The sequence below is a fragment of the Ornithorhynchus anatinus genome, chromosome 2 (genome assembly GCF_004115215.2).
Source record: "Ornithorhynchus anatinus isolate Pmale09 chromosome 2, mOrnAna1.pri.v4, whole genome shotgun sequence".
In the NCBI taxonomy this organism is placed as follows: domain Eukaryota; kingdom Metazoa; phylum Chordata; class Mammalia; order Monotremata; family Ornithorhynchidae; genus Ornithorhynchus; species Ornithorhynchus anatinus.
The window spans coordinates 20,362,709-20,608,499 of NC_041729.1; the positions used below are offsets into that span (position 1 = coordinate 20,362,709).

The window sequence follows — 245,791 nt, forward strand, 5'->3', positions numbered from 1 at the left end:
TGCCCTCCCTCCTCACCTCCGTCAAACTAACTCTCTTCCCCTCTTTAAAACCCTACTACTGAGAGCTCACCTCCTCCAGGAGGCCTTTCCAGACTGGATCCCACTCTTTCCCTCCACCCCTCCTTTCCTCCCCATCGCCCCGACACCCTCCCTCTGCTCTACCCCCATCCCCTCCTCACAGCACTCATGCATATTTGTATATATTATTTATTCCTCTATTTTATTAATGATGTGTCCATATCTATGATTCTATTTATCTATTTTGATAGTAGTGATGCCTGCCTACTTGTTTTGTTTTGCTGTCATCTCCTTTTAGACTGAGTCCGTTGTTGGGTAGGGATTCTTTCTATCCGTGGCCGAACTGTACATTCCAAGCACTTAGTCCAGTGCACAGAGTAAGCGCTCAAGAAATCCGATTGAATAAATGAACGATTGAGGCCCGTGAGTCCCATGTGGGACAGGGACTGTGTCTGAACTGATTAGCTTAGCAGGAAGAGCCCGGGCTTGGGAGTCAGAAGTCATGGGTTCGAATCCCGACTCTGCCACTTGTCAGCTGGGTGACGATGGGCAAGTCACTTAACTTCTCTGTGCCTCAGTGTGACCTCATCTGTAAAATGGAGATGAAGACTGTGAGTCTCACGTGGGACAAACTGATTACCCTGTATCTACCCCAGTGCTTAGAACAGTGCTCTGCACATAGTTAGTGCTTAACAAATACCAACATTATTATTATTACTTTGTATGTAACCTTGAGGTTGGAACAGGGCTTGGCACATTAGTAAGTGCTTAAGAAATATTTTGATAATAATAACAATGTTGGTATTTGTTAAGCACTTACTATGGGCAGAGCACTGTTATAAGCCCTGGGGTAGATACAGGGTCATCAGGTTTTCCCAGGTGAGGCTCACAGTTAATCCCCATTTTACAGATGAGGTCACTGAGGCCCAGAGAAGTGACTTGCCCACAGTCCCACAGCTGCCAAGTGGCAGAGGCAGGATTCGAACCCATGACCTCGGACTGCCAAGCCCGGGCTCTTTCCATTGAGCCACGCTGCTGCCCCTGATGATCCTCATGTGGGACAATAATAATAATAATGATAATGTTGGTATTTGTTAAGCGCTTACTATGTGCCGAGCACTGTTCTAAGCGCTGGGGTAGATACAGGGTCATCAGGTTATCCCACGTGAGGCTCACAGTTAATCCCCATTTTACAGGTGAGGTCACTGAGGCACAGAGCAGTTAAGTGACTTGCCCACAGTCACACAGCTGCCAAGTGACAATCTGATGACCCTGTATCTCCCCCAGCGCTTAGAACAGCGCTCTGTACATAATCAGCTATTAACACATACCAACATTATGATGATCACTTATCGGCTGTGTGACTATGGGCAAGTCCCTTAACTTCTCTGTGCCTCACTTCCCTCATCTGTAAAATGGGGATGAAGACTGGGAGCCTCACGTGGGACAAGCTGATGACCCTGTATCTCCCCCAGCGCTCAGAACAGTGCTCTGCACATAGGCAGCGCTTAACAAATACCAACCTGATGATGATGATGATGTCTAGGTAGCGTAGAGTGTGGCCGGCACGGCAGCGGGGAGGCCCTGGGGGCAGCAGGCGGAGCTCTGCGGGGAAAGGCGGCTTCCTCGGGAGGCTGCGGGAGCCATGGCAACGCGGGGGCGGGCCCGAGGGGCTTGGGGAGTGGCAGCGCCATCCACCAATGGGGACGGGGCGGGGGCGGCGGCGCAGCCAATGGGCGCCGGCCGGAAGCGCCGCCCGCGCGCCGAGGGCCGTCGTCGGAGACGGGGCTGAGGGGGGCGGACGCTCGCCGCCGCTGAGGAGAATCGCCGCCGACACATATTGGAGGTGAGGAGTCCGGCCTCCGGGCCGGGGGCGAGGGAATCGCGACCCCCTTCCCACCCGTCGGGACGGGCCGCGGGGGTTGGGCGCGGGGAGCGGCCCCGAGACCCCTCCCGGGGGGGGGGGGTTTCCGTTGCCGGAGCCCTCGCCGGCCCGTTGCCATGGCGACCGGAGCCCCCCCGGGGCCCCTCTCTGCTCCAGGCCGGGAGCCTTGGGGCTCAAACTGGTCATTCCGCGCCCGAATTCCACGTTCCGAGCGCTTAGCACCCTGCGCCCAGAAAGCGCTCGATAAATAATAATAAGGGTAGTATTAAGCGCTGACTGTGTGCCGAGCACTGTTCTAAGCGCTGAGGGAGATCCGGGGTCATCAGGTTGTCCCTCGTGAGGCTCCCGGTCTTCATCCCCATTTTGCAGATGAGGCCCAGAGAAGTTAATAGTAATAATGTTGGTATTTGTTAAACGCTGACTATGTGCAGAGCACTGTTCTAAGCGCTGAGGGAGATCCGGGGTCATCAGGTTGTCCCTCGTGAGACTCCCGGTCTTCATCCCCATTTTGCAGATGAGGGAACTGAGGCAAAGAGAAGTTAATAATAATGTTGGTTTTTGTTAGGCACTGACTGTGTGCAGAGCGCTGTTCTAAGCGCTGAGGGAGATCCAGGGTCATCAGGTTGTCCCTCGTGAGGCTCCCAGTCTTCATCCCCATTTTACAGATGAGATCACTGAGGCACAGAGAAGTTAATAATAATAATGTTGGTATTTGTTAAGCGCAGACTATGTGCGGAGCACTGTTCTAAGCGCTGGGGTGAGATACAGGGTCTTCAGGTTGTTCCTCTGAGGCTCCCGGTCTTCATCCCCATTTTACAGATGAGGCCCAGAGAAGTTAATAGTAATAATGTTGGTATTTGTTAAACGCTATGTGCAGAGACTGTTCTAAGCGCTGGGGGAGATGCAGGGTCATCAGGTTGGCCCACCTGGGGCTGGAGTCTTCACCCCCATTTTACAGATGAGGGAGCTGAGGCGCAGAGAAGTGAAGTGACTTGTCCACAGTCACACAGCCGATGAGAGCTCACCTCCTCCAGGAGGCCTTCCCAGACAGAGCCCTTCCCTTTCCCTCTGCCCCTCCTCCCTCTCCTACCTTCTCCTTCCCACAGCATTTGTGCATATCTGTATATTTTATTCCTCTTTATTAATGATGTGTATATATCTATGATTCAATAATAATTAAATAAATCCATCATTAGTAAAACAGAGGAATAAATAATATGTACAAATATGCACAAGTGCTGTGGGGAGAGGAAGGGGGTAGAGCAGAGGGAGGGAATCAGGAGGATGGGGAGGGGAGGAGGAGCAGAGGGAAAGGGAGGGGCTCAATCTGGGAAGGCCTCCTGGAGGAGGTGAGCTCTCAGTAGGGCTTCAAATATATTCCTCTTTATTTTATTGATGATGTCTGTGTATCTATGATTCTATTTATCTTGATGGTACTGACGCCGACTTGTTCTGGTTTGCTGTCAGTCTCCCCCGTTTAGATCGCGAACCCATCGTTGGGCAGGGATGGTCTCTCTCTGTTGCCCAATTGTCCATTCCAAGCGCTTAATCCAGTGCTCTGCACATAGTAAGTGCTTGATAAATACGATCGATCAATCGACTGATTGATGAATAGCATCGGCCTCGATTCTAGTGACTTCACAGGAGCTCTCATTTTTCCCCCCCGGGGCTCAAGACCAGGGCCAGGATTGTGCCCTGGGGGAGCGATCTGCACAATATGGCTCCTGCAGGTATCATTCCGCCCTCGTTTCCCAGGAGGAATGATGTCGGGGGGAAAAGAGGTGCCCACAAAGGGAGTTGGCACACACAGCATCACTGTGGAAGTACCATTTCAGGACTCCGGAATCTCCATCTGGCATAAATCACCTGACTTCCCCACCACCACCCCCTGACAGTCAGGGGTGGGTTCAAAATAGACCTCAAGCTCTTAGAAAGAAGAAATGGCACCCTTTAGTTATAGATATGCATTTTATTTGCGAGTGAAAATCTGTCAGTGGTATTTATTGCACGCTTACTGTATGCAGAGCACTGTATTAAGCGCCTAGGCGAATCCAACAGAATTGGTAGACACGTTTCTTGCCCACAGCAAGCTTCTTTGTCACTGCGGTAGCCAACCAGGTGGATTTTAGGAATCCAGCAGTTAATTTTGTACAGATGGGATGCCCCAAGAGTTGAAGAATCAAGTGAGTAATTTGATCATAGCTGCCAATTTCCATCACATCATCTGGCTAGCATTTAATATCTGACCCATCCAGGTAATGGCTTTAGCATCATGTTTCCCTGACAGGTGTTTTGGGAAGAGACGGTAACTCTGGTAATGCACACTATTAAAGAGACCTTGATTCTGATCAGGGGAAATGAGAATTTGGAACACAGTCCTTTGGTTCAAACATCACAGGGCCATATGTTTGCTCAGTAAAATGAACTCTTCTGTTGGGCTTTTATTTTCTTTATGGAACAATGCCATAAATATGAAATGCCCCCAGATATGCCGAATTGTACATCTTCATTTTTCAAAATGGGATGTTGAACACTAAAAAGGCAGTGGTCTTTTTATGTGTGAGAGTGGGGTGGAGAAGCCTGTGTATTTTCTGCTCAGTGCTATTATCCTGAAGACCAGGTTTTTCAACATTGCTTGTCATCTTGGGAGAAACGAAACTGAAAGTGCAAACTATTTTTCCCTCCATGCAGAATTCAACTGAAACTAACCATGGCTGAAGTCGGAGAGCAAGAGACCCAGCTGTGCGACAACTGGTGAGAAGTTTACTTTTCCGAATTAATTGTATGCTACAGCAAATTCAAACGTGGTATAAATTTGCATTGTTAATAAATTAAAGTGAAATCATGGGTATATGTGAATAACAGAATTATCGGAGAAGCAAGATAATAGAGTAAACTGTTCATCCTAAAATTATTACTTTTAGATTGGCTTCTGGCATGGGTACTCAGACTTCTTCATAATGCAACTCTATATCCCTTCTCACCTTTGCGCCTCAAAAACAAAATCGGTAGAATCTCCATGCTCTGGAGAAAAGGAGAGAGATATTCTGGTCACATCTTCCCATTTTCTTTTCTTTTTAAATGGAATGCATTAATCACTTCAGTGCTGAGGACTGGGGCAGATCTACAGGATAGTCAGATTGGAACCGTAGCTGCTGCTGTTATTATTGTTATCTATGTTATATTTAAGAGCTTACTCTGTGTCAAATATTGTTCTGAGTGCTGGGGCAGATCATAAGTTAATCAGGTTGGACACACAGCCCCTGATTCAAATGGGTATTGAATCCCCATTTTAGAGTTGAGGAAACTGAGGCCCAGTGGGGTTAAATGACTTGCCCAAGGTACTTTAGTTCCAGAAGTCTCAGTTACAGCCATGTTGATGATCTTCTCAGTGTTCTTGAAGTTGGGAAGGCTTCACCCTGCCCGTGATTGAGTCTTTTCTGGGGTTGATGAGAGTCTCTGTGTCCTGGGGGAGGGGCTGCAGCCTTCTTATGCATTAGGCCCCGGGGATCAGAAGAAAGGGCAGCAGTGGATGGAGGAGGGGTCTACAGGGGAGCTGGAAGAAAGAAGGGCAGTGAGCAGTGGTGAAAAGACATGGATTAGAAAAAATGTGAAAGTGCAACTCTTACTGTCACTGATCCGTTTGAATGACAGTAGATGCCACTCCAAGATTCACCTGTTAATTTGGGATGTGGTTAATTGTCAGGAGGTTACTGAAAGATATTTTTTCAGTATTTCTGTGATGCCAAATATACAGACGTAAAAATCAGGATAAAACTGAAAGAAGAATTTCCCATGTGCCTACTTTACCAAGTCCTGGGAGACATGCCAGAGCAAAGATTTGGAAGGTCTTGAACTTGGATTGATGAAAGTCTCTGGAAAAAGATGGACTTTGCCTTTTTTGATGCACACTTACCATTTTCTTTTTGTTGAGAAGGCGCTGTACAAGGCTTAATATCCTGTCTGCATGAAATCTTGATTTTCAAATTTTTTTAACCCACTAGGTAAGGGATGTTTTTTGATGAAGTCAGCAGTTAACATCCTCAAGTGGAAATGATAGATTTTATATTTGAAATTTCTTACGTAAATTATTTTCCTCCATTTCATGAGGTTACTTGATTATGCTTTTAGAATTTGTGGAACACTTAATGAGGAAGTGTGATTTTTTTTTTTGGAGGGGGTAGGGAAAACCTCATATCAGGTTCAGTATTAAAATATTTTCAGTGATTCGTTTCATTTTGAAGAGGCCTTTAAAAAGAACAACAAAGAACCCACAAAAACCATCACTACCCCAGTAAACATTTCTTAAACCATCACAGAGTATAAATAGCAGTCAGAACAAGCCCGTGTTGCTATCATTCCGTCGAACCAATGAAAACAAAGTAATTCAGAGTTAAAGCAATTTATTTAAAGCAAAAGTATTATGGAGGGCTGAAAAGCCAGAGTGTATAGCCCTCTCCAAACACAGGAATTATTTTAAATTCATGCTCTCTCTTCCCTCTCTCACCCTTCTCCTACCATCTGTCTCTCTCCTTTTCTCTCTTGCTACCATTCCCTCCATTTTTTGTTAGGTACAAAAATGTTATGTAAAAAATGCTGTATTTTTAAAAATTCTTGAGAATGAAAGCTGCAGTCAGGCTTGGGGCTCGATCATAGAGAACTGTGTTTATTATGATTTGATAATGAACATGTACACATTTAGCCTCTCTATTTTCCTAGCCTCGTGGTATTTGTCAGGGGAAAAAAATGAAATAGGCTAAGTTCTTATTTTAGAAAGCTTAAGTATTTTTCTTTTTAATTTCGCAAATAGACATTAATTTGGAACCTGATTTTGGTGGGTGCAGTGGTAAGGGTAGGGATTTGGTCACTTATTTGTCATCCTTGGATTGACCTTCAATTTTTTTTGCAGTGGAAAGTCTTCTTTCCTTGCCAGCCATCCTCAGCTCGTGCCTTAGGTATTGCACTGCGTTCTGGAAATCTTAGTGCATCACTTGCTTGCCTTGTAGCTGTGCTACTTGTTGGGATAGAAAAAGCAGTTTCGCATTGCTCATCAAACCTGACTTCTCAGTAGAGTGTTTGAGGTGGGGAAGATGGAAGGGGGAGGAGTGTTTTGTCTTTCAAAAAATATTTCATTTTAACTCAGACAACTGTATTGTTTCAATGTACTGGATTCACTCCTACCAACATCCTTCTCAGATTTAAACGCCATCTAAATTTATCCCACCATAACTTCCCCCTCCATCTTTCCCCTCAGGACTTGAAAATAAAAATGTGCATTGTCCACTTGGGTTAATGCTGGGTTTTCAGTTGATTTAAAAATTGGTCATGATCTACAACGATGATTGAAGATCAGAGGAATAAAAAAAAAAATTCCTTTTTTTTTTTTTTCTTGGTCATCACCTGGAATGGTGGAATTTCCCAAGTCCTGAGTTCCACATGTAGCATTTCCTTTGGAAAACAAAAGGCTTGAATAAGTCGGCCAGGTCACTGCTGGCCAAGACCCATTGCGGTGTCCCATCCCATAAATGGACACTTGATCCCAGTTTACATACTGAAAAGGGCCCAGCCTTGAGAATGGTATTCCAGGTTAAATACTTGGAGAAAATGCATCTGTTGCTCTTTCCAAACCAACAACATAACCAAAACAGAGCTGCCCCTTCTAAGTTGGGAATTCAGATTTTTTTTACTGGACGGCAAATGGTTCACTCTGTCCTGAAACATATTTCTAGTCTATGTGTGTGGAGAGGAACAATGGAGAAGAATGAATGTGGAGAATGAGTTGATCTGTGTTGGGCAGCCACCTGGTATTCCGGAATTTTCTGCGATGTCTGTCAGGCAAAATGGACTAATAAAGATACGTTCAAAAGGCAGCTGTAACTGTATTTTTCTTCTCCTCGTGAAGGTCATTTTACTGTAGACTAACGTTTTTCAAGAACTTTGCACCTTTTACACCTGAATCAGTGTACACCAAAAACTGTAAAATACTAGTCTCTACTAAGATTTTTTCCGAGGCCACAGCCAGGTGTGTGACATTGCCTGGTCTCTAAATTTACAACCAATTTATGCTAATATAGTTTCTTCATAGGCAGTTTTCAAAGAAAAATGTACTTAACTGTCACTTCGTGATTCTCTCATCTGCCTTTCTTGGCCACTTTCATTGGTCCAATCCCCCTCATAGACGTCTGTTGAGGTTTCTCTCAACAGACAAATGGGGGAAAACCCAAAGTGCCAGGGAAGGAGTAAAGTGATGAGATTTGTTTGGATCGTTAAGTCTCAGCTCTAAAGGATGCTGCTGTGAAGTTAAACACATTCTTAAAGGCAGGATTCAGGATTCCTGGCATTAAACCAAACTAGAACATTAACGATTCCCTCAGCTCATCTAATTCCTCGAATGGCACATGGTGGTTGCTGGGGCACCAGCTAAGCTTCATATCCTCTACACTGGAAGCCAGTTAAAACTGGGACCTTTGAGTGGAGTAGGGAGGAAGCGACATGCATTGGACAGCTGTGTTCTGCAGTCGGGGCTGCTTTGCGTTGGGTCCAGCCTTTCATAATAATAATAATAATGATGATGGTATTTGTTAAGTGCGTACTATATGCTAAGTGCTGTTCTAAGCGCTGGGGAAGATACAGGGTAATCCGGTTTTCCCGTGTGGGGCTCACACTTTTAATCCCATTTTCCAGTTGAGGTAACTGAGGCACAGAGAAGTTAAGTGACTTGCCCAAGGTCACCCAACAGGCAAGTGGCAGAGGCAGGAGTAGAACCCACGTCCTCTGCTTCTCAAGCCCGTACTCTTTTCCACTGAGCCACACTGCTTCTCTGGTGTAGTTGGGGGCGGGGAGGGACACAAAATACTGAAGACAAAGTAAATTAGTAGGTTGGCAATTCTTGTTTTCAGGTGTGTCATTTTGCTGAAGGACAAGCCTATGCTTGGCAAAAGAGGTGCAGATTTCTTGAACTGCAAATTATCAGTGTGTGATTGACTGTGGAATGAGATGGTGCCTGTTTTGGGTTGGGAAGAGGAGAGGCGTTACTGTGTGAATGTGGCATATGCATCACTAGTGAATTTTTATTTAAATGCCCCTTTCTGGAGAAATGGTTGAATCACTAATTAATTATACTCTAAATTCTTTATCAATCCGTGGTATTTATTGAGTGCTTACCGAGTACTTGTCCACAAAGAGGTTACAGTCTATGGGGGAAACGGGCATTAAAATAAATTAACTATAGGGGAAATAGAGTATAAAGATATGTACGTAAGTGGGATGGGATTGGGGTGAGAACCCAAGAGTGTAAGGGGTACAGATCCAACTGCAGAGTCGTTGCAGAGGGGAGGGTGGAAAGAGGAAATCGGGGCTTAGTCACGGAGGACCCCTTGGAGCAGATACGATTTTAAGAGGGTTTTGAAGGTGGAAAGAGTGGTGGTATATGAAGGGGCAGGGAGTCTCAGGCCCGAGGGGGGACATAGGCAAGGCGTCAGGGGTGGGCTATATGCGATTGAGATACAACCAGGAGGTTGGCGTTAGGGGAGCGCTGTGTGTGGATTGGGTTATAGAAGGATATCAGCCAGATAAGATAGGAGGGAGAGAGCCGATTGAGCCTTAAAGCCAGTGGTAAGGAGTTTCCATTTGATGCGGAGGTGGATGGGCAACCAATAGAGGAGGTTTTCGAGTGGGGAGCTAGGGATTGAATGGTTTTTTTGAAAAATGATCCAGGCAGAAGAGTGAATTTTGGATTGGAGAGGAGAGGGAAAGAAGCGCGATACAGATGTTTAGTAGACTTTTCCAGTAAGTCTGGTAATAATAATAATGTTGGTATTTGTTAAGCGCTTACTATGTGCACAGCACTGTTCTGAGCGCTGGGGTAGATACAGGGTAATCAGGTTGTCCCATGTGAGGCTCACAGTTAATCCCTATTTTACAGATGAGGGAACTGAGGCACAGAGAAGTTAAGTGATTTGCCCACAGTCACACAGCTGACAAGTGGCAGAGCCGGGATTCGAACCCAGGTCCTCAGACTCCCAAGCCTGGGCTCTTTCCACTGAGCCACGCTGCTTCTCTGGTACCATTTTGAAGGCAGTTATTGTGTTGCCACCTGAAGGCATTTTGGAAAAGCATGCGTGGCATTTAGGAAATGAGGTCTAAGCCTCTTCGAAACCGCTTTTCTGGCACCTTTAAACCCCCAAGATTTTTTTTTTCCGTTGGGATTTCATAACTGATTAATAGCCTTCTGTAGTGTTTTGATCTCTAAGAATTTAATGTTGTACAGAAAAGTAAGTTTACAATTCAAAAAAATCACAGACTATTAGAGGGAAGGGTGTAGGAGGGAAGGGATTGGGCAGAAGGAGCCTGTGGAGTCTCCAGGTCCCCGCAGCACAACTCCATAATATGGAAAGAAGGTTTGGTATCACTAACGAGGGGTAACTTTTCCTTTTGTTCCTTTCTATAGCAAAAGAGAGATTCCGGTGCCAAACTTTACCATTCATGAGATCCACTGTCGAAGAAACCTCGGCATCTGTCATATCTGCAAGGAACCAATCCCCAAATCTGAAATGAAGAACCACATGGAGTTGGAACACACGCAGGTGGATAAACTCACACCTTCACTCTCAGACTCACAAAGGGACATTCATGTATGAAATCCATTTAACAATTCTTCATTTTCATCCTAGGTGACCTGTAAATGTAACATGAAGTTGGAAAAATGGCAGCTAAAGAATCATGAGGTTGGTCTCTCTTGTACCAGAGTAAGAGTATGTGGACTTCTGGGAATGCTTATAGATGATGGATCTTTGGGTAAAGCAAGAATCAGATCTGTTATTTATTGGTTCAAACTCATGCTGAGCCTCCTCTGGTATCGTATGATTTGTTCTTTATTGGTTCAGTTAGCACTGCTGCTCTGCCAGATGGTCTTGACTCTGAGCTTCTCCCTTGAGATCTGAGCCTGTCGTTTGTCTAGTTGTCAGGGTGTTGACACTTTAGGTTTGCACTAAGCCAGGCTTGTGGTTGGAAATGTTGGGTGGCCTCCCTGGCATGAGCCCCGATTAACATCTTGTAACATCGTTCTGACTTCTTCTCTCCAGCCCTTGAATATGGGCCTTGTTGTGAGGCCTGGTCATTAGTTTTGCTAAAACAGAAACAAAACTGAAGGGAGTTAAAATGATCCAGCAGTTTCTATGAAACGTGGGCAGCCTGTTGTATAAAAATGTCTCCCAGCCTTCCTGAAATTCAGAATTCCTGAGGGACCTGCCCTTAGAAGATGCAGACTATAGAACTGAACCCTATGGGTTGGGGCTTTGAACCCCCTTTTACCTGAGGACTGTCTTAAGTCTTCAGGGCATGGAGAAGTTTTTTTAACTTATTTGAAAAGCTCAACCAGCTCAGTTGAGTTGAATGGGGGGACCCTCCCTCCCCAGGCCCTCTTTATAAGGTAAATCAGTAGTATTTTTAGATGACCGTTTCACTAATTAAGAAGTGTTAAAGCTAAAAAATGGAAATAATAGAGACTGGGTTTTGAATAGAAAGAAATCTTGGGTTTGATTGAGGAAGAAAATTTGTTTCTTTCAAAACATAATGGTGGGAAGACATAAAGCTCACCGAAATCTTAAGCTCTGAGTCAGGAGATGCAGAAGTTGTCATTGCAGCTTTTCTTAAAGCTTTAATTGGTTTATCGACATTTTTTATCTAAACAGGCAAGTCTAATGTGCCTCCAGTTTTGCCTGCCGTGTGTTCATTTTATTATGAGTACTTCATTTAGTATTTGCGTTTCCTGGTCTGCCTGGCTCAATTTACAGCCCCTGCTACGTAAGGCAGAGATTGTCAACTTTTTACTTTTGGCATGGGGGTGCACTTGGGGCTGGGTATCCCGAAATGGAGCACGGAGGGGGCAGGCTTTGAGGGAAGGGGGTGGCAGGGGGGAGAGAGAGAGGAGAAAAAGGAGGACCTGGACTCCCTCGGGTCTTTAGAAAAAGCTGGTGATTGCAGCTGAGGTTGGGAAATGGGCGGGAATGACCAGTTTGGGAGGAAAGTAGTGTGGGCATAGAAGGAGGCACATGTTTTTTCTTGCCCGTTGTACTGGAAAATGGCTCTGCCCCTTCACAACCTAGCTGTCCTGTGTTTGTAGGACCTGGAGTGCCCACTGCGTCTTGTTGTGTGCCAGCACTGTGAGCTGGAGCTGTCTTTTGTCAAAGTAAAGGATCATGAAGATTACTGTGGGGCCCGGACAGAGCTGTGCAGGGGGTGTGGCCGCAATGTCATGGTGAAAGATCTCAAGGCCCATCCGGAAGTGTGTGGGAAGGAGGAGGAAGAGAAGAGAGAGGCCAGATCCAGACCCCGCCCCAACTATGAAAACGAGGGAGCAGATGAGGCTTGGTTTGTGTCCCAAACCATCAAAAACCTGTTGGGACCCGAAGACCCCACGAGACCGCTCCGGAGGCTCCCTCGGCCCTTGGAGAATCGGTTCTGTAGCCATCTTTCAGTAGATGAATTCTTCAGGAGTGCAAACAGAAGAAATGTGTCAGCAGTACCGGTGGACCAAAATCTCGGTAAGTCAGGTTTGAGGGGAGGGAAATGTACTGCCAAGTCTTCAGTAAGCCTGCACGAATATGTTTAACAGATGGGATAATAATAATAATAATGTTGGTATTTGTTAAGCGCTTACTATGTGCCGAGCACTGTTCTAAGCGCTGGGGTAGACACAGGGGAATCAGGTTGTCCCACGTGGGGCTCACAGTCTTAATCCCCATTTTACAGATGAGGGAACTGAGGCACAGAGAAGTTAAGTGACTTGCCCAAAGTCACACAGCAGACAAGTGGCCGAGCCGGGATTCGAACCCATGAACTCTGACTCCAAAGCCCGTGCCCTTTCCACTGAGCCACGCTGCTTCTAAAGCAGAACTGAGAGTGGACAAAGTCTGTTGAAATACAGAGCTTCCTGAATCTTTTTTCCTGTGGCATTTGTGAAGTGCTTATTGTGTGCTGGGCACTGTACTAAACCCTGGGGTCGATACAAGGAAATTGGGTTGGACACGGTCCCCATCCCACACAGGGCTCAAAGTCTTAATGTCCATTTTACAGATGAGATAACTGAGGCCCAGAGAAGTTAAGTGACTTGCCCAAGGTCACACAGCAGACAAAAGGAAGAGCTGGATTAGAACCCAGGTCCTCTGACTCGCAGGCTTATGCTCTTTCCATGAGGCCATGGTGCTTCTCTAATAAAACATTTTGATGTAATATCTATTGCCTAGACTTGACCACAGAAGTGACACATGGTCTCAGTTGTGCAGGACATTTTTTCAGGCTCACTGGGGAGGTGATAGTTTGCTTGAATTAGAATTACTTAGGTGAATATTTGATCTTAAAGATAGACTTGAGCTGGTGGTGATTCTTGCACCCATGGATTTTTTTTTTCCAGGAATCGACCCATACAACAAAATAATTTGGATGTGTCTGTAGGGTTTTTTTGTGTTTTTTTCCCCTTTTGACTTTTGTCTTGGCATTCTTACCTCACCTGCTTACGAGATATGTTCTATGATCTAGGACTATGTCAGCTTTCACATTCTCTTTCTTTTTCTATTTAAGTTTGTTAAACCAACAACTGAAGGTGAGCCCTCTTGACTATGACTGTAGCTACATTTTGGGGCATTTTGCCATTAGGAAGTTGATTCACCCCTGTTGCAAAGCTTGAATAAGCCAGTGATGGTTTCTCTTTCCAAGAGAATTTTCCAGGTCGAGCCTCTCCATATAGACTGTTTGAACTCCAGATTTTAGGTAGTCATTGATGATTTTTTAAAATTCCCAATCTGAGGAGACGGAGTGGACGTGGTTTAGAGTAAGCAGATAGAACCTTCCCAACCAGGATTTTATAGCTGTGCTGGTGTGAGAGTGTTCTTTTCTGCCATCCAAGCTGACTCTAACTAGCCTTAAATCGCCATTTTTAAACAGAGCTTTTAATAATAATAATAATAATGTTGATATTTGTTAAGCGCTTACTATGTGCAGAGCACTAAGTGCTGGGGTAGACACAAGGGAATCAGGTTGTCCCACGTGGGGCTCACCGTCTTAATCCCCATTTTACAGATGAGGGAATTGAGGCACAGAGAAGTGAAGTGACTTGCCCAAAGTCACACAGCTGACAAGTGGCAGAGCCGGGATTTGAACCCATGATCTCTGACTCCAAAGCCCGTGCTCTTTCCACTGAGCCCCGCCGCTGTTCTTAGGACCAGCTTTTAGGACCTTCTTACAGGTGAACCAATCTGTTTTGACCAAAAGAATTAAAAATCCTATCTTGGCCCACTAGATTTTTCCCCTGGCTCTCCTGAATCACTGAGATGTCTGATAGCAGGGAGTATTGGTTCCAGGGCTAAGCTTTGAATTTTCCATTTATTAAGATGTTTTATTTTCCCACCCTCAATTTCTTTTTAATCTTAAGCCAGTGAATAGGGTTGGTATAATGGAGTTAGAAAAATGTGACTTCACTGCCTTGTTTCTGCTAGCCATAAAATTTGGTAAAATTCAACAACATTGAAGGTATGCTGGAAGGGGAATATACTTGTTTCCTAGCCAAAAATGTCCTTGGTGGGCAAGTTGGGGAACAGACTGTGGAATGCCATCCTGTTCAACCACCTTTGGCACTGTGCTCTGCTCTGTTCTTCTGGAAATGCTGTATCCTGGTTTCACCAACTAATTCTCTTCTAGTTTTCTCCCTGCCTCTGTCTAGCTGCTCTTCCACACCCTCACTACCTTAATTTTGGCTGTCCCTCCAGGCTCTGATCTGGGCCTCCTGTCTCCTCTCTCTATTTTCATTCCATCTGGTCCCTCAGCTCCAGCTACCACCTCTCTGCGGATGATTCCCAAATCTATTTCTCTTGATCCCTTGATCCTTCTGTCCATGAGCAATTTCACATTTCCTCTTGCCTGCACGATGGTTCCATGTGGATCACCTGCCAGCACCTCAAGTTCAATTTGTCGAAACTTGACTGTAGCTTCCCTTCCAGATCTTCTCTTCTACCTAACTCTCCCATGACAATAGACGAGAACACCCTCTGTTCTGTTTCCAAAGCCCTGAGCCTTGGCATATCCTTGGTTCTTTGTTCTCGTGCGGCTCTCCTGTACAGTCAGTTATGTAGTGTATTAAATCTTGTCAGTTATGTACTGTATTAAATCTTGTCAGTTTTGTCCTCTGTGACCTTTCCTGGATCTGCCCCTTCCTCTCCATCCTAATGGTTGGTGTGACTCCTGCATCACTCTGCATCTGTATCAGTCAGAAGGTCATGGGTTCTAATCACCGCTCTGCCACTTGTCTGCTGTGTGACCTCAGGCAAGTCACTTAACTCCTCTGGGCCTCAATTACATCATCTGTAAAGTGGGGATCGAGACTGTGAGCCTCATGTGGTACAGGGACTGTGTCCAACCCAATTTGCTTTTATCCACCCTAGCACTTAATACAGTGCTTGGCACATAGCTAAGCAGTTAAGTACTTAACAAATACCATAATAATAATATCGGTGACAGTTATCATTATGGCATAATAATATAATTACCAACAGTAATAATATTAAATTGATTAATATGATAAAAATCAATATATTATTATTACCAGCCTCCTCACTGATCTCTCTGTCTTTTCCCTCTCTAATCTGCACTTCACTCTGCTGCTTAGGTTGTCTTTTTGTTTTTTGGTATTGTTATTTTGGTATTAAGTGCTTACTATGTGCCAATCACTGTATTAAGCCCTAGGGCCTACCTAATCAGGGTGGACAAAGTCCAGTTCCCATATGGGGCTAACAGTCTTAATCCCCATTTTGCAGATGAGGTAACTGAAGCACAGAGCGCTGAGTGACTTGCCCAGGGTTTTACAGCAGACAAGAGGCAGAGCTGGGATTAGAACCCAGGTCCTCTGACTCCCAGCCCTTTGCTCTATCCACTAGGCTACACTGCTTCCCATCGTCTTTCAAAAACCTCATTCTGTACACGTCTCTCCCATGTTCGAAAGCTTCCAGTGGTTACTCATTTATTTTTGTGTCAAATAGAAGCTCCTGACCATTGGCTTTTAGACACTCCATTAGCTTTCTTCCTGTTACTGAACCTCTCTCTACTGTGCCCCAACTTGCACTCTCTGTTTATCTCACGGCTACTTTCCCACTGTGCCTTGTTCTTGACTCTCCTGTTTCTGACCACCAGCTTACTCCCCTTTCACGTGCTCCACAACACAGCTCAACCCATCTTCTGAGCTTTTCTGAAATCCCACCTCCTCCATGAGGTTTTCTCTGATTAATTTTTCTTCTCCCCAGGTTATAAAGTCTCAGTTATCACTTCAGCATTTTCGCTCATAACCTCTCATTGCACTTTCACATGATTTTCTTCATTTGAGCACCATATCATGTAAATTATTTTATGTCTGTCTCCTGCATTAGATCGTACGTATCTTGTAGGTAGGGATAGTATCTTCTACCTCTGTGGTACTGTCCTGAGCACGTAAGACAGCGCTCTGTTTGCAGCTTCTCTGTAAAGGTCGATTGATAGAATTTTTTTCTTCTAAGACTGTCTCGTAGATGTCCTCTGATGATCAATCGTACTCTTTCTTTTTAGCGGATGAGCAAGGGAGACTGGAAAGAAATAAAACCAACCTGCCATCCCCGATTTATGGTGATGAGAATTCACACTTGGACTACATGCTGGCCCTGAGCCTCCAGAACGAGAGCAGCCTCCACAGCAGCAGTCTCAATCCTGAGATCGAGAATTTCTGGACTGCCCTGTATCGCAAAGATTCCTCCCCTTCCCGGGGCTTCAGCCGGGCCCAAGATAAGGTTTACCCTTTTGACTCGGTTTTATCCGTGGACAGTCCAAATGAGATGAAGGGTAAGTTTTCACTTTAAGTTGCTTATGAGCTGGAGAGATATTTTAGAGTGAATCAGGCAGAATATCATCAATTCTGATTCTTTCCCCGTCCCCAATCGTCAGAGTTCCAGGGTCACCCGGGCAGACTTCCTCTGTTTGAGAACCAGACAGGTGACTGGGAAAGAAAGTAGAGTAATTCTTTTGCTCGGACTTAGCTTTGTCCAAACAATAAGGCAATGACAAGTGCTGCTGACCAATGAGTTCATCAGGAGCCAGGGAGTTTTTACCAAGTAGCATCCATTCTTCTCAATTCTATTCTTCCCTTTTTATTTGCTGCATGTCAGCAAAAATTTAATGCCAATAAGCATATTTTAAAAAAAATGCGATCCAAATTGTGAGACTGAAATCCAAACCCTCCTTTTGTGTGGTCTTAATTGTCAAGTCCCAGGTCTGCTATTTGTCTGCTGTTAATCTCTTTGGACCTCAATTTTGTCATCTACAAAATGGGTATGATATAAATTGTGAACTCCTTGTGGTGTTATTTGTTAAGCATTTACTACGTACCAAGTGCTGAACTAAGCACTGGGGTAGATTCAGGATAATTAGATCTGGGACAGTCTCCGTCTCTCACGGTCTGAGAGCGTGAGAGAGATAGAAAGTATTCGATCCCCATTTTGCAAGGGAACTGAGGCACAGAGAAGTTAAGTGACTTGCCCAAGATCACATAGCAGACAATTGGTGGAGCTGGATTAGAACCCAGGTTCCCTTACTCTGACTTCCATGCTTTTTTCACTAGGCCACATTACTTCTCCCTTACTGCCTATGTGGGACAGAGGGACTGTCCAGTATGAGAGCCGTGCATCTACTTCAGTGCTGAACATGTAGTAAGCACTTAATGAATGTCATTATAAATGGGCTTGAATACAATTTGCCCTCTTTCCCCCCCTTCTTTAACTCTTCTGAAAACATCCTTGGAAAGAGTAAAGAAGAGTCTTAATTCCTAACAAGAAGGTGAAATGAACTGAGTTGCGGGGATTTGTCGGTGACCTAATTGGAGTTGATTTGTTCCCTCTGATCCTGTGGGGCAGGATGGAGAAACTGGGGGATAGATCAGTGCTTAACAGGCCTCACCCCTTTCGTGGCCTCAGCTGCAGGGTGAATGGAAAGGAAAAAACAGTGGCTAGATACGTGGGCTGAGCAAATCTTCTTTAGGTAGCTTTGCTACACACTGAGCGGGGAATCGCTATGCTAGTAAGGTGATATCTCTGATCATCTAACCGTCATAACCTTGGAGGCACTAGGTTTTGGGTTAACCAGCTATTCTTCAGTAGATCATTGTGGACATGGTTCACTTGCCTTTTCCAAAGGCACTCAGTCAGCTCTCTCTCGTACTTGTCCACTCTCTTCTCCCACTACACCCCAGCTCCACAGATTTCATTCCTCCCAAGCTGACCTATCACTGTGGCTTGTTCTCTCTCCTGCCCCTGATGTCCTCTTGCCCACACTCCCCCCCCTTGTCTGGACTTCCTGCCCCTTCATATCTGGCAGACCACTGGTCATCAGACCTTTCTGAAATCTCCCCTGCTAGATTGTAAATTTCTTGAGGGCAGGGATCGTGCATACCTACTAACTCCTTTGTATTTCCCCACAGAATTCAGTAAGCACAGGCACTCAAATACTATTGATTGATTGGGAAGCTCTGATGAGGAAGCATCATCTTTTGATGAGGAAGCACGGGGAAGCAGCATGACATAGTGGAAAGAGCCCGGGCTTGGGAGTCAGAGTTCATGAGTTGTAATCCCGGCTCTGCCACTTGTCAGCTGTGTGACTTTGGGCAAGCCACTTAACTTCTCTCTGTCTCATTTACCTCATCTGTAAAATGGGGATTAAGACTGTGAGCCCCACCTGGGACAACCTGATTACCTCGTATCTACGCCAGCGTTTATACATTGCTTGGCACAGAGTAAGCGGTTAACGAACACCATCATTATTATTATTATGAGGGAGCTGGGAAGGAGTGATCTACGGTTTCATGTTGTTTTTGCAAACACTTGAAAGAGTAATTTTAAAGTCCCCAAGTTGTTTTTGTTCCAGTAACAATTCAGTTGGAAGAACCCAAGCAACCTCTCTTTCCCTTGAAGTCTTCTTTGCATTGGATTTCTTCTCATAGTGACCTTGTAGTCACACTTTTGTTGGCATAGTAATAATAATAATAATAATAATAATGTTGGTATTTGTTAAGTGCTTACTATGTGCCAAGCACTGTTCTAAGTGCTGGGGTAGGTACAAGGTAATCAGGTTGTCCCACGTAGGGCTCACACTCTTCATCCCCATTTTATAGATGAGGTAACTGAGGCCCAGAGAAGTGAAGTGACTTGCCCAAGGTCACACAGCTGACAAGCAGCGGAACTGGGATTAGAACCCCTGACCTCTGACTCCCAAGCCCGGGATCTTTTCACTAAGCCACGCTGCTTCTCGATAGATAGTGTCCCAAGGCCCCAGACCCCGAGACTGTACCGCCTAGAGCCATGAGCATCAGCTAGGCCAAGCCCAGGACTCCCTTACCACCAGACTCCCCAGGGTCTCCGTTCCTGCTCGGAAGGCCCCAGGGCAGCGAGGGTCTCGTTCCTCTTAGTTGAGGCCCTTGAAGGCCTTTGGAGTTCTTTCTCAGTTTGAACCTCACTTGGGTGCCGGGCTCTTGCCTCCAGAGGTAGTTGCGTGCCAACGTGGACTTCGGCCACCTGGCAAGTACATTGTGGGGCCGGGGCTCTGTTCCCACACCCCAGCTGCAGCTAGGCTGGACGCAGGACACAAGCAGGTACAGCTTGCCTTAGTATTTATGTGTCTGTTATTGATAATCTACGATGTCTGTGCTGTGAACTCTTTACTTCTGGGTATATGAAGATTCATGGACTTCTATCTGCCCATTAGACTCTAAGCTTCTCCAAGGCAGAGGACCATGCTTTTAACTCAATAAATGTTTCCAAGAACTTAATCCAGTGCTCTGCCAGTGGTTTGTGTTCAGTGAGTATCGTGGCTGCTACTGGTGTGGTGGTATTGTGTGCGTGTGTGTGTTCGAAATGGAGCCATTGTAGCGTTTAGAATTTTTGAAAAAGGAGGTGAACGCTTTTCTGAGTGTTTACTGGACAACCGCTTTGAGTCCACCACCGCTCCCCCAATCCAGCATGCAGCACTTCCGGGGGAAAGTCACTTTCTCCTGATTGGGTGTGTTCTGTTACTCTTAATGCAGATTACAAGACCATGCTGCCCTGTGAGTTTTGTGAGGAGCTCTATCCTGAGGAAGACTTGATCCTCCACCAGGTACGTTGGGTGTCTCTCCGAAGGGGGTGCAGGGGAGAAGCCGAGTGAATATCACCAGCGCCCAGTCTCCCCTGCAATTCTTGGAGGGCTATCGCGCGACCAGAAGCTCCGCGGTACTTGGGCCACCACCAATGTGTGAAGTGTAACAAGGTCAGGGGAAGGTGGGCTGGAGTGGTGGGAAGAGGGAGGCTGAGTTCTCTTCAATAGGGAGGGTTAAAGGTCTCAAGACATTTTCTCTAATGTACATATGAGGAGGGAAATTCCTTGGCCGGGCTAGCCGATGGGTGTTTGATATCACTGGCTTCGAGTTCAAGTTTCTACTCATGGGACTGACTACAGAACCCCTGAATTACAGACTGGCTGTAACCCGGCAAGTGTCCTGGCTTCATTCCGTAAAAGGAGCTCCTCCCCCAGTCCCCAGCGAGACCACGCGGGCCACTTCCGGAGTTTCTTGGAGTTGCCGGCCACCCGGGCCCCAGGTAGCAGGTATCGTTCGCTGTTGGAGCTGCCCGCTGGGCCCTCAGCAGAAGGGAGCATCATCATCCCCTGTGAATTCTGCGGTGTTCAGTTGGAAGAGGAGATACTCTTCCATCACCAGGTATCGGACCTCCTCCCCACTCAACCCCCTTACCCCCCTCCACCCCACTTGTCCCCACCGGGTCCTGGAAATGTCGTGCTCCTGCTTTCTGATGGCTTTTGTGGTCTTGAGTTCCCCCCAGCTGCTGTTTCTCTAGCGCCATCACCTCTGTCGTTCGTTTATCCGTTCAGTCGTATCTATTGAGCGCTTACTGTGGGCAGAGAGAGAACAACAAATAGATTCCCTGCCCACAATGAGTTTACGGTCTAGAGGAGTCGTCGCAGGGGTCGTCCTGAACTGACCGGGCGGCTGGTCCCTGCTAGTCTTTTCTGGTCTATAGGGGTCTGTGTTGACAGTTAAGTCCATGAGGTGTAAGCTCTGATGTCTCTTTGAGGGGTTAAACTGAAGACTTTGAGCTAGCCAAGGGAGGAGAAGGCGTTTGGTTTTGGTTAGAGGGTGTGCAGTGGGAGTTGAGACTTGCTTTCCCCAGCCAGTGTGACACAAAGTCTGCCTTCCCACACCCAGTCTGTCCTGGGAGTGAATCTCCCGGCGGCGGGGGGGAACCCGCCCTTCAAGCCCGATGACCACTTGTACTTACAAAAGGCTCGTTCTCACGTCCCAGTCTTTGGGATGAATAGGAAGTTAGGAGATTGCACACAGTCCCCCTCCCGCCTGAGGCTCACAGTCTGTCTTACCTCCATTTTACAGATGGAGAAGTGTGGCCCAGAGAGGTTGAGACCAGTTGTAGACCAGCGATGGAGCTGGGACTCAAACCCAGGTCTCCAGTTCTGGGCTTTTTCCCGTAGTCCGGGAGGAGTTTCATTCTCCTGCAGCGAGATGAGGTGGCCCAGGTTTGAGATTGCCCTCTCCTACTGGCAGAAAGTGATTTAAACCCTGCCAGGGAGTGAATGCATTTAACTGCCCGCCCCACCCACCGCACGCTCCAAAGTCTGGCGGGCTCTCCTGTCCTCAGATGCTAGATTTATGGGTCAGTACCTACGGTTGTCGGTGCAGGCTTTCCAACAGGAGGCAGTGGCCCATTCCAGGTCTTTCTGTCTTCTCGCCGTCCTTCCTCGGAGGTGGTCAGGCGGTTGCGATTGCATTCCACTGTCCTGAACCCCGAAGGGAGATTTCCGAGCACCGCATGTTGTCGTCTGTCTTCCCCTGACCGTGGGAGAGAGCCTGCTGTCTGGGAACTAACTGTCATTTCTCTTGGAAGGACCAATGTGACCTCCGCCCGGCCACTGGTACCCCAGCTGAGAGGCGGCCGCCCGCTGACCCTTGGCTTCCCAAGCAGGACAACTTGCAGAAGGACATGTCTCCAGAGCTGACCCGGCGGCGGCTCAGACACCAGGGTATTGACAGCTAGGGACACGCTCATCTCTGTGGGCTCTGGCCTCCGCGTGGAGTCTGATTTGGGGCCGCCCAGTCTCGGGCCTTCCTGCCCCCGGGAGCGGGGGCTGCCGATCCCAACTCTGAATCCCCCCGCCCTTAGGAGGCTGAAGGTTGGGTTCACTGTCCCTGCGTATTGCCCTCTGCGTTTGCCAGACAAAGTCTGGGCTACTTTTCCAGAAGTTCTTATCTCAGAAACGTTTGAACCTCAGTCTGGAATACAGAAAACTACAGTAAATAGCATTTTCACTACAGACGTTCTGGTTCCAAAGTGCTTACAATTTGTCAGTTAATGAGCCTTGAGGGCCCTCAAGTTTGTAGAGGAGACTCATTCCTCTCTGACAGATGATCTTTCCTTCCGGCTGAGCTTCGTGGGTTTCCTTGTTCTCTGGCTGTGACTCAGATTCTAACTGAGGTGCTGACTCTCTCCTCTCTGACTGACTGAATGACTGCCTGCCTGCCCGCCCACCTGTCTCTCTTTGCAGGGGACCTTCCGGCATGCTACTTAGATGACATCAAGCCGGAAGTGGCTAACAGGTCCTTGTATCCCTTGCCACCCAGCAGACCTGTGAGCAACCTCGCGGTCACACGAAACTACCTGCCAAAGCCTCCGGCTACCGGGGCCAGCGGGCCCTCGACGCCACCCCAAACCCTGAAGCCCAACAACCTGGAGGCCCAGGACTTGAGGGGCCGGAGTCGGAGCGCCCTCAGTCCAGGCTTGGGTCTCAACTCAGGGGTTCGCACCCCTCGCGGCTTCTACCCTGAAAACCTCACGTCCGGCTTCCCACGGCCACCTCCAGTGAGACATGGACCAAGGTGAGTGGCGGGGCGGGTCCGGGGGCTGGGAGAGAGCTCTCTTAGCCCGAGAGAGCTGCAACGATATTTACTTAACTCAGACTTGGAAAATGCCCCTCGTCTATTCGACAGAGGGCACGTAGTAAGTGGGATGCGAGCTCTCTCTGTGTTTCCGAACCAGCTAAGTGTGTGAACTAAGTTATTCCAAGGTTTAATTGACGGAATCGACCTGGCCCCGGCTGATTTACGTCATTGAATTCCTCCCATCGTGACATAGACGAGGAGAAGAACGCTAATGTTTATTTTAGAGGTAGATTTTCCGTACACGTTTGGGAGGATTTCTAGCCTCTCCGTAGCCCCGTCGCTCGCACGCTCAGGGCGGCGTCCGGCCCTCTTAGGTATCCCTCGTGTCCCAGTCCTCGGAGCCAGAGGTTGCGGCCTTTCAGTCTTGGCCCCTTTCAGGCATCTGGAGTTCAGTCCCGTATCCGGTCACGGCAGCGTGAAGAACGACGGAGGAAGGACTCCGCGCCTCACCCCTGCGACCGCCAGCTTCCGAAGCAGAACCACAAAGGTATTGTTGGCCGACTTGGGGGCCTCTACCCTGGGAGCTGCTCTCTGCCTGCCTGCCTGCCTCTCTAGGAGCTGGACGGCCATTCCTTCGTGCTTCCCTCAGGGGCTGTTGAGTTGTAAAGGGCTGCCCAGCTTGGGTTAGCGGGTTGTCAGAGAGTAGAGCGCGCACACTCATCGACGTTTCTCTTGCTTCGGGGACCAGCGTAGGCAGTGGGGAATCCAAGATGGCCATCGGTTCCGCTCATATTTAAATGGAGGATAAATTCCCTCCCTCTTGGGTCAGGGGGAAGGGATGCCACAGGGCCCCGCTCCCGGACCCCCTTGGTTAAACGGGGCTCGGAGTTGGGGGTGGCGGGGAGAAGAGGGGGACGGCCGAGGCGAGACCACTGGCTGTTACCGTCGTCCCCCTGCGTGGCTGGAGAGGCGGCGGCCGGGGTCCACCCAGCGTGTTCTATTCCGACAGGCAAAGCCCCAGAAGCCAGGGACCCGTGATTCGGAGCGAGAGGAGGAATAACGCTATGAAGCCGGGCCCCTCGGGCCGGTTTTTCTCTCTCACTATGCACAACAGCACTTGCCCTGGTGCGGATCCTGGCTCTTCACCCACTGGAGCAGCGACCCTTTCTGGATTTTAAATTTTCTAGGCAGGGGCGGCGTTTTTTAACTTTTTAAATCGTGATGTGGGGGGTGCGGGTTGGGGGTTGGGCGGGGGGGTGCAACTTTAGACTCAGTAGGGGCTGTGCAGAAACATGAACGCTTCAGCTTGTGGATTGATGTGTTGTAGAGATGTCCGGCTCCTGGGCTAGGGGCCTCCTTCCTGTCCGGGAGCCCCGTTGGCTCCAGCTCTTACACCGTTGCAGCGGCTTTTCTCTGGTGCTGTTTTCTTGGGGCGGGGAGGGTGGGTGGGGGCGGGGGGGGGGGGGGAAGAGGAGGTAGTGGGGAAGGGCTCTGATCAGCTGTGCTCTATGTGAACTCATTCCGCTATTGGCCGACAGGCCCGCTCTGACCACCTCTCCGAAGCCAGCTATCCCACTCCCGTCCCGACCCCCGACCCCCTCCGAAATCCACCTAGCATATGGAATGGCCGGGAGGGGCCTCGGCAGGAGGGAGGCTCACCTTAAGGGGCGCGGCCCCTCCTCGGGAAGCCGGCCACAGCGGCTCAGCCGAGGGGTCTCTTCCCCGGGGGTGTTGGGTTTTGAGGCGCCGGGCTCCGACCTCGGCTCTCCCCCTCCCCAGTCCGGTATTTCTGGCACGCGGGTGGGTAACTCCTCCACCTGGCTCCATGCGGCAGGGAAGAAAGAGGCTCCCGTACCAAGGGCGGGGGAGCCTAGGCCACAGTCATGCCGGCAGCCCCCAGTACACACTAAACCCAGATGTATTTGAGAGCGGAAGTGCTCCACTTAATCCAGGTTCTACTTGTTTAATGTTTTCGGTTTGAAGCAGGGTCAGGATCGGGTGGTCGGGGGCTGAACGACAGAGACTCCCAGTTCCATAGTTTGGCTTCGAAAGCCCAGTTTCCGAGCCTCTTTTTTAAGTTCCTTGTAATAAGAGAAATAAAGTTTGTACTCCTAGAAGAGCTGAACTGTGTGGTCTGTTTCAGTGCCCGAAGAGCCAGGGGCCAAGCCCTTAGCCGGGCACGAGAGCTGGGAGGAAAGGAACAGAAGAAAATGGGCAAGTCTTGGGGCCGAACGAGGCCGCCGATCGAGCCACAGCCGCCCGGACGTGAGAACGAATTCTAACTCCAGCTTTGACCGTTATCGGGGTCACGGGGGTGGGCGCTAGGATGGGGTTGCCTGAGAATACTGACCCTAGCAAGTCTTGCCTCCTGGGGCTCAGGGAGCCAGCTTAAAGGGCTGGCAAAGTCACAGCTTGTCCACGAGTTGCAGGGAGAGTCAGTTGTCTCCCCTCCCATCACGTCTATCCCATCTAGGAAACAACATTCACCGTTTAGCGTTGGTGATAGATGCATTCAGAAATGGTCCTACTTTCTGTAGGGGTGGAAAGAGTCAGTAGACGGGGAGTGAGCTGGGGGCAGCTAGACCGCAATTTAAGTTAAACTCGACTAAATTCTAGAGCCGGAGCACCATTATTGAAGCAGGTAAGGGGGGGAGAAGTTGCTGCCGTTTTACAGGAAAGAGAGGTAGGAAGCTGGACTCCTGGAAATCTGTTCGTTAGACGGTCTCTGCCCTGACTCTCGAGTGACTGATGTGCAATAGCCACCTGAGGCCTTGTCTTACCAAATAATGACATTTTAAGGACCCATCAGCCAGAAGAACTACTTAGGTTCAGGAGAAAGCCAGGACAAGGTATTAAAAGCAAGTGGCTCTGAGCCTGGAATCGCCCCCGCCTCCCGCCCTTTATTGGCAGGGCCAGCAGGGACCTGGGTGTCGCTCAGCTGGAAGCAAGAGCAAGTCCCATCACCCCAAGTGCTCCGTTGGCGTGAGAGGCCGAGCGGCCGAGGAAGACCACGTTTCTTTTCGAGAGTCGGGCCGGTCGCCTCGGTGACGGAGCTTACTTCCCCCACTTTGAACGAAATATATACAGGTCGGATTCTGATAAATACAGACGAGGAGCAGCTGGCCCCACAAAGTCTAATTTCCTCCCTAGCTGGCTGAGGGGTTGCGTGGTTGGGCCGCTCGAGAGGAAAGTTTAGCAGGGGGCAGATTGGGACTCAGCCATCTTCTGTCCGTGCGGTCGAAGGGAAGAGGGCTAAAACTTTTTTTTTTTTTTAAAAGATGTTTTTATAAATGCAGGCCTCGGGGTAGGAAAATCCAGTTTTGTGTGAAGCAACCATTTTTAGAAAGAGCGTCCCATTCGGGATAAGGTAAAGGGTTAATCAGTCAAAATCAGGAGGGCACGGTCTTCGTCAACAACAACAACAGATGACTCCACAACTCTTCAGATAAATCAAAATTAGATGAAGGTTATTTATTGTGACTTTCCTGTGGCACGCCTCCTTTACACAGCACGGGTGTAAACAGCATAGAATCAAAGAAAAAGATTATTAAATGCAACCATAAATAATCGTAATAAATATACAGCAAGTAACTTTACAGCATGTTTTCCGGGCCAAGGGATGGGTAGGTTTGGAGGAGAAACGGTAAGTTAGCAGCAGGTCTCTTACTCACGGCTGTCGTCCGACGAGGCGAAAGGGATCAGCCGAAGCTTCCCAGGCCCCTTCCGGGGAGGTAGCTGACGAACAAGGTTGCCGATCCACCCGAGGGACGGGGGGAAGAAGGGGAGAGGCGGAGGAATAAGAAAAAGGAAGCCGTTCCGGCCACCCGGGAGGGTTTCTGAAAGGGTCGGGAAGGAAACGAGAGAGACTCCTCGGATCCTCGACTTAAGTCCCGGGGTCCCCGTCCCAGTCCCCCGACTGCCACGGCCTCATCGCCGCCTCCGTTCCCGCCTGTGCTTGCCCTGGCTCTCAAGGAAGAGACCGCGGCTTCACCGACACCGCCTGCCAGAAAACGGATTGGGTTTCCTAAGTGAATATCAGGCCGAAGTTTACCTTTCTCTTAGCAGAAAAATATTTCATAAAACGGACATGAACACGGGCTTCCTAAGGACACGGGCTGGCGCCGTCCGCCGACGCCTCCGACGCTAAACACTCCCACGTACCCGCCCTTCACGCGCGCGCAGAGGGCCCCGGGCTCGGGGCTCTTCCTCTTTCCCGGTCTCGGCTCCCCCGGACCCAGCCTCCCAGTCACCGCACACTCGCAATGTCCGATATTCACAATAATATACAATAGATACAGTTCTTCGATTCCACGAGAAGCGGCAAGCCAGACGAGGAGGAGGAGGAGGAGGAGGTCCAACGAGGCAGTTTACTCGCTCTTGGATAAAGTACCATCGGAGCCCCGGGCGGGGCAGGGCGCTCCAGCTCAGCACTGGCACTTACGTGTGGAAGGGGACTGAAGCCCCAGGGCGGCGGGCCCGTCCGGTCTCTCGCGGCTGCTTCGGTCTGGTGGGGAACGCGTGGCGGAGGGGAGCCCGCGGCCCCCCGCGGGGGCGGTGGGCCGTGACGGGCGGGAGGCGGAAGCCTGGGTGGTCGACGGTCCGGTGGTGGGGAGTTAGGGGAGGGGAGGGGAGGGAGTCCCCGGGGCAGCGGTGACGGCCAGGCCGTCGCCTCCCGCGGAAGAGCTGCCGGGTCCGGGCGCCACCTCGTCAACGGGCCGTCGCGGGGCACGGAAAGGGAAGAGCCGGCGGGCCCGTGCTTACTGTCGGTAAGGCTCGGGAGGGGGCCCTCGAGGCCGAAGGCCAGCCTGCTTCGGACCCCGCCCACCTGAGGGGGCGCTTGGGGTTCTACCGACTGCTCCCGGAAATCTCCCCGGAGGGATGTCACTCAGCCTCGGCGACTCTCTCCCGCAGGAACGGACAGATGGTCCTATAATCTTAGGAAAACACCAAGAAGATTCTGAGGAGGAGGGGGCCGGGGGTCACCGGGTTAAGCGGTTCCAACGGACCGCCCGGCTCCCAGGCGTGTCGGCCCTCCCAGAACGGCCAGGGGACGACTGGGCCCCCCGCCCACGGAAGCAAGGTAGGGACGCCCCGCCGACCCCGTCGGGTGGTCCCGCAACCTGGCCGGGACGACTCCAGGACGGGACGAGAGCGGCGTAGGGGTCGTGTCTTCAGCACCGATGCCCCCCCGGGGTCACCCGAGAGCCCAGGGGCCCGGCCGCCCCGCGGGGAGCCGAGCGAGGGGCGAGGAGGACGGCGGCCGGAAAGCCGGACGCGGGTGGGGCCCGTTTCTGTCCCCACGGCCCTCGCCGGGGGCCGGTCGCCTCGGGGCGGCGGAGCGTGAGGGGCGACCGAATCCAAAATGACAAAATTAGAGGTGGGGGGGGAAGGATAAAGGGGCCGGGGGGAGGAGGGAGAGGGCGATGGTTTTGAAAATCAAATCATACACGTCAAACTTCGGTACTTAACTATCCTACAGATATTCCACAAACAAGGCAGCAAAAGAACCAATCCACCACAAAACCTACAAATACAAAAGGTTAAGTCTTCCAGTAAGTACTGTAACATGGACAGAAATCTCAACGTAGAAACGAATCTCCCAACTCCTCGCACGGTGGCCCAGGAGGGCTGTCCCGGGAAGGCCGGGCGGGCGGGCGGGCGGGCCTCCCGGACCGGCAGAGTGCTTCGTGTCACCCCCACGACCGGGGCTTGCTCCCCTCAGCCACTCAGTGGATCTTCCCGGTAGTGAATAGCAGAGCGGAGTTTCTCCAGCATCGTCTCCAGGGAGGAATACTGAGGAAGTTTGATCATGAACATGCAGGTTTCCACCCGGATGTACCGAGAGTCCGGGGAACCTGTGAAACGACCAAGCGGAGATCGCCGTTAGCTCGGCGGGGGCGGCCTTCCCCCTCCCGGGGCCCGGGGCCGTCTCGGGACCGGCCTCCTCCCGGTTCTCTCTGGGCGGGGCGGCAGAGCGTCCCGCCCCGGGGGCCGGGGACGTGGGGGTCCTCAGCTCTGACGCGCCACGGAGAGTAGCCCGTGGACCTCGGGGATGAGGCGCCCATCTCCCAGCCGCTAGCGGCCCCCCGGGGAGAGAAGCGAGCCCTTCGCTGGCCACCCCTCACCGGTCCTCCAGTGACTCTCTCCGGCTCTCCCGACGGGTGGGAGAACAAGGAGGCGCGTGCCCCTGCCGTCCGAGGTGATCCCTCGGGCCGGGCAAGCGGCTCGGGGCGAGACTGACAGAGGCCTCCCGATGGCCTCCCGGGACTCAGCTGGAGGGACACACCTGCAGCGCCATCCGGGGGGGCGATCTTCATGGGATAGGGGGGCACGTGAGCCGTATCCGGCCCCCCGTCTTTGCAGGGGCAGGTGAACGGGATCCGCTCCTGGTTGCAGGCGAACTTGATGAACTTGCAGAGCTCTTCCTGGGTGAACATCTCTAACGCACCCCAGAAGAATTCAATGTGCTGGTCCGTCTCCATCAGCCCCACCTGATACATGGTGTGTGCCTGAGGAGGAGGAGGAGGAGGAAGAGGAGGAGGAGGAGGAGAAGAAACCGTGAACCCGGGGGGGTCTTCACACCCCCACTCGGTCGCGTGGGGAAGGTCCCCAAACGGTCACATCCCAGCCGGCCCAGGCCGGCCCAGAGCCTACAGCCTTATGACTTTAGAATCGCAACTGCCCCCCGCTCTGGCTCCGGGCTCGGCTCGGTCTCGGACAGCGCCTGAATGCGGTGGAGGGGCTGGGCCCCTCGCACGGCCCAGCGAACCGCCGTCCGACTTCTCGAGGGGATTTCTGACCCCGGCGGCCAGGAGGAAGCGGCAAGGCCAGAGGCCGGGCGACAACGGGAGTGACGGGGCGGCAGCCTCCGGGGCGCCCGGGACGCGGGCGGCGGGCCGGCAGGCAGGCAGGCACCGACTGGCTCATCCACCTTCGGCCCTCCGGTCCTCCTGGCCGGGCACGGGGCAGGCCCTCTCTGCCGGGAGCTGCCTTCCCCCGGGGCCGTGCCGGGTCACGATTCCACAACCCAGCCCGCGGGCTTGGCTTCTCTGGTGCCGACCTTCCCGCTGTACCTCGATCTCTTCCGTCCCGCCGCCGACCGCTCGCCCGCGTCCCGCCTCCGGCCTGGAACGCCCTCCCTCTTCACACCCGACAGACGATCACTCTCCCTGCCTTCGGAGCCTTATCGGAGGCTCGTCTCCTCCAAGAGGCCTTCCCTGACTGATCCCTCCTTTCCTCCTCCTCCACTCCTCACTGTGACTCCTCGACTTGGACCCCTTATTCACCTCCCGCCCCCCAGCCCCACGACGCACGAACGTATCCGTATCTCATTTACGTATACAAACCGTCTCCCCGTCTAGACCTTCGGCTCGTTACGGGCGGGGACTGTGTCTGTTGCATTGTACTCTCCCAAGCACTTAGTAGTAGAGCGCTCGGCGCGCGGTAAGCGCTCGACAGATACTACTGGCCGACTGACACGATTCCCGGGGGATTCTGGAGCTTTGAGCTCCTCTCCTGTCACCCCTAACTCTTCCACCTCGCACCCTTCCTGGACCTCGGAGGGAGGGATCCCAAGCCAAAGCTGTGCCCCAGCGAAAGCTGTGCCATCCCCGCCGCCGGCCCACGGGACCAACGGTGGCCTCGGCTCAGACCCTCGCCGGGGGGTCCGCAGCCAAGGAGCCCCCCGAGCCCTTTCCCTCCTGAACCGGTCCGTCGCCCCGGCCGCCTCCGGGCTCGGACCGGGATCGTTTCGGGCGGGAGGGGGTTGCTGGTGCCGAATATCTGCCACCTCCCGGAGCCAGCCGGACAGACCGCGGTTCCGGGAACCCCGGATGAGCACCCCCTCCTCAACCGGCACTCGGGTCGGCTGCCCCGTCCGCTCGCCCGAGAGCTGGCTCCGCCCCGGCTCTCTAGGTGTGGGGGGCCTTCACCGGCTGCTGCTCCCGTCCGTCACCTTCCCCTCGGGCCGGCCCTCGTACCTTTAAGAACTCCAGGTTGATGTACGGGAGGCCGCAGGTGCGGAGCTCCATCTCCCGGGGAGTGAGCATGGTGAGCAGCTGCAGGGGGATGATGGAAGCCAGGCCCGCCCGGACGGCCGTCATGCAATCCTGGTTCTGCAGCTCCCTCAGCCTCAGGCTCCGGATGGCTGCGGCATACACATCCTTGTTCTCCCACCTGGCAGGCGAAACACAGAGAGTCATAAGAGGGCCAGTGAGGGGCGGCCGCTGTAGGTCCACGTGAGGCCACGGCGCGCTCTCGAACCTCCTCCTCCTCCTCCTCCTCCCTGCCCTCCCGGAACTCTCTTTCCCTAAGGAGGGGCTGCCGTCGCCGGCTCGAAGACAAGATAGCAGAGGTGCGGCCAGGACCTTCGACCCCTCCCCGGTCCGGCCAACGGGCGCCCAAAATGCCGGGTATTCCCGGGAGGGTCCTCCCGCCGGATCCTAGGGCCCAGAAGCCCGTCTTAGGTCCCGGAGAGGGGCCGCTTTCTCTTTCGGGACCGGTTCAGGATCACGGATTTCTTTTAGCTGGAGACCAACTGGTCCACCCCTGGGATTCCAGGAAAGCCTGGATGGATGATGATAATAATAATTACGGTATCCGTTAAACGCTTACTACGTGCCAGGCACTGTACTGAACGCTGGGGTGGAGAGAAGCAAATCGGGTCGGACACGATCCCCGTCCCACGTGGGGCTCACGATCTCAGTCCTCGTTTTACAGATGAGGAAACCGAGACGCAGCGAAGCGAAGTCACATTCCCGAGGTCACAGGGCAGACAAGCGGCAGAGCCGGCATTGGAACCCGTGACCTTCCGACTCTGAGACCCGGGCTCCATTCACCGTGCCGTGCCGCGTAACTCTGCCCCATTTTACAGCCCTTCAGAAGGAGCTGCCACATATCCCAAGCTGAGAAGCGGCACAGTCTACTGTAAAGAGCGCACGACTGAGGGTCAAAGGGACCCGGGTTCTAATCCCCGCCCCGCCACTTCTCTGCCGCGTGAACTTCGGTAAGTCGCTTCACTTCTCCGAACCGCAGTTACCTCATTGATAAAATGGGGATTATGACTGTGAACTGTAGGTGGGACAGGGACCGCGTCCAGCCTTACTATCTCGTATCCACCTCAGAATTTAGTTACACGAGATGCAGCACGGCGCAGCGAACAGAGCACAGGCCTGGGAGTCGGGAGGTCACATAATAAATGTTTAACAAATACCATTTAAAAAAAAAAATCCACGTCAGAGACTTGGGCTCCTCCTCCTACCTCTGGACCGTGCACACAATCAGGGAATACTCCTGACTGACGGTCTGAACTGGGTGCTCACACTGCAGTTCGAGGGGATTCTCGCCTTCCCAGAGCACCCCGGCGGCATCGACGAGCTGGATGGATACCCCTCATCCCTGGGCCCGTCGCCCAGAGCCCCTTCGCTTGCTTTCTTAGCTCCCTCCGGCCTAAGGTGCAAGGATTTCCAGAAGGCGCCGGAGCCCGGATGGGAAGGGGCTTGGCCGTCGGGCTCTTCTCCCCAGGACTGCGAAGGCCGGCCGGGGAGGAAGGGTAAAATGGTGGCTTTCCCCACTCGGCCCCCACGGGGGGGAGGCTGCCGGGGACTCACCCGACGGCGATGAGGCGGCCCCTGGAGCACAGTTCCACCTCTTCGCCCGTCACGGTCAGGTAGGTGAACTTGCAGCACGGCTTGTTGGGGCAATCGGGGCTCTCGGTCGCGAGGTGCTGGGAGGCGATCTCTGCGCAGAGAGCCTCCAGCTCCGTCTCGTCGTTTATCTGGGGGACGACACGCAGCAGAGACCCACACTCTGTCACCTGCGCCACTTGCGCCGGTCCAACAAGTGTAAAGGAGACTTACAGGGAGACAGTCTCTTAGGTCCGCGTTGAGGACAATCTTTGGCTTCCCTTCCTCTGCCCTGACATTTTATCCACTTCCCCTCTTAATACCGTTCACCTCAGTCAGGGGAAGAAGGCGTAGAAGATGTGGATATGGGCAAAACCTGACCTTTATGATCGCAGAAGGGTACAGAGAACTAGGGAGCAGTTGTTTTCACTTTCTGTCATCAAAAAAACTGAAACCTGGCACACTGCACCACCTGGCTGTGCAGAGGGGAAGCCTTCTCAGAATCTTAAGGGAAGGACGAGTGCTTAGAAGTCGTGAGCAGGATACTGAGGAGGAGCTGGTGGTCCCACAGGGGCTGATGGTCTTAGGTGGAAAGTACCCAGACCCTGCCCAGAGTGACGGAGGCCAACCCGGGGAGCCTTCAACTGGAGGTGGCGCGGCACGCTGTCGGAAAGGCCCCGGGCCGCTGGCCCGGGGCAAGATCAAAGGAACTCGAGCGCTTAGTACAGCACTTCACACACGGTAAGCACTCAATAAATACACTGAATGAATGAACTGGGTGCCAGGGTTCTGGTGGGGTCCCTCGGTCAGCGGGAGGCTGGGACACTGAGTGTGACCAGGAACACGCTGGGGATACCATCACGGGAGAGTGAGCTGAGTTGATCTGTAGTTTGGGGTTGGATTGAGATGTTTAAACTGCTGGAGAGAGCACGGGTCTGGGATCCAGAAGGTCATGGGTTCTAATCCCAGCTCTGCCACTCGTCTGCTGTGGGACCTTGGGCAAGTCACTTCACTTCTCTGGGCTTCGGGTACCTCTTCTGTACAATGGTTTGCCCATATCCACACTCTTCTAAAATGGAGATTGAGATTGTGAGCCCCACGTGGGGCAGGGACCGTGTCCAACCCGATACGCTTGTGACCCCCTGACGCTTAGTACAGTGCCTGGCACATAGTAAGCGCTTAACAAATACCATTGTTATTAGTGTTATTAAAAGGAGTTTTTTTAGCGGTCTGTCAATTTCAGTCCCATGTTTCCCTAGAAACCTATGGAGAGGGCAGAGGACAGCTGCTGAGGGAAGAGGAGTCCAATCTTACTTTCTGGCTCCCAGCAGCGTTATGTAAAGGAATCGTCAAAACCCCCGGCCCTTTCCAGTCTAGAGGTTTCCATGGTTACAGTTCCGCTCTCTTTGGGTGTAGCCCTCCCACAACAAGCAAGCTGGACTGACATAACTCCCGGTTACTCCTCTGCTGCCAAGGGCTTCACCGGACCCTGGACGCTGTGTTTCTGGGGGGCGGGGATGGTGGAGAGAGGGTAAGAGGTTCCCAGCCAGGTCGACTGCCGTTACAGATTCAGGACACCAGAGGAAATCCCACAGATTTCCCAACTGGTCTTAATGAAGGAGGGCAGCAAAATCGGCTTAGGGCAGGGATCGTGTCTACCAACTCTAATACCAACTCTGCACACGGTAAGTGCTGCATAAATACGACTGATCGAATGATTGATTGGAATACTTTTCACCCTCTTCTTCACCAAACTAGGTTTCTCCCCTTACCGAAAAATCCACCCCCTCTATGATGTCTTTCAAGATTAATTCACCCGGTTCTAAGCTCCCCAGTAACCTCTTTGTCACAGGGGCAAATGTGGAAGGGTAGGTGGTGGCCACTGTCCCCCCAGAATCTGGACCACGGGAGAGAGAGCTTTTATTTCACTCCTGCAGTTTTTTGGGTAGGGCACTCCTAGAGTTCGATGGAAGCTGGCCAGAGGCCAAGATATCAGAGCCACTTTCTGTTTGCCCTTTACCCGGCAGGTCCTGGATGCCCCACTCTAAATCTGGAGAAGACTCTAGGAGCAAACTGGGTAGGGGTGTTGGCCCACAGAGCCCCTGCCAGATTCAGGGGCTGAGCTAGATGCTGGTCTCCCCCTGACCGGCCCCTCAGCCTGCTGGGGACTCTTGGGGTCTGACTTGCTCCTTCTGCATTCCAGGGCCTTGCTTCTCCAGTAGACTCTATTACCGCCCGGAGCTTTCTCATTGGGCTCACTGTCGCCGGGGGTTGGGTCAAAGGCTTCTTCTACCCGGCCGGTGGGTCAAAGCTGGTCTCTGCTCGCCACTTCTGGGCTCTGACGGCTCTCAAAGCCCCACTCTAAGTTGGCCCCGACGCTCAAATTGAAAAGCAGGCCTCTTGCCTTTCTTCCCTCCGAAACTCTCTGGAAATTGAGCTCCCGGGGTTCCCGTCACTTACGTTTTCAAATTTTTTGACGTAGTTATAGGTGAGGATGTCGGCTTCCCGGAGGTCTCCGTCAGGATCCAGTGGCTCCCCGACCAAAGCCTTCCAGAAGGAGGATAAGAGGTCCAGAGGGAGAGGCACATCCGCTCGGATCGCAATTCCCAACAGCTGTCCGAAGAAATGAAGTAACTGCTCTTCTCCGTACGTGATGGGTCCGGGAGTCAGGATGTATTTCCCCTGCAGGCCAAATGCACAGGCGGGGTGATTAGTGGGGGAAGCCCCAGGGGGATGAGCCAGGGGTTCATCTGGGCTGCGCGAGGCAATCATGACCTAGACACCAAAGGAAACCAGATGGCAACTGACAATCGACCCGGTCTTGTGGACGCTCCCGGCGGCACTGCTTTAAAGACCTTCCGAATGGCCGATTTGTTTTCGGGGCCGGATTCGTCAGGAGCAGTTCCCCGGGCCCCGCATCAGGAGGGCCATGCAACTCTTCGGCAGCCCAGCTCCAGGAATCACAGAGGGGAAAACGGGACCCAGGGACGAGACAACAAAGGCAGCTTTATACTTCTTTCCTCCGATGGCGCACCTTATTCTTATTGACGGCAGAACTGGGACACAGCAAGAGGAGGGACAGAGAAGAGCTCTGGAGCTCCTTACACACCTGCCACAGGAAATGACGGAAAGAACCACCTGAAAAACACAGACGTAGAAGTTTCAACACACAGAAGATGTTTGGCAGGCCCTGAAACCCTCCCCATCAGCCTCTCTCCTGGGAGGCACCTGCTGGCTTCCAAGAGAGACTTTTGGGGGCCTTCTGCCCTCTTCTTTTCTGAAGGAAGTAGCCTGTCTATGGCAGCTGAGGAGATGGGGGAGGGAAAGAGGGAAAGAGGGAGGGAAAGGGAGGGAGGGAGAGAGAGAGAGAGAGAGAGAGAGAGAGGGAGAGAGGAGAAGAGGCAAGAGTAGGACAGTAGTGATCTCTTCCTGTCTGAAGTGTCACAGTTACTGCTTATTTGCGAGGCTTCGGTTTCTCACTGAAAAGGCAGACCTTTTCGCAGACTACCCTTGAGTTTAGAAGCCTGTGGCTGGAAACGTACAATACGCCCATGTATTCTGGCAGGCCATTCCACTGAAGGGTGAATTGTGCTCTGGTTCCCGACTTGGGATGCACACGACACAACTCCTCGGGGCAGCAAGAATTGTATCAGACCTTCAGATAATCCTTTCATGGGCCTCGCTGAAATGCCGTCAACGGGGTCTCCCTTCCAAATGCATGGGATGGCCAAGCCCCAGAGGGGCCACGCATGTAAATCACCACTATTCTGGGGTGTGTACAAGTACAAGCGATCTTTAGAGCTAGCTGTTTGGGTAGAACATTCTTATTTGGCTTAGTGACTTTCCACCCTACCGAAGTTCTCGCATTAAACTCGCCGGGGCAGAGCTTCCTGACCTTTTTCGGTCTGCGGCAGGACAGACACCCACCACCCTATATGCCAACATCTCCCCTCCGCCTCCCCCACCCTGAGCGTGCTTCTGCCCCTGTGCTTTCCCCTGCCACTGCGGCAAAGCTGGGAGCCACCGACAGCCATGCCTTCAGCCCGGCACTGACATAACTGGAGAGATTGACCCAAAAACAGAAAATGGCACACTAGGAGAAAACCGTGTTATCACGAAGGCTGAGCAACAAAGCTGACGCGGGGAAGGGCCGGAATCCACTGAAGCCTCAGACTTTAGTCTTTCTAAAAGAGGGTAAGAGGGTTTAATACCCAAGAACGTGGCCTTTTATCTTCAGTCTGGTGCTACTGGGTTTGCCACCCAAATGGTCTCCAGTAAGACCGGCGGGAGGGGAACAGGAAACCGGTATGAAACAGTTCAGGTTGAAGCAATTTGGCACATTGAACTGCATAAATGTCACGTAGTCATTGAGACCGAAAAACACTCAGCCCCGTGATCAAGTAGATCCTCGGTAACATAGGATGAAAATAATCCAATCTAATGAATAATTACGATGATGATATTATAAAAACTGTAGTGGAAGTTTTTCCGAAATACGGTTTATTATTAGTATAAACCTGCTCGGCGCTTTTATTTTCCAAAGCACTGATTTGATTTTCACCACAATCCTAAGATCAGGAATGAATATCCCCATTTTTTTGATGAGGAAACTGAGGCCCACAGAGGTTAAGTGAGCTGCCCGAAGTGACACTGGCAAAGCTGGGACTAGAAATTCCAGCCCCGTGCTCGTTCCACTAGATAAACTGGAGTTACTCTTCAATCCCACATCAGTGACATAAAAGGGCGAGTGTCTCGGTTTGGTTCGCTCGCACAATGACTCACTAGTCCCGTGGACCTCCTCTCCCGTGAAGCGGATGTTGAATGCGTATGTGGGGTCACCGCCGCTGGCCAATTTGACACAGAGCTGAGAAGACGGAACAGTGGCCAGCTGCCTGGCCGCTTGGCAGAAATAGGAATTTTCCGACGACCGGATCTCCCCTGGTGAAAAGAGAGAGGTGAGTTTCCTGAGGCGGCCTCACCACCAAAGCCCAGGGACCAGAACGGCCAGTCAGCTGAGCTTCTCTAGAAAATGCAAACTTAGGGCATGGGAAACAAAACCATTTGGGGAAATATACTCTGGTACCGCCAGAGCCTTTTATTTCTCACTTACAGCTCAAATAATATTTACAGGGACTTTTCAAACTCCCCACAACTTATCTGCCCCAAACCCTACTCCGGTCAGCCATTGTGTACCATCTCAGTACTTAAGAACTCATAACTTCCCCTGCCTCCTATCTGTAATTTACCTTGGTGTCTGTCTCCCTGTGAGACTATAATTTTCCAGAGAGCAGGGATCAGGGCTATTGATCCTATAAGAAGAATTACTCAACTCTTAGTAGAGTGCTCTGCACATCAGAGTGGCTTAATAAATACTATCGATTGATCCAACTGACATGAGATACACCAAGAGCTCTCTAAGGAAAACGAGCAGTCGATCAAAAGACATTTACTAAGCGCATAATGAGTGCCGAGGGTGGTGCTACGGACTTGGGGGGGTACAGTACAAATCTACCTCATCCTCCCTTGAGAGAGAGATGGTTAGAGGGGTTTACCTAAGAGGCTTGGACTGACTGGCTGTCTCGTGACACTGGGCGAAAAGCTCAGCACCACAGCATACCTCCCACTATCTCCAGGGGATCCAACGTGATTTCAGGTGCCGCATGGTCTGCTGTCCTTTGTACCGTTGCATTTAATATCCGATTCATCACAATCACCTTTGTGTCATAAAAGATTAAGCCTAAATGAAGCAAAGAGAGGATGGGTTTCATTTATGTCAGAAGAACTTTTCAGGCTGTCTCTTCCAAATACCCGTCCGTAACATGATAACATGAGCTCATCACTACTTTCGATTTCTGATCCTTGTTAGTGCTGACCCAAGGGAAGCCCCTGAATTGGAAGCTCAGGTCAGACATGCCTTGAGGTCGCCCATATTCCTGAACCCAAAGCTTCTCTCGGCACCAAACACTCCTTCATTCCAACTCTCGCCTCCTACGTCAGCAGCGAACACGTGTCGTGGCTACTTTGCTTTTCGCTGACCCGGTGGCGATGAGGCCGGCCTTTAGGATCACCTGCGGAGAGAAAGCGGGATCCCAACCTCGAATAAACCGACCTTTGGCTTCTTGCAACAGGGCGGCGATACTGTTGGCGTACATCTCGGTCTGCCGAAGTTCCACCAGCGGCAGGAAGAACGTCTCTAACGTGGTATTCAGAGACTGAAGCAGAGCGAAGCGCAGGCGTAAGCTTTCGATGGGAATGTCTAAGGCAGGAGAGAAAGGTGAGATGGAGATAAAAAAGGCGAGATCGCGAGTCGCCGTCGTGTTCTCCCTCTAAATTGAAACTGGTATGGTGAAATCTTGCCTTGACATCAGGGGCCTGATTTGTCAATGAGCAAAGAGGTACAATGCTAACTTCTTGGGAGCCTCCGGGCCCCAGGGAGACTGAAAAAGGCAACAGCTGTCTGGGGTCGAGTGGAAGAGGAAAGAGCCAGAGAAGATAACTTTTTCTCATTCTTTGGCTCTCAGGGTCAGGTGAGCGTGCTCTGAAGATACTCTCAGTGGGTGGCGAGGCTTGGCAGGACTGGGGCAGTGGCCCAGACCAGAGGCTCTGGGTCATTCACCCGTGCTCCGACCTGTCCCACTCCATTTGCTCTACGTAAACCTACATGTGATATGACGTTATCTGTACTTCCATCTTAAAACGACTTTGTTCCCTTCAATACGGCTTTTCAATGTTTGCTGATGGCCTCCCCAGCCCCGGGCCTGGGTTTATCTGAATATCCCTTTCATCTTTATCCTGAGACAGAATTCTTCTAAAGAACAGCACTACGGAGGTGCTCCTGAGAAACAGCTGGCAAACCTCCCCCGATGGCCTCCCACTCCTTGAACACATTCAGACCGGGGAGTACGATGGGCATAATCTGTTTGACTGGGAAAACTCAGTTCTACGGAGATCATGTCCCACCAAAAAGCAGGAGCCCCAGGGTCCACCTACTGAGGAGACAGGCGATTCTGGGGTCAGCGGTGTCCGCTGGATCCAAATACACTTCATGCGGGTGAAGCCGGGCTGGGGTGATGGCCAGGTGACGGCAAATTCGGTTGATGTACTGCACGAGCGCGACGTCCATCTCCAGAGTCCATTTCTTGGATGCTTTCTGGGCATGTCTGGCATCAATGCAGGCACATCTGAAGGGCAAAGGGGAAGATTAGTGTGATTCACTCATACTGCATCCTGGTTTGTTAATCTTGAAAAGTGGTTTCAGGGAGGCTCAAGAATCCTTTAGGGCATTCCCATTCCCAAAGCCATTTCTCATGACTCGATGTGCCGGCCCCCACTGAGGGTCCTTTCCTCTCGGGTCACATTTCTGCCTGCTGCTGCTGCTGCGACTCATAACTGTGGTATCTGTTAAGTGCTTACTGTGTGCCAAGCACTGTTCTAAGCACTGGGATAGATACAAGGGAATCAGGTCAGACATAGTCCCCGTGCCACACGGGGCTCACAGTCTCAGTCCCCATTTTACCGATGAGGGACCTGAGGCACAGAGAAGTTAAGTGACTTGCCCACGGTCACACGGCAGATAGGTGGTAGAGCCAAGATCAGAACCCACTTTCCTCTGACTTCCAGGCCCGTGCTCTTTCCTTTAGGCAACGGGCAGGTGCCCGGTTCCCAGTTTCAGATTTCCCGATATCCAGGTCTAGGTGCTGAACCACATGAACCCGAGCCCCGGCCCAGCGATGGCTTCAATCCCGTCGTCCAAACTTATTACCAGATCTGGCTGGTGTCCATCTCGATTTGTTTGCATACACCCCAGCGCTTAGTATAGTGCCTGGTACGTAGTAAGTGCTTAACAAACGCCACGATTATTATTATTGAAAAGTCTCTGTTCTTTCCCTGACATCCACACCCGACCAGATTCTGGATGTAGATCCCCATTTTGATACTGGGTATGCCCAGCCACTCTGAAGAACACACATCTCTTTGGGAGTACGAGCAGATTGAGGACCCAGAGGACACTTGCTGATTCCCACACAAACCTTCAATTGTGTCCAGTGGTTACATGTTCCCTAAAGGGACTGTAGGGGAAGACAGATCCATAGTGTTTAATCTGCTGGGAGGCCTTTTCCCCCCTTCAATTAGTAAGTTAAAAAGCTGTATTCGGGAGAGAAACACTCTCTCAACCAGGAAACACTTTTTAGATTTCAAGTCTGGCAGCAACTTTTCTCTACTCCAGCCCACTTACTCTGTGGTGCTGATGAATTTCTTCTGCTCCAGACAATGGCACCAGCCTGGCTGCAATTTGCTTTTGATTACAAAGGAAAGAGGCTTGTAAACAGCCCTGAGAATTTGATTAGTAATCTTGCCCCAGCAAGGGAGCGGGAAAAAAGGATCTTTAGAGAAAATCTGACCTAGGGAATGAAGCTCTTTGAAAAATGAAACATTAAGGAAGGCAACAGAAAATGGAGCTGAATTTTGTTTGTTTCAAATTTGGCATCCTCTTTAAGGAACAAATCTGAGATCTTTGGTGGTAATACAGAGAAGAAATTAATTCACAGAGCATTTCAATCTCCAGACTGTCCAAATGAAAGATATCCTTCAGAAATTCACAGAGGATGCTCTGTAGCGAGGGAAGACTCCATATATGCCAGAAGACTGCAACAAGGTAACTGTGACAAGATAACTGTGGGGTTAGCACAGTGCTTTTTAACTTTGTGTGTGTGCGTCTGGTGACTGCAAATGTCAACTCTATGAACTGACTGTACTGAGGTGGAACAGGGCCCATTTTCTGAACCAGATGACACCCTCTGGTAGACGGTGATTTAGAGTGAAGATCTAAAACAATATTTAAGGGGGTAACAGTACACAAGTGTATTCAAATACCTTGACTAAACTACTAAATCAGCTTCCTCCCTAGTCTTCCAGCTTCACCCGCTCCAGTCCACACTTGGCTCTGCTGCCTGGATCATTTTTCTACAACGTCATTCTTCGTGTGTCTCCCCATACCTCAAGAACCTTCAATGGCTACCTATTTTCCACACCAAACAGAAACTCCTGACCACTGGCTTAAAGGTATTCCTACAGCTTTCTTCCTCTTCTCTTTCCTCTCTCTTCTCCCACTACCTTGCATCCTACCCTACACTTTTCATTGCTCTCAAACTTACCTTCTCACAGTGCCTTTTCTCCATACGTTTTGTCAACCGTCTCTTCCTTATACCAGTTCTCCTGCCCGGGACTCCCTCCCCCTTCAAATCTGCCAGACCACAGATCTCCCCATCTTCAGTGTTCTTCTGAAATTCCCCCTCTTTTGAGAGGTTTTGCCTGTCTGACTTTCCTTCTATGGAGCTTATTATATCCTCTCAACTCGGCAGCTCTGCACTTGTTCACTCCTAACCTACTTACACTGTGAGCCCCAAATGGGACAAGGACTGCATCCGGACTGATTATCTCGCATCTATCCCAGCACTTAGTTCAGTGCTTGGCACATAGTAAGTGCTGAAAAAATACCACTATTTATAACAATAACTTCCTTGCATTCTGATTTACATACTCAACTATTTAAAAGAACCTCCTCAACCACAGAACACCTTTCCATTTTCTTCTTCCTACAGCTAATTCATTTTATGTCTGTTTCCCCTGTCCCTGAAGCTAGGGATCATGTCTTCTACTGTACTCTCCCAAGTGCTTAGTAATAGATATTATTGATAGAAGAGCTACCTCTCTACAGCCAAAAAGCAAATAAGTTAGTCTCAGTTTCCCTTAGATAAGCAAACAGTGGTGTGACTGAAGATATGTACAGTGCTGTGAAGAACGGTCTGACGTTTCAGTTGAAAAACACTGGGTTAGAAACAACCATTTACCTTTCAAAATGAAGGTCGTAGCCACAGGATAAAATAGCTCTCCAGACACTGCGGATGTCTTGTTTGGCTCGATCGACAACAAATTTGTGAAATCCTTCTAAGGTCAAATACTTTTCTTCGGGGACTGATGAGAGACAGAGTTGAGCTCGTTAAAAATCTGCTAGGGAAATGCACCCAAAAGATTCATTCAATAGTATTTATTGAGCGCTTACTATTTGCAGAGCACTGTACTAAGCGCTTGGAATATACAAATCGGCAACAGATACAGTCTCTGGCTGCCCGTCAGTACCCCCGTCCCCAAAATTCCAGTGGTCTTGGCTTTTTCTGCCTTCCAGGAGAGTATATCCACCTGTGAATTCTGATCTTTCCGAAGCTCAATTCCTGCTGTCCCAGAGCAGATGAAAGGGACCATGGGGCAGGAGAGCTAATTCTCTTTTCTTTGTCCAACTCTGGCTGAAATTCCCAACCTAAACCTCAAATTCAGATTTCCTGACAAGAGGAATCAGTTCCCTGTTAATCTGATACAAATTCCCCAACTGGGATAGTCCTTTTGGAGATCTCCACAGTCCAGGGCTAGATAGAGGCAGACACCCACCTTCTTGCTTTTTAGTGGGGGACTTTTCAGGATCCTTTTCATCGGGTTTGCTCTTCTCAGGAGACTTAGGTTTCACAATCGGTTTCTTCTCACTTAAGGCTGTCCTGCTAAAAAATTGGAATTTTTACATGAGCATCTATCTACTCCTGTCTCGTAGTACAACAAGAGATGCAACAGACTAGCTCACCACAGCTTCCCTTAATGAAACAAAATTCGGTACGTCTCATTAGGCTAAATAAAAATTTCCACTTCTGTAAAATAGAATGCCAATTACAATCACCCAGCTGAAGTAAAAAAAAGGGGTTTGATTTTGCCCTCTACTCTTAAAGGGGAAATTAAAAATACTCCCCTCCCCTCTCTCCAGCAAAACATATGAGACACACTGGTAAAAAAAAAAAAAAAAAAAGTACCACACTTTTGCCAGAAAATCAAGCTGTTTCATTACTGAGTAAGGGCTCTGGTGTCACTAACCTGACGCTATTGAGCACTGATTTTTCCTTTGCTGGAGGCTTGCTGATTGGCCGTTTGGTGCTCACTACTTTCATCGGGTGCTGTTCTTTCCCCGCTTTGCTGTACTTGCTCTTGTCAAACTTAGGCTTGGGCACACCGTATTTTCTCAAGATCTTGAAATCAAAACAGCGGTGTTTCAATTCGGAGTTTCAATTTTCACTCCCGAGCCAGTGCAGGCTGCAGTACGCGGGCAGGGAGATCTTACCTGAGTGAGCTGATCCTCTAGCACCTTCTTTGGTGGCCGGACATTCGTGAAGAACACGTGAAGGAGGTTTCCCGGTGTCTGAGAGTTGATCTGCTCTTTACTGAGGTAGATGTCAGAGACTTTAATTGGCTTAGCTGGAGTCAGGCTCAGCATCTGCTCCGAATGGGCACAACTTTTAAATATGTCGGTGAGCACCTCTCGAGCTCCCGGCACCAGCTTCTCACCTAACATCGAGGGAAGGGAACAACGTTCTATGAAGAGCAATATTTTAGCAGAAAAAGACTATGCGAAGTTAAACAATTCAATGAAGGTAGAGCACATGGGGACAAAAACTGAATGAATCTGATACAAGCAGCATGGAGTAGTGGATAGAGACCGGGCCTGGGGATCAGAAGGTCATGGGTTCTAATCCAGGCTCTGCCACCTGTCTGCTGAGTGGGCTTGGGTGAGTCATTTCACTTCTATGTGCCTCAGTTCCCTCATCTGTAAAATGGGGGTTAAGACTGTGAGCCCTATGCGGGTCAGGGATTATGTCTAACCCGAATGGCTTGAATCCACCCCAGTGCTCAGTACAGTGCGTGGCACATAGTAAACACTTAACAAATATCATTATTATTATTATTATACAAGTATCAAAAGGAAAGGGGAGGGCCAGGTGAGACGACTGGGAGGGGTCACAGAGGACTCTGAGTGGAATAACTCAGTTAATAGGGTGAAGTTATCCAAAATGGCAACAAGATTCTCTGCTGTAGCAGCAGAAAAATCACTATGAGGGGCCAGGAAAAATCCTTCTGCTTTATCCTTCTTGATATTTTGAGTCTAGTTTCGATCTCTGCATTATTATTAGAAGGATGATGAAAAGATGGAGTGGATACAGAGGAGAGAATAAAAATGCCCCTCTTTTCCATGCCACTAAAATTCTAGATACAGCTTTCTGCTACCCCTCCACCCACACCTCCCCACCCTTCTCCGTGCCCTGCAAATGCATGTTGCTTTTGCAGACTGTCCTATAATCTGTAAATTCCTTTACTGTATTGTATTGTGCTCTCCCAAGTGCTTGGTATACAGTCAGCCACTCAATAAATACCACTGAATAACTTGATTGAAAGTAGGACTGCTGAGGAAAAGTTATAGGAGCAATTTGAGTAGTTTTAGGGATGTGAAAGCTATGCGAAAGGATGCAGACTAGCCGATCTCCATTTGTTCTCCATCTTGGGGAGAACAAAAGGGAATGGGCTTCAGTTATATATCAGGAAGAATTCCTGAGTGGTGAGTGATTAAATACTAAAATGGCTTTGTGAGGCAGTTATAGAATCTCTGCCCTTAGAAATCTTAGACAATGGGATCAACAATCCTTTGTCTTAAATGGTGTAGGGATAATTCTGCTTGAAGGTAAAGGGATGGATCACATGGCCTCTTGAGAAGCAGTGTGGTCTAGTGGAAAGAGCATGGGCCTGAGAGTCGGGGGACCTGGCTAATTCCAGATCTGCCACCTGTCTGATGTGTGAACTGGGACAAGTCACTTAAACTGATCTGCGCTTCTCATTCCTCATCTGTAGACAGAGTTGAAATACCTGTTTTCCCTAATCTTTAAAACTGTGAGCCCCACGTTGGGGAGGAACTGTGTCCGACTTGCTTATCTCGTATCCACCCCGAGCTTAATACAGTGGTTGGCACATAGTAAGCCCTTAAATACCACGGTGCTCTGCACAGAGTAAGTAGTAAATAAAAACGATTGAATGAATGAATTATTATTGTTGAAGTCTTCGATATTCCAGGATTTAATCACTTTTCTTTTTAAAACCGTATGGAAGTCGACTAGTCCTTGAACTGTAAAGAACATTGGAACGGTCATTCAAATAATAATTTTATCGCACAGATGGATTTCATGCACCTGAATTTAATTTGCTAACTATAAGATCCGGTGTAACATTCAAAGTGAACAACGCACCTTTTATTGACTTGTCGTTGAAATAATCTTCTAGTCCTGGGCTGCCTTGTGTATCAAACAGGCTCTGGTTTACAGTAGATACAGTCAAAATCTCTTCAGTGGACATTTCCATTAATTCATCTTCACCATCCAGACTCGACAAGCCAATCAAATCATTATTGTTAAATAAACTGGCTCGGATTTTCTCTATTTTAGCTCTTGATCTTATCTGTGTGAATAACGGAAAGAGTCACAAGGAATGCTGGGCGTGCACTAGTCGCTAGACGCCACTGACATAAATCTTTTCCCTGCCTTCTTGTTCTTTACCCTCTAGTTGTTTTTTCTTGTTGCTGATCTCTTCTAAATATATACATATATTAACCCTGGGCTCTCCTAATTCAGGCAGATCAAGTCTTCCAGAATAATTTTTTTAAAAAGTGACCCTTTTTTCCTAACAAGGTTTTCTACTTGGACCATTCAACCCTGGTTTCAAAATCAGTTCCGTTAATCTACTTTAAATATGACACGCCCATAACTAACAGCCTGAGAGTCTTTTCAAGTCTCTTGCCAAAAATATACCAACTACTCTATTCAGTTTTACTGGATATTTTCTGTCATGCTTACAGGACCCCGCTGGGTCTCAGTGGGGTTATTTTTGGAGGTATTCACTGCTGCCCTTTGATGCAGAAGAAATAGAGACCTTGGCAATATTGGTTCTGAAGAGGGGGCCAAGACGGTCAAATATATCCCCGCAGAACCACCATCCATTTTCTTAAGGAGAAAAAGTTATATTTTTAAAATAGAAAATACCTGAATGCATGCCATGCTTTCCACTGTTTCCCTGCTGCAAGGAGAAGTGGCAATTTAACCCCTGATCTGAAGGCTAACTTCCCAGACTAAATCACGAAAACCCTAGGGATGGAATCAACGATATAGACACATTAGGAAAAGGAATGATTAAAAATGACAACGGTTTAACGCCTGCTCGTCCTTTGCTGTGGCTGTCAGGAGAGAACATATTCAGTTCTTTTTGTCCATTGCCTTTTTCCATTCACCTAGAGAACAAGCCTGTTCTCTCTGCCCCTCTAAATTCATGCTGTTCTGAGGGCCACACATAAATGTTACAAAGCAAGGAACGGGACATTTAGAACAAGATTTCTGAACCGACAGAAGCGGGAAATAAAATCAATTCATCTCAATGGGAAAATGATTCACACCCAAAATCAAAATGCAGGGAAGAGGGGAAGTGATGAAAGAAGAGGTTTCTGTTCTGTGAAGGGACTAGCCTGCGGAGAGAAAACTGCTATTCGCTGATTCTAAGGCAAAGTCAGAATGAAATCAATGTTTCCTTCAGGAATAATAATAATTAATAATCATGGTACTTGTTAAGTGCTTACTATGTGCCAAGCACCGTTCTAAGCACGGGGGTTGATAGAACTTAATCAAGTTCACACTCTTACCCCCATTTTACAGATGAGGGAACTGAGGCACAGAGAAGTGACCCGCCCAAGGTCACACAGCAGACTTGTGGCCGAGTCAGGATTAGAACCCAGGTCCTTCTGACTCCCAGGCCAGTGCTCTATCCACTAAGCCACGCTGCTTCAGCCCGGACATTTGCTTTACAGTGCTAATACTACATGACCTACAGATAGTAAATAATCAAGAGCTTTTGCTATCTTTGCCCACAATTCAGCCTCAAATGACACAAAAGTCTTTGGTGGAGGCCATGCAGGCAGAATTTGTTCCTGAAAGATTTCACCCTTTGGCATGCCTTCTGAGTGGCCCGGGGAAACCAGTATTAGTCTAGCGGAAAGCACCAGGGACTGGGAGTCAGGAGGCTTAGGTTTTAGTCCCACCTCTGCCCTTACTCTGCTTTGGGACCTTGGACAAGCCCCTTAACTTCTGGGCCTCCAATTCCTCATTTGTACAATAAGAATAAAAATACCTGCCTTTCCCTACCTCACAGGGATGTAGTCTGGATAAAATGGGATGACTGGTGTGAGAGTACTGGGGGAAAATGAGAGTGCTATAAAAAGCAAGTTATGATTGACAACGGCTGCCCTCGGGGGCTGGAGGCTCTGGCTGGCCTTCCCTTCACCCTTCTGCCAGACTGTTTAGATTTCAGGGTCTGTCCAGAGTCTCTCTAGAGAGGCAGCGGGGGGGTGGGGGCAGGTCTGGAGGTTAGAAAACGTTGTTAGCTATCCATCAGATGGCCTCAATGACACCTGGTTTAATTCTGAAGTCTGACTACTGGAACGTGGCTCCAAAAATATGCACCTTAGCCCATCCCACTGCGCTTCTATACATTTCCTTATAGTCTACCATCTTCCCTATTCATTTTAACGTCTGTCTCTCCCCTAGGTGGTAAGTGAACGGGGAGGGACTGTGCCCACCCCAACTCTACTGTATTATATTCTCCCAAGGGTTTAGTACACATAGTAAGCACTCAGTAAATACCACTGATTGACTCGTCGATTGAAATCAGGTCCGCTAAGGCATAAACCTGCTTGGAGGGGAGAATAAAGGAGACAGAAGGAGGGTCTCTCCTTCTTTGTAGCCACCAAGAGTGTAAGTGCACGGCTCTAGGGAGCTCAGCCTTCAATTTCTGTGTCATATCCCACGCTCCGCTGGCCCATCTACCATAAGGAATGATATGTTCGGGCTCTACGGGAGTTTACTAATATACGGCAACAGACTCTGCCAAGAGAAACCCTCTGATCTCTCTAGTATCCACACCGATGTCCCGAGGCAGCTAGCTTTCCCATTAAGAAACCTCACGGAAATAATCTCCGGTGGCCCTGGGGAGTTTAGGGTGGGGAGGCGCTCTGGCCTCAGTAATAGGCCGAGGCCCCAAAGCAGTTACCTCCACTACTGCAAAGCCTTTGATTGGCCGGGACATCAGGGGCTGGTTGTCCAGGGACGTGACCGTGTACATCGATCCCACGTCAGACCCGGAAGCTGTCTCGGCATTATCCAGCGGTTCCCCCAGGCTGCCCAGACTCCCCAGGCTCCCGGTGCTGCAGAGAGAAATGTCCAGACTCTCCTGGCTGGAGACGACGTGAGGTTCTAACAAGCTGGGGGGGATGGCTAACTCCAGCCCGGGGGGGAACTGGTCCACGGACATATCGCTGGCCGTCTGAGAGATTCCTTGGGAGCTGCAGACGGAGGCCTGGCTGGTGGAGGCCGACGCGCTGACGCTCATAGCCGGGGTGACGCTGCTCGAGCTGCTGACATCCAGACTGTCCGCCCCGCTGAAAACGACGGGTTTCTCCGAGTCCGTTTTACACTCGCCCCCTTCGGCTTTGTCCTTTGGCTTCTTGGGGTCTTCCTCCTGGAGGGGGATGTAGATTTCATCCTTGAAGACTCCGCCGTGCGCGTTGCAGGCCTTGCGGATGGCGTTTCTGACGATGCCCTCGTCCAGGTGGGTGGGGATGCCGGAGATCACGAGCAAGCGGCTGTGAGCCGTGGGGCCCACCAGGGCCTGGCAGGCATCGGCAATGGCATCGTTAGTCACCCCCAGGCCGTGGGGATCCTTCTTGGTCAGGTGCCTGAGGATGATGAGCAAGGTCAGGGCTCTGTGGAACCACAGCATGTCCTCGGGTTTGCTTCCCCCTATGCTGAGCACGGTGGCCTCCGAGTCTGTCGTTCGGGAGGAGGACCGTTTCCCCGAGGAGGAGGAGGAGGAGGCGGCCTTCTCTCGCTTCATTTTGACTTTCTTCCTCTTGGAGAGGAGACTTGGACTCTGAGGCGTCTGCCCCGGGGAAGACGAGGAAGAGGAGGAGGAGTCGCTGAGGTTCGGCGCGTTGGCCGAGGACATCACGCTAGCCGTCACGCTCATGTTGATGGGCAGCGTCACTTCGGCTACCGCCAGGCAGCCTTCCATCAGAGCGTGGAAGTAGGTGGAAAATCTGCCCTGGTCGGCCGCTGCGGTTCCGGAGCCACCGCAGGTGTTTCCCGTCACCCAGTTTTGGGTTTCTTCGTCGTACAGCTTGTGCAGCTCCGACTGGAGGGCCATCAGCATGGCCAAGCAAGGGTTCAGCTGAAGCGCGATGGAAGACGACAGCCCGGAAGGGTTCTTCCTCTGTTCCAAATCGTGCACCTTGCGCAACAGCTCGGCCAGGAGGTGGAAGATCAGCTCTTTCACGCAAGCTGCCATGTCAGTCGTCCAGAGAAAGTTTCCTGCGTATCACATAAGATGAGAAAACATCCTCAGTCGACCGATTCTACGGTTCTGTCCCGGGACATCTGGGTTACCGGCCTTCAGGCCGGTCAGCGGGGGGCCAAATACATCAACAGGCCTCCGAAAGGTGGGCCAATTTTCTAGCAGGGCATTCTGCTACGGAAATCCCATTTCCACCCAATTTCCCGGCCACTACTTAAAAGGGAATAAGGAAAGAAAAACTACACGGTGTAAGATACGGCCAATGCCAATGACATAACGGGCCCTCGATCTTTAACTAACGAGACAAAAAAGGAGGGCAAAATGCAGTTTGTTAAATCTGGGCAATGCAGACCATTTTTCATTTAAGGACTCTAACTATAACTGTTCGAGGGATGCGACTTTCACCTGCAGGAGAAGGCTGCTCCTATTATAAGATCTTTGGGCCCAATTCTCCCATAGCCTTTAGTTAACTTTTCCCTACCACGCGGCGAGCCGAAGAGCACTACAGGCTACGTACAACGCTCGAGGCAATGCTCTAAACAAGCCCTTGGTGGTACAAGCGAGTTAACGCTCTTCTCAAAATGTCAACAAAGCAACTTAGGCCCTGAAAAATATCTGTTTCCAACAAGCAACCGCGGAGTTGTCTGCCGTGTGTCCTTTTGTGTTCGTCTCACCCCGTCTGACTTTCCAGGAAGAGGGAATATTATCAACCAGATGACCGGCTTGAAGTGGCAGCTGGCAAACCTCTTTCTAAAAATGGGCTTACGTACGGATGGGGACCGGGCCCTTTTGACCACCACCCGATCCAACAGGCTTTGCGCCAGGAATCACTCTGATGCAACACCTCTACAAAGCCACTCAGTCAACTTCTTCCCAGATATCCTACTAATACCCCAGTCTCACCAAGGAGTTCCACTACTTGCAGAAGAACCGAAGCGGGGATGGTGTCAAGCCCGTCTTCTGATTTCCCTTCACCGTCTTCAGATTTCCAAGACAACAGCTGTTCTGTGAAAGCCATGGCCAGTGGGAATTCCAGGGGCAGAGAATGCAATACTAAAACCGCTCCAGGAGGAGGAGAAACTCCTAAAACAAAATCCCCAAGAGGGAACGTCATTGTTATTAGCCCCTGATTGCTGGCCATTTTCACATGATTACTGTCAAAACAAGGCTAGAGTGGACATTACACTCAAAAGCTCTACATCTGAGTATTTTCCAGCAAGACAGATGAATTACATTCAGTAATCCTTCTTTCTAAAGGGCAAATCAAAGATGTAGAAAGCGTCAAGTGGCATTTCTTTCTTGGCCAGATTGGAAAGCACCTTGCCTTTGAATGTATTATTGTGGTTTTAATAAAGTATGAAAATTCTCTCTCAATAAGAAAAAAGACTATCCTTTCATATTTTTGGTGCTACTAACACTAACGAACTTCTACATTTACAGATTTGCCTAGCTCAAAGCCCTACGGCTCATGGAATGGCCTCAGACTGCAGGAACCCAGGATCCTTTTACTCTATGTTAGGACCTGACGTCGACCTGATCCAAAGAGGCAAGTGGTGAAAGGGAGGGAGTGTAACCGGCTGACCTATCCACTCTCCTTTATTTGTTCTGATGATTCACATTCCAAACACTTGGCAGGTAAGCAGGAGCACAGCTAATGCTGAGGAAAGACAGGGGGTAGAGTGTGGCCAGACCTGAATTTCTGATTGAGTGGTTAATTAGGGACATTGAGAGAATCGTGTTTTTAATGCCTGTGTCCCCCTGTAGACTGCACACTCCTTGTGGGCAGGGAGCAAGTCTATCAACCCCGTTATACCGAACTCCCCCAAGCGCTTAAGTACAGTGTTCAGCACACAGTAAGTGCAAGCATGATAAATACCACTGATTGGCTGATATTGTGGCAAGAGTGTCACACTAGACATTGGAAAATAAACTGTCAATATTTTGGGGGAAGGTGGAGGGAGCCCTCTGGGTAACGAGCGGCCAGATTTCCTTTTTCTGTTGCTACCTGTCCCGCAACAGCATCAGCTGCTCTCTGTGCTTAAAGGAAACAGCATCACACTTTACAAAGGCTACTCTGTCATCTCAAATTGGAGCAAAATGCTGATACTTTTGGCAGCTTAAATACAGATGTCAGGAAAAACGAGACAAATTGTTCCCCCAAAGGGAAACCGCTGTGACTGCTGTTCGCCACACAAGTTATAGGGTACTTCTCTTGTTCTCTTTAGCTCCCATCCGCAGGGAACCCAAGTTATATACAAAGGAAGTGAATTATAATGAGTTCCTGAGAAACACAGTTTGGATTGTTATATGTAGCTGACCTAATTGCCCTGTTCAAATCTAACAAGAATGAGAGAGCATCCCAAAGCAGATTCATTCGTTCAATTCATTCAAGCGTATTACTGAGTGCCTACTGTGTGCAGAGCACTGTACTAAGTGCTTGGGAGAGTACAGTTTGGCAACAAATAGAGACAATCCCTGTCCACAACAGGCTCACAGTCTAAACCCACATTACGAATGGACAGTGCCACACTAAAAGTCATGAAGAGTTAAGGTGGGTTGTGTAAACTACAGTTTAGCGGTCAGTGTTATTTAATGAGCACCTTCCTACTGAGTTTAGAGCTTGGAAGAGGACAACAGAAGCAAAATGCACTATCCCTGCCCTCCAGGATCTTACAATCTGACCCAAATAATCCTAAGCATGAATATTCCTTCCCTAGGACAACTGGCACTTGGCAAAAATCCTAATCTCTAAAAAAAATGCAAAATCAGATGTACGACATCCAAGTTGTTCTACAGATTAATCGCGAGGCTTACCCAGTTTGATGTGGACCTTGTCAGTGGAGATGATAACAGAGGGGTACTGGTTGGTCGTGGGGGGTGGGGTAAGGCCCGTATTGGTTGGCGAGGCATCCCGGGGGTAGCAAACGGCTTCGATGAGGTTCAGTTGGCCGTTCCGCTTCACTTTATGACCAAGACCATACACCAGCACTCGCACCCACGGTGCTTTATAGAGGGAGGAACTGGGAAGGAAGACCACACAGTTACTTTCCCCTGCTAATAACAGCATCGAAGGGAAATGTGTGGGGAAAAACGCACTCCCTTTGCAAACAGATGTCCGTCAACTGGACCCATCTTAATTCTTCCTTCCCATCGCCCTCCGGCCGCCAAAGGGCAACTTACTCTTTGCGGAATCCAGACTGACTTTCTTTACAAGATACGACAACAAAAGCTGCCCCGGGGAAATTAACATCCATATTGACTTTAGACTCGGAAACCGGGAACTCTTCTGAAGGAAACTGTTCTGGAGCCGTCTGCAGAAAGATATTTAATAATGATAAGCACTGGTGACAAATTTTCATCTCCCATTCCGCACAAAAGTGAAACCCCGGAAGAATTTTTTGTAACGTGAGGTATGACAGAGAAATCTCAACATGAGGAGGAAAACGTACGAGTGGAAGTAATGACAAGTCACTCTGAAAAAGAGGAAAGCAAATCAATAGAAAAAGGGACTATGCTATTAGCAAAGCGATAAGAGTTTCAGTTTCAAAACTGCGACGATATTTCAGATATGTAAAAAGTGCTTGTTTGTACCTGCAGGAAGGAACAGATCTGTTTAGTCAGATCTAGAAGACTCTCTTCTCCTTGATGCAGGGTTCTAGTGATGGCTACGTTTAGCCATTCTCTGACCAGCTGGGAGTTACCCTGGTAGAAGAGATCTGTGGCCGAACAGTTCTGGGAATGGATGCAGTGTTGCAGAGACTGGGCCAAAAGAATAGAACTTGAACTGATGGTGCCATCTGTGAAGAGAACAAAACAAAATCACACTGGTCTTTTAGGAATTGGAGTCTCCAGAGTCCAGGAAACTACAGGTCAAAATATGCAGACCACCACCAAGAAAGTTCTGGCCAAAGTAGCTCAATCATTCAGCGATGTCAGGAACTATTTCAGTTATTACAAATGGACTTTTTTTGGAAAACACTCTTTAAAAGTTTATAATTATTCCAGTGATAACGTTCGATCCAGCGATAACGTTTCGAGACTTAAAAAAATAATGGAGAAAACCTCAGTCACTTCATCCTGAACAGTTGGCAAAGTAGAGGGTGGCATTTTTTAAGAGCCTTTATTTAGAACCATCATGTGCTAAATGAATCTCAACGGGATTTGCTTTATAATGACAAGGACATTTTATTCTGAAATCAGCCTCTCCCACACTAGTCATTAGTCTGTTGGTGGCACTAGTGTAGAGAGGCAAAGGTAAATAACCGTTTCTTAAAGCAATGCTTTTGATGATGATGATGAACCAGAAGTACGAAGTACATCCAATGAGTAACTAAATATACATACACATACACCTTAAGATTGAAGATAAAGAACTACTTGACAGTTGCTTCAATGGAATAAAATGAAGTTTCCCAACGGTAAAAAAAAGATTCTAATGCCTGAGGAACGTACTCCGGCTGACTACATTTTTTGATGTAGACTAAGAGTAACCAAAAAATATATGCTAAAAGCTGTGCGTTCTGGCAAATGGATAAAGAGAAAAGACTTGCAATTATCCTTCTATTTTAAGTAAGAATCAGTGGGACAGGTATTTGTTAATGGGTTCATTGGGTCACTAGGCACCGATCTGTTCATATACTGAAAGCAATGTTTTCTTTTACCAGGCAGAGGTGGTGCAAGCAGCTGATTGGATAGTAGCTGTAGATGCTCCAGGGTGATGTCCCGAATAGCAGGAATATGAAACAGACGAGTAAACAAATGAGGCAGTTTGGGGGCAAATATATTGAGTAGGGCCATGCGGCAGTATAAACGGGCTAGGGAGGCCTCACATCTCAGCAATTCTCTGAAAAGAAATAACACAGACAACATGTAAGGATCTTCTCACACCCCTTTCCTACGTCTCCATTAATTTGGGAGAAAACAGGCCACCTCGTCTGTCCATATCTTGACGCGAAGTGGGCACGTGAATGATTGACATCTTCAAAGGCCTGATGCATCTGTGGAGATGGACTGGTCTCAGCATCCCCCTTGGAAAATAACTCTTTAAAGAGTGTTCCGGACTACTCCAGGAACCGCATCTGACCCAAGTACCTAATATTTAGATGGTGCCTTGGGTAACAACTGGTCTCAGTGTGTCCTCAGAGCACAAGTTTTAAGAAATCTATCCTAGGCAAGGACCAATTTTTTTTTTTCATTTACCCCGAATCTTGTCTAAGAATAATTCGGATCCAAATATACTTCAGTGCGCAGCTCCTTTGAATCTGGGATTAGTATACAGTCTGATGAGTTGCTTCTAAGGGGGATTGCTTCTAAAATGGAATTCTGTCAGTCAGTCAATCATATTTATTGAGTGTTTACTATGTGCAGAGCACTGTACTAAGCACTGGGGAGGGTAAGCTATAGCAATATGACAGGCACATTCCCTGCAGCAAATAACGACTTTGCACAGGTTTCATCTGTTGAGAGATTATGGGATTGTCAATGGTTTAAAAAAAAATAACTGGAGACCAGCTGGTATCCAGGTACCATCTAAATGATAGCCACAAATGAAAGTTATGGAAGAAAAATTCTTTCATAAATGGAATTCTTACCGACGTACCTTCTCTCAATTACCCTCTATGTAGGATTTAGGAGCTAGTCCTCCTTGGAACATCTATTCACAAATAGTAACTGCACTGTATTCAGATGAAGTAGCAAAACATTACTGAAATCCAGATCAATTTCAGTGAAATCTCATATTGCCGACGAGTAATATTGGAACAAGGATGACAGAGTAACGGGGAAGGTATACACTGGAAATATTCTTTTTGGTTTCAACGTCTTCCCACAAAATCACATAAAATATTTTGGCCAGCAAAGCAAAGTCACAGAACATCATTCTTGGCATGATAAATACCATTTTACTCCCCATTACTTATAAAACAGTCTTTAAAATTTTATGGCTAATCCTGATTTAATATGGGCATGATGCTGGAATCATAAATTCACAAGAAGGAACACATCTGCAGGGCTTTTTTGTCCCTCCAGTCTCTTAGAATACTGTGATTCTGTTTTTGCCTACCTATGGTGAATTTTATCAATAAAGGAGCCAAAGTGACTTGAACAACTCTTTTCCCCTTTCACCCACACGAAGAACTTTTCAACATTTTAAACAGCATACTGAAATGTAAAGATATACTTGGGAATCATTTCTGTAATGAAGATCATAGTTTAGCAGTTGCTCAGCCATTTTATATAATGAAAAAACGCTGAATCTACTGGATAAATAGCATGAGAAATGGGATGGAAAACCGAGTTGGCTGGAGAAGTTGCTTTCCCAGAACACCATTTACAGTTAAGGGGGAGCCAGAGCTTGCATGTTTATATTTGGCCAGAACTTGGGGCACTAAATGGGGTAATATGCAGATGACACCCAAACCTACATCTCTTCCCCTGTTCTCTCCCCCTCCCTCCAGGCTCGTATCTCCTCCTGCCTTCAGGATGTGTCCACCTGGATGTCTGCCCGCCACCTAAAACTCAACTTGTCCAAGACTGAGCTCCTTATCTTCCCTCCCAAACCCTGTCCTCTCCCTGACTTTCCCATAACTGTGGACGGCAGGACCATCCTTCCCGCCTCACAGGCCCACAACCTTGGTGTCATCTTTGACTCTGCTCTCTCATTCACCCCACACATCCGATCCGTCACCAACGCCTGCCCGTCTCGCTTTTACAATATCGCCAAGATCTGCCCTTTCCTCTCCATCCAAACTGCTACCTCGCTGGTACGAGCTCTCGTAATATCCCGGCTGGATCATTGCGTCAGCCTCCTCTCTGATCTCCCTTCCTCCGGTCTCTCCCTGCTCCAGTCTATTCTTCATTCCGCTGCCCGGATTATCTTTCTACAGAAATGCTCTGAGCATGTCCCTCCCCTCCTCAAAAACCTCCAATAGTTGCCTATCAACCTTCGCATGAAACAAAAACTCTTCACTCCTGGCTTCAAAGCTCTCTATCCCCTGGCCCCCTCCTACCTCGCCTCCCTTCTCTCCTTCTCCAGCCTACCTTGTACACTCTGCTAGTCTGCTGCTAAGTTCCTCACGGTTCCTCGCTCGCACCTGTTCCACTACAGACCCCTGGCCCACGTCCTATCACTGACCTGGAACGCCCTCCTTCCTCACATCCGCCAAACTAACTCTCTTCTCCTCTTCAAAGCCCTACTGAGAGCTCACCTCCTTCAGGAGGCCTTACCAGACTGAGCCCTCCCTTTCCCTCTGCTCCTCCTCCCCATTTCCCGCTACGCCCTCCCTCTGCTCTTCCCCCTTCCCTTCCCCACAGCACTTGTGCATATTTGTATATATTATTTATTACTCTATTTATTGTTAATGATGTGTATATATCTACGATTCTATTATCTTGATGATACTGACGCCAGACTACTTGTTTTGTTGTCTGTCTCCCCCATTTAGACCGTGAGCCCGTTGTTGGGCAGGAATTGTCTCTATCTGTTGCCGAACTGTACAGTCCAAGCGCTTAGTACACTGCTCTGCACATAGTAGGCGCTCAATAAATATGACTGAATGAATGAATGAATAATACCAGTAATAATAACACTAATGATGATGGCACTAGTAACGCGCTTACTATGTGTCAAGCACTGTTCTAAATAATAGGTAGGACACGAATTGAATCCCCATTTCACAGCTGAGGAAACTGAGACCCAGAGAAACTGAGACCCAAGGTCACACAGCAGACTGGCGGCAGAGCTGGGATTGGCACCCAGGTACTCTGACTCCCAGGCCCACACTCTTTCCCCTAGGCCATGCTGCTTCCAATGGCAGCCTATTGGAAACATGGAATATGGGCTTCACTATTAATAATCGACTGAATGAGTTTCTCTTTATTTACCTGTGGATTTGAATGTTGGTGTTGTCCAGGGTAACCAGCCCATTGGTCGCAGTTCGCCTGTACCCAGCAGGAGGCCTTTCTAACATGTCAATAGGATACCAGTATCTCACCAACACTCCTTCACTCCTGAGGTAAGTTTCCACCTGCACCAACTCATTTACCTAAAAGAGCAATAAGAATAATTTTTCGAGATTCTGATTCCATTTTCCAAGTTTTAGAAAACACTTCTTTCCTTTAGGATCTCTGAATTCTGTACATGAAATGCAGTACTGGGACACTAACTGCTATCGAAAATAACTGATCTGATAAGAGAAAAACAACTTTTACGTTACATTTGTGAAAAATACCTCAGATAAGCTTAAATTGGATGTTTAGCCTTTCAGGGAGGAGGTAAAGTTTATGGATATACGTAATAGTAAGCTATATAAAATAATGCGTTTGAAAATTATAAAAGACTACAATAGCAATTATGGTTATCATTAATTAAAATACAATGAAGAACGCATGGGTCCTTGTAGCCAGACTTGACACAAGTATTAAAAGATAGGACAGATTCAAAATAATCCATGATAAAATTTAGTTTTTGAATGTCTAATTACAAATTACGACTTTTAATGGCAATACATTTAAAATGCTGAAAGCCGTTTAAAAAGTGTGAAGCAAGATTAATAAATACTAATAATACTACTATTGCTAATAATAATAATGGTATTTGTTAAGCACTTATTATGTGCCATACACTGTACTACACTCTGGGATAGCTACAGTCAGATCAGACACAGTCCCTTTCCCCCACAGTCTAAAGGGGAGGGAGAACAGGTATTTAATTCCCATTTTTGTTGTGATTAAGTTGTCTTGCTTTTGTCCGTCTGTCTCCCCCGATTAGATTGTGAGCCCGTCATTGGTCAGGGATTGTCTCTATTGTTGCCAAATTGTACATTCCAAGCGCTTAGTAAACTGCTCTGCACATAGTAAGCGCTCACGAAATACTACTGAATGAATGAATGAATTTTACAGAAGAGGAAACCGAGAACCTGAGAAGTTAAGGGACTTGCCCAAGGTCACACAGCAGGCACCTGGCAGGGCTCATATTAGAACCCAGGTCCCCTGACTTCCAGGAGCATTCTCTTTCCACCAGGCCATACTGTTTTTCTAAGATCACTTCTGTTCTAAGATCGTATTTGTTCGTCACTTACTGTACCCATATTTACCAAGACCAAGATCATTATGCTTTTCTTTATGCCACTGATGCTTCAAAAACAGTGAGCCTCCCAGGAACCTCCATTCTGTCTACACGGCTCAAATGTAATTTTTGAAGCTAACTTTATAGCAAATTCCCTTTTTGTTCAAATGGCAAATTCCCTTTTTGTTCAAATGAAGTATTAGTCGAGATAGCAATAGTATTTATTAGGCCCCTTATATTTGAAGAGCACTGTAATAAGCACTGGGAAAAAAAACAAAACATCGGTGAGAGTTAGACACAGACCCTGGAATATCAGGGGCTGGCTCACAATCTAAAAATACAGAGGGAAAGAATTTGGTGACGTAAAGATGAAATAATATAAAACCACATAAAAGTCATCTGCACAGAGCATATCTAACATTACATGCCCTTCTAAAATCATATCTCCTCCAAGAGGGCTTCTCTGACTAAACTCTCCCTTCCCTTTTTTGCACTCCCTTCTGTGTCGCGTTGTACTGTACTCCTCCCAGCACTCAGCACAGTGACCTTCACATATTAAACACTCAATACCACTGATTGATTGACTATGCACTTGGGTTTGAACCCCGAAAGCACTTGGATTTTTGTCCCATCCTTTCAGCACCGATACACATATACATCCATAATCTATTTTGATGCACATCTCCCCCTCTAGTCTGTCCGTTCCTTGTGGGAGAGATCGCGGCTATCACTTCTATCGCACTGTACATGCCCAAGTACTTAGGATAGTGCTTTGCATCCAGTAAGCGCTCGATAAATACCATTAAATGATTGAGCTTAATGCACAGGGCCAACATTTTTGTTCCCACATACTACTGGTCTCACCTTTGGGTCCCCCCCAGGAGACTTCAAATGAGCACTTCAATCGAGTGATAGAGCCTATTTTCACTTTTTCCATCTCCGCCCCATCTCTGCCCCTCTCTCCCCCTCCGCGCACCCCTTGTTATTTGCCTTTAGAGGCCTGGGTCAGCAGGGCTAGTCCAAGAAGGAGAGTCCAGGGCAAATGGCCACTTTGAAAAGGGCAAGAAGATGGGGAAAAGTTTAAAACACCGAACTCTGCTGCTGAAGGCTCAAGTAGCTGCAATTTTTCATCACTGTCTACTTTTGGATCAAGTCTGGGGGGCTTTGGTTCTAGGATCCAGCATCTCCCTGGGCAAAACTCTGAGCTGGGAATACGGTGTGAGATGCCCCCGCTCTTCCTACCGGCTGGGGACAGAGATCTTCTGGGGAACTCCAAGTTGCACTCTCTAAGGGCTTGGCTGAAATCCTCTCTTTTGGCAATAAAGGGAGGTAATGAATGATAATCCCCCATTTGGGAAGCAGCGTGGTCTAGACTTTCGGGCCTGAAGTTGGAGCACCAGCGTTCTAATCCCTGCTCTGGCACTTGCCTGTTGTGTGACCCTGGGCAAGTCACTCAATTTCTCTGGGCCTCACTTCTTTCCTCAACTGTAAAATGGGGATTCAATACTTGTTCTTCCTCCTACTTAGACTGTAAGCACAATATGGGGCAAGGGCTGTGACCACTGATTAATAGGTATCTAGCCCAGTACTTAGAATTTAGTGTAGTGCTTATCATATAGTAAGAGCTTAAACAGTGTCATAATAATAATAACTAAAATAAGTATAATATTGGGGATTCTTAAGCACTTACTATGTGCCAGGCACTACACTAACTATTGCGGTAGATACAAGAATCAATTCAGACAATACTCTGCTCCTTCCCCTACTTGTATTTTAATCCTCTAGACCGTAAGCTCGCTGTGGGCAGGGAATGTCACTGTTTATTATTGTATCGTACTTTCCCAAGCGCTTAGTAAAGTGCTCTGCACACGGTAAGCCCTCAATGAATATGATCGAAGGAATGAATCTTGGTCTCCCCTACTATACTGAAAGTTCCCTGAGAATGGGGATATCTACCAATTCTGTTGTACTGTATGCTCCCAAGCGCTTAGTACAGTGCTCTGCACAAGATAAATAGTGCCTACTGATTGACTCAACATAGTCCATGGGTGATTTGGGGCTCAGAGTCTTTGGGGGAGGAAGAGCAGACATTTTAGAAAATCAGCATGGCTTAGCGGAAAGAGCCCGGGCTTGGGACTCAGAAGGTCGTGGGTTCAAATCCTGGCTCTGCCACTTGTCAGCTATATGACCTTTGGCAAGTCACTTCACTTCTCTGGGCCTTGGTTCTCTCAACTGTAAAATGGGGATGAAGACCGTGAGCCCCAAGTGCGACAACCTAATGGCCTTGGATTTCCCCCAGCGCTTAGAACAGTGCTTGGCACATAGTAAGCGCTTAACAAACATCATTATTAATGATAATGTTGGTATTTGTTAAGCGCTTACTATGTGCAGAGCACTGTTCTAAGCGCTGGGGGAGATACAGGGTAATCAGGTCGTCCCACGTGAGGCTCACAGTTAATCCCCATTTTACAGATGAGGTAACTGAGGCACAGAGAAGTTAAGTGACTTGCCCACAGTCACACAGCTGACAAGTGACAGAGCCGGGAATCGAACCCATGACTTCTGACTCCGAAGCCCAGGCTCTTTCCACTGAGCCACGCTGCTTCCCCATTATTATTACTATTATTATTAATCCCCATTTTTCAGAGACACAGGGAAGTGAAATGACTTGCTCAGGTAATACAGCAGGTGAGTGGCAGAGCTGGAATTAGAACCCAGGTCTCCTGACTCCGAAGCCTATCCCAGCTCTGCCACTTGGCGGCTGTGTGACTGTGGGCAAGTCACTTAACTTCTCTGGGCCTCAGTTCCCTCATCTGTAAAATGGGGATTAAGACTGTGAGCCCCACGTGGGACAACCTGATTCCCCTATGTCTACCCCAGCGCTTAGAACAGTGCTCGGCACATAGTAAGCGCTTAACAAATACCAACATTATTCTACTAGGCCACGCTGCGCGGCTTAGTGGAAAGAGCCTGGGCTTGGGAGTCAGAGGTCGCGGGTTCTAATTCCGGCTCCGCCACTTGTCTGCTGTGACCTTGGGCAGGTCACTTCACTGCTCTGTGCCTCAGTTACCTCATCTGTAAAAATGGGGATTACAAAATGCGAGTCCCACGTGGGACAATCTGATTACCCTGTATCTCCCCCAGTGCTTAGAACAGTGCTCAGTACCTAGTAAGCGCTCAACAAATACCAACATTACTATTATTATTATTGTTATCCTCAACAGTTCTCCAATACTAACTTTCGGGGCTTTTCTTGTGGGATACAGCAGGATCCTCTGTCTCTGCTAATCCCGGCTCCTCCGCTTGTCTGCTGTGTGGCCTTAGGCAGGTCACTTCACTTTTCTGTGCCTGTTACCTCTTTTATTAAAAGGGGATCGAGACTGTGAGCCCCATGCGGGACAGGAACTGTGTTCAACGCAGTTTGCTTGTATTCACCCAAGCGCTTAGTAAAGTGTCTGGTACATAGTAAACTCTCAACAAATACTATTATTATTATCATTATCTCTGTGACCGATCCACAGAGACCAGGGCTGCCAACCATGTCAAAAAAGCTCTCGAGAAAAATAAAACCAGACTAGATTCATCTCCTACTCACCCATTGCACCTGTGCACGTTTAGAGCCTGCCCGGATGACGAGGGTGGGGTGAGGTTTAAGGGGGACAAGGATGCAGCTTTCACTTTTTGTTGAGTTTTTCTTTTCCAAGACTGGCAGCGGGGGCCCTCTACACCCTGGTTTCTGCTGGCTCTGGCAAGACTGGCAAAGTTTCTGCTTTTAGAATGAATTCCTGGGCTCTGCTTTACAAGTGAAGGGGTCAAATCTGGTGGGAATGGGGGCAAAGAGCTCCTGCCGCTATAACTGCTGGTATTTGCCGGCGGGGGATGGGGGGAGAAAGACAGTACTGGGATGACACATGGCAATTTCTCTCTTTTGCCTGTGAGTACAATGGTTCCCCTCCTGCCCTGTTCTGAGCTTGAGTTTTAAGAACTGAAAGGAGAGCACTTCTCTTTTCGGAGCCTTTTATAAATATTCAATTAAAAATAAATAAGCCCAGGCCTCAGCTTGGGGATCAGCAAAGTCAACCTAAGCCTAGCTGGGGCTTAAAGTAAAAATGCTTTCTATTTACCCTAGGACGGTCACCTGCCCGAGAGGATCTCCCTGAGTTTGAGTCTAGTGCCCCAGCTCCAAGATGATAACAATAATGATAATAATAATGATAGTATTTGTTGAGTGTTTACTATGTGCCAGACACCTTACTAAGCACTGGGGTGAATACAAGCAAACTGCGTTGGACACAGTCCCCGTCCTGCATGGGGCTCACAGTCTCGATCCCCTTTTAATAGAAGAGGTAACAGCACAGAGAAGGGAAGTGACCTACCCAAGGCCACACAGCAGACAAGCGGAGGAGCCGGGATTAGAACCCACGATAAAAGTGTTATTTAGGCTTTTAGTATGTGACAAGCAGTGTACTAAGCACTGGGAGAAGATACAAGATAATCAGGTTGGACGTAATCCCGGTCTCATAAGGGGTGCCCAGTCTAAGGGAACATTCCTTTCTCCTTTACTACCTAGCTCACACCAACCGAAACTTCCCCAAGATGTATTTAGAAACTCACACTCATACCCACATATTCCCATCAACACCACATCCATATGTAAAATGGGAGAGAAAAAATAAAATCATAAAACAGAGGAATAAAAACCAGAATTAAAAGGAGAACAGGATCACGCATACCATGAGGACAGCATGCAAAAATAAAAAGAAAACAGGAGAATGAGTCATACTGAGATTGGGTGGGTGAGGATGAATATACAGTGCATGAAAAGTTTGGGCGAAAAGCAAAATAAATGAGGAAAAATGAGAAGTCAGGGGAAAAGGGGGAAAAATGAGGAGAGAACAAATAGACAAAATGGTAAAAGTTAGGACAACGGAAGTGTATTTAGGAAGGTCAGGTGTGGGATGCCCACTCACAGCTTTGCCATTAGGGTGGACTCAGGCTTGCCTGGATTGTCAGAAGGGAAATGGGAGTTGGCCAACGATGGGGATTTTGGTGTGTGAGATCTGGTGGCTTAATATATTTTTAAGACAATGAATGTTTCTGAGGTTTTTCTTTGCTACTATAGCAGATTCGTAAAGAAACCTGCTCATTTACCAAAAAAACCCACCAAAACTCGAGGGCTGGCCCACACTGCTTCAGAAAAAAACTCATCAAATATTACTGTTTTACATGCAATTTCTATTTGTTAAAGATTTTCGCTGCGCAGAAAGGAACTATCAGTAACACATATTAGGGACAATGGTGTTAAAAAACTTGATTAAGAGAACCAGACAGATCAAGTGCAGCAAGAGAAAATGCCATTTCTGGTGTGTCCCTATTTAAGAAACAGTTTGTCTGGGCTCAGCCCAATGTTTTGCCCCAATACAGAGTAGAAGCAAGCTCCTTAATGACAGAGCCCAAATCTATCTATTTATTGAGCACTTACTGTGTGCGCAGACCATTGTAACAGACGCTTGGGAGAGCACAATTTAATAGTTGGTAAACACATTCCCTGCCCACAACGAGCTTACAAGTCTAGAGGACCCCTTTCTTTTCTTCCGTTGTAACTTCCTCAGTACAAATGCTGTTTGCTCACAGCGGAATCTTAAATAAGATCAGATAGAGAAGCTCAGTGGAAAGAGCCCGGGCTTGGGAGTCAGAGGTCATGGGTTCGAATCCAGCCTCTGCCACTTGTCAGCTGTGTGACTATGGGCAAGTCCCTTCACTTCTCTGGGCATCAGTTACCTTATTTGTAAAATGGGGGTTAAGACTGTGAGCCTCATGTGAGACAACCTGATTACCCTGTATCTACCCCAGGGCTTAGAACAGTGCTCTGCACATAGTAAGCGCTTAATACCAACATTATTAAATAAATACTTTTGACTGAATTGGAGTATGAAATGTTCTTTTTAAAGCAGTAAGGAAAAGGTTATTAATTATTTTTAGACACAGGAGGTCCTGTAAGTTCACTATTCCTTAAAATCAGATACTTGGGCCAGTTCTGAACATTGGATGGGAAGAGGAGACTGTTTCACTTTTTAAACCAACAATCATCTCTTTATGAAGTTGAGAGCAGACTAAGTTCCTTGTGGGCAAGGAAAATGCCTACCAACTCTTACAGTGTAGTCTCCTAAATGCTTAGTCCAGTGCTCTGCACATAGTAAGCTCTCAATCAATACCCTTGATTGATGGTTACATCTAAGCAGAAATTTTAATTACTACAGTACAGTTCAATATTCCAGTGCATTTAAAGTTTGCCACTAGTATGTCAAAGCCTCTGTGAATAAATAGCAAATCCAAATAGACTACCTAATTAAACTAGTACCTTTCAGTGATATGGTTTCCACAAGAGTGGAAAATATATAAAATGACAAACCAAAGAGATATTTTAGACTCCAGTAAAGAGCACACAGAGAGGAGGGAGAATTCCAATTGAACATCGGGCATATTAAGATGTCTCTTTTCCCATCTGCATACTGGTAAGAATGATCATAAAGGCTTCGGGTTCCCCGCGGCAGGTAAATACTTTATCTCTAAAACAAGTTTCACTTACTGAATCAACATCTAAAACGACTCCATGGAGGCCGAAGGTTTTCAGCATTCCCCGGATGGCAAATTTAGGAAGAGCGGTTCCAACGGCATTGCTGGTCACATTATTACTGTCTGGAGCTCGAGTGACGACTGTGAGACCTATGGGCAGAGGGAGACTTTTCCTCACGACCACGTTCAGCACGTGGTTTATCATCTTGAATGCTGTTTAGAAAATTTGCTTCTTGGAAGGGACAGACGGCATTTTTAGCTATTTAACATACATGTGTCATCTATTCAACTAACACCAGAGATCGAACCCGTTTAACTTGCTAAAAACCTCAGGCACTTATGCAAATTTAAATTAGCGAACAACATTTTCCTCAGGCCGAATCCATTCCCCCGTAGTAAATTAGGTATCTTTGAAATGAAATACTCTGATATTTTGGTGGCTTAAAGAAGCCTCTCTAGATGCCTAGTGGGCAACCAGGAATACCTTAAGCTCGAGAAGAATCAGGCTCCAGGAGTGTAATCAACTGACTGGAGAGGCATACGGTTCCAAAGATCCTTTTAGATACGTCAGTTTCACACTAATCGTTTTGTAGGAGAACAGAGTTCAATTCCATACCAACAACGTGAAATATTCCATTTGTTAAACAAAATTTGCTCAGAGCCTTCATCATCAAACTACTGCCCTCAAGTACATGAATAGATACCGCCATCCAACAAAAATATTTAACTCCTTTAACCTCCGGGGATAGACGTGTCTACCGAGTTAGGGAATGGGCTCGTTCAATCCTGTAACTATGAGCAACTCAACCCAGGGTAAAAGAGTATTCTCTTGCTAGGAACCAATGATTCCTTTTTCTCATGCCCTGGGTTGAGAAACTCCTGGTTGATGGGTGGAGTAAAAATAAAATAAAAACCTTTTCGAACTTTATCGATTGTGAATTTATTTGCTTCGTCTTTGATGTCTTCAATGGTAGGAAGGTAAAGGTCTCTTGGGATGCCACCGTTTTCCTCATAGAGGAATTCAACAGTCTGTCGGGCTATATCCACCATGCCTGGAAAACAAATTGCTTTTGGGTAAATTTTTCCATCTTAATCTCCCTCCACCTACTCAATTAGATTCTTCTCCTTTCAACTACACCGTGGATTTATTACCTTGAAAAGAGGAGAGAACTCAAGGTACCCCCCTCTGATTCTCTGATCCTTCGATATAATTCTTTCGTCTTGCTCCCCAGTGGTAATTTATAAACAAACCAACAGGCCTCATTGCTTAACTAAATGAGTGACCATCAAACGTTCATAAAAAGCAGAGTAGCAATATGGAAGATGGCAAGACATTTTCTATATTTGCTTTTGTGTTAAACTGTATGATTTAAAGAGATATGAGTCGCTGCAATATTTGCTTTTAAATAAAGCCCTTCTCCTCACTCATTTACCACTCTGTTCATTTACTGTCCATATTGTAATTATCAAGGATAGCAATTTTCAAAGCACCATTCCAAAGGAAACCATAATTACAGAAGGATGCTTATGGGAAGAAGTGCCACGGAAACAAAAAGGAAATTCGTAGCCTAGGATTCGGCCTCCTTCTTAAGCAACTGAGTTTTTAAAAACTCAGGAAAATATCTTGGTGACATTTTCCACATGAATAATAAAAAATCATACTGTAAGCAAAAAACACTGTGCATGTACACTAAGAGAATTTGTTATTAGGTAAATTGTTAGGATTATCCATTTTCTGTTCTGCAGAGAGACGAAGAGATAATGCCCATGAAGATTATAGAAGCATATTTATTTTCCAAAATGCTTTCACATTACTTATCTCATTTCTGAGAGCTGTAATACCCTCTTTAATAAACCTGTGAAGCCAACAGAAAGTCCTTTAGTGGGCAACAACAATATTATCAGGACAGTTAAAAAATGGTGAATTTATGTAGAGGTTATTACATACACGGAGCACCAATAAATTCAAATCAGTAATCCTATGGGCTAGGAAAATAGCTCTAGGTCCTGTTTGGTGAAAGATGGATTATAGGAGGCTATGGCTGTCTAAAAATCTATCTATCTACTTATTTACTTGCACTTGGATTCAAATCCTTTATTCACCCCACCCTCAGCCCCGCAACACTTATGTACATTTTCCATAGTCAATTTACTTATATTAATGTCTTTTCCCCCGTCTAGACTGTAAGATCGTTGTGGGCAGGGAATGTGTCTATTAATTCTGTTTATTGTACTCTCCCAAGGGCTTAGTACAGTGTTCTGCACACAGTAAGTAATCAATAAGACTAATCGATTACCCCTCTTTTCCTTCAGTTGTCCTTCCTCCTTCACCTAAAAGGGCAAGACTGGAGTTGGTGGGAAAGCTTCAGGATGCAGTACTTCCCCAAGCGCTCAGTACAGTGCTTTGCACACAGTTAGCGCTCAATAAATATGACTGAATGAATGAATTGGTTGAGGGTCATCAGGTCGACTCAGAAAAGTTGTAAAAATAAAAACCTCTTTCTAGGAAATTCAAAAGAAGCTGTGAGAATGGCAGTAGACTATTTAAGGATCAAATGTAGTAACAAACTATGAAAACTTTTCAAAGTTGGCAATAAAGACTCTCCAGCCACGTTCTGAAAAACTAATTCATTCATTCATTCATTCATTCATATTTATTGAGTGCTTACTGTGTGCAAAGCACTTTACTAAGCATTAATATAAGATATATACATAAATGCTGTAGGGCTGGGAGGGGGGATGAATAAAGGGAGTGAGTCACAGTGATGCAGAAGGGAGTGGGAGGGGCAGAGTCATAATATTCTTCACACCCTGGGTATGAGATGCTTCCCATTTTCTGAATTTCAATAGTTAGGTTGGTCTGAAGACTTCTTGACTGTGGAAACCAAGAATTCTACTTCCGTGTTTATGCTAGAATAATGATTTCACACACTGTGAGTCCTACTTACACTGTGAGCCCCATGTGGGACAGGGACTGTGTCCAACCTAATTAACGAGTTCCTACCCCATCACTAATAACAGGGTTTGACAAATAACAAGTGCTTTAAAAATGCGAAAAAAGAAAAAAGAGCTAGGCCTGGTCTCTTCGCCTTATTAGTACCTAGTTCTTAAAACCAACAAAAACCCACAACCGAAATCCACTTTGCAATCATGTTCTTCGGGGAATGCATCAACTGGCATTTGGGATTATGGTTCATGGCGTGAAACCATAATGTTTCAAGATATACCTCCAGTTCCACTAATGATACACACATTCAGTCATTTCTAGCATGGGCTAGAACAGTGGATGAGAAATAAACTCAATTTCTTCACTGTAAGCCAGAGAATCAGAGGTAACAGGTCTTTAAAGTTGATTTGTCAAGATATCCCATATCCCATCCCAGTTAATCTGTCAACTAAGAAACCATAGTTTGAATTAATAGAATATGTGCTAAGTGGAAATGAAAATCTTTCCAGGAGCTTTTTTTTTTTTTACTTTCACTGGGTTGTACTTTGTAAATATAAAGAGATAAAATATAATATTCCTATCACAGGGGAAAAATAAATTCATAATTTTCCATTTGTTTCTGGAATGGTTGTGATTATATCACTGTTTAAGACTGATGCCATACTGGTTCCATAAAACTACGTACGTCTCTTATTAAGTGGGTTTCTCTCTTTTTCTAAAGAAGACATACTCCAACAATGGAATCCCTCTTCAAGATTAAAGACTAAATTAGAGAAAATCTGTGACGCCAACTAAATTAGACTAAAATTAGAGAAAACATCACCGGTTGCGATTATCAGTAGAGGGGGCACAAACACTTTGTCTCTCACTATACACTACTTAGATCAAAGTCTAAATTATTAAAACGCTTTCTTAGGTCTTCTGAGATCACTCAGACAAAGATCATATATAACCATATATACACCATTTACATCATTCCACCAGCCACTTGTGCCTACGTAATTTCTTTTCGGTTAACAGCAAATAAAAACAGAGCACTGAAAGTACAGATAGCAGCAGTAATTCAGAGAAATAAAGACCGAGACAAGTATTTATGGATCCTCATTTTAAGTCTATTTCTCTGGGCAGAATTTTATGTGGCATAATACCATCGTTCTTTTGAAAAAAAAAAAAGGGCTCCAAAACACGCTCCCACTCCCTCCCCCAAAACAGACACACACACAAGCCCCCCAAAATTGCAGAGGTCAGCAGACCTAATTGCAAAGCGCCCTTAATCTGGTCCAGGCCTGACTTCCGCTCAGCTTCATTACGGAAACGCCTTCTAATAGTTGGGAAAACTTTGGTCTCCCAGGCTTTCACCAGCAGAGCATAGTGGTCCTCCTGAAAAGAAAAGGCAAACACAATGTGGGGCATAATTACTGTTTTAGGTGGAGGCAGCATTTTTCAGACCCAAATGATGCCTTGACTTTGACTTCCATGAACTTACTTCTCCCTGAAATACATTGGTTCTAGGTATAAAAGGCGCTGGCCAGCAGCACACAACACATTCCCCAGCTAGAGTGTAGCTCCCTGTGGGCAGGGGCTGTGTCTACCAACTCTGGTGCATTGTACTTTCCCAAGTCCTTGGTACAGTGCTCTGCACAAGTAAGCGCTCAATAAATACCACTGAATAATTGATCGATAATGGGGTGGGAGACGTTGGATTCACTTCTGTTTCCTTCTCTGAAGGTTTGAGCAGTGTGGCTTAGTGAAAAGAGCACGGGCTTGGGAGTCAGAGGACATGAGTTCTAATCCCAGCTCTACCACTTGCCTGCTGCGTGACCTTGGGCAAGCTGCTCAACTTCTCTTTGCCTCAGTTACCTCATTGGTAAAATGGGGATTAAAACTGTGAGCCCCCGGTAGGACAGCCTGATTACCTTGTATCTTCAGTAGCTCTTAATAAATATCATTAGTATTATTATTTGAATAAAATTTTATATTAGCAAGATTTTGCTGTTTCTCTGCTAAAATGAGTAATTTTTGTAACCCTCTAATTGATACATTAAGTACTGATCATGTACTAAGTCTGAGGTATGTTCGAGGTTATGAGATCAGACACAGTTTCTGTCCCAAGGTGGGATCACAATCTGAGGTTCAAAGAGTAGGTATCTAATCCCCATTTACAGATGAGGGAACTGAGGCACCAATTATTTATTTATTTATTGTATTTGTTAAACACTTACTATGTGTCAAATGCCATTCTAAGAGCTGGGATAGGTACAAGTTAAGCTTGACACAGTCGCTATCCTACATGGGGCTCACAGTCTAAGAAGAAGTTAAGTAACTTGGCCCAGAGAGAAATTAAGTAACTTGTCCAGGGTCACACAGTCGGCCTGTGACAGAGTTGGAAATAGAACCTATGTCTCCTGACTCTCAGTCCCACAAGGCCAGGTTGCCTCCCAATCTCCCAATCTATTTGGGGAAAAAAAATCCTTCACGCCAATATTTGCAAGGCAGACTTTACTCTCTGTTGCTTCCCAGACTCTTAATGAGCAAGTAACGGTGTTCAAAGTCATATCGTCCTGTTGAAATGATCACACCTCCAGATCTGAGGAAATCACTGTTTGTAGAGACTGACCTGCCACTTTACATTTCTTAGAGTTAAATCAAAAGACCGCTTCACGTGCTTCTGATTTTCCCAGATTTAATATCTTCTGTAAGGTTGAGGGTTACCTCATTCCTCACGGTTTCCCTTACCTGAGGAATGTCGTCGTCGTCGTCGTCATCGCTTTCATCATCTGCGATGGGTGGTGGGTGGGGGTCTGGCCCAGATGTAATGAAATTCTCATAGCTGAGCTCCACTTTATAGTGACAAGAAGTGTCACTGTCATATTCTGTAATGAGTCACGAAGAGAGCGTGAGTTCTCCACAAGGGGAGGCAGTGTAACCATTCACTCGGGAGCCTTCACATAATTAAAGTGCTTACTATGAGCCAAAGCTCTGAGCTACACACTGGCCACATTCATTCATTCATTCATTCATTCATTCATTCATTCATTCATTCATTCATTCGTATTTACTGAGTGCTTACTGTGTGCAGAGCACTATACTAGGCGCTTGGAAAGTACAATTCGGCAACAAATAGAGACCATCTTTACCCAACAACGGGCTTACTGTCTCAAACACGACTCTCGTCCCACATGGGGTTCACCTTGAACTAGGGAGGGTGAACAGGCATTTTACCCCCATTTTACAGATGAGGATAATGGGTATACAGAGGTCAGGTGGCTTAGCCTAAGGTCACCCAGTAAGTTGATTATGGTATTTGTGAAGCGCTTACTATGTGCCAGGCACTGTTAGCGGCAGAGCTGGGACTAGAACCCAGGTCTCCTGATTTCTAGTCTCACGTTCTCTCCGGTAGGCCACGCCGAGATTCTCTTCCTTTACTCGATGGCAATGGTTTTGGGTTCTTTTAGATACTCAAGGAAAATGGTCTGTTAAAAATATCATCTCTAATAATTCTCTATACTCCAGAACATTTCATTAGTTCAGTTCATTTAACAAAGAATAACTTGGATAATTATTCAGTTTAAAATGATAAAACTTGACTTTTTTTTTTAAAGAGTCACTGCAATGTGAATGAAAATCAACAAAAAAGACGCAGCCAACTTTCCGGCCAGCCACTGACCCGTTGGCGGTCACTTACGTTGTTGAGCTGTGGCCACGGCAGCGATGCGACAGGGAGGCCCATGCGTTCCTGGATCGGATGCTATGCTGGTACCGGCATCATTATCGCTGTCAGAAGCCATGGCAAAGGGCAGTGCTTCAAAATTAGCACTTATTTCTTCAGCAAGGTCAATGCACAAGTCAGCGGCATTCCGGTGGGCCTGACCTTCAGCATAGGCGAATTGGCGAGACCCAAAATTTGCCCGGATTTTAGTGTTCTGAAAAGGAATTCCAGAAGAAGAACTCTCACACTATTGTAACCCGTCTGGCTAAACTCACTGCGAAATTCTGAAAAACAATAATGTGCAGCATGGGACAACAAGAGAGACAAAAAGTGCTCTCTGTAATTACGTTTTTTGGTGCTTAAAAGTTCTACTATTATGCACAGTCAGCTCCTGAATATTTCATCAGCTGTGATCCTACCTTCTCTCCAACCTTGCCTATGCCTCGGCATCCTCAGACCACAGTAGTAAAACTTTCTACAGACTTCACTGACGAGCCCTTCCTCCCTCTTTTGGCCCTGGGTCTGCCTCTCCTTTCTGCTCAAGCTGCCTCCCAAGCATCCTGCCCATTTTGATTTTATTAGATTTTCTGTATAATCCATATCAATTCTCCTCTGCACTAGCTTGGATATTTAATAGTCAAATATAAGCGCCAAATGAATATGATCTATTGACATAAGTGCTGTTACGCAATAGTGACTTAAACCATTATTTATCTAAAGGCTGTGGGGGATAGTGAGAGAAATTCTATATAGGCATACTTCAATATATAAGGGAAAGTGACGTGAAACTGAAACAATTTACAGCAAGTTTTAATTTGCCACAGGCCCAATAACATAAGTAGGGGTTTCATTCCTGATGAAATTCCTCAGAAACATTTTCTAAATAACTGCTAAAATAGTAAATTAAAACAACTACAACCATATTACAGTATCGGTCTGACTTTGACTGTCTGACTGACTCGCTGGTGGCTGGATTTCTTTCCTAGTTGGCTGCCTGCCTACCTGGCTGGCTAGCTGTTCATACTCCAAGGAGATTTTCAAGAGAACTAGGTAAAAACTGGAAGCCTTTCCTGGCACAAAACTAACCCTACTACTGACACATGCCTGGAAGCCTTTATCTGAATCTGCTCTGGATTAGATCGCACATAATCCTGGGAGTTACACTGAAAAAACAACTATGTGACACAAAATCATCCACAAGTCTTGGAATGCTGCAGGACTTAATTCCTTCCATTTTAAAACAAAGGGCCATCAGTTTTCCCAAAACAAACACACTTCAGTAGAACTCTGTTGGTGACCTAGGGATTGTTCTTATTTTAAGTGGTATTTGTTGAGCGCTTACCCTGGGTCAGACACTGTACTGAGTGCATACTCTAGTTGATGAGAACACAATATGATGTTAAAAAACGTCATGCTTATGAGTGTGGCATTAATGAAGACTTGTATAACCCTAAGCGAGCTTTTCTTAAGGTGCAGTTTGTCAAGAATGTAACACTCCCATTAGAAAAGAACTTACTGTAGTCCTGGTGGTACCATAAAATGAATGAAAATACAAGGAACACATTTAATCACTAGTGAAACAACAGTTTCATTCTAGTAATGTACGTCATCTGCACCAGGTTTTCTGCGCTACATACATTTCATAATTATGACAAGATGAAAAGGAACCAAAGGACCTGCCTTCTTCTGAATGTGGACCACGGGCCACATCCCACCAGAGACGTCCTCCAGGTACGGTCCAAGGCGCTGTCCGCAGTAGGTGAAATATACACGGCCTTTTGCTGGCTGCCCCGGAGGAGGGGGGGTCCCCTCAGTTCTTTCCCAGCCGATTCCCGCCACATCACCTGCACAAAATGCCACAGAAGAAACCACGACAAGTTTTTAGGTGGCCGTTTCTTAACCTGATGAATAAATTGCAAATATAGACCTATAGACATATAAAGAGACCTTCCTGACAGTGACAGTTGTCTAATGAGGGAGAACTCTGCTAAGAAAATAGGATCTAATTCATCTGCCTGAGTAGAAAAGAACAAAACGATGGACTAAACTCTCCAAATTATTTCCAGCTTGAATATTCTGTTACTTTCAATGTAAAAATAATTAGCTTAATCGTATGGATCCAAAAATTCATTCAACAGTATTTACTGAACGCTTACTGTATACAGAGCACTCTACTAAGCGCATGGGGAAGAAGACACATTCCCTGCTCACCACAAGCTTAACTGGACCTCTGTCACATTCTCTGGTTAATGAACTTTGTCATTTAATGGACATAAATGTTAGAAAATGCTCACAATTCAGCCTTAAACTTCCTTGACCAAATTTCGTCCTCACTCTCCTAGTTACGTGCCACTGCATATGCCAAAACAACCTCATGCCTCCTAGGTTATTCATAACTTTTTGAGAACAAAGCAACTGAAGGTTGCTACCTGTTGGTATGAGTCTGTGGCACCATTTAATCTCTAAATAGAAACTTTCTCCCAAAGTCACCGTAGCTGCTTTTTTTTTTTTTTTTGCAATTTTTTAAAAAACTAAAATGCCTAATGAGTTGAGCTACGAAAATGACTCACTTAACTTTTTAGAAGACATAGGGTAGTTCTTAATTCACACTTTCTACATGTGTGGAACTTGTTTTTCTAAGTGTTCTTTTTTGAAAACTACACTCCCCCACACGAATGAATGCCTGATGAACTGCCATCACAGCAGCAAGAAACAAACCTCTTGCTTTGCTCAGGGAATCCGACAACGTAAGCAAAATGGAACCCATCAATTACCAACTCTTGGCTCCCTGAGGTAACTGTTAAACTAACAGGGTTACTTGGAATGAGCTAGAGAGTTTTCTCGAGGGATGTTTTCCACCTACTTTTTCACAAAAAGAAAAATGCTCCGTTCTGAATATTACATTTAAAATAATTTAGATGAGGGCCAGAGAATTACAGAAAGGAGATGGGAAAATAAGCTGCCCTTACCTGGTGAAAGAGTCACATCTAACCGGACACTCTTCCACTGTAGTAAACTGGAGCCATTGTAGTGCACGGCTCGGCCATTACTAGGAATAGAACAAAAAATACATGCAAACAAGCAAAGTTAAATATATAACTATAATTCAGGCAAGAAGTAAAGATGTTTTTATCTCAAAGCCTGTATCCAGGAGCAGTGTGGCTTAATGGAAAGAGCTCAGGTCAGGGAGTCAGAAGAACTGGGTTGCAATCCTGGCTCTGGCAGCTGCCTGCTGTGTGACCTTGGGCACGTCACTTAAGTTTTCTGTGCCTCAGTTTCCTCAAGTGAAAATGGGGAATCACCGCCTCTTCTCCTTTCTACTTAAGACTGTGAGCTCCATGTGGGACAGGGGCTCTTTCCGACTTAACTTGCATCTCCCTCAGCGCTTAGGGAAATCACCGGCCGTTATGTGTGCTTGACACATAGGAAGCACTTAATATAATAATAATAGATAAAATATCAAGATTCTTCCTCCCCCGGAAGTACCCCCACCAAGACAAACGTTTCGATTCCTTCAATTTTACTGTTAGACACTACTGTGTTACTTTCAGGGACAGCCTGAAGTCACCACTTACTTGTGGAAGAGACAAGTGCCGACGGGGTTTGTCCAAGCTCCATCTCTTTTCTCTGCATCGGTAGCAAAGCCAAACGATACAATTGGGCCAGTGTCATCATCCGAATCTCCATAGGAAACAGTTTCGATCTCCCAGTAGAACGATGGGGCCTGGGGAAAGTTAGACAGCACTGATGATGAGGTTCGATTGCGTTATCCTTCCATTTACTTTGTCAGATTTTTCAGTAAGCGGAAGGTGGGGGGGTCGGGGGGAAGAGGGTGTTTCTCTCGGTGCCTTACCTGGATGGGAAGTGGTGAGGTGGCATAGATAAATGTACCCCGAGGCAGTCCCCCTCCTGCACTGGGGTCAGCTAGAAAAGTCACTGCAGTCAGGTGTGACGAAAACATGCAGGCTCGCACGGGGGGGAATACCCGAGACGGGCTCCAAGTGATCTCCTTGGGCTGCGGGAGGGAACAGAAAACCTCTTTCCATGAGACCGCCTCCTAAATCCATTCAAATGGTCAATTGCAAGACTCCTGTGGGCAGGGAAAATGTCTTGTGCTTCTGTTGTATTTTCCAAGGACTTGGCATACTGCATCACCTTCAGCAGGTGCTCAATATATACCACTGCGACTATTAAACAAGGGCATTTCTGCTGCCACGGGGCCATTACATGACATTTGGAGTAACAGTGTGGTGGCCGAAATGACTTTAACATCCCTTCTCATGGCTCAAATATTAGAAACTTTTTGTTTTACACCCTCCCTTTTAAATTTTGTAGAAAATGTAATCTCTTAACTTTCCACTCAAATAATCCTTTATGGAACAATTTCCCAAGAATGTGTCTCAATTCTTCTGCAGCCTAATAATATTTTCTTCCGGCAAAATTTTTGGTGGCAATGAATTCCATATACTTTGATCGATCAATGGTATTATTGAGATCTTACTGTGTGCAGAGTACTGTACTAAGGGCTTGGAAGAGTACAGTGCTACAGATTAAATAGACAGGATTCCCACCCACAAGGAGCTTATAGAATAGAAGGGGAAGACAGGCATTAAAATAAACTACAGCTGGATTAATGTCCGCCTCCCCTTCTAGACTGTACGCTCATTATGGGCAGGGAAGATGTCTGCTCATTCTCTGTATGGGAAGCAGCATGGCCTAATGGCAAGAGCCCGGGCTTGGGAATCAGAGGTCATGGGTTCTAATCTCGGCTTTGCCACTTTCTCCTGTGTGATGTCGGGCAAGTCACTTCACTTCTCTGTGCCTCAGTTACGTCATCTGTAAAATAGGGATAAAGAGTGTGAGCCTCATGTGGGATAGGGTCTGTGTCCAGCCTGATTACCTTTCATCCACCCTAACGCTTAGAACAGTGCTTGGCACATAGTAAGCTTTCAACAAATATCATTATTATTATTTTTACTCACCCAAGCACTTATTACAGTGCTCTGCACATAGTAAGTGCTCAATAAACACGATGATTTGATCTGCATATTAGTGCTATCGGGCTCAAGGTTGGATGAATATCAATATGTTTTTTATGTGCACAGATCCAAGTGCAAAGGATTCAGGAAGGAGGGTGAATAGAAAAAGTGAGAGCTTAGTAAGGGAAGGCCTCTTGGAGGACAGAGGAGTTTAGTAAGGCTTTGAAGAGTGGAAGAGTGCTTTCTGGGTGGGTGAAAAAGGACTTTCCTTTCATTGTTTTGAATCTATCTCCTTCCAACTTCAACAGATATTCTCCCTAGTTTGGGGGGTTGTAGGATTAAGTGTATAACAATTCCCTTATACTCCATTTACCCTTTTTTCATGAATCTGCAAACTTTGTCATGTTCCTTCTCAACCTTTGTCTTTACAGAGTGACAAGGACTAACCTCCAATGTCTCCCTTTTTAATCTGTTGGAAATATCCACTTTTTTGAGCATGGACCTACTTCAATAAAACCATGCCAAAAGAAAAGATACAAGATAGGATTCAGGAGATGCCTGATTTTGCTTCTCCGAGGGCACATGAATCACTTACCTGTCTCCGGTCGGCTTGGAGTGGTGGGGGAGGGGGTCGAGCACAGTCTCGGTACAGCATCCTCAACCTTTCACACTGTACTTCTACAACCATGTGCCGCTCCCCTAGAACGGTACAAATCAAATCAATGAAATCCACCACCTCAGATCCCAACTCAAACCTCTAAGAGGCCCCGACTTCTACAAGGAGCCAGTAAATGTTTTTAAACCACGACAAAAGCCAAAGAATCCCCAACAAATCAAACACATACAATGAGATCCCTGCCTAACCATGATTGGGTAAGCATGGGCTGGGAATGGTCAGGGAAAGTGAGGATACAAACACTGATTTACAAATTTCTCAGGTTTCTGATACTATCGGCACTCTTTTCAACAGCCGGCTACAGTTATTTATGCTATGATATGGTGACTGTGTACTGTCTGTCTCCCCCGATTAGACTGTAAGCCCGTCAGAGGGCAGGGACTGTATCTGTTACTGATTTGTACATTCCAAGCGCTTAGTACAGTGCTCTGCACATAGTAAGCGCTCAATAAATACTATTGAATGAATGAATGAATGAAGAACGTAGGATAAGGAAAAAATCATGTTATGATAAACACTGATTCAAAGGAAACTAATTGGAGGTGGGGATAGATGGTTTCAATAAATATTAATATAAACTCCAGCACAAGTAGAGGAAAAAAAAAGAAAGGACTTAAAAAGATTTCTAGTCCTTCCTCAATTTGTGAAAGACCCTAGGCTAGTGTGTTACGGACATGATAATCTGATCGTAGACCATAAAAAAAATCCTCTATAACTCTATTAGGGCCAAATTTATGCTGGGTGTCCTGCAAAGATCTGTACTGGGTTCCCTTCTTGTCACCTTATACTCATTCCCTTAGGGAACTCAGTCACTTCCTTGGCTTCAACTACCATTTCTAGGCTGATGATTTCCAAATTTTACTCACTACTCCTGATGAGTCTCCCCTTCTCTACCTTCTCACATTATCTTTCTCCAGGACAGCTCTACTTTGATACCCCGGCAGCACCTCTAGCTCATGTCCAAAACTGAAATCCTCCTCTTCTCTGAAGCTCTCAATCTTGCCAGTATCCTCAACTCCTTCCTGTCTTTCAAATCCACATTCGGTCTGTCACCAAATGCTGTTGGTTTTATCCCCACGACATCTCTAGGATATGCCACTTTCTCTCCATCCAAATGGCCGGTACTTTGGCCCAGACACTCGTCATATTTCGGCTTGAGTGTGCCTCAGCCTCCTCGCTGATCTCCCTGCTTCCCATCTCTCCCCACTCCATACTTCACTCTACTGCCTGGATCATTTTTCTAAAATGTTGTTCTGCAAAAGACTTCTGACTCCTCAAAAACTTCAAAGAGTTGCTCATTCCTCTCTGTAACAAGCAGAAACTCCTGACCTGCATCAGCACCCTGCCTCCTACTTATCTGTTCTTCTTCCACTAGACCCCATCTTGTCATCTTCCTTATTCTCAAGCCAATCAACTCACTGTGCCTCTTTCATCTTTCTCACCCAGCCTTTTGGCTCACACTCTCCCAGCTGCATGGAGCTCCCTTTCCTTTCATATTCAACACAGTCCACAGCTCTCCCCATCTTCAAAGCCCTTTGGAAATCACATCTTCACCAGGCCATTCCTGATTAATTTCTAATCTCCCTATTTTGCATCCCCCATTTTCCACTCAAAACCTTAGTGAAGGCACATCTCCTCCACGAGACCTTCTCTAAGCCCTTTTTTCCTTTTCTTCAGCTCCTTTCTGTGTCACCCTGACATTCTTCCTTAATCCATCTTACCTCCCAGCCCCACAGCACTTACGTTCATATTTGCAATTTATTCATTCATATTAATACCCTTCTCCCCCTCTACACTTTCAGCTCATTGTGGGCAGGGAATATGTCTATCAGATTGTACTCTCCCAAGTGCTTAGTACAGTGCTCTGTATACAGTAAGCACTCAATAAATATGATTGTCTGAATGACTGACTTCAGGGCTTCTGCACCACTTAATTAAAAATACTCTCCACCTCCTGTAGCATTTACACGCATAATATATAATCCACTCTTAAATACTCATTTCCTCTTATCTATGTTTATTGTCTATGTCCCCATCTAGACTGTAAATTCTTTGACGGTGGGGATTATGTCTATTAGTTCTGTTGCATTCTCTCAAGTACTGGGTTCTGCAGTACAGTAGATGCTCAATAAATGTTATTGATTGACAAACGGCTAGTTTCTATTTTAGTTGTCAAATAAAGGCAATCAATCAGTTGTATTTATTGCTCTGCTGCACACAGTAAGCACTCAATAAATGATTGAATGAATGCATGAATGAATACTAAGTGCTTGGGAGAGTGGAAAAATAACAGCGTTGGCAGGCATGTTCCCTGCCCTCAACGAGCTTATGGTCTAAGAGGGGAAGAAACTGCTATAAATAAATTATGGATATGTACATAAGTGCTCTGGGGCTGGTCTTACCCTATCCACTTTACCCTTAAATCAACTAAAGGGCACCAACAGAATACCTAGACTAATGCTGAGGATACCTAGAATTTGTGTTTTTCAGGAAATAAAGACCTTGTCTCACATGAAGGGAAACAGTTAATGCTTTGCTTGGCTATCCTGATTATATTAACACAAATAAAATGAGAATCATGTTGAGCACTAACCTGGGCTGCATTCCTGTGCAACCAGATTAAGAACTTCAACAGCAGCTGGACATTGCTGTATGAATTCTTCACAGAACAAGCTGTCTTCTAAAAGCTGGGCCATTACCAGACATGCTCTATTGTTAAAAGACATTAACGAATGTTTCAAAATTCTTGCTGTGGCTTTTATTACATTATACACAGTTTCAAATACTGCTGCTTCTACATCTATACTTGCATTCCACTCCCCACTCCTCATGATTTACTCAACTAGATTGGTTGCGATACCCATAAAATTCTCACTGACTGCATGCGCACAGAATTTACTGATGTTAAACAGCACAGCTTGTTGAGGAACAGGAAAAACAGGGTAAAGCCAATCTAGGGAGACCCGAAAGAACCACACTCAAAACTAACCCACTTATTGAGGAATAACTACACTCAATGCCAACACAGCCCCGTGATGTCCGCAGAAGTGCTCGGGGCACTCGAGTTTAAATAAGGCTTGGTTGCAGTGAACTTTGAAGGCAGCTTGCAGTGTATGGAACACATTTACAAGGCACAGCACATCGTATTACTAATACAGATAATTACGGTATTTGTTGAGCGCTTACTATGCGCCAAGCACCGTACTTAGCGCTGGGGTGAATATGAGCGGACAGAATCGGACGCCATCCCCGTCCCACACGGGGCCCCATAGTCTTAATCCCCATAACTCAACTCCGTCTCAGTTTAACCTTGATTCTAAGTTTGGAACGGACGCCTCGTGAGACAGCTCCGACAGCAGAGAGACACTCACCTTGTCCTGATTTCAGCAAGGAGTCGAACCACTGCCATTACTGGAGTTGAGCCATCTCCTGTTGCAGGAAGTGAGGTATGAATAGAGAGACTTCCCTCCTGAGGAAGCAACATGGACTGGACTGCCTGTACTACCTTCTCAGTAATGGACAGTTTATGAAGAGGCAATGCCTGATGGTGGTGGTGGTGGGGGGGCACGGCAAAAAGTTAAATTCAAGTAGTTAGTTTCTAAGAAATGAGGGTGTTATTATTCGGAGAGTTAATTCTTACATTGCACATCATAAAAACAACACCATACACAGAAAAAAATCGCCAACCAAATTGAAGCAATAAAAACATAATATGCTATGGAACATCCTTCAGTACAGAGAAATGAATTTTATGTTATTTCGATGAAAGCTTTCAAACATTGCTGGGAAATGTTCCAATCCAAGATGCACAAGTCATTTAAAATATATTAATGAATTTTACATATCACAGATACATATTTCCATTGGCTTACATATTTTATTATCATACGATTACCATTTAAAGTGACAATAAATGATGGATTTAAAAATGGTCTTACCTCGGACCTAGGAACACAGAGTCTAGATAATGGAATGGTCAGTGTGTCTGATGCTTGCGAGGTCTTCCTACAGTCTATAGGTGGAAATTTGACAGTGGCTATACCTTCCTGTTCATTAATTGATGCCACAATTCCAATGCTTCCTGATATTCCTCTTCCTAAAACCTACAAAAGACATTGTTTAGCGTCAGAAGAAAATCCTCTAGGCCCACCTGACCTTTGTGGTAAATGGAAGGAAAATTTCATGCACTTCTGGGGATACCTCCATCCAGAGCGGACCAGGTACGGCACTGCAACTGTGGCCGGATCCGTCTTAATCGACCGTGTAACCACTTGGATAGCAAAGCGGTCGCCGGGTCAAATAAAGCCCGATTATTTCCAGTCCGCTAACTCTGGCCCATGCAAATGCCTACTTTTTTTAAGAGAAAAATTTAAAAACCCTTTGAACGTCAATTGAGAGGCATGAACACCCATCATCCATTAGACAGGATTCATTCTACAGAGAAGAGATCAGTGGCAGAGCTGGGGCCAGGAGGGCACGGTATCCTCATCGCCTCCGGTTCCAACGCCTATGCTTTGTCCTTTCATTGCCAGATTCTGGTTTAGGACACTGACCCTGCGGGTCCGCATGTTTCTAAAAAGATTACTTTAGGGACGAAAATGGGCTAAAAATTACCTGAACTTCAGACCCTATCTTGATTGTCTCTTTAAAGCCGCCAAGTGCACACAGTGCAGCCACTGCCTGTCGGGCAATTCTCTGTAGTTTAGCAAGTTTCCTTCCGCTGCTGCTTCCGTTCTCCAAGATGCTCTCGGCGTATTTTCCCAGTTGTGGAATGTACATCAGTGCTTGAGAGAGAACCTAAATATCCAAAAGCAGACAAGTCTAGCGGGGGATTTTTTTTTTTTTTTGAGATTTTACACAAGGAAGTTAGACTCCAGGGAGCTTTTTCCCTGTATAACACCCAATTGTTTTACTAAAAATTCAAAAATGAACTGTCTCTAGTCTGCAGGGAAACTAAAGCCAATTTGCACAGTGGTCTGCACATAGTAAGTGCTCAATAAATACCACTGAATGTATTTGGACTATTTTTATCTTCATGGAATAATAATAATAATGACGGTATTTGTTAAGTGCTTACTATGTGCCAAGCACTGTTCTAAATGCAGAAGTAATTAGGTTGTCCCTCGAGGGACTCACAGTCATAATCCCCATTTTACAGATGAGGTCATTGAGGCAAAGAGAAGTGAAGTGAACTTGCCCAAAGTCACACAGCTGACAAGTGGCAGAGGTGGGATGAGAATCCACGATCTCTGACTCCCAGTGATCCACATGGGGTGCGCGGTAAGGGATCACAGTCACCTACATCAATATGCTCAGGCTAGTGGGTTGGCCTTGCCTATAAATAATGTTGTTTTTTATTTTTTTAATGGTGTTTGTTAAGCGCTCACTATGTGCCAGGCACAGTATCCCAGCTCTGCCACTTGTCAGCTGTGGGACTGTGGGCAAGTCACTTCACTTCTCTGTGCCTCAGTGACTTCATCTATAAAATGGGGATGTAGACTGTGAGCCTCACGTGGGACAACCTGATTACCCTGTATCTCCCCCAGCGCTTAGAACAGTGCTCTGCACATAGTAAGCGCTTAACAAATACCAACATTATCATTATTATTATTATTATTACTAAGTGCTTGGTAGATACAAGCCAATCAGGTTGGACACAGTCCATGTCCTTCGTGGGGCTGCCGGTCTTAATCCCCATTTTACAGAGGAGTTAACTGAGGACCAGAGAAGTTAAGTGACACGCCCACGGTCACACAGCAGGTACAGGGTGGAACCGAGATTAGAATCCAGGTCCTCTGACGCCCAGGCCCGTACTTTTTCCAATAGACCATACTGCTTCTCAATGGTTCCCTTAAATAAACAGGAACACCTAAAATCCACTCCTCCTTGCACTGAGCACCTTCTGAACACTTAAATTCCAGAGTGCCGGAGTTCATTCCGTGGACAGGTACGACTTAAAAGTTTCCCTTGGGGATCTGCCGGTTCCTTAATTAGGTGGTGTTTGGAATGGCAAATTTATCCCTAAATAATCAGTAGGAGATCTGGAAGGGAAGAACTTGGTGCGGAACTTGGTGCCTACCTTTTCGGCAGTTGTCGTCCATATCTGGGCTGCATTGGATTCGGGAGCCATCAGTAAGCTGTGCAGCAGAGCGATCACTTCTGCTGCCATACTGTTTGCCACGTGACCACTGATGAAAGGTCGGACCGGGTCTGTCCTGTATGCAGAGAAATCAGTAAGATCATTGACTGTCCATACGTTTTCGGTACGGAAGCTACGGTTGCCGTGCCGTCACACCACAACGTGGAACATTCCTTAAACCTTAGTAAACACGGACGATCGGTACGAAAATAAAGAAAAGCAAATTCCACTAACAAAGGAAAGCAAGATAGATTATCACAGGAGAGGTGTTGCCCAAGTCCCTCTAGACTGTGAGCTCGTTGTGGGCAGGAATGTGTCTGTCGTCGTACTTTTCCAAGTGCCTGGCACAGTGCTTTACACACAGTAAGCGCTCAATAAATACAACTGAATCAAAGAATGAAATACCAGACTGATTCTTCTCATACCTATTCCCGATATCTGGAGAATGCTCTTATGGGTTGAATACCGGTGTACTTTGCCCTTAGTTCTCATTTCAAACGGGAAAAGGAGTAATCTCGTAGGGCAATTAAAACAAGACCATTTAAAATAATAGTAATAATCATGGGAGACTGGATAGAGAATGGGATTGGGAGTCAGAAGGTCACGGGGTCTAATCCCGGCTCTGCCACATGTCTGCTTTGTAACCTTGAGCAAGTCACTTCACTTCTCTGTGCAAAATGGAGATTGAGACTTTGAGTCCCGTGTTGGACAGGGATTGTGTCTGACCTGATTTGCTTGTATCTACTGCAGCGCTTAGTATAGTGCCTGGCACATAGTAGAGGTTTAACAAATACCACAATTATTATGATTATTAAAAATTTCCTCCTGCCTCCAGGACATCTTTCCTTGGATGCCCCACTGGCACTTCAAATTCAACATGACCAAAACTGAACTTCTCATCTTTCCTCCCAAATGCTCACCTCCACCTAAATTTCTCATCACGCTCTCTCTTTTATTTATTCATTCACTCAATCGTATTTACTGAGTGCTTACTGTGTACAGAGCACTCTACTAAGCGCTTGGGAGAGTATGATACAACAATCAAGTCACTTTCCCTGCCCACAAAAAGCTTACAGTCTAGAGGAGGGGAGACAGACATCAATACAAATAAATAACATATGTGTACCTAAGTGCTGTGGGGCGGGGAGGGGGATAAGCAAAGGGAGCAAGTCAGGGTGAAACAGAAGGAAGTGGGAGATGAGGAAAGTGGGGCTTAGTCTGGGAAGGCCTCTTGGAGGAGATCGGCCTTCAATTCGGCTTTGAAGGTGAGGAGATTAATTGTCTGTCGGATTTGAGGAGGGAGGGCATTCCAAGTCAGAAGCAGGATGTGGGCGAAGGGTCTGCGGTGAGACAAATGAGGATCGAGGCACAGTAAGAAGGTTAAATAAAATAAATAAATGATGGCATTTAGCGCTTACTATGTACAAAAGAACTGTTCTAAGCGCTGGAGAGGATTCAAGGTGATCAGGTTGTCCCACATGGGGCTCATGTCTTAATCCCCATTTGACTGATGAGGCAACTGAGGCACAGAGAAGTGAAGAGACTTGCCTAAAGTCACACAGCTGACAAGCGGCTGAGTTGGGATTTGAACCCATGACCCCTGACTCCCAAGCCCAGACTCTTTCACTGAGCCACGCTGTTAGAGCAGTGAAATGTGCGGGCTGGGCTGTAGTAGGAGAGCAGTGAAGTGAGGTAAGAGGTGCCAAGGTGATTGAGTGTTTTAAAGTCAATGGTGAGGAGTTTTATTTGATGTGGAGGTGGAGAGGCAACCACTGGAGTTTTTTTGAGGAGTATAGTGCTCTGCACACATGAGCACTGAATAAATCCCACTGGATTAAATAATCGATAGCCCACCGGAGGAGTCCGTCTAAAAGCAGCGTGGGGAGTCTCTACCTTGCAAGTTCAGCGTTCCTCTCCCGGCAAATTGAAGTTTGAGCAGTTTTCTTTTTGTCACCCGTGGAGAGTCCACTCGTGGTCTCCGGGCTGACCGTTTCTACGGGTGGCCCAACACTGACAATGAGCCCTGACTGGGCCCACTTGGTTGCCTTGCGAAGAGCAGCCGCAGCCTCTTCTGTAATAACTTCACAGCAGCCACCCTGAGAAAGAAATATTGAAGTGATTCACGATGCTGTTAATTATCTCAGTCCACATACTATTCATTAACATTCTCACACTTCTAATTACTGCCAGACTATAAATAGTCTGAACATTTTATATTCAGCAAATCAGATACTTTTCACTGTCCTGGAATTTTCGTTTTAGTATCAACAGTACATCCTATTTGATTGGTTTTCTTAAAATACTTGCAATTAAAAGCTACTCAAAATGACTTGCAAATAATCTTGAGATTCCATGTTAAATAATTAATCTTTTCTTCTCCTGCATTAATAAAATAGAGACGGCTGCAGATCGAGGAATGACATGCAATGGATTTTTTTTTAAAGGACAGGCTTCTTTTTGAGACCTCTTACCTTAGTCATATCTCGATCCATTTTCACTACTTTCTCCATGTTGGCACCAGTGCCAAGTCGGAATGGCCGCCCTTCCGAGCTACTACATAGAAAAAGCAGAAAAGGAGACTGTTATGTGCCCAGTAAATGTGGCTACCTGTGAGGAAAATTCCAAGGATTATAAAGCCGCCGCTGGATATTGAAAAAAGCACTTGTCATCCCAGGAGCCGTAGAAAGCTTCACCAGGTTGATCACAAGAAATGATCTATTGAAGGGCAGCAACTTAGCAGTGGAACACAGAGGCACTTTCAGTTGTAAAAACAATATGGAATCATTCACAAGAACATCATTTAAGCCGTAGATGACGGTGAACTGGGAGAAAAGGATTAAATTCCCAATTTGGCAAAGACAGTCAAGGCAGAGAACGGAAAATTCCTATCCTACAGTATCACCTGGATATTCAGGTTCTCTCTTTGGTTCTGCCGTATATCTCACAATTGGGACAATCTGCAGAAGGCATTTTGGAGAATGGAAGCAGCAACAAACGCCCTTCCAAGAACTGTTCATTTGAGAAAAAAGGGACGATGTAGGCCACAATTTTTTTTTGAATAACAGGACTGCATTGTTATAATCTAGAATGTCTTATTTAAAAAATCCTCAAAAATCTTCTCCCCTCCGATAAGACACCATCGTAGCACTCCAGCTCTAGACTCCCCTCCCAGAAACAAAAACAACTCTTAAGATGCTCTTCCATCAACGGCCTGGAGCACCAAAGCCTTAGAGATTTTCCTTTTGCATAATGAACTACAGCCTGACTGCACCATTCTAGATATAATAGGACTCACAGATAGGGCTTTAAGATTTGGTCACTGAGCCATACGCAGTTTTACTTCCTTGCTGAGGTTTTACACTGTTTGCTTAGTCTTGTATCTGTTATTGATAATGGGGTTTTACGGGTGTGTGTGTTTTTTGATTCCTTTTTAAAATCATTTTCTCATCAATTAATCAACAGTATATATTGAGTGCCATCTGTGTGCAGAGAACTTTATTGAGTGCTTGGGAGAAGATAATAGAGTTAGGCGATAAGGTCCCTACCCTCAGGGAGTTGTAGAGGAGACAGATGTTATTAATTAAAATAATTTGCAGATGGGAGGAAAAAATAAACTATTTGAGTCCTTGAACGCAGGAGAAGTACTCCTGTGTTTAAGTTCTCAAGTTCATGAGGACAAGAGTTAGGAATAGAGAAGATATGAATGTAAGTATTCCGGGAGGTTGTGAGTTCTTGTTCAGTTGGCACAGAAGTGCAAAAGCGGCAGGGAGGATGTAACTTGGGATTTCTGGAAGGGTTTGAGGCTGGAAAGATCTGTGGTCTGTTAGAATTCACCATTGACTTTAAAGTACTTAATCACCTTGCCCCCTCCTACCTCACCTCGCAGCTCTCCTACTACAACCCAGCCAGCACATTTCACTCCTCTAATCGCTTAGCTTCTCACTGTACCTCTATCTCGCCGCCGACTTCTTGCCCAGTCCTACCTCTGACCTGGAGTACAATCACTCATCCTATCCCGATTGGATTATTGAATCAGCCTCCTTTCTGCTCTCCCAACCTCCTGTCTCTCCCCACTTTAGGCTGTAACTTCACTCTGCTGCCCAGATTATCTTTCTACAGAAACATCCTGGGCATATCAACCGATCCCCCTCAAAAATCTCCAGTGGTTGCCTATCAACCTCTGTATCAAGCAAAAACTCCTCACTTTTGGCTTCAAAATTCTCCATCACCTTGCCCCCGCCTACCTCACCTCCCTTCTCTCCTACATCCCAGCCCGCACACTCCGCTCCTCCGTCGCCACTAACCTTCTCACTGTGCCTCATTCTCCCTGTCCCACTGTCGACCCCGGGCCCATGTCCTACCCCTGGCCTGGAACGCCCTCCCTCTTCAAATCCACCAATCACACTTCCCCCCTTCAAAGCCCTACTGAAGGCTTGCCTCTTCCAGGAGGCCTTCCCAGACTAAGCCCCCCTTCTCCTCAGCTTCCCCTGACCCCCTCATCACCCCCATTCACTCCCTTTGCTCTATTCCTACTCCCCTCCCCATGGCATTTGTGTATATATGTGCATATCTATAATTACATTTATTTAATGCCTTACTTGTTTTGATGTATATATCTATAATTCTATTTATTTACTGATGCCTGTTTACTTGTTTTGATGTCTGTCTCCCCCCTTCTAAACCGTGACCCGTTGTGGGCATGGATTGTCTCTCTTTTGCTGAACCGTACTTTCCAAGTGCTTAGTACCGTGCTCTGCACACAGTAAGCACTCAATAAATACGATAATGAATGAATGGAACACTTTCCCTCCTAATATTGATAACTGCTCTCCACTTCGACACCTTATTGAAGGCACATCACCTTCAAAAAGCCTTCCCTGACTAAGCTCTCCTCTCCTCCCACTCTCTTCTGCGCAGCTTACTTGCTACTTCATAATCATCCCTCCCATCCCCACTGCATAAATGTATATATCTGTAATTTATTTATATTAATGTCTGTCTCCCCCTTTTGACTGTGAGCTCGTTGTGGGCAGGAATGCGTCTGCTGCCATATTGTTCTCTCCCAAGCGCTTAGTACGGCGTTTTTCACACAGTAAGCGCTCAATAAATACAACTGAATGAATGAGTTTCGGCGGAGGGGAAGCTCCTGTCTGGGGAGGCGGGTGAGGGCAAAATGCTGAGAGTGGGAGAGATGAAAACAAGGCACAGCGTACAGGTCAGACTGAGAAGGGAGAAGTGTTGGGGTGGAGTGGGAGAAGAGAGTGGATAAGTAGGAAGGAGAGAATTGACTGAGTGCCTTAAAACAAATGGGTGGGAGTTTCTGCTCATTGCAGTAAGCTCGTCGTGGGCAGGGAACGGGTCTACCAATGCTTTTATGTTGCACTCTCTCAAGCCCTTAGTCAAGTGCTCTGCCCACAGTAGGTACTCAGTTAACAGGATTTACTGAATGACAGGTTGATGGGAGGTTTCTGAGTAACAGATGTGTACAAAAAAGACACTTTAGAAAAATGTGTTTAATATTTGTTACATGCCAGGCACTTTACTAAGCGCCGGGGTAGATACGCGTTAGGTTTGACGTAGTCCATGTCCCACGTGGGGCTCACAACCTTAGTCCCCATTTTATAGATGAGGTAACTGAGGCATAGAGAAGCTAAGTGACTGGCCTAAGGTCACAGAGCAGATATGTGAGGAGCAGGGATTAGATCGGGCAACCAATCAGATTGATCAAGCGTTTACGGTGTGGAGAGCACTGTACTAACCGATAGGGAAGTGACAATATAAGAGAGTTGATGGACATGTTCCCTGCCCACAGTGATCTTGAAGCAACAGAAGAGAGAAGTTTGGACTTGAGAGGGGGAGCAGCTAGACGAAGGAAGATCAGTGAAGAGGAGGATGTTGTTCCCTGCTCAGTTCTGCTCCCTATTTTCACCAAAACATTACCTCTAAAATGTACTGGGTCTAACTGAAGCTAGTAGTTTAGATAAATTAATGCCATTAAAAACGTATTTTGCTTTTATTCCGTTATTCTTTTTCCAAAGTCCAATATTTCAAATAAAACCAAGTTCTCAACAGCAACCCTCGATGATACTTTTAATTTACCTCAGTAGCGGCTGAAGGACTTCATGGGATGACTGATCCTCTCGCTTGTGAATAAAAATAGAAAGTTTACCATCGACTGCTTCACTCTCCTCTCCGGGATCTTTGTCTCCTTTTATGGAATTTTTTGGACTGGCTTTGGCCAAAGTGGTATCGGGTTCAGAAGCAGTGGGTGAAAGAACCGTCTGACAACCTTCAGACAAAATGCAAAGGCCAGTAAGAAATGATTCAAATGCTGCTCCTTTAAGTCTGTTCCCCCATACTTTGAAAGCTTTAGCAGTAGAATGCTTTCTCTCTTTTTCTGGCCCTTCCAATGCAGTAAGTACTACCATGGTTTCGGATAAGATAAAAATGGCATCCAGTGCAGTCAGTTCTTCCAAAATGTGGATTTGTATTACGTGTTTTGGACAGAACACTGACAGAGAAACCGGGAATACGCTTCCCACAAAGTGTACAAACTAGGGTAAAATGTGATTACAACATCAAAAAAAAAAAAAAAAGGTCGCGCCCATGTCCGCGGGGCCGATCAAGGTGTGCAAACTCTAGCGCTTAGTACAGTGCCTGGCACATAGTAAGCGCTTAACAAATACCATAATAATTACTATTATTATTAGCAGTGCCAGTTTTCCCTAACTTGGTGGGGGGGGGGTCTCCAGAAACGTTACCCCTGGGTTACATGCGAACTGAGTGCATTATCTGGACTAAATTAATTCATTCAATCGTATTTATTGAGCACTTACTGTGTGCAGAGCACTGTACTAAGCGCTTGGGAGAGTACAATACAACAATAAACAGTCACATTCCCTGCCCACAACGAGCTTACAGTCTAGAGTCGGGGAGACAGACATCAATACAAATAAATACAATTACAGATATGTACATAAGTGCTATGGAGCTGGGGGTGGGGAAGAGCAAAGGGAGCACGTCAGGGCGACACAGAAGAGACTGGGAAATGAGGAAAAGTGGGGTTTAGTCCGGGAAGGCCTCTTGGAGGAGATGTGCCTTCGATATACGCACCATTATTATTATTATGGTATTTGTCAAGCGCTCACTACGTGTCAAGCACTGTTCTAAGCACTGTGCTATGAGCTCGGACACAGGCCCTGTCCCACGTGGGGCTCACAGTCTTAATCCCCATTTTACAGATGAGGTAAGCGAGACACACACAAGTTAGGAGACTTGCCCAAAGTCACACAGCAGACCAGTGGCTGAGCCACGTTTAGAATCTAGGTCCTCCTGACTCAACTACTCAACAGGCCCTTACCTGGGACCACATAATCAGCCAGTTTGGCCAAGAGTAATGATGCTATCTTGGAGGCCGGATCACTGGGATCATCTTGTTCGCTATTTAAAGAGGGCACAGAGTAACTCCACGGAGGAAGCTCCACATTTCCACAGTCTTCTACGCTCATGAGAGGCAGGGCTGCACGGCACAGCTGGAGGATAATCAGGACCAGTTTCGGAGAAGGGCGTTGGTCAAGCAGAAGTGAAAGAAGTTTGGACACGCAAGCTGGTTGGCTGAGGATTGCTTTACCAATGTGACTCCTGCAAAGAAGAGGAGATGGGATAGAACGCTACATTTGGTACTTCCAGCAAACCGCCTAATCAAAAGTCCTGTCAGATACTCACTAGTGCAGTTAGTTTGGGTTTGAGGAGTTTCATGATGAAAGAAAATTCATTAAAAAAAACCTCCAGTGAAAATTTCCAATTGGGAAATTCTCCCTCAGACTTCCAATTCTAAGGATCTAGCCTGCTGAAGACATCGAATTAATATTAAAGCTAGGAATAAATCAATATGACGGCATTACTAAATAACACGATCAATAAGTACTGATTATTCTTTTTCAGCACCCCAGTGATTTTGTGGAGAAGTAGCTAATATCAAAGTATTATGTCCTGATCCCTAAGGGCATGACTCTGGTATCTGTTAAGTGCTTACTATGTACCAAACACTGTACTAAGCGCTGGGGTAGATGCAAGATAATCAGGTCCCACATGGGGTTCACAGTCAAAGTAGGAGGGAGAACAGGTACTAAATCTCCATTTTTGCAAGTGAAGGAACTGAAGCACAGGGAAGTTAAGTGATCTGCAGGATGACGGTGAAGCTGGAATTAGAACCCAGTTCTTTCTCTGACTCCCAAGCCTATGCCCTTCCACTAGGCCATGCTGCTCTTCAAAGCATTTCATAGGTGCAGAAACATTATTTGAGCACCTCAGCCCCCTCAATTTACAGAACTGGCAAAATAATAATGATGGCGTTTGTTAAGTGCTTACTGTATGCCAAACACTGTTCTAAGCGCTGAGGGGGAGAGAGTGGAGAGCACCGGAACAAGGCAACATTCATGGAACTACTTCAAATAAATCTGGTTCAGTAGTTCAGATTATAGTTCAGTTACTCTACTGAACTTTCCCAAATGCTTAGTCCAGTGCTCTAAACCATTAATTGAATGGGGTGGATACGAGAAAATCGGACTGGACACAGTCGCTGTCCCACGTGGGGCTCACAATTTCAATTCCTATTTTGCAGGTGGATAACTGAAGTGACTTGCCCAAGGTCACACAGCAGGCAAATGGCCGAGCCAGGATTAGAACCCATGAATTTCTGACTCCCAGGCCCGTGCCCTATCCACCTCGCCATGCTGCTTTTATACGCCCATGCAGTTTTAGAAATGTTACAACGAGGTATGTAATATTTCCCTATGAAATATTCTGCTCGAGGGTAGTAAGGGGGTCTCATTTTGGCTTATACAGCACTGAACTGTGCAATATTAGATTTTTCAAAATCTTGTTCTTTTCAGAATTGTCAATGAGATTTTTTGATTAAATGGTAGTTACCTCCATTGCAAACATGAAATGATCTTAAAATAGGCCCTTCTTTAAACAAAGGGTGAGAAAAAGTTAATTACTAATCCTACAAAGTTGGTCTTTAACCTAATAGGCGAAGAAGGGAAGGTCAACACTTTGGATGGCCACTTTGACCACTGTGTCTTACAGACAACCTCTGAGCAATGACTTACTGGGTAGGCTAGGAAGCAGAGATGATTCCCTGTAATCTAATTACAGATTAGACTGTAAACCGTGATTAGACCGTAAGCCCGTCGGTGGGCAGGGACTGTCTCTATCTGTTGCCGACTTGTACATTCCAAGCGCTTAGTACAGTGCTCTGCACATAGTAAATGCTCAATAAATACTATTGAGTGAATGAATTAATTCCCTGGTCCGCCCGTCACTGCTTCTCCCACCCCCAGGAGTAGTGAGGCTAGGGTGAAATGGCTGACTACCTATGACTTCGCAGCTCTCCAACACTCGCTGCTGAAACTTCAGCCCTGCCTCCCACAGAAAATGTTTCTGGCCTCAGTCGCTACCTTGGAGGCAGTGGAGACAGCAGGGAGATAGAGCAGTGGAGGTACATTTTGGTAATAATAATTACGGTCTTTGTGAAGTGCTTACTATGTTTCCAAGCATAGTACTAAGAGCCAGGGTAGAGACGAGATAATCAGATTGGGCCCAGTTCCTGTCCCACGTGGGCTGACAGACCAAGGGGGTGGGAGACCAGGTATTTAATTCCCACTTTACAGATGAGAAAACCAAGGCACAGAGAAGTGATCTGCACATGGAGGCAAGTGGTGGAACTGGGATTAGAACCCAGGTTCCCTGACGCCCAAACCTATGCAATTTTCCACTAGGCCACCGCGTTTCACTCGTGGTGGCTCTTGGTTTGAGAATTGCCCTGTCTGTTTGGAGCTTTTCCTGTCTATGCTACTCCCTCCTTTCGTGTCTGGGTTAGCCCCATTTCCCTCTTCCTTTCGGCTCTGTTCGAGCCCCTGCTTTCCTTCTGAATCACTGGCTCTTCTTGCGTTGATCTGGGTGCCTGTTATGCCTACGTGAAGCAAAGATTTCTAAGGATAGGTTTCAAATACGTTACTTATAATTCCCACGTGAGTTAAGGATTTGTCTTTTCAGAATTAACACAAATGATAACTGGAGGGAATGAATCTCTTCAACAATTTTCCCCTTAGAAAGTGAAATGCTTTCGAATCATTTGGAAGAGTTACCCAGATCGTTCAGAAACAATGAAAAAAGCTAAGTCTGCAGGCTCCTGTACCTTGAAAGATCATTCAGAAGGCTAAGGACATCCTGTAGGGCATCGTTTCCAGCAGCCTGGTTGCCGCAGCACTCGGTAGCTCTAGCGAGGTGGTTGGTGAGTAGGCTGGACACCTGTCGCGCCAACCCAGAGTGGACGGCTTCCGTGGAGCCACCTTCAGGGGTGAGGAAAGAACTCTCATGGTGAAAAAACAACAAACCCCAAGTCCTGTGGCAATGGAAAATCCATCGGCTTTGTAAATGCCAGCTATTCTAATGCCCTCACCGGGGCTGGAGTTATGTCAGATCTGGCCCTACCTTGACTCTGATATAAGCAGCAGCCACGGAAAGGGTTTCCTGAGGTGGTGCGAGCCAGGTGGTGTTGCCCTGCCTAGCCTCCAGGCCCTGTCCTGCTGTTGTTCGCTGCCTTAGGACATCAGCGGCTGCACCTCTCCCATTTTGCTCCACTCTGCGGCCCTAGGTTGCACGCCTGAGGTTTTCGTCAGCGGTTGGCTACGCTAACCCTCGGCTGCCAACCCTAACCCTCGGTTGCCACTTCGGCCGGAGCGGCAGCAGCAACACACAGCTGCCAACCCCGCTCCCCGGTTGGCCTGGAAATGCCTGGAAGCTCATTATATAAGCTAATTCTGTTGCAGTGTACTCTCCCAAGCCCTTAGAACAGTGCTCTGCACCTAATAAATGCTTAATAAACACCACAGATGGATTGTTTGCCAATGGAGCAGCGGGTGTCGCCAGCGAACGAGGTAGAATTTTTTTTCACTTTAGGAATTGGCCCTCACCTCATCTGTATATATGATATACAGCATTTAATTTAAATGAAAAAGTCAAAGGCTTAAACAGGAGTATTTCAGATGATACAGTTCCTCTATAAACGAACACAAAGTAATCATAACTTTTCCCTGATAGGGTGAATTGGTCACCTTTTGACCAGGGTGACTAGCTGTTTTGACTAAAACAATGAAAATTTAAAGCAAAAATAAACTCTTAATGACAACATCCAACATCCCAATCGACAGGATTCCAATTTGCTCATAAATCTCCTAGTGAGGATTTTGGGAATACAGCATTTTCTTTGAGGAATACGATAAACTAGCTTGAAAATACTCCCGTTGAAATGTTCATGTTAAAAAGACTGTTTGATCCTCCTAAAGAGATAAGTTGCTCACCTTCTGGGGATGAGTTAACTCTTTTGGATCCGTGAGGCCCCCTTAAAAAAATACGTTACCTTAGAGGTTTTCATAAAATCAGAAGAGTGAATGGGCTGAACCAGAAGTATTTTGGCCTCGTGAAAATATCGGTCGTGTACATCCAAAATGTTTTGAAAAACTGCAAAGATCTGGGTGATCTATGGTGACAAGATCCTCACCTTCTTCTTTTTCCCACTCAACACAGCGGTTGGCCAGGACCTGGAAAGCAGCCCAAGCCATGGTGGCCACTTTCTGTTTCTTCGTCTGTTTTTCGTTGGAGCTGCATTCCGTCTGACTGCTTAAGCTACAGAGTCGGTCCATGAGTTGGACGAGGCCACTGCGTACCAGGCACTTCTCTTCACTCCTACATGAGGGAGGGAGACGGTTCAGCTAGAGTCCCATAACTTTTCAACCCTCAAGAGAACCCCTCCTCCTAACTTCTCCCACCAAAAACGGTTTCACTGGAGTAAGTGAAGAGAAAAACCGAAAAGCGGTTGGCTAGGAGACCCTCCCTCATTCAAAAGAAGAAAAGATTTCAGTCAACTACTGGGCGATAGGAGGTCACAAGTGTAACGGAAGACTGTCTCAGATGGATTTTACCTTGTATAGGGTATGGTACACAAGAGGCCGATGCTGTTCGCACAAGCAATAGGGTAACGAGCACACAACGTAACCACAGAAGTCATGGTCTCTCCAAAAGCTTCCTGAACCTGTTCGACCATCCCTCCGCAGGTTAATTCTTCAATTCTATGAAAATAGGAATAGAAACATAGATTTGTTAGACCAAGTAATTTGGAATATAGCTATCTTACTACTTCCTGGGGGAAGAAACAGAGTTTCTGTGAGATATTATAAGCAGAAATTTTGAAACACATTAATTTCGAAGAGTTCATGCTTTCCCCTCCCTCAATTCCCAAAAATGAATAAGGAGCCAGATTTCTAGAGGGGTTATCATTAGCTAACCTCAAAGGGAAACCATCTTTATGACTTCACACTGCTTCAGAAGGAAGGTTCTCTGGAACCCCTAATTTACACTCTGCTTCATACACAGGCCAGTGATTCTCTGTGAGCGTTGTTCCCAAAGAAGCTGCTAGTACTAGCAGGGGAAAGGAGAAAAGCTGAAAATATATAAGCTGCATTTAGGCTTTATCTTTGGAAGTAATTTTTCTGCCACTGCCAAGAGATCTTTAAAGGCTGGTGGGAAGCTGATATGAAAAACTCTGTTGGGGTTCTTGATTGCGAGTGGCTGCACGAAGAGTCCCGGTATGAAAATTAGCTGAAAATCTGCTCTAAGATAGCAGATATTACAGTTTGGAGATTTCCTCTCTAGTGGCTTTGGGGGCAGACTTTCAGTGGTGGCTCGAGTCCACCTTCAGCATGGATTTCCGGGGTACGGTCCGGCCAGGATCCTCGAGTTTGCCCACGGCAAAACTTCAGACAAACCACCAACCTTGGGCCTCCTTGAAGAACCATGGTTACTGGACCGACGAGATGTGTTACTCCCCCGACTCGAACCGCGGCTGTCAGCAGCTCTCTCATGTGTACTAGGGCTTGCTTCCGGGTATTACCACGCCGCCACCTGGTCTGAGCAGCTAAGAGGAAACTGCTACTGGAAACCTGGAAAGTGAGAGAGGAAGAGAGAGGGGGAAATTTCTGAATGATAAGATGGGGGCCGGTCCCTTCTACAGTCCCTTCATCAGCGCCTCTTTGGGTTCGATGACGTAGTGAATAAACGGAGACATACTGCTTGGTCGGGGTTTGTTCCGATGAAAGCAAAGAGCTGTCCTAGCAAGACGCTGTATGTGGGCTTGTCTCTGCTGTCTTCTATGGCCAATGACTGGAGGAGAGTAAAAGAGCTGCTACGATGGCTGGTAACATGGCGTCGCCTGTGAAGAAATATTGTATTAAAGCAAAGAGAGAAGAAATACAAATAACAATAATAATTGTGGCATTCGTGAAGCGCTTACTCTGTCCCAGGCACTGTACTAAGCACTGGGGTAGATACAAGGTAATTGGGTTGGACTCAGTCCCTGTCCCAGGCAGGGCCCATAGTCTTAATCCCCATTTTTACAGATGAGTTAACTGAGGCGCAGACAGGTGAAATGACTTGCCCAAGGTCACACAGCAGACAAGTGGCAGAGCCGGGATTAGAGCCCAGCTCCTTCTGACTCCCAGGCCCGGGATCTACACGCTAGGTCACGCTGCTTCTCTGCGTTAACTACAGCACTGTGGCCTAACGGCCACTTACCTCTGATTTGACCTAGTAAATTCCAAATCTTCATTGCCGATCATTTCTAGGTCAGAAGGAGCTGACATGCTGCGGAGAAAGACGGGCTGCCGGACAACAGGCGATATCACCTTCGTTTCCGAGGCTGACTTACATGCTGGAATGAACGAAACACACTGACTCATCACTTCTGCTAAGACATCGAACAACTGTATTTATTGAAAAAATTACTGCTAAAGATAAAGCCTAAATGCAGCTTATATATTTGTTATATGTTCGGTAGATACCACCGCTGCCCCCGGAGAGCTTACAGTCTAGGGCGGGAGACAGATACTGGTGTAAATAAACATTTGTAAGGCCTATGGACACAATAAAGGTACCCAACAGAAGAGAGATGCAACTTGCCCCGCTACAATTTTATGGCATTCTGGATGGCACAGCAGGTATCACGATTTTCACCTCTGAAGTGTCTTCCAAACTGTAATCCCCCAAAATCACTTTCCAGCTCTTAGTCACCATGGACCTTTTCTTCCCATTTTAAAGAGTCAAGTAAAGACTGAGAATGGAATATTTAATTCCATGAAATACCACTTGTCACTTAGTACAAGCAAGAAATGGCAGAGTAAGCCTTTTTAACTACCCAAAAAATTGTAAATAATTAAGGACAGATCACTTGCCTCATAGATGGCCTTTTCCTAGTTTCTCTGACACTTCAAATCTATTTAATAACCTCTGGCTTATTAAATCACAAGCTTCTTGAGGGTGGGGATCTCATCTTTTACTTCTATTGTTATTCCCAAATCCCTAGATCCCAATTTTGCTCATAGTTGTTCAAAAAATACTACTGATTGATGGCCTTCGATATGTAAAATAGAGGCTTTTGAGTTGAATTTGTAGAGAGTCATAACTGAGTAACAAACTAATGAGTTTTGCTACAGATCTATCTTTTTAGCCTACTTAAAGATTTAATGGAGGATTATAACGGAATCTGTGCAGGCAAAGCTAACTTAAAAATCATGTGCTCAGTGAAATTTTCCTTAGGGGAAAGTTTCGGGCTGCATCTAACTAAAATCTGGTTAGGTAAAAACCTAGATTTGGGCAGCTCCTAATTTTAGGAATTTAATGAATCCCTGTTTTTGGCTTATGTAACTCAAAAATATTGTAACATAATTTCCACTGAGGGGACAAGAAGTTAGTGGTGGCAAGTCCAGGAAAAAAAAACCTCTCAACATCGAAAACAGCTCTCCCTCCCAAACCCTGAAAAAATATACAGAAAGCAAAAACAGAGACAGTGAACAGTAATAAAAAATGGAATTGCCACTGCCATCTTTCCTCCTTTCTCCAGGGCAGCCACGACACCACAAGGCTGAGAATGGGCAGAGAATTCAAGTATTTGGTGATATTTCGGCTCCTGTTTTTCAGGACAAATATACATGCTCTCTTGCAAAACGTTTAAAATAGTTGCAAAGTATCAAGTCAATAATCTCTGTCTACGCTTAGGTAGACAGTGGAGAAAGTGAAAACATGAAATCGGGAGAGCTTCCCCAAACCCGGGTAAGAGGCGATTAGAGCCGCCTTAAAAAAAGTAAACAAAAAATAAGTATCTATAACTTCACAGCAAAAGAAGCCAGAGTGTCACGTGACAAGTTATTTGTAGCCAGTACCTGGTGTTTCAGCTGGGGTGCCTGATATGCTTCTTGTGAGGCTAGATTGGGCTGCAATAGTCACATGCAATAGCAGTTCTGCTCTGTTCATCAGACTCTTCACCAATGTTTTAGTCTTAGCCATTGGATGTGAGGGTTTCTGAATAAGCGAATTCACTTCCTGTAGAAATTTCTCTCTGTAAGAAAAAAATAATGGCAATTTAGTTGTTCTGAAGCACATTTTAGTATCACAAAGGATTCTAGGACAGAGAGGTCATTTTGAGAGAGGAGGAAGATAAATTAAAATATCACCTGAAGATAAATTAAAATATCACCTAAAGATATTTTTAGTACTTTCAATAATTGCAGGCCAGTAAGCAGTAAGCAGTCATCTACTTTTGCCTCAAATTAAAAAGTCATGACTCCCAGTTTATTCCACCTTCTAACACCAAGAGTAAAATGGTGGTTTCATATGAGAAAGCTTATCAAGACCTGACTCGTACTCTTTGAATGAGATAAAATACAGAAAACTATCAATGTACATTTTCTCGACTTCTGGCCGATTCTCAAGTCCAATTAATGAATTCAACTTACTTTTTCTTTTCCTTTTTTGAACATTACTAACCTCAGTGACAGGACCATATTCTCAAGATCACTTCCATCAAAGGAGACTTCCTTCATTGAACATAAAAGTTCTAATTCTTTCATTTTGTTCTAAAGAGAGAATGATTCAAGAAAAGATGATGCCTGGAATCAGTTAAATTGGGTACTTTTGAATACATTTAAAATGTCCTGATCAAGACGTGCTGGGGGAACAGAATCCTTTGTGTTCATTTTCCAGGCTATAACTGGCATGTCCACTGACATGCTAATGATCATTAAGTGGCCTGGCGATCGTTTCAAGTGAATATTAATCAATGTAATTTTTGTCGTTTTTCAAAAAGGGTACAGAACTGAAGACATCAGCCTCTTCAAGTTCTTAACGAAGAAATGGATAATTTAAAAAAGCAAGAAATTGCAGCTGAATTTGATACTTATTCTTTTAATGCCGGTATTTTAGACTCCTTTACAGAAATCTGGTCTATTTTAAATGGTACAATACAAAATTACAGTTGCCTCGCCAATCGGGGTTTTCTCACCAGTTTTCCCACCTTGACTACTGCATCGGCCTCCTTGCTGACCTCCCCACATCCCGTCCCTCCCCATTCTAGTCCAGACTGCACTCTACTGCCCAGAACATTTTTCTACATAAAAAGTCCAGCCCATGTTTTCCCACTACTCAAGAACCTCCAGAGGTTGCCCATCCACCTCCACATTAAACAGAAACTCCTTACCATTGCCTTTTTTCCCCTCTAGACTGTAAGCTCATTGTGGGAAGAGAACGCGTCTGCCAACTCTATTGCTTTGGACTCTCCCAGATGCTTAATACCATGCTCTGCACATAGTAAACGCTCAATTAAATACCACGGATTGATTGACAAAGTCCTCAATCAGCTTACCCCCTTCCACCTTTCCTCACCAATATTCATTCATTCATTCAATAGTATTTCTTGAGCGCTTACTATGTGCAGAGCACTGTACTAAGCGCTTGGAATGAACAAGTCGGCAACAGATAGAGACGGTCCCTGCCGTTTGACGGGCTTACGGTCTAATCGGGGGAGACGGACAGACGAGAACAATGGCAATAAATCCTACTACTACCTGGCCCACTCACTTCACTGTAAGGCCAACTGACTCACTTCACCTTGATCTCGACTATCTCGCTGCTGACTCATTGCTCACATAATAATAATAATAATAATAGTATTTATTAAGCGCTTACTATGTGCCGAGCACTGTTCTAAGCGCTGGGGTGGACACAAGGTAATCAGGTTGTCCCACGTGGGGCTCACAGTTTCAATCCCCATTTTACAGATGAGGTAACGGAAGCAGAGAGGAGTTAAGCAACTTGCCCAAGGTCACACAGCAGACATGTGGCAGATCCGAGATTAGAACCCGTGACCTCTGATTCCCAAGCCCGTGCTCTTTCCACTTAGCCACACTGCTTCCCACATCCTCCCTCTGGCCTGGAACTCCCTCCTCCATCATACCTGACAGACCACCACTCTCCCCACCTTCAAAACTTTTTAAAAATCACATCTCCTCCAAGAGACCTTCCCCAGCTAAGCCTTCATTTACCCTTAATTCCTCTCCTTTCTGTATCGCCCTCGCACTTGGATTTTAAGCACTCGATACTCACTCACCATTAGCCCCAGGGCAAATATTTGCTCTAAATGGTATTCGATAAGCATTTACTACGCAGCAGACACCGTACTCGGAGTGAGGGTAGATACAAACTAGTTAGGCTGGACACGGTCCCTGTCCCACAGTCTTAATCCCCATTTTACAGACGAGGTAACTGAGGCATACAGAAGTCAAGTGACTTGCCGGCGGTCACACAGCAGACAAGTGGCAGAGCCATAATTAGAACCCAGGTCCTCTAACTCCCGAGCCCGGGTTCTTTCTACTAGCCCACACTGCTACAGTCTTGGTCAGGACTGGTAGAGGTTAGAGTCAGGAGGTCCGGCCTAGGGTCGGAGAGGGGAGAGGTGGTCACCCTCAGGTTCCCACGGGCAAGAAGGGAGGGGGAGGGATCCTTAGGCACGTAGCCATAATTTATTTACAGTAATCAGTTAATATTAATGTCAATATTAATCCATCATATTGATGTCCATCTCCCCCTCTAGACTGTAAGCTTATTGCGGGCAGGGGACGTGTCTACCGACTGTGTTGTGCTGTTATCTCCTAAGCGCTTAGTACAGTGCTCTGCACACAGTAAGCGCTCAATAGATATCACTGACTCTTCCGGGATAAGCAAGTGCACTTTTCTGTTAACCATTTTGGCAACCATGGCTTTCAGTTTTGAATAACTAAAGTTTTCTTTGGCCAGGGATAACTTTCCCCAACTAATCCCCATCTCTGTGGTCAAGTCATCCCATCAGTTAAAGTACCACAGTCAAAGTTACATCTGTGTTTGCACGACGATTAAGGCAAAAGTGGTCAGTTTCAAAACAAAGAAAAATATAAATGACCCAGAATTCTTTTCGGCAATCAGTGACCATCCCAACTGCTAATGAGGATGATAAATGTGATCCTTGGGGCACGGTCAGCTTGAAACACGTTTGAATCATTATGTTTTGTTTTCTATAAGCCTTTCAGAATTTCACCCAGCTTTCTGATGAAGCCGGGTAATCCCTAACTCCCTTTTTTCCATAAGCCCTTGGTCCTAACCAAATGCGGATTTTTCGACTACAGGTACTTGTAGGCACCTAAGCCCCACGGTTGGCTGCATCCCACACTGCGGATAATGTACGTATAGGCTCTACTAAACAAAGAGACACCCATGACACTCCGCCAAAAGCATTACTATACTCACTTCATTGAAATGATAATCGTAAAAGAATGGAGCATTGTTTTCCAGCTTTCCTTGCAAGGCTTCATCTACCTCACTTTGCCATTTCTGTTCCAATTCAGCAACACTCTAATAACAAATGGATAAAAATAATACTCACTGTCAATAGATGAAAACAAGTAATACCCAAGGTACTAATTTAAGCAATTACTGGAATCTACAACAATAATACTTTTAAATCAAAAACACAGTTTGAACTGGCCTAAAATTCAGGCATGCACAAAAACACTCTCCTTTTCTTTCAGGGAACAATGACTTTTTGAGCACTCATTACCTGCAGCTGTCTTTCCATGGCATTGAGTTTTTTAAAGGTCTCGCCCATAATTTTACATAATAAATCATACTCTTCAGCATGCTCCTCTTGATACTGGAAATTTATCAGGGACTGCAGTGCATCAACTAAATTCAAGTGTTTAATAACACACGAAACTACCATTTCTTCCATCACATCTGGTTGAATCACCTCCCTAGAATAAAGAGGCAAAAGGTCAAGGGTCTACTCACGGATTACTAAATCCCTGGTTAGTTTAAAGCTTTAACGGATTATATCTACATCGGTACCCAAAACGCAGCCAAGGACCTTCACTGAAATTTTCTTGGTTTTCTATTTTGGATTCAAAAAGGATTAACAGTCCCAAAGATGAATAGGCTTTGTGTTCAGCTGGCAGTAACTTACCAACTTTGCTTGCAAGGGAAATACCATGAAGGTTAAAATAAAACTTCAAAGTGCTTACAGAAGCTGGTATTGTGACAGTGTTGGAAAAATAAGATGAGGGGAAAAAATGGGCATAATGATGTGGTGAGAAAGACCCAAGGAGGCCTGTTGAAAAAACTGTTCTGTATTCCCTGTACTTCAAAGGTCATCCATCTTCTCCCCTATCTTTCTCAAATATTATTCAGATCAATTTATCCTGGAAAGGCAGTACAGCCAACTTCCTGAAAATAAAGGGAAGAGATTTATTTTCATTTCCTGGATAATGAGAGGGTTGATGAAGGTTACTGCCATGACAGTACGAGAACTAAGGCCGGCTGTGCTGTCCTTCCCCCTAGATGCCTCTCCCCTTTTTCAAGAACTTCCCTCTGTAAATTCCCACGCAGGGTTGTTGACAATCGATCAATCCATGGTATATATTGAGCTCTTACTGTAGGACACTGTACTAAGCGCTTAGGAGAGATGGCAGACACGACTGCTGCCCACCAGGAGCTTACGGTCTGAAGTGGGGGACAGAATTAAAACAGAAGACGGACATTAAAAAAAACCTCAGGTACACTTGGCTAACTGATTATTCCTTGTTCAGTGAAACCATCTTGCCAATTGCTGATTCAGATCAATCAGTGGTAGTTATTAAGCACTTGTCACATGCAGAGCACTGTACTAAGCACTAAGTAAACTACAATAGAATTAGCAGACACGTTCCTTATCTTGCTGATAGGAATTTTCATGGGATGACGGGAGATCTTTTCTGCGAAGAGAGCAGTGGCCCACACATTCTTCCTCCTACCGTCGCCCCTCTCTCCAGTTGCTTTACCGGTGCAGAAATAGCTCAGAAAAGTTCTCCAGAAGATACGTCATCTCCAATTAATAATAGTTATGGTATTTGTTAAGGGCTTACTATGTGCCAAACACTGTTCTAAGCACGGTGATTATCCAGGTAGAAGAAGCAGCGTGGCCTAGTGGCAGGCTACTTTAGAAGCAGCGTGGCCTAGTGGTAAGAGCACGGGCTTGGGAGTCAGAAGACGTGGGTTCTAATCCCAGCTCTGCCACTCGTCTGCTGTGTGACCTTGGGCAAATCACTTAACTTCTCTGAGCCTCAGTTACCTCATCTGTAAAATGGGGATTAAGACTGTGAGCCCCATGTAGGACAACATGATTACCTTGTATCTACCCCAGTGCTTAGAACAGTGCTTAGAACTGATAGTAAGCGCTCAAATAATACAGTTATCATTATTATTATTATTATTATTATTATTATTAATAAACGGCTTTCCACATTTGAAGAAAGACCCTGGAGTTAATTTTGCTTGAAGCCAAAAAAAAATTAATCTTTTCATTTCAGAGGAAGAGCCAGACACCGCTATCAAAGACGAGGCTAACCCAGGATCCCCAGGACTGAAGAAAAACTGGGGCTGCTTTCAAGCTCTATCAAGCTATATAAGAAAAAAATAGAATGATCATGACTAATTTTATCCATCTTAATATTTAATTGTGTTCAATTATTAACAAAAATTTAGCTCAGAGTCAAGATTCTTTTGGGAGAAAAAAAAATCTGAAGGAGAAGATTGATGGGTCTTCCTTCACAGCACAGGAATGCTGAACACTGCTCGTGATTTGAACCGAAACCCTGGAGCCAAAGTGCTTCCAGAGACAGAAGAGTTCACACCCATTCAGAGTACGCCCAGGCTAAATGTAAAATTAAGTATGTAATAATAATAATAATGTTGGTATTTGTTAAGTGTTTATTATGTGCAGAGCACTGTTCTAAGCGCCGGGGGAGATACAGGATAATCAGGTTGTCCCACGTGGGGCTCACGGTCTTAATCCCCATTTTCCAGATGAGGTAACTGAGGCACAGAGAAGTGAAGTGACTTGCCCACAGTCACACAGCTGACAAGTGGCAGAGTCGGCATACGAACCCATGACCTCTGACTCCCAAGCCCGGCAAAATTCAACTCATCAATGCAAGAAATTCCGATTAGAGACATAAATACGACGACATACTTTATGCTTGGTCGAAACTGAGGTCTAGCCCGCCCAGAAATTTCCCTGAGCTTGATCATGATGCCTGGCGGCAGTCTGATCCTAGGTAGGTCAAAGTAATTTCCAACTGGAGGCACGAGGACATCAGATGGGTACGTGAATTCTCGGTCTTCGTCTATGGTGAGCGGCAAGGGCGAGGGACTTGGTGTAAGAGCAGGAGAGATCACTCCGTTGGCTTCCACTTGCCACTGACATCTGAGAAAACGGAACAAGAGTTACCCTCACTCTGCATTTCATTCATTCACTCAGTCGGATTTACTGAGCGCAAAGTACCGTACTAAGTGCCTGAATTTCTCATCTATTTGGCTCTCAGAACGGAGCGTGGCTTAACGCATGCTTGTAAACCATAACTGAAGACAAACTATGAATAACTCTAAAAGCTTTTAAAAAATGATTCCATATTAACCCTTTTCCTGAACTTAAAAGAAAACAAGAATTTGGAAATCTGTGGGAAAATGTATGAGGTTAAAGGACAACCTCAAACTCGGGGAACAATAGCTTTCATTTAACTTTCTGGAAGGCAATGCACCGGCTAGGGTGCAAAACAGCCGATCAAAATTAGCTGCCGCAGCAAATACAACCACTGCCGGATAAAGAATAAAAAACTGCAGCTTCTCGCAATAAAGTCTCTGTCCTCGATAAGCAAAACTCTCCGTATTTAAATCTCGTACCTTTGCAAAAGTTTAGATCGTAGGAGTTCCTGACAGGTTTCCTCTTCTTTGGTAATTTCTGGTCCATTATACAAGATCCTTAACATGGAACAAGCTAATACAGACAGACCTAAAGCCAGGTCTACCAAAAAGGGCAATCCTCCCGACACATCTTCTGAAGATTCCTGTAATGTGGACAGGGGTAAACCATACTGATCAATGTCCATTAAGTCAGGCAGTAAAACTCCTCCCCAATCTCCGGGTCACAATCAAAGTGCACCTAGCAGTATTGCCACCATTTTAAAAGCACAGGGAAAAAAATTAAACACCTTTAGGAACAGCACCTCAGCCCTTGGGCTGTCACGGGTGGTCGAAGTTAGCCGGAGGGAAAGAAGGGTAAGGCCTCAGGGGCAATATTAATGACTCAAATATTAAATTTGGAAAAAAAAAAATCAGGACCATTAGAGTCTCCTGACCCAGGCTCTCAGGATGAAGTCCTCTCTGTCACATCAGACAGGATATGACTCTCAGTTGAATCCTGACACTTTCATTTCACCCTTAATCCCAGAAGCCCTTCCTGCTCCAAAACAACAGCAGTCACACCGCACCCCGCTACCTTCCCGTCTCGTTCCCCAGCCTGAGCCACCTACGAGACTTACAGCTTTTGGGTTTCGCGGATCAACTAGCAGGAGGTGCCTGTAGCGTGGGCCTCCATTACTCGGAATTAGTACGTTACTTACATAACGTACCCGAGTATCTCTTTCCCACTGAGGGGAGAGACCTAAGCCCGCTCACTCGCCGAGGCCTCAGGACAGGATCCTTGCCAAATAGCCATCGCGCCTACGACACGGTGGACTTTTGAGTTCTTCTAAAGACCACCACTTGAGCTTATTCCATACACGCGCCAGAGCCAGACTTTTCAATGGAGATGACATAACTGAGCAACACAGGAAGCACGTTATACAAAACAGAGGTGGTCATGTTAAGAGTACCTGAGCGCGAACTGTGCAAGCAAAGCCCCACATAGCTTTATCTGGAGTGTTGTGTTCACGACCACTTCTCATTTCAAAGGAGAAGGTGACTGTATCTCCTTCAACCTTAAAAATTTAAGGGGGGGGGGAGGGAAAAAGGCACTTTTAAAAGCAAGGCAGGACAGTTTTCAAAAGACCGGGGTAATTCACAGGCTTACTTTAAAAACGATCAGAGCGCGTTGTTTTCTTTTAAATAAACGACGTTTTCCTTTCAAATTCCGACCCTCGTTTAGAGCCCTGTCCCTTCGGGATACTCTCCTGTCCAGGTGGTTCTTGGTGACGGAAGCCCGGGTGCTGGGCTACGGATGTACGGTGGTGTCTACTCAAATCGTGAGCCTGAATTCCAGTAACCATCAGACACCTAGACTTCCCCCTCCCGTTTGCCCTCATGCACAGGTAAGAATCACCAGCTCCTTACCTCTGTCAAGAGGGCGGGAAAACTGCCCTTGCTGTAGCCAATGCTAGTAAAGCACCACAGGTGGGCTGCTAGAAGGCTATGCAATGTTTTATAAACTCAATACTACGGGTAAGAAACAAGATGCGATTAACAGGTTATCCACGTCAAGAACTGGATTCATCGGGAACTGGATGGATCCAAATTACACCATAGTAGTAGCTAAACTATTACACTTCCTGACTAAAAGGGGATGCACTGTAAGGGAGCCCCGGGAATGTCTTGGGGTTCAAAGCGAGCACCCCGGTCACAGGATTCTATTAGTTCATTTACCAAACCTAACTAACCTGGAGCGCAGACTTCGAATATTCCTATTTTATTTTGAGGGTTGTGCATAATTAATAGCGTTTAGAGCCATCTTTATGAATATCTGTCCATGGCTTTTTGCTCACGAGTAACAAAAGTCATCCGAGACACCTGCAAAGATCAACCTCTGCTATTGAGTGTCTTCAGAAATACACCTGCATCTGGGTATCGGTTGCCCCGAAGGCCAAAAGGAGCAGGAATGTGGGAATTGCCGGTCCTTGCGAGGACACTCTGACAGATCTGTGTGTGCGAGGGTGGCCAATCTGCAGAGGAAAGGGGTGTGGGGAGGACTGGATCGCAGTACCCCAAGAGGCCGCCCCTCGGGATTACTAGAGTGAGAGGTGAGCTCATCCGGAGCAGGTTCACTCCTCGTTTAGACTGAGAAAGAGCCCCTGCTTTGAAATAGGACTCCTTGAAAAATAAGCATAGTTTATACAAGAAGCCTTACGCTGACACCTGGGGCCACGGTGCTAAGAAAAGAAAAAAAAAGAGTAAGAGTTCATTTTGCTTTTCTATGAAATGATCTTGACTGAAATACCGTACCTTCACTAAGTCTTTCGGCCAACCAGTTCCTAAGACACTACGACTGCCATATCCCAGTGTATTGCCTCCATATTCAGCAACCTTCCTACTGTTAGTGTTAGGCCCAGCATATATCACCAACTTCAAAACAGAAAATATACTGTTAGACTGTAAAAGAAAAACAAAAAACAAAATCTACAAATAAAGAGGCTGCAAAAAGAGGTGGTCTTTAAACAGTTTATAACCAGGTACTGGTGTCATTTTAATGTAAATAGCACGGTCTAATTTGACCGATATATCTCATGCAACTTCAGACTACGTACTCAAATAGTATTTACTGAGCAGCCAGAGTGTGACAGGCGCCATGCATTTCATATATCATTTACAACTTAGGCATTCTACAGTACAACGATATCAGTGGCGATAGCTCAACTACTGGATAAATATTTTTGAAATTAAAAAACACTTCCTAGCTTACATTAATCAAGTTACTTATAATTGCGCAATTGCTCTATCAAGATTTCCTCGGTTCGAGTAAGCTGAGCAAACATAAATAGAAAGAAAGCTATAATCGACTCATAGCAGAACAACGAAACGAACACGAATGAGTAAGAGTTGGGAAAGGAAATAAAATTAATAAAAGCAATAAATGAAAGATAAATCTAATAACACTCTAATCATGGAATGGGTGAAAGGGAATGCCAGAGAACTGTTTTTAAAATGAGCAGAGGGGCAGGGAAATGAAATAAATAGTCTTTCACATGGTTTCCACCCCTGTGCTTTTTTGACCTTTTTACACATTCCTACCCTTTTCTCAAATTTCAAGAACTGTGACTATGGAAAAATGGTAATTTGGAGGGTGGCACTTTTAGTTTCGATGTCGTCGTCGTTTTTTTGCCTCTGACACTGATATTTCCCATACCCTAATATTTGGCTGGAAGTGTCAACCTTAACGGTGAGCATCGGGATACCGAATACAGAAGAGCACACCACACGGGTAAAAAAGCAGAATGCCTTTTCCCATGGTCTTTCCCGTGGCCCACAAGGGGAATAACTGATGGCTAAATTCAACTTTTAGTTTAGCTGCTTTTTCAAATTAAAGGGAACTGAATTGAGACATAAAAAGACAGGATTTTTTCCATTGAGGAATACGGGTAAGCAGAATAGAGTAGTGATGGTTTCTAGTGCTGAATGGAAATCTAGCTAGCAGTTCTGAAAATAAGCAAATCTTAAAAAGTATTTTTCTGATGTCTGAAAGCTGATACATGGAGACATGTTGCTTCTTCCTCAGATTTCAGTCACCCTCCTTTTTATTGATTTGCTCATGTTCAGTCCTCAGTGGAGAGAGAACAGCTGGTCAGCATTTTTCACACAACATCCCTTCTCATTCTTGAAAATGGCTATTAAGTTACTTCTCAGGTTTTCTATAAGCTGAATTCTGCAAACCCCAGAAACCTTGCATTCCAACCTCTAAATCACTTGACTACGCTCATAATTTGTCTTTGGTGTTAAACTGTAAATCACTATGGCAGGAAAAACTTCTCCAACATTTGGTTGGACCCACAGTTTGGAGGAAATGAGGGTATAAAAATTGCAACAAATCCTGTGGCAATTCCATCTTTCTGAAAGGCGATTTTTCTTTTCTAAGGCTCATATGGTGGATCTGGGTTTGAGCATTCTGGTCTTCCTATGTAAATGGAATCTTGGCCTTTTATACAGGGAAGGCATAAGAGAAGTTCTGGAACGACCCCACCCCCCCCTCCACCCCCCCCCCCCCGGCAAAGAACAAAGGAGAATTTGATGTTTTGCTTAACTCTTGGAGGTACAAATCATACGCTAATTTCATAGAAGACATTTCTATCATAGCGCAAACATTGTGAAGTATTACTTTCTGCAAACCGAAATAAGGTGCACGAATGGTGACAAGTAGCAAAGCAAAATAAGAAGCATTTAAGCAATCAGAGCATTATGTAGGGGAATTTCGGTAGGCTGGTCCTTGCTTACCTTATCATAATCATACTGTGAAGAACATCTGCTATCAAATCTAAGATAGAGACAACGGGCTCCTGGGATGTGGACCGTTTCTTTGAATTTATAGTTGTCCCTGACTGGGTGAACTGTTTCTACAGTCTTCCCTGCAGCCCAGGGAGCAGGAATCTTTAAACCAGTGAGAAAGCCTGGTTCTTCTTTCTCTTCCAGCATTCTAAAACCAGGGAGAGAGACGCTAAATTGAGTTAAGAGTAGGGACCAAAAAACCAAAAGAGAGCAAAATACACTAGCTTTTTCAAGACTCAATTTTAAGAATTCCAATCGAATGGGCAACAGAAAAAATGTCTGGTCAAGTGTACATGGGATAAATACACTTCAGAGATTTTTTTCACCCTTTACTGGGAATTTCTATTTCTAATCCAAAGCTTCTTGGAATAAACCTAATGCCCAGTACCGCTTTTGAAGGGAGCCTGGGTGATGCCTGTGATTCCTCGTACCACACATCCAGCACTTAGAACAGTGTTTTGCACATAGTAAGCGCTTAACAAATGCCATCATTACTATTGTTCATTCATTCGATCGTATTCATTGAATATTTACTGTGTGCGGGGCACTGTATTAAGCGTATTAAGGGATTTGGGTCCCACATCCCACACCGGAGCCCACCTGAAGAACCATGTTGTTTACTAGTTGGCATCTGGAGCCCCTAATCAAGTCCCCTTCCTGTGGCCACCCTGCACAGCTGCTTCTTCCGTCAGGCTGGCAGAAGGGGCAGGAGATAAGAGCGAATCTCCCAGTATTCCTAAACAGCGATTGCCAGCCAAGTGGGTCTCTTAGGATACCTAAGAGACACACATGAGGACGCAACCACAGAGTTGAATGCTCCGCTGCTGATCTGAGGAAACTTACGGCAGTACTCAGAATCTGAATACATTCAAAATTGAGTGATAGAAGCGAGGAAGAGTCCCCAGCCACCCTGGAAGCCGGGCGGTCTCCCAGGTCAATTAAAAGACACGAATAATCTGCCTACGAAAATGACATTTCTTCAGGGGCTCAAACAAATGGCTTTCAACTCAATGGAAATACGAAAAAGAACTGACTGTGAAGCCCCTTTGATCGGTGTGGAAAAGAGGTTGCTCCTGTGTCATTAAAAATACGGAGGCTCGTGATTCTTTTTTTTTCCCCCCAATCAATGTTGTTGTTTTGGCCCATGTACACTCAGTCAATGACTATTTATACACAGCATGCACTGCAATACTATTTTTCAAAAATCATGTGTGATATCAGAAGCAACTAGTAGGAAGCAAAAGTACACATCAAAAATCCCCATGGTTGAGACTGAAAAAGGTAATAGTAATGAATGTGCAAGCGATAGCTTTGGCCTCCGAATACTAATACTTAAGGGGCACTCTCTTCAAGAGAAAAGTCAGAGATGTACTGATCGCTCTACAAAATAGGCATTTTAAGTTCTCTGACAGAAAAATGAAATGCAAAGGAGCTGTTCTGATCTGCTGTAGTAAATATTCCGCACTCAGAAGCTAACTAGATTTCTTTTTTTATTACGATTACTCCTCTAAAAGGAGCCCGAGTGAATGAGCTTAACTTTTAATTTAAAAAAACCTAAAAAACTAAAGATCAACTACATGTCTAAGATATAAGGATCGAACTTTGGAAGAAATGGCCTTTAACCCATTAGAACTTATTCACTGGACTTGGATCAATTCTGTTTTCGTTCACTGCACCGATACGATTCTATAGTTTTCTGTTACAACTCCGCTTTTTGCATTGAAAACTCAGGAGAGAGGTTGAACAGTTCGGCATTTCAGTGGATGAAAATCAAGTGAATCTTGCAAACCGTTTTCCCAAATCTTCAACGAATTCTGATACACAACTAAAATTTTGATTCTCACGTTCCTTTCTTCAAGTTCTATCTCCCTGCCAGGGCCCCACGGCGATAAAAAGGATTCAGAGCTTTTACTAGGCAAATATTGTACGGGTTACACTTGAAGATGGAGCAGCAATCACCTCTCATCTGGAAACAGCTTGCCCTTCTGATCTAAGGCACCACAGGGGGAAGAGCCCATTTCAGAAAAAACCGGAGACTGAGTTTTAAGCAACAAGGCAGTCTGAAACACAAAACATGACACTTTAAGCCACATACCCAGTTTGAAATAATATCACCCCCTTCAAGCCTTCCCTGCATATTACATGGTACCTTCCTACAAAGAATTTGTGTCTTTTATTCTCCCCATACTAACCATCAATCCTATTTAACTGAACTCTTACTGTTTGCAGAGCACTGTACTAAACACTTGGGAGAGTAGAACCTAACAATATAACAGACACATTCCCTGTCCACAACGAGCTACGCATCATCTTGAGGTCATATAGGTGACCGAACTGAAGCACAGAGAAGGTAAAACGATAAACCTACGGTCATCTGCTTAGTTTGACGACGGGGCTAGAAATAGACTTCAGTGCCCTGAGTCCCATTCAACCCCTCTTGGTCTGGCTCAGTCAGCATCACCTGCACCTGCAACTGCTCATCATCTTTTTCATTCAAGCCCCCCCGCTAAGTCCAGTTGAAAGCCCGCGGCTCTGCCCGTCGGAAGGCCTGGGTTCTAATCCCGGTTCTGCAAGTTGGGGCTGCCGGGGCTATGTCATCGGTGGGAAAGGATCCTGACAGAGAAACTACCTGGGGCCTTCTGTGAGGGGGCCAGCCCCAGCAGGAATCCTGAAAATTTTAATCGTTTAAAATGGGAAGCGAAGACCAGGGCGGCCTGCTGGGTTACGGTGCTCTCTGCTGTGGTCACTGTGGCCATAAATAGGTCCTGCACAGAAGTAAATGTTTTGCGTGCCCTTTGTCGTGTGCTGCACCTTTTCCCACTTATTCAATCACTGCTGCCTGTCCCCCAGGGGGAACGTGACTGGTGGGAACAAGACAGTGCAAGCGATGCTATTCCCGTACTTTACTAGCTCCCCTCTATCCAATTTATTGACGTCTGCCTCCACCGGCGGCTGTAAGCACAGTCGTTCCTTCGATCGTATTTATTGAGCGCTCACTGTGTCGTCAGCACGGTACTGAGACCTGGGGAGAGAATACTATAATAATAAACAGACACCTCCCCTGCCCACAGTGAGCTTACAATCTAGAGGGGATTACAGTCTAGAAGCACTCTGTGGGCCGGGATCGTATCTACCAACTCTATCACACTGTACTCTCCCAAGCAGCGTGGCTCAGTGGAAAGAGCCCGGGCTCGGGAGTCAGAGGTCGTGGGTTCAAAACCCGGTTCAGCCGCTTGTCAGCTGTGTGCCTTTGGGCAAGTCACTTAACTTCTCTGTGCCTCAGTTACCTCATCTGTAAAAATGGGGATTGACTGTGAGCCCCACGTGGGACAAGCTGATCACCTTGTATCCTCCCCAGGGCTTAGAACAGTGCTTTGCACATAGTAAGCACTTAACAGATGCCGTAATTATTAAGTGCTCAGTACAGTGCATTGCACAGAGTAAGCGCTAAAAAAAAAATCAGCAGCATTTATTCATTCAACTGTATTTACTGAGTGCCTACTGAGTGCACAGCACTGTACTAAGCGCTTGGGAGAGTACAACAAGAGACACATTCCCTGCCCTCAGTGAGTATTTACTGAGGGCTTAATGTATGCAGAGCACTGTACTGAGCACTTGGGAGAGTATGATCCCTGCAAATAAAGAGCTTATACTCTAAAAGGAGCTTGCAGTCTAAATACCATTGGGTGATTGATTACTGCACAGACCAAAGGCACTGTTAATAAATCCCTTTTTTAATTTTATTGGTAAAAATGCTTACTATGGGTCAAGCACTGTTCTAAGCACTGGGGTAGATATATGTTGATTAGGTTGGACGCAGAGTCCTCATCACGCATGGGGCTACAGTCTAAGTAGGAGGGAGTATGGGAGAACTAAGGTGCAGAGAAGTGACTTGTCCAAGGTCACCCAGTAAGCAATTGACAGAGACGGGATTAGAACCCAAAGCCTCTGATTCTCCCCCCGGCCACGACGCTTCTGCCTTTCGTGCTCGTTCTCGGCCCCAAAGCCTCAGGGTCGAGGTTGTCAAAGGGAGACTCCAATCTAGACTGCGAACGTAATACACTGTTTACTTGGATTGTCAACAACCGGCAAGGAGAGTAGAAAATGCAGATGGGGGCATCGGTTATAACTCACTGGCTTCATTAGAGATATTACTCTATATTAGCATATCTGCTGCAGACCTCAGGGGATAGTTCATCTGCCGTGAAAGCTTTCAGGGTGTTAGGACTAGTTATTTAGCCAAGCGAAAGAAAAAATGAAACTCCCTCAAGGGGTCAGTGCTCTGGTATGTCCAGGTTACTTTTCTGGACATCATGAAATTTTTCTCCCTGCCAAATCTTTTTCTCTGGCTCCTATCAATGGTTTTTTTTTCCTCTCTCCGAACTATGCAACAGAAAACCAAAGCGTATGTTCTACGCGCCCTTAAACACCACGTAAACACACCCAACATCAAGTCTAGAAGCTTATAAGATAGCTTATTTAATCATTCAGTAGGCCATACCTGACTGGTGTAAAGGACAAGCTGAACCAGTTGAGGCATCAATGCATCAGCCATTGTCAAAGTCTGCAGATTTGGATGCATCAGGGAAGTGAGTAATACCGGGAGAAGGTGACCGAGCATGGTAGCCTTCGTAACTTGTTCCAAGCCTTTTAACCTACAAAACATTTCAAAACACGCCCCCGCCAGTTAACCCAAGTTATGTTCAAGTAATTGGCAGAGACAGTTAAATGCCACCTTCCATTTCCCAGAAGACCCAGCAATAAACTAAGCTTACACCGATTTATTAAAAGCAATTCTAACAATTCCATTCAATTTACCCTTGAGAACAAATGCTTTTCCTTTCCCCACAACCGAGGGGAAGAGTGGCCATGAAATGATTCACACACTTCCCATGGGCCGAGGAGGGGGTGGATTCAGCTCCTTTTGAGTAGAGTTTCCCATCTTCAAAACATTTCCCAAACCTTAAACCCCGAATCTCAACACAGGAGTAAAGAGGATATGCAGATACGATGACCATCAGGCAGCGTGGAAGGTAGACACGCACATCACAAGACCTCCAGCCACTCCCCTGCCACTGCAGTCCAGGAAGGAAGGAAGGAGACAAATAGCTCGCGGTGTAATTCGACTTACTCCCACCTCTTATACTGGCTGGGCTTACAGATCCCAAGCCCGAGGGCCTGTGTCCGGGCTTTCCAAAACTGAACCAAGCTGGGTCGAACTAGATTTTGATGTGCCCCGGGCCCCGTAAGCTACCCGGAACGCCTCTGCCTCATTTGGGGAGTTTTGAGTCGGGAGGCCTTGGTACGGGCTAGGGTTCTACTGCCAATCTCCACCAGTTCGGCCCAGGTCAGACGTCCCCGGGGCCGGTGGGACTCTAACTCTCTAGCGGTCCCCGGGGGCAACCACTTCCAGTTTGGTTCGGGTTGGCTTGCCATCCAACCTGGCACATGGCTCTGGGGTCAGGACTGGGTACTTAAGGGGCCAAAGGCCCAGCCCACGCAGGGCTCTAATGCCTCTTTTCTGCTGGAAATGGAAGCGGTGGAATCGGAGGGCACCGACATAACCGCTTCATCGTTATTTCTGTGTTACGCTTGGGGAAGGAAATTAGAGACGGGGAAGGAAATTGGAGTTGGGGAAGGAAAAGATTCATAATAAATTCCAGATTATTGAAACCAGAATAAGAATCTAGGTCTTCTAGTCTTAACCCAACAGTCACATCTGCCCCTGGAGCAAACCTCTCCACAGGACCTATAATAGAGTCCAAGATGAATGTCATCTTTTCCAAAGTTTTGGGTCACTGGAAGAATTTAACTGGCTTTTCTAACTACAGATTCATTTAAAAATCCCTAAGGATGGGAGCCGTTCAGGGAGTCAGATATCAGCTACTTAGGCATAAAGCTCTTTGCTTGCCACAGTTTATCCCAAATTAGCTAAATTACCTTTTGATAGAATTAGCATTCATTTATGAAGTTCATCTGCTACTTATGCATTTAGGCTACACCTTCAGAGTTACTCACTCACCTCTGTTCACGGTCAGGGGTGTCACTGTTTATGAGAGCGGTCGTGACCTGCTGTAGCATTTCTAAAACTTCATCACATCCGGTCAAGATCTGGGTCGCCAGAGCCAAAATGCTGGTCTTTAGCTCCTAGATATGAAAGGTTACAGTTATAGCTGTACTTCCAATCAACAGAAAATGACAATTTAGGAAAACGAAGGCGATGAACGTCCTCATTAGCTTATGTGGTGATCGGGTAAACCCACAGAAGTAGTTTCACTTTACGACTCGATTAGGCACGGCGGTATGGGATTCTAAGCCCCGGAGTGCTGGCACAAATAACCGGTATTTCATAGGACAAGTTGGCAGAGAAGTAGCGTGGCTCAGTGGAAAGACCACGGGCTTCGGAGTCAGAGGTCACGGGTTCGAATCCCGACTCTGCCACTTGTCAGCTGGGTGACTGTGGGCAAGTCACATCTCTTCTCTGTGCCTCAGTTACTTCACCTGTACAATGGGGATGAAGACCGGGAGCCTCACGTGGGACAACCTGCTTACCCTGCATCTACCCCAGTGCTTAGAACAGTGCTCTGCACATAACAAATGCCAACATTATCATAGGGAGGCACACCCAGCCTCTAAAAGGGAAAGGCATCTTCCCCAATCTCATCCAGCACCACAGAATTCCAGACTAGAGATCGCACAGGTGGAAGACAGCCTTAGGTGCTATGGACACTGCTGAAGAAAGAAACTGAGCAGGGAAACGGTACATGGAGAGGGGAGGGGGATAAAAGTTGAATAGAAATGAGATGAATGCATCACAATTCTGTAACAATACAGTTTAGTTTTTATTTGGTACTTCACACCCATTGAACTTGAAAACGGACAATTAAAAAAAGTGCATTTATTGGCGGCCTTGCTTAGGTGGAAAGAGCACGGGCTGGGGAGTCAGGGGTCGTGGGTTCTAATCCCAACTCCGCCACTTGTCTGCTGAGTGACCTTGGGCAAGTCACTTAACTTCTCTGTGCCTCAGTTCCCTCAACTGGAAAATGGGGATGAAGACTGTGAGCCCCACGTGGGACAACCTGATTAGCTTGTATCTATCCCAGCGCTTAGGACAGTGCTTGGCACACAGTAAACGATTAACAAATATCACCATTATTATTATTATTAATAAGGAGACTCAAGGTAGCAGGCAGTTAAAGACTACTACACATTATTCTGTGTGTGTATATATATATATATATATATATCTGTAATTTATTTAAATATCTATTTATGGATTTACATTAATGTCTGTCTCCCCCTCTAGACTGTGAGCTTGTGGTCAGGAATGTGTTTGTTCTTATACTGTATTCTCCCAAGCACTTAGTACAATGCGTTGCACACACTTAGCGCTCAATAAATACGACTGACGGATGATTCATAAAATTATGGGAGAGATCAATCAGATGCAAAAAGGTTTCCCTCATTCTTAGAGAAACAGCGTGGCTCAGTGGAAGGAGCCGGGGCTTGGGAGTCAGAGGTCATGGGCTCTAATCCCGCCTCCGCTTGTCAGCAGTGTGACTCTGGGCAAGTCACTTGACTTTTCTGTGCCTCAGATAACTCATCTGTAAAATGGGGATTAAGACTGTGAGGCCCAACGTGGGACAACCTGATCACTCTGTATCCTCCCAGCGCTCAGAACAGTGCTTGGCACATAGCAAGCGATTAACAAATGCCATTATAATATAAATCTTTATTTTCTATAGAAACGCATAAAGTAGCTTGCATTCAGAAAAAAAGTTATCGAATCATAGAATGTTCACGATAGAATTGGAAGGATTGAAACTTTGGTTTTGGTTTTTTATGCATTTGGGTCAATATGTTTTAAAGTAGAAACAGCTCATTTTTTGATGTTTCAATAACTCGCCCCAGCAATGAAATCTCAGCATAAAAATGCAAACAAACTCAAGTATCTGCTGAAATGACATTAAAAACGATGGCTATTAAAATCTTGAGCATATTGCAATTACCATTTTGGAACAAAATCACTGATTCTGGGCAGAAGCAGATTTTCAAAAGATAATTACAGATAGGTCAAGATGGGTTATGAGTTGTGAAAAAAAAAACCCTAAATTGCCTAAAAGATAATGGCTCAAAATTGCAAAAAGAAAACTAAATTCTGATTTCTGAAAGCCATCTGCAATAGTAGGGAGTGACACAACTCCCTGAAACTGAAACTGTCCAAAACAGTTTGGGAAATGATCGATTACACGTGACCTCCGGCCTAGTGACCACATCACGTATCAGAGGGTTTCTATATTTAGGGTGTAAGAAGCAGCGTGGCTCAGTGGAAAGAGGCCAAGCTTGGGAGTCAGAGGTCATGGGTTCTAATCCCGGCTCCGCCGCTTGCCAGCTGTGTGACTTTGGGCAAATTCCTTAACTTCTCTGTGCCTCCGTTACCTCATCTGTAAAATGGGGATTAAAACCGTGAGCCCCACGTGGGACATCCTGATCAGCTTGTAACCCCCCAGCGCTTAGAACAGTGCTTTGCACGTAGTAAGCGCTTAACAAATACCATCCTTATTATTATTTATGATTCATTTTGAAAATCTGAAAAAAATAAGCCCAAGATCAAGAAAGACTGACAGGGGAAGATGAAATGACTAACCACGATGGCGTCACAAATTTAGAAAGAGCATATTGTCTCTATCGGTTGCTGAACTGTACTTTCCAAGTGCTTAGTGCAGTGCTCTGCACACAGTAAGCGCTCAATAAATACGAGTGAACGAATGAATGAACACTAAGACCCTAGATAATGTACGATCCAGTACTGGCCTGCCGTGAAAATGCATCCACCCAGTGGGATCCAACACGGATGCAGAAATTCTGCCAGTAACCCTGTGATTTCCACGTCTCTATACATCATCCTGAGTAGAAAGCATCATTAGAATAAAGCTTGGTGTTTACCTGTACCTTCAATGTCTCGCCCTGCAAGGAGTTGTCACTGTCATCGTTCTCATCGGGTTTAATCAAAATAGTATTACTGAGAAGGTGGTTCTGTACTGCCATCAGATACCGCAAACAGGATGATGCAGCCTTTAACACAAATAAAGTCTTTAAATGATCTAAACTAATGAAAGAAGGGAGCACGTAACCCTTAGGCCTTTAAAAGATAGACAGGAAAACAGAAAGAAAAATACCACGTTACTTCTCTCAGTTGAGGTATTTTTGCTCGGCAGCTGTGTGGACAGGTTGGCAAATTTTCTAAATCTCCATCTTCCTTTCTCCTCGCTACTGCAACATTTCACACTCTCCTTGCTCTAAGCCCTTTACAAAAATACTTCATTTTTCCACTTAAAATCGCAGGCTTATTTTTTTTTTTGGCCTCAAATAAACCTCCATTAGAGAAGATTTTTTGCCCAACCCTCTTAAGTGCTCTCTTAGATTTCTATCTCCCTCTGTAAAACACACCATGATGCTTTGTTTTTTAAAAAAACAAAACGTTCCAAATAGGAATTCATTACGAGAAATGAACATCAGTCTAACAGTAATAAAATTATCCATACATACATTCAATTTGACACTTCAGTGCACGAAGTGGATTTTAGTGAGGAAATTAGGGTTTTGTCTTTTTGGCTGAAGGAGGGCCAGATACATTTGTTTAGCTTTGTATTGGTAAAAGAAATACACTTCTGAACTGCTTCTTTTGAAGGCTACCTTAAGGTTTGTGCCTAAACAGAATAGAAAAAGAAAGAGTTTGATACAATTTTGCTCTCATCAAATTCGTTTTACTTACAGGCACGGTTGAAAGGAGTTTTTGAAAATCATCTTTAGAGACAGTTTGGCACTTGGTGATTAAGATACAGGATTCCCGAACAACAATCTTCAGAATGTAGTGCAATAGCTCATCATTTAGTCTTTAAAATTCAGGAGAGATTTAATGATAAAATGTTGGTAGCTTATCAACAGAAGGATTAATTTCACACATCTGAATCCCGACTTCCTTGACCTCACAATCATAATTCCCAACTGCCAAATCACCAAATTCAACAAAGATATCAATCCCTTAAACCTAATGCGAGAATCAAATCCCCAGTCATACCAATGTGACCTAAAAACAAAAAAGGCAGTTCATCTAGTAGGGGGTATCATTTACAACAATACTGACAACTCGCAATTTAAAAAGGACAGTTCACTGTTCAGAGCGAAACATATTATTTCTTAACAATAAGTCCTACCACTGAGATTTTCTCAAAAACTTTTACTAGGGTGAAGCCTGCTAAATGCAAAATGGTTTGGGAGTTTTACCTTTTCAAAATAATTCTGTTGAGAATATTTTTTATTTAATGTCATAAGATGATTCAGGACTACGTGAAAATGTCATCAGAACCCTTAAAAAATTTCCAATACCCCAAACTGAATTTAGATCACTTAGCAACTGAATCAAGTACTCAAACGATTCACGTTGGACCAAAATGCAATAAGAGAAGAAATGAGCAATGCTGCCAAAACAGATTTAGACAAAAACCTCCTACTTTTTTTTTAAAGGCTGTTATTAAGGAAAAAATGACTAATGATGAAAGATTCTGTATCACCTGTAATGATCATCTTCATCACTCCCGAATCTGTTGTTCTGCAGCTGTTCTGTTAAATTAGTCAGGATCACATCCCGGAGCTGGGAAAGCCCCGTATTCCTCTCTCCTAGAAGAGGACACAGGTTTTTAGATTATTTTAAAATGCACTTGGAAAACTAAAAATAAACTTTCTGAGGAATAAAAGAAAAATCCGTGAACATGCCGACATATGAGCACTACCTTAAAGAAAAAGGTAAGGGTAACGTTCTTTCATAACAGTATGCCCAAAGGCTTTCTCGCAAAGTCAAACAAGCAAGCTGAGTTTCTGATGTTCACACAGTTGAAACATTCATACAGGAGCCCAAAAAGAAACAATCTGTATGTTCTACCAGACTCTTAACATTAAAGGAAAAAAATTCCTTTTTTTCTACAGCAAGCTTTTCTTGAGGAGGAGTATTATCTTTAGAAAGTTAATATAAAAGCAGGATCCAAACAATGGCTGATTAAAGTTGCCTGAGAGAGGGAACAGAGAGTAAGTTTATTTTAATATCCAGTGCCTCCCCCCAAATACAGAAACATTCTTCATGTTTTAATTAAAATAGTTGACTCTCACCTTCGGTTAGAACCAGTTTAAGTAAATTATTCATTTCCATCTCCCCTGGGTACAGGATATTTAAACCAGAGCTACAACGATAAGGAAATTTAAAATTAGCTTTAACGCACATACCCTAGAAAATTACATAGAAATTTGTTTTCTAGCGGAAAGATTCTGGGTCTGGGAGTCTGGAGACCTGGGTACAAAACCCAGTTTTTCTATGGGTCTTGGACAAGTCTCTTAATCTTCCTATCTCGGTTTCCTCACCTGTAAAATGGGGATAATCATCACTGTCTCTACCTCACAAGGAGGTTGTGAGGATAAAATGAGATCCTTTATGTGGAAGCACGCAGGAAAAAGAAAACTGCTGTACTAATTTGAGATATTTCTGTTTCGGGAACCTGAACTCCAAATAATACTATTTAAAATTTTGATGGAAAAGTTTGAATTATTCATGAAGCTTTATTAAAGGATTTATTTTATTTTTAAATTTACCTAAACCTAAATCACTGTCAATCCCTCACTTTACCATATGACCATGCCTGCGGTAATGCATGCGGTCATGCCTGACTTCTTTTATCTGAAAGGGAAAAATTCTCTTTTCAGCTTTCTACTTTGTGCGTGAAAACCGCCTATCTTTTGGCAATACTTGGATGATCTAAATATCGATTACGGAACTCCCGCCTCCGGGAAGCATTTCCTAATTAATACTCAGTGCTCCAGGCATGTCAACTTAACGTCAGCCTTAGCACTTAAATATCTTCCTGACGTACCTGCGCTTCTGTTAGGTCCTTGTTAGTCCAACTGCTGGTATTACCTGCTGCCAACTAAGCGCTCGCTTCCCCTACATTCAGCGTGGCTTAGCGGAGAGAGCCCGGGCTTGGGAGTCAGAGGTCACGGGATCTAATCCCGGATCCGCCACTTATCGGCTGTGTGACTTTGGGCAAGTCATTTGACTTCTCTGGGCCTCAGTTACCTCATCTGGAAAATGGGGATTAAGACTGTGAGCCCCACTTGAGACAACCTGATTACGCTGTATCTACCCCAGCGCTTAGAACAGTGCTTGGCACATAGCGCTTAACAAATACATTATCATTATTACACTCTCTCCCTTCTGTGTAGTCCTTGCACCTGGATTGATGTCCTTTAAACACCTGATACCCACCCCATCGTCAGTCCCACTGCACCTATGTACACATCCGTAATTTATTTTAACGTCTATCTCCCTCTCTAGACTTTAAGTTCCTTGTGGGCCGGGAACATGTCTACCAACTCTGTTATACTGTACTCTCCCAAGCACTCAGTGCAGGGCTCTGCACAAAGAAAGTGCTCAATAAATACAGTTGACTGCTGAGGAAGTAACTTACGCCTGCCTCCCACAATGGTTTTTAAGACTCTGGATGGTGTGACCGTGTCTTCGGCTATGGATGTACTCTCCCAACCACTCTGCTGGTATCCACCCAAGGGCCTGGCACCTATTACCTCCTCCAGGAGGCCTTCCCAGACTGAGCTCCCCCTTTCCCTCTGCTCCTCTTCCCCTTCCCCGCCCCCAGCCCTCTGCTCTTCCCCCTTCCCCTCCCCTCAGCACTGTGCATATCTGTATATATTACCCTATTTATTTTGTCAATGAGATGTATGTCTCCATGATTCTATTTATCTGAATGAAGTTGCCTTGTTTTGTTTTGTTCTGTTTTGCTTTGCTGACTCCCCCGGTTTAGACTGTGCGCCCGTCATTGGGCAGGGGTTGTCTCTATCTGTCGCCGAATTGTACATTCCAAGCGCTTAGTCCAGTGCTCTGCACATAGTAAGTGCTCATTAAATACTACTGAATGATTGAATGAAGCGCTCGACAAATACCATACTTATCATTAATACATTAGCCTAGGGCACAACAGGGCACAAAGTAGGTGCCCCACAAATACAAATGATAGATTCACTTTATTCTAGTACATCAAGCAGATAAGGGTTAACGGCCCTACTTGGAAAGAAAGGGATCTTCTGATTTAGCCAACAATGTATAAAAACAGTTTTTTTCTCTTTACTTCTTCTCTTCTGCCCCAAAGGAATGCTTTTATGAATAGAAAATGATAAGCAAACCCAGGTTTTATGCCCAATAGGGGTATTCACGCTTTGGTTTATTCACGGGGAATAAGTACGCTGGGTCCCGCATCTCCCTGAAAGGGGACTCCTGACAGCTGCTGAAATGGACAAGTGGGTTGGCGGGAATGATCACGGACTTCTTTCCCAGGATCCTAATGTTCGTCTCCCCTGGTCATCCCACACGGCGGCAGCTGCAGAGCCCTGCTCCGTGGCTAAACCAAAAAATAAGTAGCGAGCGTCAGCCCAGATGGAGAGAGGTAAGAGGAAAGGAAGATTTAAGTGCTGCCCTGGGACTCTAGACTTTAAGCTTGTTGTGGGCAGGGAATGTGTCAGTTTATTGTTACAGGGTACTCTCCCAAGCGCTTAGTACGGTGCTTTGTATACAGTAAGCACTCAAACATGACTGAATGGGAATTATTCATTCAATAGTATTTATTGGGCGCTTACTACGTGCAGAGCACTATACTAAGCCCTCGGAATGGACAAATCTGCAACAGAGACAGTCCCTGCCCAATGAATATCGGGGGACTCCGCCATCTTCCTGCCTTTCCTGACGAGCCACCGTACAGCTTAATTCCCTATAATCTATCAATCAATCATATTTATAGAGTGCTTAGCATGTGCACAGCACCGTACTGAATGCTTGGGAGAGCATAATACAACAGAACTATAAGACATATTATTTAATTAACGATGGCATTTGTTAAGCGCTTACTATGTGCCGTGCACGGTTCTAAGCGCTGGAGTAGATAATAATAATAATAATAATAATGTTGGTATTTGTTAAGCGCTTACTATGTGCAGAGCACTGTTCTAAGCGCTGGGGTAAACACAGGGGAGTCAGGTTGTCCCACGTGGGGCTCACAGTCTTAATCCCCATTTACAGATGAGGGAACTGAGGCACAGAGAAGTTAAGTGACTTGCCCACAGTCACACAGCTGACAAGTGGCAGAGCTGGGATTCGAACTCATGAGCCCTGACTCCAAAGCCCGTGCTCTTTCCACTGCGCCACGCTGCTTCTCATACAAGGTAATCAGGTTGGACACAACCCTGTCCCACGCAGGGCTCACAGTCTTCATCCCTATTTTACAGATGATTAGACCGTAAGCGCGTCAATGGGCAGGGATTGTCTCTATCTGTTGCCGAACTGTACATTCCAAGCGCTTAGTCCAGTGCTCCGCACATAGTAAGCGCTCAATAAATCCTACTGAATGAATGAGGGAAGTGAGGTCCGGAGTAGTGAAGTGACTAGCCCAAGGTCACACAGCAGACCAGTGCCAGAGCCGGGATTAGAACCCATGACCTTCTGACTCCCAGGCCTGTGCACTATCCACTAGGCCACACTGCTCTTCAACAGTTAGCAGGGTTCAGGGCAGCTGCCACTATATGGGGCTCCTTAGAGAAGAGGGAGGAAGAGGGATTATGGAGATTCCGGGGGGTGCAGCCCACAGCCAATCCTACCCACTCCTACCCACTTCCGACGGTCCCGCGCAGCTGTCCGGGCCCCACTTCCCAGGAGATCCAGGGGTCCCCTGGGGAAAGGTCCGGAATCCCACTGAGAGGCGAGGGGAGGCACCAACAGCAAGCATAACGTTCGGTCAATCGAGCAGAGGTATTTATTGAGCGCTTACTAAGTGCAGAGTAATAATAATAATGTTGGTATTTGTTAAGCACTTACTATGTGCAGAGCACTGTTCTAAGCGCTGGGGTAGATACAGGGTAATGCGGTTGTCCCACGTGAGGCTCACAGTTAATCCCCATTTTACAGATGAGGGAACTGAGGCACAGAGAAGTTAAGTGACTTGCCCACAGTCACACAGCTGACAAATGGCAGAGCCGGGATTCGAACCCATGAACTCTGACTCCCCTAAGCGCTGGGGTAGATACAGGGGAGTCAGGTTGTCCCATGTGAGGCTCACAGTTAATCCCCATTTTATAGATGAGGTAATTGAGGCACAGAGAAGTTAAGTGACTTCCCCGAAGTCACCCAGCTGCCAGGTGGCCGAGCCGGGATTCGAACCCATGACCTCTGACTCCCAAGCCCAGGCTCTTTCCACTGAGCCACGCTGCAGAGTACCACACTAAGCGTTTGGGAAAGTACACTACAACTGAATTAGCGGACAAGTCTCCTGTCCGGAATGAATTTTAGTCTAGAGACGAGCTTACAGTCTAATGTTAGGAGAGGATCGTGAGAAAGTGCTTGGCACGTAGTAAGCGCTTAACAGATACCATGATCATTACTAAATATTTAAGGGCAGAACCTTTGCTCTTTTAAACGCTGATGGGGCCCTCCCACATCTTCCGAGAGATAGTCCTCTGTATTTGCATAAATATAAGATTTGCCAGAACCAACCGTGGAAGAGATGAGACACAAGAATCATTTCTTAAATACACACATATGCCCTCGTCCTCGTGAAAATGATTTTAGAAAGACAAACTTCTTAAAAAAAAAAAATCTCATTACTATTTTTCACCGACTGTGTGTGATACATTACGGTTTTAGATTTTATGATTTTCTAAGTAATTTAATTCAATCACAGTGGTATTTATTGAGCACTTACTGCATGCAGAGACAGTATTTCTCAGGCAATGAAAGGATTTCTGTAGCTGGAATAAATTAAAAACTCCTTCTTATCCTAAGAGCTTTTGATCTATCCATAGCATTCAGAGCACGGGTCTGGGAGCCAGAGGGTCTAACCCCAACTCTGCCACTTGTCTGCTGTGTGATCTCGGGCAAGTCACTTCACTTCTCTGTGCCTCGGTTACCTCATCTGGGGATTGAGATCGTGAGCCCCACGTGGGACGGGGACTGTGTCCAACCTGATCCGCTTGTATCCACCCCAGTGTTTAGTACAGTGCCTGGCACACAGTAAGTGCTTAACAAATACCACAATTAGTAGTATTATCTTTATTCAGGCCTCATAAAGTACCTAGTCACATCAGTTAAAGGAAAAAAAAATGAAAGTGGTTAGTTGGGATAAAGAGGTTGCTTAGAGCCACGGAACAGAATGTGCCTGCACACCCTCCTCGGCATCTGAACCGAAGAAATTATTTGCACCGGAAATGTTTAGATCAATTCCTTCCTTCATTCAGTGGTATTTACTGAGCGCTTACTATGTGCAGAGCACTGTACTAAGCGCTTGGAATGTACAAATCGGTAACAGATAGAGACAGTCCCTGTCCTTTGACGGGCTTACAGTCTAATCGGGGGAGACAGACAGACAATAACAATAGCAATAAATAAAATCAAGGGGGTGAACATCTCATTAAAACCACAGCAAATAAATAGAATCAAGGTGACGTAGATAAATTGATTAATTACGATCAATTGATATCCTTTTTCAGAGAGAAGAAAGGTAACTTGGAGCACAAACAAGGAGATGCGGCTGAGCAAAGAGTAGAGGCGAGGCATTTGGATCTTGAACTCAGCTATCCTTTTAAGGCCCCGGCTCTTTGTGGGGGAACTAACCACTTCTGAAGGGCTCAGTACAGTAAGCACAGTAAGTACTGTGATCTGCATAGTAAGTGTGATTGAGCGACTGAAGAACCAGGAGAGATGTACCTCATTCAACACGGTGTGTCTATAAAATCTTCTAACAGTTTACCTGATGGCGAGACAGACCTCCTTCTGGATTTCAGGGCAAATCTGGTCTCTTGGGGCCATCAAGAGTTGCCACAGTAGAAGCCCAGAACGGCGAATGATGTCTCGATTCCGTTCCGATTGTTGACTGAAGAAAAACCTAAACACCACCTATGGAAACATGGGGGTTACAACTAAAAATGCCAATTCCCTGAGAAAAATAATTCCTCTGGCAAACCATAATAATAATAATGTTATTTGTTAAGCGCTTACTATGGGCAGAGCACTGTTCTAAGCGCTGGGGTAGATACAGGGTCATCAGGTTGTCCCATGTCAGGCTCACTGTCTTAATCCCCATTTTACAGATGAGGTAACTGAGGCCCAGAGAAGTGAAGTGACTTGCCCACAGTCACACAGCTGACAAGTAGCAGAGCCGGGATTCGAACCCATGACCTCTGTCTCCCAAGCCCATGTTCTTTCCACTGAGCTACGCTGCTCCTCTAGGTGTTCTTATGATTTCTGTCACAGGAAATACCTTATATTTTTTTGTTAATGGTATTTCATTCATTCAATAGTATTTATTGAGCAGAGCACTGTACTAAGCGCTTGGAATGTAAATTTGGCAACAGTTAGAGACAATCCCTACCCAACAACAGGCTCACGGCATTTGTTATAAGCACACTACTGTGTGGCAGGCACTGCACTGGGGTACACGTCAGCTAATCAGATTGAACTCGGGCCTTGTCCCACTTGGGGCTCATGGTCTTAATCCCCATTTTACAGATGTAGTAACTGAGGTACAGGGAAGTGAAGTAACTCGCCCAAGGTCACACCGCAGACAAGCGGCAGAGCTGGATCTAGAACTCAGTTCCTTCCTTCTCCCAGCTCTGTGCTCTACGCAAGCCACGCTGCTTCTCCAAATTCAGATCTGTAACTTACAATGCTGTTGCTGTAGTAAGATTGAGTTATTAATTTATTCTATCTATAGAAATCTTTCTATTGCCTGAGAAGCACTGTCTCTGCCCGCGGTAAGTGTTCAGTAAATAACACTGTGATCAAATTAAATTACTTAGAAGATCAAAAAATCGAAAACCATAACCTACCACACGCAATCGGTAAAAATTAGTGAGATTTTTTTTTTAGGGGTTTGTCTTTCCAGAATCATTTTCACCGAGTTATTTAAAAACTACACTGATACCTGAAAGACGACAAGGATGCAGCGTATAATACAGGTGTCGCCATTGACCATGGCTTTCTCCATAATATCACAAATACTGCTAAGATGGTGCGCTTCGATCGGATGTTGCTTGCCCAGAAAATTTGTTATTGGCAAGTTGCTGTTGGTTGCAAGAAGATTGAGTTGATGGATGCACATGGCACCAACATGGTGCAATAACTGGTTTATAACCTCATTTGTGGTTATAGCCTCTCCTAGAAGAAAAGAAATGGTAGGAAATTACATTTTGCTAATTCTGGTGGGACACTATTTCATTCAATGTTACTGGTGCATTTCAACCATTAGGTATCACAGAGCTGCGTTTCACACATAAAGGCATCGCTGACAGTGAAATTCTCCTACGAGGGCATGTCTGGCTGAACAGGGCAACCGCATCACGCTCGACAGAAGAGACGTGATACGTTTGCTCACTGCGATGTCTGATTTTCTTTGTCTTCTCATATTCCTCTCAAGCTCTCCAGTCAAGAAGGCTTTGGTTTCTTGGTCACAGTGCCGGCGAGCTAATCTGAACACGGTGTTTATGCCAGAAGATGGACTTCGTTCCAAAGCTCTATCTTTGAAATCTTTTCTTGACAGTTTACGTTGCCATAAAATTGGTCCCCATGCTTACTGGGGACCAATTTTATGTTTTGAGCGTGGATGTGAACTTGGGGTGGGTTGTCAGGAATGTGGGAGGAAAGGACGGAAGAGGAAGAAAAAAGGAGGGGAAAATGGAGAATTAATCAATGGTATTTATTTAGTTCTTATTTTTGGTACGGAGCACGGTAATAACAATAATGGTATTTGTTAAGTGCTTACTACGTGCTAAGCACTCTTCGAAGCACCGGGGTAGATACAAGGTAATCAGGTCGGACAGAGTTCCTGTCCCACGTGGGGCTCACAGTCTTAATCCCCATTTTACAGATGAGGTAAATGAGACACAGAGAAGTAGAGTCACTTGACCAAGGTCACACAGCCTACCAGTGGTAGAGTCGGGATTCAAACCCACGTCCTCTGACTCCCAAGCCCGTGCTCTTGCCGCTTGGCCATGCTGCTTTTCACACTGCACCACGTGCTTGGGAGAGGACAATATAGAACAGAGTCGACAGACATGTTCCCTGCCCACAGAAAGCTTACAAAAGAGGAATCTGAAGTTGGGAGAGGAGGAAAGGGGAAGAGAGAACTGGGTCAGAGGTTCCTCCCTCTGTTTCCTCCAGAGCCCTCCAGTCCAACAGAGCAGCTGGGAGGTTCCTCCAGGGACGGGACAGAGGTCGGGGTTTGTGAGCGGCAACGTGAACACTGCAAGGACGCCTAGTTGCCGTGCCGCTTCGAGGGTCTGGAGCTGCCGCTCTCGAGCCCCCCCAGCCATTCAAGCAGCGACGACACCGGCCTTAAACAGGCCTTCGCGGCCACGGGCCCGGCTGTGAGTAGCGACAGTAATCAGCTGTTCTGGGCCACGAAGCAGCAAGGAGTCTGCCACCCTGGAGGGTTCACGCCACTGTAATGGCAAAGATTTTCAACCCCTGCTCATCCCCATAAGATCCCTCAGGCTACCCGGGCACACTGGTGGTAGAAGATGGATGGCTTGTGCTCACAGTGCCCTGGAGTTGGGATGAGAGGGGACCCTGGTGAAGACCAGAGATCATCGTGGTAGCAAAAGAAGCTGTGACCTGCTGGCAGTCGGGGGGTAAAAGACAATAACCAACATCTTGGCTTTACCTCCGGTTCTTTTCTGGCTCCCGGGGACAGAACATAATAATAATAATAATTATGATAATATCTGTTAACCACACACTATGTGTCAAGCAATGTTCTAAGAGCTGGGTAGATATAAGCTCATCAGATTGGACACAGAGCCTAACCCACACAGGGCTCGTAGTCTTAATCACCATTTTACAGATGAGGTATCTGAGGCGGAGAGAAGTGACGTGACTCGCCTAAGGTCACACAGCGGACGAGTGGCAGAGCCGGGATTAGAACCCAGGGCCTTCTGACTCCCAGGCCCGTGCTCTAGCCACTAGGTCGGGAACGTGGCTAATTACAGCTCCTCATCTTGCCCCCAAAAGCCACTGGGTGAGAGGATGGCAACGTTTCACAAAAGAAGTCAAGGCAGGGCGACGCTGCAGCTCTTTGGATCTTTGGCTTGTCTTGGCCCCACGGCACTTATGTACATAACTTTATACTCTGCCACTTTCCCTATCTGTAATTTTAATGACCGTCTCTTCCTCCAGACTGTCAAACTCTTTGTAGGCAGAGATCGCTCTCACCAATTCTACTGTACTGGACTGTCCCATGCAATTAGTACAGTGCTGTGCACACAGAAAGTGCTCAGTAAATACCGATGATTGATATCATGGTCTCGTAGGAAGCAGCGTGGCCTAATGGACAGAGCATGAGCCTGGGAGCCACAAAGACCTGGGTTCTAATCCTGACTCTGCCATTTGTCCGCTGTGAGACCTTAACTTCTCTGCGACTCTGTTACCTCATCTGCAAAATGAGGAGGATGAAAATGAGCCCCAGGAGGGACAGGGAATGTCCAATCCAATTTGCTTGTATCCACCCCAGTGCTTAGTACAGTACCTGGACCATAGTAAGCATTTGAAAAATACCACAATTATTATTATTATGTGCCTTGCCAATGAAGATCTTTGATCGGACGTAGAGTTTTCCTGGTGCTGGCTGATTAATTACTTCAGTTTTTTCCAAACTTATCGGAAGACTGGTTTGCCTTACTGGATTAGCAGAGTGCTCATAGCCTGCTAATTTGGAAAGATTTCTCGGGAGAGCAAAAGCATAATCTACCACCTACATCCAGGCCCCTCACTGCATGTCTGCGTAGAATAAACTGTACACGACTGAGCTAATGACATATCTAATAATCTCTGCTTTACTTGACTGAACTTCAAAGGAGAACGGATCAGACAGGGCACCTTCCAACTCTGAAATGATGAGCCCTGCCATCGTGAAGCATCTTGGACCAGGCCAATGTTCGAGGTTATTTTTAAAGTCCAGATCGACTGGTGATGTCAAATGCTTTCGTAAGGCTGGTGAAAACCGTATTGAGGTCTTGGAGCGGCTTCCCATATTTCTTAGGTTGCTTCCAGGCTGCAAAGGTCGTGTCCAAGCTTCCTTGCTGAGGTCTAAAACCACGCTGCGATTCTGGGAGTGTGTGTGGTCAGTGACATTCTTCAGGAAGCTAGCCAGAGAGTAGCCAGATGTCTGGACAGTAGCCACAGTCAGTTTTACCCCTTTTCTTAAATATGGTGATAAAATGGACAGTCAGCTCCCTGTGGGAATGTGTTTATCAACTCTCTCAAGTGCTTAGTACAGTGCTCCGCACACGATAAGCATTCAATAAGTGTGACGCATTCATCGAATGGGATCTTTTGAGATACTGTGGCAGTTCTTTAGGGTTCCAAATGTGGAGAAAAAGCCTGAATGTAAATTAAGGGTCTGTTTTCTGACAACACGTGCCTGACTGGATATAGCAGGGAGCAGTGCTGGTAAAAATGGGGGAGAACAGTATTCCCCTGGCATTTTTGGTTTGGTTTGGTTTATTTAAGATCGGCTGGGTCGCTACTCACAGCCCCGGTGACGGACCCCAGCGCCAGCCGGCAGCCTCTGGTCACCGGCATCCACGGCCCCACCTCTTCAGTGGTCGTTTGGCCACATTCCCCTCCCCGTCCCCAAAACTCTCAGAAAGTCCTGGTGGCCATGATATGGCCTCAAATCCACTAGTCACTCTTCCACCCTTCAAAGCCCTACTGAAGGCACGCCTCCTCCAAGAGGCCTTCCCAGATTAAGTTCCCTTTTCCTCAGCTTCCACTCCCTTCCGCGTCACCTAGAGTCGCTCCCTATGCTCTTCCCCCCGGCCCCACAGCACTTATGTGTAGCTGTATACATGTATACGTCTATAATTCTATTTATATTGATGCCTGTTTACTTGTATTGATATGTGTCTCCCCCCTCATCTAGCCTGAGAACCCACTGTGGGCGGAGATTGTCTCTAATGCTGTACTGTACTTTCCAAGCAGTTAGTACAGTTCTCTGCACACAGTAAGCGCTCAATAAATATGACTGAATGAATCAATCTGTCTAATGTTTTATGTGCAGCTGCCGTTAGGCACAGAGAGTATTCACGATTTCACCTCCTTCACGAGGATTTCTTTAAGCAATTCCCAGCCATTACCAAGAGGATACTGTGTTATAATGCAAGTTTTCCTTATTGCACTGTCCTGTGAGAACGCAACTCCCACACTGCAGGAACCAAGCGTGTACGTGTTTAAGCGGTGTGCACCTCTGTGCTTATATATCTTGGCAAGGATGCCAAAGAGCGCAGGTGCCTGGCTAGTTTCCCTGGCTCTGAATGGCACGGTTACTTCCTCATTAACTGGAACAAATGTCATCCCTTTGATTGTTGATAAGAGATTTTATGTTTTCCTTGCAGGCTTCATCTTCAACAGTAGGTGCGCTTAGAGTTATTAAAATCAATAGTTATGCAATTTCAAGGTCTTTGAGTGCAAAGTGAGGTTCGTTTCTGCAGCTAAATTCTCCAAGTTTGGTGAAACGTAAATCTACACCGATGAAAAGAAAACAATTAGACATAACTTTCCTTCACATGATAGCACGTAAATCTACCAGTTATGTTGATGACAGGCTATGGCATCCTAAAGGCCAAAAAAACAACTGGCCCACATTGAGTATATTATTAGGACACAATACTGCTCGGGAAAGTGTTTGCAATCTGCCGTATTTTAAATTTACGTTCTCTCAAAAATGCTGACCTTTCAGTTGGGCTCACCTTTTGGTTCCGTAATGATGTGGCTGACTCCTAATCGCTGACAGACATAATGGAAAGCTTGATTCCCAGGATTGCACCACTGATCAATATAGTCATTAGAGCACGTCCATAGCATGTTATTTACTGTATCATAACATGCACCTGGATAAAGAAAATACACATATTACACATATTTATTCAAATACCACCTTTGCCTTTTCTTCAAAGGCAAATCACATGATGAGATACTGGGAGAGAAAAATCTCTCAATCCATCGTATTTACTGAGCACTTAGTGTGTGCAAAGCACTTGGGATAGTACAATATAACAGAGTTGGCAGACACATTCTCTGCCCCCATTGAGCTTACGTTCTGGAGGGGAAGACAGGCATTGATATTGATTATTTTTCATTCTGCTAAGTAGTTGAATAACACTTAAGACCATTTCTTCAAGTTGCCAGCACAAATCCCTCATGCACTCAACTACAAATGAACAAATGATGTGCACTGGACTCTCCCTAGAACTCTAACAGCTGAAAGGTTAGAAGAGCAGCTCTCAATACAGATCATTGGAGGTCCTCTACGCATTCAGCTAAGAAGTTAAAAGTGATTTCATATTGATTCTTAATTAACCACAATCTAGCCCTACTTTTAGTCTACTCTGAAAAATAGACATTCTCCACTGGGTACGGACACAATTTTACGAGGTAGGCCACTTCCTCAGAGTGTAGGGTTTTTAGGAAAGAGAGCAGACTTCTGATCCACCACCCTGAATTCTGGTAGAACTGTTTATTGTAATTTTGGAGGTCAGTTGTAGATTTGCAACCTGACTTCAGTCACGTTAGAGTCGACAGAGAAAATGACTATGGTTTCAGCTCATCTCAATATTGGGTTTCGTTGGAAATGTTTTAAAAAGGGCAGGGAAGGTAAAGTTTACAGCTAATTTATGTCAAAAGTTCTATTGCACCAGGAGAAGTCAATGATTTTCGAAGCTACAATACTGGTCACCAATATCAAATATTGACCATTCATTCATTCAATAGTATTTATTGAGCGCTTAGGCGGCAGTTAGTTATTGGCACACTAACTCTCTCACTGAATCTCTTTGTAACCTTGCATAAATAGTGTAAGGTAGGGATAAACATATAACTTTAATGAGAATGACAATTATGGCATTTGTTCGGCACTTATGCACCAAGCACTGTACTACGTGCTGGGGTAGATATAAGACACTTAGGTAGGATACAATCCCTGTCCCACAGTCTAAGGAGCACGATCTAAGGCTCCCAGCCTAGGGCGAAGGGAGATCAGAAGCTTTCTTCTTCAAAATGGCACTCTCATAATTATATGCTTCGACACTGTCACCACTGACAATAGTTTTCATTGTCTACTGTGTGCAGAGCACTATTAGGAACTTGGGGAACAAACATAAAATGTAAGTAAAAAACACCATCCCTATCCTCGAGGAACTTACAGTCTGCACCGATCAAATCGTTTGTCGTGGCTGGTTTTAGAGAAGATGTGGAGCAAATAAAAATGAACAAAATGAATGAAAAATAGGTCCGATGAGCCAAGGTTCAAGGAATTGAGGCTCTTTAGCCGGAAAGAGGGAAGGTAAGGGGTAATCTTAATAACAATCTTCAAATATATGAAGGGTTTTTATGAAGTGGACACTATGCGGGTGTTTCCTAAATCCACAGGGCATTAAACAAGAGAAAATTGCAAACTTCAATTGCAACAGGAGAGAATTTGGCTGAATAGAAGAAAGAACTTCATGACTGGAAGAAGAATGAAACGCTGGAAAAGAAGTTATGAATTCTTCACCGTTGGAGTCCTTAAAAAAGACAAGATAACTATTTGACGTAGGTGATTTAGGCCCTAACCTGCTTGGAGACAGGAGGCAGAACAAAATTATCTTTCAAAGTCTCTTCCAGTCATTCAACAGTATTTATCAAGTGCTTACTGTGTGCAGAACTATGGGTGCATGACAGATCTTCTCACTGCATAATGGACAGGAAGAAGCTGGGAATTCAAAAATCCATGCTTGTTGAAATACTCAATAGATGCTGCCCAAAATGTGGAGTATTGCCTACATTTATTTTGTCCTAAAGCAAACCTATACATTTATTCCTTACCAAGTCCTGGTACGAGTGCACCACGCCCAAGTGAGCTCCCTGCAGCATCGATGAGGTCTGCCCGGCTGGTGAACTGACCGTCCGAAATATTGTACACCAAGCTAGAAGCAAGAACTTGAAAAACAAGGCAAAAATACCGTGTTAATACATCCTCAGGGGTTGGATGTGTCCATTTTTTTAAGTTTTAACCTCATAAATCTATTCTCAAAAAAAATCACTTAAAATATCTATAGATATAATAATGTTGGTATTTGTTAAGCGCTTACTATGTGCAGAGCACTGTTCTAAGCGCTGGGGTAAACACAGGGGAATCAGGTTGTCCCACGTGGGGCTCACAGTCTTAATCCCCATTTTACAGATGAGGGAACTGAGGCACAGAGAAGTTAAGTGACTTGCTCACAGTCACACAGCCGACAAGTGGCAGAGCTGGGATTCGAACTCATGAGCCCTGACTCCAAAGCCCCGGCTCTTTCCACTGCGCCACGCTGCTTCTAATAAACAGGCTTGTCAAAGCTCAGGAAGCGAAGATTTTGCTATACAAACAACTTGAAGAAACTGAACCTGCACCTTTAAAAAAAAAGTATACAATTTCAATCAACTGCTGTACTTCCAAAGGTTATAAAGTTGGGAACATTTACATTCAATTAGTTTGGTTCAAAGAGGAAGGTCAAATGATTAGATTGTGCAATTCCAATTTCACCCCATTCTTTTCCCAAATTGGCTTATCAGACCTATGTACATTTAAAAATCCCATATAATTTTCTTATTCCCATTGTTTAGGATAAAATTTCATTTGGCACCTCAAGTGAACTTACAAAAAACCAAAACCAAACTTTCAGCATTACAGTTTTAGTTACAAGTATATTAACAGTGGGATGAGAAAAAAACAACAGACAAAACCAAGGCTCTATGCCGTCAACTACTATCGGAATACCAGTTACAAAATATGCAAATTAAATTTTGCTAGCTTTGTTATTAAATAATTCTGTGCTTAAATTTACAACATTTGACTGTCTCTTAATTCAAAAGGCAAGGATCATGTACAAATTTTGGTTCTAAAATCTTGTGAATATTTCAAATTTTACATAGAAAAATTAAGTCACTTTCCTTTGAGTATATTTACCCACCAAGTTAGGCGAAAGGGGAAGGAGGAATGTCTACCTCATAAGGGGTTGCCTGGTACCTTAACCCATTGGAAAAGAACTTTTACTCATAGGTCAAATACCTGTTTTCTTATCTTCCCAATAATGCATTTCCCGAGAAAGATGAACTGTTCTAAAAGGGAAGTTTTTCCACTTTCCTGGACAGAGAAGATTAGTTAATAGAAATATATTTTTTTTCCCTCCAATTCTTCCTGAGAACTAAAGAGTAGTTCTTAAATTGAACGGGACTTTTATCCTCAAAACCCCTGTAAGGCTGGTGATTTGTATATGTATGTACAGATATGTATGTATCTGTCTATATCTCTCTATATATCTACAGATACAGATACAGATATATCTATAGAGAAGCAGTGTGGCTCAGTGGAAAGAGCACGGGCTTTGGAGTCAGGGCTCATGAGTTCGAATCCCAGCTCTGCCACTTGTCAGCTGTGTGACTGTGGGCAAGTCACTTAACTTCTCTGTGCCTCAGTTCCCTCATCTGTAAAATGGGGATTAAGACTGTGAGCCCCACGTGGGACAACCTGATTCCCCCGTGTCTACCCCAGCGCTTAGAACAGTGCTCGGCACACAGTAAGCACTTAACAAATACCAAAATATATATATAGAGAGGGAGAGAGAGAGATATATTCAGTTGGCATTGAACTCTAGAAAATATTTCTACAGCGGCCTGTTGCACCTAAACTGTTCCGACCTCTTTCAGGTCTCATTTTAACATTTCAATGTCAGGAACGAGCTAAATTTGATGGAGCTAAATTCCCTCCTGTTCAGTAGCAGGAATCAAACACTTTGGGAATAAATGGGGCTCAAACTAAGCCCCATTTATATGAATCTGATTCATCACATCCCTGGGTTCAAGAAAATAGGAAGATTCTATAGCACAGAGGCTACCAACTGGGGACTTGCAACTCACCGGGGGCAGTTGGAAGCTTTCTACGGAATGCGACCACTGATGGCAGATAGGAAATCAGGGAGCCTAGGATGAAGCCGTAGCAGATGACAAGGGGGCCCAATTTAGTAAATCCACAGCCTCTGAGGCACGCAGGAGCCGTTTAAGTGGTGGGGTGGCATAATGGGGCCATTCGTGACTGCAAGGGGATATGGTTCTTTTTTTTATGGCATTTGTTAAGCACAGTATTACTACAGTGCCAGTCACTGTACTAAGCGCTGGGGTAGATATAAGTTAATCGGGTTGGACATAAACCCTGCCCCACAAGGGCCTCACAGTCCTAATCCCCATTTTACAGATGAGGGAACTCGGGCCCAGAAACGTGAAATGATTTGACCAAGGTCACACAACAGACAGGTGGCAGAGTTGGGATTAGAACCCAGGTCCTCTGACTCCCAGGCCCAAGCTCCATCCACTAAGCTACTCTGCTTCTCGTTCTTCAGATGTAAGCCATAAACCTCAAGTGTACAGTTTCTAAAAACAGTTGAAACACCTGTGGCCTAGCAGATTGAGTAACTGAATGTCTGGAGGAAGGATTAAAGCCTAATTCCAAGATTGGCAATATGAACCGTTCCTAATATTTATTATCAAGGCTAATGACGCATTTGTACGGTTAGCCTACTTACGAAGGTGGTTTAACTCAAGTGAATGAGAAGCGGGCAAGCCTTACGTGTCCTTATTGAGATCACTGCTCTTGAAAAACATGCCGATAGGACTGTGTGCCAAAGGTAAACTAACGTGCACCTGGAAATGCGGAATAACGATTCCCAACAAAGGAATACCCAGAGGTGACTTGGCGACAATCCTGGCGGGGCTGGATTTTATTCTATCAACACTTGTCCAGGAGCAATTCCAAGGGCATTAGCGTACAGCCGGTTCAATCCTAGGCCCTACTTCATTTCACGGCGCACCGAAAGCAAGATGAACCACCTGTGAGCACATCTCCTCGCTCCCTCTCCCTCCATTCCCACTACTGGCATTTCTTAAACACTTGTGAATGGAGGGTGGCCACAAACAACTCCTTCGTGCCTTCAATTTGCCTTGGGATTAAAAACCCTTGAAAACTTGGAAAGGCTAGGGCGTGAATAATCTTACTAACACCACGGTCAAAACATTACTCTCTAAAGTTTCATGACAAATACAAGCTCTCCAGATTCAGTAGGAAAAACCTACTGGAAATCTAAACGATGAAAGACAATCTGTGAAAACAATTACTTTAGACCAATGGAAGGCTCAATTTTAAAAGGACAGAGTATTAGATCCTGAAAATGGAAGATATCTAGTTTATTAAAGTCCACCTTTTTTTTTTTAATGATCCATGTTACTGGCTTACTATATGCCAGGCACTGTACTAAATGCTGGAGCAGACACAAGATCATCAGGCTGGACATAGTCCCTCTCTCACATGAGGTTCACAGGCTAAATCGGAGGGAGGTCGATGTAACTCTCATTTTTCAGATGCGGTAATTGAGGCACAGAAGTTTAATGACTTCCCCAAGGACACACAGCTGACAAACGGTGGAGCCAGGATTAGAATCCAGGTCCTCTGACTCTCAGGTCCAAGCTCTTTCCACTGCTGCTTCTTTCAAGAAGAAAACCAAAATTAAGCAGGCGCCCACCATCATCATCGACGGTATACTGAGTGCTTACTGTGTGCAGAGCACTGTACTAGGCGCTTGGGAAGGTACGAGACATCATAATTGGAGAAGCAACGTGACTCAGTGGAAAGAGCATGGGCTTGGGAGTCAGAGGTCATGGGTTCAAAGCCCGGCTCAGCTGCTTGTCAGCTGTGTGACTTCGGGCAAGTCACTTAACTTCTCTGTGCCTCAGTTACCTCATCTGTAAAACGGGGATTAAAACTGTGAGCCCCACGTGGGACAACCTGATCACCTTGTATCCTCTCCAGCGCTTAGAACGGTGTTTCTTTGCACCTAGTAAGCGCTTAACAAACGCCATCATTATTATTATTAGTATTTCAAGCAAAGAGAAGTGATTCCAGGAAGTAGGGTCATCCCCATTCCAAGGATTCCAACAAAAGCACGTAAGTTGACGAGAACCTGCAGAATGCTCCTTCATCTGGAATTTAATTTAATGGATCATATTTACTGAGCGCTTACTGGGTGCAGAGCACTGTACCAAGCACTTAGGCCACGATGAATAACCAATGAACACACGAGATGCTCTCTGGAATGAATGTACAAGATGGACCTAACTGCAAGTCACTTAACTTCTCTGTGCCTCAGTTACCTCATCTGTAAAATGGGGATTAAGACTGTAAGCCCCACGTGGGACAACCTGATTCCCCTGAGTCTACCCCAGCGCTTAGAACAGTGCTCGGCACAAAGTAAGCGCTTAACAAATACCAACATTATTATTATTACCAGCTCAGGCCCAGACGCTAATAACATACTGGAAATCTAAATGGCGACGGTAAGGGCTCCAGGGAAAGTCCCAAAACCTGGTCCCTGTCTCCAGCTCCACTTCATTCATTCATTCACATTAATAGCAATATTCACCTACTTTTTAAAGATGACAAACCACTTGTCCCTCCGAAGAGTGAGCGGGTGGCAGAGCTGCCTGACCCTCCTGGAGGCGGAACCAACATCACCAAGTAGGTGCCGCATGTGTAGATAGGGGTCTTCCTCAACATTTTCAGAGGCAGCCCGCAGCTGGTGTTTGCAGCTGAAATGAGAAAACAGGAGGACTCTTGAAAACCTCTCCATGACATAGTTATAACACTTCCTGCCGAATTCCTAATAATAATAATAATCATCATGGTATCTGTTGAGCGCTTACGACGTCCCAGATACTGTACTAAGCGCAGGGGTGGATATAGGCAAATCGGGTTGGACCCAGTCCCTGTCCCACGTGGAGCTCACAGTCTCTATCCCCATTTTACAGATGAGGGAACTGAGGCCCACAGAAGTGAAGTGACTTGCCCAAGGTCACCAGCAGACAAGTGGCGGAGCCGGGATTAGAACCCATAACCTCCTGACTCCCAGGCCCGGGCTCTAGCCACTATGCCATGCTGCTTCCTACCACCTGCTTTACCCTTGTCCTTCCTCTTGCTCCCACTGTGAGTAAACCATTTTTGCCCGACTCCCTCGACAGACTATAAGATATCTGAGGGCAGCGAATTTGTGTTTTACTTTTTTTTAATGGCACTGGTTAAGCACTTGCTATGTGCCAGGCCCTGTATTTAGCGCTGGGGTAGGTACAAGCTAATCAGGTTGGACATGGTCCATATCCCACCTGGAGCTCACAGTCTTAATCCCCATTTCACAGATGAGGTTAATTGAGGCACAGGGAGGTTAAGTGGCTTGCCCAAGGTCACCCAGCAGACAAATGGCAGGTCCTCTGACTTCCAAACCCATGCTCTATCCACTAAATCATGCTGCTTCCTACTTGAGCTGTACTCTATCAAGTGCAGAACCACCATCAGTGCTGCTGTGATGATCACAACATAAAGAAGGACGGTTGTAGCGCTGTTCACCACGTTTCCCCAAGCACGGTGTAGCTTCTATCGGAGACGAAATACGGGCTGGTTGCACCATTAATCTGTCCCAATAATGACAATTCGTATGTCTTTGAAATGAAGTATGAGGCTCAGAAAATATCCCGGAAAGGATGTAAGAAAAATGAATTTTTCAAAATGAAGTGAATTATTGAGAATTTCCTCTCGCTACATTTGCATCATTTTCACATTCCACATTACACCAGGCTTTGCATTGTGAAGGGGCCACAGATTTTCTTAAAGCTTGCCTATGTTCAAAGATTCCCAACATCATTTCTCCTATATTCTCCAAGAAAATGGATTTCAAATGTAATTCAAAAGTAAAATGTATTAGAATAAAAACAAAGTAAACTCTGTGATCCAAGAAGACTTAAGTGAAACACTGAAGTCTGACTTAGAAATCTAACAGCTCACAAATTCAGGGGCTGTTACAATATTGACTAATCCTTACCATTTTTTCATTACCAACATTTATAAGACACATGCCACGAACTGAGGCAACTGCAAAATTAGTGTAAATGCACACGAGTTGTGTGAAGATAGTTTAGAAAAGAAATGGACTAGAAATGTCCACTTTTTGCTACTATCATTATCGCCTTTTGGGATTTCTGGCTTAAAATGAAACGGGAGCTGAATGATTTATGAAATTCTATTCAATTTCTTTTGGTCACAGGCAAACTATTATCAAATGATTAACTGTTTCTTGTAGAAGGGCATAAAATGAACTTTAATCTCTCAGTACTTACTGGCAAGCCCAAGAACTAAAACCTCCTAGAACTCATTTGGGATTTTTTTTACACTATCGTACTAGAGATTGATGGTTCCAGGAGAAAGACATGCAGCTAAGAACCTGCCAGTGTTTCAGTTATAAGTTATTAATAGCCCAGGGGTGGAATATATTTTAAATAGCTTGCCTGAAATTAGGAAAGTAGAAGTATCACTTTACCTATCTGTCACCTTGTTTGCATGCCAAGCCAAAAAGTCTTTTTTTTTCCTCAGTCCTGAGTCCCCAACAAATAAATTCTGCAGTCATTGAATGTATAAGATAAACCCCTTGGTGTCGTTACACAAATAGAATTCAAACCACAAGTTACTAACGTTTGAAAATTAGCTCCTAAGCAAGAACAAGAAAAGAAAGGTAACAATCCTATTGAAGCACTTAGTCTAGCTAGTTGTCTTGATGATCAATTTCAGCTCTCTAGTGCTCTATGTCTAGATATTCCCACTCGGCCTCTCACTGGAGCTTCCTTTTATCTGGAAGCATAAATGCCCAAAGGTCACGGATAATAATAATAATGTTGGTATTTGTTAAGCGCTTACTATGTGCCGAGCACTGTTCTAAGCGCTGGGGTAGACACAGGGGAATCAGGTTGTCCCACATGGGGCTCACAGTCTTAATCCCCATTTTACAGATGAGGTAACTGAGGCACCGAAAAGTTAAGTGACTTGCCCAAAGTCACACAGCTGACAAGTGGCTGAGCCGGGATTTGAACCAATGACCTCTGACTCCAAAGCCCGTGCTCTTTCCACTGAGCCACGCAGCTAAATCCCACGCAGCTAAATCCACGGATCCCAAGTACGCAGTCGATGTAGAAGGGAGAGGGGGCTGGGGAAAAGAGGGCTTAATCGGGGAAGCCCTGCTGGGGGACATGTGACCTTAATAAAGTTTGAAGGTGGAGAGAGAGGTGGTCTGCCATATACGGAGAGGGAAGGAGCTCCAGGCTAGGAGGAGGACGTGGGAAAGGGGTCAACGGCAAGACAGACAAGATGGCGGCACAGTGAGTAAGCTGGCTCTAAAGGAGCGAAGTATGTGGGCTGGGCTGTAGTAGATCAGTGAGGTAAGGTAAGAGGGGGCAAGCTGACGTGAGTGCTTTAAAGCCAATGGAAAATAATTCCTATTTGATGCGGAGGTCAATGGGCAATGACTGGAGGTTCTTGAGGAGTGGGAAGACATGGACTGAACTTTTTTTTTAGAAAAATGATCCGCTGCAGCAGAGTAAAGTACGAACCGGAGTGGGGAGAGACAGGTGGCAGGGAGGTCAGTAAGGAGGCAGATGCAGTGGTCTTTGGATCTGCCTGGTAGCAGATGGAAAGGAAAGGAAAGGGTGGACTTAACAATGTTGTGAAGAAAGAACCAACGGGATTTGGTGACAGACTATGTGGGCTAAATGAGATAGATGAGTTGAGGACAATGTCACGGTTATAGGCTTGTAAAACAGGGAGGATACTGGCATTGTCTACAGTGATGGGAAAGATGGGAGGAGAAAAGGGTTTGGGTGTGAAGATAAGGAGTTCTGTTTTGGACATGTTAAATTTGAGGTGTCAGAGGGACATTATTGTCTGTCTCCCCCTTCTAGACTGTGAGCCCACTGTTGGGTAGGGATTGTCTCTATCTGTTGCCAAGTTGTACGTTCCCAACTGCTTAATACAGTGCTCTGCACACAATAAGCGCTCAATATGATTGAATGAATGAATGAATGATGATTGTTAAGCGCCTATTATGTGCCAAGCACCCTTCTAAGCACTGGAGTAGAAACACGGTAGTCAGCTCGTCCCACATGGGGCTCACAGTCTTAATTTCCATTTTACAGATGAGGTAACTGAGGCACAGAAAAGTGAAGCGACTTGCCCAAGGTGACACAGCAGGCAAGTGGTGGAGCTGGGATTAGAACCCAGGGCCTCTCAGTCCCAAGCCCGTGCTCTTGCCACTGGGCCATCTGCTTCCATCCAAGCACAGATGCCCTGAAGGCTGCAGGAAATGCGAGACTGCAGAGAAGAGAGGTCAGGGCTGTTGATGTAAATTTGGGCATCACCCGCATAGAGAAGAGGGTAGCTGATGCCATGAGCGCGAATGAGTTCTTCATGGGAGTGGGTGAAGATGGGGAATAGAAGCGGATCTAGACCCGAGTCCTGATATGTGATTCTTTGATACATGATTCTGAGAGAATTGTACATTATTAACAATACAGTTTATGTAATACTATGGATTGTAAACTCCTTGTGGGCAGGGAACATGTCTACCAACTTTGTTGTGCTACACTCTCCCAAGCAGTTAGTGCAGTGCTCTGCACATAGAAAGCGCTCAAAAAATACTAGTGATTGATTGAAAAGCGACAGATTCTCCAATAATTAGCCACTTTCTCACTGGCTAATAGGCATATAAAATGGATACACTGGCTTTCATTACATTATAAAATCTTGCTTGTGATATGTTGATTTGGGTTTGCCCCGATACGTTATTTTCAGCAACAGTGTTACTGCGGACTGTTTTCTGACTTAAAAGTAGAAGCTCTTTAGGAAGGGCTGTGGTTATTACAAAGTGCCTTGGGGAGTCCCCCTCAAAAACAGCACTAACCAGAGGTCGCAATGTATATAATATGAAAGGAACTACTTCTAGGGCCCAAATCTTCAATCTTCATCCCATTCAGACCCTAAAGCATCATATGTAAGTACTGAGAGCAGCTGCCCAGTATACACTTTTACTTCCATAATTGCCTCCAATGCATCGTTTCCCCTTTCCCAATTCCTGAGGAAACACGAGATTATTTTTTAATGCACATAATGTTAGGCAGTAATAGCGGCGTGGGCAAGGAGAGGAAAAGGGTAAGAACTCAGGAATGTAGCATCCACAGGCTTGTGTCATGGGCGGGAGATTCTTCTTTGCAGCCGGCCAGCTCCCGGGTGGGAAGAGAAGGGAGGAGGAGTTAATTCACGGAATGCAAGGGAAGTAAGAAAAAGAGTCTCATGTGCCCTCTTGCCTTTCCCTTCTCTCCCCGCCCTTATTTTCTACTTTCTCCTGCTTTCCTTATTGCTTTGACTTAATTATCATATGAGCCTGTGTAAGAAGAGCCCCACCCCTGTTTTAGTGTTGGAAAAATTATGCATAAAGCTGAGCAAATATGTGAGCATATATGATAACTACCGGCAAATGTGGAAATTCAGTAAATACGTTAAAACAGCGGTGATGGCTTATACAGCCGATTTAATTTTTCCACAACTAAAATCATTCACATGTATTTAATTCTATGAGAAATTTGCCATAATCGGCCCTCTGTTGGCAACCTCCGAAGGCAAACTGGAAGTCAAAAAAGGTCAGTTTAGTTAATAGAGAATTGTGGCTAATATATGCCTATGTACTTTTTTATAGAGACGAAATGAACCCAAGTGTACTGGGACTGAAACCAGAAATGAGAAATCCGTTTTACCTGCTTGATCTTCTTTCAGAGTATTGGAGATGGTAGAGCCTGTTAGGGCAGCCAGTGTTGCTGAGGGGGAGGCCCTATACCTCGAAAGCCGACTCAGAAGCATCTCATTAATACTTTTCGCAGACTCTCCCTCTTTCCTCATGAGAATAATGCGTTCCTGAAGAGGACTGGCTACGCATATTCCATTTTCAACCTAATCAGGGGAAAAAAAAAAGGGGGGGGGTTCTTTAAATTGTATCCATTTTAAATTTAGCTCTCTGATTTAACAAGTTGTTCCCTTCTACTTGAAAACTTTGTTGTAGGCAACTGGGTCACAGAAAATCACTTTTTTTTTCCCTGAGCATGTTATCTTGAAACACGTAAAAAAAGAAATTATACCTGAAAGACTTCCTGTGACTCACAGCAAGGTGCTCTGGAGAAGTTCTTTTTGAAAGAAAAACTGTGAGGCAAGCCAGATCCACGTGACTGGAAGCCCTCCGGACCACGAAGAGTCATCTGCTTCCCACATCAGCCTCCCTCCTCCCGTCAGACCCCGTGGGAGCGAAGCCTGCCTTCCCAGCTTCCCACTACTCCACTGGGAAGCCTGTGATAGTTTGTATCCAGGCACTGTTGCCTGGAGCAGCCAGGAGCCTGAGGACTCAACCTTCCAAGGCCTATTATAGCTATTTATTTTCATCCAGCTTTCATTTTGATTGTCTGAAACTTTTAGCTGCTCCTACTTGTTTACTACCACCCCCATTTAGATTATGAGCCACTAAATGGAACCGGGACTCTGCCTTATTATTTTACAGTTACCGCGGCATTTAGCTCAACGCTTAACATACGGCAGCTACTCTTGCGCTTTCCTATGGATTTATACCCTTTACCTGCCTCACCCTCAGCCACAAGGCGTTTATGTACATATCCAGTGTTTATTTTAATGTCTGTCTCCCTCTCTAGACTGTAAGCTCCTTGTGGGCAGGGGAAATGTCTACCAACTCTGTTATACTGTACTCTCCCAACCATTCAGTTCAGTGCTCTGCACACGACAAGAGTTCAACAAACACGATTGATTACTCACTACATACCATAAATAATAAATGTATTATTAGGAATAATAATATTTATTGAGCACTCACTGTCTGCAAAGCACTGTTCTAAGCATTGGGGAGAGTACACTGTAACATCAAACACATTCCCTGCCCACGACGAGCTCACAGACTAGAGACGGTAGGGTGTTTTCCTTTAGCTCTGGGATACGATGCAACTCCAGAGAGTTTGAGTTACATGTATTTGAACATCCTTCTCCATTTAAAGAACATACTTTGTATTCTGAGGTTTCTTCCTTTCCTCAGACTTACTAGTGGCCTCTCAGGAGGTCACCCGCTTTCTCTCTAAATCTACCCCCTCCCTCCCCACTTCCTCATCTCTTAAAAACCCTTGCTCCCACTTTCCTCTTCTCGCTGGCCACTAGGTTCAACCTCTCTCATCCTCCCCTCCCCACCTTTTATCCCCACAAATTGCAATTTAAGCACTTGCGAACCACCTAAGCATTTCTAGACTGAAGACAGGTCTTGTCTTCTAGACTGTAAGCCCGGTGTGGGCAGGGATTGTCTCTCTTGCTGAACTGTACTTTCCAAGCGCTTAGTACAGTGCTCTGCACACACTAAGCGCTCAAAAAACATGATTGAATGGAAAAACACACACCTCTGCTGCACTAACGTACGTCTTTATATTCTATTTCTTCTGCCTACCTGTAATTGATTTTAGTGCCTGACCCCTCTGAGAGACTTAAAGCCTTTCGAGGGCAAGGAGCATGCCTAGAAATTCTACCAAACTCTCCCAAATGCTTAAACCAGGACTCTGCTCCAAGTAAGCAACTCAAAATATTCTACTGATTGATTCCATCGGCCTTTGCCTTCCAACTCACTAAAGTTTCTCTTCTTTTAATAAAAGTCTTCTCTTGGTCCTATGGATCTCTTCAGCCATTGCCTTACCTCCTGGCTCCCATCCCTACCCACACTCTTTAAACGGGTGGCTGTCTTCACTTCCTCTCCACCAACTGACTCCTTGTTCTCCTTCAATAGGTTTTTCAGCCACTTCACGCCACCGAGACCTTGGCCTCCAAGGTCGCTGATGATCACCACACGGTCAAATCCAACAAACTCTACTCTGTCCTAATCCTTATCGCATTCTTGACTGCCTTCCACATTGTTGGCCACTGGCTCCTTGGACCTGCTAGGAGAGACCTTGGTTTTGCCAACACAAGTACTGACCTTCAAACACTCCTGACTTGCTCCTTTTCAGTCTCATTTGCTGGTTCGACTTCCACTTTTTATCCCCTAACTGTTGGTGACCCACAAAGCTCTGTTTTAGATCTGCTACTCTTCTAATTTCATATTCACTCTTTTTCCTTTACTAACATTATTATTACTATTATTATTATTTGTTAAACACTTACTCTGTGTCAAACACTGGCCTAAGCCCCGGAAATGCTACAAGTTAATCAGATTGGACACAGTCCCCGTCCCACGTGGGGCTCCCATTCTAAGAGAGCTCAGCCATTTGAATCGATTCAATTATAACCGGTATGTGGCTGACTCCCAAATTAACCTCTTTAGGTCAGACCTTAGACCTTTAAAAAGTTATTCAACTCTCACATTTCCTCTTGCCTCCACAGCATCTCCACTTGGATGTCCCACCAGCACTGCAAAAATCAACATTTCTAAAACTGAACTGATTTTCCCTCCTACGCTCGCTCCTCCTATATTTCTCATCTCTACTAATAACTTTGCCATCCTATCTATCCTCAACCATGATACCATCCTCAACTCAACATCATTTTTCAGTTCTCACATTCCACTGACTGCTAAATCCCCTCTCTATGCTTTCACTATGCATTTTGGGTAGAATGAGATGGCAGAATTAGGGGAACTTTTTTTAAAAAAAAACACCCAGTAGTTTATATACACATGGCTTTGGACATTTGGTAAAAATACTACAGTATAATTTTTTCTAAAGGAGAACTGAGTGTATATTCATGTTCATCAACAAAATTAACATGTATTTTGAAGGGCTGAGCTATTTTTAAATGTCACAAAAATGTTTCTCTGGGGATTTCACTTGGGTAGCTAGGACACATGGTGAGATTGATACTACAGTCCAATACCCTAAATTAAGCACGGTTGCCTGAAAAGTGCTGCTTGCTAATAAGCACTTATGATGTTAAACATTTATTTAGCCATGTATATCATCTGCAAACGCTGAAAGAGTACCGTGTCGCTTTTGTAGATATTGCATAGGTGAAAAAAATTCAAATAAAATCGGTAATTCTTTTCATTTAAACTCAAATGCCTCCAAATTTTATCAAAGCTAAATCACTTTTTTTAAACTCACTCTATCTATAGTCCTTATTCATGGCCTTCTCATAAACATTCTCATTTTGGAGAAGACAACCTGAGAAGGCGCTAAGCGTCTGTGAGTCGAGGGGTAAATGGATAAACCACAGAAATTCAAATCATTCCAGTTCAACCACTGTATGGATTTCTAGAAATCTATAAAACAGACATACCCGGTGCACCCAAAGATTCATTCCTAGTTGTGGTTAATTATCTGTACCTACCCCCTGCTTAACATAGGAAGCAGTGTGGCTAAGGGGAAAGAGCCCGGACTTAATAATAATAATAATAATAATAATAATAATGTTGGTATTTGTTAAGCTCTTACTATGTGCCGAGCACTGTTCTAAGCGCTGGGGTAGACATAGGGGAATCAGATTGTCCCACGTGGGGCTCACAGTCTTAATCCCCATTTTACAGATGAGGGAACTGAGGCACAGAGAAGTTAAGTGACTTGCCCACAGTCACACAGCCGACAAGTGGCAGAGCTGGGATTCGAACTCATGATCCCTGACTCCAAAGCCCATGCTCTTTCCACTGAGCCACTTGGCAGTCAGAGATCGTGGGTTCTAATCCTGACTCCGCCACTTAGCTGTGTGACTATGGGCAAGTCACTTAACTTCTCTGTGCCTCAGTAACCTCATCTGTAAAATGGAGATGAAGACTCTGAGCCCCACGTGGGACAACCTGATCACCTTGTATCTACCCAGTGCTTAGAAGAGTGCTTGGCACATAGTAAGCGCTTAACAAATGCCATCATTATTACAGTACTTTGGCACTTGAGAAGTGCTTAATGACATAATACTAACATCTAGTATTATTATGGTTGGGTCCTTCAGCCAACTCCCACAGCTCAGTAAAGGGATCAAAGATGAATAAGAGCCCCCTACTCCCTAAGCAACATAAATGCTATTTTAATCTGAGCTCTTGCAAATTCTGAATTTCAGGCTTAGGGAGTTTCATTTGCACACATCCATATGAATGTAGTCTAATTGAGAACCTAAGGTCTTCAGAGGACCCGCGTCGTATCAATCGATCGATGGTATTTATTGAGTGCTCACTATGCGCAAGGCACTGTACTGGGGGCTTGGGAGAGTTTAATACTACAGAGTTGGTAGAAACGCTCCCTGTCCACAAGAAGCTGAGAGTCTAGGTCTCCTTTCTACTGAATTTTGATTTACATAGCGCCTAGCGGGGTGCCATGCTCGCTGTGGGAATTTGAAAACAATTTGACAGCAACGGTGGTGATCGCGATGGAGAGCATTCTTATAAAAAGTTGGAAAGCAGTCAGCTCTTCCAGGAATGGCTTCTTTAAAAATTTTGTCACTTCTAATGAAAATTTTCCTGAGTCAGGGATAAATGAAAAATAGAAGGCCTAGGGACAAACTGCCCGTGCCCAACCAAATCAAACATGCATGCTTTAAAGATTTAAGGGGCCTCATGGGACTGATAGAGTTTAATCGTCACTCAGGGAAATGGAACACTTTCTAACTAGAATTTGCAAAGAAAATAAGTAGAGAGAGCAGGGTGTGTGTTGGCATTTTTCCCGGCACCTAGCGAGAATCGCCCAAACGATGCTGAGGGAACAGTTGAGAAGAAAAAACTAGAGGCAAGCTGGAAGATGCATTTAGAGTGTGATCTTTCTTTGTCTTTAGAATCACTCGGGTGGGGAAACGGGAGACTCTGGGGGCGTTCACAGACTTGAGACGAGAGAGCTCTCTTATTCTCTCCACTGCCCCACCTCTTCAGGTAGCCAATTGATAGAAGAGTGCAAATGATTGGACAGTAATTTTATCAAGTTAATCATTTCCATTTCCATCACTAGAACAAGCAGAGCATGAAAGGCAGTAATTTGAACACATTCTATCCATTAAACTAGTACGGTAAATCAGTAGTAACAATTTACCAGTCCAGATTGCCCCTCGGTGAACTAAAATAAATATACTACTCAATTGGCGAAACACTGTTTTCAACTGGGATATCTGCGCAGATGATAAATGGTTATGAAATAAATCAATTTAGTAAAACCAACTCAATCGAGCAGTGGATATTTTACCTAATCTGCAGCTGAAATTGATTACGCAAAGGTTTCGACCGATCCTGAGTATTTACCAAGCGCTGCCTATGTGCAGACCACTGTACTAAGTGCTCGGGAGAGTACAACACAAAAGACCCGGCAGATATGTTCCCTGTGCCTAAGAAGCTTACAGCAGAAAAATGGACCTCATATTCTTTTGCGAAACCTGAGGTCGTTTATAATAATAATAATGTTGGTATTTGTTAAGCGCTCACTACGTGCAGAGCACTGTTCTAAGCCCTGGGGTGGATACAGGGTAATCAGGTTGTCCCACGTGAGGCTCTCAGACTTGATCCCCATTTTACAGATGAGGTAGCTGAGGCACAGAGAAGTAAAGTGACTTGCCCATAGTCACAGAGCTGAGAAGTGGAGGAGCCGGGATTAGAACCCACGACCTCTGACTCCCAAGACCGGGCTCTTTCCACTGAGCCACGCTGCTTCCATGCCAACCACGAGACTGCATATAAAGAAAATCATTTGTAAAAGCACAAGATCACTCCAGTTAAACTTACCTCAAGTTCAAAAATGTCCATAAAGACAGAGTGTCCCTTGGGTGTTTTTTCATTGAGACTGGCAGGCGACCAGATCCAATAGAAGTAAGTGCCATCTGAAGAAAGATGCACAGTGCTCATAGTGCTGCCCATCGGGAAGTGGTTGACTGGCATTGGCACCACCTGGCATACCTGGATTTGGGAAGAAAAGCTCGTGACGCTGAAATCCAAGGGGAGCTCGCCACCGGCCATCTCCTTGGGCCGCCTGCATTTTACTTACCAAATTCAACTCATCTGACTTATACACAGTGCTCAAAAATTGAGTGAGCAGAGGGCCCCGGCCACCTAATGGCCGAAGCTGTACTGTTTGTTCAGTTAGGGCAGCTTCGCTTCCAGTGGCATTTTAATCACAAAAATGTGTTCAAATCACCTTAAGTGCAATATGGAAGTCGATCAATCAATGGCATTTATTGAGTGCTTACTGTTTCTCTGGCTTGACTGCAAGCTCCTTGAGGGCAGAGATCACGCCTACCTAGTCTATTATGTCATCCTCAGCATTTAGTACAGTGCTCTGCACACAGCAAGCAATCAAATACCACTGATTAATATGTATTTTTAGAACCTAAAACCTTGCCTTTTCGTACAAATTAAACTTCAGACGAATCATTTAAGGAGTCCTTTCTAATCAAAACACTATTTTACGGAATGTGATAGTGCCGTCGAGATAAATGCCGGCCACCAAGACTGATTTATAAGAGGTTGAAAACTGCCTTCCAAAAATCACATAAAATGTATCAAAGTTTGACGTCGTTTCATGGGAAGCAGCACGAGTTTGGGTATCAGGGTATCCGGGTTCTCAACCCAGCTCTGCCACCTACCTGCTGTGTGACCTGAGGCAAATCGCTCAACTGCTCCGTGCCTCAATTTCCCCATCTATAAAGTGGAAACTATAGACTCTCCCTCCCCTTTAAACTATTAGACCCGCATGGAAAAGGGACAGTGTCTCAACCTAGACTATAAGCTCATTGTGGGCAGCAAATGTGTCTGCTTATTGTTAGTACCAGGCTTTGCAGACAGTAAGCGCACAATAAATTTGATTGAATGAATGAAACTCACTGCACTTTATCTACCCAGCACTTAAAACAGGGCATTGTAAGCACTTAACAAAAGCCACTTTTTATGTAATTTCTTATGCACTTACTATGTGCCAGGCACTGTACTAAGCACTGGGGAAGATACCAGCTCATCAGGTTGGACACAGTCCCTGTCCCATATAGGGCTCACTGTCTTAATCCCCCATTTTACAGATGAGCTGAGGCAGATAGAAGTTAATGGACTTGCCCAAGGTCAGAGAGCAGACAAGTGGCAGAGGCAGGATTAGAACCTGGGTCTTCCCATTCCCGGGTCTGTGCTCTTCCCACTAGGCACGCTGCTTCTAGTAATTATCACTGACCAGATAGATGCAAATTTAAAAAAATCATTCCTTGCCATTTCTTCTTGTCTGTGGAAGTGGTCATTCTCGTTTAGACTGGAACACAGAACAATAATAATAATAATAATAATAATAATAATAATAATAATGGTATTTGTTAAGCACTTACTACGTATCAAGCACTCTAAGCAGTGGGGTAGATACAAGGCAATCGGGTTGGACACAGTCCCTGTCCCACATGGGATTCACAGTCTCCATCTCCATTTTACAGATGAGGTAACTGAGGCACAGAAAAATTAAGTGACTTGCCCAAGGTCACACAACAGACAAGTGGCAGAGCCGGGATTAGAACCCATGGCCTCTGACTCCCAAGCCTGTGCTCTTGCCACGAGGCCATGCTGCTTCTTGGAAGAAATAATATCTCAAATTGGAAATGATGTCAAAGACACTTACACCTTTATCTTCTAAAGAAACTTTCTAAACAATCTCGAAAATAACTTTGTGTTTACCCCTAAATGCAATTATAGCACAAACTGACTATTCTATCCCCCTAAATCTTACAGAAGAAAAGTAGATCTCCAACTCCAGTAGAAATCCAACTTACCGATTTGTACATTCCAAGCGCTTAGTACAGTGCTCTGCACATAGTAAGCGCTTAATACATACTATTGAATGAATGAACTCCAGGAGTGATACCTACTCCAAAAGCATAACCTGACTAAAAATGAAAGCTTAATTTACTTCGTTGACTTTCTTCAACTCACAATAAACATCGCATCTAGTCTCTAGAAATTAAAAAACTACTCTAATTTTTGGACATCAAAAAAGGAATTAGGAGCTGTCCTTTCCAAAACATGAGGGATATCTCCCACAGATATCCAGGCCCTCTCTCTTGCTTCTAAGAAAGTCCTGAAAATCATCAAAAAGTGATAAAGTTGTATGTTCTACAGCTGGAGAAAGTAGTGACAACCCATCAGTCCCCTGACACTAGACCGTGGGGGCGAGGATCTTCTCTCATGCGGCACCAGGATACTCATCGGCCCCTTCTCCTTCAGCCAGGAGGATGAGGAGCAGTGGTACCGTGAGGCGTTCTCAACTTTCAGGATGTTGGGAAGGCTGTGATGGTGGCCAAGGGTGTGACTTTTGGACTGTAAGCCAACTCTGCTCCCCTAATCACAATGTCTTAACCTCTTGCTGCACACTTCACTATCCTTGACTTAGGTTGTCTTTCTGTTTTTACTGTTTCATCCTTCTTCAAGCATCTGTTGCCCATCCCCTCTCCCCTCCCTTAGTCTTAAATTCTTCACACCGTGAGAGCCGGGGACCGGGCCAAAATTTCACCTGTGTGTTTTTCCCTGGCTCCATAAACAGTCAGCACGGAATAAATACCATCACCACTGTTATTTATAAGTAGTGGCTGATTGGTCGTTGGAAAAATGGAGTCAGGACATTTTGTGCTTTCAGTTCTGCACCCAGCACACTGTGGCTTCTAATACATTTTGACCAACACTTGACATGCCCATCAAATGAGCAGGCTTCTCTAGAAAACCAGGTTTTTAAAAAGGCTTTTCCGGCACAGTGAATCCATTCCCTGGAAGATGACTGTTCCTGACAACTTTAGGGTATTTTCTTACTCTTTCCTAACTACAAACCACAATGGCTCTATTTTTTAAAGAATTTTTTTACCTGAAGGGTGTTCTGGTCAATGACCTGGAAGAGGGAGTGAGGCTTATTATCAAAAGAGACAGGCCGATGAAGTAGACTGCCACTGCCAAAAGCAATCCATCCTGGCTCCAGCTCTTCATTACGGCAGTACACGAAACCTCTGCGGAGGACAAATACGCACTACGTTTACTCGTGGGACTTACTGGATTTTGAACTGACTATGAAACGACAGAACAACATTCGTGATCAGAAAATAAAATGAGGGTTTTAAACGACTGCAAACGGCAGGGGTTGAGAAAAAGTAAATAATAATAAACTCGGTGACTAACAACTTGCTCAGCAAATGCTGGAAACAGAAGGGCGAAAAGTTGTTTTTGAAATATTGCTCATGAAAACAGCACTGGAATGATATATTAAAGGAACTAAAACGTGTGGCTAGTCTCCCTACTTGTTCAGTATCGAGTCTGAGCAAGGGAAAATCTACCCCATTTTCAAACCAAAAAAGGCTATTGACAGTGTAATAAAAAATCAAATTTCTATATCGTTTAACCCCAGTCCTTCCGTGGCTTCTACGGACTCGCTTCCACTCTTCAGGAGCGAGAGACCTGCAAGGAGAAGACCTGCAAGGGGGAAATACTCCACTACGACATAATACGACACTGAGCAAGTTCCGTTTCTCTTACCGTAAAGTCCCATGTAATCCAGATCCTAATTTGCTTACTCCTCTACCAACTGAATTAGTTGTATAAAGGTAGAGGCCATCTGCTGTGAGGCAGCGTCCCAAATCGGCATCTGAAACATTTTTAAATTTAATACCTTAATCTATGAAAACATTAGAAAAATCCATCTCCTAATGCTATACCTATGGGGAGTCAACGTGACAGACCTCTTCACGTTCTTTGATCAGCGCTTCTAAATGACTTGCTATTCTGGGAACTTTGGTTTCTCCAACGTAGTATTCACCGGGCTCTCCTTCCACTTCTCTGCCCACTGCTTCTTAATCTCATTTGCTGGCTCCCCTCACCCCTGGACGTCTTGCAAGATTCACTCTTGGAACCCCATCTCACTCAGCTCATCTTCTCACTTGGCTTAAGCTACCACCTCTACGCAGAGGATTCCCAAATCTACTTCACTGGCCAACCTCAGCTTCACACTCTCCCACTTCCGCTTGCCTCCAGGGTGTCTCCACATGGATGTCTTCTCATTGTCTTAAATAAAATCGAACTTGTCTTCTGAACCGAACCCACTCGTCCAAAGTTTTCCATCCTAACTGGCACCACCAACCCCCGCCCTGGCCCCGAAAGCTTGCGAAATCGCTTGGGCCTTCAATGCCTCACTGTCTTTTAATTAGTTCGTTCAGTCCGTTGCTAAATCCTACTGGTTTTTCCTCAACAACATCACACAGATCCACCCTTCCTCTCCATCCAAATGACCACTGCCCTTGTTCTAGCTCTTCTCATCTCCTGAATTAGATTATTGTATTAGTCTTCTCACTGCTTCCTCTGCCTCTCTTTTCAGTCTAAACTACATTCGGCCAGCTGGATCAGCTTTCTAAAATGTTGCTATTTTTTCCTATGGTATTTATTAAAATAATAATAACAATAATGATATTCGTTATGCGCTTACAATGCGCCAGGCGCTGTTCTAAGCGCTGGGGTAGATAACAAGCTAATCGGGTTCGACACAGTCCCTGTCCCTCATGGGGCTCACAGCCTTAATCCTCATTTTACAGTTGAGGTAAATGAGGCCTGGAGAAGTGTGGAGTGACTTGCCCAAGGCCACACAGCGGAAAAGTGGCGAAGCCGGGATTAGAACCCAGGTCGTTCTGATTCCCAGCCCCGTGCTCTAGCCGCTAGACCAGGCTGCTTCTCATGTGCTTAGCTGTATTGCTTGGCACATATCTCTCTCTACTTCTCAAAATCCTCCAAAGCCTACCTATTTCCCTCTGACAAATAGCTTCAGTGTATTCCATCAGCTCTCTCCCTCTTAAATATCTGCTCTCTTCACCTTCAGCTCTCCTGCCCATGCTCATCGCACCTTCCATTTTGTACGTTCCTCACTCTCAGACTGAACACCCTATTCGATCCACAGCCCAAATCAGAGCTCTCCCCATCTCAAAGTCCTCCTGAAATTCCATTTCCTCCAGGAAGCACTCCCCATTCATTCCCTATTCCCAATGCTAGTCATGACACCCCAGTGTCCCCTTAACAATTACATATTTAGTGATTTACATTCTGCCAGCATTTGGGTTAAAAATATAACAGGAAAATTATGGAAATTTTCCCAGGATTGTTTATATGTCTGGATGCAGCATTAGAGTGTTAAAAAAACAAAAACATCAGTTGTACAAATGCAGGCCAACCTTGCCCACTTTAAGTTTGTCCTTTCTTGCCTTAATTCTGCCCTCTCCTCTGCCCGGCCAAACTGATTCTCTTCCCTTATTGACACCCATGCCCAGCATACTCGTCAGTTGTTCTGGACATTTATCTCCCTCCTCAGGCCCCTGTCCCTGTCCCTCCCCAATCCCTCACTCCCAAAGATCTGGCCACCTACTTCATTAGGGAAATTAACACCATCAAGTCTGAGCTCCCGCAAATCACCCCGACCCCCATCCCCTCTTCTACTTTCCCATCCTTCCCAGCAGTATCTTCACAGGAGATCTCCTCTCTCAAGTGCCACCCCCCCACATGCGCATCAGACCCCATTCCCTCCCACCTTATAAAAACTCTCACTATCACGTTAGTACAGACGCTCATCCTATCCCCAGTGGATGACTGCATCAGCCTCCTTTCTGACCTCTCAACCTCTTGTCTCTCCCCACTTCAGTCCATACTTCACTCTGCTGCCCGGATTATCTTTCTACAGAAACGCTCTGGGCAGGTCACCGCCCTCCTCAAAAATCTCCGGTGGTTGCCCATCAACCTCCGTACCACAAAAAAACTCCTCACTATTGGCTTAAAGCTCTCCATCACCTTGCCCCCTCTTACGTCACCTCCCTTCTCTCCTTCTCCATCCCAGCCCACACACTCCCCTGTTGTGGTACTATCCTTCTCACTGTTCCTCGTTCTCGCCTGTCCCGCCATCGACCCCTCCGGCCCACCTCCGGCCTGAAACGCTCTCCCTCCTCAAATCCGCCAATCACAATTCCCCCTTCAAAGCCCCACTGAAGGCTCTCCTCCTCCAAGAGGCCTTCCCAGACTAAGCCCCCCTTTCCTCAGCTCCCCCTCCCCTCCGCATCACCCCGACTGGCTCCCTCTGCTCTACCCTCCCTCCCCGAAACAGCCCTTGAGTATATATATGTACATATCTATAATTTTATTTACATTAATGCCTGTTTATTTGTTTTGACGTGTATATATCTATAATTCTATTTATACTGATGTCTGTTTACTTGTCACCCTCCTTCTAGACTGTAAGCCTTGTGTGGGCAGGGGTGGTCTCTCTTTATTGCTGAATTGTACTTTCCAAGCGCTTAGTACAGTGCTCTGCAAATAGTAAGTGCTCAATGAACATGACTGAATGAATCTGCAGATGCCAAAGCATAAGGGCAATGAACTACGCAGGAATACAACCCTAGTTTTATATGAAAGCAGGGTACTCGTTTATTCACTCATTTCAGTTTTTTCGCTTTTCCATACGTGGGCTATTACGAACTGTATCTCTGTTTCTTCCTCTTGCTCCCACTACTTGAAAATTGTCATTCAGATTGCAGAGTATCAAGGGGAGATTGGGATGAGTGAGGCAGCAGGTAGAAACAACTTGCTGGAGGAGTCTGGAAAGGATAGTAGGAAGGAGATGGGGTGATAATCGGAGAGCACTTTGGGGTCAAGGGAAGGTTTTTTTTTAGGACTGGGGATACACGGGCATGTTTAAAAGCAGTGGGAAGAAGCCACTGGAAAGTGAACGGTTAAAGATGGCAGCCCGGAAAGGAGAAGGGGCGAGTGATTTAATTTAATGCAAACATAAAAGCACAAAATTCATTTGTTTGATACGGAAAATCAGGCAGTAGAATCTAGAAATGTCTCAGAACGTAGTTTCACTAACTCTAATGATTTTTAATGAGGTGGAAATAAAATAAAATGCCCTTTCCCAGTTCAACTGCTTAACAAAAATCAACCTAGCATTTGCGTAGTAAAGCTCTTAAAAACTCTTAATTTGCTTTCTTAGCCCTAAATCAATATTTCTTTTCCATTTCTAAACGATTAACTGAAAATCAAATTATTCAAATCTTTTTGGGACACAAATAAAAATCTGTCCTGAAGGACAGAAAATTTCAGTCCTGCATATTTTTTTCCAAAGAAATTAGTTTATTCATATTCATCTATTCTCTCTCTCCCTTTGTTCCTCTCTCTCTTTCTCTCTCTTAGGCCTGACGGGAAAACAGGCTCTTAGGTCTTTCTCATTCATTCACTCATTCATTCATTCAATCGTATTTATTGATTAGCCCGGTTTGGGCCATCTCAGGTCTTGTTAGCCATCAAGGATGAGTAAGGCCCCAGATTCTGTGACAAACAGTAGTAACAATCATAATAATAATGGCATTTGTTAAGCGCATACTATGTGCAAAGCACTGTTCTAAGCGCTGGGGAGGATACAAGGTGATGAGGTTGTCCCACTTGGGGCTCACAGTCTTAATGCCCATTTTACAGTTGAGGTAACTAAGGCCCAGAGAAGTGAAGTGACTTGCCCAAAGCCACACAGCTGACAAGTGGCGGAGTCAGGACTTGAACCCGTGACCTCTGACTCCCCAGCCTGTGCTCTTTCCACTGAGCAATGCCACTGTTCTCGATCAAAGGTATTTATTGAGCACTAATTATGTGCAGAACACTGTACTAAGTGCTTGGGACAGTCCGATACAACAAAATTAGCAGATACGTTCCCTGGCCATAACGAGTTCACAAATCTAGAGGGGAGACAGATATTAATATGAATACATTATTTATAAACAGAATAATTTATAAAGTAGTAACAGCATTTATTTAGAGCCCACTTGGGGCAGGTTAGTGCTTGGAAAGTACAAAAATAAAGGAGTGACACTCCCTGGCCACAAGAAACCTACAATCTAACAGTGTAGATTGACATTAAAATACTTACAAATGGAGTACTCGAGATCAATAATTGAATGTACAACTAAATACACATATACCAAGAGTACTGAAGGCAGACATAAATGTGTTCACAAGTTTTAGAGCTGGCTGAGGCTCGACAACAATCGTTTCATACACCATCACCCCAGTGAGAAAACTGGGAAGGCAATGACTGTATAAACGACGACTCCCGCCGCCGACAAGGAGTTGGCATTAATCCGGGCAAATATCAAGATTTGTGGCTCTTTTCTCACCTTTGCCCAGCATTACTGTGTCAATTCAAATTCCTACCAGTATTTTCGACCAATCCACTGTCACCTTACCCTCTCCAAGAGTCCCCAAACTTGCTGGCTTTCTTGCCTCGTGCAGTGTCAGTTTTTACCCGCTCACTGACCGAAGAGATCGCAAACCCCTTTAGGCAATCTTGACCTCGGAATTAAATCAACATGCCGGGTTCTGAGCGTATCGTCTGCTCTTCTTACTTTAGAGCACTGCAAAAAATGTTCGTCACCTTTATTCTCAGCGCTGGAGCCCGTATTACCATCAGGTGCAGGCAACATATCTTCAAATCCCCACGACACCATGTGCTTCCCTCCGAGCAAACAGGAGGGTGATCCCGGACCCCCTTCCAAAAGCAGCAACCTTGAAGGGGACGAAAAGAGAACGCAAAGTCACTTCAATGACTTGGGTGAGATGGACAAAGCTCACGTCGGAAAACGATTTAGTTGGCATAGAGAATTACAAACATTCTGGTTTGTCAAAAGGGATTTGGGGGGACAACGTCAAAGAGAACAGAACCTGAGAGAAACCTAAAGCTTTTTTAAAACTGATTGAGAATGGCTTCTTCGATCATACACCTCTAGTCTTCTGACCTTAATTTTGATAGTGGTAAAGCTTGGCCTTTAGAAATCTACAGTAAAGCACTCAAAATTTCAGAGCAAAGGTAAAATAGCTGTACTCCAAGGCTAACACCTACCTGTACAACACATCGGCTACAGGCAGGGACCCCAGGTCAGTCTGTTTCTGTAATAGGTGGACTGTGTGAACAAACGTTTTCAAGGAACCCCTAAAAAACAACAAACATCAAAACATACATTACAATTATTTGGTTCTTCAACAGTCTGCTGGTCCTTACTTTCTCTAAACCTGAAGGGCATGCTTATACATTTGTCCTTTCAACTCAGGAGTCTTTGTTTCTCCCTTGAAACACGACGTAGCTTTTCCTTCCCGGGGACCGGCAGGCCACGGAGGAACCTCGCAAAGCCCTTAGCAGTATCTGACTCCACCGGACAACCGCTGAAAAGTGCGGAACCAAAGGGACTTGTCTGAGCGTGGCTGGAGCTGGGGCGGATTGGCAGTGTGCCCTCCCGACCTGCCCCCGGAGGGCTGGGGATCCACGGGCTCTAATTCGGATCCTTCCTCTGAATTTCATGACTATTTAATAATTATTATTATTCATTCTATAGTATTTATTGAGCACTTACTATGTGCAGAGCACTGTACTAAGCGCTTGAGATTATCATTAGGGTATTTGTTAAATGCTTGCTACGTGCCAAGTACTGCTCTAAGCACTGGCATAAATACAAGTTAATACAAGCTAATCAGGTTGGACACCGTCCCTGTCCCTCACAGATGAGGTAACTGAGGCCCAGAGAAGTTACGCCCAAGGTCACGCAGCAGACAAGTGGCAGAGCTGGGATTAGAACCCAGGTCCTTCTGACTCCCAGGCCCGGGCTCTATCCACTAGGTCACACTACTTCCCTACTTATGCTGGGTGTCCAATTCATGGGGAAAACCTTGAGGCTTTTGAATTGTGAGCGCTGCTTGTGGCCCCAAACAAGGCAATACACAGACAGGGAAACGAATCAATCGACGGTATTTTTTGTTTTTAGCTTTTGTACGGTATTTGTTAAGCATTTACCATGTGCCAGGCACTGTATTCAGCGCCGAGGGAGGTACGTGCCAATCACGTTGGACGCGATCATTTCCCACATAGGGCTCACAGTCTTTATCCCCATTTTAGACATGAGGTCACTGAGGCACAAAGTGAAGTGAAGTGACTCGCCCGAGTTCACACAGGAGACAAGTGGCAGAGCTGGAATTAGAACCCAGGTCCTTCCGACTCCCAGCCTGTGCTCTCTCCACTAGGCAATGCTGCTTCTCTGCATGCCTACTGTGTGCAGAGCACTGAATTAAAGATTTGGGAAAGTACAACAGAGTTGATAGATAGGATCCTTCCCACAAAGGAGTTACAGTCTACAGGGAAGACAGATGTTAAAATAACAATAGGGATAGGGGAAAATATTAAAGAGCAGCATGGCCTAATGGAATGAGCTTGGGCCAGGGAGTCAGAACACCTGGCTTCTAATCCCGGCTCTGCCAACTGCCTGTCCTGTGACCTTGGGCAAACCACTTATCTATGCCTTCGTTTAGTCATCTGTAAAATGGGGGTTCACTGTCTGTTCTCTCTCCTACTTAGACTGTGAGCCCCTTGTGGAATAGAGGTTGCATCCAACCCGATTAATCTGTCTTTAACCCAGAGTTTAGAACAGTGCTTGACACAAAGGAAGCACTTAACAACCACACGGACAATAATAATAATCCAGAAAAAAAAAGTAGTCATTATAATGCCTACCATCTGAAATCAAGCAGAGGGAACTTTTTTTATAGTTTTTGTTAAGTGGTATTAATCCCCATTTAATCCCACAGATAAGGTAAGTGAGGCACAGAGAAGTAAGGTGACTTGCCCAAAGTCACATAGCAGACAAGTGGTGGAGCCAAGATTAGAACCCAGGTCCTTCTGACACCCAGGCCCGTGCTCTAACCATTAGCCCATGCTGCTCTCATAACTTCAAATGCGCTATGCACATTTCAGTTAATTTTGAAACCACCAGTAATAAATTCTGTGAGCAAGAAACCTTTTTCGTTCAATTAACCAAACAATGAAATGCAGTGTGGCCCGGTAAATGAGCACAGGGCTGGGAGTCAGAGGACCTGGGTTCCGATCCCAGCTCCATGACTTGCCTGCTGCGTCACCTTACGCAAATCATTTAATTTCCTTGTGCCTCAGTTTCCTCATGTGCAAAGAGAGGACTCATTACCTGTTCTCCCTCCTACTCAGACTGTGAGCCCCCGGTGGCCCAGGGACTGTGTCTGACCCGATTATCTTTTATCTACCCAAGTGCTTAGCACAATCCTTGGAACATAGTGAGGGCTCAACAAATAGCAGAGTTCTTAATATGATCATCATTAATAGCGATATTTACTGAGCACTTATTGGGGGCAGAGCAGTGAGCTAAGTGCTTGCGAGAGTACGATATAGTAGGGAGACACAATCCCTACCCTCGAAGATCGTACAATCGTTAAAATAAACTGCAGGTAGGAGAAGCAGCAGGGCACATAAATATACCACCAAGTGCCGGAGGAGGGGGTGTCAACGTGTTTAGGGGATACAGTTTTAAGTGCATAGGTGTTTCAGCAGGGAGGGATAACACGTGGAGAGATGAGCGTTTCGTCAGGGAGAGCTTCCTGGAGCAGAGAGGATTTTAATGGGACTTTCAAGATGGGGAGAGTGGCGGTGTGTCGTATAATAATAATCATATTTGTTAAGCACTTACTATGTGGCAAGCACTGTTCTAAGCACTGGGGTAGATACAAGGTCATCAGTATGTCCCACCTGGGGCTCCCAGTCTTAATACCCATTTTCCAGATGGGGTAACTGAGGCCCAGAGAAGTTTAGTGACTTGCCCAAAGTCACACAGCTGACAAGTGACGAAACCGATATTAGAACTCATGACCTGTGACTCCCAAGCCCGGGCTCTTTCCACTAGCCACGCTGCTTCACCTCCCCTCAGCACTGTGCTCATTTGTATATATTATTTATTACCCTATTTATTTTGTTAATGAGGTCTATATCTCCTTGATTCTGTTTATCTTGATGATGATGTTTTGTTTTGTTGTGTTTCGCTTTGCTATCCGTCTCCCCCGTTTAGATTCTGAGCCTGTCACTGGGCAGGGATTGTCGTTATCTGTTGCCGAATTGTCCATTCCAAGTGCTTAGTCCAGTGCTCTGCACCTAGTAAGCGCTCAATAAGTACTATTGAATGAGTATAGGAAGGGGAATGGAATTCCAGGCAAGGGGGAGGGTATGAACAAAGTGGGAGAGACAGCGAGACAAAAGGGCAAGGGGTAGGCGGTGGGTTGGTGTGGAGGAGCGGGTTGGGTTGCAGTGAGAGAAGAGCAAGGATAGAAAGGAAAGTGGAAGCTTAAAGCTGAGGGTGAGGAGTTCCTGCTTGAGGTGGAAATGAATAGACCGGAGTGACCTGCCCAAGTTTTAAGCCTGAATGCTATTAAATCCACCACCAGTTAATTATTACACTCTTACCAGTTCCATTCTAGTTCATTAATCTTTCAGGGATCTCAAAATAGCCAAAGTCTGACTGAAAGGCAATTTTCAGGAGCAAAAGAAAAAAAATTGCAAGAACAAAAATATATCTATTTGGGCTCCTCTTTGACTTCTGCAGTTCTACAAGCAAGTAACTCACAGAATTAGCAGCCTTCCTTCATGGGGAACCTTGACAGAGAAACCCATTACACACACACACACACACACACACACACACATTATATACATAAACATATATAATTATATATTATGTATTATATATACACACACACATATATCAGTAACAGAGTTTCCATAATAAACCACACTTTTTGAGGATTCAATCAGTCAGTCGTATATACTGAGCACTTCCTGTCTGTGGAGCACTGTTCTAAGTACTTGAGAAGCAGCGTGGCTCAGTTGGAAAGAGCAAGGGCTTTGGAGTCAGAGGTCATGAGTTCGAATCCCAGCTCTGCCACCTGTCAGCTGTGTGACTGTGAGCAAGTCACTTCACTTCTCTGTGCCTCAGTTCCCTCATCTGTCAAATGGGGATTAAGACTGTGAGCCCCACGTGGGACAACGTGATTCCCCTGTGTCTACCCCGGCGCTTAGAACAGCGCTCGGCACATAGTAAGCGCTTAACAAATACCAACATTATTACTTAAGCAGCGTGGCTCAGCGGAAAGAGCCCGGGCTTGGGAGTCAGAGGTCATGGGTTCGAATCCCAGATCTGCCACTTGTCAGCTGTGTGACTGTGGGAAAGTCACTTCACTTCTCTGGGCCTCAGTGACCTCATCTGTAAAATGGGGATTAACTGTGAGCCTCACATAGGACAACCTGATTACCCTGCATCTACCCCACCGCTTAGAAGAGTGCTCTGCACATAGTAAGCACTTAAATGCCGACATTATTACTATTATTATTTAGATAGTAGAGACAACAATATAAGATACGGTCTCTGGCCAAAACGAGCTTACAGTCTAGACGGGGAGAGAGACGCTAAAATAAATAAATTTCAGACACATTCCCTGCCCACAGCGAGCTTGTAGTCTAGATGGGGAGAGAGACATTAAGATAAATAAATTAATTATGGAGATGTACTAAAGTGCTGTGGGGCTTAGGGTGGAGGTGGTGAAAAAAGGGAGCGAGTCAAGGTGATTCAGGAGGGCCTGCCATTTCAGAGGAAATGAGGGGCCGGTCAGGGAAGGCCTCTTGGAGGAGACGTGCCTTCAATAAGGCTTCGAAGGTGGGGAGAGCGACTGTCTGTCGGATACGAAAAGGGAGGGAGCTCCAAGCCGGAGGCAGGACGCGAGCAAGATATACGAATCTGAGGTACAGTGAGATGGGTGGCATTAGAGGAGTGAAAGTGTGCGGGCTGCGTCGGAGAGCGGTGAGGTGAGGTAGGAGGGGGCAGAGCGCTCGAGTGCTTTGAAGGCGATGGTGAGGAGTTTCTGTTTGAGGTGGAGGTGGGTGGGCAACCATCAGAGGTTCTTGAGGAGCGGGGAAACCCGGACTGAAGCTTTTTGTAGAAAAATGAACCGGGCAGCAGAGTGAAGGATGGAGCGCTTAGTATGGACTGAGTAGGAGAGAGGCAGGAGGCAGGGAGGTCAGCAAAGAGGCTGATAAATTACTCAAGGTGGGACAGGATAAGCAGCGTGGCCCAGTGGAAAGAGCCCGGGCTTGAGAATCAGCGGCTCTGCCGCTTGCCGGCTGTGTGACTTCGGGCAGGTCACTTAACTTCTCTGTGCCTCAGTTACCTCATCTGTAAAATGAGGATTGAAACTGTGAGCCCCATGTGGGACAACCTGATCACCTTGTATCCCCCCAGTGCTTAGAACAGTACTTTGCACATAGTAAGCGCTTAACAGATACCACCATTATTATTATAAGCGCTTGGATTAACGTGGCGGTAGTCTGGACGGAGAGGAGAGGACGGATTTTAGCGATGCGGTGGAAGTCGAAGCTGGAACACCGGTTTGCTCCTGGCTAGGGAACTTACTGTCGAAGGGAGTGCCATCCTCACAAAGAAAAAATTTGTTTCAAAAATATAAACTCCAACCACCGCTTGGAATTCCAACTAAAAATGAACCACAGAGAGCAAGGTGCGAGTAAGGAGTCATTCATCTGCTCAGCACACCTGGGCCATTTAAATCGCATTTCAACGCTGAGCCTGAGTGAGGGCTAAAGTCCTAATTGTGGTAACTCAGAGAATCGCGGGGCCTCCAACCAGCTGCTTGGCCGGGCGGGGGTGGGCCGGCTCCCCCGGGGGAACGGGCGAGCCGCCGACCGGCCTCTGGAAGGCTTCGGGCGGCTAGGCCGCTCAACTCTTCCCGTTTCCCCCAACACCGGATCTCGGGGGGCTGCACGTGTCGCTATTCATTCAACCGTATTTATTGAGCGCCTACTATGTGCAGAGCACTTGACTGAGCGCTTTGGATGGACAGCTCGGCAACAGATAGGGACCATCCCCGCCCAGTGACGGGCTCACGGTCTAAACGGGGGAGATGGACGGCAGAGCAGAACGGAACGAAACAAAAACAACGCAACATCATCGAGATAAATAGAATCGAGGAGATAAACACCTCGTTAACAAATAGGGTAAGAAATGATATATACAAATGAGCACAGTGCCGAGGGGAAGGGGGAAGAGCAGAGGGGGAGCAGAGGGAAAGGGGGGCTCAGTCTGGGAAGGCCTCCTGGAGGAGGTGAGCTCTACACGCCCTCTTCTAGCCGCAATTGTTCACCGGAGGTTTGGTCTTATATAGATGGGATGACACTGCCAAACTAAGGTCTCCAAATGTCTGTCTTCCCCATTAGACTGTAAGATCCTTGAGGGAAGGGATTGTGTCTACCTAGTATACTGTACTCGCACAAGAGCTTAGCATAGTGTTCTGCACTCATACTGGGTGATGGCACCATAGATGCAGAGGTCCCTCTCCTAGCCCATTGGGTGGGAAGGCCAGGTCCCCATCAAGGTTTGCAGATGTCGGCAGGCGGAAGCCCGGGGCCCCGGTTCAGGCTGAAGTTTTCAGCTCCTGCACACACCTGTTCCGTAATCAGGTCGTCCCACGTGAGGCTCACAGTCTTAATTCCCATTTTATAGATGAGGTCACTGAGGCCCAGAGAAGTAAAGTGACTTGCCCACTGTCCCACAGCTGACAAGTGGCAGAGCCGGGATTCAAACCCATGACCTCTGAGTCCCAAGCCCGGGCTCTTTCCACTGAGCCACGCTGCTCGGAAAGTACAATTCGGCAACCGACAATTCGGCATCGAGCCAAGCATCGCTCTCTTCAGGGCAAGCCAAGCTCAGGAGAGTCCTAGTCATTTCCCCCATTCATTTATCCATTCAGTCGTATTTACCGAGTGCTTACTGTGTGCAGGGCACTGTGCTGAGCACTTGGGAAAGTACAATACAACAACAAATACTGATAATCTCTGCCCGCAATGAGCTCACGGTCTAGAGTGGGGGAGACGGTCATCAATACAAATAAACAGAATTACAGATATGTCGATAAGTGCTTTAGGGATGGGCGGGGGGGAGAGCAAAGGGATAAATAAAATTACAGATATGTACATAAGTGCTTGGGGGCTGGGAGGGGGGAAGAACAAAGGGACCAAGTCAAGGTGACGCAGAAGGGAGTGGGAGATGAGGAAAGGTGGACCTACTCCCTCTTCCTCCTGTATCGCCGCTGCACTTGGATTGGCACCCTCCATTCACCTCACCCTCAGCCCCACAGCACTTACACACATATCCATAATTTGTTTTAATGTCTCCTTCCGCCTCTAAACTGTAAGTTCCCTGGTGGGCAGGGAACGTGTCTACCAACTCCGTTACACTGTACTCTCCCAGATGCTTATTACAGTGCTCTGCAAAGAGTAAGTGCTCAATAAATACCATCAATTGATTGAGTGAAACAAAGAGCCTCTATTTTCCTAATCCAGGCTTAAAAAAAATACCAGCACACAAATATGTCCAGGCACCCCATCCTCTCCCTAGAAGGAAAATGTATCAGTAAACACACTGAAATCTGCATTCTTTGCTAATGATCTGGTAGCAGAACTACACAACCAGGCCGGTGGCTTATCAGCAAAAGGTAATTTCCATTTTATGCCACATGACATTTTCTCTGATGACTGAAATATAGCCAGAGTTTTGATGCCTTCTATGTTTACTCTAATCATTTTAGGAAATCCAAGTGCAAGAATGATTCCAAACCCGCCGGATCTTTCCCCGGTACCCGTGACGCCAGCTGAGCAAAGCAAGCAAGCCCCGGTTCTTCCTTACCTTGCGCACGCCAAGGCCACGAGAGCAGCGGCTGCGTTTTCTTTTTGCTTGTAGGGGATGTGTTGGCCTGAAGCGGTTGTCTCTTCCAACCAAGAACAAAGCAATGCCTCGATTCCATTAAGACAGTCAGCTGGTTCCTTAGTCAAACTCAACGGCTGGCAGTCCCGCAGGCAATTCAAGAGCACCTCGGCGGTTACGTTACAGAGAGACGGGTCCGTTCTGCTCTGGGACTGAATGAGAGGAAAGACCAAGAGGAGCCCCATGCGGGAGGTGAACGGAGCCTGCTCGGGTTGCTGCAAGAGCCCCTGGCGTTTGAGCAGGGCCAGAGTTTCTTCGTCCCCAGAATTTTCCCTTTCGTGTTGTTCTTCCAAGGCCAGTTGCCGCTGAGCGTTCCACAGGCCCCGCAGGGCGTTGAGGCGGTATTCGAGCAGGCGGGCATAGGCATTACTCTGGTTTCCACACACGGAACGCAAACGTTCTGCTAATTCGGTGGGATTCTTGGTCTCAAATGTCAAAATCTAAGAAGAGAAACATAGGAGAGTTACCGTTTACATCGGCAGGGGCCGATCTCACCACCGACACTTTTGCCAACGCACAGTGTGGCTATTTCACCTAAACCACGGCTACACCTCCAGGAGGACCTGGGAACAGACAAAAGGTGGAGGTCGGTTTGTCACGGCCGAGTCCAGTGTGCCTGGAGAAATGGAGAGGTAAGGCGGCAGGCCCTTCCGCGCTCCGGCCCAGGAAGTCTTCACATACGATCACTGATAACTGGAGGCGAAGGGGGCTGCTGTTAGCCTTGACTCTAACCCTTCCCTGTCATCAGACTGCTTGGATCCTAGGGACCACCCTGAAGCACCCTGAGGAAGGAAGGCCTGAGGTAGCAGAGCCAGGGGTCTGGGATCCAGGGGTAGAAAAGCTTAAGGATACAGCTGTTGGAGTTTCTGGGGCAGGCCTGGATACCTAGTCTTCCACGGCTCCAAAAATGTTTGCCGCCACCGTCTGTCTGGCCCGAGCATTTGGAAGAGGCCAGCCAAAGTGTCAGAGTCCATTAGAAAATACTTTCCCCATACCATGCTCACGATATAAAATTACGTCGTGAAACCAGTCCTTCCTATCGTCCAAGAAACTTCACATTCAACAGGCTGGGAGTATCATTAAAAGATCTAGAAACCGTCATTCTACATGCTGATGGCTGCATCGTAGAAACACACAGGGAAAGACGACACATAGATGACTGTTGATGGTTTTACAGGGTCAGACTACCACTACAGACTGATGAAAAGTAATTAAGTCATTCATTCGATTGTATTTATTGCGAAACCTTACATACATCCTGGACCAATGAACCCTTACATTCCATCAGAGATCTTCATTGAACAGTCAGTAGTATTTACTGATCACTTCGTGGGTACACGGTACTCTACTGGGCACTTGAGAGTACAATATAACAGAATTGGTAGACACGTCCCCTGTCCACAGTGAGCTTACAGTCTATGGGGGAGACGGACATTAATATAAATTACGGATATATACGTGAGTGCTGTGGGGTATCAATTTGACAGCCCCAAACTGAAAGGCAGCACGATTTCTAATACTGCACTGATAACAAAATATTTTTATTACCCTATTTATTTTGTTAATGAGGTGTACATCCCCTTGATTCTATTTATTGTGATTACGTTGTCTTGTTTTTGTCCGTCTGTCTCCCCTGATTAGACCGCGAGCCCGTCGATGGGCAGGGATTGTCTCTATCTGTTGTCGAATTGTACATTCCAAGCACTTAGTACAGTGCTCTGCACATAGTAAGCGCCCAATAAATACTACTGAATGAATGAATAACAAAAGTATTACGAATCAAGAAATCCAGTATGTTCTTTAAGGATCCGTCAGCCAGACTGTGGAAAGCCTAAGACCAAACTCAATGTCAGTAGAGTCCAACTGTTATGTGCCTTACAGAAAACAGTGAGTCCACAGAATTTCCACCCTCTGGAGCAGTTCCGTCACGGTCCCTTATGCACGAACCTCACCTTCACGTGGCAAGACGGGATCACAAATGGAACAAAGTGTCTACCAGAACTGAAGCAACTCTGCTGGGTGGTGTTTTTATACGGAATGAATGGCACAAAGCTACACAATGGGTATTACGGGATCCACTGAAATAAGACCAGAGGCAGGGGTGACTGCAAAAATGATTTAAGGATGCTAAAAGGAACAACTCCCGATAACGAGGAACAGCTCCTAAATGTCTGAAGACAAGCACCACAAAAGCCAGGCTGTCTTGCCAAAAATTGAGAAAGGAGAAGCTCTTTTTAAACAGATGCTCCGAGAGGAACGTGAAGTTACGAGGCAAACTCAAAAAGTACCAAATTCGGCAAAGGGCAAACATTATCACAACAGGGGGACCATCTCCGTACTTGTGCAGTGTCAGAACAGTGAATCAGCCTTCTCGGCCCTGCCAACACCCACTGGATATATTTCGTCAGCGGCCGTGCCACCTTCAAATCTACAAGACAATTATATAGGTACACGAACCTAAAGGTTCCTATGCAGATGTGTCGATGGAGTTATCCAGAAGGTGTACTGGTTCCCAGTGAAGGGGGAAGGAATTTATTCCCAGTGAAATTTATTACACTTATTTTAGCAGTTGCATGTTTTACTTCTGAACGCTGATTATGAAAAATTATGGAAAAATTGAATTGTACAATATTTTAATAGCTCCCAGTTTTCCTCTTGCTGTATGACCTCACTTGAAACAGAGTATAGATTGCGTGGTTCATACGTATAGTGGTGTCAACATCTGAAGCATCTTCTTATCAAGCATACAATTAGAATGACATTTTCCTCAACTTTCTACAGCTGGGGAATATGAGACTCTAAACTTTGAGCTCGTGGGAGGCAGGGAATGTCACTGTTTATTGTTGTATTGTACTTTCCCAAGCGCTCAGTACAGTGCTCTGCATCCAGTAAGTGCTCAACAAATACAACTGAATGAATGAATCTTTCTACCCACTCTGTTGTACTGTACTCTCCCAAGTGCTTCGTAAGTGTTCCGCATACGACTGATCGATTGATTTACCTTTTTCCTTTTTTCCCCTATTTCCCATCTCGCTTCTTTCCCCTCCTTTTTCTCCTGCTTCCCTTAGTGTTAGATTTAGTTCTTAAATGAACTGGCAGAATAGCCCTTCCCCTTGTTTTGGGGTTGCAAAAATTATGTAAGAGGAGGTAATTATTAAGTATGGTAAATTCAAATGCAAAGATTTTCCGCATTAAAACTCAACTAGGTTAATGTTTTTAAAAACTGTTACTGAGATGGACAGAGACTCCTCTCTTCAATGGGGATTTAGATACTTGTCTTTCCTCCCACTAAGTCCATAAGCTCCATGTGGGCCAGGAGCTGTCCAATCTGTTCAAATTCTTATCTCCTCCACTGTTTACCACAATGCTTGGCATATAATGAACACTGAAATACAAGAACTATTATTATTATGGGCAATCTGTGAGAGATTCATATTAAAACTGTTTACCAAATGCATTTTTTTATGAAAAGTGAGGTCTCCAATTAATAGCTTAGAGAATACGCAAAAATTATAATTTTGTTTTTAATAGAAACATCACAAGACAGAAATTCACAGGCCTGGGAATCAGTAAACTTGGGTTTTAGTCCTAGGTTTCTCACAATCACCTGCTGTGTGACCTTGGGCAAGTCCTTTAACTTCTCTACATTTCAGTGACCTCATCTAATAAATGGAAATGAAATACCTGTTTTTTTCCTCTAGAACTGTGAACCACATGTAAGACAGAGACTGCGTCTCTGCTACGATTATCTTGCATGTATCCCGCTATTGTGCACCACTGTTATATACCGTCATTAAAATCATGATCCACTCTAAACCTGGAATACATTAGAAAAGCAGTTTTTTTTTTCCCCTTAAGGTGTTTGTTTCTCCACCAAATAGTGGGACCTTTGGAGAGTCTTCCAGAAGCAAATTTAAATCTGAAAGTTCCTGGCTGCAATAAATGAGCACATAGGCCTATATAGATTTGCAAAACTATTTGACTGCGCAGAACCAACAGCCAATTCAAAATAATAGGCCGACCTAAGAAAGTAGCAGGGCCTAGTGGAAAGAGTATGGGCGTCAAAAGACTTGGGTTCTAATACCAGCTCCGCCACTTGTCAGCTGTGTGACCTTGGGCAAGTCACTTAACTTCTCTGTGCCTCAGTTTCTTCAACTGTAAAATGAGGAGCCCTATAGGGGACAGGGACCATGTCCAACCTGATCAGTTTGCATCTACCCCAGCGCTTTGAACAGTGACTGGCACATAGTAAGCATTTAACTAATACTATATTTAAAAAAAATCAGAGACAAAATGATTAAAGGTTACAAGAAATGTTATAGTTCTAACACAGAGCTCCACATTCCCCTCTAGATTGTAAGTTCACTGTGGGCACGGAACGGTCTACGAAGTCTGTTGTACTGAACTCTCCCCAATGCTTAGTACCGGTGCTCTGCACACAGCGATCAATTCCATTGATTGATATATCCAAAGATAGATTTCTTGTCCACGCTACCTTGAAAATTTGACTAGTAACATAATTCCCAGGATGTCTGCTTGCTGGATTTGCTTTCAGCAGCTCAAGGGTAAGAGGATAAAATGTTTTTCCAACTTTTAAGAAGGGTTGTAATGGTAAATAATTTACCTCCCCACAAGCCAGAGTATTCACCCCCTTACACCAAATATATATATATATATATATATATATATACATATATATATATATATCCGTTCAAAGCAAATTTGCCAAAACCCAAATTCATAAAATCCTGGTTTAAAACATATATCTCGTCTAAGGTACTATTTATACTTGGCAGAGTATAATCCCTAATTGATCATTTGGGTTCTTGTTCCCTCAAATTAAACTACCATTTAAAGCACACTAAGCCCTGAATGTGCTTTGAGAAATGAATTTCTCTCTTCCTCATTATGAGCAAGATCTATATTCCTTCAGCTATTTCGAAGGGACTGAGTGGTACTAGCATTCACTTCTTTTCATTTTAAGGAGTTGGCATGCTACAAAAATCCAGGAAACAATCCTCTGATTATTTGGGGCATTAAAATGGGATTGTTTGTTCCTACCCTGGACTTTGAAAGGTGTCCTAAATGTCTTTTTATTACTTCTTCCTAAACCAAGTGAAGAAAAAATTTAGGATAGGTGTAAATGATACAGTGAGATCTAAAAAGTTAACCCTAAAAGACTGAATTTAATTTTCCAAACTTTTCTCTCCTCTTCCTCCTTAGAATAACCATTTATTTTCTAAAACAGTTATGTCCTCCACCTTTATTTTACTTTCGGGGAGGAATATACTTAGTAAACATATAATTACTGGTGAGTGACTAAAAAGAGCTGGTTAAAATTAGCTTTTTTACTATTTGGATGATCAAGGGATTTTTCTACAAAAATAATAAAGCCAACCTACGTACTAGATGCGAACGAGAAAAACATATTCCCACCACAACAAAAATATCCAAAGTCTGCTACTGCACTTTGAATTTTTTCAACAACAAAGAATCCTGCAAAGATTATGAACTTAGTCATCCTCGTGACTCCAAATTCTGAAACTGTTATACCACTTAGGGCACAGAAAATACTTTTTAACATTGATGATGTGATTTCGTCTCTGCCAACAAACCATACTTGGATAAAGACCGATATGAGCAGGATAGACATTACTTTAGCAGGCATTGATTATCTGTGCAAGCTGTACAAAGCCACTTCTGAAAAATTCAAAATAGGCTTTCATTAGGTTCAAGAACAAAGGCTGATTCTGAAACATTATACCTGACTTCTTAATTTTTATTATCAATGTCAAGCTAAAGGGCTTCTAAAATATAGTATCTTCTGGCTCATTAGAAGTGAATATAAACCTAATTCCCAAATCCAGGCTACGTTGGAGAAAACATAAACCTAATTCCCAAATCCAGGCTACATTGGAGAAACCATAAAAAGGCAATCTGTACTTTTCTGACAATTCTATTTCAGAGCAGGCCTTTGATGACATTTTTAGCATTCCATTTGTACAGAAAATTCTTCTGAAAGGTTATAAGACATTTGATATGATTAACCAAATATTATACACTATAGACGCTTAAGTGATAGCTACACGTATTGATTTAGCAGCATCTAAAGCTGACTGTGCTTTCTAAAATCCATTACGCTGCTCAGCATTATCCATTTTCAGTGGGACCTTCTGAGCATCGGGAACTGTCCATTTATTAACAAGACTATGCAGCTGTTTTTAGCCCACTGAAGTCCGAAGGTCTTCTGAAATCATTTAGTAAAAAACATGTCTTGCTTTTTGTTTCCAATAAACCTGCCGTGAAGCACCTTTTAAGGGTTGTTAAGTGATGCGCTGGGGACTGAGAGACAGTAACAAACGCAATGACATTGACGAAAATGATGAAGGCTTTCACCTTAAAACCAATCACCTTTGTTTATTAGCAGTCACTAGGCAAGTCACTTAACTTCTCTGTGCCTCAGTCACCTCATTTGTAAAAATTTGTTAAAGACTGCGAGCCCCACGTGGGACACGGACTGTGTCCAACCTTGATTAGCTTCTATCTACCCGAGCAGTTCGTGTAGTGCCTGGTGAATAGTAAGCTCTTAAATACCATTTGGGGAAGGGGAAATAAAAAAGACGACGAACTGTTAGCACCTTAGGATAAAGCCATATCTGACTTCCCTTTGCATTTTCAAGAACGGTTCCATAAGGGAGAGGGAGGATCCACCCTACCCTTCATCATAAGCGTGTCAAACTGCACTTGGGTGATAATATTTAGTATTTCCCCATTTAGGGGTGTGCCGCTCCCCAAGTCCCTCACTGACTTGGGGCAAAACATTATCAGGCACACCAGACCCGAGAATTCTGTAAAATGTTGGTAAGGCCGCACGCGGCCATCATCCTGAAATGACCACGGAAAACAACGTAATTTAAAAGCCCAATTTCATTACAAGACCAATAAGTTTTATTTCGGTAGAAAATTTTAGCCCCATGTCAAGATGAACCAGGATCTGCAGCCCCAGGTTTCCGGGAGAGGTTGCAAATGTGGAGGGGTTCTTTTGGTGGAGGGAGGGGAAAAGAGGGAAGGAAGGGGGGCTCAATTTGGAAGGAGCGGCTTTGAAGCTTTCATAAATACAACACTACCTAAATTACAGCGGAAACAGGTCCCAGAATAACCTAGTCCAATAAGAGTCAGGGCTTGATCATGAACTATTGCAATCAATCACACATGCCAATCAATGGTATTTACCAATAATTACAGTGATGGCATTTGCTGAGTGCTTACTATGTGCCAAGCACGGTTCTAAGCGCTGGGGGGATACAAGGTAATAAGGTTGTCCCACGTGAGGCTCACAGTCTTGATCCCCATTTTCCAAATGAGGTAACTGAGGCACAGAGAAGTGAAGTGACTTCCCCAAAGTCACACAGCTGACAAGGGGCAGAGCCGGGACAACCTGATTACCTTGTATCTACCCCAGCGCTTAGAACAGTGCTCCGCACATAGTAAGCGCATAACAAATAACAACATTATTATTATTATTAGAATCCATGACCTCTGACTTCCAAGCCCGTGCTCTTTCCACTGAGCCACGTGCTTACTATGTGCGGAGTACTGTTCTAAGCATTGGGAAAAAGCAATATTAGAGTAGGAAGGCAAGAACCCCTGCCTGCAAGGAGCGCACGTTTCAAATAAATGAGCTACTGTGAATGGGCAGAGTGTGATTCACTTAAAAAGTGAACACTACTTTAGACAAATGAACCAATAACAACAATAATAATAACGTTGCTATTTGTTAAGCGCTTACTATGTGCCAGGCACTGTTCTAAGCACTGGGGTAGATACAAGGGAATCAGGTTATCCCACTTAGGCCTCACAGTCTTCATCTCCATTTTACAGATGAGGTAACTGAGGCACAGAGGAGTTAAGTGACTTGCCCAAGCTCACACAGCTGACAAGCGGCAGAGCCGGGATTAGAACCCACGACCTCTGACTCCCAAGCCCGGGCTCTCTCCGCTGAGCCACGCTGCTTCTCCAATACATTCAATGTGCAAGGATAAGAAGCGACGTGGACTCGTGGAAAGAGCACAGCAGCGGGGGTAAGGGGCTCTGCGTCCTCAAACCAGCTCCGCCACTTGCCTGCTGTGTGACCTTGGGCAAATCACTTAATTTCTGTGTGCCTCAGTGACCAAATCTACAACTCCAGCCCTGATCGCTCTCCCTCTCTAAGGTCTCACATTTCTTCCTGCCTTCAAAACATCTCTAGTTGAGTGCCCCGCAGTCACCTCGAACTTAACTAGTCCAAAACGGAGCTCCTTATCTTCTCACCCAAACCCTGTCCTGCCCCTAACTTTCCCATCACTGTTGACAGCACCACCACCCTTCCTGTCACAGATTCATAACCTTGGATTTCCCCTTGACTCATCTCTCTCATTCAACCACATATTCCATCTATCACTAAATCCCGTCAGCTCAACCTTCACGACATCACAAGATCCACCCTTTCCTCTATATCCAAACGGCGACCACCTTAATCCAAGCACTCAGCCTATCCCGCCTTGATTACTGTATCCGCCTCTTTGCTGATTTCCATGCCTCCCATCTCTCCCCTTCCAGTCTATACTTCATTCTGCTGCCCGGATCATTTTTCTACAGAAAGGTTTAGGCCACGATTCCCCACTCCTCAGTAACCTCCAGTGGTTGCCCATCCACTGCCACATCAAGCAAACTCCTTCCTCTTTAAAACACTCAATCACCTCACTCCCTCCTACCTCACCTGACTATTCTCCTTCTACAACCCGGCCCACACATTTCACTCCTCTAATGCCATTGCTGTACCTCAATCTCATCTATCTCGCTGCCAAACTCTCGCCTACGTCCTACCTCTGGCCTGGGACCCCCACCCTCTTCAGCAGCATCCGGCTTCCAATTATTCTCCCCCACTTCCAAATCTTATCGCATCTCCAAGAGGTCATCCCCAACCGAACCCACATTTCCTTATCTCCCACTCCCTTCTTCGTTGCCCTGACTTGCTCCCTTCATTCACCGCCCCCGCTCCGGCACCACAGCAGTTATGTACCTATCTATAATTTATTTATATTAATGTCTGTCTCCCCTTCTAGACTGTGAGCTCACTGCGGGCAGGGGCTGTGTCTGCTATTCTGTCACAGTGTATTCTCCCAAACGCTTGGTACAGCACTCTTCAGCCAGTAAGCACTCAAATACGACTGATTGATGACCAAGTCTGTAAATCAACCAGTGGTCTTTATTGAGCGCTTACTACGTGCAGAACGCTATACTAAGTGCTTGGAAGAGTACAATACAACAGAATTAGCAGACACACCCCCGGTCCATAATTGAGTTTAAAGTCTAGAGGGGGACAATGGTGATTAAGACTGCGATCCCCATGCGGGACACGGACCGTGTCCGACTCGATTATCTCGGATCTTCCCCGGTGTCTAGTACGGTACCTACCTCACAGTAAATGCTTAACAAATACTATTTAAAAAAAGCACCAACGGAGACTGATTATCTTGGATTGGGATGACTTTTTGTTTACGGTCTATTCATGTGGTATTTGTTAAGCGCTTGCTATGTGCCAAGCACTGCATTAAGCACTGGAGTAGATAAAGGATCATCAGACTGTGAGCCCCATGTGGGACCTAAGTAAGGGGGAGAAGAGGCTTTGAACCCTCATTTTGCCGATGAGGGAACTGAGGCACAGAGAAGTTAAGTGACTTCCCCAAAGTCACACAGCAGGTAAGTGGCGGAGCTGGGATTAGAACCCAGGTCTTCTAACTCCCAGGCCCATGCTCTTTCCATTAGGCCATGCAGCACAGCTTTGGGGAAATATTGGAGGAGAGTAAACCTCACACCAAAAAAACGCTTTCCACCAGATCCATGTTTAGCATTTTGACAACAGGGTTTCTCAATCCTATAAACTTTGTTCTTCAGGCAAACCACTGCATAGCTTTTGAATTAATGATGGACAATAAAAATCTTTGGCTTCCCAGAAGGAAGGGAGTTTAAAACCCAAGATCACTCAACTTTCAAAGGGATGCATTATATTATTACACCGCCCAGTACAGCATATCACTGATTCAATACATGACTTGAAACTGTCAACATGGAGTGAATTTATTTCCAAGCTCGTTTCAAAGCTGATCAATTAAGAAGACATGAAACCGGAGATAAAAACTCTGAATAAGCCAGGAAAATGTGGCTGTCATGGAATTATTTGAAACTTTTTAATTCCTTCTATGAAATTTTCTGTCATTTGTCATAATAAATATAGCCTAGGAATTCTAAACATATACTGGCATTTTAAGAAATCCATCCATTCCCAATTTAAAACTGCCAAGTAAAAATTTTATTTAGATGGGTAGAATTCTTCCCTCTGAAACTGAAATTGGCTCAGAGATGGAATTAGGCAAATAAAATTTAATGCTTTCTTCTTTCCTTAATTAAATGAGGTCCTGAACTATCCTTATCCAAACAGGTTTTTAGCTAAATGCAACTCACAGATTTAATTTTACGGTCAGGCATGAATAAGAGGCATGTTGCCCAAAAGGACAATATATTAATATTTAGTAGTAAAATAAATTCAAAATTCCTTATTCAATATCTATTTTAAAACTTTAAACTCGCAACAAACAATACTGGCCAAGGATGTGCCTGCTTATGCTTGTGGGATTTAAACCCAATTTTTCATTTTAGCATTATGCCAGGGATGGTATCTCAAACTTATGGGTAGAATAAAAAATTTAAAAAGCAGTATTTACAAAGTACCTGTTGGTGTGGAGACCTAGAGGCTTTGGGGAGCTTATGACTCCAAGTGGAAGAAATTATCATCTCTGAGACTATGGGTAACTCGCGCAGAGGGGTGGTAAGGAGCAATCTCCACAAGGGCACCATCCTGAAGGAATTATGTCACGAATTGGTCTTATTAGTCGCCTTCGGGGGCAAATCTTTCAACGGCTATTATCAAAACAAACATATACGCTCTGTACTTGGGGGACACTGCAAAGAATAAGCTTCGATCTGTTCTCTAAAAGACTATATACATTTCTCTAAATTTTTCAGTCGGCAAAAGTTTTCATTGGCCTACTATTTTCTCCGGCCCTACCAACGCTTACCAATGTTGGGTGACAACAGTGAACATCAGCAAATTGAGTAGAGAACCAATGCTTAGTCACTTTTAATTGGCCTCACATACTTTACTTCTTGGGATCTGACGTCTTAATTCCCACCTCGTTTCATTCGGGCCTAATGCCTGCAAGGCAGGACCGACTAATAATAATAATGGCATTTGTTAAGCGCTTACTATGTGCCAAGCAGTGTTGTTAATAATAATAATTACTATTGTTACTATGGTATTTGTTCAGTGCTTACTATGTGCCAAGCACTGTTCTGAGCACTGGGGTTGACAGGAGGCCATCAAGTTGGACACGGTCCCCGTCACGCAAGGATCTCACAGTCTTAATCCTTATTTTACAGATGAGGTAAGGAGGCACAGAGAATTAAGTGACTTGCCCAAGGTCACACAGCAGACAAGTGGCAGAGCCGGAATTAGAACCCGAGGCCTTCTGACTCCCTCCCAGACCCGTGCTCTCGCCACTAGGCCACGCTGCTTCGAGGCTAGATGAGTAACCGCCTCAGGATGTTGTGTGGCGGAGGCTGAGGGAGCGCGTTCCTCCCCGAGATGGTGGAAGCAAGGCCTACGTGTACCTCTGCCCCAGATTAAAATGGTGGTGAGACGGAGACAGCGCGTAACGCACGACGGGAGGGATCTGGAGCCAGGCACTGGGATCTCAGAGCCCAACTGCCCAAGCTCGGGTGAGCCCGGGACGGCCACGGAGATGGCAGTGAGTACAGCAGTGGGGGGGAAACATTCCATTCCTCAGGCGAATTTCTGCACAGGGCTGCATATGATGCCATCACACCTGTAGCATAATGTACACACATCAGAAGCAGTTGGCCAGGATGGAAAATTTCTCCCCACCTCAGGATGGCCCATATTAACTTGCAAGGCTGTCATCAGCCACGCTGAACTGGTCGACCCAGCACACTACGTATAATGAGTCTGAAGGAATGCAGAATGACACTCCCCCATAGGACTTATGTATCTATCTGTAATTTTATTTTATTTATTTGTATTGATGTCTGTCACCCCCTCTCTAGACTGTAAGATCGTTGTGGGCGGGGACTGTGACTGTTTATTGTTGTACTACTCTCCCCAGGGCTTAGTACAGTGTTCTGCACACAGTAAGCACTCATTTAATATGAATGAATGATAAACTATCCTACGTCACATCGTGTCCCGCCTTGATTCTTGCATCTGCCTCCTTGCTGACCTCCCAGCCTCCCGCCTCTCCCCACTCCAATCCAAACATCACTCTACCGCTCAGATATTTTTCAACAAAAATGTTCAGTCCACATCTCCCCACTCCTCAAAAGCCTCCAATGACCGCCCATCCACCTCTGCATCAAACAAAAACTCCTTACCATTGGCTTTTAGAGCATTCAATCCGCTGGCCCCATTCTACCTCACCTCACTGACCTCCTAATACAGGCCAGCCCGCACACTCAGCTCCTCTAGCGCCAGCTTATTCAACCGTGGCCCGAACTCGTCGACCTCGCCATCCACTCCTTCCCCACGTTCTCCCTCCCCCCCCAGCCTGGAACTCCCTCCCCCTCCATATACACCAAACCACCACTCTTCCCCACCCTCACGGCATTATTATGGTCACACCTCCTCCAAGAAGCCCTCCCAGATTAAGGACTCTTTTCCCCAGCTCGTTCTCCCTTCTGCATCAACTATGGAGATCTGTGTCCTTTGGGCATTTGATATTTGCCCCAGATCCACAGCCCTTATATAGATATCTTTAAATTATATATTATATATTATCTGCATTAATGTCTGTTTTCCATTCTAGACTGTACACTCCTTATGGGCAGGGAATGTGCTTGCTAATTCTGTTATACAGTACTCTTCCAAGCACTCAGTAGAGTGCCCTGCATACAGTAAGCACTCGATAAGCATCATCGATTGATTAGCTAGAAAATTCCCCAGCAAGATAACCTGTTACCAACCCATGTCATCAATCTGCCAGAGAGATGCAGTAACAGTCGCAAAATTCTTACCAAAGGCTGAATCTGCAGTGAGGATACTGGTTTGGGTTTTAACAGAAGACTGTTTTACTAAAGGAATAATAAGACTATGATGTGATAAGATTATTCGGTGAGGGGATCATCTTTAGATAAATTTACCTTCTAAAGAGTTTTTATAAATACTCCCTACCTCCTACTTTGAAGTAAAGACCCATCATCGTGACCAAGAGCAAAAAATAGTACACACTATACAGTTTTAGTTTGAAAGCCAAATCAAGATTAACTCCCCCTCAACCTGCTCATTTCATGGTTCTGCCAAAAATCTTACCAAAACATGAACAGAAATAGAATGATATAGATTATGAAAGCCATTTCAGCAACAACGTGGAAATGTCTTTCTTTCATTGTGGCAAGATAGTAAATGCAATATTCTAATAAGTACCAACAGCCTAAATTTAGTTATTAAAGCGTCAATTTTTTTGGCTGTGATAAAGTTTTCCAAAAGAACCACCACACTCTACCTCGGCATATTTAGATCCCAAATGGACATAATTAAGAAAATGGTTGTAAAAAGGAGTCCCCAGGCCTTTCTCTAACATACTATCCTTCCTCTTTATTAATGCAATTTGGACTGCAATTTGGCTGGCTGGAGCAGGGTGTTCCTCTTCTTTAGTGGTGAGAAAAGCCGCGGCTACTGCTTCCGCAGCTCAACGGATCCTTCCAGGCTATTTGTTGGCTAGGGATATACCTTTCAGCCACGTTAGAAAACACGACAGAGAAGCAACGTGGTCTAGTGGATAGAGCACAGGCCTGGGAGTCGGAAGGACCTGGGGTCTGATCCCGGCTTCACCATTTGCCCGCTGCGCGACCCCGGGCAAGTCACTTTCCTTCTCTATGCCTCGGTTACCTCATCTGTAAAATGAGGATTGAGATCGTGAGGCTCACGTGGGACATGGACTGCAGCCAACCTGATGATCGTTTAGCTATCTTAGCGATTTGTACTGTGCCTGGCCCATCGTAAGCATTTAAAAAAATGCCATTAAAAAAAAAAATCCAAGTGACAGCTAGAAGGGCCCTGGCAGAGTCACCGCTGTTGTCTACACTCACCACCACCCAACTCGGTAGCTGTGTCGTATCTGCCCAGCCAGAACTGCTGAGGGCAGGTGACTACAAGTGATGGGAGAGAGCAGCGGTAAACAGCAACATCAGATGAAATGCTATATTCCCCTCTGCCTCTGACCCTAATTTCTCCTATCTCCTTTACCTTATTAAAAATAATAAAACATAAATAGTGGTATTTGTTAAGCACTTACTATGTGCCAGGCACTGTTCTAAGCGCCGGGGGATACAAGGTGATCAGGTTGTTCCATGTGGGGCTCACAGTCTTAATCCCCATTTTACAGATGAGGGAACTGAGGCGCAGAGAAGTTAAGTCATTTGCCCAAAGTCACACAGCTGGCAAGCGGCGGAGCCGGGATTAGAACCCACAACCTCTGACTCCCAAGCCCGGGCTCTTTCCACTGAGCCACGCTACTTCTCTGCCAATCTTCTCTTGTAATAATAATAATAATAATAATGGCATTTGTTAAGCACTTACTATGTGCCAAGCACCGCTCTAAGTGCTGGGGTAGACACAAGCTAATCAGGTTGGACACGGTCCCTCTACCCCATGGGGCTCACCCTCTTAATCACCATTTTACAGATGAGGTAACTAAGCCCCAGAGAAGGTAAGTGACTTGCCCGAGGTCATACAGCAGACGAGTGGCAGAGCCAGAATTAGAATTCATGTCCTCTGACTCCCAAGCCCGGGCTCTTGCCACTAGACCACTGCTCCTGTCTCTCTTCCTAGTCCCATCCCTGTTTTTAGAGGTGGGTGAAGCCCTTGGCAGGGGCTTTTAAAAAGGAGTCTCTTTGAAACCCTGTCCTATGACAGCTATGCCCTACATTCCCCCCGGCCCCGTCCTCAAAATGACGACCTCACACCTGTGGTGGAAAGACCACCGATATGACATAGTAATGGGAATTGCTTATATTCTTTTGTAGGTATAATGCATAAAACTAATATCCTAGAGACAATTCTAGAGCTTGTTGTGGGCAGGGAATGTGTCTGCTGGATTGCTATATTGTACTCTCTCAAGCATTGAATAAGAAGAGCATAGCACAGTGGATAGAGCACAGGCTTGGGAGTCAGAAGGTCATGGATTCTAATCCCAGCCCCTCCACATGTCAGCTGTGTGACCTTGAGCAAGCCATTCTACTTCTCTGTGCCTCAGTTACCTCATCTGTAAAATGGGGATTGAGACTGTGAGACCCACGTGGGATGGGGACTGTGTCTACATCTCCGCCCCGTCCTCTCCCCCTCCCTTCAGGCTCGCATCTCCTCCCGCCTCCGGGACGTCTCCACCTGGATGTCGGCCCGCCACCTAAAACTCAACAGGAGCGAGACTGAGCTCCTCATCTTCCCTCCCAAACCCGGTCCTCTCCCAGACTTCTCTATCATCGTGGATGGCACGACCATCCTTCCCGTCTCTCGGGCCCGCGATCTCGGCATCATCCTTGACTCGTCTCTCTCGTTCACCCCACACATCCTATCCGTTACCGAGACCTGCCGGTTTCACCTCTACGATATCGCCAAGATCCGCCCTTTCCTCTCCACCCAAACAGCTACCTTACAGTTACGGGCTCTCGTTATATCCCGGCTAGACTACTGTGTCAGCCTTCTCTCTGACCTCCCTTCCTCCTCTCTCGCCCCGCTCCGGTCTATTCTTCACTCTGCTGCCCGGCTCATCTTCCTGCAGAAACGATCTGGGCATGTCACTCCCCTTCTTAAACAACTCCAGTGGTTGCCTATCGACCTCCGCTCCAAACAAAAACTCCTCACTCTAGGCTTCAAGGCTCTCCATCACCTTGCCCCTTCCTACCTCTCCTCCCTTCTCTCTTTCTACTACCCACCCCGCACGCTCCGCTCCTCCGCCGCCCACCTCCTCACCGTCCCTCGGTCTCGCCCATCCCGCCGTCAACCCCTGGGTCACGTCCTCCCGTGGTCCCGGAACGCCCTCCCTCCTCACCTCCGCCAAACTGATTCTCTTTCCCTCTTCAAAACCCTACTTAAAACTCACCTCCTCCAAGAGGCGTTCCCAGACTGAGCTCCTCTTCTCCCTCTACTCCCTCTGCCATCCCCCTTTTACCTCTCCGCAGCTTAACCCTCTTTTTCCCCTTTTCCCTCTGCTCCTCCACCTCTCCCTTCCCATCCCCACAGCACTGTACCCGTCCGCTCGACTGTATATATTTTCGTTACCCTATTTATTTTGTTAATGAATTGTACATCGCCTCGATTCTATTTAGTTGCCATCGGTTTTTACGAGATGTTCTTCCCCTTGACTCTATTTATTGCCATTGTTCTTGTCTGTCCGTCTCCCCCGATTAGACTGTAAGCCCGTCAAACGGCAGGGACTGTCTCTATCTGTTGCCGACTTGTTCATCCCAAGCGCTTAGTACAGTGCTCTGCACATAGTAAGCACTCAATAAATACTATTGAATGAATGAATGAAAGTGTCCAACCCGATTTGCAGTGCTTAATAGAGTGCCTGGCACATAGTAAGTGCTTAACAAATACAAGTTATTATTATTATTACAGTGCTCTGCACACAGTAAGTGTTCAATAAATATGACTGCCTGAATGAGAAATCATGATGCCTTACAGAATATCAAATTCTGAATCTACTTCTTGAATGCTACAAACTTTGCTCCTAGTGTTAACTAGAAAGAATTTAGCAGCAGTTATTACTAATTGCAGAGCAAAAATGCTTTTTGAGATCTTGACCCTCTCTTCATCCTCTTCTCTTTAGGCAATCGATCTGATATTTGCACTGAACACTGCAACTGAAATCAATAGTTTAAATACACGGGCAAGATATCAACGTTAGGTTTCTGGACTTTAATGTACATTTATTTATTTATACTTTTAATGATATTTGTTATGTACTGTACTAAGTGATGGGGCAAAGACAAGCTAATCAGGTTGGATCCAATCTACGTCCCACACGGGCTCACAATCTTAATCCCCATTTCACAGAAGAGGTAACTGAGGCACAGAGAAGTGAAGTGACTTTCTCAAGGTCACGCAGACGAGCGGTGGAGCCGAGATTAGAACTCAGGTTCTTCTGTCTGTCAGGTCCGTGCTCTAGGCCACGCTGCTTCCCTAACATCACCACTGTGCCCTAGGAGAAGGTGATGCAGCCAGGATATACTCAGTGAACCTTCACTGATGACAGCAGTAATTCCGACGCATCCAATAAAGGTGAAAAGTGTTAGGTCATTTTACACCACCGAATGACACCCTTCCCTCCCTCCTACCTAACTCACGGCTCTGCTTGACTAATAAAACCCACAGAGGAATTTTGACTATCACTCGGCTTATGACTGTCCCTATTACTCCAACGAAACTCACTTTAGATCTTCCAAACTGGCTTCCTCACACTGCACAGACAGCCTAAGTGCTCAGGAGCAAGTGCTCGTTTAGACTGCGAGCCCGTCATTTGGCAGGGACTGTCTCTATCTGTTGCCGAATTGTCCATTCCAAGCGCTTAGTCCAGTGCTCTGCACATAGTAAGCGCTCAATAAATACTATTGAATGAAAGGAAAATGAATCAACCAGGTAACCTCAGTTTCTCTTTCCTAGCAAAGGTCTGGGGATGAGAGTGAGGTTTAATAACCAAGACCCACCAGCAAACAATTTAACTATGACTGTACTTACTCTGTTGTCATAATGCTACTAACAGCAATAATAAGAAGAAGAATGGTAATTGTTAAGTGCTTACTATGTGCCAGGCACTATTCTAAGCACTGGGGTAGATACAAGGTAATCAGGTTGGACACATTCTCTGTCCCACCTGGGGCTCCCAGTCTTAATCCCCATTTTCCAGATGAGGTAACAGAGGCCCAGAGAAATGAAGTGACTCACCCAAGGTCACTTGTCACACACAGACAAGTGGCAGAGAGAGAATGACAACCCAAGACCTTCTGAGTCCCAGGCCCATGCTCTAAACACTACGCCATGCTGCTTCTCTACACTTCGTGTCTGAAGAAGAAACCCCTAATCAAACCCTTAAGGATGGACTTGTTTCTGTCTCTCCACAATCATCCTCCTGCCTTGCCTCAAATTCTAAACCAGGATTTCTGGGAGCTGCCAATTATTCTCACATATTTAGGTTCAGGATCACTCTAATTAGCCATCAGTTTGTTTCTTTCAAGACTTGTCTATAGTAACGATCTCTTATGCTATCACTCTGGATTGTAGTGCCTTTGAAAACCAGTAATGCACAGCTTTACTGATTTGTTCCTGAGCCATTATACCTAATCCGGGGGTGGGGGTGGGGGGGGAGGGGCGCAAAAAAAATCAGGGGTGTCAACCTAGAACACATCCCTCTGTGTTTATCAGCTTCTTAAACAGCTATGAGGCAGAAATATAGAGATTTTCACCTTTTAGGTTCTGGCAGTTGATAGTGGCCATTAGCATCTATTGGCATACACCAAGATTGTGCGATACAATGGTGAAAAAATGATAGGTGGGATTGAAAAAGGTTCATTGATGCTTTTGGAGTTCTGCCGCAGGCTATCAAAGCTATACAGGTTAAATTTTACTAGCTCTACTCATGTTCTAAAATGTATGTCAATAACGCCCTAGGTTCAATTTCTCTGTCCAACAGAAAAAACACTTCGCTCCCTAGACTGTAAATTCCTTGTGGGCAGGAATTGTGTCCACCAACTCTACTATATTGTAATCTCCCAAGCGCTTAATAAATACTATCAATTGAATACTAAACCCATCTCAGGAAAAACTCCCCAGTTCGCCGGTATTATCAAAGGGATAGAATGTGGACATAATTTCTAACTGCAAAATCTTAAAGCTAGTGAAATTCATTTTAAAGACACCGCAGTTTATCACCCAGATATATATTTAGAAAATTTATAAGATAGAACAGAACACAAGGATATTTATAAAATCAAAGTTTTTAGTCTCTGCACATTCACAGCAACCACTTTTGAAAATTACATATCTTGTCAATTTCAAAATTTCACAATCAATTAAAAGATTATTTAAAATCACAGCCTGTTGGCTCTTCTAGGGCACGTGGAAGAGCTCGACGGTCGTCAAATTCTCTCAATAATACACTTTATTTTTACTTTTTAAAAAACCCCCACCAAGACACACTGAGAGAGATGATTTTAAAGTAGGACATATTCTACCCTTTCACACTGAGTGGATGTGGTTCTGAAGCTAGTCTGTCAGTAGAAGAATCCATTTGGGGTTTGAATCTGCATGAGGCAGGACCCCAGCTGAACTGTGCAGACAAAGCAGGCGTCAAGAAGCCGCCTCCTCCAAGTTCACCCCAGGAGGTTGGTGTCAGCACAGAGCCTGGCTTCACGGGCAGCATTTTTTCCTCAGCCCTTACCCTCCTCCACCCCACCATCCGTAATCTCCAGGGTCCAGATGGCTTTTTACCCTCCTCCACCCCACCATCCATAGTCTCCGGGGTTCGGGCGGCTTCGTCCGGAAGTGAGAGCCAACGCGCTTTTGGGGAGCCCCAGGCCAATTAGTAAGCACAAAGGAGAACAATCTCAGATTATCATTTGTTAGCCCTTCAAAATTGTTCCAACCGAAGTCCTGGCAACAGATCATCCTCTAATAATAAATAATAATAATAATTATGGTATTTGGCAAGTGCCTACTACATGCCAGGCACTGTACTAAGTGCTGGGGTGGATATAAGCAAATCGGGTTGGACACGGTCCCTGTCCCACATGGAGCTCGCAGTCTCGATCCCCAATTCTCGATCCCCAATTTACAGATGAGGTATTCCAAGTGCTTAGTTAAGTGCTCTGCACATAGTAAGCACTCAATAAGTATGATTGAATGAATAATAATAATAATAATATTGGTATTTGTTAAGCGCTTCCTATGTGCCAAGCACTGTTTTAAGCGCTGGGATAGAGGCAAGGTAGTCAAGTTGTCCTACATGGGGCTCACAGACAATCCCCATTTTACAGATGAGGTAACAGAGGCCCAGAGAAGTGAAGTGACTTGCCCAAGGTCCCACAGCAGAGAAGGGGCGGGACCGGGATTAGAACTGACTTTCTTCTGATTTCCAGCACCGTGCTCTAAACACTCCGCCACTCTGCTTCTCACTGTTCCCACCACTGATACCTAGATGGACCACGGGAACTTTTTCAAGCTGCTGTTAGATACATCCCACACAGACACATGCACAAACCCTTCATTACTATTTTCTTACATTACTTTGGGAAGCAATGTGGCAGGGTGGAAAGAGCATGAGCCCGGGAGTCAGACGACCGGGGTTTAATCCCATCTCTGGCGTTTGCCCGCCGTGTGACTTTGGGCAAGACACTTCACTTCTCTGTGCCTCAGTTACCTCATCTGTAAACTGGGAATTAAGACTGTCACCCCGATGTGGGATATAGACTGTGTCCAATCTGATTTGCTATTATCCATTTTGGAACTTACTATAATGCCCTGCAGACAGCAAGCACTTAACGCTATTATTATATTAATAATAAGAAGAAGAAGAAACTTATCTGTGCCTCAACTATGAAATGGGTTTCAATACCTGTTCTCCCTCCTACTTAGATTATGAGTCCCATGTGGGTCAGGAACTCTGTCCAACCTGATTAACATGTATCTACATCAGCACTTATAAAAGGGCTTGACACGCAGTGAGCACTTTAACAAATTACCATAATAAACAAACAAATCTGAAAATCTCTTAAGTGTCTTATTTCCCCAGAGGCCTTTGAGATAAAAGCTTTAATTAATTGCCATGTGTGCCAAGCATTGCATTAAGCACTGGGGTAGATCATTTTATAGCTCTTTTGGGATTTTACTTCTTCTCAAGGTTTTGGTATGCAGTATGTGCCTTAACAAGTACCAAAATTATTACTATTAAATAATCTCTTTACGAATACCGATTCGCTCAGATTGCCAGGGCAGGACAACTTGTCCTAGCAGTTAGAGTCCTGCTTTAGAATTGCTGTAAGTCGATAAATGGTATTTATGAAGCACAGTGTGCAGAGCAGTGCATTAAGCATTTGGGAGAGTACAGTACAACAGAGTTGACAGACATGTCCCCTGACCACAAGGAGTTTACAATCTAAAATCTACCAATCCATGATTAATCCAGAAAATCTGGTAGGGAAGCTTCTTGTTGGATGTCTAGATTGTTTTGAAGCCTGAGAACAAAACAGGACTTTTGTACTGACATGATTGTTAGTGCTCTTAATTCTCCCAGATTTTCTGGGCTTTTTGGGCTGATTCTGAGTGATTTTTGAGAAACCCAAACTTTAAATTTCAACAGAAGTTAAAAGCAAAATAGAAATCAGGGTGAACTGCGACCCAAGGAGGGCATGAGCTGATTATAAGCCCTTTTGAGGGTAGGAGCTACTCACTCTATTATACTCTCCCAGGGGCTCACTCCAATTACCTGCACACAGAAGGGCTTAAATACCACTGATTATTTACGCCCTACCGCCCGATTGAAAGAGCCCGGGCTTGGGAGTCAGAGGCCATGGGTCCGAATCCCGGCTCTGCCACTTGGCAGCTGTGTGACTGTGGGCAAGTCACTTCACTTCTCTGGGCCTCAGTTCCCTCATCTGTAAAAGTGGGATGAAGACTGTGAGCCCCACGTGGGACAACCTGATCACCCTGTATCACCCCCAGCGCTTAAAACAGTGCTCTGCACATAGTAAGCGGTTAACAAATACCATTTATCGACTTACAGCAATTCTAAAGCAGACTCTAACTGCTAGGACAGAATAATAATAATGAATAATAATAATAACGTTGGTATTTAAGTGCTTACTATGTGCTGAGCACTGTTCTAAGCGCTGGGGGAGATACAGGGTCATCAGGTTGTCCCACGTGGGGCTCACAGTCTTCATCCCCCTTTTACAGATGAGGTAACTGAGGCACAGAGAAGTTAAGTGACTTGCCCACAGTCACACAGCTTCTCAGCCAGTCACTTAATCACATTTATTGAATGCTCACTGTGCGCAGAGCACTGTACTAAGCGCTTCGGAGAGTACAATATAACAAACAGGCACACTCCCTGCTCACAATGAGCTTAGTCAATTCACTTCATGAGTCCCCTTCTAGAGATTCTGATATTAGGGATTTGGCTTTATTTTTGTCTGTACAGACGAGCCATGAATCATAAAATGAATTTGGGGTTTCTTAAAATGAAAGACTAACCAACTGAAATTTTCTTAAACTGCATGGGAATCTGGAATTCTGGGTTCTCTCTTTAGCTCCACTATTAACTTGGTCCAACTGGTCTTTATTCCTTTGGATATCGATAAAATGGAACTAATAATACTTGCCTCCTAATGAAACTACAGCATGTAGAAGATCAGATGAAACATCAAAGTAAAATTAAATGAAAAATTGTGTAGGAAAATAAGGTAGTTGGTTTTAAGCATTTTTTGAAAGGCACTAGGCTGGCCAACATTTGTTCTGAACAGGCTTAAAGGCAGCTAAAAATATGCATATTAGAAGGCATTTCAATAATTTGGTTCTAAGCCATTGTTACAAAAGAGGAAAGTGTAAAGTGTGCTCCCCACAGCTTCTAAAGCAGATATAGTTGCTTCTAGAAATGCTTAAGAACATTTCTAGTATGTAAACCATACAAATTCAGAATAAAATGTTTATGGTTCAATGTCCAAACGAACAACTTCTGCGCCACTGGACCAGGTAGTCCAGGCTGCGAAATAGACTATTATGAGAGCCTTAAAGCAAATGGATAAAACTGACAATTGGAGGAGTGATTTGAATTTCATTTGTTACAGTGACAAGCAACATATCTAGAAAATGAATAATTGGCAGTCTTAATAAATACAATATCTATTCTTCAGGGGAACGAGGCCAGATCATGGAGGGATCTGAGGCATTTTTATGCCTATGGGGTTAGACTAGGATCATTCTACTTTTCCTGAGGATTCTGGTTCTACCTAAGGAAGATAAATATTTAATCAGATATTCAGTCTACCCATTCACATGGACTAAGATCTGCTCTTATTTATTTGCTGCATTGGAGCATAGTGAAATGGTTTCCAAGCCCAGTTATTCACTTTCATAAGGGACAGAAATGATCATGTTCTTTGGCTGGTGTTTAGTGGTGAGAAGCAGCGTGTCTAGTGGCTAGAGCACGGGCCTGGAAGTCAGAAGGAACTGGGTTCCAAACCCGGTTCCACCACTTATCTGTTGTGGGACCTTGGGCAAGTCAGTTAACTTCCCTATGCCTCAGTTTCCTCATCTGTTAAACTGGGATTAAGACTGTGAGCCCCATATGGGACCACACTTGGGTCCAACCTGATGTGCTTTGATCTACCCCAGCGCTTAGTACTGTGCCTGGCGTATAGTAAGCGCTTAACAAATACCATAATTATTATTAGTATTATCATCAGGTACCTTTTTTGTGCTGAAGAAGCAAAGGAATAATGCAGTCATCTAATTTACCCCAGCTCTGTTAAAATATCAAATGGCTAGATGTTAGAGAAGGACAAATGTTAGGACTCAGCTAAGTATTTTCACAAGACCCATACGTATCTATTAAAGGTCAACACGGGCTATTAACATTACACCGTTTTTCATTTCAACCTTTTTCTGGAAACAGCCAATGGGGCATTACTGAATGAAAGTAAGCACCTCTGTGTAGAGGGTGGATTTCCCAGCATCCAGAACCATATCGTCCCTTCGGCCAAATCCAGCACTTACGAATTTATTTATTTCCCTCCTGCTACTGCAAGAATAAGAGGGTGGTGGAGGGAAATACTAGCCCTGCATTTTAGCAAAAAAGTAAGATTATGATTAGGTACTTACCATATGCAAAGGTATTAAATTAAGCACTGAGATAAATACAGAAACAAGCTCCAGGCCCACAGGGGACACAATTCGAGGGTGGGTAAGAAACAATGAAAGTAGATGACCACAGAACAATATAAATATCAGCAGCAATAAATATATCAGGTGGGTGGGGAGAGCCTGAGGATATCTCCCGGCTCCAGGCAAACAGTTCTTGTTACCGTCTCAGATTAAAGATGATGAATGGCTTATTTCAGCCAGAAAAGAAAGAATGCTATTTGATCAAATTGGGCTGGAAATGTATTTGCACATTCCAAATTCATAAAAAAACTATTACTAAAAGTTCTGCACCTGGAATCTCTGCAGTACTTTTCTTCCAGGAGCTCCAAATCCCAATCAACATCTAGCTCATCAATCCTCTTTCCCTGTGAGGTAAAAAGGTTAGCTGGCAGCACTTAGTTTTAGGGTTTTAACTTTCTAAAGGAATAAATGCTTTGGATTATTTTACAGCTGCAAGAGCATTGCCCTTCAGTGGCTGAGCTCTTGACCTGCATTATTTTGCACAAGGCTTGCCCTGGTGGACAGACGCATAGTTTTCCTTCTAACGTGTGTTTGCCTAGTGGTACGGCCCCTTGCAGAAAGCAGATATTCAATAAACGTTGGTGACGATGCAAGGCAACGGGGCTATTTGGCTCCCAGAGCTCTTCGGCGACAGACTGACTTGCTGGAGGTCACGAGGCCTTTCAGTCGATACTTCTCTACTGCTTTGACCTCCATTGGGATTACTGGTGAAGGACGGTGAGAAGCGGTCCGCCTCACGACGGGCCGACCGGAACACTTCATTCTCCTCAAAACTCTCCAACGGCTCCCAGTCAATGGTATTTCCTCGGCACCTACTGGGTGCAGAGCACTGTACTAAGCACTTGGGAGAGTACAGGACAACAGTAAATAGACACATTCCCTATGTAGAGAAGCAGGGTAGCTCAGTGGAAAGAGCCCGGGCTTGGGAGTCAGAGGTCAAATGGGTCCGAATCCCGGCTCTGCCACTTGTCAGCTGTGTGACTGCGGGCAAGTCACTTCACTTCTCTGTGCCTCTGTTGCCGATTTGTACATTCCAAGCGCTTAGTACATAGTACTCTGCACATAGTAAGTGCTCAACAAATACTATTGAATGAATACCTCAGTGACCTCCTCTGTAAAATGGGGATGAAGACTGTGAGCCTTACGTGGGACAACCTGACGATCCTGCAACTATCCCAGCGCTTAGAACAGTGCTCTGCACATAGGAAGTGCTTAACGAATACCAACATTATTATTATTATCAAAGGAAAAAAAAAAGACTCCTGATCATTAGCTTCAAAACTCTCTGTTGGCTGGCTCCACCTTGGCTAGCTGCTCTCTCCACTCGCTACCCACCAAATCATTCTCTTCATTTGGCCACCCCTGCCCCCCGAGACTGTGAGATCTTTGTTGACCGGGACTGTGTCTGTTTACTGTTGTACTGTACTCTCCCAAAACCTTAGTACAGTGCTCTGCACACTGTAAGCGCTCAATTAATACAACCGGATGAATGAATTTCTCTCACAGTCTACGAGCCCCCTGCTCTTGACTCTCCCACCTGTCACATTTCACCTTTTCCCCTGTCTGGATATCCCTCTCCTCCCCTCAATCAATCAACCAATAGTATTAACTGAGCCCGGCGGAGAAATAAAATGGAGATGGTAGATGAGATCCCCGCCCACCGGGAACTTACAATCGACAGAGAAAGACAGATGTGAAAATAAATTACAGCTAGGGGAAATATGAGAATATAAGAATATCTTCCTAAATGCTGCGGGACCGGCGTGACTACAGTCTAGTGCACGGCTGAAGCAGACAGGAGGTTGGGAAGGAAATGAGCGCCTCTTGGCATACGGCATCTTTGAGGAGATGTGCATTTGATGAAGATGACGGTGTTTAATAATATTGGTATTTGTTAAGCGCTTACTATGTGCCGAGCACTGTTCTAAGCGCTGGGCTAGATACGGGGTGATCAGGTTGTCCCACGTGAGGCTCACAGTCTTCATCCCCATTTTCCAGATGAGGGAACTGAGACCCAGAGAAGTGAAGTGACCTGCCTAAAGTCACACAGCTGACAAGTGGCGGAGCCGGGATTAGAACCCACGACCTCTGACTCCCAAGCCCGGGCGCTTTCCACTAAGCAACACTGCTTCTTCTCCTATTTAACAGGACTCTGAAAGGAGGGATTGCCCAAGTCACTTCCGCAAAGAGGAAGTCGCCTAACTGGTCGGAGGCTTCCTGGTAATACCATTCCATTAGCCACCGTGGTTTCCATGTATTTAGCACATGCCTCATACCTACTCTCTCACTCAGCTGGAGTATACTCAATTCATTCCCTTGTACTTACTGAGAGCTTACTGTAGGCAGAGCACTGTAATAATAATAATAATAATAATAATAATGGCATTTGTTAAGCGCTTACTATGTGCCGAGCACTGTTCTAAGCGCTGGGGTAGCTACAAGGTAATCAGGTTGTCCCACGTGGGGCTCACAGTCGCAATCCCCATTTTACAGATGGGGTAACTGAGGCCCAGAGAAGTCAAGTGATTTCACTGTACTAAGCGCTTGGGAAAGTACCATACGACAATAAACAGTGACAGTCCCTGCCCACAACAAATTTACAGTCTAGAGAAGGGGACACAGACAGCAATACAAATAAATAAAATGACAGATATGTAGAGAAGCGGCATGGCTCAGTGGAAAGAGCACGGGCTGGGGAGCCAGAGGTCATGGGTTCAAATCCCAGCTCCGCCCCTTGTCAGCTGTATGACTTTGGGCAAGTCATTTCACTTCTCTGTGCCTCAGTTTCCTCAACTATAAAATGGGGATTAAGACTGTGAGCCCTACGTGGGACAAGCTGATCATCTTGTATCCTCCCCAGTGCTTAGAACAGTGCTTTGCACATACTAAGCGCTTAATAATAATAATGTTGGTATTCGTTAAGCGCTTACTATGTGCAGAGCACTATTCTAAACGCTGGGGTAGACATAGGGGAATCAGGTTGTCCCACAGGGGGCTCACAGTCTTAATCCCCATTTTACAGATGAGGTAACTGAGGCCCAGAGAAGTTAAGTGACTTGCCCACAGTCACACAGCTGACAAGTGGCAGAGCTGGGATTCGAACTCAGGACCTCTCACTCCAAAGCCCGTGCTCTTTCCACTGAGCCACGCTCGCCATCATTATTATTATTATTACATAAGTGCGGTGGGGCTGGAAGCGGGGAAGAGCAAAGGGAGCAAGTCAAGGTGACGAAGAAGGGAATGGGAGACGAGGAAAAGTTTGACTCTTTTTAGATGTTCCCTAGGTGCCTAGCACTATGCTCTTCCAACTGCAAATATCCTGCTCGGGCTCTACAGTGTTCCACCGATGACTACTTTTCTCATATTTCTGAAATGAAAAACATAATAAAAATTAGAGAAGCAGTGCAGCCTAGTGCACGGAGCCCGGGCCTGGGTTCTACTCCCGGCTCTGCCACTTGTCTGCTGTGTCACCTTGGACAAGTCACTTAACTTCTCGGTGTCTCAGTTACTTCATCTGTAAAATGGGGATTAAGGCTGTGAACTCCATGTGGGACAAGGACTGTGTCCAACTGGTTTAGCTTGTATTTATCCCATTACTTAGGACAGAGCCTGGCTTAACAAATACAACAGAGAAGCAGCGTGGCTATGAAAGCGTGGAAAGAGCCTGGGCTTGGGAGTCCGAGGTCGTGGGTTCTAATCCCAGCTCCGCCACTCTGTCAACTGTGTGACTTTGGACAGGTCATTTCACTTCACTTCTCTGGGCCTCAGTGCCCTTATCTGTAAAATGGGGATCAAGTCTGTGAGCCCCACGTGAGACAGCCTGATTACCTTGTATCTACCCCAGCGCTTAGAACAGTGCTTGGCACATAGTAAGGGCTTAACAAATACCAATACCATAAAAACAATGCCAGGGATAGTCGTAAGATACCCTCAGCTTCCACTTTAGATTTTCCACCTACAGAAATAATGCTCTCTTATGGATTGCCCCATCGATCAACTGTATTTATTGAGGGCTTACAGTGTTCAGAGGACTGTACTAAGCGCTTGGGAGAGTAAAACGCAACAGAGTTGGTAGACAGGCTTCCCTGCCCACAAAGAGCTGGGATTTGTGAAATATAAAATGCAGAGCCCTACCTACTTTCTTAACAGTCTTTGTTCTCTTCTGCTCCACCATGGCACGCTTGTTCAAATGCTAAATCAGCTTTCTGAGGGGCTTATTATTTTTCCTTTGCATACCCTGTACTTAGCATTCCAAGTTTATGCTCCTGATAACGGCCCCTTTTGAATCATTTTATGGTCACGTTTATTTTTCTGATGCAAGGGTCATACCATTTTCCCACAGATCCCAAGATGATCCCACCATATAAAGGAAAGGATCCCTCAGATTACATGGTTGGAGTGGGCTCTTGGATTCTCCCCGCCCCTCGCCAAATCTCCCTGGGGAAAAGGGGTTTATAGCCAAAAAGAGCCCAATTTTCACAAATGTTGGAACTGCTCTTTGTTTTGATGCTTAATAATAACTTCAGCAATGGTAACCGGGTCATTCTCTATATAATCACTTTTTGAAGTTTTTTGTAACTGAGATCAGCAAAACAAGGAATATTTCTTGGCTCTGACCATTATCTTGAAAACATTAATTACGCCCTTTCTTCGGGAAAGAATCAATTCCCGTAGGTGTCATAAGTAAAGAGAATTTCAGGGGCTCGGGTTTTCTTTCATTTAAAAAAAATGACTTCTGAATCTGGTTTATTCAACAGTATTTATTGAGCGCTTTCAAGTGCAGAGTGTGAGACAGGGAGTGAGGAAAATTATTAATCAGTAATAACAGTCCTAACGACCAGAGATAGACTACTCTGAGCAGCTGGTGGGGAAGATGGCAATGGGGGTTGGGGGGTGGGGAGAGAGGGTTGGGGGCATGTGCAGAGAGAAAAGAGTAAAGCAGGAGGAAAGACAATTCTTTACAAAAATCTCTTTCTTCTGGTGGCTTCCTAGCCTTGCTGTGACCGTTGAAAATACAGAATCCATATATTTCTGAACATATCTGCTTTCAAAAGAAAATACGGAAAATGTGCGATGAGTGTGGCTAGTTAGCATAAAATAGCTGGAAACCATTTGAAGTCCTACAGACGGGATTTTTCTTTTTCTGTTTGAGGATGCAGATTGGCTTGAATGACAGCTGCGGCTCAGGGGCCTTGATTCTATCACTCTTATTTATTGAAGATTTACAGGTCGGGCTCCACAGCTGCTCCCATGCAGACGCAGAAGAAACCAATAGCGAAATCTTGTTTTGTTAAACAAAAAAGCTCCATCTCACATCAGAGGAAAAAATCAGGGGCCGCAACTGCGGCTTCAGTAGCCTGATTCGGCCCCCTCTCTCGACTGATTTTTTTCCCAGTGTCCCCTCAGCCACCAGCCTAATGACACCACTCGCCGGGACGCATGGCCTAGTGGAAAGATCCCGGACCGCTGAGTCAGAGGACCTGGGTTCTAATCCTGCCCCTGCCAAGCGGCTTGACTGGTGCAATTCGCTTCCCTGTACCTCATCTGTAAAACGGGGTTTCATAGTTGTTCTCCCTCCTACTAAGGTTGTGAGCCCCTTGAGGGGCAGGGACGGAGTCCATCCTGTTTAACTGTACCGATTTGTACATTCCAAGCGTTTAGTACAGTGCTCTGCACATAGCAAGCGCTCAATAAATACTACTGAATGAACTGTAGCTACCGCAGCCCTTAGAACAGTGCTCGACATATAGTAAGTGCTTAACAAATATCATTTAAAAAAACTGTGAGCTGCAGTCCGTCAATCAGGTTCCGGGGACTAAGGCAGGACTAAACAATCCTTCAGTAGTATTTACTGGGCGCTTACTGTGTACACGGCTCTGAATTAAGTGCTTGGAAGAGTGCAATAGATCGAGTAGACGTGATCCCTGCCCTCAAGAAGTTTACCATAGAGCACGGGCCTGGGAGTCAGGAGGTCATGGGTTCTAATCCTGACTCCGCCACTTGTCTGCTGAGTGACCTGGGCAAGTCACTCAACTTCTCCGTGTCTCAGTCACCTCTTCTGTAAAATGGGGATTGAGACTTAAAATGGGGATTGTGTGCCCGACCTGGGGCAGGGACTGTATCCAACCCGATTTGCCTGGCTCACAGTAAGTGCTTAACAAATATCGCAATTATTATTATTTGTGATTAAAATAAATTACAGGTAAGGGAGGGAACTGCTTATAACCAATTGAATAGAAGCGTTGAAGGTGGAGGCGGGGTAAGCATGGAAGTGCTTAGTGGGAAGTGCTAAGTGCTTAGTGCTTGGGAAGCAGCGTGGCTCAGTGGAAAGAGCACGGGCTAGGGAGTCAGAGGTCATGGGTTCGAATCCCGGCTCTGCCACTTGTCAGCTGTGTGACTGTCACTTCACTTCTCTGTGCCTCAGTTACCTCATCTCTAAAATGGGGATTAAGACTGTGAGCCTCACGTGGGGCAATCTGATTACCCTGTATCTACCCCCAGAGCTTAGAACAGTGCTCTGCACGTAGTAAGCACTTAACAAATACCGATGTAATTATTATTATTGTTAGTGGGTACATTCATTCGATCGTATTTATTGAGCGCTAACTCTGTGCAGAGCACTGTACTGGGGCTCAGGGAGGCTCAGCAAAGAGGGAAAATAAGGTGGGGAGATGAAGGATGATAAGAGAAGGCTTCCTCAAGGAGACATGAGTTTTGTAAGGCTCTGAACTTCTGTCACATACGAATGGGGAGGGAGTTCCAGGCAGGAGGAAGGGCATGAGCAAGGGGTTGACGGAGACAGAGCAGAATCAGAGAAACCAAGGTTTGATAGTGTTTTCCAAAAGGCTGAGGGGCGGGAATGTGCCTAAGCCCCAACGCTCAGAACAGTGCTTGGCACATAGTAAGCGCTTGACAAATGCCATCATCATTATTATTATTACTAACAACTCCATTATATTGACTGTCCCAAGTGCTCAGTACAGTGTTCTGCACACAGTATGTGCTCAATAAATACGACTGACTGAGTGGGAAGATCCACAGTATCAAGAGTTTCTGCGAGGTCGAGGAGAATTTTGATAGGGTGGAGTGTGTTAGATTTGGCAAGGATGACTTTGTCACTGATGACTTTGGAGAGCATTTTCAGGGGAGTGAAGGGGGTGGTAGCTAGCTGTGTTGTGGGGGTCAGGGAGGGAGTCGGAGGAAAAAAAGAGGATTAACACTACTTGGTGGCAAGAAACCTTACTTATAAGAAGGAATGAGTCAAAATAAAATAAACACTGCCTGACAATTTCCATTGGAAAAATACACTTTTTAAACACACCTACTTGCCCCGTACTAGACACAGCCGACGCATGTTTTCCTCTCCCTCATAAGATAAGGTGCAAGAACCAGTGAATTCCTATGAAAAACATGGTTTCTCTGTACAAACCAATCCATGTGTTGAGAAGATGACAGTAAAGGAATTATGAGAATTGGGATTTTTCAGGCTAGGTGATAGACAAGTTTTTTTCCCTCTTCTTGAAAAGCTCAACAAATGGCTTCAATTTGAATTATTTTCATCTATTTCTCAATTCAAGAAGATTAACTGGTTTCAAAAAGAAAACATTCCTTATCACAGAGAACATCTGTTGCCTCTTTCTGAAATTGCTACGTGGTAACCCTGGAATTCACGAACCCATCTCGAAGGCATGGATGAACTTCACTTTTTCTATATTCCTTACCACTTCCAGAAGGCCACGTATCAATTTTAGTTACACTACTTTAGTTTTTTTAAAAAAATATTTGTTTTTGATTAATTCACTTGAAAAAATCCCATTTATTCTGGAAACCAACTGTGGTAAATTCCACCTAAATCCCGTTAAGTGTGTAGCCAAAAAACTCTCTGATCTCTTAAGGTCCTTGAAAATGCACTACGAAACTTTTTAAATCTCTCAGTTCTCTTAAAAGATTAAATTGTAATCGTCAGAGACCATAGATCCAATTCCTCTTGACACCCGAGGCCTCGGCTTTGAGGAGGCCATCTCTACCACAAAAAAACCCTCCAGAAAAGTATGAGGAAGTTTTGACGTACTTCACAGTTGAAAAGCCTAGATCAAAACCAAATAAGGATCAGGCTTCTCTCCTTCCCAAGTGGCAAGTCTGTGGCCAGAACGACCGAAAGAGATTGTTTTTACGACTGCTAGTAGCCCTCAACTGCCGAAATCTTAACTGATCTGTAAGCATCACTGGTATTTTTCTTTGAAACACGTCCTAAGGAATAACGAGGGAAGATATACACAACAGTCCTTTCTTTCTTTTATGTGTCAAGGGTAGTGTTCTAGGCGCTGGGGTAGATACGAGATCGGTAAGCGCTTAATAAATACGACTGAATGAATAATTAAGTTGTACCCAATCCCTATTCTACCTGGGGCTTAAATTCTATGACGGAGGAAGAACGATTTAGCCCCCATTTTACAGATGAGGTAACAGGCAGAGAGAAGCGAAGTGACTTAATCAAGGTCACAGAGCAGATGAGGGACAGAGCCAGGATTAGAACCCAGGTCCTCTAGACTCCCAGACCCAGGCTCCTTCCACTCCCCTCGCTGCTCCTCTAGACTGTAAGCTCGTTGTGGGCAGGGAATGTGTCTACCAACCCTGTATATTGTTTTACTGTACTCTCCCGAGCCCTTAGTACAGAGCTCTTTACACAGTAAGTGCTCAATAAGTACCATTGATTGATTATAATTAAATACCAATGGGGAACTCAAAATCCTTCTTTATTCAGTAGTCTTTACTTACCAGATCAGTTTTCTAACTTTAATATGGAAACAAGGTAGTCATAAATGCAATCTCTGACACTGAAAGATGTGTATACTAAGTCTTGAATTAGAATATGAGCAAAAAATGGGCAACATAGCTGAGAACTATTACTTTTAATAATAATAATAATAACAATGTTGGTATTTGTTAAGCGCTTACTATGTGCAGAGCACTGTTCTAAGCGCTGGGGTAGATACGGGGTCATCAGGTTGTCCCACGTGAGGCTCACAGTTTTAATCCCCATTTTCCAGATGAGGGAACTGAGGCACAGAGCAGTTAAGTGACTTGCCCACAGTCATACAGCTGACAATAATCCCCTTCCCTCTCCAATCTGGCATAACTCCAAACTGGGTTTTTTTTTGTATTTAATACCTATTTCCCCTACATGAAGTTAAAACATAAGAAATTTGCAACCTTAACACAACTGACCTCTAGTTTTAACTATCATTCCTTTGAAATGGTTGTGTTTTAACACCAGAAGAATCCAAAACTTCTGATCACCTTTCTCTACCCTTTATCATGTGAGATTTTCCCTTTGTATCTCAGTAGTCGATTCAGTGCCCAAACTGGGGGAATGAGATCAAATGAGTTATTTTGAGATGCCTCAATCTTCAAAACAAAAGTGCAAATTAGTAACCTCAGCTTTGAAGAAAAATCCTGAAAAACGTTTTTCACCCCCAATAAGACCCACCTGCATGCTAATGATATTTCATTAAAAAAAAATCTTCTTTACAGAAAAAGGATAATTGTGTTCTTTTCAGCAAGCATTTGGTATGTTTCTGCCATTAATAGCAGTGGACTTTCTCCACAATGGCCTAAAATTCCTTTGACTCTCAATTAAAAACAGACAGGCTGACATAGAAACTGGAGATGTCATTTTAATAACCAAAACCCAGATAGAGAACCACAGTCATTAAACACAAACTAGGGACAGATGACAAGCTTTCAGCAGACCGTCTGCTCTTTCCAGGAAGCAGATAATACCCACTAAAAAGAAATTTTGACCTGTGGTCCAAGCTAGTTATGACCTTGGTGCCCCACTCTAAATTCAGATGTCACAGGAACGATGAATAAAAAGGGAATGATAATTATGACTGAAACATCAAAGATGCTTTACTGAGCATAAAAATAATTTAGTATTTAATTAAATCTATGTCTACAGATTTGCCAAATGGGATTTCAAAAAGTAAAAAAAAGTGCCATTTTAATTACTTGGATTAAAAAAAACACTTTTACATCAGAACACACGAACAGTGTCCTCAAGCAAGAAAAACGTGGCCTATGTCACATTCCATATTCTAAAATATCCAGGAGTACGAATTTCCGACTGACATTAAAAATGCATCTTTAGAAACTGAGCATATACAGGTGAACCAGCTCTTCTCTAACAGAAGCCTTGGAGAGACTGTGTGTCAAGGAGGAATCTTAAAAGCAGCTTGAAAGAGGTCACTTGAGAAGCAGGGTGTCCTGATGAATAAACAGAGGCCTGAGAGCCAGAGACCTGGGTTCTAATTCTGACTCCGCCACTTGACTGCTGTCTGACAATGGGCTTAACTCAATATAACTCTCCTCTCCCCACTCCAGTCCACACTTCACTCTGCTGCCTTGATCGTTTTTCTATAAAACTATTCCCGGTCATATCTCCCCACTACTCAAGAACCTTCACTGGTAGCTCATCCACCCGCATATCAAACAGAAACTCCTGCTCCGCACACAGTAAGTGCTCAATAAATACGACCGACCGACCAACCACAGGCTTCGAACGACTCAGTCGCCTTGCCCACTCCTGTCTTACCTACAGACCAACCCGCCCGCTTCTCTCCTCTAATGCCAAACTACTCACTTTACTTGATCTCATCTCATCTGGCTGACAATCCCTCACCCACATCCTGGCCCCAGCCTGGAACTCCCTCCCACCTCATATCTGATTGATAGACGATCACCCTCCCCATCTTCAAAGCCCTCATAATAATAATAATGTTGGTATTTGTTAAGCGCTTACTATGTGCAGAACACTGTTCTAAGCGCTGGGGTAGATACGGGCAATCAGGTTGTCCCACGTGAGGCTCACAGTCTTAATCCCCATTTTCCAGATGAGGTAACTGAGGCACAGAGAAGTTAAGTGACTCGCCTACAGTCCCACAGCTGACAAGTGGCAGAGTGGAATTCAAACCCATGACCTCTGACTCCCAAGCCCGGGCTCTTTCCACTGAGCCACTCTGCTTCTCAGGCACAGTGATGAAGTGAATAATGAAGGCACAACTCCTCCATGAGGCCTTCCCTGACTAGACCCTCATTTCCTCTTCTCCCACTCCCTCCTGCATTGCCCTTGTGCTTGCATTTTCACCCTTTATTCACTCCACCCTCAGCCCCACGGCATTTACGTACATATCCGTAATCCTTTTCTTTATATTCACATCTGTCTTCCCCTCTAGACTTTAAGCTCCTTGTGAGCAAGGAACCTCTCCACCGACTGCTATACTGTATGTACTTTCCCGCACGCTTAGTAGTGTTCTGCATACGGTAGGCGTGCAATAAAAACAACTGATCGATTACTGCCAGGAAAGGAGGCTCGGGAAGTGGAAATTCATCCTTCTGCTCCCGGACTCCAGAGATCTGGCTCAACAAGTGCATCCAAAGGATTAGAGCTACTTCGGTCAACAAAGTGGCATGCGAGCCATCCAGTCAGCCGGCTTAAAGCAAAGCTCCTGCAGGATGACAGCGTCTGCCAGGTGATTCACGAGTGACGAGAAGCGATTACTCTCGGTGAGAAGAGAGGATTGGTCTTCTAGCATGGATCCGAGTCAACCACTGAAGGCTGAGGATTATTCTGTGACATCATCAAAACTGGTTTGATGAGGAAAGACTCAGACCGCAGAAATACTTTCCGCAAAGCGAGCGATGCACTGTCAACGCTTTGCATGTGCTTGTGCTCCTTACTGAAAAATGATCATCTATAGAAGAAGCCCGTGTTACAAGATCTAGAGCCAACGAGACACAACCTGCCACTGAACCCAGGACTTTTCTATATCCCTCAGTCTCTGGTGTCCCACCCCCTACCATCATACCATTTGAAAATGCAGGCCACCTTGTTCATCACAGAGTCGGGCACCCTTCAGAATGATCAAAATAATTTAAAATGGCCTTAATGGATCCACCACCACCCTGCCTAAGACCCTAGGAAACATAAAGATGCTGTCAATTTATAAGGACAAGCCCTCAAAATCAGCCCCACCTTTTAAAAAACAACCTAATGTTAAGGCTGGCTTACCAGCATCTCCCACTGCTGGCAAGATCCTAGCCAGAGTTCTTCAAAACTGGCCAACAGAAAATGTCATTAACCCTGCGCTTTCAGAATCACCATTTGGCTTCAGACCGCAGGGAGACAGAGCAGACATGATCTTGCTGCACTTCTGATAAAAAAAATCTTCTATTCTGATTTCATAAACCTTACAATACCGCTATACTGCACCAGAGGCTTGCCCGGGTCTAACAATTCAGGTGCTTTGAGTTTCTCAAGATCATAAGGCTATTCCAAGATCCTATGGCCAGTCATATACGTGCCTTCCTGACTCTTTCCTCCCAGCCCTCCATCAACAGAGAAAACCAGCACTGCGTACAGAGTAGATTTTGTTTAACTATACGCTATTATGAATGAAAATGCACCATGGAATCTGGAAGGAAGTGCTAAAATCCAATTTTCATCCTCCTCTTAATCCAGGGGCCTAGGTCGAGACAATCATCTACAAGTTAATTGTTGATGACTACTGGGGAAGGATACAAAGAGATGAGCACACGAACAGAACGATTTTGTTCTGCAAAATCAGCAAAGTTCTAAGGGCTAACAATAAACATGAAGTCACCTAAAGCAGTGGTGTCCTTGATTTCTGCTACCCAGGCATCACCCTCTCCAAAATCTTGGCAGCGATGCACAAATAGACATAAGGAATTCCAGTAATACTACTGATTGAAAATGTAGATTCAATAAAAGGGCCAGCTTGGGAGACAGAGTGCTCCGCAAACGCAGCCTTAAGCCCCAGACCAACCTGAAAGTCTAGGGAGCAGTTCAAACGTTTCGGTCTGAGACACAGAGCTTTCACAGGCATCAAACCCAACTTCTCAGGCAGTAGTCCCAGCAACCCCTCTGAGTCAGATCAGCCTGAAAAAGCAGGACAGAATCTCCAAAACAAGGTCAGCTGGGTGATCAGCATTTAACTGACCCGACAGACTCTAAGCTTGTTGTGGGCAGGGAGCGTGTCTGCTAACTCTGCTGTATTATACTATTCCAAGTGCTTAGTACAGTGTTCTGCATATAGGAAGCACTATATAAATACCATTGATGATGATGATGGCGATGCTTCTCATTACAAAGCAACTTGGGGGGAGGGGGAGATGTGGAAGGAGGAATAAATTTGTGAGACCAGACTACATCTAAAATGGCATAAAAGGTGGTCCAAATGATATTCTGACCATCTATTTTCAGGCTCTGTGAAGAACTACTAATTCCAATAGCTGAAAGACAATACAAAATTCAACCCAAAAGCCAACACTAGGAAAAAATATTACTACTTATCTAAGAAAAGCATAACCCCTGATAGCATAAGATATTCTAGTTGGGCAATCAACTATTCACATATATGACCAGTTTCTGACAAGCCAATACTCCTTAACAATTTCTGGGAAGAGAAATGGAACCTCTGAGGTATTTAATGCAGCTTGTATACACACACCCAATTTGGGTCCATTACCAAGCTCATTCTCCTAGATGAAGGGAATGAAGAGGAGAGTGCCCTGGTGGAAAGAGCGTGGGCCTGGGAGTCAGAGGTTCTAAACCCAGCTCTACCAGTTGCCTGCTGCTTGACTTTGGACAAATCACTTAACTTCTTTGTGCCTCAGTTTCCTCATCTATAAAATGAGGACCAAATGTTTGTTTTCCCTCGTTCTGAAACTATGAACCCCACGTAGAACAGAGACTGTGTCCGATCTGATTAACATGGATGTACTCAAGTGCTTAGAATAGTGCTTGGCACCTAATATGTGCTTAGTAATGTTGGTATTTGTTAAGCGCTTACTATTTGCAGAGCAATGTTCTAAGCACTGGGGGAGATACAAGGTAATCAAGTTGTCCCACATGAGGCTCCCAGTCTTCATACCCATTTTACAGATGAGGTAACTGAGGCACCGAGAAGTTAAGTGACTTGCCCACAGTCACCTAGCTGACAAATGGCAGAGCCAGGATTCAAACCCATGACCTCTGACTCCCAAGCAGAGGCTCTTTCCACTGAGCCACGCTGCTTCTCTACTATTAATAACAGTAATCATAATACTAAAAAAGGAATGGAAAATTCATGAAGACTGTAATTCAAGTGCTTCATCCAATGTGCATCGCAGTGGATTTCATCCAACTGGAAAACCTAGGCAATGAAAGGAATATTACCAAGAGATTACCTGGAGGTTTTTAAGTGGTCAGACACCCGGAGAATGATTTTTTAGAATAATGAATTACCAAGAGATTCTTTAAGTTCCTTGGGAGTAGGGTTGTCTACCAACTCTATTGTATTGTATTTTCCCAAGTACTTAGCACAGAGTAAGCGCTCAATAAATACCATTCTAAGGCTGTTTTGAGTCTCCATCTGTCTTCATTTCTTACATTTTGTCCCTCGGAAGTAGAGGGGCTCCAGAGGTCACCGCTGTCTCTAACAGTTTTCACTTTGTGTTGCTGTTGGGGAATCACGGGACATACATTCGGCAGAGCGCAACTGTCTGGATAGAACATGACACCTTGTCAAAAGAAATTACTGTGGGCATACGATCCAGGTGTGCTTTTCGTAACGTGAGGTTCTTCAAGAATATAACACCTACATTACAAGAGAACGGACAGTAGGTGAATAAAGTGGGTAACAAGTGTCACCTAGCTGATCCTAAGGTTTTAGCAGGGGACAGCTGAAAGGCCCTAGGACGTTTCAACAGTAAAAGAAAAAAAGAGTGAGAACCTCTGTCATTTCTACTTTAAGAAAAATAAAGTGATTTGCTAAAGTAATTAGATCTAACTCATGAATTGACCAGGATCAGCATAGACCAATGCTCTTCAAATTATCATTGAGCCGACTCCAGGGAGATTCATTCTGACCACAGATACAGAGCTTTAAGAGTAAGCACTGGTTTCTAAGATGAAAACACTATCAGCAAGGCTAATCAAGCTCGGAGGAAAGAGAGAAACAGATCTAAAAGGCAAACCAGGCTACTTGAAGAGAAAAGAAATTATTTATTCCACTACCGACTTCTAAGACTAAAACAAGAAACTTATTACTGTAAAGCTTTGTTGCCCAGAAAGCTTGAGCAAAGAGAAAGGGGTGGCACAAAGGTGTTCTAATTGATTTTCCTGAATGTTACAATGCAGGAAAATTAAGGATGGATTATGAGTTGGATGAGTAGACCTTGGAATGCAGTGGGGGGAGGGATTCAATGACATTGAAACACCTTGAGGGTGAGTCATTTTTTCCTCTTTATAAAATGCCTCCAGCAGGGCTACGCTCATAAGGGTCCTCAAATTCCATTACCACCACTCTTGTCGGCTTTCCAGTAGTAAATTAAGCATGCACCCTAAAAGATACTCCTTCCCAATCAATCAAGCAGTGGTAATTATCGAGTGCTTAATGGAAGCAGAGAGGTTGGGAAATTCAATAAGGTCATAAGATCAGATCCCTGCCCTCAAGGAGTTTACAATATATCTGTGGAGACAGACATTACAACAAACTACAAGTATAATAATAATAATAATGTTGGTATTTGTTAAGCGCTTACTATGTGCAGAGCACTGTTCTAAGCGCTGGGGTAGATACGGGGTAATCAGGTTGTCCCAAGTGAGGCTCACAGTCTTCATCTCCATTTCGCCGATGAGGTAACTGAGGCACAGAGAAGTTAAGTGACTTGCCCACAGTCACACAGCTGACAAGGGGCCGAGCCGGGATTCGAAGGGGAGGGGTGGTGAATAGCAAAGTGCTTAGTGGGTACGGACTTTAGTGCATAGGTGATGCCAAAGGGAGGGAGAATCGGGTGGGGAGATAGGACCTTTGTAATCAATCATATTTATTGTGCAGTGTGGGAGAGTAAGATATAACAGAGTCGGGAGACAAGTTCTTTGCCCACAAGGAACATAGAGTCTACAGGGGGAGACAGACACTAATCTGTCTGGAGAAGCAGCGTGGCTCAATGGAAAGAGCACGGGCTTTGGAGTCAGGGCTCATGAGTTCGAATCCCAGCTCTGCCACTTGTCGGCTGTGTGACTGTGGGCAAGTCACTTAACTTCTCTGTGCCTCAGTTCCCTCATCTGTAAAATGGGGATTAAGATTGTGAGCCCCACGTGGGACAACCTGATTCCCCTATGTCTACCCCAGCGCTTAGAACAGTGCTTGGCACATAGTAAGCGCTTAACAAATACCAACTTAAGCACTAATATAAATTATGGATATATACATAAATGCTGTGGGACTGAGGGTGGACTGAATAACGGGTGCAAATGCAAAGGAGATGCAGAAGGGAGGAGGAGAAGAGGAAATGAGGGTTTAGTCGGGGAAGGCCTCTTGGAGGAGATGTGATTGCAATAAGGCTTTGAAGGTGGGGAGAGTGATCGTCTGTCAGATTTGAAGGGGGAAGGAGTTCCATGCCAGAGGCAGGTCGTGGGTGAGGGGTCAGCAGCGAGATAGATGAGATCGAGGTACAATGAATAGGTTGGCACTGGAGGAGTGAAGTATGTGAGCTGTTGTGTAGTAGGAAATCAGAGATACAACAGGAGAAGGTAAAGGTGACTGGGAGGTTTGAAGGCAATGGCAAAGAGATTCGGTTTGAGGTGGAGGTGGATGGGTAACCACTGGAGGAAGGTTCTTGAGGAGTGGGATAGCGCCGACAGCACGGTTTTGAAGAAAAATCATCTGATCCGGGCAGCAGAATGAAGCATGAACTTACGTGGCGAGGGACATGAGGCAGAGAAGATTTAGTAGGGCTTTGAAGATGGGGAAAATGGTGGTCTGCCTATATGGATGAGGAAGTATGAGGAGAGGGCGTGGGCAAGGGGTTAACGATGAGAAAGACAGGATCGAGACACAGTAAGTAGGTGTAATAATAATAATAATTGTGGTATTTGCTAAACACTTATCATGTTCCAAGCACTCTACTATGTGCTGGGGTAGATGAAAGATAATCGGGTTGGTGTTAGATGAGCAAAATGCGCAGACTGGGTCGTAGCAGGAAAGAAGTGAAGATAGGTCGGAAGGAAAGAGCTGATCGAGTGCCAATTAAAAGCTAATGGTGAGGAACGTGATGCTGAGTTGGGTGGTCAACCACTGGAGGTTTTTGAGTGGTGAGACACCCGAAGAATGATTTGTCAGAAAAATGATATGGACAGAAACCTCAAGTATGGACTGGAGGAGGAGAGTCTGGAGGCAGGGAGGACAGCAAGAACTCCGATTCAGTCACTGAAACAGAATAATAGTATGTAATAACTATGCCACTTGCTAAGCGCTTACTATGTGCCGGGCACTGTTCTGTGTGTCGGGCACTGTTCTAAGCGCTGAGGTGGATACAAGCAAATCGGGCTGGACCCAGAACCCATCCCACGTGGAGCTCAGAGTCTCAATCTCCATTTTACAGATGAAGGAACTGAGGCCCAGAGAAGCGAAGTGACCACCCCGAGTTCACGTAACAGAAGTGGAGGAGCTGGGACTAGAACCCACGACCTTCTGACCCCCAGGCCCACACTCTATCCAAAGAGGCATGCTGCTTTAATAGGACCTAGTGCTTGGACCAGCATGATAAAAGTTTCTATGGACAGAAGAGGATGGATTTTAGAGGTGTGTCCAAATAGAAACGACAGGATTTGTTGGCTGAGTGAATATTTGCGTTGAAGGGAAGGGAGGGCGGCTCCTTCCTTTCCTTCAGCGCCTATATTCAGCCTCTCACTATCGCTCACTATCACTCCTCCACTCCACTCACCTCCTGCTCCACCCCACCTCACCCACTCCCTCACCAATTTGGACACACGCTCCATCTCATCACCTCTTGTCGCTGTACAATCTCTACCCTCACCAACTCTGAAATTTCTCTATCCCACCACAATCCCTTCCCCTGCCTTCTTCCCCAAACACCCACTCCCCACAAATCTGTCCCGTTCTACCACAGACGACTCCAATCTTTTGTCCCACTTCAAATTTCTAAAGACACCATGCCTGACTTGGTCTCTGCACCCGAACTACCTTCTCTTGACGCATAAATCAACGCCCTCAACAATGCCGTTACCACTGAACTCAACTCCCTTGCTCCAGTCTCTCTGCCAATCTCATATCACTAACCCATGGCACTAGATTGCTTCCACGGTACGCTTCCTCCTCTCCCGTGCATGAGTTGTAGAGCACTATCGGAGGAAATTCAGACACTGGACCAAACTTATCAATCTCCAATTCATCCCACCTGCTTTAATTCTGCCCTTTCCTCTGCCCGGCAACATTATGTCATCATCCTTAGTGACTGCTGTGCCCACTGCCCGTGCCAGCTGTTTCACTCTCCCTTCTCAAATGCCCTGCTTCCTCCATCTCTTGCCCAGAATGACTGGCCGTGGAGTTCGACAAAACTGAAACTATCACATGTGACCGCCCTAAAATCTCCCCTGCTCCTCTCCTATCACTCCCTCCTTGACTCCACCATCTTTCCCAGCAATATCTCGATGGGAGATCGCCCGCCTTCTCTCAAAATCCAGCCCCTCCATCTGAACCTGTGGCCCCATCCCTCTGCATCTTGTCAAAACATCTGCCCCTTCCCTTCTTCCCTCCCTGACCACCATCTTCAATCGCTCACTTTCCAGTGGCTTCTTCCCCACTGCTTTCAAACATGTTCAGGTATTCCCTATATTCAAACATGTTCAGGTATTCCCTATCCTTAAAAACCCCTCTCTTGAGCCCATGACTCCCTCCAGTTTTCAATCCCACCTCCTTCCTACCATTTCTCTCCAAACCCTTTAAGCGAATTGTCTACATCCACTCTCTCTACTTCCTCTCCTCCAACTCTCTTCTCAACCCCCTGCAATCCTGACCTCCCCTAGCCTTCACTCAACTGAAAATACTCTAAGGTCACCAATGACCTATTCTCGCCAAATAAAACAGCCTCAACTCCATCCTAATCCTCACCTCATGAGCCGCCCTCGTCTTCTGAAAACAGTATCTAACCATGGCTTCACTCAGACTGTCCTCTCCCCGTTCTCCTCCTGCTTCTCTGGGCATTTCACAGGCTCTTCTCTAATGGACATATCTGTAGTTTATTTTAATGTCTGTTTCTGCCTCTAAACTAAAACCTTCTTGTGGGCAGGGAATATGTCTACCAACTCTGTTGTACTCTCCATAGCGCTTAGCACAATGCTCTAAAAACCAACGATTAATACAATTCACTGTAGCTCCTATTGTTTTTGTTGTCATCGGTTTGCTAATTTGCTGAATTGACAATTAATCGATACAAGCTAAAACTACTAATGGAAGTCCCTGGACTTACAACATAAGATGTAGTTTTTAGGATCTAATTATGTAGAGATGTAGCACATCGGAAAAATTCCCCTTCAGGACCGATGTTATAAATGGAGGATTGGTTACTAAACCAAGACCAGGAGCCCGATCTTACCAAAATTACCTAGAATTCTCTACTCGAGCTTTGGATGTGTAATATAGCTCCATAAATGCACTTACATTGAGTCACAGAGACTCCGTGATAGAGGAGCTGTGAACTTCTTCCTCTTCCTTGGTGTCCCTGCCAGGCAATCAGAATATCTTCTCTCAACTCCCACTCTCTGGTCTCTTCTGTGCTCTTTAGACTTTTGCCTTCCTTATCTCCCCTCTGGCCTCATTGCAGCTATAAAAATTGCCTCCCCATTTCCCATGGCTTCCATATGCCCCTCCTCACTGCCATATCCCTGGAGTTAGTGCAGTAAGGAAGGCCAGCGTTGTAAAGTGCAAAACCACATGTTGTACAGATGAAACAGGATGCACATCTAGAAACACCGTAAGGGCCCTCGGTAATAATCCGAAACATTTTAAAGCAATGGCTGCCTGAATTCCTTCCTTGTGCGTCAGTCTCCAGGTTCTCCCAGTTGCCCTTTTCCACCAGGAGCTTCCTGTGGATGAGAGACCAGGATCGAATTATTATCTTGCACCTTTCCCCAGTGGTTTGGCCAACATAAGCATTACAAAATGCAATACGTAATAACCAATTTACCTGACAACTCCTATTTTACCCTCACACCACAGCCTTCCCTCCAATTTTAAATTCTAAGAATAATAATAATAATTACGGCATTGGTTAAGCACTTCCTTTGTGACAGGCCCCGTACTAAGCGTTGGGGTGGGTACAAGCAAATCGTGTCGGGCAGGTAAACCCCAACACACCCAACCATAAATAATGTCTACTTCTAATGTGAATTAGCTCATAATCATTCATCACCCAGCGACAAATCAACACTTCAATTTGGCCCCATATGACCTTATGCAAAACAGTATTCTCTGTTACCTGGCAGACCCAAGCTGAAAAATACTTCAGGTCTTGATTACGGTTGGTCCACCTCACTCATGCTGTCCATCTTATTCCATCACTAAATGTTGTCGGTTCGACACTTACAACATCGCTAAAATCCACCCTTTCCTCTCCATCCAAACCGCTAACGTGTTACTCCAATCACTTATCCTATCCTGCCTTGACTACCGTATCGGCCTCCTTGCTGACCGTGTCTCCACGCTCCAGTCCATCCTTCGTTCTGCTGTCCGGATCATTTTTCTACAAAAACGTTCAGGCCATGTTTCCCCACTCCTCAAGAAATTCCAGTAGTTGTCCAACCACCTCTGCATCAAACAAAAACTCCTCATCACTGGCTTTAAAGCATTCAATCACCTTGCCCCCTCCTGCTTCACCTCGCTACTGTCCTACTACAACCCAGCTCGCAAGCTTCACCCCTCTAATGCCAACTTTCTCACTGTACCTCCATCTCGTTTATCTCACCCCTGACCTCTCACCCACCTCCTGCCTCTGCCCTGGAATGCCCTCCCTCCTCATATCTGACAATTAATCTCCCCACCTTTCAAACCTTATTGAAGGCACATTTCCTCCAATAAGGCTTTGAAGGTGGGGAGATTAGTTGAAGGCACATCTCCTCCACGAAACCTTCCCAGATTAAGCCCTCCTTTCCTCTTCTACCACTTCCTTCTGTGTTGTTCTAACTTGCTCCCTTTATTCATCCCCCCACAGACCGACAGTACTTATGCACATATGTGTAATTTGTTTAATGTCTGCCTCCCCCTCTAGACTGTGAGTTCGTTCTGGACAGGGAATGTGTCTGTTTATTGTTGCATTGTATTCACCCAAGCACTTAGTACAGTGCTCTGCACCCAATATAACTGACAAATTCCCCGCCATAATGACCTTACAGTCTTGGGGGAGAGACAGAAATTAATATAAATAAATATATTATACATATGTATGAAATGCCATGGGCCTCCCCCGATTAGACTGTAAGCCCGTCAAACGGCAGGGACTGTCTCTATCTGTTGCCGACTTGTTCATCCCAAGCGCTTAGTACAGTGCTCTGCACATAGTAAGCGCTCAATAAATACTATTGAATGAATGAATGAATGAATGGTGAAACAATAAATGCCTAAAAAGTTCAAAATGAAGAATCAGCTTCCAAGAGGTGATGCTGTCCAGAGAGTGGTTGACATAGGTGGGATTTTACAAGGTTCAGAATGGAATGAGGACTGGAATTACTGATCCTGCGAAATATTTCACCCTTTAAGAGTAAAACCAAGAAGCGTGGCCAGAAAATAAAAAAGGTCAACCACATTATTAAATGTTAGCACAGAACTGGGAAAGCTTTGAAATGTCACTCACAGCTAAAAACAGCAAACCATTTCCAACTAGCTTGGGCCTGCTGAATCAGTGATTCAAAAACACTCTATGGTTAAGAAGAGGCACACTCTTCCTAAGAGTCATCAAAGAACTAGGATCTGGTTTCACAATCCAGAGAATCCTAAACAAAACGCATTAAATTCTCTCACTCTTCCCGCTGACTCTAAAGATATGATGTAATTCCCCTATGACCACGGTCACGTTGAGGTGGAGGCAAAGCAGGAACATAGTCCAACGTAATTAGAATCCTTGCCGTTAAAACCTGCTTACCAAATTAGGTGTTTTTCAAAAATTGTTTTGGACTTAAAATGCTATCCTTTTATTTGATGTCACAGACAAGTATCTAAAAAATGAAATTTTGAACCACCTTCAAAGCCCTCCTAAAATCACATCTTTATCAAACAGGCATTTCTACCTGGGAAAGAGGACCACTCTGCAGTTTTGGGGGGAGGGAAAGAGAAAGTACGGGTGCAGCTTACAAATCAGTCAATGGTATTTACTGAACGCTTGCTGTGTACAGAGCACTGTACTAAGGGCTTGGGAGAGCTCAGTAGGACAAAGTCGGTAGACATATTAATAATAATATTTACGGTATTTCCCAAGCCCACAGTGAGCTTACGTTCTAGAGATGAGCAGAGTCAAATGCCAAAAGACAGCAAACTCCTTTTCTGGCTTTCAGTTGTCCTCTCCCGCAATCCCGGTCTTTTTTAACGAGCAAACAGCAAGATCTGGCCAGTATGGCTGCCGTCCACTTGTTCCAGCTGTCAGCAGCCCTGGTTTCTACCAACAGATCTCGGGCAGGGAGGTCAGCACTGAGTTAGAGAATTCAATGCCTTAAAAATCCCTGCATGGCTTTATCAGGGACATCCAATAACGATGTCGAAGCGAAATTTTTAGCAAGCTGAACGTTAGATGGTGTGAATATTGTTACCCTCATTAAATGGAATATCCCAAAACGAACATTTTGTAAGACCTCAGCACATTTCCAAAGCTTCTCATTCCTTGATTTGTGGTAACTGCATTTAAATAAATTCAGGGCTTTTTAAAATATACTTTAAATGGAAAATTCTACCTCTCCAAAACACTTTGTCATGATATTTCAAATCTAAAAGGGGATGCCAGGTTTTGTTATTGAATCATGAACATTCCTATTCTTAAAATGTGGGGACAGAGAACGGGTCCGCTAAGTCTTTTGCACTTTACTCTCCCAAGTGCTTAGTTCAGTGCTCTGCACATAGTAAACACTCAAATATCAATGACTGAGCAAACGAATCTGAGTCATTTACTATGAATTGCAAGATCCACCAGACCCCAGAATCCGCTCAGCTTCAATACCCTAAAATCTGGACTCCCTCCAAGATGGTAATAATAATAATAATAATAATAATGATGATGATGATGATGATATTTGTTAAGCACTTACTATGTGCCAAGCACTGTTCTAAGAACTGGGGTAGATACAAGCTAATCAGGTTGTCCCACATGGGGCTCACAGTCTTAATCCCCATTTTACAGATGAGGTAACTGAGGTACAGAGAAGTTAAGTGCCTTGCCCAAGGTCACACAGCAGACAAGGGGCAGAGCCGGGATTACAACCCACGTCCTCTGACTCCCAAGCCCATGCTCCTTTCACTAAGCCACGCTGCTTCTGATTAATTCTCAACACCTCAATGACATCTACCCAACGCCACCCATAGAACCTATATATTTAATTCCTTATTTCAGCACTTCTCCTTAACCCTTTTATGTCTATGTACACTTCATTTGTATATTTATTTTTATATTCAATTTATTCAGCTATTTCATCCTGATAGATTTGCATTATTTCCTGTTATAGGCCTGCTCCTCCTCCTGTCCCCATAATTTAAAAATAACTTTGGTCTGTCAACCCCATTAGATGGCAAGCTCCTGCAGGGCAATATCTGAATGCCTTGCTTTCGTTTCTGAGAAACGTTTCTAGTTGGAAAGAGCTCAGGTCTGAAAATCAGGAGACCTGGGTTCTAATCCCAGCTCCACCACCTGCCTGCCGTGTGACTTTGAGCAAGTCACTTATCTCCAGGCCTTCATTTCTACCTCTATACAACTCCCTCTTAGGCTATAAGCCTGCTTACAGACAGGGACTGTGTCCACTCTGACTTTGCTGCTTTCCCTACCTGCAATTTAGAACGCCCTCCCTCCTCAGATCCGACCGTTATTCTCCCCTCTTCAAAGCCTTATTGGAGGGACATCTCCTCCAAGAGGCCTTCCCAGACTAAGCCCCCCGCTTTCCTCTTCTCTCATTCCCTTCTGTGTTGCCTTGACTTGCTCCCTTTATTCTTCCCCCTCCCAGCCCACAGCACTTATGTACGCATCTGTAATTTATTCATTCATTCAATAGTATTTATTGAGCGCTTACTAAGTGCAGAGCATTGTACTAAGCGCTTGGAATGGTCAAATCGGTAACAGATAGAGACAGTCCCTGCCCTTTGACGGGCTTACGGTCTAATCGGGGCAGACGGACAGACAAGATGTCTGCCTCCCCCGCTCTAGACTGTGAGCTCGTTCTGGGAAGGGAATGTGTCTGTTTATTGTTGTATTGTACTCTCCTAAGCGCACAGTACAGTGTTCTGTACACAGTGAGCGCTCGATAAATATAACAATGTATCATAAATATAAAATGTATCTTGATATCTGTGTCCTCCACTAGATTGTGGGCAGGGATTGTGTCTACCGATTCTATTGTACTCTCCCAAGGCCTTAGTACAGTGCCTTGGGCTCAATACTATTGAATGATCATCTTATCTACCCCAGTGCTTAGCCCAATGCTTGGCAGACTGTAACATCTTAATAAATACCATCGTTATTAAAAAGACTTTTTTTTAAATTTCTGAAAGGACGTGTCTTTAAATGGATATCATTATCCACCTTTAACGCTTACTAATTACACTAAATTTCTAGAGACGCCCAAAACATCAATATTAGAATTTATAAAGTTATTCACCATAGTATTTTGGAAATAATAATATTTATTGGTGAACTCTAAGCAAAATTTTAAAAAAGACTTTCCCCCACTATTTTTCCATACTCCTTCACCGGCACAGCATAGTCTTTTATTAAAATTTAGACACTTTTAGAGGTACATTTACATCTTTGGATTTACTTTCTTTCATCCCGGAGCCCCTACCACTTCCAGAAGCAACTTGAAGCCCTGGAAGAAGCTCTCAACTAGAAAGAACGGAAACTTTAATTGTAGCCACCTGAAGTAAGACTGCTAAAAGAAGGAGTCCCTTTCTTGGGGCCTTAGTATTCCTTATAAATAGATCCAGTTCAATCAAACAATGGAATGTACTGAGCACCTAGGTGCAGAGGACTGTACTAAGCACTTGGGAGACTGCAACTGAACAGAGTTGGCCGATACATTCCTTGGCCGCAGCAAGTTTAGAGCCTAGAGGTCCGCTAGAGATCACCACCTAATCCTCAATCTCCATCTACCTCAATCTTTCACAGCCTCTGTCCCCAAAGATGGGCTGGTTTACCAATTTACATAATCTTTTGAAGTCTACATTTGAACCACTTTCTGGAACTTCGATTGAGGGTACCTCCGAGACTAGAATTCGCTTTCACACTACAAATGAAGGAAGAGATTTGGGGAGGAAGAGCCTCTTTTAAACAACCACGTAGAAGTGGGGGAGAGGGAATTCAAAGGAACATTGATAGCCCTAGATATTGAAACTGCAGATAAAATACATTTCAGATGTTTTTATTCAGGATAGATGTATTCTCTCCAGGGACGGTAGGTGCTATCGCTTGAAGCCACCTGCTTAAAACAATTAGGCATTACCATTAAAAGGCACTGAAATAAAGTGAGTCAAGTTATTTCTCGAGCTTCAGATGACCCACTTTCCCACCAGAAGGCAAAAAATGCCAAAATTTTCAATGAACTGAGAACTTTAATGGGAAAAGAGTGGCTTCAGCAGATTATGATTTCTTTTCAAATTTAAACTCCACGTGACTTACATATGGGGAAAACATATTTTGACTTAACTGCACAATATATGATGCAAGAGGAAGAATGCAGTATAGAAATTACAGTGGGAAAGGAAACCTGACTTTTACATTTAAATGCATAAATTAGGCCTGCTGATGAGCAGAGAGGGAATATCTAGGAGGAGAGGCAACAGTAATCACTAGAAGTAGGGTCAATCAAGGAAACCTCGCCTAGCTAACGCTTCTCTGATGGGTGATTTTTAAAAACTGGCAACAGAATGGGTGGTTTTATACTCAATTTAGGTCTTTTTTGAAGTGCTCTTTGTTTTCATTTTAACAAGGGAAAATTTTCCATTTTTCTTCCCTTTTGTAGACTCTGTGTATTGCTGCATTGTAGTCTCCCCAGCGCTTAGTACAGTGCTTTGCACACAGTAAGCGCTCAACAAATACAACTGAATGAATGAATCTGTTAACAGGGTTACAGAAGAAAATGAAAAAGGAAACAAAAAAGTACCATCTATAGAATCTGGTCCTCCAAAGTTCTCAAGAGGTGTTAGGAAATAATTTGTATGGCAATAGGGAAAAAAATGGCATTTAGAACTGGCAGCTCCCATTTTATTACTCTATGTGGAATGTCACCCCTCTCAGGGTCGCCCCGGGAGAGTTTCCAGTTCTTTACCAGTCTTGGCTATGGGAGGGGGAGTCTAGCAGAGGTATACCCATTCCATTCCTAGCTTGGGCAGTGGGTAGCGAGCGGAAGGCAATCAAAGCAAGTCAAAACTCCCCTGTGCTGGGCAGCAGTGGCATGAGAGAGAGGCGAGGGCGGAGACTCAAGTTTACTGCGTGGAAGGAGGCAGCTTCCGTATTTTTACCAAGAAAACTCTCTGGATCCACCACCAAAACGATTGCAGATGGAGGTGGGGCGTTTTGGGAGAGTTGTGTCCATGGTGTCGCTATAGGTCAGAGGCGACTCGACAGCGTAAGACAAGACAATTATGTAATGCCAAGTGTTTCCAACCAGAAGCACTGGCCTGACATGATCAAGAGATCATTTAGTCTGTCCTTTTCCTGCCTTTCCCCTGACCCTAGCCAATTTTAGTGTCTCCCTCCCCCTGTAGATTGCAAACTACTTGTGGGCAGGTATCATATCTATGAGCCACTCTCCAAAGTGCTTAGTACAGTCCTCTGCACACAGTAAGTGCTCAATAAATGCCATCGACTGTTGTACCTCCAGGCTCTGTTGTAATAATAATACTAATAATAATGGTATTTGTTAAGCGCTTATTACGTGCCAGGCACTGTTCTAAGCGCTGGAAGGGATACAAGGTCATCAGCCTGTACCACACGGGCCTCACATCTTAATCCCCATTTTACAGACTGACCTCCCCGAAGTCACACAGCTGACAAGTGGTGGAGCCACGATTAGAACCCATGACCTCTGACTCCTCAGCCCGTGCTCTTTCCACTGAGCCATGCTGCTTCCCTGTACATCAAGGCCTTCCCTCACATCAGACTAATTCGAACAACTCAATTTTCTTGCAGGCTCTCCCCTGCGGGGCGAGCAGGACTCTAGTAGGTCAGTCAGTGGTATTTATTGAGCGCCTACTGGATGCAGAGCACTGTACTAAGCGCTTGGGAGAGTACAAAATACATAACACTATAACTCCCAGTCCTGAGCTGTTTCCAGGAGGCCACACAGCTTCTCTGATGTATCTCTTTTACCTTGTATCTACACCAGTGCTTTACAAAGCAGTTGGCAGATAGTAAGTGCTTAGTTCTGTTCTGTCCTGCTTTGCTCTGCCGTCTGTCTCCCCCGTTTAGACTGTGAGCCCGTCACTGGGCAGGGATGGTCTCTATCTGTTGCCGAATTGTATACTCCAAGCGTGGCTCGGTGGAAAGAGCACGGGCTTTGGAGTCAGAGGTCATGGGTTCGAATCCCCACTCTGCCACTTGTCAGCTGTGTGACTGTGGGCAAGTCACTTCACTTCTCCGGGCCTCAGTTCCCTCATCTGTAAAATGGGGATTAAGACTGTGAGCCCCACGTGGGACAACCTGATTCCCCTGTGTCTACCCCAGTGCTTAGAACAGTGCTCTGCACATCGTAAGCGCTCAATAAATACTGTTGAACGAACAGACACATTCCCTTAGAGAAGCAGCGTCGCTTAGTGGAAAGAGCCCGGGCTTGGGAGTCAGAGGTCGTGGGTTCTAATCCCGACCCCGCCACTTGTCTGCTGTGTGACCTTGGGCAAGTCACTTCACTTCTCTGTGCCTCAGTTACCTCATGTATAGAAATGGGGATTAAAAAATGTGAGCCCCATGTGGGACATTCTGATTACCCTCTATCTACCCCAGCACTTAGAACAGTACTCTGCACATAGTAAGCACTTAACAAATACCATAATTATTATTATTCCCTGTCCACAAGGAGCTTAGAGTCTAAGGGGGGCAGGGGGGCAGCCCCCCGACCAAGTCGCCCATTCCCTGCTGCCCGGAATCCCGCTCTCCTGGAATAAAGTGGCCTCGTGTCTGGGCTAGCCGGAGTACCGCTGGAAGGGGTGAGAGACGGGTGGCAGAGAATTGGAGGAATTGGAGAGGTTTAAGAATGGACCTTCCACCTTTTAACCCCTCATCAGAGACCCCGCTAGGATACTCCACCCTTTCTGGCAGGGCAACCATCAACCCTTTATTCTTAAAAACCTCAACAGAGAGTATACCTTCCTATACAGGACAACTATCTTATCTTTCCTCAGCTTTCTCTTCTCTAGTTTAAATACTCCAACTCTTTTAACACCCACTCTAAGCAAGCAGGGGAAGAGGTGGAGAAAGGTGCCACCTTTTTAAGAATCTACTGATGTTTTGAAGATAATGCCTCAAGACCGCAGATGGTCCTTGAATATTTTCATTTTTTGAAAACTGCCCCCCCTCAAAAAAAAAATCAGTAAGCGGCATCGTACATGGAGGCAAAAGATAAGTTTCCTAGACCGTCCCAAGACACGGTCACCTCTGCCTTACCGGATAACCGAGTCCGCATAAGTAACAGACTCTAAAATAGAACGTTATCTTTGTGGGTCTAAAACTTAACCTCAATGTTGTATTCATGGTTATCTGCCAGTAATAAATGCACACATTAAATCATAAGATTATCTGCTCTTCATCCTTAATTCTTCTATTGCTACATGCGAGGCTCAGACCTGGTAATTCGGCCAAGTGCAATTCTGAGGTGAAACTCAAGGGATCCAACTGGTCCACAGGAGCAATAAACCATAAATTCCTTCCTACCACAGAGTAGCCTTCTGCGCCAGTTATTCTGCAAACCTGCTGAGTGGAGATAAGGGTAGGTCAGGAAATTAGGATTACCTCATAGTAAACTTTCAGAAGAGCAAATACCCAGCCACCTTAAATTCTAGTTTTGCTTTTTTTTTTTTTTTTTGACACGTGCCATAAAACTGAGGAACTGCCCATTTAATTAGCATTTTTAGGGTTAGCAAGTATTATGGAAATCTGGTTACAAAGTCCCCCTGCATTCCAACTGCTGTGCACCAGAACAACTCAGGAGCCAAACATATTTCTGCGCTCTGCCCGCAGAGCTCTGGCTCTGGACGTTGGCAGAGTCCCCAGACCATCGTCAAACAAGAAGCCCTGCCCTCCTCCCGCCTCGATATGGAAATGGAGCTGGAATCTGTGTATAACTGGATGAAAAGGGAACGGGGATCTAGGAACAAGAGCTGAATCTCTGAAACCAGGTGACAGAGCTCGGAGAGAACATGTTTCAATCTCTCAAATTGCCAAAGTTCTGCTCAACCGACATTTCTAGGTTCTGGTTCTTCCTGCTCTCGGTTGAATATATCATCTAGGTTTGAAACTGGCTGGCTGGCTTGCAGAGCGCTTCGTTCTGCCAAAACATAAGGCATGGCAAGGAGAAGTACTCCCTACATGGAAGATTTCTTCAGCTCTTATGGCTAATCTCTTATTTACTTTTGTTATGGAAAGCTATCAATCGATTAAACCAACATCTTAAAACTGACCCACCCCCACCATTTTGCCTTCAAAAGTGACTCATTGGAACCAGATGAGGGCAAATAAAATGGTTTGCAGCACTGAGGAGGACAACTACCTAAATCTTCTGTCACACAGTGCCTACCAGAAACACTGAGGCCAGGGACAAAAGGCACGTATGGAGACTCAACTCCTCCAGGAGGCCTTCTCAGACTGAGCCACCCTTTTCCTCTGCTCTTCCTATCACCCCGACTCTCTCCCTCTGCTCTACTCCCTTTCCCACCCCACAGCACTTGTGTCTATGTGTACATATTTATAATTCTATTTTTTATATTGATCCTATTGATGCCCATCTACTTGTTTTGTTTTGATGTCTGTCTCCCCCGCTTCTAGACTGAGCCCGTTGCTGGGTACGGATCGCCTCTATCTGCGGCCGAATTGTACTTTCCAAGCGCTTAGTACAGTGCTCGGCACAGAGTAAGCGCTCAATAAATACAACTGAAATAAATGAAAGAATGAATGAGGCCACCAGATTACTGCAGCATACATGACTATCCGATGTGACCGCTCAGCATGATTTGCAGCTGAAAATTTACCAAAAGCTTTGTTTTCCTACCTAAAAAAATCTTCTATAACTAGGACAGTCGCAGGGTGGGATAAAATTTCCAGATGTGCCATAAATACACCCAGATATCCAGAGATAATTATGAAATGATAGTCAATTCTACCGTTCTATTCACAAAGCTGGACTGGCCCCAGGGAGCCCAAGTTAAGTCATATCGACCAAGCCTGGCTCCAGATTCTAAGAAGTTGCTAAGCAGGGAGCTACTGAGAACCAGTGAGATAGAAGAGTACTATGAGGAGCTTTGGCTGGCTACGTTGAGGAGCTTTCGCTCCGCCAAACCCGCCTCCAACATTCCTGCTGGGATTTTCCTGGGAAAAAAAAAATTCAAAGCCAGTCTTGTTCCGGATAGATTTTTGCCCAACAATCCAACGCTCAAGACGATCGAACTACTGCTTCACCCAAAACGCAAGTCCAATTTGGGACACGTATTTAGTCCAAATCTGCCATCCAACTGGAGAACACCGAGATGATGACAGCCACCATTGCTTTAAATAGCATCTTTCTTCTCAAAGACGTAAATCTGCTTTAACTACATCATCACATTTAACTTTCCAGCAGTAATGCCAAGTGGGGAACAGACGATTGTTCATTTTACAAAGGGAAAAGGAGAGGCTAAATGGGTAAGAGATTTGTAAAGGTTACATTTTCAGGGAACTAATATTTCTAGCTCCCAGAAATCATGACTTCAAACTACCATGTATACAAAGGAATATTAATCCAGCTCTTCCATGATGATATTGAATGGGAAAGGGAGTTACTGATTTGGGCTTAAAAGACCACCTTCCCCAACTCAAATCTCAGTTTTCTGAAAAGAATGGCTCTAACCAGAGAGCGGGCGGGTATCCCTCTTGACAGGTCAATATGAACCCAAAACTCATTTCAAAAACTTCCACTGGGATACGTGAGGATTCACAGCAATAGAACTTGTGCGATCAACTCCGAAACGAATGACAGCTCTCCTACACACATCTGTCCCGGTTACCCCTTTTGTCCTTAAGTATTAAAATGTTTAGCATCCTCTACATTTTTTGAGCCCATGAATAAAACAAGAAAAAAATCAATTAAAATATACGGTTCCTCCATTTCCTCTGTGACCTTGGCAAGTCACTTAACTCCCATATGCATCAATTTTCATGTCCATAAAAGAGGGAAATAGCATCTGCCCCACCTGCTTCACAGATGCGCTGAGGAAAAATGTATTAAGAGATGGGAAACAACTTGAGCCCTCCAAAAGCCAGAGACTGCCACGCACCACCATATACCATTTTAAGGGTTTTATTTATTCCTTAATTTACCTCAATGAAATATTTTTCAGCACACTCTCTCTTTTTGCCAACAACTAACTGCCTCTTTTCAATGGGTTTTTATAAATAGGTGCTGGTGTCCATTTTAGGAAACCTGACAATTTCTAAACCAAGAATTTTTGTTCACACACAAAATCTGCCATCTTGGGTTCACTGAAAGAAAGTTTCAAACACATTCTCTGCTCCAGGTATCCACAGCTGAGAAAGCCTGCAATCAAAGACCTTAAGCATGAATGACTTGGCTATGTGCTCTTTAGGGGTGCACAGGAGACTTTTAAAAAATCTGAATGGAAAGCAAAATGCCTCCACATATTTTTCTCCCATTCCGAACGACAAAAGAGAGGAAGTTGACATTGAATTCTCTTTGCATTTGGAGAATTTTTTAAAATACTCTGAATAGTACCCATATATGAAAGTCAAAAATGCCCTAGCAACCCATTTGTTTGCAAAATTATAATCTCTTTTCCACATATATGTAGATAGCAGCCTTGCAAATATACACAAAACATTTACTAACCCACAAAAAAAAATGCTTAGCAGCTCCTCTTCCCAGCCCCCAACACTCCCCCTTTGTAGTCCATACCACAAAGAATAAAGTTAATTCATCATTCTTTACAACTGCCAACCGTAAATTTGTACTAGCCATAGGCAAATGACTAGCTGGAATGCTGGACAATAAATCACATTGTAATGGATAAGATCAGCACTGGTTTTTACACACTAGGCCAAAACGACCAACTTCTCTCCCCTTCAAATGGATAAATCCATAATCTAAAAGATTCTACTCTCCTAATCAAGTGCCATATACACAACCAAGGTTAAAAGTATCCAAGCCCCCTAAGATCCTCTTCTTGTTCTACTGATTGATATTCAAAAGGCCTTTGCCAAATGTTTTTTAAAAAAGCTACAACGAGTAAATTTTCTTTTTGGCCTACTGATTATTTGAATGTAAATAAACCCAAACGTTTTCTGCAAAACCAAAATTCTGCCCCTCAGTAACTGCTTGTCAATTTTCAAACCACCTTTCTGGGGGAGGGTGGGGAAGGGGGGGAGAAAGCAAGATTTTATTACTGGAAAACTATAGCTTTGCCAAGGTAGAATGACGATAACTTCGGGGAGAAACGCACCTGAATATTGTCACTATCCCCAACATTCTCTTTCATTTCTGAGATAGCAATTAGGTCTTCCTCGACTTTCAGAAAGGTATAGACTAACGGGCTTAAAAGTCATTTCTAAATCCTCGCCAAGTGGACTCGGCCCACAAAACACAAAGGATTCCTTACATTCTTTTTTACAGCTAGCAGAGGAGACATCCCCTTTCTGCCTTACCAAGAGAGCTTGTGACAATAAAAATTTCACCACATCCAGTCCGTGCTACCTACATATCAAAATGTCACCCCAGGAAGAAGGGAGGAAGGGAGAGGAAAGAGGCAGGACCAGTTAGCAGATCGAGTGGATGTCAACGATGGACAGCATCCACCCCCTCTATTTGGTCAAAAATGAAGGGTGCTTTTCCAAATAATGCTGCTTTGGTTACACAAAAAGTTCATATATTTGCAAAATCGCCTCTGGTTTTCTCTTGCCAAAACTGAACAGTGTGGTTGCCAGGGCTGCAGGGACGGCTGCGCCTCAATCGGTGGTATTTATTGAGCGCTGACTGGGCGCGGAGCACTGTACTAAGCGCTTAGGGGAGTAAAACACAACAAGAGTGGGTCGATACGATCCCTGCCCTCGACGAGCTTAGAGTCTGTCATGGATCTTGGGTTCTGGACGACCTCCCCCTCTTCTCGGTCAGAGGTTCCCCCAAGTCCTAAATAATAACCCTGGGATCTCCTAAGCGTCTACTATGCGCTAAGGACTGTTCTAAGCGCTGGGCACTCTACGTTGCAGGGAGATGTGGCTGGGGCTGAACTGTCCATTCATTCATCCACGCAGTCGTATTTACAATAATAACGCTATTCGGTAAGCCCTTCCTCTACGCCACGCACTGTACTAAGCGCTGGGGTGGCTACTTGAGAAACGGGGGGGAGGGAAGGCCGTCACGGCCCATCCAGGTCATGATGATGGTTTAAAAATAAAAATAATAAACCCTCAAATCATCCTTCCATGCAGTCTAATTAAAATAACGGGTGATTGACGTGTAGGGAAGCGAGGCCATGTCGGTGGGGTGGAGGCCCTGTGCGCAAAGCACTGTACTGAGCGCTCGGGGGGGGGGGGGGTGATAAAAAAAAGCAGACAGGCACATTCCCTGCTGGCAACGAGCCCCACGATCCGGTTTTGCAGGCTCCAAGAAATCTCTCTGACAAAGACACCCCCCCCCCCCCATGTCAACAGAAGGCACAAAAAGGAGGGGAGAGGAAGGTTGCGATGGGCTGCACAATACTGGACAGAGGAGATCGGCGACATTTGCATCCCGACCCAACCCCAACCGGTAAGTGGGGGGGGGGGGGGGGGGGGAACGAAAAAAAAGAACACAAAAAAAAACCCGAAAAAAAAAAAAGCCCAACTGCAGACTTAAAGAAAACACCCTGGACGGGACCTGCCTGGGCATATGGAGCCGACGAGAGAAAGGAGGGGGGAGGGAAGGCCGTCACGGCCCATCCAGGTAGTGATAATGGTTGGAAAATAATAATAATAAATCCTCAGATCATCCCTCTGATCCAATTTAATGAAAATAACGGACGGTTAATAGTGGAAGGAAGAGGGGCCAGATCCGAGTCGGGGGGAGGGGGTGGAGGCCCCGGGTAGGGGTGGAGGGGGGTTATTCATTCACGTATCGATCGAAGGGTGTTCGGGGAGCGGCCCCGGTGGGCAGAGCCCTGTGCTAAGCGCTTGCAACGGGCGATTGGGCCCCGAGGGAAGCAGCCCCGGGCCGAGCGGGAGGGGGAGGGGGAGGGGGAGGGGGTCTGGAGGCCGGGGAGAGGCCGGGGAGAGGCGGGATCTGACCTCCAGGTCGGTGTCGGCGGGCTCCGGGCCCCCGAGGATCTCGCTGGGCAGCTCGGCCAGGTCGGTCACCCGGATGAGCCCGTCGTGCAGGAAGATGGTCTCCTCCTTCACCGACAGCCACTGCGCAGAGTCCGCCGCCGCCGCCGCCGCCGCCGCCGCCGCCGCCGCCGCAGACCCCATGGCCCGGCCCGGAGCCTCAGGACCGGCCAGGAGCGGCCAGGAGCGGCCAGGAGCGGCCGGCGCTAACGGCCCATGGCAGCCCGGAGCCCCGCTCCTGCTGCTGCTGCTGCTGCTCCTCCTCCTCCTCCTCCTCCCGCCGCGGCGGCGGCGCGCCGAGCTCGCTCCCTTCGGCCCGGCCGGCCGCTCGCCCTAGCCAGCCCGGGCCCCGGCCGCCAGCCCGCCCCGCGGAGCCGCAGCCGGAGCCGCCGCCGCCTCCGCCTCTCGGCCGCCAACTGTCAGTGAGGCGCCATGTTGGAGGCGGGGCTCCCGGCATGCAGCGCGAAAGAGGACAATACAGGCCCCGCCCCCCTCTAGGCTCCGCCCCCGCCCCGGCTCCAAGCCCCGCCCCTCCTCCTCTGGGCCCCGCCCCGGCTCCAAGCCCCGCCCCTGCTCCGGGCCCGCCCCCGCTCTAGGCTCCGCCCCCTGCCCCGCCCCCGTTGCTCCGGCCCCGCCCCTGCTCCGCGAGGCCCCGCCCCTCCGGCTCCGGTCCCGCCCCCCGGCTCCAAGCCCCGCCCCGGCTCCGGCCCCGCCCCTCCTGCTCTAGGCCCCGCCCCCCCCCCCGCTCTAGGCTCCTCCCCTACTCCAAACCCGCCCCTCCTGCTCCCGCCCCGCCCCCCTGCTCCGGCCCCGCCCCTCCTGCTCCAGGCCCCTCCCCCTGCTCCAGGCCCCTCCCCCTGCTCCGGCCCCGCCCCCTGCTCCAGGCCCCGCCCCCTGTTCAACCCCCCCTCTCCTACTCTAGGCCCCGCCCCTCCCGCTCCGGCCCCGCCCCCTCCTCCGGCCCCGCCCCTCCTGCTCCAGGCCCCTCCCCCTGCTCCGGCCCCGCCCCAGCTCCAGGCCCCGCCCCCTATTCCGGCCCCGCCCCTCCCGCTCCGGCCCCGCCCCCTGCTCGGTCCCGCCCCCAGCTCCCGTCCCCGCCCCCGCTCCAGCCCCGCCTCCTGCCCCAGCCCCGCCCCCAACTCCAGACCCGCCCCTCCTGCTCTAGGCCCCGCCCCCTTCCTCCGGCCCCGCCCCCTGCTCGGTCCCGCCCTCCGATCTGGCCCCGCCCCCTGGTTCGGGTCCCGCCCCCTCCTTCGGGCCCCTCCCCTTAGGCCTCTTAACTCCCTTAATGATAATAACAATAATAATAATGATGATGGAATTTGTTAAGCACTTACTATGTGCCAAGCACTGTTCTAAGTACTAAGGTAATAATAATGTTGGTATTTGTTAAGCGCTTACTCTGTGCAGAGCACTGTTCCAAGCGCTGGGGGAGATACAAGGTAATCAGGTTGTCCCCACGTGAGGCTCCCAGTCTTCATCCCCATTTTGCAGATGAGGCAGCTGAGGCACAGAGGAAGTGAAGTGACTTGCCCAAGGTCACACATTTGACCAGCGGCGGAGCCTGGATTAGAACCCACGACCTCTGACTCCGAAGTCCGGGCTCTTCCCATTGAGCCGCATTCCTTCCCCATCCTCTTCTCTTCTCAGTGGTGTTCGTTAAACGCTCGCTCTGTGCCGAGCACTGAGCGCTGGGGTAGATGCAAGGTCATCAGCTGGTCCCACTTGGGGCTCACTGTCTTAATCCCCATTTTATTCATTCATCCAATCGTATTTATTGAGCGCTTACTCTGTGCAGAGCACTGGACTAAGCACTTGGAAAGTACAATTCAGCAATAAAGAGAGGCGCTCCCTGCCCACACCACGTTTACAGTCTAGAAGGAAGGAGACGGACATCAAAACGAATAAACAGGCAAAAACAAGTAAACGGGCAGAAACAAACAGGCGGAAAAAAGTAAACAGGCAAAATGAGGCCCAGAGAAGTTGAGTGACCCGTCCCAAGTCACACAGCTGACAAACCGAGTGGGGATTAGAACCCACGACCTCCGACTCCCAAGCCTGCGCTCTTTCCGCTTTTCTCTTTTCGGTGGTCTTTGTTAAGCATTTACTATGTGCCAGGCACTGTACTAAGCACCGGGGCGGATACAAGCTAATCAGGCTGGATAAGCTGAGAAACAGCATGGGGCAGTGGATAGAGCACGGGCCTGGAGGTCAGAAGGTCATGGGTTCTAATCCTGACTCTGCCGCTTGTCTGCTGGGTGGCCTTGAGCAAGTCGCTTCACTTCTCTGCGCCTCGTCTATAAGATGGGGAATAGAGACTGGGAACCCCACACGGGGCAAGGACTGCATCCAACCCGATTTGCTTGTAACCACCTCAGTGATTACGACTACCGTCGTTATTAGATAGTCCATGTCCCACTTGGGGCTTGCAGTCTTCATTCCCATTTTACAGTTGAGGGAGCTGAGGCCCAGAGGAGAGAAGTGACTTGCCCGAGGTCACAAAGTACACAGGTGGTGGAGGTGGGATTCGAACTCAGGTCCTTCTGACTCCCAGGCCTGTGCTCTTTCCACTAGGCCACGCAGCTTCCCAAGGACCCCCTCTGTCCTCGTCTCTTTTCTGTCGCCACGCTCCGCTCAACCTCCCTACTTTTCTTGTCACTCAATTCCTAATCTTCCTCCCTTGAAACCAATCGTGCAGCGTTCGAATAGCCACCTTAATTTCTCACTTTTGGCAAATCTGGGCAAAATTCTCCAATCTTGTATCGTAATTAGCATCCAGGGTATTTACTGAGTACTTACTAGAGCACTGTACTAAACTCTTGGGAGAGTACAATGCAACCGAGTTGGCAGAAATACTCCCTGCCCACAATGAGCTTGCAGTCTAGAAGGGGAAACGGACACCAATATAAATAAATGATTTATACTAATTTATCGGTATGCACATATGGTGGTGCTTGGTACATGGTGAGCACTTGACAAATACCATAATTATTATGATATCACAGAGTCGCAGATTTATGTACAGCGCTTTCATGGCCTACTGGAAAGACCGTAGCCCTGAGTTCGATGATGCAAGTTCAAATCCCAGCCCTTCAACTGGCTTTCTGAGTTAACTTGGGCAAGCTTCATAAAACACTTTATGCCTCAGTTTCCTCATCTATAAAATGGAAACAAATTATCTGCTCTCCCTACTTCTCAGACTGTACGCCCCATGTGGGACAGGGAGTCAATTAACTAATTGGCGATATGTGCTGAGCACTTACTTGTAGGACTGGCTTTCATTCATACAATCAATTGTATTTACTGAGCGCTAACTGTGTGCAGAGCACTGTACTAAGGCTCTGTACTAAGCACTTGGGAGCACCCAACTGAGTAAGTTAATAATAATAATGTTGGTATTTGTTAAGTGCTTACTATGTGCCGAGCACTGTTCCAAGCCCTGGGGTAGACACAGGGGAATCAGGTTGTCCCACGTGGGGCTCACAGTCTTAATCCCCATTTTACAGATGAGGTAACTGAGACCGAGAAGTTAAGTGACTTGCCCAAAGTCACACTGCTGACGAGTGGCCGAGCCGGGATCTGAACCCGTGACCGCTGACTCCAAAGCCCGTGCTCTTTCCACTCAGCCACGCTGCTGCCCTGCCGTCAAGGGGTATTCAGTTTAACGGGGGACGCAGACACTGTCTGATTATCCGATTAGACTGTAAGCCCGTCATTGGGCAGGGATTGTCTCTTTCTGTTGCCAAATTGTGTATTCCAAGTGCTTAGTAGAGTGCTCGGCACATAGTAGGCGCTCAATAAATTCTTTTGAATGAATGAATTAATTAAAATAAATTTCAGCTAGGGGAAGCAACAAAGATACGAACTTAAGTGCTAAGGGGTGGAGCGTGTATCGAAGCGGAGACCCTTAAGTGCAAAGGTGATGCACGAGAGAGGGAGCATGAGGTGGGGAGATGAGATTAGTCAGGGAAGACTTCCTGGAGAAGATGCGATTTTTAATACGGATGGGAAGATTAAGGATCTGCCAGATATTAATAGGGAAGCAGTCCCAGGCAAGAAGAAGGACGTGAGCAAGGGCTTGACAAGAAGAGAGAAAAGAGCAAGCCATAGCGAGTAGGCTGGTGTTAGAGGAATGTGTGTGCAGGCTGAGTCGTAGTGGGAGAGGAGAAAGGAGAGGTGGGTGGGGAGAGAGCGAGAGAGCTGATTGCCTTAAAGAGGACGGTGGGGAGTTTCCCCTTGAGATGGAGATGAAGAGCAACCAATGGAAGTTTTTGAGGAGAAAAGGGGAAACATTCGGAATGGGGTTTTTTGGGGAAAAATGATATGGGCAGCAGAATAAAGCATGGACTGGAGAGAGGCAAAGGGTGCAGGCAGGGAGATCAATCTGTCGGTGGTATCTGAGTGCTTAGGATAGGCAGGGAGCCGTACGGAACGTCCGGGAGGATACGATACAACAGAGTTGGTAGATACACTGCCTGCCCCCATAGGGAGCTTACAGTCTAGAGGGGGAGACAGACTTGAAAATAAATTATGAATACGTACATAAGCGCTAAGGTCCGATCTGCTTCAGTGGCTGAGACAAAATACGACAAGTGCTCCGGCCAGCATCCAATCGGCAACCCATTGGGTATCCTGCCATCATCCATTTTTACGAGTCCCGCCCCGTGAAATCCCACACAGTGAAGTTATATTGCTTTCGTCTCTGTGTTGATGAGCTAACTCCATCTGGGGACTCTGGACTAGCACTCTTATCCTGCCACTTGATCCGCCACGAAGGAGTTGATGTCGTGTTGGGTTTTGGGGAGCTCGTTGAGGAAAGCCACGGCGTTGAGGCGAGTGTGCTTCAGGAGTCAGAATCGCAGCTCTGGAGAGCGGGGGAGACGACCCTCAGGAGGGGGGAAGCAGGGTGGCTCGGTGGAAAGAGCCTGGGCTGCGGAGTCAGAGGTCATGGGTTCGACTCCCGGCTCTGCCCTTTGTCAGCTGTGTGACTGTGGGCAAGTCACTTCACTTCTCTGTGCCTCGGTTACCTCATCTATAAAATGGGGATTAACTGTGAGCCTCACGTGGGACAACCCGATTACCCTGTATCTACCCCAGAGCTTAGAACAGTGCTCGGCACGTAGTAAGCGCTTAACAGATACCAACATTATTATTATGGTTTGTAGGAGGTGCTGGACAGTAAGCTCCTTGAGGGCAGGGACTGTGTCTACCATCTATCCTGTACTCTCCCAAGTGCTTAGTACAGTGCTCTGCACAAATTAATCGATCGAATTTATTGAACACTTACTCTGTGCAGAAGCACTTGGGAGAGTACAATATAACAGAGTCGGTAGACACGTTCCCTGCAGAAATCAACGCTCAGTAAACACCACCGACGGAGGCTGCCACTGACAAAACTGTCTTGGAAGCTGGATGTGTTTTCTTTAGTGGGGGCCGGTTTCACGGCCATAGAGAAAGTTGGATACCAGAAGAACTTTGTAAATTTTCAACTTGGTATGTATGGAGCTTGATGGTCTTGTTGCCAACACCCTTTGTCAATCTGCCAAAAGCCCTGTTGGCCTTCTTTATTCTATTTTCTACTTCTTTGCCTCTCCTGATATTGGTGAATAATGTGCTGCCAGAATTTAATAACAAGCATTAAGTTCTGTGATGCCGGTGAAAATATTTAGTTGTGAGGAGGGTTTCCAAATGTAGGAAGGTACACTGGGTTCTCTTCAGACTTACTGTCAGCCCATAGAGCTGAATCTGCATAGCAGTTCACGCTCGATCGATCGATGGTTTTTGAGCCGCTTACATTGTGCTTTTGTGGCTCTAAAGCACGGTGGTCCGCATGTAGCAGTTTCTAAATTATTCTCTCAAAGATTAGACGATGCTTTATAGCCTGTTGAGATGGAAGACTTTCCCAGTTTCCAGGCTTCCCAGAAATGTCTTCTGATTCCAGAGAGCAGATCCTTCTTGGAATCCTCCAGAAAGGCTGGCATAAAAAGATAGAAGAGGATTAGATCTACCACATAGCCCTATTTCAATCTATGAAGGGGAAAAGGGCAGAAAAGCAGACGCTCAACTATGCGGTCTGCACATAGCAAGCACTCGATGGATGATGGACAGTTTTGCACACAGTAAGCGCTTAATAAATACAGTTGAATGAATTGAATGAAGTAACATCTCACATGGCACCTCAGGATCTTGATTAATTTCTCCAGGTGGCAAAATTTACTTAGTATTTAATAGAGCCCAGGTCCGTGAATGTTGTCACATGCTTTGTGGAAGGTCTAGAAGACGGTGTAGAAGTCCTAGTTTTGTTCTGTACATTTCCCCCCTATCTATTGTGCAGAATAGTTCCTAACTGCTGTACACCATTTTGGTCTGAAGGTAAATAGCGAGTCAAATAGAATACAGTTGAATATGTTCTACAACAGGGTGAACCAAAGAGTTTTAGCTAGGTATAGAGAGTAGTGAGTAGCCCCTGTAGCTTCTAGTCAGATTTCTCCCATTTCTTCTTGAAGATGGTGTTTATACTGGTATTTCCTCAGTCTTCTATTTGTTGAGGAAGAACTCATGCAGGCCTCTGAAGATTGGGTCCCCTCTTTGCTTGTAATTTCTTCAGTAATAACATCAGATCCAGTTGCTTTATCCTTTTTAATTACTTACTGCCAAGGTTACTTCCTCAAAAGTCAGAGCTAAGGATGTGTCTTCACATTTTGAACAGTTTTTTTATGCTTCCAAAGGTACTACAATACCATACACCTGTAAGACTGTTTTCTCCAGAAGGCCTCTGAATTAATATTTATTGAATGCCTTCTAGTCAAACAGCACTGCTCTAAGCACTTCAAGAGAGGAAGGCAGAAGAATCAAAGTCCAGGTCCTTGTCCTTAGAAGCTTACAAAAGAATACAGGAAAAAAATGCAGCTGCAGACACTCAGAGTCTAGTGTTTTGTTAAATAGTAACTGCAAGAGCAATTCCAGACCACACACAACAAGGTAGGGGTGAAAGGGAAAGGAGAGAGAGAGAACTAACGGCAACATTTCTGGTGGTGTTGTCTTTGATTAATGTTGTTTTTGGAAAGGATAAGATGGGAACCGGAGTAGCGGAAGAAAGAGAAGACCGAGTTGGTGGACTGTGCTGGGGATAATAGGGAAAAGAAAGCATGAGAAGGCAGAAGGAAGGAAAAGATTGATTTCGCTCAATGTTCCACTGGGAACTGCAGACCTACTAGAGTGCGAGCTTATTAAAGATGGAGTCCCTCTCTCTTCCCTGCCTCTTCTGCCGCATGGCTGCTCCATGCTGATGGCCCAGGCCCTGCAGGATCCCTAGAGGCCGCAGACAATGTCTGTTTCCTCCGCCGGCTCCCAAGCAGCGGAGGACAGAGCCAGATGATTCTGAGGCCCGCAGGAGAACCAGAGATGAGAATGCAGCAGGCGCAGGAATAAAGCGGTGCTTGATAAGCCATCCTATACTGTAAATTGAAGTTGGTGGTACTAGACTGGTACAGCCACATTCATTTAACCGCCTTTCAAAAGACCAAAGAGAAAAAAAAACGTGCGAATCCGACAAATCGCCAAAGGACAGAATCGACGGGGAGGTGGACTATTTCATATTTTCAAAGATTAACATCGAGGAGAAACAAATCCCTCTCCAAATTTACTCGAGAAATGACCCGACGGGCTCTCGTTCCTTTGAATTTCTGTGAAAATCATTCCTGACCCAGATTGTGTTTGGTGGGGGAGGAGGCAGGAAGGAGAGCTTCTGAAGAAAGAGGAATCCGCGGTAGAAAATGAGCAGGGTAAAAAAGGGATTCGAAAAACAGATAAAATGCAAATTGCTACAGCGAAGGGGTACATTCCCCTCAGGGAATATAAAAATGCCCAAGGAGTGTGATTGGAGTCTTCAGCGTTAGAAAATCTGCTGTTTTTTCCCATCCAAAGGAAGCTCCGGTGACACCTTTAGCTGGAGGTACACAAACGCCACCTTTTGGAGAGCAGAGGAGACAGTGGATCCGGAATTTCAAAATCGCTCACATCTCCGAGAATTGCTAGAACGGGAGAGGCCTTCTCCTGGGTCTGAGTAATTGACTCGCTGTCAGTAATTACCGAATCCTCTCTCCTAACTCCAACTCTATCCTTAGTTCTCTTTGGCCAGTCTGTTTCCATAAAAATCATTTTTCATCTTCTCCAACGTGACGGGAGGAGGATTTATTCTTGTCCGCCAAAGATTGGCCACTGGCCAGTCATCCAGTTTCCTACTGGACGGTCCTGTTTCCATCTGGCTTGTTCTCTGTCTGGCTATGATCCAGTACCAGATGCTGACGGGTGTTTTTTTGTGGTTTATTTTATTTTAATTTTTTTATTCCTGGTCTTCAGCTTCCCTTCTCTGCGGCCCCGGCCCCCGAGTTCCACGGCTCAGACGCTGTGCCTGATTTCAGGCTGGTTGGGGAACGCGGAGGCTCTGGATCAAGTGGGAGATTCAGGGGTCACCCCAGAGAAATGTTAGGATTAAGTAAAAATCCACATCATTTTGCAAAATGGCACCCACCATGACCTATTGCGTGCCGAGCATAATATGTGTGACATCAAGTGCCCTTCTTTGTTGACTCGTGGGAGGGCTGTCAGTGGCCACCCCAGTCTTCAGTAGAATGAGGAGGAGAAAAACTTTAAACCTTATTATAAGCTAGAGATTCTGCCTCAGTTCGTTTCCCACACTATTGTATGGAATAAGTTTGTAATAAATATCATCCTACCTTGTGCATTAGGATTCAGAATTTGAGATTCACTTGCAAATTGCTTTAAAAACACTTTGAAAAAGTGATCAGAAAAGCGGATCCCATCCTACATCCAATAACTTTCTTTTCTGTATGAATTTTCCCTAATTAGATGGAGAATTTGTCAATATTTAATCTAACAAGGTGATGGGACCTTTCATAGTCTCAGTGACTTCTTAGAGAAAAGTGTAAGTTAGGGGCATCTGCTTTTTCATTACTATATGTAGAGCAGTGAGAAGCAGCACGGCCTAGTTGATAGAGCACGTGCCTGACAGTCAGAAAGACCTTGGTTCTTATCCTGGCTCTACCACCATCTGCTGTGTGACCTTGGGCAAGTCACCTAACTTCTCTGTTACCTCATCTGTCAAATTATCAATCATGATAATGATAATGGTACTTTTAAGTGCTTACTATGTCCCAGGCAACTTTCTAAGGGCTGGGGTAGATACAAGTTAATCAGGTTGGACACAGTCCCTGTCCACCTGGGGCTCACAGTCTTGATCCCCATTTTATAGATGAGGTCACTGAGGCCCAGAGAAGTTAAGTAACTCGCCCAAGGTCACCCAGCAGACACGTGGCGGAGCCGGGTTTAGAGCACAGGTTCTTCTGACTCCCAAGCCTGTGCTCTGTACGCTAAGCCACGCTTAGCCCCAAGTGGGACATGGACTGTGTCCAACCCGATTAGCCTGTATCCATCCGAGCGCTTAGTACAGTGCCAGTATGGTGGCTTTAAAGCACTTAATCCCCTTGCCCCCTCTTACCTCACCTCACTATTCTCCTCCTACAAGCCAGCCCACACACTTTGCTCTCGTAATGCTAACCTTCTCAGTGCACCTCCATCTTGTCTATCTCACTGCCAAGTCCTGCCTCTGGCCTGGAACGCCCTCCCTCTTCTTACCCAACAGACTCTCCCCACCTCCAAAGCCTTAATAAAGGCACATCTCCTCCAAGAGGCCTTCCCGGACTAAACCCTCAATTTCATTTCCCCCATCTCCCTTCTGCATCGCCCTGATTTGCTCCCTTTATTCAGCCCTCCCTCAGGCTGCACTTATGTACATATCCGTAATTTATTTACATTAATGTCTTTCTCCCCCTCTAGACTGTAAGCTCGTGGGCAGTGAAAGAACCTACCAACTCTGTTATGTTGCTATAATATACCCTCCCAAGCACTTAGTACAGTGATGTGCATACAGTAAGCACTCCATGAATATGATTAATTGACTGATAAATTCCCAACAGTCAGGGTTGTTAGACACTGAAATGGGTTTCCAAGAGAGCTTATGGAATCACTTTCTTGGGAGGTGTTTAACCAGAAGAAATTCTATCAATCTGGACCAATTTCACCGTGAGCAGATGTGAAGTAGTCGGACCCCTCAGGATTCCCAACCACACCAGGATTCTGGTTCAAGTAAATGAAGGTTTAGAAATGAGCTATGCCCCATTCAATTCGGTCCTACACTTTTTTTTTTCTTTCTCTCCTCTTCCCTTATTCTGTGAGACAGATTTTGTTGAGGAAAGCAGGCTCCCACTGCCTTCCTGGGGAGCCTCGGGAGACCTTCGCCACAGGATGCTGTCTGTTCATTTTCTTATTCCCCTCAGCGAGAGGATTTGGGGAAAGAAGGAGAAGCTATAGGATTCTTCATGGCTTGAAACACCACTGATTTTCAATAGGCAGAGCATCTGTTCGGAATCACCGGCTCAGGATATTATATTATGGGAGCAAGACCAAGGACAAAGCCTATAGGGAAATAGGTATTTTTATGATTTGGGAGAGCTGGAAGACTAAATGGGACCCGAAAGAATAAATAGGGAACAGAGACGCAGCATGTCTAGTGGAAAGAGCACAGGCCTGGAAGTCAAAGGACCTAGGTTCTCAACTGGCCTCTGCCACTTATCTGCTATGTGACCTTGTCACAGATATAAATTATTTATATTAATGCCTGTCTCTTTGTGGGCAGGGAACATTACTACCAACTTTTAGCGCTTAGTTAGCGCTAGTACAGTGTACTTGTACTTAGTAAGCGCTTAGTACAGTGCTCTGCATTCAGTAAGCTCTCGATGAATACAACTGATTGAATGAATGCATGAACTCTGTTGCACTGTACTCTTCCAAGCCTTTAGTACAGTGCTCTGCACACAGTCAGCACTCAGTAAATATCACTGATCGATTTTCTGCGCCTCAGTTACCTCATCTGTAAAATGGGAAATATATCCTACTCCCTCCTACCTAGACAGTGAGCCCAAAGCAGGACAAGGACTGTGACCAACCTGATAAGCTTATATCTACTCCAACACTAAACACTGCTTGGCTCATAGTAAGTGCTTAACAAACACCGGTATTAATATTATTTATTAATAATCGTTATGATTATTCATTAATAATAATGATATTCGTTTAGCACTTACTATGAGCCAATCGCTGTTCTATACTTATATGACTGTCTTTCTCTCCCCTTCTGGACTGTAAGCTCGTTGTGGGCAGGGATTGTGTCTTGATTGTTGTACTGTACTCTAACAAGTGCTTAGTACAGTCCTCTGCACAAAGTGAATGCTCAATAAATACGACCGAATGACTGAATGAATGAAAGAAATGCTGGGATAGATATGTCAATCATTATGTTAATTATTATAATAATAATAATGATAAAAATGAAAATAACCGAGACAGCGAGTCAAGTAAATTGAAAATTTGGAGATCTTTAGGCACCTGTATGAGTCACACTATCAGGACGCTGGGACTTCCCTAGTAAACCATCTTTGCTTGACTCTAAAACTAACTCTGCTTAGTGAGAGATGAGGTAAAAGTAAAACTTTTCTCTTCCAGGAACAGCCAGGCCTTTAGCTATTTTTAACTGCCTCCCTGTGCCCTCTCCCCGCTGCGTCCCCTTGCAGCTCCGCGGTGGTGCCAGTTAGGGAGCGTTCGCGGGCCGGGTGGAGAGAGCCGCTCGACTTCATCCCGCCGCCCAGCAAGTCTCCGGGCCGTGGGCCGAGCTCTGCCGGCCTAAAGAACTGGAGCAGCAGGAGCGCAGGCCCGCTTCTCCACCCACCCTTCTCACCCCAGAGCAGCCTCCGCACCTCACCCGGAGCTGGGCTCACTGTGGGAGCAGATGGCACTGCTGGTGGCCAACTGGTTGCCTGGCACGCTGCAACTCGGGACCTGAGCCATGGGGGAGGGAGGGAATAAAGCGTCCCTTTTCCACACCAGAACGGCAACGCCAGCCCTGGTTCTTTTATGGGTGCGGTCCCAGTTTACTTTCACGGTTTAAGCAGGGTAGCCTAGTGGTTAGAGCCAGGGCCTGGGTTCTAATCCCCCTGTAGAATGTAAACTCATTATGGACAGGGAAGGTGCCTATTAATTCTGTTGCACTGTACTCTCCCAAGTGCTTGCTAGAGCTGCACTTAGCTCTCAATAAATACCAGTGATTGATTGTTTGAATCCCAGCTCCACCACTTGTCTGCTGTGTGACTTTGCTAGACGGGGAGCCCGTTGTTGGGTAGGGGATTGTCTCTCTCTGTTGCCAAATTGTACTTTCCAAGCGCTTAGCACAGTGCTCTGCACACAGTAAGCGCTCAATAAATACGATTGAATCAATGAATGAAATCATTTAAGTTCTCCGTGTCTCAGTTACCTCATCTATAAAATGGGGATTAAAACTGAGAGCCCCATGTCGGACATGGGCTGTGTCCAACCTGATTAGCTTTTATTAGTTCAACGCCAGGCACACAGTAAGCACCTAATAAATACCATTTAAAAACCAACAACAACCCTCTGCTGTTCTCAGAGGACTTCTCCCCATGTCTGCTAACTCCCCTGAACCTTAACGGAAGATTAATTTCCCAGCTTTTCTTCCTAGTTTCCTTTCTCCCCTTCCGCTCCCCCCCCACATTCTCCTGCCCGTCTGTTGGGCTCTGCTACCGCCTCCAAGTTCCTTCCTTCATTCAATCGTATTTATTGAGCGTTTACTGTGTGCTGAGCACTGCACTGAGCGCTTGGAAAGTACAATTCGGCAACAGATAGAGACAATCCCTACCCAACAACGGAAACTGGGGACAGGGGAGAAGATCTTTTCAAAATGCTGACTTCTTATAGGATTGAGCCACGTATCTTTTCTCTTCATTTCCTTCTGGTTGCAAGGGAATTCTGCAGTCTAGAAACCACAAACCGAGTTGTTCTTTCAATCAATCAATCAGTGGCATCTATTGAGCACTTCCCGTGTGCAGAGCACTGTACTAAGCCCTTGTCTTATGCCGTCGAGTCGTTTCCGACCCTTAGTGATGCCATGGACTCATCTCTCCGAGAATGCCCCACCTCCATCTGGTAGTGTATCCAAAGAGTTTTCTTGGTAAAAATCCAGAAGTAGTTTACCACTGCCTCCTTCCATGCAGTAAATTTGAGTCTCCACCCTTGACTTCCTCCCTTGTCACTGCTGCCTAGCACAGGTGAGTTTTGACTTGTTTTGATTGCCTTCCACTCGCTACCCACTGCCCAAGCTAGTAATGGAATGGGTATGCCTCTGCTTAGCTCTCCGTTCCGGAGCTGAGACAGGTAGAGCACCAAAAACTCTTCGGGTGTGACCTTGAGAAGTACTAAGCCCTTGGGAAAGTACAATATAACTTTACTTCCATGACCAGAATTATGGCCCCTGGACAGACCCCAGTGACCTTGGATTAATATTATCTCGGAGGGATCTAAGAGAGCAGATAGATCCATGTTCCTGGAATTTCAAGTAATGCCACCTCTCCTGACCTTTGATGATGAAATGAAATAATGGATGGGAAAACACTTTGGAAAAAGAATAGTACTATAGGAATAAAGGAATTTGTTATTGTGGTTGTCACTGTTGGAAAATCCAGGAAGCAGAAGTCAGGTTTCTATGGGTTGGAGGTTTATTTTCTCATTAGTGAAATCTAGATCTATTAGGCCCCTAAAATAGGCGTTCTGTCTTCAGAAATATGATAGCGTATAAGCTATTTTAATCGGTCAAAATACCCTCTTTAGTAGAAATTAAATACAAATCATTCCACGCAATGTATCAGGGATTATGTCATGGACTAGGTATAAAACTTTGCCCATATATTTGCTATACCTCAAGACATCCACCCGGAGAGGCAAGAAACAGTCCTGGTTTTGTTTTATTAATTTAATCTGTAAAAAAAAATGATCCAGAGCCTTAGTCAGGTGAGGTGCAGCATAAATGAGGAATACTTTTTGAAAGACAGCCCATTCCACTTCAGGTTCCACTCCAAGACTACTTATCTCCAAATAAATCACTTTGAAAACTCTTTATTATTGATAATAGCGATTACTGAACCTACCCATATCAGAAGATAAACTCTTACTGTGACAGCAGCTAAACTAATCAACAGAATTTATTAAGCACTTACCCTGTGCAGGGCACTGTATTAAGTTCTTGGGAGAGTCCGATACAACAGAATTAGTAGAAACGTTCCCTGCCCGCAACAACCTTACAACGAGTTCACAGTCTAGAGGGAAGTTGGAGGCACAGTCTGCTTCTTCCTTTTGCCCTTGACTGTGGTACAGGAACAGCGGTGCTAGTAGAAGCAAATTTAATCTTGTTTTACATCAGGCTCGATCTACCTCTGCCTGCCACCTCACCCTCTTCGGTTTTAACCAGCATCAAAAATCTTTGAAATCTTGGAGATTAGGTTTATTCTGCAGAGAGGGCAACAGAGTCCTGACTTTTCCAAGACCACTCAGAAGGTCAGAGACAAGGCCAGAGAGAAAGGAATCCTGACTCTGCGGTATCTCCCCTGATTCCATAACGCTATCTCCCAAGAATAGGGCTAGAATTAAGAACTGGAGTTATATGATTCTAATTATTCATTCATTCATGCAATCGCATTTATTGAGTGCTTACTGTGTACAGAGCACTGTACTAAGCGCTTATGACTCCATTGCCCAACCGCTCCTCATTGCCAGTTTCCCTCTAAAAATTCTCATCTAGACTGTAAACTCGTTGTGGGTGGGGAATGTGTCTGCTTATTGTTCAATTCAATTCAATTGTATTTATTGAGCACTTACTGGGCACGGAGCACTGAACTAAACATTAGGGAGAGTACAATACAACAATAAACAGACATTCTCTGCCCGCAAGAAGATTATAGTCTAGAGTGGGGGATACAGACTAATATAAATATATGCCAGATATGTACATAAGTGTTGTGGGGCTGGGACTGGGGATGAACAAAGGGAGCAAGTCAAGGTGGTGCAGAAGGGAGTGGGAGAAGAGGAAAGGGGGGCTTAATCAGGGAAGGCCTCTTGGAGGAGATGTACCGTCAGTAAAGTTTTGAAGTGGGGGAGAGTAACTGTCGATTGTGTTATTGTACTCTCCCAAGTCAATAAATATGACTGACTTGACTGACTGACTGAATTTCCAGTCTGAAGTAATCCAGTCCAGTAATCCGGTCGGAAGCACTGTACTAAATGCTTGGGAGAGTAAGAAACAATCGAGTTGGAAGACCTGTTCCCTACCCTCCGGGAGCTTACAACCCTAAACCAAATAGCCTGAACGGATTGCATTCCCATACTTTAAAAAAATGTATTGCTAATGCCGCATAAATGAAGTCTCCATCAGAGCAAAGAGGAACAGATTTTTAAAAAGTGAATAATATACCAGTAATCTTTGTAGAGTAAAAGGTGAGAAGCAGTGGAGCCTAGTGGAAAGAGCCTGGGCCTGAGAGTCAGAGATCCCGAATTCTAATCCCTGTTGTGCCACTGATCTGTTGTGTAACCTTGAGCAACTCACTTCACTTCCCTGTACCTCAGTCCCCTCATCTGCAGAATGGGGATTCGATACCTGTTCTTCCCCCTACTTAGGTCCTCATGAGAGACCTGATTATCTCCTCTAGATTGTTACCTTGTGCGGACAGGGCACGTGTCTCCCAACTTTATTATATTGTACTCTCCCAAGCATTTAGTATACTGCTCTGCATACAGTAAGCACTCAATAAATATGATTGATCGATGTATGGCAACAGCAAATTAGCGGGAATCAGTTCCATTGAAGAAATTCCAGGGGCTGAAGACACAGATGGAGGTGGGAAACTTAGATTCACGTGATACTGGATTGAAAGCAAATTGTGTGAAGTGAAGGCATTCAGAGAGAATCTCCTTTACCCTTAACTTCCACCTCATCTAATGGGAGTTTCAACTGCTCCAGCTGAAGAGGATTATGTCCTCCTATCTTTTACAACCTCTCTTTCAGCTCTACATATCACCTGGGTGATTCTGGCAAAAACCTACCTTTACCCTCAATTAGAAAATAGATTGAAGAAAAAAAGGGGATCTGGCCTGGATTATCCAGGTAATTGACTCAATTCTCCACATGCTTTGATAAGCAATGATTTATTGATCGAAGAGAGAGAGAGTTCTGGCCTTGCTAGGCAGTTCATGAGACTTGAGGGAGGGCAGTGAGAGGAATAACTGAAGTAGATTAACAGTCCCACTCCTGGCACCTTGGCACCAAGATGGTAAGGAGGTGGCAAATGTTCTTACCATTGGTTAACAACATAGTTATCTACTTTGACCTATCAAAACCGAAAGGATAGGAGATTTGGGGGGGTACCGTATACTTTGTGGGCCTTCAGAAACTCCTCTGCATCCCTCAGAGGCTTTAGTAAATACAGCCTGATTCTCTGTCCTTTCTCAGAAAACAAAATTACATGGTTAGCTCATATAATTGTAGAAGTTTTTTGGTTTTTCACCCGTTTCTGATTATGTTAGATGTCTGTTTTGGAAGAGCAGAGATTGCGATTCAAATTCTATCTCTAGGTTGGCTAGAAGGTAAAGCAGAATCTCCCTTACTATCACAGACCTCCTAGGTATTGCAAAATGCTTTGTTTCCCTTTTGTCCCAAAGGTAGCCAAGCTCTTTTCTTTTTCCTGGGATTTCAAAAAATTATTATTATTACTACTTTTATGGTATTTCATTCATTCATTCAATAGTATTTATTGAGTGCTTACTATGTGCAGAGCACTGTACTAAGCACTTGGAATGTACAATTCGGCAACAGACAGAGACAATCTCTGCCCATTGACGGGCTCACAGTCTAATCGGGGGGGAGACAGACAGACAAAAACAATAGCAATAAATAGAATCAAGGGGATGTACACCTCATTAACAAAATAAATAGGGGTTAGGCCCCGTACCGAGTGTTGGGGTAGATACAAGGAAATCAGGTTGGATACAGTCTCTGTTGCACATAGGGCTCACAGTTTTAATCCCCCTTTTACAAATGAGGCAACTGAGGCACAGGGAAGTTAAGTGACTTGCCCAAAGTCACAGACCATTCATTCAATCATATTTATTGAGCGCTTACTATGTGCAGAACACAAACTAAGCACTTGGAATGTGCAATTCGGCAACAGATAGAGACAATCCCTGTCCAACAACGGGTTCACAGTTTAAATGGGGGAGACAGACAACAAAATAAAACAAGTAGTCAGGCGTCAATACCATCAAGGTAAATAGAATCATAGATATATACACATCATCAACAAAGTAAATAGAGTAATAAATAACATATACAAATATGTACAAGTGCCGTGGGGAGGAGAAGGAGAAGATCAGAGGGAGGGAGTAGCGGGGATGGGGAGGGGAGGAGGAGCAGAGGGAAAGGGAGGGCTCAATTTGGGAAGAAGCCTTCTCAGTCTGGGAAGTCTGGGAAGAGCAGACAAGTGGCGGAGCCGGGATTAGGATCCAGGTCTTTCTGACTTCGGGCCTGTGCTCTCTCCACTAGCTCATTAGTTAAAGCACATTTAGATAAGGCAAGAGAGCCTGTTTCGTGCATAAATTGGTAATACATTGGCAGAGGATTGAACTTAATTGTCCAGGTTCGAGGATCTTTTTTCTCAACAGAATGGTGGGAAAGTCAGAGAAGCAGTGTAGCGCAGTGGAAAATAATAATGTTGGCATTTGTTAAGTGCTTACTATGTGCAGAGCACTGTTCTAAGCGCCAGGGTAGATACAGGGTAATCAGGTTATCCCACATGAGACTCACAGTCTTAATCCCCATTTTACAGATGAGGTAACTGAGGCACAGAGAGGTTAAGTGACTTGCCACAGTCACACAGCTGACAAGCGGCAGAGCTGGGATTCGAACCCATGACCTCTGACTCCCAAGCCCGGGCTCTTGCCACTGAGCCACTTATCCCGGCTCTGCCACTTGTCAGCAGTGCGACTGTGGGGAAGTCACTTCACTTCTCTGTGCCTCAGTGACCTCATCTATAAAATGGGGATTAAGACTGTGAGCCTCACGTCGGACAATCTGATTACCCTGTCTCTACCCCAGTGCTTAGAACAGTGCTCTGCACATAGTAAGCGCTTAACAAATACCGACATTATTATTAAGGTAGGTTCATTTGAGTTGGCTTTGTCCTTGAAACTTGCCTGCAGCATGGCATAGTGGATAGAGCACAGGCCTGGGAGTCAGAAGGTCGTGGGTTCTAATCTCAGCTCCACGCTTTGTCTGCTGTATGACCTTGGGCAAGTCACTTCACTTCTCTGGACCTTTGTTACCTCATCTGTAAAATGGGGATTGAGACTGTGAGGGGGACAGGGACTGTGTCCAACCTGATTTGCTTGTATCTACCCCAGCACTCAGTACAGTGCCTGGCACGTAGTAAGTGCTTAACAAATCCCATAATCGTTATTTACGGTATTTTTGTTATTAATTTATGTTTATATTTACGTTATTTATTTTTGACACCTACAGGCTTGTGGGAGAAGCTGGACTGCTGGAGAGGTGGGGAACACCATCCGGCCTCTTTCCTGCCGCTTAGGTCAGTAGGGAGAGAGACCAGTGGGGCTGCGTAAGAGGGCGAGTGTGGCTTTCTGCCCTTTTCTCCCCATTAATTTGGACCATTCCTGTCAATCATATTTATTGTTTACTGTGTGCAGAGCACTGTACTAACCGCTTGGGAGAGTACAATACAGCAATATAACAGACACATTCCCTGTCCACAATGAGCTTTTAGCCTAGAGGGGGAGACAGACATTAATATAAATGTTATAAATACGTACATCAGTGCTGTGAGGCCGGGAGGGCGAATAAAGGGAGCGAGTCTGTAAGACTCAGAGGGGCGTGGGAGAAGAGGAAGGCGGGGGGCTTTGTCAGGCAAGGCCTCTTGGAGGCTTTGAAGGAGAGGAGAATAATATATAGATTTGAGAAGGGAGGGCGTTCCAGGCCAGAGGCAGGACGTGGGCGAGAGGTCGGAGGTGAGACAGATGAGAATGTGGTACAATGAGAAGGTTAGCGTCAGAGGAGCAAAGTGTGGGGATGGGGCTGAAATAGGAGAGTAGCGAGGTGAGGTAGGAGGGGGCAAGGTGAGTGCTTTAAAGCCTATTCTGAGGAGTTTCTGTCAGATGCGGAGGTGGATGAGCAAGCACTGGAAGTTGAG

General features: G+C 45.6%; 2 protein-coding genes and 1 long non-coding RNA gene across 7 annotated transcripts; 2 read left to right on the top strand and 1 right to left on the bottom strand.

Annotated features, from left to right (window-relative positions):
• The first annotated feature begins 1,778 nt into the window (after positions 1-1,778).
• On the top strand, positions 1,779-24,163 carry TRAFD1 (TRAF-type zinc finger domain containing 1). The gene is made up of 12 exons (XM_029057865.2): positions 1,779-1,864; positions 4,595-4,657; positions 10,353-10,488; positions 10,576-10,629; positions 12,027-12,447; positions 16,493-16,762; positions 19,992-20,062; positions 20,418-20,660; positions 21,859-21,994; positions 22,517-22,847; positions 23,289-23,397; positions 23,860-24,163. Exons 2-12 carry the CDS (start codon positions 4,614-4,616, stop codon positions 23,908-23,910), a joined length of 1,866 nt encoding a protein of 621 aa, XP_028913698.1. The 5' UTR covers positions 1,779-1,864; positions 4,595-4,613; the 3' UTR covers positions 23,911-24,163.
• A 2,127-nt stretch (positions 24,164-26,290) lies between these two features.
• Positions 26,291-226,772, bottom strand: HECTD4 (HECT domain E3 ubiquitin protein ligase 4). 5 transcript variants are annotated; one of them, XM_029055452.1, is made up of 76 exons: positions 226,578-226,772; positions 167,885-168,402; positions 160,192-160,281; positions 159,727-159,857; positions 154,812-154,920; positions 154,150-154,288; positions 151,053-151,223; positions 145,087-145,279; positions 139,888-140,049; positions 135,259-135,372; positions 133,146-133,286; positions 128,327-128,559; positions 127,154-127,299; positions 121,467-121,537; positions 120,875-120,980; positions 120,076-120,196; positions 119,253-119,375; positions 116,323-116,447; positions 114,802-114,955; positions 112,260-112,360; positions 110,250-110,448; positions 108,267-108,386; positions 106,925-107,029; positions 105,954-106,117; positions 105,244-105,477; positions 102,799-102,991; positions 102,489-102,593; positions 99,699-99,787; positions 99,095-99,270; positions 97,452-97,587; positions 96,948-97,089; positions 96,654-96,820; positions 95,804-95,950; positions 95,383-95,567; positions 94,018-94,171; positions 91,177-91,457; positions 89,916-90,105; positions 86,288-86,369; positions 85,710-85,912; positions 83,757-83,892; positions 82,292-82,474; positions 81,616-81,780; positions 81,049-81,218; positions 80,271-80,386; positions 77,597-77,700; positions 75,876-76,037; positions 75,598-75,746; positions 74,992-75,071; positions 73,703-73,866; positions 71,999-72,236; positions 71,050-71,186; positions 69,567-69,693; positions 66,281-66,418; positions 65,380-65,516; positions 57,608-57,768; positions 54,388-54,569; positions 53,318-53,523; positions 52,907-53,037; positions 52,541-52,746; positions 50,630-50,809; positions 48,428-49,743; positions 45,586-45,793; positions 43,635-43,858; positions 43,391-43,542; positions 42,920-43,026; positions 42,325-42,448; positions 39,464-39,654; positions 38,583-38,729; positions 38,091-38,210; positions 37,256-37,411; positions 35,508-35,611; positions 34,934-35,155; positions 32,459-32,625; positions 30,830-31,025; positions 29,137-29,359; positions 26,291-28,705 (listed from the first exon to the last, which is right to left on the bottom strand). In XM_029055452.1, the coding sequence occupies exons 1-76, from the start codon at positions 226,755-226,757 to the stop codon at positions 28,569-28,571; spliced, it is 13,266 nt and encodes a 4,421-aa protein (XP_028911285.1). In that variant the 5' UTR covers positions 226,758-226,772; the 3' UTR covers positions 26,291-28,568. The 5 variants fall into 5 exon arrangements, with proteins under 5 accessions (XP_028911285.1, XP_028911267.1, XP_028911276.1 ...); XM_029055434.1 differs by having other exon boundaries at positions 108,267-108,413; XM_029055443.1 differs by having other exon boundaries at positions 119,247-119,375.
• LOC120638097 lies at positions 96,236-97,690 on the top strand. Its single transcript, XR_005659584.1, has 2 exons — positions 96,236-96,466; positions 97,502-97,690. It is a non-coding gene; the product is annotated as an uncharacterized LOC120638097 (long non-coding RNA).
• Positions 226,773-245,791: the final 19,019 nt, after the last annotated feature.

Excerpts from the sequence above, each read along its gene's own strand:
- TRAFD1 (XM_029057865.2), top strand. The coding sequence starts at position 4,614 with ATGGCTGAAGTCGGAGAGCAAGAGACCCAGCTGTGCGACAACTG. Across the intron at positions 12,448-16,492 it reads ACCGGTGGACCAAAATCTCG|CGGATGAGCAAGGGAGACTG; the intron begins GTAAGTCAGGTT and ends CTTTCTTTTTAG. Across the intron at positions 22,848-23,288 it reads CCAGTGAGACATGGACCAAG|GCATCTGGAGTTCAGTCCCG; the intron begins GTGAGTGGCGGG and ends GGCCCCTTTCAG.
- HECTD4 (XM_029055420.1), bottom strand. The coding sequence starts at position 226,757 with ATGGGGTCTGCGGCGGCGGCGGCGGCGGCGGCGGCGGCGGCGGCGGCG. Across the intron at positions 95,568-95,803 it reads TGTACCATACCCTATACAAG|GAGTGAAGAGAAGTGCCTGG; the intron begins GTAAAATCCATC and ends TCCCTCATGTAG. Across the intron at positions 35,156-35,507 it reads CTGCCGTCAATAAGAATAAG|GGGAAATACATCCTGACTCC; the intron begins GTGCGCCATCGG and ends TTTGGCCTGCAG.